At 36.9% G+C, this 288358-nt stretch overlaps 13 protein-coding genes, 5 long non-coding RNA genes and 1 pseudogene across 26 annotated transcripts; 9 read left to right on the top strand and 10 right to left on the bottom strand.

The window, feature by feature from the left end:
• Positions 1-2949: 2949 nt before the first annotated feature.
• Positions 2950-30150, bottom strand: LOC128209121 (uncharacterized). The gene is made up of 3 exons (XM_052912993.1): positions 29206-30150; positions 6029-6211; positions 2950-5420 (listed from the first exon to the last, which is right to left on the bottom strand). Exons 1-3 carry the CDS (start codon positions 29453-29455, stop codon positions 4942-4944), a joined length of 912 nt encoding a protein of 303 aa, XP_052768953.1. The 5' UTR covers positions 29456-30150; the 3' UTR covers positions 2950-4941.
• A 7874-nt stretch (positions 30151-38024) lies between these two features.
• Positions 38025-48830, bottom strand: LOC128207649 (leucine-rich repeat-containing protein 74A-like). The gene is made up of 14 exons (XM_052910705.1): positions 48727-48830; positions 48292-48389; positions 47561-47733; positions 46964-47071; positions 42974-43067; positions 42747-42796; positions 42550-42631; positions 42268-42353; positions 41779-41973; positions 41549-41641; positions 41052-41175; positions 38938-39104; positions 38621-38712; positions 38025-38127 (listed from the first exon to the last, which is right to left on the bottom strand). The coding sequence occupies exons 1-14, from the start codon at positions 48828-48830 to the stop codon at positions 38115-38117; spliced, it is 1479 nt and encodes a 492-aa protein (XP_052766665.1). The 3' UTR covers positions 38025-38114.
• A 923-nt stretch (positions 48831-49753) lies between these two features.
• Positions 49754-59205, bottom strand: LOC128207650 (egl nine homolog 1-like). Its single transcript, XM_052910706.1, has 7 exons — positions 58498-59205; positions 58214-58333; positions 54440-54576; positions 54141-54211; positions 53931-53992; positions 52608-52679; positions 49754-51052 (listed from the first exon to the last, which is right to left on the bottom strand). The coding sequence occupies exons 1-7, from the start codon at positions 59179-59181 to the stop codon at positions 50918-50920; spliced, it is 1281 nt and encodes a 426-aa protein (XP_052766666.1). The 5' UTR covers positions 59182-59205; the 3' UTR covers positions 49754-50917.
• Positions 59206-59258: 53 nt separating this feature from the next.
• On the top strand, positions 59259-70245 carry LOC128209020 (stress-induced-phosphoprotein 1-like). The gene is made up of 13 exons (XM_052912817.1): positions 59259-59331; positions 60670-60876; positions 61027-61168; positions 61399-61546; positions 61750-61954; positions 62392-62518; positions 62811-62913; positions 63946-64066; positions 64274-64370; positions 65572-65733; positions 65944-66047; positions 66835-66998; positions 69479-70245. Exons 1-13 carry the CDS (start codon positions 59311-59313, stop codon positions 69549-69551), a joined length of 1674 nt encoding a protein of 557 aa, XP_052768777.1. The 5' UTR covers positions 59259-59310; the 3' UTR covers positions 69552-70245.
• Positions 70246-74114: 3869 nt separating this feature from the next.
• Positions 74115-77176, bottom strand: LOC128209694 (uncharacterized). Its single transcript, XM_052913856.1, has 2 exons — positions 77060-77176; positions 74115-74810 (listed from the first exon to the last, which is right to left on the bottom strand). Exons 1-2 carry the CDS (start codon positions 77148-77150, stop codon positions 74206-74208), a joined length of 696 nt encoding a protein of 231 aa, XP_052769816.1. The 5' UTR covers positions 77151-77176; the 3' UTR covers positions 74115-74205.
• A 1549-nt stretch (positions 77177-78725) lies between these two features.
• Positions 78726-81281, bottom strand: LOC128209419 (uncharacterized). Its single transcript, XM_052913444.1, has 2 exons — positions 81083-81281; positions 78726-79732 (listed from the first exon to the last, which is right to left on the bottom strand). Exon 2 carries the CDS (start codon positions 79725-79727, stop codon positions 78768-78770), a length of 960 nt encoding a protein of 319 aa, XP_052769404.1. The 5' UTR covers positions 79728-79732; positions 81083-81281; the 3' UTR covers positions 78726-78767.
• Positions 81282-84384: 3103 nt separating this feature from the next.
• LOC128209384 (uncharacterized) lies at positions 84385-86660 on the bottom strand. The gene is made up of 3 exons (XR_008256988.1): positions 86530-86660; positions 85007-85088; positions 84385-84776 (listed from the first exon to the last, which is right to left on the bottom strand). It is a non-coding gene; the product is annotated as an uncharacterized LOC128209384 (long non-coding RNA).
• A 3-nt stretch (positions 86661-86663) lies between these two features.
• On the top strand, positions 86664-101197 carry LOC128209383 (uncharacterized). Of its 2 annotated transcripts, none has more exons than XR_008256987.1 (8): positions 86664-86777; positions 91753-91825; positions 92254-92347; positions 94158-94251; positions 94464-94560; positions 95679-95778; positions 96747-96797; positions 97038-101197. It is a non-coding gene; the product is annotated as an uncharacterized LOC128209383 (long non-coding RNA). The 2 variants fall into 2 exon arrangements; XR_008256986.1 differs by having other exon boundaries at positions 86749-86845.
• Positions 101198-107220: 6023 nt separating this feature from the next.
• LOC128208860 (uncharacterized) lies at positions 107221-118637 on the bottom strand. 3 transcript variants are annotated; one of them, XM_052912518.1, is made up of 15 exons: positions 118605-118637; positions 118079-118289; positions 117035-117222; positions 116577-116658; positions 115885-115956; positions 115411-115517; positions 115220-115310; positions 114944-115024; positions 114434-114568; positions 113298-113394; positions 113047-113129; positions 112558-112734; positions 112237-112338; positions 107765-112127; positions 107221-107618 (listed from the first exon to the last, which is right to left on the bottom strand). In XM_052912518.1, the coding sequence occupies exons 2-14, from the start codon at positions 118136-118138 to the stop codon at positions 108063-108065; spliced, it is 5340 nt and encodes a 1779-aa protein (XP_052768478.1). In that variant the 5' UTR covers positions 118139-118289; positions 118605-118637; the 3' UTR covers positions 107221-107618; positions 107765-108062. The 3 variants fall into 3 exon arrangements, with proteins under 3 accessions (XP_052768478.1, XP_052768479.1, XP_052768480.1); XM_052912519.1 differs by having other exon boundaries at positions 114434-114565; XM_052912520.1 differs by lacking the exons at positions 113047-113129; positions 113298-113394.
• A 14749-nt stretch (positions 118638-133386) lies between these two features.
• On the top strand, positions 133387-145750 carry LOC128208388 (mediator of RNA polymerase II transcription subunit 17-like; annotated as a pseudogene).
• A 3590-nt stretch (positions 145751-149340) lies between these two features.
• On the bottom strand, positions 149341-158482 carry LOC128209899 (uncharacterized protein C1orf198-like). The gene is made up of 4 exons (XM_052914156.1): positions 158163-158482; positions 154870-154920; positions 153259-153467; positions 149341-152495 (listed from the first exon to the last, which is right to left on the bottom strand). Exons 1-4 carry the CDS (start codon positions 158430-158432, stop codon positions 151877-151879), a joined length of 1149 nt encoding a protein of 382 aa, XP_052770116.1. The 5' UTR covers positions 158433-158482; the 3' UTR covers positions 149341-151876.
• A 214-nt stretch (positions 158483-158696) lies between these two features.
• Positions 158697-159889, top strand: LOC128207859 (uncharacterized). The gene is made up of 3 exons (XR_008256768.1): positions 158697-158801; positions 159397-159462; positions 159815-159889. It is a non-coding gene; the product is annotated as an uncharacterized LOC128207859 (long non-coding RNA).
• A 5764-nt stretch (positions 159890-165653) lies between these two features.
• On the top strand, positions 165654-174162 carry LOC128209429 (uncharacterized). 2 transcript variants are annotated; one of them, XR_008256995.1, is made up of 7 exons: positions 165654-165742; positions 166622-166644; positions 167022-167093; positions 167944-168024; positions 168779-168841; positions 169283-169325; positions 172491-174162. It is a non-coding gene; the product is annotated as an uncharacterized LOC128209429 (long non-coding RNA). The 2 variants fall into 2 exon arrangements; XR_008256996.1 differs by lacking the exons at positions 165654-165742; positions 167022-167093 and having other exon boundaries at positions 166621-166644.
• A 7093-nt stretch (positions 174163-181255) lies between these two features.
• On the top strand, positions 181256-184604 carry LOC128209499 (uncharacterized). The gene is made up of 4 exons (XR_008257007.1): positions 181256-181558; positions 182005-182051; positions 182941-183433; positions 183750-184604. It is a non-coding gene; the product is annotated as an uncharacterized LOC128209499 (long non-coding RNA).
• Positions 184605-185861: 1257 nt separating this feature from the next.
• Positions 185862-187709, top strand: LOC128207365 (serpin B4-like). The gene is made up of 2 exons (XM_052910242.1): positions 185862-185986; positions 186262-187709. The coding sequence occupies exon 2, from the start codon at positions 186278-186280 to the stop codon at positions 187403-187405; it is 1128 nt and encodes a 375-aa protein (XP_052766202.1). The 5' UTR covers positions 185862-185986; positions 186262-186277; the 3' UTR covers positions 187406-187709.
• A 1359-nt stretch (positions 187710-189068) lies between these two features.
• On the bottom strand, positions 189069-191000 carry LOC128208387 (uncharacterized protein K02A2.6-like). The gene has a single exon (XM_052911946.1). The coding sequence runs from the start codon at positions 190998-191000 to the stop codon at positions 189069-189071; it is 1932 nt and encodes a 643-aa protein (XP_052767906.1).
• An 819-nt stretch (positions 191001-191819) lies between these two features.
• LOC128208203 (polypeptide N-acetylgalactosaminyltransferase 2-like) lies at positions 191820-222409 on the top strand. 2 transcript variants are annotated; one of them, XM_052911652.1, is made up of 15 exons: positions 191820-191937; positions 195787-196223; positions 196607-196705; positions 196930-196997; positions 197280-197467; positions 197943-198030; positions 198165-198252; positions 207804-207907; positions 208399-208525; positions 209402-209494; positions 210043-210126; positions 212361-212423; positions 214044-214170; positions 214674-214793; positions 215064-222409. In XM_052911652.1, exons 1-15 carry the CDS (start codon positions 191845-191847, stop codon positions 215214-215216), a joined length of 1932 nt encoding a protein of 643 aa, XP_052767612.1. In that variant the 5' UTR covers positions 191820-191844; the 3' UTR covers positions 215217-222409. The 2 variants fall into 2 exon arrangements, with proteins under 2 accessions (XP_052767612.1, XP_052767613.1); XM_052911653.1 differs by lacking the exon at positions 212361-212423 and having other exon boundaries at positions 191826-191937.
• Positions 222410-226458: 4049 nt separating this feature from the next.
• LOC128209161 (pecanex-like protein 4) lies at positions 226459-262085 on the bottom strand. Its single transcript, XM_052913063.1, has 14 exons — positions 262017-262085; positions 250667-250780; positions 241472-241782; positions 235897-236128; positions 235450-235627; positions 234447-234620; positions 233600-233892; positions 233165-233401; positions 232592-232734; positions 231906-232386; positions 230521-231687; positions 229158-229275; positions 228623-228809; positions 226459-228385 (listed from the first exon to the last, which is right to left on the bottom strand). Exons 3-14 carry the CDS (start codon positions 241754-241756, stop codon positions 228134-228136), a joined length of 3747 nt encoding a protein of 1248 aa, XP_052769023.1. The 5' UTR covers positions 241757-241782; positions 250667-250780; positions 262017-262085; the 3' UTR covers positions 226459-228133.
• A 171-nt stretch (positions 262086-262256) lies between these two features.
• LOC128209530 (mediator of RNA polymerase II transcription subunit 17-like) lies at positions 262257-287356 on the top strand. 4 transcript variants are annotated; one of them, XM_052913585.1, is made up of 15 exons: positions 262257-262365; positions 274828-274998; positions 275315-275450; positions 275762-275788; positions 278493-278673; positions 278884-279048; positions 279226-279356; positions 279553-279624; positions 279828-279890; positions 280097-280296; positions 280595-280651; positions 280854-280988; positions 283580-283703; positions 285172-285320; positions 286762-287356. In XM_052913585.1, exons 1-15 carry the CDS (start codon positions 262274-262276, stop codon positions 286976-286978), a joined length of 1920 nt encoding a protein of 639 aa, XP_052769545.1. In that variant the 5' UTR covers positions 262257-262273; the 3' UTR covers positions 286979-287356. The 4 variants fall into 4 exon arrangements, with proteins under 4 accessions (XP_052769545.1, XP_052769544.1, XP_052769547.1 ...); XM_052913584.1 differs by having other exon boundaries at positions 280097-280302; XM_052913587.1 differs by lacking the exon at positions 275762-275788 and having other exon boundaries at positions 286762-287355.
• Positions 287357-288358: the final 1002 nt, after the last annotated feature.

The following is a 288358-nucleotide window of genomic DNA, read 5'->3' as shown; positions in this document are numbered from 1 at the left end:
GTCCGCTCCTTTTCTATTTAACTGCTTGAAGTATTTTGAAATAATTCGCTATAAATGTTCATATTTAGATGACGTCACACTTAGAGGTCAAAGGTCAACTTACTATGTTAAACATATTGCGACGGTGTACCTAGGAGAGACATCAGTTTTTGATTACAAAAATCAAACATCTAGTTGTGACCATTCTTTACTGAACACAGAGCAGCGTTCTTTACTGAACACAGAGCAGCGTTCTTTACTGAACACAGAGCAGCGTTCAAGCATTAAGGTGATCTTTCGATGATTCACTTGTAGTATAATTATCATGGCCGAGATTCTGCCAAGAATATGTATCGTAAAAAAGACTGACATCTATTTATGGGCTGTACTTCTAATAACGCTTCATACTTTTTTAAGACAATCAGACTAATCACCAATGTGAAGATTCGTGAGGCAATCCTCGTATGTATTTAAAGATTTACTGCCGCATTGTTCGACTGTAAATGGAAATTCAAATGGATGCCATGGCAAATTAATACTTTGAAATCTTGTTTTGAAGGCGTAATGAAGCCATTTAAAAACTAAATGTCTCTTATTTGGAATCAACTTGAGTTTCAAGTGTACTTTGGTATTGACAGAAATCTCATTAATTCGGTTTTGCAGTTCTCAGAAACAATTTGTCATGTATTTAATCTTGTAGGTATTCTAACCATGAACGAGCTACTGTTGTTTCATTAAAGAAACTCGCTTACATAATTTGTGTGGACATTACCCCTTTTCCAACTTTGTTCAAATTGAGTTATTGTATTTCTTTTTGTAAACAAACTCCAAACAACAACTTACTGTTACCCTTTTTTTTAACAGAATTTTATAAATCCAGGCCTAATGTAGCCATATTTTTATTGATAACCAAACTAACGCTTTTAGGAAAATATAGCATTCAAGAAGCAAATAAATCAGTATCCGACAATATTCAAAACCAGAATTTCGGTTTTGTTTATACATTGGTTATGTTATTTAAGCCAGGCATAAATCCTCTAACAATCTTATAACTGGATCAAGCTAGGCTTTTTGTTTTGGGGTTATTAGTTGTCTAATGTATGGTGATCAATCTTGCATGCGCGGCGCACCCTTCATGATGCTGTACAATTACGCGCAGCTTAAAGAGATCATATCAACAGTAACAAAGTTGTTGATGAGACAATAATGCACCGGACGAATACTCAACCGGACAAATGATGGACAGTGCTATTACTATATGTTACTCTTCGGAGGATTAAAAGGTTCTTGCATTTTCGTGCATTTGTAGATCCTTTCCAAGCAAAAGATACATTTTATATCCAGGGAGATAAATTGAAAAAGGTACTCATACAGTCAGTCATATTGTCATCAACTTATTTCCTTGAATAGTTCTGAGCCTACCTTCAGGACACATGCGTTACCGTTTGACAGATGTACCGCCCCAGTCGAACTCCCAGTCTGACAAGGTCTTCAGAGCGGGACTCGGGCGGCGGCCGCCCGCTAAGCACTAGAACCTTGGCGCTTGCGCGCCTGTCCCCGCCTATCTGAATAAGTAAAAAAATGATCAAAGTAGTGGTATTTCACTGGCCCTCGCGCTCCCACTTATGTTACACCTGTTTTATACAGCAAACTTGTTTGGCACGGGAGGTTAGTTCGCGAATAAAATGACAGTTATGATTGTTTCAACTGCACACGTTCCTATTGCAATTAATCAGTTTTTTAATATGTTTTTACTTTTTTTTACATTTTTCCCCCACAAAGTTATGGTTCTTTTCATGTGAACGAGTCGAAATTGTTCTCTATTTACTATTTTTCATTGTCCATGTATTTTTTTATTTTATATATATTTTTTTTCAAATCAAGGAAGACTATTTGGAAACAATAGTCACAGAGTTATGCCTCCTTCGCCGAAGAACTTCAGTAATATACTTGGATTTGGACAAACAAGCTAAATGCCGAATGACCATGCATTTTCCCTGCATATTGCTCACCTTGTCACGGGCTATATGCACGGAGAAGTCATGCTCATTCAATATTAATCTCATGTGACGCATATAGCTCACATTTGAGCTTAATGTGGAAGGAGCTTAACAGGGGGGTACACGTATTCCGAATCTGCAAGGGTTTAAGTGAGGTTTTGGAGCTTGATATGCAAGATGGCGGCGAAACCATGACGAAATAGGATTTTCGGAACCTTTTTTCGCCTGGTAAGTAGTTTAAAGGTATATATTTCCAAAATATTATGACGCGCATTCGGCTCTATAATTACCATGCCTCACTCGGCTTTTTGTTTTATGCTTCTACGTTACGGAATACAAAAGTTATTGAAGGAAAACCTTCGGCCAATCTGTTGTTTCGGCCAGTCTGTTGTTTACAAATGCGGGAAGCCAGAATTTGATACTTTTTAGGACGTTTAAGCTCCAAAAACACATTTTTTTGCAATGGTTTCTGCTTTAACATTATTTAAATGTGGTATTTTAATTTCCTGACAATTCCTTTGCTGTACAAGAGCCTTCATGGTCATTGTTTTTTTGGTTTAACCACCTAAATGTGTGCTGTTAGTAGTTTAACCACCTTTTGGCATCTGAACTGAAAGCCAATTGACGAGCTTTTATAAATGAAAACAAACTGTGTGACCAATTTAACTTGTGACAAACGTTCCATAATATTATGAAAAACTTTCCATGATATCAACCTATCACGTGCTGAATACCCCCCCCCCCCCCCCCCCCCCCCCCCCCCCCTGTTAAGTCTTACAAGGCATGTTACGTTTAAGTTTTTAAGAGAAACTACATTCTTTGGCCTTACCACGAAATGCTTTCAATTTTACCAAATTGACACTTATCACTATCACTCATCAAAATTGTACCGGCTTATTTCATTTGAGTTCCCTTAAACTTCATAGAAGAGTTTTATGAAGTGAACTCGCCAGTTTTTAAGGTTGAACTTTATTTAGGCGTATTGCACAATTACATGTAACAAAAGCAAACTACATATATTAATACAATGTAAAATTTATACTGCTTTATTACATGCAACACAAAAAAAAACAAGTTTATATACAGCTTAGTCTAAGATTTTGATGGCAGAAAATATGAAAAAATACAGAATTTTATGTATTGGGTAAAGAGCTATTTATTTGCATTTTAAACACAACAAATAAAACGAAGAAAATATTTTTAAATGAACTAATTTGGTATTATAGAAACCATGACAGTGTAAATGTCACCGATTGTAGATCTAAAATCATATCAACAGCAAAATATATTATACAATTATATATTTAAATAACGAAATAAACACTTTTTTTCAAAAATAGTTACCATTGCTATGTTGTGCAACCAAATCATAACACATGACACAGCCAATTGTGTTAAACTTCTTTATTCTCTGGGTTGGTCAAATTGAGCAAAAGTGTTTTTTGATTGGCCAATATTTATATAAAAATACTATTAACCAATCAAATTATTTAAATTTGCAAACTTATCAAACATTTTTGATATGTACATACATTATGTAAGTTGTTTTGTTAAAAGATGGTTTTGAAGAAAGAACAAAATGTCAATGCACATACCTTTGGTAGCAAATATCATAACCTAATAAGAGCTATGAGCAGCCCCACTGAGTGCGTATATATTTTGTAAAGAACAGAATTGAAGCAAGTTAGACTTGTTAACATCTTACTTACTTTGATATTCATAAAAAAATATGGTAAGCCATGCAAAATAATCTATTTCACACTTTGTCAAAGTTTTAGAAAGAATGCTTTCCAGACTAGTAACTGTTTCCACAGAAATTACAATAGAGAGATCATTAGTGGTGAGCAAATTCAGAGGCGATTTTCAGGTCGGAGGCTGTATGTCAATGTTACTTTTGCCACACAGTAACCTTTGGTCTAAAAGAAACGCTGTTATGTGAGTGTGGTCTTCAGCGAAATCCATTTTAATCAAATTATTGTAAACATGTCAATTAGCTAAAGATGGATTGATCTAGCACACGACAAGCATGATGAACTCAAACATACAGACTGTAAAGGGAGATGAAGAACCTAGCCATACAGACAGTGAAGTGAGAATGAATATCATAAACATATAGACTGTGATGGGAGAATAAAGAACCCAACCATATAGACTGTGAAGGGAGAATGAAGAACACAGCCATATAGACTGTGAAGGGAGAATGAAGAACCCAACCATATAGACTGTGATGGGAGAATAAAGAACCCAACCATATAGACTGTGAAGGGAGAATGAAGAACACAGCCATTTAGACTGTGAAGGGAGAATGAAGAACCCAACCATATAGACGGTGAAGGGAGAATGAAGAACTCAGCCATATAGACTGTGAAGGAAGAATGAAGAACACAGCCATATGGACTGTGAAGGGAGAATGAAGAACCCAACCATATAGACTGTGAAGGGAGAATGGAGAATCCAACCGTATAGACTGTGAAGGGGGAGAATCCAACCATATGAACTAAGAAGGGAGAATGGAGAATCCAACCATATAGACTGTGAAGGGAGAATGGAGAACCCAACCATATAGACTGTGAAGGGAGAATAAAGAACACAGTCATATAGACTCTGAGGGGAGAAAAAAGAACCCAGGCATATAGACTCTGAAGGGAGGAAAAAGAATTCAGTCATAAAGACTGTAAATGGAAATTGAAGAACCCAAACCATATATAATGTGAAGGGAGAATAAAGAACCCAACCATGTATATCGCCGGCAAAATATATGCAAACATTATATTTGGTAAAAATAAGACTAAACAGTGAGTTTAATGTAAAGAAAGTACCACAACAAAAACCTAAGTATATTCAGGTCATAACATCGTTGACTTGTACCAGTCATAATTTGACACAAATGATCCCTCGTATTAGAATGTGTTGCGAGTGTTTTGGCACTAGATCAGCTAGATGGACCTCATGGTGCGAATGTCTACGAGAAAGAGTGAGCAGGATCCTCGCTGATGGACACGGAGCTTGTAGTGCTGGTGATAGTATCTTCCCGCCGCAGAACGCCGCGCTTCGCCTTGGTCGGGGCTTTCGGCAAACTGTGAATCATGATCTGCTCCATGTTGAGGGGCGCCGAGGCAGCAGCGTCCTCTTCAGACTTTTGGCTTTTAAAGTACTTGTTATGTTTTGTCTTTTTGTCGTGTGTGGCACGTTTTGAAACTAACGATGTCTCTGAATGGCTATTACCGGAAGCTGTTTGATGAACTATGCACGGCTGCGGAGCCTGGTCCGCCGACGAGGAGCGCGCTATATGCGTTTTTTGCAGGTGCGTTGAAAGCCCATGTGAACTTCCAGCCCTGTTCATATCCGATCTGGTACCGTTCAGTGGTTCCAGGTTAAATGAGTCCTTTATGTTGGGTTTCTTTGGCATTGATGGTCGTTTGAAGTTTTTATAGTAGTCATCTGAAAGACAAGAAATGCGGCTGGACTTTGTACGAGATGAACTATTGTGTTCTTATATCAACTATGCTTTAATACGATATATCGTGTTGTCACAATGGGTTCTCTTTTAAAAAAAAAAATGGTTTAAGCCCTTGTCATTTTTTTCACTTTCCAGCATACTTTCATAGATATAAAATTCCTCCTGAAATAAAGATATCTTTGATAATTGCTTAGCCAAAACAGCCCGGGACTTCTATTTCATAAAGGCATGGATAAAACAAAACAAATATCTGAAGAACACAATCAGTTCATATTAAAGGGATTCGGTCGCGTTTTATTGGCACAGACAGCAGGGGAAAACACCAATACGGGTTCAGAAGTGTTATAAATGATATTGAACGCTGAACTCTTATAAAATTGCTTTACTGTACACAGTTATGTTTAAATGAGCATCTGTCAGCTGCTGTTGGATGTTTGTAATATAAATAGGTAAAATAAATCAATTTAAAAAAAGTTTGAATAAATGTCGCCAATCAAAAATCTGTAAACGAGTCCGATGAAATGTATGTTAAACCACACTTTTATTTTTTTATTTTTACTCCTTTCATCAAACTGTCTTGTAACGTTACCTGATATTGTGATGAAGGCAACTCCCCAGACGATGCTCCATATCCAACCAAGTAGGAAAATGAACGCCGTCACGAACTGCAGGAATGCCACCCACGTGTTCGAGCAGACAACCTTTTGTGACGTCATCGTTTTCTTCCGGATCGCGCTCCCGCACAGCGTCGTCAGGCCCGCCACAAACGTGCCTGAAATAATTGGCCAATGATACAGATTAAATGTTTGTTTAAGTCCAGTTCAGCAAAACGATGATTGACGGGAATACAGTTGGCTCCTGGTCACTAGGTCAAATGTTTGGAAAACATTTCATCTCCCTAGATGACACATTTTCTACCAAATAATCATGAAACTTCGTAAGAAAGTGCTTAAGATTATAGGTCAAGTTCGATTGTAGGTTTATGTTGTGTCAAAAGCAGTTCAAATATTTGCGAAAACTGGTAAGTTTTCTAACCACTCATCATGATCTTGGTCAGAATGTTTGCCTCTATGGAATAGATCATGACCTTTGTGAGGTGAACATTGTAGGTCGTTATGCTAAATCTTGAAACAGCTCGTTCTTGATTCCTTATCGTTTTACCCATATTTTATCTATCTATTTGGTCAAAATGTTTTTATAAAGTTAAGACTCAAATGGTTATGTTAATTGGTTCTAAAAGTGGGACATTTGGTCACTACTGAGACCACATATTCTACCTAATCGTCATGACTTGGTCGTCTAAATGATCTCTTTAATTTCAAGTAGAGGTCACATGGGTCAAAACGTAAGTCACATTATGTCAACTGTTAGAAACATAAACTTGTCGAACCTCTTGAAGTCACATTTTCTTCCCACTGGCCTTTGTGAAACTAGGTCACGTTTGGTTATTGAATAAACATACCATAATACTATTTGGCATTCTATTGAGCCTATTGTTGGACAGATTTGACCTCAGTTATATGAAGGAAGATGTTCTATATAAAGAGCAAACGGGCCTCCCTGACCAAACAGTTCTAAGACATGAAGCCACGAGTTATATTCGTCTATGTTTATTAATTCCACGCAGACAAAAGCAACATTATGGGGTTTTATTGCGGATTTCTTGTCAGACTATGGGAAAGGGTTGGAAATTGTAAAACTTCATTTAAAGAAACACAATTGTTTCATTATCTCAGAGATGTTGATGTGAGATTGTTTTATCAAAGCCCATTTTATCTATTTTCCAATTTTAGTGTTGTTTTTCTTCTCTTTCTATTGTCTAATGTGATGAACAACGGGATTGACGACGTTACTCCAATTGTTATTACAAAATAAGGAAACATTAATTTCACGAGTGGCAAGACTAAACAGGAATAATCATTCACTGTTGTTGTTTTTCTAAATGATTTACGATCTTTAATGTCATTATGGCAATATAGCTAATGCACACGATGGCAGTAAGGACAGAACCCAAACATAATTAAAGGCGCTACTGCACACGATGGCAATACTGGCAGCACCTTTTTATACTCAAAAGCGCTACTGCACACGATGGCAATACAAACAGCACCTCCCTATACTCAAAAGCGCTACTGCAAAAGATGGCAATACAAACAGCACCTCCCAATACTCAAAAGCGCTACTGCAAAAGATGGCAATACTGGCAGCACCTCCCTATACTCAAAAGCGCTACTGCAAAAGATGGCAATACAAACAGCACCTCCCTATACTCAAAAGCGCTACTGCAAAAGATGGCAATACAAACAGCACATCCCTATACTCAAACAGCACCTCCCTATGCTCAAAAGCGCTACTGCACACGATGACAATAAGGACCACACCTCAACATAATCAAAAGCGTTACTGCACACGATGGCAATAAGGACCACACCTCAACATAATCAAAAGCGCTACTGCACACGATGACAATAAGGACCACACCTCAACATAATCAAAAGCGCTACTGCACACGATGGCAATACTGTCAGCACCTCCCTATACTCAAAAGCGCTACTGCACACGATGGCAATACAAACAGCACCTCCCTATGCTCAAAAGCGCTACTGCACACGATGACAATAAGGACCACACCTCAACATAATCAAAAGCGCTACTGCACACGATGGCAATAAGGACCACACCTCAACATAATCAAAAGCGCTACTGCACACGATGGCAATACTGTCAGCACCTCCCAATACTCAAAAGCGATACTGCACACGATGGCAATAAGGACCACACCTCAACATAATCAAAAGCGCTACTGCACACAATGGCAATACTGTCAGCACCTCCCTATACTCAAAAGCGCTACTGCACACGATGGCAAAAAGGACCACACCTCAACATAATCAAAAGCGCTACTGCACACGATGACAATAAGGACCACACCTCAACATAATCAAAAGCGCTACTGCACACGATGGCAATACGGACAGCATCTCCCAATACTCAAAAGCGCTACTGCACACGATGGCAATACTGGCAGCAACTCCCTATACTCAAAAGCGCTACTGCACACGATGGCAATACTGGCAGCACCTCCCTATACTCAAAAGCGCTACTGCACACGATGACAATAAGGACCACACCTCAACATAATCAAAAGCGCTACTGCACACGATGGCAATACTGGCAGCACCTCCCTATACTCAAAAGCGCTACTGCACACGATGACAATAAGGACAACACCTCAACATAATCAAAAGCGCTACTGCACACGATGGCAATACTGGCAGCAGCTCCCAATACTCAAAAGCACTACTGCACACGATGACAATAAGGCCAACACCCCAACATAATCAAAAGCGCAACTGCACACGATGGCAATACTGGCAGCAGCTCCCAATACTCAAAAGCGCTACTGCACACGATTACAATAAGGCCAACATCCCAACATAATCAAAAGCGCTACTGCACACGATGGCGATACTGGCAGCAGCTCCCAATACTCAAAAGCGCTACTGCACACGATGAAAATAAGGACAGCACCCCAACATAATCAAAAGCGCTACTGCACATGATGGCAATACTGGCAGCAGCTCCCAATACTCAAAAGCGCTACTGCACACGATGACAATAAGGACCACACCTCAACATAGTCAAAAGCCCTACTGCACACGATGGCAATACTGTCAGCACCTCCCAATACTCAAAAGCGCTACGGCACACGATGACAATGAGGACAGCACCCCAACATAATCAAAAGCGCTACTGCACACGATGACAATACTAGCAGCACCTTCTTATACTCAAAAGCGCTACTGCACACGATGACAATACTAGCAGCACCTTCTTATACTCAAAAGCGCTACTGCATACGATGGCAATACTAGCAGCACCTTCTTATACTCAAAAGCGCTACTGCACACGATGACAATACTAGCAGCACCTTCTTATACTCAAAAGCGCTACTACACACGATGACAATACTAGCAGCACCTTCTTATACTCAAAAGCGCTACTGCACACGATGACAATACTAGCAGCACCTTCTTATACTCAAAAGCGCTACTGCACACGATGACAATAAGGACCACACCTCAACATAATCAAAAGCGCTACTGCACACGATGGCAATACGGACAGCACCTCTCAATACTCAAAAGCGTTACTGCACACGATGGCAATAAGGACCACACCTCAACATAATCAAAAGCGCTACTGCACACGATGACAATAAGGACAACACCTCAACATAATCAAAAGCGCTACTGCACACGATGGCAATAATGGCAGCAGCTCCCAATACTCAAAAGCGCTACTGCACACGATGACAATAAGGCCAACACCCCAACATAATCAAAAGCGCAACTGCACACGATGACAATAAGGCCAACACCCCAACATAATCAAAAGCGCAACTGCACACGATGGCAATACTGGCAGCAGCTCCCAATACTCAAAAGCGCTACTGCACACGATGACAATAAGGCCAACACCCCAACATAATCAAAAGCGCTACTGCACACGATGGCAATACGGACAGCACCTCTCAATACTCAAAAGCGTTACTGCACACGATGGCAATAAGGACCACACCTCAACATAATCAAAAGCGCTACTGCACACGATGGCAATACGGACAGCACCTCTCAATACTCAAAAGCGTTACTGCACACGATGGCAATAAGGACCACACCTCAACATAATCAAAAGCGCTACTGCACACGATGACAATAAGGACAACACCTCAACATAATCAAAAGCGCTACTGCACACGATGGCAATACTGGCAGCAGCTCCCAATACTCAAAAGCGCTACTGCACACGATGACAATAAGGCCAACACCCCAACATAATCAAAAGCGCTACTGCACACGATGACAATAAGGCCAACACCCCAACATAATCAAAAGCGCAACTGCACACGATGGCAATACTGGCAGCACCTTCTTATACTCAAAAGCGCTACTGCACACGATGACAATACTAGCAGCACCTTCTTATACTCAAAAGCGCTACTGCACACGATGACAATAAGGACCACACCTCAACATAATCAAAAGCGCTACTGCACACGATGGCAATACGGACAGCACCTCTCAATACTCAAAAGCGTTACTGCACACGATGGCAATAAGGACCACACCTCAACATAATCAAAAGCGCTACTGCACACGATGAAAATAAGGACAACACCTCAACATAATCAAAAGCGCTACTGCACACGATGGCAATAATGGCAGCAGCTCCCAATACTCAAAAGCGCTACTGCACACGATGACAATAAGGCCAACACCCCAACATAATCAAAAGCGCAACTGCACACGATGGCAATACTGGCAGCAGCTCCCAATACTCAAAAGCGCTACTGCACACGATTACAATAAGGCCAACACCCCAACATAATCAAAAGCGCTACTGCACACGATGGCGATACTGGCAGCAGCTCCCAATACTCAAAAGCGCTACTGCACACGATGAAAATAAGGACAACACCCCAACATAATCAAAAGCGCTACTGCACATGATGGCAATACTGGCAGCAGCTCCCAATACTTAAAAGCGCTACTGCACACGATGACAATAAGGACCACACCTCAACTTAATCAAAAGCCCTACTGCACACGATGGCAATACTGTCAGCACCTCCCAATACTCAAAAGCGCTACGGCACACGATGACAATAAGGACAGCACCCCAACATAATCAAAAGCGCTACTGCACACGATGGCAATACTAGCAGCACCTTCTTATACTCAAAAGCGCTACTACACACGATGACAATACTAGCAGCACCTTCTTATACTCAAAAGCGCTACTGCACACGATGGCAATACTAGCAGCACCTTATTACACTCAAAAGCGCTACTACACACGATGACAATACTAGCAGCACCTTATTACACTCAAAAGCGCTACTGCATACGATGACAATACTAGCAGCACCTTATTATACTCAAAAGCGCTACTACACACGATGACAATACTAGCAGCACCTTATTATACTCAAAAGCGCTACTGCACACGATGACAATACTAGCAGCACCTTATTACACTCAAAAGCGCTACTACACACGATGACAATACTAGCAGCACCTTATTACACTCAAAAGCGCTACTGCATACGATGGCAATACTAGCAGCACCTTCTTACACTCAAAAGCGCTACTACATACGATGGCAATACTAGCAGCACCTTCTTATACTCAAAAGCGCTACTGCACACGATGACAATACTAGCAGCACCTTATTATACTCAAAAGCGCTACTACACACGATGACAATACTAGCAGCACCTTCTTATACTCAAAAGCGCTACTACACACGATGACAATACTAGCAGCACCTTCTTATACTCAAAAGCGCTACTGCACACGATGACAATACTAGCAGCACCTTATTACACTCAAAAGCGCTACTACACACGATGGCAATACTAGCAGCACCTTATTATACTCAAAGGCGCTACTACACACGATGGCAATACTAGCAGCACCTTATTATACTCAAAAGCGCTACTACACACGATGACAATACTAGCAGCACCTTCTTATACTCAAAAGCGCTACTGCATACGATGACAATACTAGCAGCACCTTCTTATACTCAAAAGCGCTACTGCACACGATGACAATACTAGCAGCACCTTCTTATACTCAAAAGCGCTACTGCATACGATGGCAATACTGCGCTACTGCACACGATGACAATACTAGCAGCACCTTCTTATACTCAAAAGCGCTACTACACACGATGGCAATACTAGCAGCACCTTCTTATACTCAAAAGCGCTACTACACACGATGGCAATACTAGCAGCACCTTATTATACTCAAAAGCGCTACTACACACGATGACAATACTAGCAGCACCTTATTATACTCAAAAGCGCTACTGCATACGATGGCAATACCAGCAGCACCTTATTACACTCAAAAGCGCTACTACACACGATGGCAATACTAGCAGCACCTTATTATACTCAAAAGCGCTACTGCATACGATGGCAATACTAGCAGCACCTTATTATACTCAAAAGCGCTACTGCATACGATGGCAATACTAGCAGCACCTTATTATACTCAAAAGCGCTACTACATACGATGGCAATACTAGCAGCACCTTATTATACTCAAAATCGCTACTACATACGATGGCAATACTAGCAGCACCTTATTATACTCAAAAGCGCTACTACATACGATGGCAATACTAGCAGCACCTTATTATACTCAAAAGCGCTACTACATACGATGGCAATACTAGCAGCACCTTATTATACTCAAAAGCGCTACTGCATACGATGGCAATACTAGCAGCACCTTATTATACTCAAAAGCGCTACTGCATACGATGGCAATACTAGCAGCACCTTCTTATACTCAAAAGCGCTACTGCACACGATGGCAATACTAGCAGCACCTTCTTATACTCAAAAGCGCTACTGCACACGATGACAATACTAGCAGCACCTTCTTATACTCAAAAGCGCTACTGCATACGATGGCAATACTAGCAGCACCTTATTATACTCAAAAGCGCTACTACATACGATGGCAATACTAGCAGCACCTTATTATACTCAAAAGCGCTACTACATACGATGGCAATACTAGCAGCACCTTATTATACTCAAAAGCGCTACTGCATACGATGGCAATACTAGCAGCACCTTATTATACTCAAAAGCGCTACTGCATACGATGGCAATACTAGCAGCACCTTCTTATACTCAAAAGCGCTACTGCACACGATGGCAATACTAGCAGCACCTTCTTATACTCAAAAGCGCTACTGCACACGATGACAATACTAGCAGCACCTTCTTATACTCAAAAGCGCTACTGCACACGATGGCAATACTAGCAGCACCTTATTATACTCAAAAGCGCTACTGCATACGATGGCAATACTAGCAGCACCTTATTATACTCAAAAGCGCTACTGCACACGATGACAATAAGAACAGCATCCCAACATCTAGGTCAAGTTCGTTTGTAGGTTATGTCGTGTCAGAAGTAGGTCAAATTTTTGAGAAAAAAAGTGTTAAGTTTCTACCCAATTACCATGAACTTGGTCAGAATTTTTGCCTCTATAGACTAGATTATGACCTTTGTGAGGTAAACATTGTAGGTCGTTATGCTAAATCTTGAAACAGCTCGATCTTGATTCCTTATCGTTTTACCCATATTTCGTCTATCTATTTGGTCAAAATGTTTTTATAAAGTTAAGACTCAAATGGTTATGTTAATTGGTTCTAAAAGTGGGACATTTGGTCACTACTGAGACCACATATTCTACCTAATCGTCATTACTTGGTCGTCTAAATAATCTCTTTAATTTCAAGTAGAGGTCACATGGGTCAAAACGTAAGTCACATTATGTCAACTGTTAGAAACATAAACTTGTCGAACCTCTTGAAGCCACATTTTCTTCCTACTGGCCTTCGTGAAACCACAGGTGTCTGAATCATTGTTTGTCACTAAAATGTTGATTAAAACCATTTTGGGTACATGAAATGAGATAAACAACTCTTCTGAAGATATTTAGTGTCTTTGATATACAAAAAAGAGACAAGTTGAGCCTATTGTTGGAAAGATTTGACCTCAGTTATATAAAGGAAGATGTTCTATATAAAGAGCAAACGGGCCTCCCTGACCAAACAGTTCTAAGACATGTAGCCACGAGTTATATTCGTCTATGGTTATTAATTCTACGCAGACAAAAGCAACATTATGGGGTTTTATTGCGGATTTCTTGTCAGACTATGGGAAAGGGTTGGAAATCGTAAAACCTCATTTAAAGAAACAAAATTGTAGCATTATCGCAGAGATGTTGATATGAGATTGTTTTATCAATGCCCATTTTATCTATTTTCCAATTTTAGTTTTGTTTTTCTTCTCTTTCTATTGTCTAATGTGATGAACAACGGGATTGACGACGTTACTCCAATTGTTATTACAAAATAAGGAAACATTAATTTCACGAGTGGCAAGACTAAACAGGAATAATCATTCACTGTTGTTTTTTTCTAAATGATTTACGATATTTAATGTCATTATGGCAATATAGCTACTGCACATGATGACTATAAGAACAGCACCCTGACATTATCAAAAGCACTACTGCAAATGATGGCAGTACAGACAGCACCTCCCAATACTCAAAAGCGCTACTACACACGATGGTAATAAGGACAGCAACTCCCAATACTCAAAAGCGCTACTACACACGATGGCAATAAGGACAGCAACTCCCAATACTCAAAAGCGCTACTACACACGATGGTAATAAGGAAAGCATCTCACAATACTCAAAAGCGCTACTACACACGATGGTAATAAGGACAGCAACTCCCAATACTCAAAAGCGCTACTACACACGATGGTAATACGGGCTGCACCTCCCAATACTCAAAAGCGCTACTACACACGATGGTAATAAGGACAGCAACTCCCAATACTCAAAAGCGCTACTACACACGATGGTAATAAGGACAGCATCTCACAATACTCAAAAGCGCTACTACACACGATGGTAATAAGGACAGCAACTCCCAATACTCAAAAGCGCTACTACACACGATGGTAATACGGGCTGCACCTCCCAATACTCAAAAGAGCTACTACACACGATGGTAATAAGGACAGCACCTCACAATACTCAAAAGCGCTACTACACACGATGGTAATAAGGACAGCACCTCACAATACTCAAAAGCGCTACTACACACGATAATTATACGGACAGCACCTCCCAATACACAAAAGCGCTACTACACATGATGACAATAAGGACAGCACCTCCCAATACTCAAAAGCGCTACTTCACACGATGGTTATACGGACAGCACCTCCCAATACACAAAAGCGCTACTACACATGATGACAATACGGACAGCACCTCCTAATACTCCAAAGCGCTACTACACACGACGGTAATACGGGCTGCACCTCCCAATACTCAAAACCGCTACTTCACACGATGGTAATAAGGACAGCACCTCCCAATACTCAAAAGCGCTAATGCACACGATGGTTATACGGACAGCACCTCCCAATACACAAAAGCGCTACTACACATGATGACAATACGGACAACACCTCCTAATACTCCAAAGCGCTACTACACACGACGGTAATACGGACAGCATCTCACAATACTCAAAAGCGCTACTATACACGATGGCAATACGGACAGCACCTCCCAATACTACAAAGCGCTACTATACACGATGGCAATAAGGACAGCACCTCACAATATTCAAAAGCGCTACTACACACGATGGCAATAAGGACAGCACCTCCCAATACTCAAAAGCGCTACTACACACGATGGTTATACGGACAGCACCTCCCAATACACAAAAGCGCTACTACACATGATGACAATAAGGACAGCACCTCACAATACTCAAAAACGCTACTACACACGACGGTAATACGGACAGCACCTCACAATACTCCAAAGCGCTACTACAAACGACGGTAATAGGGACAGCACCTCACAATACTCCAAAGCGCTACTACACACGACGGTAATACGGACAGCATCTCACAATACTCAAAAGCGCTACTACACACGACGGTAATACGGACAGCACCTCACAATACTCCAAAGCGCTACTACACACGACGGTAATAAGAACAGCACCTCACAATACTCAAAAGCGCTACTACACACGATGGCAATACGGACAGCACCTCCCAATACTCAAAAGCGCTACTACACACGATGGCAATACGGACAGCACCTCACAATACTCAAAAGCGCTACTACACACGACGGTAATACGGACAGCACCTCCCATTACTCAAAAGCGCTACTACACACGATCCCAATACGGACAGCACCTCACAATACTCCAAAGCGCTACTACACACGACGGTAATACGGACAACACCTCCCATTACTCAAAAGCGCTACTACACACGATGGCAATACGGACAACACCTCCCAATACTCAAAAGCGCTACTACACACGATGGCAATACGGACAGCACCTCACAATACTCAAACGCGCTACTTTACACGATGGCAATGCGGACAGCACCTCCCAATACTCAAAAGCGCTACTACACACGATGGCAATACGGACAGCACCTCCCAATACTCAAAAGCGCTACTACACACGATGGCAATACGGACAGCACAACACAATACTCAAAAGCGCTACTACACACGATGGCAATACGGACAGCACCTCCCAATACTCCAAAGCGCTACTACACACGATGGCAATACGGACAGCACCTCACAATACTCAAAAGCGCGACTACACACGATGGCAATAAGGACAGCACCTCCCAATACTCAAAAGCGCTACTACACACGATGGCAATACGGACTGCACCTACCAATTCTCAAAAGCGCTACTACACACCATGGTAATACGGACTGCACCTCCCAATACACAAACGCGCTACTAGACACTATGGTAATACGGACAGCATCTCCCAATACTCAAAAGCGCTACTGCACACGATGGTAATACGGACAGCACCTCCCAAATACTCCAAAGCGCTACTGCACACGATGGTAATACGGACTGCACCCCCCCCCCCTCCAATATTCAAAAGCTCTACTGCACACGTTGGTAATACGGACAGCACCTCCCAATGCCCAAAAGCGCTACTGCACACGATGGTTATACGGACAGCACCTCCCAAATACTCCAAAACGCTACTGCACACGATGGTTATACGGACTGCACCCCCCAATATTCAAAAGCGCTACTGCACACGATGGTAATACGGACAGCACCTCCCAATGCCCAAAAGCGCTACTGCACACGATGGTAATACGGACAGCACCTCACATTACCCAAAGCGCTACTGCACACGATGGTTATACGGACAGCACCTCCCAATACTCAATAGCGCTACTGCACACGATGGTAATACGGACTGCAACCTCCCCCCCCCCATTCTCCAAAGCGCTACTGCACACGATGGTAATACGGACTGCACCCCCCAATATTCAAAAGCGCTACTGCACACGATGGTAATACGGACTGCACCTCCCAATATTCAAAAGCGCCACTGCACACGATGGTAATAAGGACAGCACCTCCCAATACTAAAAAAAGCCACTGCACACGATGGCAATACGGACAGCACCTCCTTGCTAACACGGACAGCACTTCCCAATACTCAAAAGCGCTACTGCACACGATGGTAATAAGGACAGCACCTCACAATACTCAAAAGCGCTACTACACATGATGGTAATACGGGCTGCACCTCCCAATACTCAAAACCGCTACTTCACACGATGGTAATACGGACAGCACCTCACAATACTCAAAAGCGCTACTACACACGATGGCAATACAGACAGCACCTCCAAATACTCAAACGCGCTAATGCACATGATGGCAATAAGGACAGCACCTCACAATACTCAAAAGCGCTACTACACACGATGGCAATACGGACAGCACCTCCCGATATTCAAAAGCGCTACTACACACGATGGCAATAAGGACAGCACCTCCCAATACTCAAAAGCGCTACTACACACGATGGCAATACGGACAGCACCTCTCAATACTCAAAAGCGCTAATGCACACGATAACAATAAGGACAGCACCTCCCAGTACTCAAAAGCGCTAATGCACACGACGGCAATACGGACAGCACCTTCCAGTACTCAAAAGCGCTACTACACACGACGGTAAAACGAACAGCACCTCCCAATACTCAAAAGCGCAACTACACACGACGGCAATACGGACAGTACCTCACAGTACTCAAAAGCGCTAATGCACATGATGGTTGTACAGACAGCACCTCCCAATACTCCAAAGCGCTACTACACACGATGGTAATAAGGACAGCACCTCCCAATACTCCAAAGCGCTACTACACACGATGGTAATAAGGACAGCACCTCACAATACTCAAAAGCGCTACTACACACGATGATAATAAGGACAGCACCTCACAGTACTCAAAAGCGCTACTACACACGATGGTAATAAGGACAGCACCTCACAATACTCAAAAGCGCTACTACACACGATGGTAATAAGGACAGCACCTCACAATACTCCAAAGCGCTACTACACACGATGGTAATAAGGACAGCACCTCACAATACTCAAAAGCGCTACTACACACGACGATAATAAGGACAGCACCTCACAGTACTCAAAAGCGCTACTACACACGATGGTAATAAGGACAGCACCTCACAATACTCAAAAGCGCTACTACACACGATGGTAATAAGGACAGCACCTCACAATACTCAAAAGCGCTACTACACACGATGGTAATAAGGACAGCACCTCACAATACTCAAAAGCGCTACTACACACGATGGTAATAAGGACAGCACCTCACAATACTCAAAAGCGCTACTACACATGATGGCAATAAGGACAGCACCTCACAATATTCAAAAGCGCTAATACACACGATGGCAATACGGACAGCACCTCCCAATACTCAAAAGCGCTAATGCACATTATGGCAATAAGGACAGCACCTCCCAATACTCAAAAGCGCTAATGCACATTATGGCAATAAGGACAGCACCTCCCAATACTCAAAAGAGCTAATGCACATTATGGCAATAAGGATAGCACCTCCCAATACTCAAAAGCGCTAATGCACATGATGGCAATACGGACAGCACCTCCCAATACTCAAAAGCGCTAATGCACATGGTGGCAATAAGGACAGCACCTCCCAATACTCAAAAGCGCTACTACACACGACGGTAAAACGAACAGCACCTCACAATACTCAAAAGCGCTACTACACACGATGATAATAAGGACAGCACCTCACAGTACTCAAAAGCGCTACTACACACGATGGTAATAAGGACAGCACCTCACAATACTCAAAAGCGCTACTACACACGATGGTAATAAGGACAGCACCTCACAATACTCAAAAGCGCTACTACACACGATGGTAATAAGGACAGCACCTCCCTATACTCAAAAGCGCTACTACACACGATGGTAATAAGGACAGCACCTCACAATACTCAAAAGCGCTACTACACACGATGGTAATAAGGACAGCACCTCACAATACTCAAAAGCGCTACTACACACGATGGCAATAAGGACAGCACCTCACAATATTCAAAAGCGCTAATACACACGATGGCAATACGGACAGCACCTCCCAATACTCAAAAGCGCTAATGCACATTATGGCAATAAGGACAGCACCTCCCAATACTCAAAAGCGCTAATGCACATGATGGCAATACGGACAGCACCTCCCAATACTCAAAAGCGCTAATGCACATTATGGCAATAAGGACAGCACCTCCCAATACTCAAAAGCGCAACTACACACGATGGCAATACGGACAGCACCTCCCAATACTCAAAAGAGCTACTGCACATGGTGGCTATAAGGACAGCACCTCCCAATACTCAAAAGAGCTACTGCACATGGTGGCTATACGGACAACACCTCCCAATACTCAAAAGAGCTACTGCACACGATGGCAATAAGGACAGCACCTCCCAATACTCAAAAGCGCTAATGCACATTATGGCAATACGGACAGCATCTCCCAATACTCAAAAGCGCTAATGCACATTATGGCAATAAGGACAGCACCTCACAATACTCAAAAGAGCTACTGCACATGGTGGCTATAAGGACAGCACCTCCCAATACTCAAAAGCGCTAATGCACATTATGGCAATAAGGACAGCACCTCCCAATACTCAAAAGCGCTAATGCACATTATGGCAATAAGGACAGCACCTCCCAATACTCAAAAGCGCTAATGCACATTATGGCAATAAGGACAGCACCTCCCAATACTCAAAAGCGCTAATGCACATGATGGCAATACGGACAGCACCTCCCAATACTCAAAAGCGCTAATGCACATGGTGGCAATACGGACAGCACCTCACAATACTCAAAAGCGCTAATGCACATGATGGCAATAAGGACAGCACCTCCCAATACTCAAAAGCGCTAATGCACATGATGGCAATACGGACAGCATCTTCCAATACTCAAAAGCGCTAATGCACATGGTGGCAATACGGACAGCACCTCACAATACTCAAAAGCGCTAATGCACATTATGGCAATAAGGACAGCACCTCCCAATACTCAAAAGCGCTAATGCACATTATGGCAATAAGGACAGCACCTCCCAATACTCAAAAGCGCTAATGCACATGATGGCAATACGGACAGCATCTCCCAATACTCAAAAGCGCTAATGCACATGGTGGCAATACGGACAGCACCTCACAATACTCAAAAGAGCTACTGCACATGGTGGCTATAAGGACAGCACCTCCCAATACTCAAAAGCGCTAATGCACATTATGGCAATACGGACAGCATCTCCCAATACTCAAAAGCGCTAATACACACGATGGCAATACGGACAGCATCTCCCAATACTCAAAAGCGCTAATGCACATTATGGCAATAAGGACAGCACCTCACAATACTCAAAAGCGCTAATGCACATTATGGCAATAAGGACAGCACCTCACAATACTCAAAAGCGCTAATGCACATGATGGCAATAAGGACAGCACCTCACAATACTCAAAAGCGCTAATGCACATTATGGCAATAAGGACAGCACCTCACAATACTCAAAAGCGCTAATGCACATTATGGCAATAAGGACAGCACCTCACAATACTCAAAAGCGCTAATGCATATGATGGCAATAAGGACAGCACCTCACAATACTCAAAAGCGCTAATGCACATTATGGCAATACGGACAGCATCTCCCAATACTCAAAAGCGCTAATGCACATTATGGCAATAAGGACAGCACCTCACAATACTCAAAAGCGCTAATGCACATGATGGCAATAAGGACAGCACCTCACAATACTCAAAAGCGCTAATGCACATTATGGCAATAAGGACAGCACCTCACAATACTCAAAAGCGCTAATGCACATTATGGCAATAAGGACAGCATCTCCCAATACTCAAAAGCGCTAATGCACATTATGGCAATAAGGACAGCACCTCCCAATACTCAAAAGCGCTAATGCACATGATGGCAATAAGGACAGCACCTCCCAATACTCAAAAGCGCTAATGCACATGATGGCAATAAGGACAGCACCTCCCAATACTCAAAAGAGCTACTGCACATGGTGGCAATACGGACAGCACCTTCCAATACTCAAAAGCGCTACTGCACATGGTGGCAATACGGACAGCACCTCACAATACTCAAAAGAGCTACTGCACATGATGGCAATACGGACAGCACCTCACAATACTCAAAAGCGCTAATGCACATGATGGCAATAAGGACAGCACCTCCCAATACTCAAAAGCGCTAATGCACATGATGGCAATAAGGACAGCACCTCCCAATACTCAAAAGCGCTAATGCACATGATGGCAATAAGGACAGCACCTCCCAATACTCAAAAGAGCTACTGCACATGGTGGCAATACGGACAGCACCTTCCAATACTCAAAAGCGCTACTGCACATGGTGGCAATAAGGACAGCACCTCACAATACTCAAAAGAGCTACTGCACATGGTGGCTATACGGACAGCACCTCACAATACTCAAAAGAGCTACTGCACATGGTGGCAATACAGACAGCACCTCCCAATACTCAAAAGCGCCACTGCACATGGTGGCAATACAGACAGCACCTCCCAATACTCAAAAGAGCTGCTGCACATGATATCTTAACAATATTTTTTAACATCGCGTGATAATGTAAATCAACCAATCACGCAACAACAAAGATATAATTAAGTCATTATTAGCGTTGTTAACGCTTATAAAAAGTGCTCTTCAACAACGATAACTGAGCAAATATCAAGGGTTCAAGCTTTTGGTATTTTAGTATTGTTTATTTTGTCATACAAAATAGTATATTTCACAAAAAATATCCGCGAGTACCGTTTAAACTCAGAGAAAATCAAAGAGCTTAAAGCGTTGAAAGGCTTTCGGCCTGCTAGGTCATTGCAAATCATCTAAAGATAGTATATACATGCTCATTTACTCATTCACAAGTTCTTTTAGATTTTTGTGCTGATACTCAATTACATCAAAACTATGGAGTATCAGTCACTTGAAATACTTATTTAATATGTGAAATACCCAAATTTTCTTGGACTTTGGTTTCATAAACAATGCACTGCAACTTTTTTAGTAAAATCTACTCTACATTTCAAGCATGACTGAGTCGTATTTAATTTACCACTAGGTTATGTCCGATACACCAAATGCATTGGACATTAATCAAGTCATGATTAAGATTTCTTTTTACAATGCGAGGATTCGCGCATAAAATTCCTCTGGATCAAATCAACACTATTTATTTCCTGTATGTATTGAAGTATCTTATTATTGCCTGCAACATATTTACAAAATCAAATTAACTACTGCTGCTGTAGGTATGTTACTGCTGCTGCTGCTGCTAGTGCTACTACACCTACCATTTGAAAATAGGTCTCATTCCGTACCTTATATGGGCTTGTTAAGTTAATGGAGACAATGCCGTAACTTCGTTGGTGTTGGCAGAAGGGAATTTCTGAGACAGTTGAAAGTGATATATATATATACCCTTTCTACGCGCCACATACAGGGCAGTGTTATTGCTCCAAGTGTAATAGAAACACGGGATAAGTTACCGAGAACTAAATGCGCATTAACTATTCTCTTATTGCTTAATTCAATATTTATGACCGAATTTACACTCTAACTCTTCTAGGAAATTTCTCAGCATGGCTTCATAATTGATGACAAAACAAAGTAGTGATGGGCTGTTTCATTGTCACCACAAAGCAAATTATTCAGTATACTATTTCACATTACAGTTCTTTGTTGGAGTATACACTATAATACATTTGCTCATAAACAGTTATGCTTAGAGCAGGTACTATATGTATAGTGCGATATTTGTATCATTTGTAGCAGATACATTTTTGCTACGTTTTTTATTCCAAACCTGTACATATTCCCTCTCTTATACAGGGGCGGCCTCATAATTTTACGTAAGAGGGGGGACGCAACTTAGAGCATGTGCTCCTCCTCAGTAATCTAAAGAATTAGGCTCAAAATGGTGTAAGAGGTCCTCCCCAATAATATTTTGGCAAAATTTAGTCTGAAATGAAGCATGCTAGTTTAACACTGTGTGTCATGTAAGGAATACTTTTTGATACCATATTGGCGTGAAAAGTAAACTTAAACAAGCCCCTCCCCTCCCCCCCCGTCCACACACACTAACACCATCACACACACACACACACACACACACACACACACACACACACACACACACACACACACACACACACACACACACACACACACACACACACGGATCTCCAAGTTTTACACAATATGATAATATCCTAAGGATGCATCCATCATACCGACTTCGACATTTACACTGCATTTTGATGGTAAAAATGTCTTTTGGTAATGCACTGAAAGAAAATGAGTGGTATGTAACGGAACTAGCGAGTGTGGAGTTGACACACCGGTCACCGGGCGTTACACGCTAGAAGAAACGCTGGAACATGGACACAGATTTGGCATTAGATGCTTAAAGGCACAGTTACTTTAGGGTTAAATAATTAGAGATAAAAGTGCTTATATAACTATGATAGAGTCTTCGATAATGATTGATAAAACCACGAGGTTGGAAATAACAACGGACTTGCTAACTCGACCAGTCACTATATGCTAATGAGGTAGATAAATGGGAAGGGCATACCGCTTTGTAGAGTTGCCTAGCGCTTGATAAAGTTGCGTTTTGAGGTTTTAGACTGGCAAAAACAATTGGAGACATACTGAACATTTTTAATATACATTTTCACATGAATAAACATTAAGCTTTTGTTTCTAAAAAAGTGATGCAAGCTTTTTTAATGTAAAATATCAATGTTCTTTAGTGAAAAATCGCCGATTTAATCAGTCAATACCAATTGTCTTATTACCTCCCTTTGCTTCAAAAATAAAAATAAAGCTATCAATTGAAATATTTTATGAAAATAATGGGTTTAACTGTGATTATTTCGTTTAAAAACGTATTTTAACTAATCATTTGTATATTGAGAAAATCACGTGATATGAAAAAAATCGTTGTGCGTTAAATGCATTTGTTTATCATACTGGGGGATAAACCATGTCTAAAAAGTTAAGAGAAGTAATTTGGATATGCATACACCTCGATAAGTTTACATTTCGTAAACATATTGGGACTTTAACAGCGCCCATAATAATCTATCTGTTTGGGGCTAGCACTGATGATTTTGAGACCGTTTGAATTTGGCATCATATTTTTTGCCCGTGGAACGGCTATGGATCCAGTATCCGCTTTGTTTTCGAAAACTATAAGACAGTGAATGTTTATTGCAATTTATAATTGAATGTTTCAAATGGCACGTCAAATCGTGACAACATTTAATCATAAAAAGTGCGAAAAATTTCATTTCAATTAATAAAAAACCTTTCTATAGATACATCCGTGAGCACCAATTTAGTAGTATATCTAAATAAATATCGTTCGTGCACTGCATGTGCAAAGTGGGGAGTATTTCAAGTATTATTCAACATAATTTCCGTTATTCCAGTGAATCTGTGTGCCATGAGCGGTCTGATTGGCACGTAAAACAAAGGTTGTTCCAGGAATTGTCTTTAGCGGATTACACCTCCACCAGACGGAAAAAAAGGTTCTAGGTTCGGCAGTCGTGTTTTTTTTTTCAATTGTAAATGGTTTGAAATGGCACGTTCTAGTATTTGCTTGCAATTCGAATTGACAGGTTAATTGGGAATTTTGCTATCTTTGATCTATGGTGACAAAGAATATTAATTAATCAAGTGTCAGACTGTTACCACCCCCGCAACAGTCATAACAACAAAAACAAATATTAAAATATACAACATATGTAATATAAATGATAAATAACCTTCGATAATGGCAACAGCAGTAACATATCATATGCGGGGATATTTTCCGCTAATGCAAAAATGGTAGAGGGATTTATTTGTTCATCTCCTGTGATTGTCTGTGAAATTGAATAGATCTCCTAAAGTAAGGTAAAGTGAGTATTGTAATCGATCCCTGATCTGGGAAGATATTTATTCACGACATATTTTGTATGAATAAATGATGATTATTACCTTTATGTAATGGGATTTATTACTCATAGACATGTTTCAACATTCGAAAGAACGGAATACACAATAATAAAAGTGTTCACAAAAATAGATAGATCTACCCTTTTTTTAAGAACTCGAGGAAAAAAAACATTGCAATGCATAGTTATTTCTAAAGGCGGTAATCTATGTTCACGCTGTCCGCGTCCTTCATATTAGTCTTTAATTGCTTGAGACTGTCAGGGAATCTTCTCTGATTGGTTGAGACAGATCGGTGACTAGTCAGGGAATCTTCTCTGATTGGTTGAGACAGATCGGTGACTAGTCAGGGAATTTTCTCTGATTGGTTGAGACAGATCGGTGACTAGTCAGGGAATCTTCTCTTATTGGTTGAGGGAATCTTCTCTTATTGTTTGAGACTGATCGGTGACTAGTCAGGGAATCTTCTCTAATAGGTTGAGACCGATCGGTGACTAGTCAGGGAATCTTCTCTGATTGGTTGAGACAGATCGGTGACTCCGATCGGTGACTAGTCAGGGCATCTTCTCTTAATGTTTGAGACCGATTGGTGACTAGTCAGGGAATGTTCTCTGATTGGTGACTAGTCAGGGAATCTTCTCTGATTGGTTGAGACTGATCGGTGACTAGTCAGGGAATCCTCTCTTATTGGTTGAGACCGATCGGTGACTAGTCAGGGAATCTTCTCTAATAGGTTGAGACCGATCGGTGACTAGTCAGGGAATCTTCTCTTATAGGTTGAGACCGATCGGTGACTAGTCAGGGAATCTTCTCTTATTGGTTGATACTGATCGGTGACTCCGATCGGTGACTAGTCAGGGAATTTTCTCTGATTTGTTGAGACCGATCGGTGGTCAGGGAATCCTCTCTTATTGGTTGAGACTGATCGGTGACTAGTCAGGGAATCTTCTCTAATAGGTTGAGACCGATCGGTGACTAGTTAGGGAATCTTCTCTGATTGGTTGAGACAGATCGGTGACTCCGATCGGTGACTAGTCAGGGCATCTTCTCTTAATGTTTGAGACCGATTGGTGACTAGTCAGGGAATGTTCTCTGATTGGTGACTAGTCAGGGAATCTTCTCTGATTGGTTGAGACTGATCGGTGACTAGTCAGGGAATCCTCTCTTATTGGTTGAGACCGATCGGTGACTAGTCAGGGAATCTTCTCTGATTGGTTAAGACAGCTCGGTGACTAGTCAGGGAATTTTCTCTGATTTGTTGAGACCGATCGGTGTTCAAGGAATCTTCTCTAATTGTTTGAGACCGATCGGTGACTAGTCAGGGAATCTTCTCTGATTGGTTGAGACCGATCGGTGTTCAGGGAATCTTCTCTTATTGTTTGAGACCGATCGGTGACTAGTCAGGGAATCTTCTCTGATTTGTTGAGACCGATCGGTGTTCAGGGAATCTTCTCTAATTGTTTGAGACCGATCGGTGACTAGTCAGGGAATCTTCTCTGATTGTTTGAGACCGATCGGTGTTCAGGGAATCTTCTCTAATTGTTTGAGACCGATCGGTGACTAGTCAGGGAATCTTCTCTGATTGTTTGAGACCGAACGGTGACTAGTCAGGGAATCTTCTCTGATTTGTTGAGACCGATCGGTGTTCAGGGAATCTTCTCTAATTGTTTGAGACCGATCGGTGACTAGTCAGGGGATGTTCTCTGATTGTTTGAGACCGATCGGTGACTAGTCAGGGGATGTTCTCCTATTGTTTGAGACCGATCGGTGACTAATCAGGGGATGTTCTCCTATTGTTTGAGACCGATCGGTGACTAGTCAGGGGATGTTCTCCTATTGTTTGAGACCGATCGGTGACTTGTCAGGGGATGTTCTCCTATTGTTTGAGACCGATCGGTGACTAGTCAGGGGATGTTCTCCTATTGTTTGAGACCGATCGGTGACTAGTCAGAGAATCTTCGCAACTGAGCGGGGTCTGGTCGGTGACCAGTTGCTGTCGTCCGATTACCGATCAAGACATAATGCATGTAAAATAGTGTTTTTCAGACTCATAATTTCTTTTGGAATCGTAAAGATGTTAACAGCAGAACAGTTTCATTTCCTGCGCGTGTAAACACTAAATGGAAATGCTGCAGTTGGTGTACAGATTTTCCTTTGTGTTCTTGCCTTTACGCGCTATAATGATAAATTGAAATACTTGATATAATGAAAATATCGTTGACGTTCTCTTTTTAAATGACCAAAATGATGCTTTACTGCGCAGACAGGTCATTTATAGACGGTGACGTATTGCGAACCGAACGGCGAAATGGAAACCACTTTTGTGTAAGTGATCGGCAATAAGCCGTCGATGAAGCACCGGTCCGGCGCCTTATTACTGATCAATCACAGATAGGTCGCCACAATGTTGCAAAAGATACAACACTCTTGTCTTGGCGAAACCGATTGCCACACATTGGAAACCCATCTGCGATTAAAATAAAACCACTCGGAGATCTGAATGCGACCAATGAAACTTCCGAGCGATCAAATCGGTCGTGGACTGGTTGCGAAACCTTGAAGATACTTTAGCGAAACCTTTCAAAAACCTCTCATTTTTGTGTAACCCATTCGGAACTTCTCTGCCTTTTTCCATCGAAATCAACCTCGGATGTATGCCGGTTCATCAGTTTTGGTAGTTCGTTAAATTTTAAATAATAGGATTGATTTGTTGTACTGTTTTATCATGTATTTTGTATTTAAATACTGAGTTTAAGTTCATTGACGATGAAGTGTATCATTGCATAGGTAAGTAAGATCTACTCGCAGCGTAGTTAATGTAAAGATGTCTGACAATGTAAACCGTAAGTATACATTCGAGGTTGTTTTCGATGGGAATTGGTAGAGAAGTTCCGGAGTTCCGATTGGGTGTGACCGGATCACAGTGCGATCGGACGCAGATTGGACAAGGATACATGGAATAGACCAAACAATTTTACTGGTTCTGTTTATCAAATGACGTATTGGACGAATTTTGACACACCAAAACATTAGCAATTATTGTTAAAACTAACGATGTGTTTGGTTTTATTCTTCATTCGATGTCAAAATTGTTACCAGCAGAAAATTCAATCGTTTCGCTACATGGCAGAACCCTGACCTGATGTCTGGAAAATGTTGATTAAATACAATCGCCAAGATTAATTTTGGCAAAATTAATCTGAAAGCAAATTAGACGCATATTAAACCAAATTGATCTGAAAGTCTAATAATCCGTCGGTATTTCCAATACGGCGCGTGTCTGTCATCGGCGTTGCTAACAATTCACAGTTAACACGCCAGAAACAGAGCTGCTCTTGGGAACGGTGTGTTTTCCACGCGTTTAGTTTTCCAGGTGGAACTAACTATATATTGTACAAATATGTTTTGACAGAATGCAGGGAATCAATTAGGATAATATGTCTGTAGGTGATACAAATGTAAACATACTGTTTTCTTGGCAAAAACGATATACTTAAGTTAGTATATTGTGAAATATGCATTCCTTGATTTCTATCACATTACCATCTTGATTATCACACCAAACACTTAAACATTCAATTGCAACTCAATTAACATCTAAATGCTTTAGCGTCCTCGGAAAAAAACATGATCTGAGGATAGTACTTAGCAATGCGGCTGGCATCAGCCTATAGACAGGCTTATGTTTTGGCAGACTTACCGAGGCCTGGGAGTAGAATGTTGAGTATGAGACAGGTGACGGCCACTGCTTTCCGCATCGCGGGAATGGAGTCGCGCAGGGAGCTCTCTGGTTCCGGGGCCACCTCCCCGCGGTCCTTAGATGTGCTCTGGCTAGTCACCAGCCTGCTCGTCTTGCCTGTGAATATTGGCCGGCTGTACCCTTGGTTCAACTTCCTTTGCACCCGTGGGGACGGCGTGGGCGTCGACCCACCACTGTACACCACCTGCATGTCTGATCAGTTGAACAGAATAACTTCCGGTTAAGGGTTCTAGGTAGCTAACACTATTTACTTATATAGAACTCCAAAGTTATCCATTTTCCCCACAATAAAAACAGCACGGTTCAAGAGTGCACTCCGCCGAGCTACTAACGCGATGTGCACGTGCGTGGTGGAATACGAATCAAATGAAGACACTTTAACCTTTTCACATTATACAAACACTTGCTTAACCTTTTTGTAATGAAATAAAGTTGATAACATATTCAGTAACAAAATATTGCCAAGAAGTGACTTGTTTACACTGAATGCATCAAAAGGACGCATTTGTTTATTTTTGCAGAGCCAGGTTTCCGTATGATCTAAGGATTCCGCTGTAAGCTATAAACATATGGCGCACATACACTTTTCAAGCTAATGTATAAAATGATTTCACCATCAGCGGCCTCATTTCTTACTCACTAGCACCACCGAGATGTCCTCCTTCTGTCCTCAACACACATTTATTGATGTCTAATATTCTCATAAATGACAGACACATTTTCCATATATCATTAGCCCCTTACACGTCTCGCTGTGATTATCCATTGTCACTTTCTAGCGGCAATACCAGGCACAATCATGGCAGAGCTACCGACAATGGACTGCTTTTATACGGCAAAATGATTTGTCAATAGTCTTTGGCTCTTCACAACACATAGTTACGAACAGCTTTAAGCATTTCTTACTATCGGGAGCGACACGTGCGGATAAAGCGGTGAGTTGTGGTTACTTCGGAGCAGCGAGTCAAACCTTTCTCTCTGATCAATTCCTTGTCTAGGAGTGGAGAAGCACGACTTTAATATTTCTCGTTGCACAATTTATTGTCAGCCCAGGGATGAGAGTTTGAGATAATAACGGTTTGTTAGGAGAAAGCGCCGTGTACTCTATGTCAAGCCGCGGTAACGATGTTCCGGGGAATTGATTATCGGGCGGTCAAGCAAATAACAGCACCATTTCTGATAATGCGAATTAAAAATTATTTAGATGTTACAATCTTAAAGGTAACACAAATTCCAGTCAACGATTAATTCCAAGTTGTCCCTATATCATCATAAATTCAAAATACAGGAGACGGAAATAGAAAAGAAGTTTCCTTAGTAAAATAAAACGCGGTGATAGAATACGGTTAAGGACGTCGTAAAAGTGATATGTCTATCTTAAAACTACACATGCATCGAAAATGCAGTTAAGAAAAAGAAGTCAGCGTGACAAATAACGTACAGTGCTTTGTGGTACAGTTGTTCATCATACTTGACCGCACGTTAGTACAGTACACAGTGGTACAGTTGTTCATCATACTAGACCGCACGTTAGTTCAGTACAGAGTGGTACAAGTGTACATCATACTAGACCGCACGTTAGTACAGTGCACAGTGGTACAATTGTTCATCATACTAGACCGCACGTTAGTCCAGTACACAGTGGTACAATTGTACATCATACTAGACCGCACGTTAGTACAGTACACAGTGGTACAATTGTTCATCATACTAGACTGCATGTTAGTTCAGTACAGAGTGGTACAAGTGTACATCATACAAGACCGCACGTTAGTACAGTACACAGTGGTAGAATTGTACATCATACTAGACCGCACGTTAGTACAGTACAGAGTGGTACAAGTGTACATCATACTAGACCGCACGTTAGTTCAGTACAGAGTGGTACAAGTGTACATCATACTAGACCGCACGTTAGTACAGTGCACAGTGGTACAATTGTTCATCATACTAGACCGCACGTTAGTCCAGTTCACAGTGGTACAATTGTACATCATACTAGACCGCACGTTAGTACAGTATACAGTGGTACAATTGTTTATCATACTTGACCGCACGTTAGTACAGTACACAGTGGTAAAAATGTTTATCATACTTGACCGCACGTTAGTACAGTACAGAGTGGTACAATTGTTCATCATACTAGACCGCACGTTAGTACAGTACAGAGTGGTACAATAGTTCATCATACTAGACCGCACGTTAGTACAGTACACAGTGGTACACGTGTACATCATACTAGACCGCACGTTAGTACAGTACAGAGTGGTTCAATAGTACTTCATACTAGACCGCACGTTAGTACAATACACAGTGGTACACGTGTACATCATACTAGACCGCACGTTAGTACAGTACACAGTGGTTCAATAGTACTTCATACTAGACCGCACGTTAGTACAGTGCACAGTGGTACAATTGTACATCATACTAGACCGCACGTTAGTACAGTACACAGTGGTACAATTGTTCATCATACTTGACCGCACGTTAGTACAGTACACAGTGGTACAATTGTTCATCATACTAGACCGCACGTGAGTCCAGTACACAGCGGTACAATTGTTCATCATACTAGACCGCACGTTAGTACAGTACAGAGCGGTACAATTGTACATCATACTAGACCGCACGTTAGTACAGTGCACAGTGGTACAAGTGATCATCATACTAGACCGCACGTTAGTACAGTACACAGTGGTACAATTGTTCATCATACTTGACCGCACGTTAGTCCAGTACACAGCGGTACAATTGTTCATCATACTAGACCGCACGTTAGTACAGTACAGAGTGGTACAATTGTTCATCATACTTGACCGCACGTTAGTCCAGTACACAGCGGTACAATTGTTCATCCAACGTGCACAGTGGTACAATTGTTCATCATACTAGACCGCACGTTAGTCCAGTACTCAGCGGTACAATTGTTCATCATACTAGACCGCACGTTAGTCCAGTACACAGCGGTACAATTGTTCATCATACTAGACCGCACGTTAGTACAGTACACAGCGGTACAATTGTTCATCATACTAGACCGCACGTTAGTACAGTACACAGTGGTACAATTGTTCATCATACTAGACCGCACGTTAGTCCAGTACACAGCGGTAAAATTGTTCATCATACTAGACCGCACGTTAGTACAGTACACAATGGTACAATTGTTCATCATACTAGACCGCACGTTAGTACAGTACACAGCGGTACAATTGTACATCATACTTGTCCAGTACACAGCGGTACAATTGTTCATCATACTAGACCGCACGTTAGTACAGTACACAGCGGTACAATTGTTCATCATAATAGACCGCACGTTAGTACAGTACACAATGGTACAATTGTTCATCATACTTGACCGCACGTTAGTACAGTACACAGTGGTACAATTGTACATCATACAAGACGGCACGTTAGTCCAGTACACAGTGGTACAATTGTACATCATACTAGACCGCACGTTAGTACAGTACACAGTGGTGCCACTGTACATCATACTAGACCGCACGTTTGAACAGTACACAGCGGTACAATTGTACATCATACTAGACCGCACGTTAGTCCAGTACCCAGTGGTACAATTGTACATCATACTAGACCGCACGTTAGTACAGTACACAGTGGTACAATTGTTCATCATACTTGACCGCACGTTAGTACAGTGCACAGTGGTACAATTGTGCATCATGCTTGACCGCACGCTAGTACAGTACACAGTGGTGCCATTGTTCATCATACTGGACCGCTCGTTAGTACAGTGCACAGTGGTACAATTGTACATCATACTAGACCGCACGTTAGTTCAGTGCACAGTGGTACAATTGTACATCATACTAGACCGCTCGTTAGTACAGTGCACAGTGGTACAATTGTACATCATACTAGACCGCTCGTTAGTACAGTGCACAGTGGTACAATTGTACATCATACTAGACCGCACGTTAGTACAGTGCACAGTGATACAATTGTTCATCATACTAGACCGCACGTTAGTACAGTGCACACTGGTACAATTGTACATACTTGTCCAGTACACAGCGGTACAATTCTTCATCATACTAGACCGCACGTTAGTACAGTACACAGCGGTACAATTGTTCATCATACTAGACCGCACGTTAGTACAGTACACAGCGGTACAATTGTTCATCATACTTGACCGCACGTTAGTACAGTACACAGTGGTACAATTGTTCATCATACTTGACCGCACGTTAGTACAGTACACAGTGGTACAATTGTACATCATACTAGACCGCACGTTAGTCCAGTACACAGTGGTGCCATTGTACATCATACTAGACCGCACGTTAGTACAGTACACAGCGGTACAATTGTTCATCATACTTGACCGCACGTTAGTACAGTACACAGTGGTACAATTGTTCAGCATACTTGACCGCACGTTAGTCCAGTACACAGTGGTACAATTGTACATCATACTAGACCGCACGTTAGTCCAGTGCACAGTGGTGCATTGTACATCATACTAGACCGCTCGTTAGTTCAGTGCACAGTGGTACAATTGTACATCATACTAGACCGCTCGTTAGTACAGTGCACAGTGGTACAATTGTACATCATACTAGACCGCTCGTTAGTAAAGTGCACAGTGGTACAATTGTACATCATACTAGACCGCACGTTAGTACAGTGCACAGTGGTTCAATTGTTCATCATACTAGGCCGCACGTTAGTACAGTGCACAGTGGTACAATTGTACATCATACTAGACCGCACGTTAGTTCAGTGCACAGTGGTACAATTGTTCATCATACTTGACCGCACGTTAGTACAGTACACCGTGGTACAATTGTTCATCATACTAGACCGCACGTTAGTACAGTACACAGTGGTACAATTGTACATCATACTAGACCGCACGTTAGTCCAGTACACAGTGGTACAATTGTACATCATACTAGACCGCACGTTAGTACAGTACACAGTGGTACAATTGTTCATCATACTAGACCGCACGTTAGTCCAGTACACAGTGGTACAATTGTACATCATACTAGACCGCACGTTAGTCCAGTACACAGCGGTACAATTGTACATCATACTTGACCGCACGTTAGTACAGTACACAGCGGTACAATTGTACATCATACTTGACCGCACGTTAGTCCAGTACACAATGGTACAATTGTACATCATACTAGACCGCACGTAAGTCCAGTGCACAGTGGTACAATTGTACATCATACTAGACCGCACTTTAGTTCAGTACAGAGTGGTATACATAGTGGTTCAATTGTTCATCATACTAGACCGCACGTTAGTACAGTACAGAGTGGTATACACAGTGGTACAAGTATACATCATACTAGACCGCACGTTAGTTCAGTACAGAGTGGTACAAGTGTACATCATACTAGACCGCACGTTAGTCCAGTACACAGTGGTGCCATTGTACATCATACTAGACCGCTCGTTAGTTCAGTGCACAGTGGTACAATTGTACATCATACTAGACCGCTCGTTAGTACAGTGCACAGTGGTACAATTGTACATCATACTAGACCGCTCGTTAGTACAGTGCACAGTGGTACAATTGTACATCATACTAGACCGCACGTTAGTACAGTGCACAGTAGTACAATTGTCCATCATACTAGACCGCACGTTAGTACAGTGCACAGTGGTACAATTGTTCATCATACTAGGTCGCACGTTAGTACAGTACACAGTGGTACAATTGTACATCATACTAGACCGCACGTTAGTTCAGTGCACAGTGGTACAATTGTTCATCATACTTGACCGCACGTTAGTACAGTACACCGTGGTACAATTGTTCATCATACTAGACCGCACGTTAGTACAGTACACAGTGGTACAATTGTACATCATACTAGACCGCACGTTAGTCCAGTACACAGTGGTACAATTGTACATCATACTAGACCGCACGTTAGTACAGTACACAGTGGTACAATTGTTCATCATACTAGACCGCACGTTAGTCCAGTACACAGTGGTACAATTGTACATCATACTAGACCGCACGTTAGTCCAGTACACAGCGGTACAATTGTACATCATACTTGACCGCACGTTAGTACAGTACACAGCGGTACAATTGTACATCATACTTGACCGCACGTTAGTCCAGTACACAATGGTACAATTGTACATCATACTAGACCGCACGTAAGTCCAGTGCACAGTGGTACAATTGTACATCATACTAGACCGCACTTTAGTTCAGTACAGAGTGGTATACATAGTGGTTCAATTGTTCATCATACTAGACCGCACGTTAGTACAGTACAGAGTGGTATACACAGTGGTACAAGTATACATCATACTAGACCGCACGTTAGTTCAGTACAGAGTGGTACAAGTGTACATCATACTAGACCGCACGTTAGTTCAGTACAGAGTGGTACAAGTGTACATCATACTAGACCGCACGTTAGTACAGTACACAGTGGTACAATTGTTCATCATACTATTAATATAATTTAAAGGTTCAATTATTATTGTTAAAGAATCATTTCAATGACTATATGGGTCGAGACTAAGGACAATCTGCACGCTGGTGACGACACGCTTTATGAAATTTAGATCCATTGCACATATTGTAGCTCCACTGCTGCGCTAAAATGAGTCGAGACCACAGCAAAAGTTGTTATATCAACTCATGACAACTCTAAACATTTTTGCAACATGTTAAAAGTATCAAACCGTTTTGTTAAGAACTGAATACAAACGTGATGCATCGATGGTGTCGAGTAGGAAAGCACAGATGTGTCAATATTATAGCAACTACTGAAATAATGACATCTTCATCTCCGGTGTTGACCGGCGCCTGACATATTTAAATCTAGTCAATCTCCTCAGATAAGACAAGATAATGTGTCAATTATTGATAATGGACACACTCACCACTAATGTCGTATTTCAGACCACAAAGATAAATAAAGCACATTAGAACCAAAACGTTTCTCTCCATCACTATGTATATATGTATATATATATATATATATATATATATATATATATATATATATATATATATATATATATATATATATATATATACAGAGGGGTTCATTCGCACTTATATAGGTGTTGGTCACAGATTATAATATATTCATTTGAACTGTTATCATATAATGGATAAATAAACTAAATAATGCATACAAATTTCATTTTCAAACCCGTATTTTGCGTTACCTTGAAAAAGTAGTCCTACATGTATATATACAGACATATGACATAACTTAATTCCTGGACATCAAATAGAAATAAAACCAACATAAATTCCCAATGGAAATTACTGGTCATTAAGCTTGCAGACATATCATCTTCTTCCGAAAGGCCCATCTTCATCGAATTTCCTATATGTGCTCTTGTTGTTTTCGATATTCGTTTGTAAGGTGTCCGTCATAATCCTTCCTTATTTTCCCCGTATACGCATGATAAAGGATATATAGAGAGATCAAAACATAACCATAACCCGTTGGTTTAACAAATAATTAATACACTAAAACATGCACAACACACATATTTGAAACTTGTATGGAAACATACATGAAACAATTATAGTGAGCATTATGTTAAACATCGGTCAGTGATATCCATATTTATCGAGAAGTCATTAACTTCTCTTCCCATTTATTTCGCCCGGGATAGGTTGCTGGTCCTGGAGCAGCATTCCCCACACAAGAAGCAAGAAACGCCCGTCAAAATGTCCGTGACCCCCGACATCCGGCCTGTCAACATCCGGCTGTCAATGTCCTGCAAGGGATACGAGCAAGTTGGGGGAAATTCGAAGACTTGCATATTATTTGTATAGTAAGAATGTCTTTTTATGTAGAAAATACAGAGAGTAAATAACTGCCAACACTATCACAGAATCCTGAATATTTAGACACATTTGAGAAACATGCGAGTCACCGATTTTTCAATTACCGGACTGTAAGCCAAATAAGAATATATAAAATCATATTTTAAACCAAGCAGTGTTGAATATGATTTTTGAAAAAGGAAAATTTACTTTTCATCTTGTCTTGTGAGTGTTCCTGGCTTTCAAAAGGGTGGTACTGTTAGTGTGTGACATAGGGCAAAATGGAAGCCTCGCTCCTCCTGGTTGTTTGTCAGAGGAGGTCAAAGTAATTCATTTAATTATACGTAGTGTTATTTATTAACGGAATATACTCCAATAAACGGTCGTTTAAAAGGTTGAATGGCAACCAGAGTCGCGTTTATCACATAGACGTTTCATTTGTAGAGCATTTTAAACAAACATACCAGTTGATGTCCAACGTAAGATATCAACATCTACCAGCCTTAGCACGGCCACTGTTTTCATCAACATCTCACTGTCCATTGTCCAAGATATGTGCAATAATTATTTCCTCTGACCACTCATACATGGTATGGTTCTATCCAAATATGTTAAGCATAACAGATCTCTGACCGTACGTGCGTCATCCGGTATACGTCAAATACGAAATTGGTGAATTATTATATATTGCAGATGTCTTGGAAACCCAAAAGAAGTCTGATAATGATAACTCTGTGGTACGCTTAGCATCACCACGCTGGTGAAGGAGAATGCCTGTCGCAGACTAATCTCCGGTCACGCAATAATGCTGCAGACGAGAGAAAAGTGCATGTCTAGTCCAAGAGTTCTGGATGTCAGCTTTTAAGCCACTGTTGGTCAGGATACTTATGGTGTATTGTTTATGTAAGTAAAAAACAACAATATCCTCAATAAGTCGTACATTTTATTTGTGTATATAAACATAAGACGCCACAGGAACAACAAAATACAAACATCCGTCCCAATGCCTTTCCGCATATTGTTGAGCATGAACACATGAAATGGTCTACTTCAGAAAGCTGAAAAAATAATAGGCACCGCTGTTTTAAACAGAAACACATTGTTCGTTCTAATGTATGAGTGAAGAATATAGGGAAATGGTGCGGGGTGTGTACGTGTAGGTTTGCCAGTATGTTTCAACTACTTTACAATATGGCTAGAGTTAATGCAGTGGCCCAGCTGAATCCTACCAAAATGAATTTAATACTAGTGACAGAATGCAGACAATACTGTGTACTGAGTTTATTGATGTATTGCTCTTGAACAAGGAAGGACAAGCCATGGCACGTTCGAATTAGAATGGGATACGTGAATAATAAAGACAGCACATTGTGTGAAAATGTCATTATTTCAATGCCAGAGCTATATATACTGAACAAGAGTTTGACATCCACGTATTAATTCATTCACGGTTAGCATATTGGGCGTCCAACAACCGCAATAAGTGTAACAACACCACATCCAAAGCCTCTGTGAACTCTACACACTGTACGGACGTAACTGGCGGCTCACCTGAAGTCCACGAAGCCGGCGTCGTTGGCGTGCGGCCCCAGAAGCTCCTCTAGCAACCCGCATTGGCCGTTAGACAGCTGTTGACCTGCTGCCTAAAATCAGCAGCGATAAAAATGCGTTATACATTTAGCTTAGTATTCCGACACAAACTTCATAGTGGAATCTCTTGTACAGGGCATGGGAACGTGAAGGGAAACGTCTCTACCAAATTATCCACACCGTGCAGGCGTAACCACTCCCGCCTTCGTTATCAGTGCAAAATATCACTGAACGGAATTTAAGTTGTTTCAACAAATGCAAACACAAATAATACTAACGGCAAAAGCGGCGGCAAATTCTTGTACGTGCGCTGTTTTGTCGCCGTTAACGTCCTGTTTAAGGAGCTTCTCGTACAAGGTCACATTGTTGGCCGAGCAGAAAGCAACCATGGCGGCCATCACGCTGTCAGGGCTCAGCTCGGCTACGGGCACCCCAAACAGCTGGGCTGCAAGCGGTAGAATAGTCTGTGACATATTTTCAAAAAGGTAAATACTGAGCAAGTTCGTGATCTGGGAAACTCCAATTACTTGTAACCATCTTAAAGCCAGATTAAAATAAAACAAATATATGTGTACAAACACACTAAATGCCAACCTTTAGGGCCAGGTAAACACGAATTATTTTTGATTATTTTGCATTTTGTATGGTTATCAATAGAACTTCGAAGATTCTAAAATATAGTATTAAATCAGAGATTTTCAGCATTTCTAACTCATAGATATATACGAGCATTAACAATATTCACTCTGGTTACTGTCGAACGCACAGATGTAACATTCCAAAGAACAAAAACAAATTAATATTCTGACTTGACGGTGAACGGAGGATATTACAAGCGCCAATACCCCCGGAAGCGGCAAATCTCTGCGAATATTGAGCTCTGCCTGCAGATGTAGCCGTTATTAAAGACAGTGCCTTCAGGAGTACCGTGGGAGTAGTTTAGGAGACGGAAACCGCAATCATGAAAGGTTTAATGAGAATGGGGTTCCCTGCTATAACAATAACATCCCGTATTTCATCAATACTGCATTTATAAGTTAGTACCCCGATTCTAGATGTTTAAGAAGAAAAAAATGTCGAGGCATTGTGCTTCTCTGCGTACCGTCGTGGGTAAACTTGGTCTTAGATGTTGACCATAACCAAGAAAGCATTTTAAAACATTTGCACGGCACGTACTGCATGCTAATGATAAAATTGTGCAGGAAGTCAACTCTCCAGGTGAAATATATTTCAAGTTTAGCCCTTTGGCAACACATGGGAGTGTTGTACAGTTGGCATCTTGTAACGTTTTGCAACACAGACTTCTCTAGACACGGCCATGTTACTTCAGTTACAAAAGTATACTGTGTGAAATATAAAAAAAAAAACGGCCATTGCCTTTTACATGATAATTATGTAACACACTAGGCGGTTTGCGCGAAAATTAGTCTATGTCTTATACATAATATGTAATACACTTAGCGGTTTGCACGAAAAAATAGCCTTATGTCTTATACATAAATATGTTACCCACTTTGTGGTTTTTCGCGAAAATTGGCCTATGTCTTATACATAAATATGTTACCCACTTTGTGGTTTTTCGCGAAAATTGGCCTATGTCTTATACATAAATATGCTACCCACTTTGTGGTTTGCACAATGTCTTATACATAAATATGTTATACACTTTGTAGTTTGCGCGAAAATTAGTCTACGTCTTATACATACAAATGTTAACCACTTTCTGATTTGCACGAAAATTGGCCTATGTCTTATACATAAATATCTTATACACTTTGTAGTTTTCGCGAAAATTAGCTTATGTCTTATACATAAATATGTTACCCACTTTGTAGTTTTCGCGAAAATTAGCCTATGTCTTATACATACAAATGTTAACCACTTTGTGATTTGCACGAAAATTGGCCTATGTCTTATACATAAATATGTTACCCACTTTGTGGTTTTTCGCGAAAATTAGCTTATGTCTTATACATAAATATGTTACCCACTTTGTGGTTTTTCGCGAAAATTGGCCTATATGTCTTATACATAAATATGTTACACACTTGGTGGTTTGCCCGAAAATTGGCCTGTGTATCATAATACATAAATATGTTAAACACTTGGCGGTTTGCCCGAAAATAGGCCTTTGTATTATAATACATAAATATGTTACACACTTGGAGAATTGCGCGAAAATTGGCCTGTGTATTATAATACATAAATATGGTACACACTTGGCGGTTTGCCCGAAAATAGGCCTTTGTATTACAATACATATATATGTTACACACTTGGTGGTTTGGGCGAAATTGGCCTATGTATTATAATACATAGATATGTTACACACTTGGTGGTTTGCGCGAAAATTTGCCATTGTATTATATAAATACATAAATGAGTTACACACTTGGTGGTTTGCGCTTGGGTTTGATGATGTAGTCGCTGAGGACGGGCCCGTGCAGCACGATAATGGGGCGGGCTTTCTGCAGCTGCTCCTTTAGGTCCCGGAACTCTCTGTCCACCTCTATACCCTGTGTGAAATATATGAAATATATGATTCAGTTCATACAGTATATTATCCGTATTGTCATTGCAAGCTGGTAAGTAGTCTTGAAAATGTGATTGCAGTAACAAATTGACCAGTGCAGCTAGTGCTTTCTTTATTCTAAGAAAAGTTAATAGTTCGAAAATCGCTTGTTACTATTATACTCACAACCCTTGTCACACAGTTTATTAAATCATAAAACTACTTTATTGGAAAATTTCAAGTTAAAAGCGGACAATAAATTGTGACGACGACGCCGAAAATCATACTCCCTATCTGTTAGCCATCATGGCTTCGGTGGCAAGCAAACAATATCATATACAATATGATTGATAGAATGGATACACCAAAGAACGCACGGAGAAATCTAGCTCTACGACACAGCTGGCCTCGGGACAGACACCATGGAACACAAGCTTCACCCCCTCCACGCACAGGGGGTTGTATCCGATCTGAAATGTAGCGACTCGAAACTAGACTTTCTACAGATGAAAACAAATATGCAGAGCAGTATAGTAGTTTTCAAGTTGTATTGCTGTATCTTTTCAACGACTTAATGTCATATTTATAATTTCAACGACTTGGGAACCTTGAGCGACTTGAGCAGGTCGTTCCCTTCTAGTGCCTTCCCTATAATGGCCGCGCCGGTGACGCCGATGCGGTTGTTAGAGACGTCGACGTGCGTGACGGAACCGGACTGACGCAAGATGTCCGCGATACCGAATGTCGCCTCGTTATCGAGTCCGTTCATCGCGAGATTCACCGACCGCAACCGGCTGTTTGTCTGAATGGGAAGGATAATAGGCTTCAAGTTTGCACCATTTTCGATATAAATATTCATAATGCTCTTTTAAACACCACATATTTGTGTCTACGGCAGCCAGTGTCTACGGCAGTGTACAAAGGTAATCACAAAGAAGTTATACATTTATCAAAATAATACTATTTTTCACCTATTGAAATAATATCAAGTATCATTTATTTCTAATATGTATTTATTTCTTTATTTTGGCTACACAGGGTTAAATTATTTAAACAATTCTATTCATTGTATTTACTGAAATATACGACATCCTACCGCTATTCCATCCAGTAAACTTTTAGCGCTTTTTCTCCGGAAATGGTTCCAGCTGAGGTCCAAGTGTTCTATAGTTTCGTTCTCCGCTGCAAACAGAACAGTCATATTTAGTCTGCAACTTCATTACTTGCGTTTTCTTTTATATTGTCCGAGGTTATAAGAATGCGTCAGAATAAAACGAAATTAGTATTTAAACGTAGGGGTATACATGTATTTTATTACAAATGTACATGTACATACATATCGTATCTGCTAGCATTACAAGAGCCATAACATACATACATATAGCATCAGCTAGCACCGTGGTGTCCGTCTGTCCAAAGTCGTTGTGACTCAGGTTCACGGACTTAAGGGTGCTGTTCTCCTAGAAATGACAGGCAAAAGTCTTCAATAGCAAGTTCATATGGCATCAAGGTCAATTTAGTTGCGGCAACTAAAAGCAGTAGTGAAAATGCCAGCTAATAATTACGTTTACTTACTAGAAATGTCTCCGCAATAATTCGAGCATCATTGTCATTGAAGTCGTTTCCTGAAACTCACAGATACTAAAATGCTGTTATTTTTATTAAATTCGAATTATATAGAACGGCGAATTCAAATGTGAAACGGTACTATAAAATGGATGTCTCATTCCATGTGTCATACAGAATCGAAACTGTTTCAAGACCTGGCGAGCCTTGAAAGATACGCGGCTGACAGAGTTTACCTGCGAGGTTGAGGCTCTTCAGGGAGACGTTAGACTGGAGGACTTGAAAGATGGCCGCGCAACCCCGAGACCCCAGCTTGTTGTTAGACAGGTTCTGCAGGCATTATATACCGTATAAGTAATATACGCTGTTTATGCATAGTATAATATTGTTAACCTAATAGTGTACGCATGGGCATATTGCCTTATGTATTCGAAATAAAACTCTATATATATATATATATATATATATATATATATATATATATATATATATATATATATATATATATATATATATATATATATATATATATATATATATATGTATATAATAACACAAAACTGTTCATACGAGTTGAATAACATGTGCTTTTGATATGGCACCCTCCCTTCAGCAAACTGAGCCCCGCCTCCGATGCTCGCCCTGTGTTAGCTTAAACAGTGATATAGCAGTTCTCTATGAGTATACAGGAGGTCTCCGCCCTCGTCCTATACTCGACATTCCAGGTCAGTGATATAGCAGTTTACATTCATTAGACTGCCTTCCGCCCTTGCCCTGTGTAAGACTTACTAGGTCATTAATGTAGCCGTTCTCCTTGAGCATACAGGAGAACGCCTCCCGCGCTTACCCAGTGATAGATTTACTAGGTCAGTGATGTAGAGCAGCTTTCCTTTATCATACGAGACGCTGCCTCCCGTACTCGTCCTGTCCTATCTTAGACTTACTAGGTCAGTGATGTAGCAGTTCTCCTTGAGCATACGGGACACCGCTTCCCGCCCTCATTCTATCTAAGACTTACTAGGTCAGTGATGTAGCAGTTCTCCTTCAGCATACGGTACACCGCCTCCCGTACTCGTCCTGTCATATCTTAGACTTAATAGGTCAGTAATATAGCAGTTATCCTTGAGCATACGGGACACCGCCTCCCGAACTAATCATATCTTAGACTTACTAGGTCAGTGATGTAGCAGTTCTCCTTGAGCATACGGTACACCGCCTCCCGTACTTTTCCTGTCCAATCTTAGACTTACTAGGTCAGTGATGTAGCAGTTCTCTTTGAGCATACGGGACACCGCCTCCCGAACTAATCATATCTTAGACTTACTAGGTCAGTGATGTAGCAGTTCTCTTTGAGCATACGGGACACCACCTCCCGCACTCGTCCTATCTTAGACTTACTGAGTCTGTGATGTAGCAGTTCTCCTTGAGCATACGGGACACCGCCTCCCGCACTCGTCCTATCTTAGACTTACTAGGTCAGTGATGTAGCAGTTCTCCTTGATCATACGGGACACCACCTCCCGCACTCGCCCTATCTTAGACTTACTGGGTCAGTGATGTAGCAGTTCCCCTTGAGCATACGGGACACCGCCTCCCGCACTCGTCCTATCTTAGACTAACTAGGTCATTGATGTAGCAGTTCTCTTTGAGCATACGGGACACCACCTACCGCACTCTTCCTATCTTAGACTTACTAGGTCAGTGATGTAGCAGTTCTCATTGAGCATACGGGACACCACCTCCCTCCCTCATCCTATCTTAGACTTGCTAGGTCAGTAATGTAGCAGTTCTCATTGAGCATACGGGACACCGCCTCCCGCACTCATCCTATCTTAGACTTAATAGGTCGGTGATGTGACCGTTCTCACTGAGAATACAGGAGAACGCCTCCCGCTCTCACCCTATTTTAGATTTACTTGGTCAGTGATGTAGAGCAGCTTTCCTTTATCATATGGGCGACCGCTTCCCACCCTTGCCCTATCTTATACTTACTGGGTCAGTAATATAGCAGTTCTCCTTGAGCATACGGGACACCACCTCCCTCCCTTGTCCTATCTTAGACTGACTAGGTCAGTGATGTAGCAGTTCTCCTTGAGCATACGGTACACCGCCTCCCGAACTCATCCAATCTTAGACTTACTAGGTCAGTGATGTGGCAGTTCTCCTTGAGCATACGGGACACCGCCTCCCGAACTCATCCAATCTTAGACTTACTAGGTCAGTTATACAGCAGTTCTCCTTGACCACACGGGACACCGCCTCCCGCAGTCGTCCTATCTTAGACTTAATAGGTCAGTAATGTGGCAGTTCTCCTTGAGCATACGGTACACCGCCTCCCGAACTCATCCAATCTTAGACTTACTAGGTCAGTGATGTAGCAGTTCTCCTTGAGCATACGGGACACCGCCTCCCGAACTCATCCAATCTTAGACTTACTAGGTCAGTGATGTAGCAGTTCTCCTTGAGCATACGGGACACCGCCTCCCGAACTCATCCAATCTTAGACTTACTAGGTCAGTTATACAGCAGTTCTCCTTGACCACACGGGACACCGCCTCCCGTACTCGTCCTGTCCTATCTTAGACTTAATAGGTCAGTAATGTGGCAGTTCTCCTTGAGCATACGGGACACCGCCTCCCGAACTCATCCAATCTTAGACTTACTAGGTCAGTTATACAGCAGTTCTCCTTGACCACACGGGACACCGCCTCCCGCAGTCGTCCTATCTTAGACTAACTAGGTCAGTGATGTAGCAGTTCTCCTTGAGCATACGGGACACCGCCTCCGCACTCGTCCTATCTTAGACTTACTAGGTCAGTGATGAAGCAGTTCTCCTTAAGCATACGGTACACCGCCTCCCGTACTCGTCCTGTCTTATCTTATACTTAATATGTCAGTAATGTAGTAGTTCTCCTTGAGCATACGGGACACCGCCTCCCTTACTCATCCTATCTAAGACTTACTAGGTCAGTTATACAGCAGTTCTCCTTGACCACACGGGACACCACCTCCCGCACTCGTTTTATCTTAGACTTACTAGGTCAGTGATGTAGCAGTTCTCCTTGAGCATACGGGACACCGCCTCCCGCACTCGTCCTATCTTAGACTTACTAGGTCAGTGATGTAGCAGTTCTCCTTGAGCATACGGGACACCGCCCCCGCACTAGTCCTATCTTAGACTTACTAGGTAAGTGATGTAGCAGTTTTCCTTGAGCATACGGGACACCGCCTCCCGCACTCGTCCTATCTTAGGCTTACTAGGTCATTGATGTAGCAGTTCTCCTTGAGTATACGGGACACCGCCTACCGCTATAGTCCTATCTTAGACTTACTAGGTCAGTGATGTAGCAGTTTTCATTGGCCATACGGGACATCGCCTCCCTCCCTCATCCTATCTTAGACTTACTTGGTCAGTGATGTAGCCGTTCTCACTGAAAATACAGGAGAACGCCTCCCGCTCTCACCCTGTGATAGATTTACTTGGTCAGTGATGTAGAGCAGCTTTCCTTTATCATATGGGCGACTGCTTCCCACCCTTGCCCTGTCTTAGACTTACTGGGTCAGTAATATAGCAGTTTTCCTTGAGCATACAGGACACCACGTCCGCCCCCCTCTCGTCCTATCTTAGACTTACTAGGTCAGTGATGTAGCTGTTCTCCTTGAGCATACGGGATCCCGTCTCCCGCACTTGTCCTATCTAAGACTTACTAGGTCAGTGATGTAGCAGTCCTCCTTGAGCATACGGGATTCCGCCTCCCTCCCTCATCCTATCTTAGACTTAATAGGTCAGTAATGTAGCAGTTCTCCTTGAGCATACGGGACACCACGTCCCGACCTCGTCCTATCTTAGACTAACTAAGTCAGTGATTTAGCTGTTTCCCTTGAGCATACGGGACACCGCCTCCCGCCCTCGTCCTATCTTAGACTTACTAGGTCAGTAATGTAGCAGTTCTCCTTGAGCATACGGGACACCACGTCCCGCCATCATCCTATCTTAGACTTACTAGGTCAGTGATGTAGCTGTTCCTCTTGAGCATACGGGACACCGCCTCCCGAACTCGTCCTATCTTAGACTTACTAGGTCAGTAATGAATCAGTCCTCCTTGAACATACGGGACACCGCCTCCCTCCCTCATCCTATCTTAGACTTAAAAGGTTAGTAATGTAGCAGTTCTCCTTGAGCATACGGGACACCGCCTCCCTCCCTCATTCTATCTAAGACTTACTATGTCAGTTATGTAGCAGTTCTCTTTGAGCATACAAGAGGCCGCCTCTCCACCTTCAGGACCAAGCCAGTTGTCTTCCAGGTCCAGCGTAATGATATACGTGTTATTCTGTCGGGAAGAATGAATATATTTGGCTACGAAGGCGAAGGAGGCTCAAAAGGTGTTTCACAATACGACAACAAAGGCCAATCAAATGAAACTCTAGCTGTAATTTGTAGGCATTGTTGTGTTCAAAAGCATAGCTTCAGCTATATAATGCAGCTGTAGGAAATAGATATTCTTTAAGCGCCAAAATGCTAAGCTGTTATCTACAACAATAGCAATTAATATACATATGAAGCTATATTCGGTGTCTTACTGTTATTTATACTGATATACTTTTGAGATACTTGGTAGGCAATAGTATGTATATTGATAACATGGGGTACGGCATACATGTCTATGCTTAGGTTGTGGGTTTGTCAAGATGACAAACGGAGTATATACGGATGGGCTACGTGGAAACTACTTGTCCGACGTCATTTGAGTGTTTCACTTCGTCTACCAATAAAACTTCACGAAAGTTAGGATATGTTCGAACACGTCATTGAGATTTACCATGAGAGGGTAGGAGAGTGCCTTCATGCCGAGGGCGCCCAATCCATGGTGCGCGAGAGAGAGGTGTTGCTCAGTCATGCGATTAAGGAAGTAGGAGACCGGAAGTACCCCGAGCACACGACATACGTGCAGGTATGTCGTCTTGCCCGTCGGGTCAAAGTCGGATTTCTCCTCTGTAAAACAATTGCATGCTTTTCGTTAGATCTAAACCGGATTTGTTAAAATTAAATACTAAGTACACAGACACATATTTTTTTATGTTCTTGAAAAGCTTTCTCACAGTGGCACTTTTAAAGTTTTGGTTATGTTTTAAAGCTGCACTCTCACAGATTGAACGTTTTGACAACTTTTTATATTTTTTTGCTTTGGAACGAGCCATTTTTTTGCGAAAATGCATGGATACCAGTTATATAAGACTGCTGACAAAAAAATAGATCGCAGATCTTTATATTTAAGTTCCAAAAATGATATTTTATGCATTTTTCTTAAACCGTTAGTAACGGTCTAAGCCATAAAACATTAATTTCGAACGGAAAATATGAAAATCTGCGATCTGATCTTTTGTCAGCAATATTTTATCGTTGTTTTCCCGATATTTACGCAAAAATTAGCTCTTTCCAAGACAAAAAATAAAAAAGTTGTAAAAACGGTATATCTCATTATCTGTGAAAGTGCAGCTTTAAAAGTTTATTTGAAGAATTCTGGTATTCCCTACAGTAGCGTTGCCTTACCTTCGAGTTCCAGGTCGGTGTCGGCCTCCTCCTCATCCTTCTCCTGGCGCGCCCGTCGTCGCAGCCTCTCCTCCGCCGCCGCCCCTATACGCAGATCCCTGAAATATGCATTTGACAAGTTCACATCCTGCACTCTGCAGCCTTAAAATTATGTCGGTCGGTGTCTTAAAAGGTACAACAACAACAATTTTAGATGTAAATTTAAATATGTGTGTTCGATTTGAAGATAACTTCGGTTGTATACTAGTTCTGGCTTCCATAACTTTAATGTTGATATTTATTTTTTTGATGTTTACAACACATTAAACACATCCAAAAAGGTAATATATAACGTGTTCGCTGAAGTTCTTTAGCTAGTTGTATACAAGCCCCGCCCCCCCCCCCCCCCAAAAGGAAATGTTTCCTGTCAAATGTCTACAGTCATGGAGATTTTACCCACTGTCTTGCGGTTTCAGGTCCTCCTGCAGTTCATTCTGCGCCTCCTGTTCCGCCTCCTCCTCGTCTTCCTCCTGTATCGTATCCTCCTCCAGAATCGCCATCGGACGAACTGGATCACCCATTTTGTTTTGATTTTTGTCAATCGAAGTTAGTGTGTTGTGATGTCATATGTATCAGATGACGTCATAATTTCATGTGTTCTGCTACCAGAAGTGTTGATTGCTCCACAAAAGAGGCCCGTCCGTGGACTTTGTCAGTTTTCGACATTCCTTCCCAGCTACTGATATGGTGTTGACATTACTTGTCAGTTGATATGCAATATTCTCGACGTTGTTATAAATGTGACAAACTGCACACATAGCTATGTACATATGTCGAAGGATCGAAGCCACGATCCTTCGCTCTGCTAGCGGACACTCTAGTAGGGTACCGAGACAGGATAAGTGGCAAATTATACAGTGCCGATATATAGTCAATACCCGGTTTTACGCACCTCCTCTACTTATTGCAGTTCGTACCGGGGGTTAAGGTCAATTTGCTTAAACCTTGAGGCTTATCTTACTATAAGAGTGTAATTTACGTCGGGCGCCAAATGTGATAAACTACAAAAATCTCCCACATCTCGCTCTGAATCTCTGCTATAATTATATTCCATACCCAGTTACATTACCTTTACTGATTGTGGTGTACACGTTTCTACTATTTCAATCTGTACATATGGTATCATGGTATGTCACCCGTGCACGAAGGTCTCAGCCATCGGTAATGACTTTAAATATTAACCTTGGAAGAATAAGATTTATAGATGATACGTGTTGATCGATATATGGTGATGGTGTATATAACGTGTGTACCCCGTTCGTTGACTTCGTTTATAGTAACGATTTGTGCTATCATACTAGTATTTGTTTTAGTTATGGCGTTCGAAAAGAATGAAAACAAATTGCCTTGTCGAGGAAAAAGTAGGAAAGTCAAGTCAACTAATGCAAGTTTTTTTATTCATTGTTTGGAACAAAAACAGCACTATATACATGTATACTGGGAACAATAAACAACTAAGCAAATATGTCAACTAGTTTAGATACAGCATAACAGGGGAGTATCATTGAATCCACAATGTTGATATCCGTTGAAATGCTCTGGACAGCACTTCTTCCGCTGTAGTGCAAATGAGTGGAATTGTACGAGTATGTTGTTTTTTTTTCATTTAAAGAGGTTAATAATGTGAAATAAAACCAAATAATAATCGGGGAATGTAGTTCCAGATTTATTTCATTTTTTCACTGTTCGTTTCCTACAGAATAACAATTCATGAGCACCACAACCTAAATTCATAGGTACCACAATGTTCACAAACTTGAGCCTAGTGCTCCAAGTATAACAAATACAGTTCCAAAGTTTGTAAAGAGGCATCTTTGAGTAAGAAAAGCTACAAATATGTGATGGAATTGCTAAAATCTAAGATACTAATTATACTTTTGCATGAACATTCAGATTTGTATGTTGTCAACATTATGCTTGATTTCGTGAACGATGTTCATTGGCACCACATCCTATTGATTGGCACCACAACCTATTCATTGGCATCACAACGGTCACTAGAGCCTAGTGCACTCATGAACAGCCAGATAAATACGAGACCACTCCCCGCTTACGTCCATTTTCAACCCAATGGCACCACACCGGAAGCTGCGTTTGAGCATTTCCTCCGCATTACAAAATTCTGATGCTCCAATGATTGCTCGTCGTGCATAACAGAATCATAACTCGAATCGGAAGACAACTGGGAAACTGCTCAAAATGAAAAAAGTCGAAAACAACTTTGCATTTCTATTTGTGTGAACACTTAAAGTGAATATTTTTCAAATTATTTAATTGCCATGTAGTTAACAAGTACTTTACAAACAATTCAGCCATCCGTCACAATCGTAAAGACAAACCACAATGTTGCTACAAGAAACTGTCATTAATAACAAAAATGCTTTCTTAAATCTTCAGCTTCATGTCCACATCTGTACGATAGACACAGAGAAAGATTAAAAAAAAAACATTTATAGAAATGGATCTACGTCAAAAATGGTCGTAATTGTGACGTCGCCTCAACGTCGGCTTTCGACGTCGAACCACTTTGTGCAAAATCCCACGTCAAATCCACGTCGGGATATTTATAGGAAGTTACCGGGTCTCGCTAGCACTGTTTGGGTAGTTTCTGGGCGTCCCGATTGAGTGTTTTGATGAGCTCACCCCGTATGCTCGGAGCGATGCCCAGCTCTGCCAGGATCCCATCCGGATCCGGTTGACCGGCTATCATCGTCGACATCGCCTGGCAATGGAAAACATATAGAAAACATGAACCTAACGTTATGCTGCAATAGTCATTTATCAGTGTTTGCCACACTTAGGTATATTGTGAGGGGGTGGGGAAGGGTCTTAATTGTTGTCTAAATCCCACCTTTGAAGTAGAAAGGTTGGTCAACAACTATGAGGGGGAGATGTTGCGGGCATCACAATAGGTATTTGAACCTAAAACCCAGTCAAGGGTTTCCGGGTGGCAGGTCCTATTAATCCGCCGCTCGAGTAGCTCTAGTTACGACGCCATAACTAAATCATAAATAATATATAGGTCACAAGATGATCAAAATGAATAATGAATAACATTCAACAATAAACAATAAAGTACAGGTAAATCTGAAAGAAAAATGCGTTAAAAGAATATGCGCTTTAAAGAGTATACATATTTAAACAAGAGGGCCATGATGGCCTTGAAACGCTCACCTGATATATGTAAGGTTATTTAAGTCCGTGCACCTGCAGGGCGCAGACAATATTTGATATTGTCAAAGATGTAGCTTAACTTAGGGACCAGTAAATAAATTGCTGAAGAATGATGTTGATATATTCCACGTTGCACGATCAAATGTTATAGACAGTGTATTTTAAATATATTTTAATTGATAACGAAGTCTAAAATTAGAACGGTCCAGTATTTTTTTTATTTTAAAAAGCAAATTTTCTCTGAATAGCTGAAAGATACTCATCACCGTTTCGCAAGACATTGACAAGTTCAATGAGAAAATCTGATTATTAAATTCAGTGTTGGGTAAAAACAATAAATTCTACAAACTTAAAAAATATATTGAATTACTTTAACCTTTAAGTCTATAAAAAGAAAAATAATTACCTTAGAAGTGAATTATTTGAAGAATTAAATTCATCAAGTATAAAATATATTTTCAATCCGGATAAAACTTTTTCCCCTTTACAATTACACCATATATAAACATCCATTGGTAAAGCTGCTCAGAATTAATTGGAAGTTTAAACAGGAGCTGATGTTTTTTGCTGTATCTATATATTATATAGCTATAAAAAAGGGATATTTGTTTAGTGTATAAGACGTAAAACAGAAAGTCGACCATTTTTTATGTTGTTGTAGGTAAATCGAGACCCTTGTTGTATTTGGGTAGATGGTCACACAGGGAAGCTTGTTTTGAAGTTTCAATAAATTTGACTTACTAATTTCATAGATGTTCAAAGTAAAACAGGAAGTCGGCCATTTTGATGTTGTTGATGTAGGTCAATCGATACGTCTTGGTGTATTTTGGTGGCGGGCGCCCTAGAAAGCTTCCTGTGGAGTTTGATTGAATTTGGCTTGGTAGTTTCAGACGAAATGTATTTCAAACAACTGTTGATAGACGGACATACGGACTGACGAACGCCGGACGAAGACCGATCCGAATTGCTCATCTTGAGTTGAGCTACAAACATGTGCATTTAAACTTAATTAAAGGAAATGATAAATTTGTCAGTACCAACTGCTTCAGGCGAAAGAACTTATGTTACTGGAAAGTGCATGACTTGTTTGTATATATATATACCTTGAGCTCCTGGACTGAGAGAGACGATATGGCGGCGGTTGCTGCCTCTTCCAGCCGCCTCGTTACGGCGTCCTGCACACAAAATATCACGTTTTTATTATTTCTTACGCAAAAGCAATCAACACCATCCCGATGTACTTCTTCATGAAGTTAAAACGAAAACTTGTTCGTGCCTCGTGCAGATTCACATAGTATAAGACTGTGTATGCTAATTGAGCACAGAAAACGAAATAACATAATTTGATCGGTCGGTCGGATACTAAGTGACCAACAGTGAGTTTCTAAGCTTTGTTTAATAAATAAGATATATCTTTCACTGTCGAGGATGTCAGTAGAAATATCAAATATTTAAATCTTGGTCGTAGTACAGGTCAAAATAGTCTTAAATGAGGTCTAAAGCCTTTGACTGGTAAGGCCAAATATATGGTTCAACTAATATAAATTAAGCCGAGACGTCTTGATGTATTTTTATAGAAGGTCGCCCTTGATGGAAGATACTTATAGTCAGGACAGGCAAACAAAGTAACCAAAGAAATATTTTCAGAGCTTTCCTTACATATTCACTGAACATGTTTTAGTTTTATTCGCTAAATTAGTTTGGCTAATTTTATTTTATGGATGTGAAGTTATGGTGTTGTTTCCGTGTTAACAATGTAGAAAGAATAAATACTGTGTTTTGTAAGAATTTATTTGGGGTAAAACCTTCTACACAATACGATTTTTTTATAGAGAGAGCTTGGCCGAATTGATTTTTATTCGATGCAATTAACAAATATTCTAAAATACTTGTTCAATATATTACACTGTAGTGAACAAAAACATATAAATATAATATATAAAACAATGTTATTCGGAACTGAATATAACCCTGGTAAAACAACTGGGCGGTTATGATAAAAAGCGTTTTATACAATTTCGGTACCCAAGTATTTTGGATAGCCTAGGGTGTTGGTAACAAAAATGTATTAATGAGCGTATTTAAGAGCCAGGTTAAGGATACCTTCACTCGAAATTGTTACAGCAGATTAAACAACAAATCAACAAGAGAAACATTTTATAAAGTATTTGCAAGATTTTAATGCAGTCATATCTTGACCATGATTATATTCAGAGATTTAGAATAGCAATGACAAAAATTACGTTCGTCTTCACACTTGCTCGGTATTGAGACCGAACGATGGAGAAACATACCAAGAAAATAACGGTTATGTACAACATGTAGTTAGAGGACGAATATCATTGGTTATTTGAGTGTATACTGTATAATGATATAACGAACCATGAAAATAAAATGATTGTTAACTTATTCAACAACTATCTCACCCTTTCCTGTTGACACTGCTCCCTGGCCCGTAAAACGATCTCGCCCTGCATTTTGGCAATCTCTGAAACAATAAAATGAATAAACAATGAAAGCATGATACAAGGATAGGCTACAAATAAGTTACAGTTAATATATCCCGAAATACTGATAAACGAGTAAAAAATCGAAATATTCAAATTCTTAAGTATTCTATAACTCCTGTTACATACTCTCTAACTTGCAGTATCGTTTTGCCATCTCCCTCTCTGTTCTATCCATGTACCATATTGTTATTGCATACCTAAAGAAGAAATATTTACAAAGATTTTATTACACACATCTTCATTTAAATAATACAAAATACTACCCCGAACCCGAACCCTAACCCTATCAGAACAAAAGGCATGCCAACCCTAAGCCCTCGTGTAATTAAAAGTAGACCCTTTAAAATTCCAAGGCGTTACTTATCTTAACTGGAAAATGACGGAAAATGAATCATGCGCAGCACACATTTTTTAAATGCCTGGACCTTGTTCTGTACGCCGGATGGACTTCGTGTGGATTCCGCCCGTCCGACCAGAAGAACAACATTCGGTTGGCGAGCGGCGCCACGTCCACGTAGTCGTCCGAGCCTGCTGGTAAAATGCGCAGGACACCACCGTCTTTCTGAAAGGTGTGATGCTTTAGATATTGAATTGTTTACAATTATATCAATGACATTCCAAAAACAGTCTATGCTTCGGTAATCTATTCTGCTAGTATCGGCGTCTGATTTTGCACACGAACGCTGTAAATTGTGTTAGGTGTAACTCGCTTAGATTATTTTAGAAAACAACTTGGTATTCCAATGGCTCATACTAGTACTAATATACATACTGCGTCCTATCCAGCAAGATGTGTGTTTACGCAGCTTCTTATACCCAGCATCCAAGACTCTCCGATGCTATATGTGCATGTATGAATGCATGCATCTCTTGGGGATTTATAGCCATATATCTATATAATGGCGGGTTATCATTGGAGCCCAAACATTTTGTTATGTGCTGAAAATGCTCCAACGTGTCTTCCGTTGTTGTGCTAATGAGTGGAAAGTGACGTAAAAAGAGAGTATGGTTTCTTAATTTTCATTTTATGCGGTTTATATATAAGAAGAAAAAAATTAGGAAAACGATAAATGAAGTTCCACATAGGATTTACAAAATGTTGCAAACAAGAGCTGTCACAGTATGTGACGAATGCCCCCGAATGAGACATTGACCTGCGAACAACGTCAGTACATGAAATGTTGATCTTGCCTTTACGTGTCAAATACATATGGCAAGTTAATTTAAATTGCCTCTGAACATAAAAAATACCACCCATACTTGACAACCTACACTGTTATGTCCTTATATTCAGAATTCCCTTGTGAATAAACACTTAGTGTATCTTTCACCTTAGAGGTAGGGACATGGGTCTTGCACACGACACGTCGTCTTGGTATGTGGAACACATGTAGTAAGTGATTTTAAAATCTGTCCATACAAGGGAAAGTAACAGCCCTGACACGACAACCTATACTCTATGTCCTTATATGCAGCACTCCATTGTGAATAAACACTATGTGTGACCTTGACCTTTGAGGCAGGGACACGGGTCTTGCACACGACACGTCGTCTTGGTATGTGGAACACATGTGGCAAGTTATTTTAAAATCTGTCCATACAAGAGAAAGTTACAGCCCGGACACGACAACCTATACTCTATGTCCTTATATGCAGCACTCCATTGTGAATAAACACTAAGTGTGACCTTGACCTTTGAGGTAGGGACACGGGTCTTGCACGCGACACGTCGTCTTGGTATGTGGAACACATGTGGCAAGTTATTTTAAAATTTGTCCATACAAGAGAAAGTTACAGCCCGGACACGACAACCTATACTCTATGTCCTTATATGCAGCACTCCATTGTGAATAAACACTAAGTGTGAACTTGACCTTTGAGGTAGGGACACGGGTCTTGCACGCGACACGTCGTCTTGGTATGTGGAACACATGTGGCAAGTTATTTTAAAACCTGTCCATACAAGGGAAAGTTACAGCCCGGACACGACAACCTATACTCTATGTCCTTAGATGCAGCACTCCATTGTGAATAAACACTAAGTGTGACCTTGACCTTTGAGGTAGGGACACGGGTTTTGCACGCGACACGTCGTCTTGGTATGTGGAACACATTTGGCAAGTTATTTTAAAATCTGTCCATTCAAGGGAAAGTTACAGCCCGGACACGACAACCTATACTCTATGTCCTTATATGCAGCACTCCATTGTGAATAAACACTAAGTGTGACCTTGACTTTAGAGGTAGGGACACGGGTCTTGCAGGCGACACGTCGTCTTGGTATGTGGAACACATGTGGCAAGTTATTTTAAAATCTGTCCATACAAGAGAAAGTTACAGCCCGGACACGACAACCTATACTCTATGTCCTTACATGCAGCACTCCATTGTGAATAAACACTAAGTGTGACCTTGACCTTTGAGGTAGGGACACGGGTCTTGCATGCGACACGTCGTCTTGGTATGTGGAACACATGTGGCAAGTTATTTCAAAATCTGTCCATACAAGAGAAAGTTACAGACCGGACACGACAACCTGTACTCTATGTCCTTATATGCAGCACTCCATTGTGAATAAACACTAAGTGTGACCTTGACTTTAGAGGTAGGGACACGGGTCTTGCAGGCGACACGTCGTCTTGGTATGTGGAACATATGTGGCAAGTTATTTTAAAATTTGTCCATACAAGAGAAAGTTACAGCCCGGACACGACAACCTATACTCTATGTCCTTATATGCAGCACTCCATTGTGAATACACACTAAGTGTGACCTTGACCTTTGAGGTAGGGACACGGGTCTTGCACGCGACACGTCGTCTTGGTATGTGGAACACATGTGGCAAGTTATTTTAAAATCTGTCCATGCAAGGGAAAGTTACAGCCCGGACACGACAACCTGTACTCTATGTCCTTATATGCAGCACTCCATTGTGAATAAACACTAAGTGTGACCTTGACCTTTGAGGTAGGGGCACGGGTCTTGCACGCGACACGTCGTCTTGGTATGTGGTACACATTTGGCAAGTTATTTTAAAATCTGTCCATACAAGAGAAAGTTACAGCCCGGACACGACAACCTATACTCTATGTCCTTATATGCAGCACTCCATTGTGAATAAACACTAAGTGTGACCTTGACCTTTGAGGTAGGGACACGAGTCTTGCACGCCACACGTCGTCTTGGTATGTGGAACACATGTGGCAAGTTATTTTAAAATCTGTCCATACAAGGGAAAGTTACAGCCCGGACACGACAACCTATACTCTATGTCCTTATATGCAGCACTCCATTGTGAATAAACACTAAGTGTGACCTTAACCTTTGAGGTAGGGACACGGGTCTTGCACGCGACACGTCGTCTTGGTATGTGGTACACATGTGGCAAGTTATTTTAAAATCTGTCCATACAAGAGAAAGTTACAGCCCGGACACGACAACCTATACTCTATGTCCTTATATGCAGCACTCCATTGTGAATAAACACTAAGTGTGACCTTGACCTTTGAGGTAGGGACACGAGTCTTGCACGCCACACGTCGTCTTGGTATGTGGAACACATGTGGCAAGTTATTTTAAAATCTGTCCATACAAGGGAAAGTTATAGCCGGACGGACGGACAGACGGACGGACGGTGCGATTTTAATATGCCCACCTTCGGGGGCATAATAAAATTGTTTATGTTGTCAACCTCAAGCTCTAGTAAGTTATGCAAGATCTAGATGATCAGGTTTCATAGTGTATTTTCTCAGAACGTTTACCTTAAACACAACACATCCTATGTGGAACTACATTACCCGTGTTTTTTTCCCCATTTTACTTGTTTAAACCTCCAAAAATTAAAATAAAGAAACCATCCTCACTGTGTATGTCCTTTTCCACTCATTGGCACTTCAACGGAAGACACGTTGGCGTTAAATAATTTTTCAACGCATACAAAAATGTTATGGCTCCAATTCTTGCCAGTCGTGTATACGTCTATCTATCTATATATCCTAGCAGCTTTGAAGCTGCTCACTGTTCAGATTAGAATAGAATCAGTAGGTTAATAACTTATGTACATTATAAATTAAATACATCATTCGTATTTGATTAAAACAACAACATTGCCACAGTCTTTACCAAAAATTTATTAAATAATAATAATAATAATGTTACTATCTTAGTTGTGAAGTAAAAGTGCGAAATGCCGTGCTCACCTCGACATCCCAGTTCTCATTTAAATAGGTGATGCAGGTGATGACGCGTCCGTCTTGCGTCGCGTTGTCAACGTGCCGTCGGTAGTAGGATCCGTTTCCAGGGTAACACGCGACCATCGCCTGGATTCAGAGCCAGGAAAGTATTGGTATTAGCAAGCAAGGAAGAAACATGAACATAAAATAATAAACTTTGAATGCCCTAGCTGGATTGACAGCAATTCCAAAGTTGATGCGTATCTATACTGTTTTACATACAAATCTAGCAAATGAATCATAGATTTTACCTTTGTCCTCCCACTTATGTCGTATTTGTTCACGAGGAAGTGATTCATTTCAGTAATTATGTCGTCCATTTTAGAGACAATTCTGCAGATACCCGGCATATCCTCTTCATTTCCCTCAAGCCACATGATCTTGTCGTTCCTTATCTCCGCGTTCACGACAAGCTTGTCTTCTTCCCCGCTTGTCCTGCCTCCATTCAATTGCCCTGCTCTGAATCTATTGCTGTCCATACATTTATTGATATCTGTTTGCGCATTGCTCAAATGTTTCTTGGCGAACAAGCCATCAATGACACAATATCCTTTGTGGTTTAAAGTGTTCATAGCAATGTTTGCAATTTCGTTTACAATTGTGTTTGGTTTAAGATGTATAAAGTCATTGTTTTTTACTGGTCTTGAGTCAAAGGGTGTTTCATAAGCTGATGGCTTATTATCCTGCGTTGCCTCTGAATCTGATGTGTTGCAGTTGTGTATGTTTTCTTTTGGCACTTTTGACTTGCTTGCGGTTCCATTCGTTTCCTTATCTATTTCGAGCATTATTTTGTTGCATATGGGCTTGTGGCCCAGCCAGTCTTGAAGTTGATGTTCTCTTGAGCAATAAAATACACTTTTACAATACCCACAACGCTTTAAACCTGCTGTTTTATGACATATTATGCATTCCATTTTTGCAGCCCCGTCCGCCATATTGTTTATATTCGCAACAGCGAAGGCAACCTATGAGGCTATGTAATATTGTTTTCTTTCGGGTAATTCTTCATTTGGTTAAATCGCAAAGAGAGATAACTCTAATAGCTTCGAGAAATTTCTAAAAACATGGCACAGGCAAAGGAAAAGGTATCTTTAGATTTGTTTCGTTTTGGTGTTAAATTACTGTTTGTGTGTGTGCGTGTTTAAAGTGAATTCTCAGTTATTTCTGTGTCATCAGTTTTAAACTCTTTGTTTATCTTAATTTTATTTCGCATGGTGTTTATTATGAAAAATGCTACTGCAAGTACTTGAACTAGCCGGTTTCTCCACCAGTTGTTTAATGTTCCTTGTCCATTTGCTGTGATTGATCTTATTTCTTATGCGCACTTTGGGTAGTTAACAATTTCACGGTCATCATTAACTCCATTTATTTTTAGGAAGGTTTGGGTTTAAATCTTTTTATTTGATCCTGAGGTTCTTGTCCTTGAAAGTATTGAGCTGAGGTTTGTTGGAGGAAGTGTAGCTGCAAAAATGAGCATTCAGGAATACTTTTACTATTTAGACATTTCTTATGTATCAGTGTAACTTTGTCTCGAGTCTTTCATAGTGAAAAAAACATCAAAAGACTTGTTGACAGCCAGTTTAGCCGACTAGGGTGGCAGGGCTTAGTCATTTCCTACCCACTAAGTAACCCAGTTGCATTTTTGCTATGTACAAATAGTATGAATTTATTTATTTTTTATAAAAGTCTTGAAAAGTTATTGCCAAACCAACACTAGTGGAAGAAAAACAGCTGTTCTAGTTGTGTTTTTTTCACACAATTGCTAAAATGTACATAATTTGAAACAAAAATATTTCAGATTTATGTCAAATACTGAAATAGTAAATGATTTGATAATAACTTATTGACAAAATAGAAAATAAATACTCCAACGTATGACAAAACTGTCTTGAAAAGTTAACTGATGTATGACAAAAATATCTGAAATAGCATGCACTGATTTATTTGAGAATAATTTATTTAAAGTGCTCACTGCTTTGAAACATATTTGAAAGAAAAAAGTTTGCAAAACACTTCGTACCCTAGCATTGGTCACTTTGTACCCAACCAACTGATGCAAAAATTGTTATAAATTTTTTATCCTGTGCAGGCTCAATTAAATGTTGTACATTCTATGTGCAAAATGAACCTGTAGAAAGTTCGAAATAACTTTTGATTGACCCCTAGGGTTCAAAATAAGAAATGACTCAAGTATGTTACAAAGTGACTAGATCTAGACGGCATCCTCAATTATAACAAGAGTGTTGACGTCACAATTTTATAAGTTTCTGTTGATTGGCAATATCAGCAAATGCTGCCTAAGATTTTAAACTTCAGGGATAACATTGATACATATTTGGTTACATTTTTTTGAAAGTGTTAGACTATTTGATTTTGTACCAAATAATTATGTAAACAGTGGTTCTGAAAAAAATAATTTGAAGGCTGAGGAATTGAAGAAAGAGGGCAACAAGGCGTTGGCAGAGAGTAATTATGAAGAGGCACTCAGACTCTACACAGAAGCTCTGACGTTGGATAACAATGCTGTTCTTTACAGCAATCGTTCAGCAGCCTACTCCAAGGCAGGAAACCATTTGAAAGCTTTGGAAGATGCTGAAAAAGTGATAGAGTTAAAACCAGATTGGATGAAGGTATATACACTTTTTAACTTTTTAATCATAATATATATCCAAGGTTTTGTAAGTTTTGAATAATTTTAATTGTGATAGCATTACATAGCTGAGGTTTCTACAAAGAGAATTTTCTCATGTGCATCACAGTAACATTTCATTTCACTTCAGGGATGGTCCAGGAAAGGAACTGCCCTCTGTTATTTGAACAGATATGAAGAAGCGAAGATAGCCTTTGAAGAGGGTTTAAAGATAGAGCCTGATAATGAACAGATGAAGTTGGGACTTAAGGATGCAGAGTCAAATCTAACAGGTTCCTATATTTTACATTGTGTGAACAAGGGATAATTGGTATTTCACATTCTATAAAATTGTTAATGTCCATCACTTAGAATCTAGTTTTGTTACCATTGAATAAATACAAGCTTAAATCAAATGTTGGTTTAATCAGAAAAGCAGGATACTACAAGTTTAACCTGGGCAGTTATGCATTGGATTTCTTGACTACAGTTATTTCAGATTGTGGTTATTCATATATTGCAGGCCCAGGTGGAAGCCAGCCCATTTCAAACCCGTTCAAAGATCCACAGGCCATTCAGAAACTGGAGTCTCATCCCAAAACTGCAGCTTACATGAAAGATCCAAGGTTCCGAGCCCAGATCTTGATGATGACTCAGAGTAATTCATTACAGTAAGTGGTGAAAGGAGGAAATTGTCTTGAATTTTTACCATTACATCTCTAGGGATATGTTCTTTCCAGTGTTGTTAAGTGGACATGTATCTTGAGTGACATTGTTATCTGTAAAAGATGCATTGTTTTTGAAAATGTAACTAAATGAAGTTCAATGGACTATGCTTATGAGAATGAGAACATGGTTATTTATATTTATTCAGAAGCATCAATGATCCCCGTATGATAAGCTGTCTGGGAGTTCTCATGGGTATGGACTTCAACATGATGGGCCCTGAAGACTTTCCCGAGGAAGACTCTGCCAACCCTCCAGCCTCAAAACCTCAGCCTTCAAATAATTCCTCAGATTCTAATCAGTCTAAGAATTCTGATAAAAAAAACAATGAACAATCTGCAGAACAGAAAAAGGTGAACAATGAAAGTACCCATATACCTGGTATCTCAAAACAAACTGCCATTAGCAATTTGCATACAAGTATGTAAACAGTTGATAAACTGCATGGTGTTGGTTATGCATATATTTCCTGTCATTTTTATTTCATTCCTGCTGTTTTCACTTTTTTTAACTTCTGTTCTCAGTTTTGATGATTTTATTCCATATACTTCATCGGGGTAAATGTTACTCTACTTGCAATTGCTTAATGTTATTTGACATTCCGTAGAGCCAATGTTCTTTAGTGTATAGTGGTAGAGGGTTATAGATTCTGCTGTTGGGAGTGACCAATTACTGGTATGTACTAAGTGATATGGTCCTACTATAAACATGTCCAATTTTAGCTGTTTTGATATGATTATTACCCTGAAGAGGCCCACACTAATTATTCCCCTTGTTACCTCTTGGCTAGGCGCTGGCAGCAAAGGAGAAGGGCAATGCATCATACAAGGCCAAAAACTTTGAGGAGGCACTACAGCACTATGAGGAGGCTGTGACGCTAGACCCCACAGACATGACCTTCCTCAATAACAAAGCTGGTAGGTGGGACTTGTGGTATGTCTGTGAATAGGTGTGAAATAAAGACAGATGGAAGTGATAATGCAATGTATTTACAGAGGCAGGCCATGAAGATAAAAATATTCTGTGATATTGTTTTTCTGTATACAAATGGTCTCAAAAACATTGACGTGTACATTTAATAATTGAGGTATACTTGATGTCTGAATGTTTAAATATATTCATGGCAGTTTCATACCCTGTATTTATGAAAAAATAAGCAATACTGCAATACAAGTTGGTATAAATGTCCCTTATGTTGTATTTTTCCAGCTGTGTACTTTGAGCAGCAGGACTTTGACCAGTGTATCGCCACATGCGAGAAGGCCGTGGATGTGGGCAGGGAAAATCGGGCAGACTTCAAAGTCATTGCCAAGTAAGCGTTAAGCTTTTAGCATATTTCACAGAAAGAAACAGCCAAACCATTTGTTAAAATGCGATTTTCAGTACCATGGTATACCGTATTATATCATGTATAGGACGCTAGCATAGATAGGACGCAGGCAAAAAAATAGTTGAGAAAAACGGGTAAAACCCCTTAATATATATAAGATAGGATGCAGCGGAAAAATTAATGCGTGTCGGTAATTAGCCTTGCCAGCGGAAGGCACGTCGGGGAAAGTGCTCTATTGATGTTTTTCTAATGACAGACAGCGGGTGTTTTTCACACCTCTGCACATTTGAAAAGATTTGATATTGACAATAATGCTACTTTGCGTGATGCACATTCCTTTATTAATTTTTTAAAACAGTAACATACAACAAAATGTTTTGTAAAATATCGAAACATTAAAATCATGAACAACGATTAATTAATATTTTATACCTCCTTTCCCGATTTTCCGTTGCCGTTATAACTCAATCCAGTTAAAGTGCTGACTCACATCGAGTTTTTGTGAGTAGCGTCCCTTTTGTAAAAAGTAAACACTCGTGTTTGTTTTCAATTTATTTCTCAATAAATCATTTTGAAGTAAACATTCAATTTATTTTTGCGTGTGTTAACGTGCGTGATTTTACCTATGTCAGTTGTTCTCTTCGGTGACGCAGTACAGATACTTACTATTACCGCGTTTGTCCCCAGTCCGATATTTTCGACCTGAAATGGACTTAGAAAAAACAAAAACAGATGAAATTCTAATAGCATAGAAAGGACGCAGGCAAATTTTAAGACGAGAATTTGGGGTAAAAACGTGCATCCTATGCATGATATAATACAGTATTTAAGATTTAGTTGATATGTACCTTGCTTTACAGTAGAAAGATTGGAGAGCTTGTATAACAAGAGTTGGATTCTCTTTGAAAGAATTATTTCTGAATCGAACACCAACTGAAAGAATTATTTCTGAATCGAACACCAACTGAAAGAATTATTTCTGAATCGAACACCAACGTCTTTTTTATTGTACAGGGCCCTAGGTCGATGTGGGAAGGCTTACCTGAAGAAGGGAGATGAGGCAAACGCTTTAAAATATCTCAACAAATCTCTGTCAGAACATAGAGCTCCTGAAATCGCAAAACAGGTCATTGAGGTAAGAATTAAGGATGATTGTTGCATTATTAAACAAGAAGTTTAAAGTTTAGAATTATGCTTGTTCTGAATTAAGAATAGTGGATTTGTTATGAATATAGTAAATTTCTGAGGTTTTGGATATTTATTTTTGGTGTAAGGTGAAGTATATCTATTAAAGTGGTCTACTTTGAATTGTTTTAAATGATGCATTTCCTTTTTCCCGCAGATAGAGAAACAAATGAAAGAAAAAGAGAGATTAGCGTACCTGAATCCAGAAAGGGCAATGGAGGAAAAAGTTCTAGGCAATGAATTTTTCGGGAAAGGTAAAGACAACTGCCTGTAATGATTTAGTTGAAACTATAGGGATGAGTCCTGCATCCAAAAATATTTACTGTGAACTTTTTTATGGGCTGTAAGATTATCAGCAAGCTACATTCAACGTCACAATACAACAAACTCTGATAACAAACATGCACAAAAATACTGATTTTCAATACAATATATTGAAATTCACACTTGATTTTTTGTATGATAAAATCTGCGTTCATTTTGCATGAACCAGTCATTCTTTAATGACCTCTTTATTTGGTGTTTCACTCAAAGGAATGATCTGATTGGAAGCAGGTGAATCAGCATGCATAGAGAACTAACTACAATGTACTAAAAAAATATTTCTAAATGCCGGCTTGTTTCCTTTGATGCTCACTTCCCTGGCTTATGTAAATGTTGAACACGAATTAAAAAATCTTGAAAATGTAAATATAATGATTGAATCTGAGCTAGGGCTTTTCAGGGATTTGCAAAATCTCCCCTGAATGTTCATATTGTATGAGTGCAAGAAAAATAAGGATCAATTCTTAATTTAAGTTACTGTCTTGGAACAGTCAGTGAAGAAAGGAGTTTACTGGGGGTTTCACCCTTTCATGAGATCTTAACGTCATACCAGTCTCAAGTCTACTCATGTGCCGGATCATCGCTGGAAGTCCAATTTACTAAATCATACAAATATGATTTAATGTAATACTAAGAATTGAAAAAACAAACATGTGTACAAGTGGTTCGTTTGTAACCAGCATTTCTCTATACATACACAGTTATTGAAAATCTACCTTAAAGGTTTAAGTAAACCTTTTTTTACATTGTAAAGTTTTAAATTACTGCTGATATTAAGTCTGAATGCACGAAAGGATTACAATTGCAAAAGTGCTTACAAGTTGGCTTGACAGATGTTCCATTGTGTTTGGTGGACAAAATAAAATTGGATCTAGTTTAAATTGAAGTATGCTTTTGTTATACACATGCACTAGCTAATGGAAAACAAGAATCAATGACCATACCAAGTGCTCTGGGGTCACACATGTAAAACATAAACAGGAAAATGAAAGTAAAAAAGTAGTACCTATAACACAGTCTCCTGAACAATGTACCTTTAGTCTCAAGATATTGCCTTGAAATATTTTACTTGTCAAACAATCTTCTGTATACATGTATATATCTTTGAACAATGTTATGCGTTGTTTGCAGGAAATTACCCAGAAGCATTGAAGCACTATACGGAGGCAATAAAAAGGAACCCAGATGACGCTCGACTCTACAGCAACCGAGCAGCATGCTATACCAAACTTATGGAGTTTAACTTGGCATTGCGAGATTGTGATCAATGTATAAAGCTTGATTCCACGTTTAGTAAGTATTTATCTATTTGTCTATGTTACCTTTAACAAAATGTTAAAAAATAGTAGGAAAAAGATTTTATTGTTAAAAAAGTTAATTATAGTGCACATGACTTGTACCTCTGCATCAGCTAAACAATTACATCACAGACAATAGAAATATGATAATAAAGGCGCATCAAACAGGTCTTTCCAAGTAACAGTATGCATTTTTGTGTTACAGTAAAAGGTTACCTACGGAAGGGAGCTATCTACTCGGCAATGAAGGATACATCTAAAGCAGCAATGGCTTATCAGAAAGCCCTGGAAGTGGATCCAAACTGTGCTGTAAGTCTTACACTAAAAGCTGATACTATTAATCATTTAAAGTCATCAGTATTTACATGATAGTTGATAATGTTGGCTTTGAGAACCATCGTGAATGCACTTAATTAATCCAGCAGTATTATATGATCTGTTACATTGTTAGAAGACTAAAACTGGTGAATAAGAGCTGCCACAGCAATGATATGTACATGTACAGGATGTTATGTACATGTAAGCAGATGTTGTATTCATGTAAGCTCTGTTATGTACATGTAAGCAGATGTTGTGTACATTTTAGCAGATGTTATGTGCATGGAAGCAGATGTTATGTACATGTAAGCAGATGTTATGTATGTGAAAGCAGATGTTGTGTACATGTAGGCAGATGTAATGTACATGTAAGCAGATGTTATGTACATGTAAGCAGATATAATGTACATGTAAGCAGATGTAAGCAGATGTTGTGTACATGTAAAGCAGATGTTGTGTACTACATTTACATGTATAAAGCAGATCTTTATGTCATCACCTATAGTAATGTACTATATGACTTCGTTATCTTAATGACTATGTCTGGAGGCCCATTTACTAGTAGTAGATGTTGAATATTGTGTGAAATCTATTAACTACTCCACTGTCTGTAGACCCAGCAGGGTCACCATATATTAGTATTTTAATGTTGTGTGTAATCTACTGACTACCCCACAGTCAATAGGCACAGCAAGATCACTACTAAGTCAAGTATGAACATCGAGGTAACTTATTTACCAGGTAACTATTAAACCTTTTTTCTACCTTCTCTTTCTAGGAGGCCCAGCAGGGTTACCGGAGCTCTGTAGTACAGGAGAACAGTGACCCAGAGGCAGTAAGGAAACGTGCCATGGAGAACCCAGAGATACAGGAGATACTGGGTGACCCCGCCATGAGGCTCATACTGGAACAGATGCAGCGAGATCCCAGCGCACTTAAAGAGTAAGTACTCTGTAAAATCTGTGTCGGGCCTGTAGATTCAGACTAACGGCCATGGATCAGTGTCATGCCTGTAAATTCAGACTAACAGCCATGGATCAGTGTCGGGCCTGTAAATTCAGACTAACGGCCATCGATCAGTGTCGGGCCTGTAAATTCAGACTAACGACCATGGATCAGTGTCGGGCCTGTAAATTCAGACTAACGGCCATGGATCAGTGTCGGGCCTGTAAATTCAGACTAACGGCCATCGATCAGTGTCGGGCCTGTAAATTCAGACTAACGACCATGGATCAGTGTCATGCCTGTAAATTCAGACTAACGGCCATGGATCAGTGTCATGCCTGTAAATTCAGACTAACGGCCATGGATCAGTATCGGCCTGTAAATTCAGACTAACGGCCATCGATCAGTGTCGGGCCTGTAAATTCAGACTAACAGCCATGGATCAGTGTCATGCCTGTAAATTCAGACTAACGGCCATGGATCAGTGTTGGGCCTGTAAATTCAGTCATAAGGCCATGGATCAGTGTTGGGCCTGTAAAATCATTGTCATGGCCCTTGTTCAGCGTCGTGCCGTTGAAATCATTGGCATGGCCCTGGATAAGTGTCATGCCTGTAAAATCAGTGTTATGGCCCTGGGGCCCGTTTCAATAAAGGATTTTAGTCGTAACTTCAATTATCTTAAATATGTATAAAGATTAACAATACATGTACATCAATTATTTTTATTTACTCAATTTGGTCTTCATTTTCAATGCTGACTCAAGTTCAATTCACTCAAATATGTCATAAAATAATGAAACTATGACACTAAGATAATTTCAATTTACGATAAAAATCTTTATTGAAACGCACCCCTGGGTCACTGTCATGCCTGTAAATTCACTCTGAAGGCCATGGATCAGTGTTGGGCCTGAAAAATTATTGTCATGGCCCTTGATTAGTTGCATGCCTGTAAAATAGGTGTCATGGCCCTGGATAAGCGTCATGCCTGTGAAATCCTTGTCATGGCCCTGGATCAGTGTCGTGCCTGTAAATTCATTGTCATGGCCCTTGATCAGTGGCATGCCTGTAAAATCGGTGTCATGGCCCTGGATAAGCGTCATGCCTGTAAAATCATTGTCATGGCCCTGGATCAGGGTCATGCCTGTAAATTCATTGTCATGGCCCTTGATCAGTGGCATGTCTGTTAATTCATTGTCATGGCCCTGGGTAAGCGTCATGCCTGTAAAATCGGTGTCATGGCCCTGGATCAGTGGCATGCCTGTAAAATCGGTGTCATGGCCCTGGATCAGTTTCGTGCCTGTAAATTCATTGTCATGGCCCTGGATCAGTGGCATGCCTGTAAAATCGGTGTCATGGCCCTTGATCAGTGTCGTGCCTGTAAATTCAGTGTCATGGCCCTCGATCATTGTCGTGCCTGTAAAATCATTGGCATGGCCCTGGATCAGTGTCATGTCTGTAAAATCATTGGCATGGCCTTTGGTCAGTGTCATGCCTGTAAAACCATTGGCATGGCCCTGGATCAGTGTCATGCCTGTAAAATCATTGTCATGGCCCTTGATCAGGGTAATGCCTGTAAAATCAGTGCATTTGCTCAGAAATTAATAATTTTTCATAATTGAAGGTTATTGGAACCAATTTGGGATGTAAAAAATGTTCAAGAAATATTTTAAGTTGTTGAAAAACAACAACATTGTTTTCAGGGCCAGCAGCTATGCAAAAGTTCATTGAAGGACCAAAATTTAAAAAGTTTAAAAAAGTCAATTTCTGTTTAGTTTTGAAGTTGAATATTTTACAAGCAGTATTCATATATCAGTTGCAACATAAAAAGCTGTAATAAGAAGCTGAGCAATTTTTATAAAAGAATATTTTATTAGATTTCCAATCAAAAAGCATTTATGTTTTCCTGGAAATGTCTTAATATTAAAAGTTTATGAGTAAATTTCATTGGAACTGCCCAATCAACAATGTCTTAGGGTTTTGTGTTGATTGCAGCTATTTTAAAAAGATATATGCATTTTTGTAACCCGAAAATAAATTTCATCATCAATTTTTCATTTTTTTTCTGAATAACTTCCTTATTTGACAAGATATCATTAAGAACTCTCAAGATTTGTTGAATAGGTAGTCTGGGACATTTTAACATAAAAACAAAGTAAATATAGGACTTCAATTCTGAAATAATGTGAATGCTTTTTTATCCAAAATCTGATATAATCTGATATAATCTTCTTTTGTAAAATATGTTTAACTCCTAACTACCCAAAAACATGTCACTGAGAATATGTGTCTCATTACCAAATAAGATCGTTCCTCAAAAATAAATAAAATATGAACTTTTAGTTCTTTACCTTCTCCACCCACTTTTTAATTGTTGCCGTCCCTTAAGTACTTTAGTATGCTGATGGCTTTACTAAATGTTATGTTTCATTGCGTAGTTAAGCCCACTCTTACTAATTCTTTATTTCTCTTTTCAGCCATTTGAAGAACCCCAACATTGCGGCCAAGATTGAGAAGTTGCTTGAAGCAGGGATAATTGCCATACGCTGATGTTCGCTGTTGCTTTAATTCTACTTTATACATCCAATTCTTCATTCTATTGCAATTGTATCATGATCAATTATCATTTTGTAAGTGGAACAATCACACTACTGATCAAAACTTTCATTTTACATAGAAAATTCATTGCCAGTTAAAAACTGGCTGAGTGACCATGAATCAGTGTTGTATGTTTGCTTGTTCTATTTTATGTAACCATTTTCCTTTGTGAGATGGGTTTTATTGTAAACATAAGTTTGTACTATACAAAAATATTGAAAGGGTTAATTCAAAAGAATAATTAAGGTTAATTTAAGAGTTTTTTAATCTGCAAATGTGCTATCTTTTTGTTAATATCAAAGTTATTTGTGATTGGTCATATTCTACTTGTTATATTATGTTTTTTTGATGAATGGTTTGTATTTATGTTTGTGATACACGATCCTGTGTGTCAGAGTAAAAGAGTGACATTTCTTAAAAAAAAATCATCAAACCTAAAATACTAAGATATAAGGGAAATTTGGATGAGAGAATTAGCTCTTGACTGTCCGAATTGATTTTGAGCATTTAATAATGTATCAACAGAAATTAACTAGTGCTACTTTTTCATTTGTTCGATATGTTATAATTTCTTTTGTATTCCAAGTGTTCAAATCAGGAATAAATCACACTGGGAACAAACACTCTCTGTTTGGTCCAAACCACACTTGATTCCTTTGGTCCATGACACAGTTGATATCTTGGGTCCATTCCACATTTGATATCGTTTGTCCATGCCACATTTGATTCCTTTGGTCCATGTCACATTTGATACCTTTGGTCTATGCCACATTTGATTCCTTTGGTTCATGCCACATTTGATAACTTGGGCCCATGCAACATTTAATACCTTTGGTCTATGACAACTTTGGCCCATGCCACATTTAATTCCTTTGGTCTATGACAACTTTGGCCCATGCCACATTTGATTCCTTTGGTCTATGATAACTGGCCCTTGCCACATTTGATACCTTTGGTCTATGACAACTTTGCCCATTCAACATTTGATTCCTTTGGCCCATGCCACATTTGATTCATATGGTCCATGCCACAATTAATAACTTTGGTCCATTCCACATTTGATTCCTTTGGCCCATTCCACATTTGATTCCTTTGGTCCATGCCACAATTAATACCTTTGGTCCAAGCCACATTTGATTTTTGGTCCATGCCACATTTGATTTCTTTGGCCCATGCCACATTAGATTCCTTTGGTCCATGCCACATTTGATAACTTTGGCCCTCGCCTCATTTGATACCTTTGGTCTATGCCATATTTGATAACTTTGGCCCATGCCACATTTGATTCCTTTGGTCCATGCCACATTTGATAACTTGGGCCCATGCAACATTTGATACCTTTGGTCTATGCCATATTTGATTCCTTTGGTCCATGTCACAATTAATACCTTTGGTCCATGCCACACTTGATTCTTTGGTCCATGCCATATTTGATTCCTTTGGTCAATGCTACATTTGATACCTTTGGTGTATAACAACTTTGGCCCATGCCACATTTGATTCCTTTGGTCAATGCCTCATTTGATACCTTTGGTGTATAACAACTTTGGCCCATTCCACATTTGATACCTTTGGTCCATGCCACATTTGATTCCTTTGGCCCATGTCACAGTTGATGCCTTTGGTCCATGCCACATTTGATACAATTGGTCCATGCCGCATTTGATTCCTTTGGTCCATGCCACAGTTGATTCCTTTGGTCCATGCCCCAATTAATACCTTTGGTCCATGCCACATTTTATATAATTGGTCCATGCCATACTTGATTCCTTTGGCCCATGCAACATTTGATTCCTTTGGTCCATGCCACAAAGAATACCTATGGTCCAAGCCACATTTGATCCCTTCTGTCCATGCCACATTTGATTCCTTTGGTCCATGCCACATTTGATATCTTTGCCCCAAGCCATATTTGATTCCTTTGCCCCATGCCACATTTGATTCCTTTGGCCCATGCCACATTTGATTCCTTTGGTCCATGCCACAATTAATACCTTTGGCCTATGCCACATTTGATTCCTTTGGTCCATGCCACATTTGACAACTTTGCCCCATGTCACATTTGATTACTTTGGTCCATGCCACACTTGATTCCTTTTGTCCATGCCACATTTGATTTCTTTGGTCCATGCCACATTTGATGCCTTTGGCCCATGCCACATTTGACAAATTTGTCCCATTTGATTCCTTTGGCCCATGCCACATTTGATTCCTTTGGCCCATGCCACATTTGATTCATTTGGCCCATGCCACAATTAATACCTTTGGTCCATGCCATAATTAATACCTTTGGTCCATGCAACATCTGATACAATTGGTCCATGCCACATTTGATGCAAATGGTCCATGCCACATTTGATGCCTTTTGCCCATGCCACATTTGATTCCTTTTGTCCATGCCACAATTAATACCTTTGGTCCATGCCACATTTGATGCCTTTGGCCCATGCCACATTTGATGCCTTTGGCTCATGCCACATTTAACAACTTTGCCCTATGCCACATTTGACTCCTTTGGTCCATGCCACAATTAATACCTTTGGGCCATGCCACATTTGATACAATTGGTCCATGCCACATTTGATTCCTTTGGTCCATGCCACAATTAATACCTTTGGGCCATGCCACATTTGAAACCTTTGATCCATGCCACATTTGATATCTTGGTTCAATAGCAAGTTTTCTATATTTTTTATATGTTACTTATGGCAATGATGAAATTGATACCTGTAAATATATTTACAAACCATGTTCATGACTTAGAAAAGACTGCTGCTTTACATGTTTCGGGTTAATCAGTTCAAAGTTATTGGCGAAAGTGCCATTAAAATGCCGAGATGATTACATACACAGTTTGCAAGTTGATGCCAATTATACACGGAATTATTCCGATTACTGTACGATACCGTGGTGGAAAAGGGATAGCAAACTTTTGTATTTGCATACAAAATCATATTTTAGCCATCGGCTATTTCCGTATAATCTGTGGTGTACCTCAGACGTCCAATCATACGTCCGGGTTTCAACTCGTGAGTAGGAGGTTTCCGCAGTAAATTTGCCCAGAGTGTTCAAATAAATTAGTTACCAAGTTTGGTGGAAAGCCTATCAGTAAACAATGGACGTCGAGGTCGAATCATTTTGAATAGTCTGTTTTGCAGTCACTGAGAAATAGATCACAATTTATGTCCATATTGAGAAATGTTTGTCCACGGAAAAGGTCAAGGTCATATTTTGGTGAACGTTTAATTTTAGCTATTTTGAGAACTTTGAGCTCCGTTTGTCATAAGCTTGACATCGAAGTTTTCTTAAGTATAGTAAATTAATCGATACCTAATTCGACAATAAATATACATGACTACAGTGTACAGTACTTAGCGTAGAAAACTCCATTTTGCCCAATGCTCCTCTCTCGGGGAGGCAGCCAGGTATCGCAATGTCCGTTAGTCTTGTCCGTCTGTTCATATTGTGTGTTAATATAAATGGACCTTCAATCAAACTGTATATGGTTGCAGAACATCATTGGCAGGTATGTTGCACATAACATATTGTGCTCTCAGACTTGAGGTCAAGGTCACGGCTGTCAATGCATTCGAACTTAGCTTTGTAACTACATATTGTTTCAATAAAAATTCACATAATTCTACAACCCCTTGATGAAAATGTGTTTCGTATAGGATTCATGCGCTCAACCTGAGGGTGAAACGTCACACGTGGTGGAATTGGTGGTCAGATGCTCAATGAAGGTCAAGCTCTCGCGGGATTTCGTTGTCTCAGTCATAACTTTGTTCCATAAAGGATCTCGGAAAAAATACAAGGTGTGTCGAGAGTAACACAAAAGGTCTGCATGTAGCTCAAAGTACATGTAGGTGGTTAATGCACCCCAAAAGATACTCCATAGTTACGATCTCTATTTGTGTCAATGTTTTCATTTAAAAAGATATTTGTAACTCTGGTTCCAGCAGGGAATGCGCTATTTGTGCGACCTTTATTGTTAATGCAGCCGGATAGATTGAAGGTAAAAGTCTCGGCGTGTTCAACAGATTCTGCCATTAAAGTTTAAAGGGACTTGCTTATGTTTTTGCGCAATCATTCTTTCCTAATAGTGCATCTGAAAACACTTGTAACTATTTTATTCTTTGAAACCGAAATTGCAGAAAAATACGTTTAAAGTATAAAAAAAAAATATGCTGGTGTAATAGGGAAGCGAACCCACGTCGGTACAGACATGGACAATTTAGAAAAATGACAACAAAACCACACGCACACAAGGACTCGTTTATAAACCTAATACATGTAATACTTTTTAAAACCTTTTTGTTGAAAAGCGGAATTCAAAGACAATTTTTGAACATATATGAGGGTTCCAGCCCTCTGTATTTTAGTTTTAAGACTCATATTGATTTGCAACACTATTTCGTCGTTAAAAAGAAAGTGCATTTTTAAAAACAACAACATGAGCTAGTCCCTTTAAAATGAGAAATGTGCTATAACTTATTTATACGTAAAACCCTCATATCATTGTCAGTTTTCCATTGGATTTACAATTAAGCGAGCGAATGTTAAAACACAGAAACCGAATGTATACGATGACGTTTATCATGATTTATCAAAGATACCAATGAAAATTCCAATTGTTTGACCCGTTCTCCACAACGATGTGTATTTCAGGATACTGATCAAAACTGACGTCAATCCTACGTCTGTGTAAGGCGGTAACGTTTATTTTTCCACAACGCGTGTCCATCTGCATAGAGACAGTTATATCTACAAGCTTCGGTTTTCCATAGATCAGACCGTCCAATCTAATGAAAGGATCGAACACGTCCTCTTTCAAGAACGTAAAATCTCTTTTATCTTGCTGTTTAATATACGGTGTGTATGAGCAACAATGAAAATAGGCTCCTCTAATGAAGTGGGCGCTGCACGTTCCAATGTCTATAGTTTTAAACATGTCTGCATTGATTGCTTGGTTGTTTGACAAGAACACGGTGGTTTCATTTTGCAAATGTCCAACAAAGATGTGGGGTTTGTGACGCCACGCGTCTGTTGCGGAGAAGCCAGAGGCGTGGCACAGTAGCGTCCTAGGTGTGTCGGTGATTGAACGGCTGTCGGGTTTTGCCGGTGCGAGGGTGACCGGTTGGCTGGTCGGCGAAAAATCAAGGAAAGCATAGAACAGACAGGCGGCCGCCAGCGACGAACACAGGAAGAAATCTGCATTTAATTAATATAGCATGTTATGGCAAATGTATATACATTGACATAACTACAAGGACAGGGACGTGGTTGAAATAGCAAAGATGATCAACTTTCAAGACAAGTATACATATATAAATCTTCTGATCGCAATGATCCAAATAATTATAGACCAATTTCTATCCTTCCAACACTGTCAAAGGTGTTTGAACGGCACTTGGCAGATCAAATCAAAACATTTTTTAAAAATACGAATGTCATACATGAATTTCAATCTGGGTTTCGAGAAAAACATTCCTGTCATACAGCGTTGATAAGAATAATTGATGATTGGATTGATGGAATTGACAATGGAAACTATGTAGGTGCTCTCTTTCTTGATTTACGAAAGGCGTTCGATCTAGTAGATCACCAAATACTTATACATAAATTGAAATTATACAACTTCAGTGATAATTCCGTCCAACTGATAACTTCATATTTGAAAGATAGACACCAAATTGTAAAGTTCGGGGATTCCCAATCTTCACGAAGGTGTATAAGGTCTGGAGTTCCTCAAGGATCCATTCTTGGTCCTATTCTTTTTCTTATATATATTAATGACATAACCTTTGAAATTGAAAATTCCATGATTGACTTATATGCTGATGATACTACACTATATGCAAAAAGTTCAAATACGCAGGAAATTGAACGTACGTTGCAAATAAATTTAGATATGGTTTCGGATTGGTGCAAAGTAAACAACATGGCAATACATCCACAAAAAACTAATTGCATGTTGTTGGGTTCAAATGCAAAATTAAGAAATGCATGTGCACTCAATTTATTCGTAGACAAAGTACTAATTGAAAATGTAACTTCGAAGAAATTGCTTGGAATTATTATTGATTCATCATTGTCGTGGAATCTGCAAGTTGAATTTGTCTGCAAGAAAGTAATTGCAAAGATAGCCCTTTTAAAAAGACTCAATTATTTTTAACGGATCAAATGAGACAATTGTTCTATAAATCGTATATACTTCCTATGTTTGACTATTGTTGTAGCGTTTGGGGGAAAAGTAAGCAATCGCATATGAGAAGAATCACCTTGCTTCAAAAAAGAGCTGCAAAAATTATTCTCTTTAAGCCTATTAGAACGCCATCGCATGAATTATTTAAAAAATTAGAATGGCTTCAATTTGAATACCGTTGCAGATATCAAACGGCTGTTATGGTATTTAAATCTATTAATAATCTTACACCGAGTTACATAAGAGACATTATTAAGATATCTAGCAACACAAGATATGGATTACGATCTTCCACGCGACAAGACATTGCTCACTTTCGACATAAAACACAATACAAGAAACACTCGTTTGCATGCTACAGTGGGAAAGTTTGGAATTTTTTACCAGAAGAAATACGTAAGTCTAACACGGAAAAGACATTTAAAACCCGCTGTAAGAAGTTCTATTTACATCATCAATCGCAAAATCCGTTGTAAAAATTAAATGCATAATTCCATGCATACCACAGGTATAGTTTATATGTATGTATTTGTTGAGTAAGGTGTTAAATAAATGTGTGACTGTCCTACTTACTCAATTAAACAAGTTTGATGAGTTTTCTTGTTAACATTAAGGTACAAATTGATGTATTATTAAGCATTGATGTGTTAAATGAATGTATTATATTCATGTTTCTTTATGTTTTCATATTACATTTTAATACGTACCTTTCTGAAATCCCATTCTAAGCATTTTACATGTTAAAACGATCATTAATTCTAATTATAGGCCATGACGAAAAAATGTAATAATGCTTTTTTAACAATATGTATGTTTGCGGTATTGTTCAAAATGTGTTTTTCACATTTGTGTTTTGAGTATTAATTATTTGCATCACATCTTATTTAGTGTGTGTGTGTGTGTGTGTGTGTGTCTTTGTATGTTCTTTCAGAAGGCCGCATTGTAAATAAGACGTGTGTTATGTTTTTCATAATATGATGCCTATGTCTTAATGTGTTACCTTCTATAAATAAAGTTATTATTATTATAATTATTATTATACATGTCCATCAATCCCGTTTACAATAATAAAGAGTGGCACGCACGTGTGAACCGTTTCTTCTCCTAAAAATATGAACTCTTCTGATTTGAAAAGCGATATTACGGCAGCCATAAGTACATGTATACATGTCTCCCCAAATGGAAAATACATTACATTGTGTCACTTCATGTAATAATAATTCCAGCGACTTGTAAGCTTCTTTGCAACACTGACCTTTCTTGGACGCCTCGGGCATGGCGCGGGAGAGCGCTGACACAATCACACGTGCTAGGAAGTTGAGCTCGTGCGCATGCCTGGTTCCCATGGCAGCGCCGCTGACATGTCCGCCAACAGGCTATACTTGTAAGGGAATGGTGCTCGAAACTTGACCCTTCGTTCTTATCGCAAGTACAGGAATATCACACTTCTAATTTGGTTTTGATTTAGGCATTTCACAAATTATCTTCTGTTTCTCGTCGCGATTAATCATTATTTTACCGGGTTTGTTAACTGTTTTAAATATTTGGCGAAACTTAATATACTTCCGAATATTTGTATGCGTTGGGTGATTTTCAGGAGCAATGTTCCGTGAAAATCACCCAACGCATTCAATAATTTTATTAAACTTCATTTCATTTCCATCAAACCAACATGAAGTTTATCTGGCCAATGTTTCATGGTCGTCCTTCCTATGTGCATTTGAACTTGAATATCGTACTTTCGTGATATTAATATACAATAAAGTCACAAGTAGTGTGTATGTTCGTGTTAAAGGACAACACCATCACCAAAAGTAAATGAAAAAAAAAGAAATAAAACAAAATAAATATTTAGCCTTCGGTAAACATATAATAATTGATAACTATAGTAACTAGCGCTCGACTTTCGACATAGTCCCAAAATTGTGCCATACGTAAGTCACACTCTGACTGACCTGCGATCCATTTATATATTATCAATTTTTCATAACATAGGATATTGCAAGGGTTGATATTTAATACATGTACAACATATGAAACTGAATTCAGAAAATCTTTAATGCGAGCCTTAGTGTAATAAAACTTGACATTGGCGTCATTTCGCCCAACAGAATCCCTAAAAAACTTTTAAACAAAAAATGAATATAATCTTAATTTTAAACGACGACTGTCTCATGTGATATTATATCTCACATTTCGGTTTAGTTTATGAAACTACATGTAATTCAGGTTAGGTTATAAAACTCTCAAAATGTTCGCTTTATATTTTTTCCTAATCTCATTTCATAAATGGTTGTATTAAATGGCCGCACATGTAAGATCCTATGTTTTATAAAACCTTACAACCGCAACATCATATACCCATAACCCTAACACATTAACCTACATCTCCTAACTGGATTGTTTCCAAAAGTCAGTATAGGTCGAGAACTTTTCGTATTCCAAGAAGTACACGTGGTGATTTGACTTGATTAAAAGCTGACGGACAATTTGACTGAAAAACTCTAGGAACGAAAAATGTTTAATTGTTACAAAAAAGAACTCACCACAACACTCATCCGTTTTCATTAATTGGTCAAGGTCAGAGTGGAAACTACAGGGACAAGTCCAGATTCTGTGTGAAAACCCTCTTGGTTCAAAGAGTCAAATGTTTGTATTACGTCGACGCCGGTTTTTAAAAGTACCAGTAAAACCTTTCAAACTCTTATTAGAAAGTTGTGGTGCCAATGCATGCAGCACTGTAAAATGTAGAATGCTATTAAAAAATACCAATATAACCTCTTGGAGAAAAAGGATTTGAAATTACCTGTACCAGGGTAAGGAACCCGAAGACGTCTTGGAAGATGGTCGAAAACGTCAAAAGATTGATCCGATGCCATAAATTGCTATTAACATTCTCAACGAAAACAAGTTAATTTTAAATCTAAGAATTTATTCAACAACAAATGTTTTCATGACTAATATCATGTAATTCTATGACATGCAAACGCCTTTTCTATCGACCAGTTACACAATTTTGAGAAAACAGGTACATAAAATACTGCACTGACTAATAATGATAATACTGCTTTTCTGCATTTATCCTTAAATGACAGCTTGAAAGGTGCTTTCCTATTGATCATGTCATAACCTCGACCTAATACACTGGGTGTCGAATACAATGGAACCATTGCAAACAAGTTTAACCCGTCAGTGAAGGCTTGTGCCATCTCATTAAAGTGTCGAGGAGGATTATCTAACGCAGGAATAATAATTTCTTGTTCTATTTCCTTACAAATATCATAAGCGTTTTGATATCCCCCGATACAAATATTATATTTGTCTCTTAATCCCAGTAGATAACCAATCCATCTCCAGAAGTAAACATAATCGTCCAGTTCCGCGACGCTGCAATTTATGCCCATTTCTCTTGGGTGCATGATCACTGCACCGAAGAAACCGCTCTGTACCACTGCCATGTCGTATTGGGATACGTACATGTTTCCATGACAACAGAACACGTCTGCGCACAATTTCGATGGTGCTTTGTCCAGAGAATGCATGAGTTTTCGAGCAGAACAGTGCATTTCCCTAACTTTCTGGATAGACACGCCAGCTGACGAAGCCGTGTCAAACACATTTCCGTAATGCCATTTCAATAAATGGTGAAAAGTGTGCAAATACCGAAAAAATGAAGTTCTTGCAGTTGACGACTTTTCCGTCGCTACTAAAACGTCTAACAAATTTTTCACACTTAGGCCTGCAACTAATGAAGTAAGCATCGCAATGATGCACTGAAAAAGATTTCTCTGAAAGAACATCTGGCCTCTCCGAAACTTCCCCATGTCTATATGCTGAAGTACTTCTGTTGGAACAAAGTACTGGTTTTCGTCCGAGGCTGGCTCGTTTGTACCGGTTTCCAGCAGCTGCAGCCACCGACCCATCTTGCCTGCAAAAAATAAGACTGATTAAACTTATTGAACAGGTGTATGGACGTGCACATTAAGAACATATAAAGTAATATAAAATTATTTGCAGAAATCGTGTCGGTTAAATCGTTCTTAACAGAGCTTTTTACGTATACACTATCACGTGACATCGTTTTCTCTTTCGAAACGTTCTCCTGGTGATACAGACTTATGATATATTAAGAGTATTACAAGTCGATTGAGGATTATCGGATGGTCGCGGTCGAATATTCGTATAGTATACACAAACTTGATTTCTGACACTTACTTAATGTTGCCCCAGTAGTACAGTAATAATAGTACATTTTGTATACACATTGCATAGATACATATATGTATATTTAATTCATGATACATATCCGAGATGATCCTGGGCAATTTCCCGGCAGTTTGAGGACTCGTGGCCATGCCTATAGCCTTGAAAGTGATGTTGAGGAGAAATGTGTACACATGTTGTTGTTTTTATATAATTTGGAAAAATCCTGATTTCAGGAATTATCTCACTCTGCTTTAAAATAGCAATCATATCGAGTAATTTTCTTGGTTCCATTTATAACATTAAAACTGCAATATGTGGAAACAAATATTCATTTATTCTTGTCACAGATATATGGAGGAGAACGTTTTCTTTGGTTGCAATAGTTCTTAAATAATGCGCCCAGATGTATGGCTTCAATACTGTAACGTTAACAAACAAATTTGCTGTGGCGAGCCATTTACAAGGTTACTGTATGCTTGAGTAACAATGCATTTTTAATGAAGTCTGCTTCCTGAAGATCCTTATGTTTACCTACACTATCGGTATTTAAAAACTGCTTGGGTTATACAACACAACCAGTATCTACAGTTTTGATATTATTTATATAATATTGGTTATGATTCAACTTAAATAAATTTCAAATTGACATGTAGTGACTACTAGTGAGATGAAGAACATATATAGCTGTACCTAATTATCGCGGGTAAAATATTACCATGGCCACGGTAAACTTGGTTATATAATTGGGTGCCGACATTTAATGCCTTTAATATATCGATATACTGGTTTGGTTATATACTGATACAGTAAGGTTAAGTTTATATCACAGTGGCTTGATGACAAAGGCTCATTAAAGTCAACTAGTCATAATTATATTTAATACATACTTGAACATGTATATCATCAACATAATACATTGCCATAAACATTAAATGAGATTTGACAAAATTAAAAAATACCCTATACTGTAAGTTTCATATTGGTATAGAATTAATTGTTAGATGATTTTACTGTTTAGACCAATATTCCCTGTGCTGATAATGAACTTGCAACAACTTGAAATGGGGATTACCTGATTAATTCACAATAACATGGATCTGTGCTCCTTTCCGGACTCTTTGGCGATGGAACCACCTCTTTCATTGATCAGAGCTTATTTATTACATACTGTACTCAGTGATGAACACTGTAAACGAAACTCGTACTGGCCTGTCACGCATCTCTTGCCAAATGTATTGCCGAACACAGCCTTCACTGTTTGACAGCTGACATGTTTACATAAATATTGCAATTGTTACAACGCGAAATATTTTTAGTGTGCCTTCGGACTTTACCAGCAAGAAAAATACACGGAAAGATAAGTATAATTTAGTATAACGTATTGACTATAAGATTATTGATGGGTGAGATTCAGACTTCTTCTACTAGAGAACATACAATAATTATTATGTCCCCTAAAAAAGAAGTTAAAAAATAGCTATTTTTACTTATATCATAACACATAAAATCGCAACCACACATTTCTGAATAGAAACAGTAAGAATCGACAGTAACACACCCATTGTCCTATTCCGCTCTCAAACAATACTAGACCCGATGAGTATATGACCAAGACATGTAGTACATGTATAATAATGCAGCAAATGTGCGTGGGCAGACATTATAAACTCTAAAACAATCAGTCATGATGACCGTTTGATTTGTTTTCCAAGACAAGCAATAATCTGCACAACTTTTTGACTGCTTTGTCTAGCTATTATAAAGCCTTCTTAGCCTAAAAGTGTATTAGTTTGTTCAAATTCATTATAAAGGGTCATTACCGGTATTTTGCCCCATTTTTTCTCCACATTTGATCCCCGTTGATGATATGAGATAGAAGAGTGTTTGTAGGGACGCATAGCGGCTCATATTTTGACCCCATTTTCCACCGGTAATGCATCTCAAAACACTTATATCATAAGTGTTTTACTCTTTGATACCGAAATTCATTTAAATTATTAAAATATCTATATTCTGCTTTTATTTGGTTGTGAACCAACGCATGTGCAGTCAAGGAAAAAAAGAAAACTTACAACACAACTTAACGCCCACAAGGACTCATGCACGATCGTATGGATATCACTACTTTTAGGCCTTTTGTTGAATCGCGTTACTAACGCTATTTAAATTTGTGGGCTTCATATACAGGGTGAGGAATCACGTGACTTCAACGGGGTTCTCACATTGGTCACAACAGTTCAAAACCGATGTAAACAAGCAAGAGAGTGACAGTTATTTCTAAATAACCTTTTTGAGAGAAAAGATGGGAAAATATTTCTTAGCCTATAAAAGACTATACTATTTTCTGCTTCTACAAGTGTGAAATATTTTGGATTTACTTGTATTTTTACGATGGAATCCATGGCCAAAATTTCAAATCGACAGGATTTTGTAGAACGATGAAACGCTGTGTGCGCCGTGAGTCTGTTTTGTATGCATTTCTTAGTAATTAGTAATATTTAAGAACTCAAACATGTGTTAAAATGTTGATTTTACTCATTTCATTCATTAAACGAATTGTTTATTAAATTTATTTTAGTTCTTTTAATGAATATCGATATTTCAAGAGAGGCTGTTGTTTACGTGGATTTTATATTTGCTGTTGTTAACGTGAATTCTTCTCATAACATGCTTAATTGATTTAATTAGTAGTTTGAACTACTCTCTCAACTTTGACGATTATGCATTCAACACTGAACTTTTATTCCAAATAATATTTCTTTTATGAAATGAATATATAGCCATCCATTTGTTCGATTTAAATTGTTAAAATTGTAATCCAGGTTGGCCGTCATGGTGATACGTCCAAATTATCCATTGTCCTTCTGTAAGAGATGGAGTCAACCCTTATATGTTTCACCAAATGTTGACAAAAGATGGATAAATTTAATTGATGCAGTGATGAGTACATTCAAATGGAAGACAAGATATACCAGCCCACTCCGTTCCATGTACATCCCCTGGTAAAAGAAAGTCAACAGTTAAGAAATGATTGAACTACGTTTTGATGTATAATAAATCATTAAACTATTGAATAAAGGAAATAGTGATTACAAGTTTTGCTGGTTGGATCCATTGTATTTTTATATGACGTCATTATAAACTACTCATTTCTTTTTCCATGATATAAGAAAAACCCTTTGCGTGAAATGATTCAAAACGTCGCACTCGTAATGTAAAAATTAAACCCTTTTTAGTTATGAATGTAATGGATGCAATAACAATTTCTTTGATATATGTTTGCGTATTACATAAGTTAAGCCATGTCGTTGTTTATATAAATATAATCATATGCCATTGTTGTTTGACATAACTAATTATAAGAATTGTAAATGTGATTTATTATTTGTAAAAGATTTCACAATGTGATGATATTAAAGCAACTGTGCACCAGATGATCAAATTGCAAAAAAAAAAAAAGTTGTCGAAAACTTGAATCAATGTGTACAATGCATTAGCTAGTCGATGTTACCACGTGATATTACCAAGTTAGGTTTATAGCTTAAATATACCACTCGATTGTGTAAGTAAGCCTTCGTAGCACAGTGGATACAACACTAGTTTGCAGTTTTGGCAACACGGGTTCGAACCCGGTCTCCCGCACATTTTTTTTTACATTTTGGTACTTCTTTTACTATTATGATATCAAAGCGTAACACATTCCATTATATAATTGTCCTGAGATTCGTTACAGAATAAAACTTTTTTGGTGCCAATCTGGTGTACAGTCCCTTTAAATATGTTAAAGCTTTTAAAATCCTTAAAATCGTATATATATATTAAGAAAGATTGCCAAATTGTTAGTGATAAGCAAAAGTTATAATAGATATATTACAATCACTAGGATCTTATGATGCATGGTCATTTCAAAGTGTTGGTGATTTTAATATATATTTAAAGTTAACAAAAACAGAGACTAAAATGTTATATACAAAAATGGTTTGCTGAATTTATTAATTCAGCTACAGCCAAAACGTTTGTTTTGTTCACTGAGTGTAAGTTACAACCACTTTTATGGGCTGTTAATAAAGTTAATTTAGGAAAGCATTGACGAGACATAGACTTTCGTCACACACGTCGGTAGATGGCACAAACCTAAACCTATATCTGAATTTGAAAGGAAAAGTCAAGTTTGCCATAAAATAGTAGATGAGTTTCATTTCTTGTTTGAATGTACTTTATTCAGTTATTGAAGAAGACAATACAATACATAAAAACTATTTAAATATACCAAATATAACCCAATTTATTGAACTTTTACAAATACCAATACAACTATTCAAAGGAAACTAGCAATGTTTATCCACAAAACTGTTTAATTTAGAGTCCCTGGTGTACTTATAATGATGTTAGATAACTCATTTAAATGATATTTGTAACCATTGTCACCTCACTATGGTAACATCATACTGTATGTGTACTGTGTTTAATTTGTGTTTCGAAAGTACCTTGTTAGTAAAGATAAGTATACGTGTAATAATGTATATCGTGACCTACGATCGATTGATAGAAATATAATGGTTCGACCTTTACCCCTGACCTTTGTGAAGGTCTATAATAGTCAATATATTATGAGGCAAGACCAAGCCGTGGTTCGTAGCAATTGTCCGATTGGTGTGCGGTGTTGACTAACAAAGACTAGTGCTTTCGAGTTTTTACTGTTTATACGATTCACATATATTACAATGGCTCCAGTTCATTACAGTTGAATCTGATGATTCTACACACTGAAATATAACATAAACAGTATTAAGTAATATGCAACATCACATTTAGTTATAATAAATAAAATGTTAAAGAATAGATTTATCTCATACAATATCGTAAAGTGCATAGTGGCCCGTTTTAACAAACAACTATTGAGATAAATGACATTCAATAGAAAGGTAAAACACATGACACATGACAACAACAACAAAACATACATGACATCTGCAGCTACATACAGTACACTTACAAGTTTATGGAACTGAGTGTTCTCACTGGCAACCTCTGTATCTCTCAGCTCACATCCGTGATAACTATGAAACTGGTTACTTCTGTAAACAAGTGTGCAAACAGTGAAACACATGCAAAGGGTTACTTAAAAAGAGCTGCTATCTTGAAATACTGATAAATAAACAGAATTTACCAAACCTTCCAAAAATACAAAATACACAACCAATACAACATATTGCAATTAAAAGAATAACTCCCTACAATTCATTTAACACATACCAAACATAGAAATGCTCTATGGAAATGACTCCAGATCTCAGTTAAAACCAAAGAAATAAAATGCGCCAAAACCCTGCAGATTGCTATTCTCACAACATCAAATATCAATCAAGGGAAGCAGACAACACAAAATATGAGAAATGCAGCAGACAACACTTTTTAAAGAATGTTGAAATGTTCACAGGGCTACATACACCCCGGCCCTAAGAAATGACGTCTCGTCATTCTTCTACACAACATGTATACAACTCGGAACTACTACTTCAAACAACACTCCACTCATTACTAGTATGTAAATACTGTACTGTAAATAAAGTATTACTACTCCTAAAACTCATAGTAACTACCAGTAACTGTATGACCACGTAATCATACAAGTATATTTTGTAGTATGCATTTGAATAAACTATGAAACTTGATTATCACAACTCGAGCCTTGTGATTCCACTTAAGGTCTCTGGTTGGTGATATTTTCTTCTATGGCGTTAATGCCACTAGGCTGTGGTAAGTTTTTCGGTTTTTACCATATATGGAATATTAAAATAGTCACGTGGTGTGGGCATGCGCGGTGCTACACTACCGTGCATTCGGAACTCCTCGGCCATTTTTTCAAAAACAACCTCGGATGTATATGGACGGTTTACATACTTAAAAAGTGGTACGTTTAAGTCCGCTGCAAAAAGATCGCGTAGTAATCTTATTTAGTAGTTAAAATTTATGACTTAACTCTTGGGAATCGTAATTATGTTTGCAATAATACACTTCACTGGCAATCAATTTAAACTGAGGGCAATGAATACAACTCGTAAACACTACATTTAATTAATGCTTTTATTCAAAAAATACGGACTACTTCAACAGATATACCGGCATACATCCGAGGTTGTTTTTGAAAAAATGGCCGAGGAGTTCCGAATGCACTACCGTGATGCTGACTGTAACAAAAATGGCTGCCTAGAAGAAGGAAATCAAACTCCGCGCAGTGTTACTTCCCTTGCAGTACAGTAATCACTGCCACCACAAGATTTTCATCCAAAATTGGATGAAAACTTTTAATGGCATTTTTTTTAATCATATATATTTATTCTTATATCCTTTCTTAAATAATTACTTTACGCCAGTTGATAGGCATAATATGTTTTATAAAAAAATAACAATTAAAAAAAACATTCGGAAATGTTCGGTCTTTTTTCAAATTGAAAGCCCTACAAAGTCCATATCGTGTTGAAGGATGTACGGAAAAGAAATCTCGGAAATTTTTACCTGATATTGAACTTAGTTTTTGGATGATTTCGTCTTCCGTTGCATTTTTTCCTTTTATGGAATAAAATCGTTTATTTTCTAAACAAATGAAACATGTTGCTGGAATTTCTTTTAAAGGTGTTCCGTCCATTTTGTAAATTGCAATCACGTGCCGTTTTATCTATCATCACGTGATATTTGTGAAGGCAGTGATACTGTACTGCAAGGGAAGTAACACTGCGCGGAGTTTGGAAGGAAATGTGTTGCCGGTAACGAGACTTACGCATACTTGGTTGCATGTTTGTATGAAATCATGAGAAGATAAGTGGTGTTAAATGTGTGTAATTTAAATACTTTGTTCAATTGAGTTTAGCGTCGTAGCCAACGGTGAAAATGGCATCGATCCAATTCCAAAATAATAATTGATGTTTTTTATTTCAATATTTGTTAGTTCTTTTTATGTTTTTACTTTGACTACATATAGGCTAAGGATACAAATCCGTACACTTTTTAAGTGTTTTTTCACACTTATCTTTTTTGTTGTAAGTTAAAATTTCGTATGAAACATCTTTGGTTAATGTGACAACAGATTCCCGTCCTAATATTTTTTTATGTAAAAAAATCGTTCATATTATGGAAAGAAAAACACCATTAAAATTATGCTATGGAGGGCACATATACTGTTTCCTTGCATGGTAATACAATTATAAATCATACCGATGCTATTTTGAATAAACACTACTGTAATGCACCAGTCAATTGTAACCACGGCCCCCCTAGGTCCGGGGGTGTGGGTGGGGTATATACCAGGGATAGCTGGGGAAGTGGGCCGTGTTTTTACCTTTCAGGTGGCCCCACAGTGCCGGGTGAATGAGGTGGTTTTGTCTTCGCTTTAAATATACCTAGGGTCCCTGGCGGACAGGGGCATTTGGCGGGGATCTTACCATCTGTTTGTGCCCGCAGGGCGGGGATTTTAGCTGGGGTTGGCTGGGCTGAAAGTCAAAATCCCCGCTATCCCCCAGAAAGGGAGGGGGGGGGCATGGTTACAATTGACTGGTGCATAAGCCTCACTCAAGTTATTTATTGTTTCAAATGTTTTTTGGAACAATTGCAATTCAAATGTTAAGATTATTTATATTTATAAATATCTTGAAGTTAACATAACCACAAAACCTCAAAAATGCACATGAATCTTCTGAGGTCATTCCCGCGTGTGCTACATTATGATTTTTAAGCGTATTTACATTAAATGGCATTTTATTTTTTTAAAAAGTACTCAACAAACAAGATGAAATTAATGAACTGTATTCATCAAATAATGCACCAGTCAATTGTAACCACGGTTCCCCCAGGTCTTTGGGTATACCGGGGAAAAGGGCCGTGTTTTTACTTTCCAGGTGACCCCGCAGGGCCAGGTGACCGTGGTGGTTTTGTCATAGGGCCATATTAAGCCGAGATTGGGCGTTATTTAGAGTCTCTGGGGTGCGGGGGCATTTGGCCGGGGTTTAAACATCAGTTTGTCCCCGGGCGGGGATTTTACCCGGGGTTGGCTGGACCGAAAGTCAGACCTGGGGGGGGGTGGCTGGTTACAATTAGTAGGTGATCAGTATTTGTGCCCTGTTTGGAAATATACCACGTATGGTCAACCAGTAATGTCATAATTATTCTTTAAGCTGCCCTGCTATAACTCCTGTTTGAATTCTTTTCATCTCAGTAAGTTATTGTGGGGCTATTAGAACAGGTTATATGAAAGTTGACGTCACGGTATGTGAATTTCATCACCAACATCAGAATCTTCTATTTAGAAGTAAGAGCCACATTGTTGGTTGCTTGTCATGTAATGGGACAAAATAAAATTTATCATGAGGAAATAGTTGTCAAACATTTAAAATGCTCCAAAAAACTGATGTTTACAACCATGTACACAGGAGTTAAGAAATGAAAAAGACATGTTTGTGAATTGTCACAGTAAATAAATACTGCCGGTAGATATCTATAACTGTCTCCGATGCCCAGTTGTAAAGTTGTCCGCCTAAGGAGTTGGAGGTCAGGGTTCAAACTCCCAAGCCACTTCTTACTGAAATACTTTAAAAGTTGGTACAAGTACATGTAGCTCCCTTGTCTGGTGCCTGGCAGTGTAGTGCTTGAAAAAGTAGTGTATTCAGTACTGGTTTAGTCTAGGTAAGTTGCACCCTGTGTATCAGTGCTTCACACCTAGCCCGTGAAGGAACTAAGGGGTCTCTTTGTAAAAGAGCTAGGGTATTGCACCTGGACTCTTGTTTACCACATCTGCCTTTTGCTACATCTTTTTCTATTTTTTTCTATTTTATAAGGCGGTGTCTCAAGGTGTTCATGTTAAATAAAGCATTCAGGGTTGTTTATCTTCCAAGTCTAATTTCAACATGTAAACATGACGGTATTTTTCATGGTCTCTGCACAATTGCCTTCGAATATGACAATTCTGTCTCATGGAAGTGGCATGCAATGCACCAGTTATTGGTTTCCCCCCCAGACCTGGGAATTTGTTGTTACAATTGACTGGTGCAATTTAACTTGTGTGATCATCTTTTTCAAAAATTTAATATTGTCACTCTTCAGACAGTTTGAGGGACGAATTTCTCATAGTATACTATACATGACAAACAGAATACTTGAAAAAAATGTCTGTTTTTCAGCCTGTCTGTGAATTTGTTAAAATTCACAGCCGAAAAATGACAGGCGTGAGCCTTGCATACGAGAAAGGCTAAATACCCTCTAGGGTTATAACATTGAAAAGTCAAAAGATAGTAATAGTAATCTTTTCTTTTTTAAAAAAAATGTCCACACACACTTCAAACATGAATAATATTGATATCAAGTCATAGGGTACCTATATATTGCTTTTAGTGAAACAATGTTTATACTCCTTTTCACTAGCTAACGACCAAACTAGTTTGTTCAAACAGTTGGAGAAATCCATCAAAACAGACACATATTTAGTAAACAAAAACACTATTTTATACACCTAAATCACACATTTTGGTGTCAGTGGTATTCATTATATGACAGTACTGTTTTATTAACAGCGTTGATACAAATCCAATACCTTAAAGAATTAAGTACTCTTACTGGAGCATGATTTAGATATGAAACTATTAATCTTTTAAAGGGACACCGCATAATACAATTGCACACAATTAAAAATATTGTCTAGAATTTACATAACTTTTATATATTGTTGTGAAAAAAAAAATGAATTACAGATCAATACATACCCTGCTGTAAAAGTCAATAAAGTGGTCCAGTGAACTCATGGTTCCAATACCCAATTATGGGAACTATTATTGCTTTGTCTTTGGGTACAATTAGGTTTGGTGTTTCTATACAGTGTCAGCAGGTGCTCTAAAATGGCAGCCAAAGGAATGCTTTTCATCTATATAATTTGCATATATTATATATATAAATATCACAGATTTGGTTAGTATACTGAAAGGCTAGTCACGACATAGACACAGTGAAGGTCAACTCTGCTGAAAGTCACAGCAAATAGTTGTAGCCCGGAATTATAGCTATTCTGGTTTACCCAACCTAATCCTCCGGTACAAACAAAATTAAACCGTTGTAATATATACACGTTACTTTGGAAACAATAGAGTCATTGGACTGTTACATGCATTTCAATAGCTTGAAATTCACCTTTTATTTGTACCGGCATGGGAAAACTCAGTTATGTTAATTCCGGGCTATATGTATTGCTACAATGCTTTAAAGTTGAGTTTAAGATATGAAATGATCACATGACTTGCAAGGTCATATCATTCCATGCTTTTTTAACTGGGAACCCATTATGTGCTATTTCTAAACAGGTAAACTGTGCTTATGTCAGTGATGTGACATAATTGTTGGGTTTATCTTCATTATAAATGATCTGCCTCATGGTAGCTCACAAGGAAATTTCTATGCTGTTTTTGAGAAGTTACTGGGTTTTTTGACCATCTGATGTCTGGACAATTATCGAATAGAATGTGTAACGCTTTGATATAAAAAAAAATGTGTCGGAGACTGGGTTCAAACCCGCGTGGCCAAATTTGAAACCCAGCATCTTACTTTTCTTACGTGAGAAAGCCCCTTGAAAGCCAAAGTTTAAGCCACTTTCACTGATACTCAGTACCTTGATAGTTTGTAAATTGACTTAAAGCTGCACTCTCACAGATTGAACGTTTTGACAACTTTTCTATTTTTGTCTTGGAACGAGCAGTTTTTGGCGTAAATATCAGAAAACCAGTAATAAAAGACTGATGACAAAAGATCAGATGGCAGATTTTCATATTTCCTCTCCAAAATTGATGTTTATGCATTTTTTTAAATCGTCTAAGCCATAAAACATTAAATTTGGAATGGAAATATGAAAATCTGCGATGTGACATTTTGCCAACGGTCTTTCATCACTGGTTTGCAGATATTGACACAAAAGTTTGCTAATTCCAAGACAAATAATAAAAAAGTTGTAAAAACGGTAAATTTGTGAGAGTGCAGCTTTAAGTTGTAATATTTTTGAATTTGTAACTCCAGTCCACGGACATTGAATGATGATTGTTAAAAAGTTTCTGATTTTATTCCCCCGCAACAGAGTGGGGAGAGGATTATAGGAATGCATTTCGTCTGTCTGTCCATAACATTTCGTGTCCGGGCTTTAACTTACTTATGCATTAATGGATTACCATTTTCCTTGGTACAAATGTTGTCCTTATTGAGACGATGTGCAGTGAACTTGATCCGGGTCCATATTTCAAATGCATTGATGGGTACCATATAACTTTTTACAAATGTTGTCATTGAGATGATGTGGAGTGACCTTGACCCAGGTCCAAACCTCAATGTTCAAGGTCACATCTGACATTTAAAGGCCATAGTACACATGCTCGTGTCTGGAGTATAACTTGCAGGAATGGATTACCATATTACCTGGTAGAAATGTGTCCTCATTGGGATGATTTGCAGTGACCTTGACCTGTGTCCATAACTCAATGGTCAAGGTCACATCTAACATTTAAAGGTCCTACACTTAGTACACACAATATGAATAACAAATATCGTTATGTTCAGATATCCGAGAATGTTATTTGCAGGGGATATAGCTGTCCTTTGGATTGCCTTGTTGTACATTCAGGCACTGATTTAATTGTGTCTTTGAACAGATCTTGAAATGATGCCCCACCCCAATTTAATATTATAGTTGTAAAATTTTGTTTTGAATTGTTACAGGCCCATTGTCCGCATTTCCAGAATGGTGAAAGCCAAAGTATGTTCAGGATGGAACATCACAGGAAAGATCCAGGTATATGCTCACAAAGGCAAGGTTGATTTTTACAGAAGATTACATTTGGAGCCAATTATCAATATGAGTTCTTTTCAATTGATTATTTACTTGTTTAGGTACTTACTTTTGTGTTAAGGCAATGACTTATTTGCATCTATGATAACAATAAATATTTGACATGGAAAGCCAAAATATTGAAAGCAATTCAATGGTATAGTTTCAAAACTATTTTATCCCATCAAGCCTTAAGTGAAAATGAATGGACACTGCAATTTTGTGAAGAATATGAGTTTCAAAATGACTTTCAAAATACAAACAATTTTTCTATGGTCATATAAATATTATTTATTTTCTCTTAATTGTGCTGAAATTGGCCCGTTTCAAGCCATGTTTCATGTAGTTAGTGATAACAATGATTAATAGACATGTATCATTCCTGTATACAGTGCATCAGAAGGGACAGTACACACCATCTTTCATTCCCACCATTCTTTGTGAAGAGGAATCCAAATGTTCTTTGGCCTGATCGAGTTCTTATGGGTAAGTTAAAGTAAAACCAATTTATCTCACTGATTTCTGAGGTGTATTTTTTATGCCCCCGAGAGTGAAAAAAATTAAAATCGCACTGTCCTTTCCTGTGTCTAGCTCAACTTCTCGTTTACAGTTATGTTCAAAGCTATCTGAAAGTGAGATTTCTATATTTGATTTGACAAAATCAAAGATGGTTGCTAACTTTATTGAATCACTCCTATGCATTTATATTCCTTGATGAGCATTGTCTCTTGTGAGGATAGTAACTGGCTTACTGCTATCCTAAGAATGCTTATCATTTATGTAAAGTACTTGTATGTTTTTCTCTTAAGTTTGCTTGTAAACTTTTGAAAAAAAATCTGCATGATAAACTAGGCACACTCTTTCTCCCGAATAAGATTTATCACAATTGGTACAATTGTTTTTATATACCAAATGTATGAAAAAATGTTTAAATCTATGGTTTTCATGTATAAAGTACCAAGTTTAATTAACAGAAAGGTGCAGAAATCACAGTATTTCAATGAGACCATAGTAGATCACAGTTAATCTTTAGCACTCACCATAAATGCATTATTTAGAAAGAAGATAAAGATTTATCACTTAGACTTTATTTTTGTTTATACATGCGTTTGTATTGATTTTGAATAAGAGTGTTACTTTAAACATTAAAATATATAGTAGTAACAGAATTAATCTCCATAGAATTTGAACTTAAATGGCTTGCATTAATTCAATCTTTCTTTTTTCATTTTTTGATGAATTGATCAGATTGTTGGATCAAAGAAGACAAAAATAAAAACCTAAAATTCTGATACAAACAATAATTGCACTCAGATATAGTGCAAATCAACTGTTATTGACTGACCAACATATTTGCAAAATAGTACTGGTATATTGCCCTCAGTATACGATCAATGTATACAAGAGGATGTTTTCCGATGGGATTTAGATGCATTTGTAAAAACGTGGGAAATACAAGGGATTATGAATGAGATTCATACCACACAAAATTGAAAATGGTTTTACAGTAGGTGAAAATTATAACCTGTCAAAGCTGATAATATATTTGATTATTACTGGTAGCAAAAATGTTACAAGTAAACCACATGTATCTATTTAACAGCTAGAGTAGATGTGTCAAGCTAATTCAAATATTTTGTAATGATGTGTAATGTGCACTTAATTTTATTTTAAACTTTGTTGCATAAAGAAGAAAAGGAAAAAAAAGTTAATGACTGTTCTCAGCTTAAAGTCAAGAAGAGGTACTAGTATATAACACTGGCTGATCTTTAGGGGATGGGGTATAACTGGAGTTGCTTGAAATATAGCATATATTTTATCATTCTCGTACACTAGTGATAATGCAATGTTTAACATTGTCTTAGATTTATAATTATCAATCCTCTGATGAAAAAGAAGGTATTTCATTAAACAACAGTTAAGTACTTTGTATTTTTTCACAAGCAACAAGAAAAATCCCACCTGTTGTCTGATTGACAGAGTATTTTTATTCCATACATTTGTTTATTTCATTAATTGACAATGAGACTCTAACCAATGTGTCCAAATATTGCCAAATTAACTTTGTCTGCTTACAAACTTGAGGATTTCTTATCAAATCCTTAAGTTTCAGGTTGCCTTGTTTATGTGCTTTATATGGATAAATATATGTTGGAAGATCTTTAAAGATAAACCTAATGTTTATCATAAAACTATGGTATTATATCTGGTCCAAATAGTGAGATAAAAAAAGAGTGTATAAACCAATGTTTTATATGAATGCATATTCTATCTGACAAGTATTGTTTCTCTGCAGGTGCCTTGAGCCATCCTAGGAGGCATCCCAAGTAACAACATTAAGAACGTATAAATGTTTGAACTGTGCAGACTTCTTGTTGTGAGAAAAAAAGGTACACATACATGTAATGACTTACAAATATTTTTCAATTAGAATTGTGATTATCATTTTTGTCCTTTGAAGAGAACCTTTCATCAAAAGTAATAGAAGAACATTGGATAGTATACTGTCATAACTGCATATAATAATAACTGAAGTTAATATTAATTCATTCCACCTTCTGCCAAGTGGCTATGATGTGCTAAGCAGACTAAAAAATTTCAGCCTGCAGCCAATGAGATAGAAATGGAGAGAAGGGCAATAGCAGCTTGCACACGTCAAGGATCTGCAGCGCATGAAACCCCTTAAACTGAAGATGATGGTGGGTCCCTGATGCAATGTAAATTATATGGAATGTTTTGTATATAACCAGTTATTCAATCATCATCAGTGCTGTACACAGAGTATTAAGTATATAACATTTCGATTTCTGTATCTTTCTTTTTCTGATTTATATGAACCCGAGCCGATTTCATTGAAGTAGAAGTTACTTATAATTGCAACCTCCTTAAATGTATCGTATATTAGTTTAAAAACAAAAGTACAGGTCACAGCCTTTTCCCACATGCCTGAAAAATGTGTTGTTTACCAAATGATATGCATTGCGTGATTCTGGGCCTTGCAAAAGAATTACCGGTACTACAAATGAAATAATCATGTTTTTTCTATGTATATAAATTTCTTCCAAACTTCTTTCTTTTAAAGGATTGTCATAGGCACACAATTTTTTGAATGATTTATGTCCCATTACTTTTCTCATGTTTTCAATGCAACTACATACTTCAACCCTACATAATTTGACTACATTCATTGTAAGAAAGAACACTGGATTAAAAATTCAAAATGTATGAACACTACTTTCTTAATTTCTTTTTCATAAAGAACATGAAGAATCTGTGGTAGGAAAACAAGTAGTATTATAAACTTGTTGTAATGTTGATATGATAATTCTGTATGTCATTTCATTGATGTGTTCAATCATTTACTTACAAAAGGAAATTTATTTTTATTCAAAATGCCTTATACATGGCGCCGCTTGTAAACATGTATCTTGAACAAAAATGTGCGATGCACCTTTTGCATTGATATTGGGTGTGCTCCAAACAAGAACTGAAACAGGAATGTAGGGCATAGTTTTATTTTATTACATGGCATATGTGTTCAGTACATAATCTAGTCAAAATCTGATTACAATTTTTGTAATACAGTTAACTTCAGAAAGAACAAATATTATGTGCCCATTTTTCATGATGAATTCTACAAATGTGCAGATTAATGAAATTTGGACAGTCTCTAATATATATGCTTATTTATAGTATTTGTTTTTGCTGTCATGCTTATACTTTAAAAGCAATGAAATTATGTTTTTTTTTAAAATCATTAATGGGAAAAAACATAAATATACAAGAAGAATTAATTTCAATTAATTTTCTGAATCAGTTCCTGAAGCCTAGAGATGTCAGCACTCGCAGTCAGCCGCTTTATCATCCATTGCTCCATTAACCTCATCCACCTGGTCAACACAATTCAAACATACCAGGTAATGGTAAATTTAGAAATGGGCTGAATTGACCATTTGAACATGTTGCGTCATTTAATTTGAATAACAAACGTTACAGCAATTAAACCCAAAGAATAATATGTTTATTAACTGGATATTTAATTCCTAACAAGTTTAACATGTTAAACAACCATGAGCTTGTGCAATACATTAAATGTTGACTGAACATTACAAATCATATAATTTAATTATTCAACTAATGGACTGGTTTATTGTTTAGTCATTTAGTCTTATGCGATGGTAGTGTGTACGTAGTATGTGCCTCCGTGCGTCTGTAAACAATTCCTCTTTAACATGATACAGCCTTCAGTTTTGATTGTATCTTGATGAAACTTGTACAGTATTTACATATCCATAAGAGCTCAGTTCCTTTTGAAAACCAGCCAGATCCGCCCATGCATGCCTAGATTATGGGCCTTGATAGTATAAAAAATCAGTGTGTCAGTAAGCAGTTGCTCGTTAACATGATACAGCCTTCAGTTTTGATTGTATCTCGATGGAACTTGAACAGTATCTACATATCCATAAGAGCTTGGTTCCTTTTGAAAACCAGCCAGATCCGCCCATGCATGCCTAGATTATGGGCCTTGATAGTAAAAAAATCAGTGTGTCAGTAAGCAGTTGCTGGTTAACAAGATACAGTCTTCAGTTTTGATTGTATCTTGATGAAACTTGTACAGTATTTTGATATCCATTAGAGCTTGGTTCCTTTCAAAAAACCTTGAAATGATAAGATTATGGGCCTTTATGAAAAAATGAGTATTCAGAATCCATAAGGGGTTGGTTCTTTTCGAAAACAGTGATGTTGACCACACAAACCCAGCCAGTAGAACATAGGCCTCTAGTTTATTATAAGTGCATGTTTGTCTTCATAGCATCATTATATATTTCTTTATTACATGAAGCTAATTTGTATGTGAAGCTTTGATTTTATGCACTCTTTTCAGATACAGACTCAGTTAAAACAGATATGGGTGCAAGTCATGACACTTTTACAGGTAATGTTTATTAGACATTCAGTATTTATATATATATATATATATATTTAAAAAAGATGTCAATTGTAAAAGGATAGTATAATGTAAATGGATTAGATGCAATGAAGATGACAGAAGTCAAAATCATCTTTATAATAATTTGATATTATTTGTACTATTATTTAATTGCCATAATGATGAAATACATAAAACTGAAAATGGAAATAATTTCTATGAAGGTCTTCTTTCTATTTCCAATAGATTAAAGATGTCCGAGATTCACGATGAATGCTGTTTGAAGAAGAATGAACAGAATCACATTTTAATTTAATCTCACTGCCAATGTGGACTTAAAGAGGACGGGCTCTGTTATGACAACTGTATTTTTAAGTAACAGAGATAAGGGTGTTATTGGAATCATTTCAATAAAATATGGGAGTACCGGTACATACCAGTTTGATATCTTGATTAGACTGGGACTTAAACTTAAACAAAAACGATAGATATTGGACCTCTCTAATACACATTATAAACATCTCATGTCTTAAGTCAATAACAAAGCTGTAATAAGGCGATATTTAGTGTAATTAACACTTAGGGCTATTCTCCTAAAACATATAACCACCGGGTTTGGCAGATTTTTAATAATATATGGTTGGGCTTTTTTGCTAATTTGCACCCCAAAAGGCACATTTGCTTTTGTATGGGGTTGGCATAAAAACTTAATAAATGCCTCCCCTCCAGTGGTTATATTTTTAAATGGACAAAATATCAAACTGGTATGTACCTTATCAACATTTTTAGCTGGACTATTTGAATAATAAGGAGGGTTATACCACTCGCCTCAGCATCTGCTTTGGCTTTAGCGTCCGGTTAAAGTTTAAGACCAAGTTGGGATTTTCACTCATAGGGATTTTCACTCATAACTGCAAAACCCTTCATTAAAGTCACTTAATACTCCATACAGTTGTTCAGGGTCATTACATAATGAGGTTAATACTTCAATAGCCTTCATTCAATGGACTTAATACCTTGCACAATTAATGATGAACATCTTACAATAAGGTGACATAACTCCATTTTAACTAAATACAAATTATTGCCCTTTTTTCATTTTTATTTCTTATGTCAGGCACATTTATATATTCTTAACAGGGTTTTTGAAAGCTAATTGTTTGGGCGGGCTGGTGGAAGGGTCTTCAAAGTCACCTTATGTGTAAAATAATTTTAGCTAGGTTTGACATATAGTGACCAAACTTCGTATGTAGGAAGCCTTTATGAAGACCTTTCATGAGATTGCGTTTTAGGCTTCTGGGATCAATATAAAGGTCAAAGTTATTATTAAAAGCAAAAGAACTGGTATTGATTAACTTAAAGGTCGACATATTGTGACCAAACTTGGTTTATATGAAAGTTCATACAGACTTTTTATGCCCCCGAAGGTGGGCATATTAAAATTGCACCGTCCGTCCGTCCGGCTCTGTAACTTTCCCTTGTATGGACAGATTTTAAAATAACTTGCCAAATGTGTTCCACATACCAAGACGACGTGTGGCGTGCAAGACCCGTGTCCCTACCTCAAAGGTCAAGGTCACACTTAGTGTTTATTCACAATGGAGTGCTGCATATAAGGACATAGAGTATAGGTTGTCGTGTCCGGGCTGTAACTTTCTCTTGTATGGACAGATTTTAAAATAACTTGCCACATGTGTACCACATACCAAGACGACGTGTCGCGTGCAAAACCCGTGTCCCTACCTCAAAGGACAAGGTCACACTTAGTGTTTATTCACCATAGAGTGCTGCATATAAGCATAGAGTATAGGTTGTCGTGTCCGGGCTGTAACTTTCCCTTGTATGGACAGATTTTAAAATAACTTGCCACATGTGTACCACATACCAAGACGACGTGTCGCGTGCAAAACCCGTGTCCCTACCTCAAAGGACAAGGTCACACTTAGTGTTTATTCACCATAGAGTGCTGCATATAAGCATAGAGTATAGGTTGTCGTGTCCGGGCTGTAACTTTCCCTTGTATGGACAGATTTTAAAATAACTTGCCACATGTGTACCACATACCAAGACGACGTGTCGCGTGCAAGACCCGTGTCCCTACCTCAAAGGTCAAGGTCACACTTAGTGTTTATTCACAATGGAGTGCTGCATATAAGGACATAGAGTATAGGTTGTCGTGTCCGGGCTGTTACTTTCTCTTGTATGGACAGATTTTAAAATAACTTGCCACACGTGTTCTACATACCAAGACGATGTGTCGCGTGCAAGACCCGTGTCCCTACCTCAAAGGTCAAGGTCACACTTAGTGTTTATTTACAATGGAGTGCTGCATACAAGGACATAGGGTATAGGTTGTCGTGTCCGGACTGTAACTTTCCCTTGTAAAGACAGATTTTAAAATAACTTGCTACATGTGTTCCACATACGAAGACGACGTGTCCTGTGCAAGACCCATGTCCCTACCTCTAAGGTGAAAGATACACTAAGTGTTTATTCACAAGGGAATTCTGAATATAAGGACATAACAGTGTAGGTTGTCAAGTATGGGTGGTATTTTTTTATGTTCAGAGGAAATTTAAAATAACTTGCCATATGTATTTGACACATAAAGGCAAGATCAACTTTTCATGTACTGGCCTTGTTCGTAGGTCAATGTCACATTTGGGGGCATTCGTCACATACTGTGACAGCTCTTGTTTATTGTGTTTTGGGTTATGATCTAGGTCAAAGTCAGTATTGCTGAAAAGTACAATTATAGTTGGTACTGAATAAGTAAGGGGTGACAATGTGTGACCAAACTTGGTATATATGACAAGTTAATGGAGAGCTTTCATTCGAATGCCTTGGGCCCCTTAGGGTCAATGTCACTGTTACTAAAAAAATATTACTTTTTGGTACTGAATACCATAAGTTATGGTTGATATACTGTGACCAAACTTGATATATAGGAAGAGTTTATTGAGAACTTTCATGAGATTGTGTTTTGGGCGCATAGGATCTAGGTCACTGTTATAAAAATAGAAGACAGCAGTTGAAACTGAACTTCTTCTGCCAATCCTTAACAAAACAATTATTGTCACATCACGATTCTTGTTTACTTTTTAAATTGATTTTTCTATTGCTTTTGACAAGCACATATTACATCATAATGTAAGAAGATACATTGTTAAAAAAAAAACAGAAAATGTTAATTTGAATAAGAGTGTCACTTCTTTTAAATTTGTAGCTGTTTACTTACCATGAATTTATCTTTAAATACAACTTGTACTTTTTATGTGTAGGGTACGAGTTGGACCATATTGAGAGATTGTTTTAATTAGCATATGCTAAAACATACTGTGACTGTTGTTGCTGCCTTTTAATTTTATGAAAAGTATTGCTTTATTATTTTTTTAAATTCCATATTCTTAAGCTCCTAATTCTTGTCAGGTAATTTTTAAATCAAATTAATTGTTAAAGTGACACTCTTATTCAAAATCAATGCATACATATGTATAACAAACATATGTTTTGAGTGATAAACCTTTAACTACTTACTAAATAATGCATTGATGGAACATATTTATTACTGGTAGCAAGTTTGTAACCCTGTATTTAATAACAGAAAACGCAAAAATATTTAATGATTGATGAATGCTAAAAGATTTACTGTGATCTACTTTAATAGTCTCATAAGGTAGATACACCATGTTTTATGCACATTTCTTTCAAATCAAAATCGGTATCCTTCATGAGAACCATTGCTTTCAACATTCATTTATTCTTTTCACAATATTAAAACAATAGTATTAGTAGTGGTAAACCTTTTTGGGAGTAAGAGTGCATCTTTAAAAAATGTGTTTAATGTGGATATATTATGATCTATGTGTCTTTGCACGTATGCACTTGCTAGTATTGCCTAAGAATTTGACCTCTGATATTTTATGTAGTAGTTAGATGATATGAAGTAAATTCTGTCAGAGTTAGTGGAACTAATGATCCATTCTTAATCATTGAAATGTACTAACAAGGCATCTCACAGTCTTATGTCTTTGTATGCCTTTGAGGTTATGTCTCCACAAATCTTTATCATGGCCTGACAGTCTGCTTTCTTTAATTTGTGTCTTTGTATTAAAAATATGTATTATTTTTAATACATATTTTATTTATAGTACTGCATTTATCTCCTATCGATTTTCATGTTTTATGTAACTTGAAACTTTCATTAAGTTGTAAAAACATTAAATCTGTGAGAGTGTAGCTTTAAGAGAAACATTAGTGATTTTAGCATCAAACTTGTTTTATATGTTCTTTTTAAGTTCTAGGTTATTCTGTAATCATTAACCATCATTGTGCCATAGATAGACCTGTGAAAAATTATTATAATGTACTATGTTATATTATTGAATAAAATACTGAACATGTTACGGTATGTTTGAATTTGGCTGATCATTGAGTAGTTGAGGGATTTTTATAGTCATATTTAGATTCCCACTGAACCTGAAAAGGTATACCATGAGGTTTTTTCATATCTACATTGTATATAACAGCGAGTGCTTTCCAATGCTTTAAAAAGATATTTCCATGAAATAAAACAGATATCTGATCATCTCAAACAGTGCACATATAAAAGATAATTTTTCGAAAATTTTCCTGTTCTCGCATTATATTGAACTTTAGTATGTACAGGGCTGGGACACAATATCATCGGTGCAATATCCTTAATAAAATCACTTTCATATAGAATGTACATTAAGTCATTTTATAGCCATCTTTTTGTGGATATAGTAAAAGAAAAATGTTTATTTCAATATCATGTTGCATGATGTTTCACCTTGTGAAAGAAGTGAATTTTGAGAATATCATTTGAATATGATATTTCATTGTTTGAGAAAGTGACAATATCAAAAAAATATTTCCATTTTTATGAAATTCAATCCCCTCAGTGACAATTAAACAGTGCAGTGATACCTATTAATTGGTGACACACTTTATTGAAAGAAGAAGAGAGGTAAGCACAGAGCTTAAACACAATGTCGATGACATAATTTCTGAAATGACACTACAGTTTCTGCATACGAATTGCTGCCTTTATATATAAAAGTGATTAAATGGCATTCAACTTAAACCCCCGTTTCAATGTAAGAAAACAATATTGTACCTATGGCTACATGAATTTGGCAGTCGAACGTTTTTACTTATAGGTACAAATTTGACTGACAAATAACAATTTGCAAATCATAGACTAATAGAATATTTTATTTAAAAAATAAGGTAATGTAATGTAACTTTGTGAAAAGTTGTGTATACAGAACCTCATTTTATAATTCTGTCGGCCAATTCATCATGCGAGTACGCTGAGGGTCGATCTAACGTGGAATTATACTTTGTATAATCTTTGCTTGACCGACCACAGCCTTTTTCATTGAAATATCCAGCAGAACAGAATAAAACAGATTTTCATGATCTTTTTTGACACCGAAAAATACAGAGAATTTCCGGTAAATGTGTATAACCCGGTTCCCGGTAGCAGTTGTTACTCCAAGAGAAAGTGGCATTCATGGTAAAACTCATTGCACTTTTTTTCTGCAAAATCCATAACGGCGGATTTTCTAGCGTCCAAATGACCTTTCTGTCGGCATTGGATTATCATATCTATTAAGACCTGGCAGTTTGTCCAAATCAAGGTGTAAAATAGTGAACAATATTACAAAAAAGGGTTTTCACCAGCCGCAGTCAGCGTTGAAAGCCTATTTTACTCGTACAGACGGACGACCGCACTTCAATTAAGCAGACATGAACGTTTTTGTAACATGATGTTGTTTTTTCTCAGAGAAAATGCCAAATATTATAGCATTTAAGGCTATTTGGGCTTTCATCTTTTGTCCAATGTGTTCTTAACCGCTCTTGAATACGCACCGAGATGGTACATCGGTTTAAACCGTTTCTACTCTTTAGCTGGTGCCTAGGAAAAGCGGATAGCCCTCACTCAGTTGTTATTGCTGTAACCATTCCGATAGCATATGACTGATTAGCCTTAAACTTCTTTATGAGTTAAACGATACATTTCCAAAATGCCCATTCCCCCGTTTATTGGCCAGGTTTTAGAACCCGCTCTTGAACCTTTTCTGCACGATCCGGGTGTTCACGACTTTTAGCAATCTACCATTCGAAGCATCTTGTAAGACCATACTTTAGCCCATTTAATTCGTGTGCTTATCCCTCAAATTGGCCATAAAAGTTAAAAACCGTTATCGTGACTTTGCCGTGTATGTCAATTATACCGACACAAGACGTAAAAAACACCTTTTTCTCAATATTTTAAAGCGGCGGCACCTGAGATGACACGGATCAAGAGTGTGCGTCCGTCCACAAGTCTTGAGATCAAAATGGCCATATTTGAACAGTGCAAACCTTATAGGTGAACACATTTCCAACCAGCAGAATTTAGTTAGTACAAAATATACACTTGGATCGAAGTCTGATTTTTTTTTAACGTGGGATATTTAACATAAATATGGAAGTTGGTCAAGGTCACGAATGTTGTCATGGTCAAGTTATATTGACCTTCAAGCATGACCACAGCCATTACTTTATCTGATCGAGGGTCTAGTTTAATAAAAAAGGAGTTAGTCAAATATGACAAATCTACCACAAAGCGGGAAGTTTACTCGGATCGAAGTGATTTGCGTGACTTTAAGGGTCGAGAAACCCTAGATCTACCTCCCTATGGTAAGTTTCAAAACAATCTCTCGAGGGACCAGACTGATCAAAACGGACATTGGGATATCAATTTTCAGAATTTGTACCTTGCTAAAATCATATGTAGCTTGTGTCAATAACTTGTTGAATTAAGTTGATCCAGAATTAGGTATATTGTAAAATCACACTTTGCTTTCCTAGTTATTTCGTTTTTCGTACTAGCTTTGCATTCATGTGTGTAATTATACCTAGGATTAGAGGGCTGCTCTAAATCTAAATATTTCTTACCAATGCTTAATTTTGTTATCTTTCGAGAGTACTTGATATTTTATTCTGTTTGTCTACTTGTGTACATAATATGCATGTTTGGTTTACTCGTATTGTTTGAATATTATTGTGTTAAATGTAATTCATAATATGTGTCATTATTAGTATATATATCAATGTTTTGCTCTTCATTTCATGGAGGAATAAAAAGTATCTATCAGGCTTACCTTTTACCTTTTTGTGTATTAGCTTTTGACTTTGGCCAATGAGGCATTTATTACATTTTGTTCCATAAACGACTGAAAGTTTGTAATAATTAGCATTTCATTTACTTGCTCCAGTTTCTTTGCAGACTCCATATTCTACTATTGTGCTTTGCTGGCAATGTTAACAGACATTGCGATAATAAACAATGGTACATTCTAATTCTAAGGAAAGAATTCCGTCTGAAAGTCTCCAAACAGCAAATCTCATACATCACAAACATTACAGAAGGTTCCATACACATGGTCGTGTGAAATTCATTAATTATGAGGCAAAATCAGAGACGTTCACTCAACAATGCTACAACGAACAACTAGACCCGTAATAAAATTTTATTATAAGATCATAAAACATGACTTCAAGCATTTGATTTATAACAAATAATAACAAAACAGGAATTAAATGGGTTTTTTTTTATAAAATGAGTCCAAATAAAACAGTGTAATATATGTACTGTAATCATGTGTTCTCAGTAGTTACATGAGATGTTGTGTAACAGCACGTGAAGGTGTACTTATAAGTGTGTGTACAGCTTCCATTCAGTTTACTGCCGTCTTTTACTGCAATTATTTTAAAATCGTATATTATTCATACCTAGCTTTCATTATGTGCAAGGGGTACCCAGCATGTACACATACAAGTGGTATTTAACAATATCTTCAATTACTTATGCAATATAGATTGTTATATCATACTTAAGAAACAATTTAAGTTAACATTCCACATTGATAAAATGTGTATAAGCGAATGTATGACCTTAATTATTTGTACAGAATTGGGCAATTTCAGTTTCTTCTTCTAACATTTTTAGCTAAATCTTTCAAGTGACTCTTATTCAAAATCAAAATATACACATGTATGAAACATACATTTCGACTGATAAACCTTTAACTACTTACTAAATAATGCATTTATGGAAAATATTGATTCCTGATAACAATATTGTAACTGTGTATTTAATTCCTAAAATTAAAAATATTAAATGATTGGTGAGTGCTAAAAGATTGATTATGATCTTTATGTTTCCTGCAACCTTCTTTCAAATTCAACTCTGTATCCTTCATAAGAATCTTATTTTTTTATATAAAAAACAATCATATAAACTGTGGAATATCTAATTTGGGAGTAAAAGTGCATCTTTAAGCATAACAGAGATTGGATTCCTATTGTAATACTTTAATCAGAAATCATTCCTTACATTATCAAAATCTAGATATTGCAACAAATAATGGAATTCACCAGTTCAGGGATGATAAAATTCCGGATTAATCCGGAATTCCGGATTTAAGGCCTCACGGATCGATTTTGAGATTAATGTAAATCCGTTGAGTTTTTTCTAGGGGGGAGGGAAACAGGGAGCGATTCGAGCTCAGTTCGAACAATATGGGTACGAAAGGTGAGTTTTCCGGAAGTGTAAATCCGGAAATTAACGAACCTAATTACGTCTTGGCAATCGAGCTATATGATTGGTTAAGATAGCATCCGTTGATTACGGAAATTACCGATGGGACTAGAAGACAGTATCCGGATGGTTGTATCCGGATATGACAGACGACGAAGACGAATAAACGGGTATTGGAAAATTGAAAAAAACGACCACCACCAACTTCTAAAAACATCGATTCGTCGATATTAAGGGTATATTTGCCATTTATTTTTAAGAAAAAAAACCGAAACGTTTCTTTTTGAGTTAATAGAAATTGATCAAACTGAGAATGAATTTTGCGCATGTAGCATTATTTCGGACATCCCGATTCGGATTGTGTCATAATAATTGATTTTTTATTTTACAAATTTTATTTGGCCGATTGAAGTTTACGCTGTAAACCGTTTTTTTATTATTCTCATAATGTTTGAAGCATTGTTGACCGTAATGGGAGGTTCAAATGAAAATTGGTTTGGTTTAAATTAAAAAAAAAATGAATAAATTTTTTGTAGTAGTAATATATATTACGTAGAGGCAGTCATTTTAATATCTATTTGAGACAGTTCAACAAAACTTCTTGAGGACCCAGTTTAAGTGAGATTTAAATCCTTTTGTTGTAATTTGTATTTCCAGGTATGTTTACAAAAGTCAGGGATGAACAGACACCTCAGCCAGTGCATCCAGTTGTTCCTGTCAATGACTGACAATTTATTCCAGAGGCCATGATACTTGGATTTATGGCTGAGCATGCTCCCTGGCACCACAGTAGTGTGTCTTACTTAAGACACTTGCCAAATATACAAAAGCTCTCAGCGAATTAAAATTCAAAGGTGTACAGCATCATACAAGATGACTTACGGAGTGGCTAGCCATTTCAATGATGAACATGTGGAGGAGTAAAATTGTAAATGGATCTCGGTTTTGTTTCAACTAAGGCAAGTCAACAAACACAAACACTGAGAAAACTGCAGCTATTTTTCTGGCATAGAATAAGAAATAGTGTTGAGACATTTGGCCTCCTTAAAAATCACAACTTGAACTGCTGTGGGACAATCTAGTTTGTGTGCTATTGGACTCATGTAACACCATGAGGGGAAAAAATCTGGCTTGGGGACCAGAATACGTCAAAGTCCACCATGTCCACAACGGCTAAGCTGCCAAAGCATTTAAGTCCCGTTTGGATATTACTTGTAATAATATATATCATAATTCATAACATTATATTCTCATCAAATGTGCAGAAAATGGAATAAATACTCTTATGATACATAAAAATTGAATAAATAACACTTACAATAAACATTTGCAAGCATGATAATTGATATGTTGTTCATTATTATAAATCAAACATCCCACAGTGTAGACTGTTCATACACAGGCATTTGATCATAGCCAGTTGAGTTTTATGGGAAGTGGACAACTGAACCAAAATGTCAGGTACATGTCTAATGCCTGTGACTTCAGGTAAAAAAAGAGTAAATTTAACTTTGTTTAAAGACAACTGTGTTAAACTTCACTGCTAAGATTCCTGATAATTGTTCTGATTGTAGATGTCTCCTGTTGAACATAATTTTATCTACCAAACCGAAAGATGCACTCCTTGAACACTATTCTAAGGCAAAAAAGGGTATTAGAATCCCTGAAATACGGAAAGCTTCGGGGGGCTTCGCCCCCCATGTCCCCCCAATAGGGCTTTGCCCTGGACCCATCTGGGGCCTTGAGCTGCCCCTTGAACCCCACGCAGACATTTTCAGGATAGGCAACTTGGCTCTGTTATCATCCCTGCCAGTTGAACATTTACAGTGTAAACATAGTCTCTGCCTTATCTTTTAAAATCCACAAATGTTTCTTTTGCTGTTCTACAATTAAATAACAAAACTTGATATAAAGGGTTATACGATAATTGTAAGACATTTATCAACACTTAATTGATTATTATACTACATATAATACAATACATACTGTTCACTACAGGCACTAAGAAGACTGATCAATCAAAATTATATTGTTTGACACCAACAGATTTATGAAAAGAATGTCTTTAGATCGATCCTTCTGGTTCCCTTTTGTTTATCCACATAAAGGATGAAGCACTGAGCTACAATTCCCTCCAAGCCTTCAGATTAAGTAGTTGCACATGCCGACACAAGTAGATTGGATGAAGACGCTGTGGAAAATCTGCCTCAAACCTGAAAGAGGGATATGAATTTCTATAACAAACATATTAATTCATAGCTTTATAAACAATCAACATTTTTCTTTATGTAATTATATATATAAGATATTTATGCTTTGAACTTTTAGTTTACAACCATGTAAATAATTATTAACATACATTAAAATCAAAGACGTGATGTATTTCTGGTGGAACTTCTGGTGGAACTTGTTGACCTTTCTCAACAGCAAAGCTGGAAGCCAAAGTTGGAGTCTGTTCGCTCAAACTGAAACATACTAACAAACACAGCAGAAACCGAAAACAATTGCAGATGCAGTGATAATTACTAGTCAAAAGTATACGCAAATGAGAAAGTCAAACAAATATATATAAGAAGTGAATGAAATATAAATTAAACATAGTTCATTTGATCATTTTATGATGCACAGCTCTCTGAAAATCAAAGTTGTTATACATTTCATAAAAGCCCAGCTAGTGCAGTGCTGATTTTCCTCTTGTAAGCAACTCTTTTTCTCCTGTTCCACTCATGAATAAATAACTGAAGATAGAAACAGAAATGAGATTGTGTCATTTGTCTTGCTGATTTCTTCAGAATCTGGATGAAGCTGTTGAACTGTTCGCAGATTTCTGAGTTCACACTTTCAAATCCTTGAAGTCGAGAGCTTCTAAAAGAAGTAGAGCATTTGTGTGAATAACCATGAAAAATATCGTGAAAAAATCTAACATTCTTGTAGTACCCACTCTCTCTGTTGAGGCAATATTCCTGTAAGTTACAGGCAAAGTCATAAAACACTGCTTGTGGAGGTTTGGCTAGATGAGAGTATAATGAAGCTGATGGATCTTTTCTGCCTTCAGCCACTGTCATGTGGAATCCATAGCAATGACCGTGATCTGGACAAAACCAAAGAAACAAGTTAGATGTGCCGGGTGCTGATTGTTGTATTTTTGAGTAAATCTTTCTGCATCGCTCAAAGTCCATAGCTTCATCATCATGGTCATTGTTTCTGCCTGCTCGGTCCTCATCTATCTGAAATTTGCGTACATTCCTCAGTTTAACACCATGTTCATTGAAGTAATAAGCCCGGCCCAGCTTCTCAGGGTTGTATGTTCCGAATTGAAAAGTAGCATCCTCTGGGGCATAAACTGGTAAGTTTAGAGACTCATTAGTAAGATGAACTAGAAAAAGTTTAATGTCATCAGGTAGAATGTTGTTATTGTTCAACATCGATTCTGCAATCAAGTCCCGTATTTCTGGAGCAAATGATCTCATCTCATACATCTGTCTGTTAAACTCAAAATCTGAAAGATTTTCATTAGTTAGAAATTCCTGCAAGAAAAGTGCATATTCTGGTGACAAAATGCTTGTCACAGATGCTGTTGTAGCCAACATCTTAAGGACAGATGCATAAGCTACTCTTTCAAATTCTGACATCCCTCGAGTAAATCGCTGGAATGATTGATGAGCCTCCTCAGGTAGAGCCTGCATAAGTAAATTAATTCTATCATTATTTTCTGGAATATCTAACGGTTCAAATTCTGCAACTGTAGTTCGGGCTATATTATCCAATGCTTCACGATAAGCGATCATCTGTCTCTTTTCAACTCCAGGCTTATTCTTCAGGTAACATCTGTCCATCCGTCGATGCAATGTTTGCTGTGTCTGTAAAGAACTATCAGGTTTACTTATTTCTGTGAAATTTGAATGACGGAAACCTACGCCTACTCTGGTTCCATCACAGCACAGTCTATTAGGCTCATACCTACAAATGTCACATGGTTGTCTGAAATCAATGTTCATATTAGCTGCCCAACTAAACCACCATTTTAAAAAAACTGTTGCATCCATAAACTTGGCCTTTGGGTCACGAGTTCTGTAAAGTTCATCCTTCATCTGACAGTATGCTGAAAAAGTGCAACCAGTTTTCATTACTGATGATGTAAACTCCCATCCTATTTCGTCACCTGCAGCTGTTTTACTACTAAAAACATGAATTGATTCAATCTGGCCTTCATTCCATGCATGTTCACAGCGACTGTCGTCTATCGGGTTGTAACAGACTCTTTTGTAAACATCACACTGCACAGGCGCAAACTGTGTGTAAACTGTAAGAACTCGACCTAAAGGAATCAATTTCCCGTTTTCAGAGTAATCTGGATCATCATCTCGCTTCAACCATCCAGATCCACAGCAGCATGTATTGTCTAGCATATCTGGATAGAAATTGGGACCCTTCAATGAACCATCAGCCTGCCTACTCAAGGTCAAATCATTCCATCCGTCACGTTTGATGATGTTACGCCTCAACATATCACTCTCTCTAGCTGCTGCTGGATGGCTGCTCTCACACTTATACTTCCATAGACCTGTTTCAGGATCAAAATTGTCATTAGTATCAACAGGATCACCATCACCAGCATCATCATTTGTTTCATCATCTAGTAGTTGGTCATCTAAAAAAGTTTCATTAGTGGTATTTCTTTCATGCAAATCAATCCAGGATTCTGGATTATGTTTCAGCACAAATAAATGTCTGCAAAGATTGGAAGAATTCAAGTTATTTAAATATCGTTTGTGTCCCTTCTTTGATTGACACTCGCCATTGTGACAGGTCACAGTATAATTTGCTTTGGCCTTGTTGTGACTCAGTGATAAAAAAACAGGTTTAGTCTCTCCTTCTGCCAAAACTGAAAATTTCCGTGTACCATTAAAGTCACTTAATTCAATCAAATCCTTGCCAGCACACTGCTTTCCCTCCTGAACAAATTTACGGGTTTTGGTTTCTGTAGCCCTTTCATCTATCTGTAGATTTGGAAGAACAATACACTTAAGGAATGTACAGTGCATGCAGCTATTCCTGTTTGAATAATTTAGAGTTTGGCTATGAGCTATATCAAATAAAGTTCTATATATACTGCAGGTGCAATGGAAGTAGTCTCCAGATTCTTGCTTTAGCCAAGTGGTATAAACATACACTTCTTTTCTTAAAGAACCAGAATCATTATAATCATTCATACAACATATCATGGTGTCTTCCTCAGCTACCTGAATATATATCTTTCCATCCTCTATTAAATCAATAGAAAATTGTTCATACATAGATTTTTTTGATTCCTGCATAACACTCAATGGCTCCACATCTTTTGTCACCTTCACAGAGGCTGTGCTTTTCCTCTTCTTAGATGGCCTCTCTAGTGCAGGAATTTCTAAAACCTCACATTGAACCGCATTTAAATCTGGGTAATATGTTCTATACTTAGTGAAAATTGTATTAATTTCATTCTGCAGAAAGAGACTGAAAGTAAGATATCTAAGTGATGTTCTGAGTTGAGGTTTTTTCTTGTTTATGAAGTTGGATGCAAATTTTGGATCACCTTTGAATAGTTCGGTTTTTCTTTTGACATCACCTGGTAAACAATTTAATGCCTTTGACTGACTTAAAAGGGTTTCTTCTCCTTCATATTGCTGCTGAAATATTTCCCTCGAGTTTCGAGGAACCTGTTCCAATTTTGAGTGCCTAAAATCTAAAAGCAAAGCTTGAAGACGGTCTTCCTTTCCTGCAGTACAAGCATCCATAAACTTGGCAGTTGAGGTTGAAGAAAAGGGCAAAATTGATACTGCAAAGGATAAACAATTAATATTATCAGTGTCCTTCATTTGTCTTGTATCAGCAATACCTGGAATGAATTTTTGCTTAAAGAAATCATTAAGTCTGCTGCTGGGCTTATATGTATTCGGCTTTTCCTTTTTATCTTTTATATGATCAGATTCCATGTTCTGTATATCTTCCACTGTTAATGTATTATGCAAAAACATATTATTGTCAGTGTAATGAAATGTATCTTTGATTTCTTGCAAATATTTCTGTTCCATTAGGCCAGCATACACTCCAGACTCAACATAGCGGATGTACAGATATTCAGCATTGTCTACAATGATTTTAAATACATGACAAACAAAAACACCTTTGGTGCAGGTTTTGGCTGATGCTAATAGAGCAGTGTCATATTCTAACTTAAGAAAACTTAGTTTTTTGCAATCAACAATTCCTTCGTCTAAAATCAAATTCAGAAATAAGTTCTGCATAGTTATGGCATGAGAACAGAATCGTAAATTTGTCAGCAAGATACTTGACCATTCATTTGGAAATGTACAGGAAGCTTTTCTTTTTACAGGCTTTAACTTAGTTCCAGAATGAGAATTTGAACTTAATTCAGGACGTGAAGTTTGGACAAAGTGGAATTGATATTTTCCACCATGGAACTGCCTGTGCTTGCGGACTTTTGGATCTGGACTTAAAAGTGAATCAGTGTCATTTTCCTCAAATTTACCATTATAATCTGACCAGTCTTCACCTAACAAAAGTCTTTTTTCAATAAATTTTTTCTCAATATTTAAGAAATTTTTAGTATAATGATTACTTTCAAAATCCAGTGTACACAGGTGGTCGCTCATTGTGTATGATTTGTTTGTCGGCATGTCCAGGTAGTCCTCATCAAACAGTAACAACTTCAGCTTGCTTCTCTGTAAAAGACATTGAATATTTCTCATATTTGTGAGTGAAATATTGCTGAAAAAGACTCCTTTATTTCCACATTGAGTTCAAATATGGAAACTATTGAAAAGGTCTTACCAGGTGTTTTGGACAGAAGCGTAAATCAGTGGTTTCTGGGTCGATTCTTTTTTCTGGGAGATATTCCAGCCAATCATCTAGGGAAGGAAAGGTGATTCTGTCCTAAATAAAAAATCATTTGGGAAATAAAATTGACAGAAAGATGTCTAACAGTGTCATACATGAACACAAGGGAATGAAACAGCTAATTATTTATTGCTCAGTAGGTTAAGGAGATCATCATGGCTATTGATAAACCCTGTCATTACATTTTTAATTTTCTATTTAGTGTTATAAACATGCAAAAAAGTTAAACATTACAAAAAAAAATTTGCACCATACATCAAAGAAGTGGTCGTGTATAATGTGTAACTCCAGGTCTTCGTAGCTCGTTCGCTGAAATCCATTGCATTGCGCCCATTTGCATTCCTCTTCTCGTCCATGTTGTCGCAGGTGTTGTCCCATTCTGGTTGTTGTTAGCCCGATGAATCCACAATTATTCCATTCACAGTGATAGGTCTTGGGGACAAAAACAGAAGAAATTTGTTTATATGGTAAATAAATCATTTAATATTTTTCTGAATTATTACCTTCATTCAGACCATAGAAAATGCAAATTTTTTATTACAAATCTGTTATATTGCATGTTTCTTAATATTAGTCATTAAAGCAAGACCAGTTTAAACTGTTTTATTTTTTTAAATGTCATAAACAAACTTTAGGATAACATGCAGAAGATGAAGGTTGGCACTTAACTTAATAATAGTAACTTTATATTTCATAAATTTTGATCTCTTCGTTATTTTCATGTTAACATATTTTATAACTCACAGGTCCAGGATTTTGCTCAACATCATTTGATAAAAGTAATTTTAATTTGGAGAAATCGGCGTGATCTGCGATATCCAATTCATCTGTAAGAAAATCACAAATTTCTGAATTCATGTACACTTGAGCCTTAATAACTTTTATTTTTACACAGATATTAAGTTGATAAGTAAGTGTTGACAAAAAGAAGCATGAATAACATGAAAAAATTATATAAACAATGTTTGATTTAGTACCCAAGAAAGAAATTAAACCTTGATGGGGAGGTGAAGTTTTTTCTACAGGGTTCAGGCTGGATGTTGAAATGGTGCTCTTCGAGTTTGGCTGACTTCTGCTGCTCTTCGTTGATTTCTTGTTCGTAAATTGTAATAAAATAATTTCATTAAACATTAATATCCATTTTTATTATTTTAACATTAAAATTACCCTAATGGAAAGTTCATTATATATAGATGATGCTTGTTTTGTTTTTCAATGTAATATTGTAATTTATTTCACTGAACGAGCAAGATAAATGTCATTTCAGAAAGGATATCATAAATTTATAATTTGAGTTCCTGGACCCTGTTTGCACTAAAGTATGGTTTTGACATTAAAACTGACTAAAATTCAGAACAGTGTAAATAACCATTTTGTTTTACTGATAAATTTCTTTTATTAGACAGAAAGCACATAATGAATATTACATATTAATCTGTCATTTTTGGCATTAATTCAATTAAATTTGATTAACATTACAATGAATTGACAATTATTGACAAGCAAGAATCATTGATTATCTAATGAGCATTAAGATTCAGTAAATAACTAATGCATATATACAATTATAAACATATCTTTCACTGGGGATGGGGGGAATGTCACATAGAGAAAGTAGACAATCCAATGTATCTTACGCCAATATAAATTTATTGCCACATTTTCATCAAATTCTTGTTTTAAATAGTGGTTTGGATTGTGTGTTTTTTATAAATGACTGTATCACATTTGGATATGTGTTCATGCTCTGTCTTATTGCATAACACAATGTAACAATCCTCCCTTTTTACATGTAAATGTTTACATCAACACCAGCTGGTATCAATTTAAGCTGTTTCCAATGCCTGACAAATATGCAAGACGGTTAGACCCGTGTTGAGCATTTTTATATCAGTCAATAAATTTAAGGGGCCAGGGGGAAATTTCCGAAAAGGGGGTGGGGGATCAAAATATACCAATTTAATCATAGCCGACTTATTAAAACTTACAAAGTAGTCATGTAAGAAATGAAGATGCCAAGGACTATGAAAAATTTATTATAAAATGTATAATTATAAACTAAGAGGTAAAACTCATTCACTGATATAAAAAAAACTTGTTTACCGTACTACTCAGTAAATATCTAACATACCCGATGACAGAAAGAATTGTCAGTGTTCTTCTTGTATTTGGTCCCTCCAGGTACATGGCGTCGACAGAAATGGTCCAGTAGGAAATCTTCTCTAGAACACTTCACTGGGCAAAGGGGGCAGTCAAACCATGTCTGCTACAGTTAACGGACACAATGCATTCAATATTTCTTGCTTCAAGTTATAAAATGAGGTTTTTACAATTCACTTCGACACTTTTCGAAATATTGCACGTTAAAACATTTCAACAGAAAGCATCAAAGCAATACACCAAAACATTCTTAGAAATAAATAGAAAAAAAAATATGATAATAATAATAATGCAAACTCAAGGGCTATAACTCTGGTTTTACTAAATGAAGCTGGGAATGAAATCCTCATAGATTAACAAAGGCATTGGTTTTGCATTTGCCTACCCTTTTTTTATTAAATTATTGGAAAACTGAATTGTATTTAATTTAAATGATGCTGCAATTTGTTACAAATTGCAATTTCATGTAGCATGTTCTTACCTTGTTTATCTTCTTAACTCCAGTCATTGTAGAGCAGACAGGTAGGCGCTTCTTTGTGGTAATGGCGTCTTCTTTCGGGCACTAAATATGCAAGATATCAAAGCATTTATTATCCATAACCACCATCAAAAGTGTTTCTTCTCTCTATTTCAAGAACACATCAGAACACTAGGACATTGTAATGGCTCAGAAAATGATTAGGATTAACTTTGATAGTTATGTTGATTTTAATCTTCTTTGAAGAAACTACATCACTACAGGAATATTGTAACTTACCATCCAGATGCTATGTACATTGTCTGCCTTCACCTTTACCGTTACATCAGATGTCAACAGAATTTCAACGTGATCTTTATACTGCTCAGATCTACAAATATACATGTGGAAACATAATTGTAACATCAATTAATTGATTTGACAAGTAAATTAAACAGAAGCTTTAACATCAGCAAATATATTTCATTTACCTTTGAACTTTCAGCTGTCTGTGTTGCGTAAATTTTCTTCGCCTTGCCCTTCGATGTTTGTTTGATCTGTGGTTACATGGTCTGGCTGATCTAGCACATTCATCAACCTAAATATTAATGACAAAAAACGTTGGCTACCTTCTGGGTATAAGTCAATCAGGATATATAAAAATATAGCAAAATATGGAAATGTTTCAGGTTGTTTAACCCTTGTCCCTACCAAAGGTAGACAAGAAACAGACATGCTTTAAATGTTTTCATCAATGAATGTATTTAAGTTTAGTTATGTAAATGCTCATTAAATTTTATTAAAATTGTTGCATTGCCCATCTGAAACAGCTTAACAGGCTTTCAAAAAGAACACCAGCACAGGAATCTCAGATTGACATAAGTTTTTTTTGCACTATTACCTATATTTATTAAATAATTATGTTATAATATATATTTTAAGTACAAAACAAACATAACAGAGACCTTCAATACATTGCGCCTTGGTAACTTCACATTATGCTGCACTGAGGTAACATCTGGAACTTCAGCTGCTGGCTGTAAGAATAAAACAAATGTTCCTTTTGCGGTCATAATATGAAGTTCAGTTCATCTGTTTTATGAAGTCACTATAATTAAGAATAACCTTTGTTATCTCCTCTGAATAGAGGCATTTTCAAAATAAAAAGAACAGTGGTACAAAATAGGAATTAAGGCAAAAAACACACAACATATTTGATTCTTCCATGCTAAGGTTAAAACACTTGACATTGACCACTTTTGCCTTAGTAAATAAGTGTTAATTTACTTTCGACACAAAATAGATAAAATATATATTAGCACAAGCCCCATCCCTGCACTGGTAAAATGTGTTTTGGCTTCCTCAATTTCTGGGTTTTATACTGCAGGGCTTGTTAAAAAAATCAAATGCCAAGCATTTATACATGAATTCGGGCTTGTTCATCCGAAAGACTAACTTGATGACTGACCAAATGTTACGAATATCAAATTAGAAAAGGTTCATAATTGTTTGAATTACCTGTTAATGGTAACTTATGAATGAACATCCTATATCTACCAACCAACACAAGCATCTTATCAGAGAATTCAATGCTTTTGATAAATTATAACTATTCATCTAGCAAATGACATCCATTTAGAGCAAGTGTTGTATTTACCAAACGGACTATTTCCGAGTACAGAGGCTGCTTGCTGGCCTGGACATTCTGGTCACTGACTGGTTCAACAGCAGCTGCCAGGCTTTGAAAATAGTCAGAGCTAAAAATAAGGCACCAGGAAAATATTGTTTTTAATATCTCAGACGTAGGGAGTTAGGAACACCATATGAACTATAATTAAATGGACATCCTTCTTTTAACTGACTAACATATTACAAACCGAACAAGAGTCATACTTAACCTTGCATCATACAACAAGCAATTAAGTGAGACAGTATCGAACAATGCCAACATTTAATATAATTCTTATCATTGTAAAATATTTCATGTTAATTCATCAACACGACATGTTCATCTTATACCCTTAAACAACACTGAGGTAATGACAATATTCGGATATTTTACACAGGAAAAAACTAATTAACTCAGCTGAATTGTAATATATTTGAAACAAATACCACTGGTCAAAGCTTGATGCATCAATCTCTGCTGAATGTGGTTGGCGTATGTCTTCATTCCAATGTACATCCTGCTGATAGGCTATTTCACTCCAGGAATACACATCCTCCTCAATCACCTGACTACAATGTCTACCACCAACACGACTCAGATGAAGTCCATCACGACCCAACACATCAGCACATTCCTTAATTGTATATAAAAACAGAATGCATGGTTTAACAAACTTTTCAATCATTGGAATATTAAGTCTTCATCTTTGCTATCTTCAATATACTATCTTGTTAACGGAGATACAGAAACAAAAATAATGATATTGCTCATATACTGTTTTTGAAAAAGTTGGTGAATATTATATAAATATTGCATGCCTTCCAGTGTGACAGTACATATTGTTAACATGAGGGAAATACTGTTACCGAGGAGAAGCCGAGGGTAACAGTATTTACCCGAATGTTGACAATATGTACTGTCACACTGGAAGCCATGCAATATTTATTTTATTATACCGAACACAGTTACATTTATATACATGATATATAAGATTTTTACAATAACACAACTTTCAAGTTTAATCAATTTATTCTGTAATTATTGTTTGTTTACTTTAGCTGTCATTTTGTTGCAAATGTTGTTTAGAAATAAGGCAAACACCGGTTGTAACCAGATTCACAATACATTTTAATAAGCGCTTACCACCTCAGACTTGGGAAACCAAAAAATGCCTATTTTAAGACGTGCGTGCTATGTGACAGTATCATGTCAACCGGTCAAAACGATACTGTCAGTGTGTGACAGTACGAAATTGCCCATGATGGGAATATGAGAAATTAACATGGGCAGGTCACGTGACTTATAATAATGATATATGTATACCAATGAAATAAACAATATCATTATGACAACCCATATCCACAAAGGCATAAAAATGCATTACAGTTACATATTTCTACCTGTCTATATAAATAAGGATCATCTTAAATTTGCCAAATATCTACAACTTTTATTTCTGTATTGCATAAACTTATTTTGTTGATTTATACCTGAGCTCCATATCCAAGGAATCTGATGTATGGGATGGCCTCTGAAATGTCCATTAGCATAGTGTTAGCATTCTGGATCCATCTGTTGAAGACTCTCGCTAATGTTGAAGATACTCGTCTGTCATTCTTTTTTCGTGGCAGAATAGAACATAAAACAATCTCAGTTTCCGGACTCGTCTCGTGGATACTATCACATACCTCAGTGACTCTCCTTTGAAATAAACATACATTATTAGACTATTAATAAAGCCAAGGCAAACAAGTAGTGACTTCTTCAAATAAAGCATTATAAAGTCGTAATAACACTTTGTCATAACTTTCTTGAATCAGGCATATTTCATAACATTAAAACTTGAGGAAAAGGAGATTAAATAAAATTTCATAAATTGTTTTGTTACTTAGTAGACAAAATGTGTGTCATTGAAATAGAGTACGCCAAAGGGAGTTTTTAAAAACTGGTACCTTGACGAAGCTTATTGAAAAAACTGCTTCGTACGTAATAGAATCAAACATATTTAATGTGTACCTATAAAACACATCCTCTCTGGCTTGAACATCATTGGAGCGAAGATGAATATAGACACATGGGTAAAACTCCTTCTTCAATGAAAGCTGCAGAACTGCCACAAATCCCTTCTTGTCATTCACAAACTTGGCTCCTACAATTGAGGTAAACTGAACAATGGTAGCTTTTGTTTTTATGTTTTCTTTAACCACGACCCCCCCCCCCCCCCCGGGTCCAGAATACCGGTGACTTTGACTCTCGGTCCAGCAAATCCCGGGTTTAACCCCAGCCCTGTGGGGACAAACTGCTAACCCTAACCCCGGTAAGGACCATTTCTTGGGGGGGGGGGGGGCGTGGTTACAATTGACTGATGTATTAATAATATTATTTTGGTATTGGATGGTTCAAATCAATCAAGAAACATTTGATTCAATAATTAATATGGAATGGAATATGCAGTACCATATCTTGTGATATGATTGGCGCATGGAATTTAATTGGTATTAAATAAAAAAACATTTTTCCTTTTCTTTTCACATAATACACTGTTTAAAAAGTGGTCGTGTGGAGTTCTTGTTTGTCCATATACGTAAAAAAATTATTCAGTTTAGCTTGACTGATATGTGGGATGTTTAAACAGGAAAAGTGAAAAGAAAGAAGGTCTTTAACTAGAAACTTAAGAAAAACATTTTGTATACACCAATCACTTTAACAAGTACTTTGAGCTAACAGGGACCTTTAGATGAAATGGCTGAGAAACAAGGCAATATATGACATTTTTACTTCTAGCAATATATTGGCCTACATGTATCTGTACCTTGTGTGGGTAAAAACCACCAGCCCAGCTCAATAGGTTAGAGAACTGTGCTAATGTTCCTGCCGCCATAGGTTTGAGTCCAAAAGAAGGCTATTATTCAAACAAACAATATTTCCTCCAAATTGTTTTCCTTACTTGTGTCAATAAAAGGTAAAAATGCCAGAATCAGCTTATAGGTTAATTGGGGCCAAGGAGTGTAAAATGTGTGAGCAAGAACAAGCTACAAAATAAATGGCGGAGTGGAGTAAACAGTGTGTGGGTAATGGTAAATAGACATGTTATCACTTCTTTATGCAAACATTATGCTGTGAACAAGTTTGTCATGTCAAGATTTTTTTTATAAAATTCACTGCAATTTGTATAAATCAACATAATTTGCAAATATGAAATTGGACAAAAATTTTTGGGAAAAATAAAATTTATGGTCCAGTGAAACAGCCTTGAGAAGCCTTTGCACAAAATTAATCACTGGAATGCCATGCTAGTGCAATCATGGGTTCAAGCCACACACAGGATGCACTCTTTCTCGCAGGACTACTTATATACTGATATATCAAAAGTAAAATGCAAGAATCTCTGGATCAGCCTAAAAGGTTATTGGTGGAAGGCATGAAGCGTGTGTATATGCGTGTGTGTGTGCATGTGTAAAAACCAGCTGCCCAGCTAGCCAATTGGTTAGAGGGCTGTGCTATTGTTCTGGTATTCATGTGTCCAGCCACCACACTGGGTACTTTCACTACCTCCACGGATGTCTTTATTGGTGTCAGAAAAGAAAGAACCGAGTGCCAGAATCACCCTTAAATGTAAATATGGGGAAAATTAGAGAGTGTTTGGATACGAAATCCTTCATGTCCGGAAAGCTCAGTTGGTTCGAGCAGTTCTGGGTTGAAAGCCAACACTGCATGGACACACTTTTCCTCACAGAATACCCTTGAGATAATAGTGCTACGCTAATTCACCAGTCAATATTGTAACCATGGCCCCCAGGGTCAGGGGAATAGCCGGGACATTGACTTTCGGTCCAGCCAACCCCGGGTAAAATCCCTGCCCTGCGGGAACGAACTGATGGTTAAACCCCGGCCAAATGCCCTCGCACCTCAGAGACTCTACATGAAGCCCAATCTTGGCTTAATTTGGCGCTATGACAAAAACACCGCAGTCACCCGGCCCTGCGGGGCCACCTGGAAAGTAGAAACATGGCCCTTTTCACCGGCTATCCCTGGTATTCCCCCGGACCTGGGGGGGGGGGGTTACAATTTACTGGTGCATAACATAGTGTTTACAGTAATAACCATCAAATATATCAGGGCAAATTGGATACTATAAGGCTAAGGTCTTCGGGTTGATGAAATATGTCGTCTGCAAAACTGAAGGAGACTATAAGTTGAATATTGTGGCAGATTATTTGGGTCATAATACATTCACTAACATCTTTATGCAATATTGAAGCAAAATAGTTCGCCATAATCATTTAAATAACATCCATTTGCCTTTTAAAAATGTGTGTACCTGATACTGGGAGGCATCGAATAGTGGACCAATTTGGAATCGCTGCTTGGATACGATGTACGTTGGAATCACCTGCCACAAGCGCACTACCAAGACATCCACTTGAATCTGCAATGGAAGAAAACACACGCTCCTCGACCTGGATGTGCATCTCGACAGAAAAGAAAATATAGACAAATACTGCTGGTTTTTTTTTAAAAATAAAGTCGCGAAATCAAATGACGATTCACAATACAAGCGAAAACGCGATAAATAATTCTAGGAACTTAATTCAGTCACAATTATATTCAAAAAAAAGGCGCGAGTAGTATTTTGATTTAAAGTTTGGTCAGCGATGATATCTAAGCAAGCTTAAATCTCAGTTTCAATCTCAAGAAATTCGAATCGAATCTCTCTCGTGAGCTTTCCGTGACAGAAAGCATCAGTTTCCGGGTCATTTCTCCAGAAGTGTGCGTAGATCGTAACCTTTGCAATACGTCATGTGCTATTTTAAGCATTTTCCATATAAGGTAATCCTCTACTTCCGATACCGAAAAACTTACAACAGGCCTCTCATGCTATCAATTTCTCTCAAACCGACGTACGCGCGAGCCCTCGGGTCGGATTTTTCTATCCGTACCGGAAACACATGATATATACTTATACTCTTCTACTGTCATCACATACCTGCCTCCCTTGTTGAAGACCGTCGTCTGCAGCACAATGGAAACATTGTCATATGGTATTATTTGAAAAGTTAAAACTTTTTAACCTTGTTTCAGCATAACACGCTATGCCGGATACAAATGATCATCTTACGAGGGAAGGTCATATTCATGTTAGTCAATTTCGTTGTCAGTGCTTCTTATTATTTCCTGATTTCTAATGGATAAAGATATTTTGACCATTTTCGAAGCATGGAATTTAACTGGAGCGTGGGCAGTTTTATGATTAACCTTTAGGAATGGCGATTTTGTTATTAATTGTTATTGCTATTTGTCGTTTATTGGGTGTTGGATTTCTTTAATTTTGGAACGTACATGAGACGGGTTTGGCCTTCCATTTTAGTGTATCTATTACTTCATCCATTTAATTTATCCATATTTGTAAACATTTGGTGAAACTGCAGAGGGAAACTGAATATTTGGAAGTTTCAAATCGGACAAATTGGTGTAAATTCATACCATGGATAAGAGCTTTAGGTTGTATAAATTCTCGTCACAAATTAGAGAACAATACAGACCATAAAATAGAATAAACTGAGCATGTTATGCTAAGTTTGTTAAGGATACTGACTTAACATAGTCAGCTTTATTGAGATGAGAAGAAGTTTACGTTAACGACAGCACATATCACTATCACGTTTACAACAGCACTTCATGAAAATTCGATATTTATTGAAAGAACTAAAATAACATTTAACGAACAATTCGTTTCATGAGAGTAATAAGCAAAACTAACTTTTAAACGCATGTCTGATATCTTAACTTTTACAAATGACTGAGAAATATGTACAAAACAAAGAATCACGGCGCGCACAGCGTAGCATCGTTCTACAAAATCCCGTCGATTCGAAATTTTGGCCAAGGATTCCATCATGAAAATACAAGTAAATCCAAAATATTTCACACTTGTAGAAGCAGAAAATAGCAAAGTCTTTTATAGGCTAAGAAATATTTTCCCATCTTTTCTGTCAAAAAAGTTTTTTAGAAATAACTGTCACTTTCTTGCTTGTTTACATCGGTTTTGAACCATGGTGACACATGTGAGAACCCCGTTGAAGTCACGTGATTCCTCACCCTGGTATATATTAACATTTGTGGAAGTGTTTCAGCCGACACTTTATTTCGTCACTGTACATGTGTAACGTGCGACGTCGAAGACCGCGGCAACTTCAGAGAAATGCATGCTCGACCCTGAAGGGGTACACTGGTCTCTATATACAACAAGTTCTCAATCCACACGGAGCCCGAGCTTTGCCAATTTGCATATTACCAACCAAGTAAACATACGTACGATGAACGTACCTCCGTCAATAGCGGACCGTTACATTACTTTCCCCTCCGAGAAGACTTGAGTCTTTGTCTGGGAATATCATGGGTAACGCAACTCCGGTCCGGCAGGGCGTGTTCTAAAACCTGGCATGGCCTGGCCCGGCCTGACCTGGCCTGCTGACTCAGCATTTTGTGTCGGGCCAGGCCATATTTTATACATATTGAGAGGACAAGCACTGAATATATTGGAACACGATGCTAGACCTTTATTTAGACACAAAACTGCATGTTTAATGTAATGAGTATTATTAAGATAAAAAGGTAGTTTAATTGAATGCATGGGAATATTGTTAACACTAATCGGATACTTTTTTATTTAAGTGCACAGAAGTGGGTTTACAAATCGAACCTTAAAATCAAAGTGTTCAGACTCAAGTTTTACATTCATATACGCGCGCCCCCCCCCCCCCCACACACACACACACATCTGCTTTAACATCAAGTTGTTCAAAACTACATGCATAGTATTCAATTAAACTAAATTTGTATCTAAATAAAACTCAGGAAAAAGAGGTTATATTAAAACTGCAGTTTAATTTTTAAATAAAGGTCTATCGTTGTGTTTGAGTATTTTCAGAACGTTTATGAACTCTTTTTATGTATAAAAATATGGCCTGGCCTGGCCCGGCCTACCCTGACACAAAATGCTGAGTCAGCAGGCCAAGCCAGGCCAGGCCAGGTTTTAGAACATCCGTCCGGCAGTTGTCAATATTCCAACGCTGCCACCATTTGTGAAGTGCCGACGTCAAAGACACAACAGATCCCTTCAGAGAAAAGCATGCTCGACCCTGAAAGGGTCCACTGGTTTTTATATACAGTAATTTCTCAATACACACGGACCCCGGGCTTTGCTACTTTCCATATTACCAACCAAGTAAGCATACGTACTATGAACGTACTTCCGTCTATAGCGGACCGTTACACATGTTACCCAGGTTTCATAGACTCATATTTCAAAAAGTTAATGGAACATAGCAGGTTTATTTAATAACATTTGAACTCAAGTGTGACTGAGTGGTCAGTTGTGTTGTGCATATATTTTGCTGCCCATTGTCCTCATTGGTGATTAGTATGTGTGTACAAGAACTGGGTTTTCAACTAATTCATTTTATTATTAGATACATTTTTGCATATTTCCCGCTCTTATTTTTACAAATCACTTTCGAGGCAGGTTTCGCGATGAACACATCTCAAAGATATTTTTTTCATATTTTATTCCACTGCCCGGTAAGTTTTTGTTTTACAGTACTTTGTATCGTTGGAAATGTATTGTAATTGCATTATGAATTTATCTTGTGCTTGCTGTAGTACGTAATTATGTATACTTAATTATTTGAATTGTGTATTTTGTTACCTTTACTTGTACTAAGGACTTATTGGTTTATTTTGTACATTTTAGGATTTATTCAAACCTTTAGAGTCTTAATAAAAAATCTTTTCTTTAGTGATGCAGTCATTCGGTTGTTGTTTTCTGCAAGTTTGGCTATACTTCTTCTGCTATAGAAGTCCCCTATTCATATTTCTTTCTGAAAAAAGCGTTCATTTTAATAAATCTGTTCAATATAACAGGGTTTGCCTCACAGAAGAATGTTATTTGTTCTACAATTTGTTCTACAAATGTCTTTGGAAACATGTGTACACCAAGATTCACTTTAATATCTTTATTTTTTCAAAATCATGCAGCCAACAACATGAATTACACCAAGGCTTTGTCAATACCAATAACGATTTTTCTTAAAAACACACACACCCTTTAGATCATATACATCTTCTACATCTTTTCTTGACTGGCATTTAATATTGTTTATCTCACCCTTCATAGCACTTAGCACTTTTAAATAAGTATAAGCTAATAAAATATGATAAAACTATGAGGTCAGTCTTCATTTAAGTTATTGTAATATTCAAATATTTACCAAAAAGGTCTTAGAATCTTGTCCAAGTACATTGTCATCCTTATGGGGGGGGGGGGGGGTTGTCTGGAAAAAATGTGTATAACATTTCTTTATACATCTTTAACTTCATTGTACAAATTGAATGATAATTTTTAAACTTAGTACATTGCTTGACTGAGTATTTGTCAATTATTTTGGAATAAAGTGAAACATACTTGACAGTACATGCATAAAGCTTATCTCTTAGTCAAACTTTAAACAAAGACAAAGAGCCTAATATGTGTAAAAATAAAATAAAATGATAAGTCATGATCTTTTTTGGATGTTAATATGATAAAAAAACAAAAAACAGTTACCTTATGATCAATCCATTTTATTAAACAAAACTGCACAATTTTTTTTCTCACTATTCAAAGTTCCACAAAATTAATGCTAGTAACTGTCAGAAGATTAAAATATTTTGAGGAGATTTTCCAGCAGAGAGGTCATTCCGAGTTTAAATCAAACATTAATGCATCCCTGTACCTTTGGGGAAATAGCAACAGAGCACATGTACACAGAAAACTTAGTTTAACTCATCATTATCATGATCATGATAATCACCATCACATTGTTGTTGTTGTCATCATCATCATCATCATCATCATCATCATCATCATCATCATCATCATCACCACCACCACCACCACCACCACCACCACCACCACCACCATCATCATCATCATCATCATCATCATCATCATCATCATCATCAATAACAACATGTTGTTGTTGTTGTCACCACCACCACAATCATCATGATCACTATCACCACCACCACAATCATCATAATCACCAATACCACCACAATCATATTCACCAACACCACAATGAACTACCAACAACAACACAATTGTCAAAATCAACCACCACCACCACCACCACAATCATCATAATCACCACCACCACAATCATCATAATTACCACCACCACCACCACCACCACCATCATAATCATTATCAATAGAACCACCAACATCATAATCATCATCAATAGAACCACCAACATCATAATCATCATCAATAGAATCACCAACATCGTAATCATCATCAGTATAACCTGAGCAACATTACCAGTTAGTTTTAAATAGTAGCATATGTAATGATGCTAAAACAGCAGCATGAACAGCAACTGTCGTAAATTCTATTATTATTCCATCATGATAAGTAATGGTTCCATTTTACAGAACTCTTGAGATTTTCTAAGTCTTTTTTCACCAAATGCCACCCAAAAAATTAACTAAGTTCATTTTTTCACCAACTGCCATATGAAAAATTAACTAAGTCCAACTTTTTCACCAAGTGCCACATGAAAAAAAAACTGAGTTCAATTTTACACCAACTGCCACCTCCAGTTGGGTGGAAATTTCATGGCAGTTGGTGGAATTCTTGATATTCCACCAAGTGCCACCCATTTTCCACCAAGTGCCACCCATTTGCCATGGATTTGGGTGGCATTTGGTGGAAGTTGGTGGCAAATTTAGGGAAGGGATGTCGTCGTAATTAATTGAGTCGCGTTCCCGTCTTTAGTTTAAAAGTGTAAAGTTATATTTTGTGTTACTTATTATTAAACTTTGATTATTTTATCGTTCTTTTAATTCATTTTGAAAAAGATAAATAAATCTGAAAATACACATTACATTCCCTTTAAGTTATTATTTAGCCAACCCGGCTTTAAAAATATTAGCTGTTGCAGCTTTAAATACGAATACATGAGCAGTCGCTTTGCTCCAGACTCTTTTGTGTTCCAGCATGCAGCGTGCTTTTACACGTTTTGATGTGACGTCAACGGTGTCAATATAAATAATACCCGCACTAAACGAAACATGAGTCGATCAATATCGTCGATATTGTATTGTCGGAAAACTTGAGAAATATCAATAATTAAGGAAGAGAAACCATTAAACCTTTTCACAAATAATTTTAATGTTAATCGGACTTTAGTTGGTAATTCTAAATCATAGGAACATAACTGTAGACTTGTTTAAAATGCAGGAAATTGCACCATTTTAGATACGAAAATAAAAAAAATCGACGTCGGGAGGGGACACCACTCCCAAACCCTCCCCTTCCGACATGCCTTATGAAATTCCTGGCGGAAACCCTGTAAAGGTGTCCAAACTCTAAGGTGAAATACGGTAGATGACTTTTTTTCGGCCACAAACATCCACTCGTAAGTATGAATAATTAAATACCATTGAGTATTCATCCATTTATTATAGACCTGTTGCATAAGTTAGCGTGATATTTCTCTTTTTAGTTTATATATTCGATCGATTCTTATTTTGATTTGTTTGCAGGAAACTTCAGGAAAAGAAAATGTTTTTTAAAATCGGTCTGAAATGTGTTCTTTTTTCTATTTTCAATCCAAAACGGCTTAGTCAGTGATGATACAGACACTGACAGTGACTTGTCAAGGTCTTTTTCTGAATGTATGCTATGTATGACATTTCTGTATATTGTATGTAACTTATGTACAAAACAGTATTTTTATCGAAATTTTGCATTGTTGTTCACTTCAAAACTCCTAGAAAAACAGTACCCTAAATGGCTCAGAATGCAGGAAATTACATTCTTGTTTTAAAAAAGTCTGTAGGGGGGGGGGGGGGGGGCATGACCCCAGACCCCCCTAGAAAGCCTGTTACAAATTCAATTTGGCCTGTTCAACTCAAACATTTTGAGAACCCTGGACTGTACACCAGATTGGCAGCAAATTAATTTTTTTCTGTAATGAATCTCAGGACAATTATCTAATAGAATGTGTTACGCTTTGATAATTGTAAAAAAAAGTACCAAAATGTAAAAAAAAAAATGTGTCGGAGACCGGGTTCAAACCCATGTCGCCAAAATTGCAGTCCAGCGTCGTATCCACTGAGCCACGATGGCTTACTCTAATTTGGTGACATAATTAAGCTATACTTATAATTTGTAATTGTTTATGTTTTTATGGTGAAGAGGTCATTATATAATACAGAAGCAGCGAAATATTTCATGAATTAAAGTGTGTGCTTTACACATACAATCGGCATAATGTCTTTTTGTATGACAGTTTACTTTTTTAACTGTTAATAGAATACTCTTAATTGCAAAAAGGTGTATATAAAATAGTACGCATGTGTACGAAAACCATTGTATATATGTTTTATTGGCCTTAATAATAACATTAGATGTTACGTTGTGCGTGGAATTTAATCACATAAATACTATACTGTCATTCAATAAATTATTGTCCAATAACTGTACCGATTATTTAATTCGGTATGGCCAATCAGAATATATTGATTGTTAAAAAGCATATTTGTTTAATTATGTTCGCAATTACATATATTAGCCATATTGCCATTATTATTAAACTTTCTTTACGTTTATGTACACGATTTCTTTTGATAGCTTTCTTAGATATAAAATTTCTATAGATATTTAATTTACTTCATGAAATAGAATGAATAAGTACAAAACCATAGTATATTGGTCTTATTGGCCTTATTATTACATGAGATGTCCAAAAACTGTATCGATTGTTACGTCGTGCGTGGAATATAATCATATAAATACTAGACTGCATTGTATACAATTGCTTTCGAAAATAGTTGTCCTGTCAGAACATATTGATATTTATATATCATATTTGTTTAATTATATAACAGTTACATACATTAGCCTTACTATCGGATTTTATTTATGTTTGTACACGATATTTTCAATGGATATCTAGATATACCATTTCTATGCATATTTATTTTACTTCATTTGAAGTTTTTTAACCTTTGTGTATTTGAATTTGATACATGTATGGTTCCTTTAGCATTTTTCATATTTCGCTTTCTTTATGTTAAGGATGCTTTCCATAGGACTTGACCTCACACTCGTTAATCAAGATATCTACTTCGTATACGTCAGTGTCATATATTATTATTATTTACCAACACATCACATTATGTCCAGCTTAATAATATGGTTTTATATGTAAAGATATATATTCTTTAATAGGTTAATTTATACAATACAATAACACAAAGCAGTATTCATATAATATCTCTTTACGTTCAAGGTTTAAGAGATAGTAGTAAACGTGCTCGAGTTATTCAATGGCTGAAAAACCAAAAAGCAGATATTGCCTTTCTTCAAGAAACACATTTCACAAACACGATCGAACAAATAATTAAAGATGAATTTATTGAATGGAAATTGATAAATAGTTACGGTGAGTCGAATAGTAAAGGTTGTTCGATATTGATCAGAAATGAACTACAAGTTAACATTTTAGACAAAGTATGCGATATACAGGGCAGATACATTTGATTAAATTTGGACGTTTTTGATAATTCATACACTTTTGTGAACTTATATGCCCCTAACAGTAAAAAAGACAGAAATGACTTTTTTAGCAAAATATCAAATATTTTGTATGAAAAAAGCTCACGAGTTAAGATAATAGGCGGTGCCTATAATGACATATTAAACTTAAGCGATCGTATAAGCAGGACGCAAAAGTCTGAAATCAAAACTGTAAAAAACTTATTAAATCTAATTAAATCACATAGATTATGCGATATTTGGAAATTATTTAATAAAGATAAAAAACAATTTACGTGGAGGCGTAAAAACGACATCGAAAAAAGCAGAATAGATTATTGGCTTATTGAAACTAATTTTGTACCACAAATATATGCAACAGATATTAGACCTGCAATTATACAAACGACCGACCATATGGCTACTTCGCTAAAGATTAAAATACCAAATAAACGTGGTCGCGGATACTGGAATTTTAATAATTCCCTCCTTAAAGATAGCGAGTACAAAATTATTATAAACAATCTTTTTAATGCAGTGTCTCAACAAGATGTTCAACCTGATATAAAATGGGAACTCTGCAAAATAGAAATCAAAAATAAAACTATTGAATATTTAAAACAAATTTCAAGAAATCAACATAACCACCTACGTAAACTAGAAGTAGAATTAAAAAGTTTATACAAATTAAAAGATCAAAACCCCGACATTGATGTTTCCTCACGTATCACCTTTCTTGAGAGAGAAATAAATAGTATATATATAAATAAAGCCACAGGCGCCAAAATCCGTTCAAAAGTCGATTTCATTGAAAAAGGGGAAACTAATTCGAAATATTTCCTAAACCTTGAAAAATCGCGCCAAAGCAAGAAAGTAATCAATTTATTGATGATAGACGGAGCCAGACTACATCAAACTGAAGACATACTCAAAGCTGAAGTTAATTTTTATAAAGATCTGTATACATCAGGGCTTAAAGACGAAGAGCATTATGAACAGTATGTAAATGAAGTCGACTTAGAATTTACTTTAGACTCAAAATTAGCTGAAAATTGTGAGGGAGAAATTTCTTATGAAGAAGCTAGAAAAGCACTCAATGATATGAAACCAAACAAAAGTCCTGGACTTGATGGCCTTACAATAGAGTTTTATCAGTCATTTTGGCAAATCATTGGAACGCTTGTTGTCTCGGCGTTAAATCACTGCTATACAAAAGGTGAATTATCCTTTACGCAATAACAAAGCGTTGTTTCTTTAATATATAAAAAAGGAGATCCTGAAAATCTGGAAAATTGGCGACCTATATCTTTGTTAAATATTGATTATAAGATTGCAGCAAAAATCTTAGCAAAACGTCTTCAATCTGTTTTACCTAGTATAATTAGTCAAGATCAACAAGGATACTTAAAAAATAGAAATATATGTTTCAACATCAGGCAAATAGACGATATAATTGATTACACGTATTTATACGATATAGACGGCGCAATTCTATTTTTAGATTTTAAAAAAGCATATGACACAGTTGAGTGGCATTTTCTGTTCGATATTTTGAATAAATTTGGATTTAAACCGTCATTTCTTAAATGGGTGAAAACACTATAGTAAAATTACGTCAAAAATTTCAAATAATGGATGGATCTCAGATTCTTTTCAATTACAACGTGGTATACGGCAAGGTTGTCCTCTCTCTGCATTACTCTTTATTATAGTAGTTGAAGTATTGTCAACTAAATTGAGAAAAAATAAAAACTAAGAAGGTTTAAAAATACAAGGAAAACATCTAAAGGTTACTCAACTTGCGGACGACACAACTGTTTTTTAAAGAACCATAATGAAATACCAATAGTTGTTGATATCATTGATGAATTTGGAAAATATTCAGGACTAAAATTAAATAAGGCCAAAACACAAGGTCTTTGGATTGGCAAATGCAAACGAAACGAAGAAAATAGTAGTTATAATATAAAGTTCACATCGTGTAATGTTAAATCACTTGGTGTATATTTGGAAATGATAAAAATGAATGTATGAACTTAAGCTGGAATGAAAAAATAGAAAAATGTAAAAAATTGATAAATAATTGGAATAAACGAAAACTCACCTTCTTTGGCAAAATAACGGTCATAAAATCTTTACTTTTGCCAAAACTTGTGTATCTAGCTCAAAACATTGTAACACCTGATTCAATTATAAAGATTGTTAATTCCTTGATCTTTGAATTTCTTTGGAGTGGTGAAAGGGAAAAATTAAACGCACACAATTATTGGAAACAAACTTGAAGGAGGTTTAGACATGCCCGATTTTGGATACTATTCTAAAACAATGAGATTAAAATGGATAAACTATCTAACTAATACAGTAAATGCAAACTGGAAAGTCATACCATCATTAATATTTGATCAATTTGGGAAAAAGTTTCTTATATTCCATATGAATGTAGACACTATTAAATCTCTGCCGAATATAAACAAAATAACTTTGTTTTATAAACAGTTGCTTATATTATGGATACAGTTTAAACAACTGCCAATTAATCAAACTAAAAAGCCCGACACTTACTACAATATTAGAAAAGAAATAATATGGGGTAATAAATTCATAAAATTCAAAAATAAAAGTCTTTTGTTTAAAAACTGGATCGATTCAAACATACTTTACATCAACGACATTATATCAAATTCGGGCAACATCGACACAAATACTATTCTTGATAAGCTAAAGTATAAACACAATTGGATAGCAGAAGTGAATATGCTAAAACAAGCAATACCTAACACTTGGAAAGAAACCTTAAGAACAAATGTATCTACAAGGACTGTGGTAAGAACAAAACTTTTAATTAGTTGTCAAGACAAATCTCTAGAAAACATGACGAATAAACAGATATATCAGATATATATCAAACAATTCTATGAAAAGCCATACATTCATGGTTATTGGGAAAGACGATTACAAGAACATATTTGCTGGAACTCTTGGTATTACATAGTTCATAAATCCATTGTTGACAATAAAGTCAAACAGTTTAAAATAAACTTATTACATAATATTATAGCAACAAATTTAAATTTATATACCTGGAAAGTGAAAGATTGTCCCTTATGCATATTCTGCAATGAAGTAGAAGATTATGAGCACTTTTTTGTTACATGTAAGGCATTGTCGACCTTTTGGAGCGATATTCAGACAGTCTTTAATAAATGTGGAATACAGAAACATATTAAGAATATTAAGCACATTGTGCTGGGGTATAAAATTACCCAAAAAGATTATAATATTGTTAACATTGTACTAAGTCAAGTTTCTTATTGTATTTACAAGACTTACTATATGTGTGAAAGAAGAACGAAACCGATTAATATTATGCACCATTTATATAATGATTTAATAACGCTTCAAACTCATTTTACAAATAAAGGCATTTCCCTGCGCTTTCTAAATGAATTTATCAAATATATTGCTATATATTGAATATTCGCCTCAAATACTATACCATTTACTTACCACATTGCTTGTTATTTGTAACCTTTGTTTGTTTTATGATAAAATAAACGGATTGTTATAGATTGACAATTCCAAAAAGAAAACAAAACAAAAAACCATCCGCATGTTAACCAGTCAAAGAAGTCATTTTGTGTACTTCGTCTTATATATTATGTTAGCATTTTAAAAAGCTAGACAAACTGGAATACAAAAAACAACTTGCTAATTCAGGCAGACAAATTGGAATTTCTTTTTGTACAACAGCATTTTTATTTGTCCCTGGCTTCAGCCAAGTGGGTTATTTTTAGGACTGTTGTTGTGTACTATCATTAAACAACTTAAGAAAAAGTTCGGTTTCAGAAAATAAAATTGGTTGAACTAAACCATTATGTATTATGTATTATGTATGGTGTAGGAGTACAAACAATGCGCTGAAAATGTAAAAATAGAAGATCCAGCATGTTCAGCCTGTTTTTTTTATAGACCACAAACCGTTCAGCTTCAAAACCTATAAAGATGGACAGTAGCCAACAGTCTCGAGATGTTATAACCATGCTTTGATTCACTGTTGTCATGTGTTAATTATTGTTTTTAAATCATATAATTCTTATGTAGTCACTTCTGAATTGGTGTGATTGCCTGACAGCCACTCTTTAGCAATCAATGCAAGATTTGTTTCTCATAGAAAATATAACATCATTCAATTAAGTCCAGACTAGACTTGAGCCTATGATACAGAACCCATCCATGGCGCTCTACCAACTGAGCAAACAAGGCAGCTGGTTCTTAGTAACATTTTTCCAAGAAATATCAAACATTTGAAGACACTTTCTGTGTTGTCTTAGTTATTGAAAGCAATCAAACCAGGGATTTTCCTGTATACAGGGACACCCATTTTAATTTAACTAATTTTATCCAAAGTAATATTGAATCAAGTATTAGCCGTATGGGACTCTGTACAACTACATTGACCCATGAGTGTCACAGGACAATCCGTAGGGAAGATGCTTGTTTTTAATTTATTGCATACTGTAGTATGAAGGAGTAATTAGTACATAAGAGTTCAAACAGTTGGTTTGCAATCTGACTTTGACAAAGGTGCATAGGGATAGTGGTTACTTTTTAAGCAAACTTTAAAAAAATGAAAAAAAGTTAAATCAATCAGCCTGATTGATCACTTTTTCAGCCCATTGTCAATGTCAGAATGTTTGGCAAAGAGTGCCCAGAAGATCGATTTTGGTGAGGAGGATGAGGGTATCGAAGGTAAGCAGACATCTGAGGAGGGGACAACAGAGAAGGAGGAGTCCGCCTTCCAGCCCTCACTCTGGCCCTGGGACAATGTGCGCAACAAACTCAAGTGAGATATTTGTAATCAATGAAATTTGAGACAATTGGTCATATGTAGCACAATCCCATGTTTAAAAGTTGAAAAATATTTGGTGAAGTATTTTTTCATTTAAGAAAACAACAATAAACATAATCAATAATAGCCAAATGCAATATTCAAAATCACAGAAAAACATCTCAGGTTGATGATCCTACCTGTAATTTGTCTAGATTTGCCTTTCCAGGCTCGTACACATGAATCAATTGGTATATAAAGAAGGATTTTTAGTGCAGCTGTTATTTTGCGAAATAATTAAAAACCTGTAAATACTTTCCAACAGGACATCACTTACAGAGATTGGAGTATTGTTGGATGTATTAAACATTGCAAAAGAGAAGAAGTACATGGCTATAGTACAGGTCCAGCAGGATACCTCAGAACCAAAATCTGCTCTGCAACTCTTGGCCAAGAAAAAGGTATGGTTGGGTGGCATATTTCATTATGCCTTAGATGTTGTCAGATCATACTCCCTCTCTCTATTGTAATAACTTGTGTACTCTTACAAAGTAGATTCTGTAGTTCAGTGTTACAAAAGCTTTGATGCAATACATGGGTGAAGATTTCATTTCTGTTCTATGATTTATCAAACAGACACTATTCAGTTTGAGCTTTAGAGTGTGATTTTAATTTATTACTCATTGTCATGATGTTTTTATACTAGATGATGTTCATGTGTATGCAAGTATGATCGTATGTAATTTCTTGATTATATGCTATTTTATTAAAGGCTATAAGTCTTCAGTCAATATGTGGCGTAAGTAATAAACCTTTATTCTGGTTTTCTGACTGGTTTTGTAATCCAGTTCATGCCCATGCAAGTTACTAGCATTTTGAATTATGGCATTGACATGTAGACATCTGTATCAGTTCATGTTAGAATAGCGTATGTAATTGCTTATAATTGGACAGGGATTTTCATGTGGAAATTGGCTTTACTATATATGAAACAAAATCAGGTTGTGTATCTTGTTTAAAGCTAGTTGCATGATACAGTTGGGTTAATGTTTTGATTTTAAAATCCATATAAAATGTGTCATTTTCCTTCCATGCATTTTGTTTTTATCCCTGTATATGGGTTTAATATTGTAATCATATTCTCCATTTATTTTTCAAAATCCATACCTTGACCTTTTACCATATAATGGAAATTCTTGTTAAAGACACCATCCAGACATTATGATATTAAACCTTTTTTTTCTTAAACATTAAAATAAATTTCATAACCATGTACTCTTTAAGTTGACCTTCCTGTTAAAACTAGATGTTCAGAAGCTATTGATTTAGTCAATAGATAACACCATTTATGATCTAAAACTTGTGCAGTTTTAGATACGACATATATATTCATTCCATAGTAAAACTCTGTATAACCAGTTTTGATAGGACATACAATTCAATCATGGCAGTAACATTTTCAAGCACTCAAGAATTCCATTATCTAAATACATGACAGTGCTACAGCTAGCCTGTTTTTTGAGGGCGGTCCTCCCGTGCCTATTTTCTTACCGCCCTGCCCCCTTTTTGGGTAGTGCCTTTTTCACTAATGCTCTATTAGCACCATCTATCCCGTTAGTGCCCTTTTTACTATTGAAATAATCATGAAAGATCGGCAGCCCTTAATCCGCTGTCATAATTGAGACAAATTATGTAATACTTATGATGATAATAGTGTTCCCGTGTCACCATGCTGCCCCATTGACTATGCTATACTGCCCTTTCATCATCCCATGTGTGTTGTCCGTGTTATATGACAGCTTATTGTGTATTTGTATAATGAGCAGATGACCTGTGTTTTCATAATTGGTCATCTTTTAATCCAATAATTAGGGAGAGTCAAATAGTGAAACATCACCAGGAGGCGGAGCTATTGAATGGGGGTACACTCAAAAGCCCCCCCTATCAAAAGCCCCCCGTTCAAAAGCCCCCCCTATCAAAAGCCCCCCGTTCAAAAGCCCCCCCTCAAAATGGGCAAGTGGTTCAAAATTGAATGTCAGCCATAAAACATTAATCGACAGAAATATGAAAATCTACAAAAAAGGCATACTGTAAATCACTGTGTATCGGACACACTTTTTTCCTCCAGAATCCCCCCCCCCAAAAAAAAAACAACAAAAAAAACACCTCCAAACAAAACACGCCTACGTCGGTAGCTATTTGGAAAAAATGCATGATATGAAATAGTTGTCTGCTGCCTGCTGTTATATTTTAATACATGTTTATTAACTCACTTTAAGAATTTGCATGCAGATTGACTGGTTTTTGTATTTCGTTAAATGAAATATTATACAATTTGTTAAATGAAATATTATACGAAGAATGCTTCAAATGTTGATTAATTGTGGCATCCAGTGTGAAAGTGGTTGGTATTAGGGCTCTGTAGGCAGGCATGGCAATCCAAGTTACACTATAAACTTAGATATCCATAAAAAAAATAAGATGCTGTATGTTATTAAATTTCTTAATTTATACTTTGATTGAAAAAAAAATTATGCATAGTTTCACATTGTAAGAACTGAGTTCATAGCAAATGTTAAGTGTTACTATAATGCACCAGTCAATTGTAACCACGCCCCCCCCCCCCCCAAAGGTCCGGGGAATAGCCGGGACTTTGACTTTCGGTCCAGCAAACCCCGGGTAAAATCTCTGCCCCCCGGGGTCGGACTGATGGTCAAATTCCCCCACACCCCAGGGAGGCTAGGTAAGGCAAATTCCCCGCTATATTTTGCCCGAAGTTAAAACCACCGCATTCACCCGGCACTGCAGGGCCACTTGAAAGGTAAAAACCCGGCCCATTTCCCCGGCTATCCTAGGCATACCCCTGGACCTGGGGGGCAGTGGTTACAATTGACTGGTTCATAATAATGTATAACAACCACAGTAAACATTGAATGAAGCATTTTGCATCAGTTTAACAGTGGCAATTTTGAAGATTTAAATGGAAGAATTACCAGCCTTGATAAAGTCGTTAAACTTTTATTTTTATTTTTATTTCAATACTTTGCTGAATCGGTCAATACCATCCTGTGTCAAGGTGGCATGCTGGAGTTGTCACAGTTTGTTTTTTTCTACTTTCAAGGGAATGGTGGCGGCGCCCTGTGATAGGGGAAAAATAGCGCTGTTTTGGCATTAAGGGGGAAAATACTAACATGATTCATATAATGTTCAACTTGTTTCAAAACCTTTTATCAATACAAACCTATCAACATGTTTATGAATGGCACTATATTGATACATTTGCTAATTGTTGAGTGATCAATGCTCCTCAAAAAAAATCAAAGGGGATTTTTTTACCTGGATAGGGAAAAAATATATTCTTTTTTAGGAGGGGAATGGGGCAACTTTGGGGCCAAAAAAACCCATTGAGTCATCACTTCTTTGATAGCTCTAAATGTCAATAGTACACACAATGGAACATTCTTAGAAAGCTTGAGTGATATTGATAATCTGTCAGGCCTTGAATTCATTGAACAGGCATTTTAGATCGTACATACTTCAAGTATATAAAAGTACTTATTATCCACATGTCATTAAACTGATTCATCAATTTGCAGGGTTTAAACACAGCAGCCAGTGTGCTTATAAGTGGTGCTGAGCGCCTGAAGCAGTCACAGGAGGAAAAGGGCGGGGTTAGTTCCCATGACAAGTTCCACATCGAGCTGCTCAAGCTACGCCAGAACTGGAGACTGAAGAAGGTTGGCAACTCCATCATCGGTGACCTAAGCTACAGATCAGGCTAGTAACTAAGTTATGAGTTTCTGGTATTAAAGTTCTTTATGTGTGTATCAATTAAGAGTGTGATAGTACAAAGAGGGCTTTAAAAACTAAAGTTGTAAATTTAACAGCTTCATTTTATTGTAGGTAAGCTGATTATTTAATAACTGCATTTGGTAAACCACACAGATGCTGTTGCTATGTAAATGACTTTATTGTTATTTTGTACAGCTGGGTCGAGGTTCTGGCAAGGGGGAACATTTGAAGTGACCAAAACCACTAGTCTACCATCAGACCAGGAGGGAAGCACTGCCCAACAGTACCCCCTGCAGGTGGTTATTCCAAGTGAACTGGAGGGTTCTTCCTACCTACAACTAGAGATCAAGTCTGTCCCAGGTTTGTTGACATAGTTTAGATTGTACTTTACTTTCTTTTACTTTTAATAATTATGTTAAGTTAATAGACTGTATTTTCTGTGTTGATTGGCCATCAGTTTTCTACCTTCTTTAGGCTGTCTAGTAAGGTATAACAGGACTGTTATGTAGATATAAGACGCCATTTATTTTGTTTAAGACTCGATGGACCTGATGAGTGTGACACTGCAGGTTCCAGACGGGTTTGGACGCACCCCTCTCAATGCCCACTGGCAGAGTCGACTGGATAGAGCTCAGAACGTCCTCTTCTGCAAGGAGCTTTTTGCACAGGTAGAAAAGTAGTGCAGATTTGTTAGGCTTATTTTTTTAAACAAAACTTTTAAGGTTTGAAATTTGGTCCAATTGGCATTTAGACTGCACATGGTAATTAATCAAAACAACTTTTACTGAAAGGATTAATGATTAATTAATTTTCTTTCTGACAGTTATATTGCTGAGTAAATGAAATTAACAATTCTGTTTGCAGCTTGCTCGGGAGGCGGTGCAACTAAAGAGCAATGTGCCACATGTTGTTGTCAGTAACCAGATCATCACAAATGTATGTGTAGCCTGTAATGGAATAGTGAAAGCAAGATCATCGTTTGCCTCTACTTTATTTACCCTAACATCTAAAGAAATTTTTGTGTTTAACTGAAATTAATGTTATTTTCTGTCAGATATAGATGTTGTACACACTCATTTCCATTATTTATCCTGTACAGGTAAGTGCTGAAATGACTAGTCCATTTATCCTGTTTTCAGATATTTCCTGGTGTTCAGCTGTCCATAGTTTTGTGCCATTCAACAGGAAAGGGAGATAAAAAGGTGCAAACAACAGATATTATTAACCTCTTATACCCTAGTCATATAATTTCATATTTTAAAGCTTTAAATGTGAAATTACACACCAGTTCAGATATTACAGCAATTTAATAGTGTCACTGTGTTTTGAAGGAGAGTACTTTTTGCCACCCAAACCCCATATTTTGGTAAAATATTCAAACATAATTTTCTCCACCACAATTTCTGCAGACAGGTCCACATTCTGGCAAGATGGACCACAAGCATGTATTGGAGCACTCACTTCACCAGCTACTCCGGGAGGTCCACCATCGGACCTTACACCTCGCAGCCCCCCACCCTGTCACAGCACCCTTTGGCATGAGCAAGCGATGACGCCTTGCTGGACCCACAGCCATGTCCCGGTCAGATCTCAAGGAGATGAGCGACAGGTCAGGGTGAGACTGGTGATAGGAATATACATGAAGTTAATCATCAACATAGTGTGAGGACTCAATAGTCATGGCATAAAGAAATCAGTTCTTACATTGAAGTTATATATGTCACAATAAGAAGAACCACTTGCATGGATTAAACTGATGTGTTAAATGGCAATGCCAAATGCAATGGAAATATTTTATAGAAGTAAATTTAATCATTAATGAAACGATACAAACAATTTTATGTTTTGTTTTGGTACATGTATGCTTTCGTTCATTTTAGATACTGACTGTCATGTGTTTATTTCAGTGAGACTTTGCTTGAACAGATAATCAAGCAAGCCAGGCATGAGGTGTTGAGACAAAGGTTGGAATAGTTTTATATTTGATACAACCATAATGGATCATCTATCAGACTTTTCAACTGAAGCTCTTAAAAAATATAAATGAACCTCCCAGTGGCAAATTGCATCTAGCTTGTTCCATAGAATATTAAGTGAAAATCGTGCTGTGTGAATTGAATGTTCTTATATGGTTTGTAAGTATTTGACCTTGAACTGTTTATTTCAGAACGATGTCAGTGATTGACCGTCTGGCAGGGGAGATTCCCGACCCCCAAATCATGGCACACTGGTCGTGTCTCAACAGTCCTCTTCAATCCAACGTCAAGATCATTATCACATCCAACGGATACGAGGGCATGAGGTAAAACTTTGTTGTATCTTACATTTTATTAAATTGGTCTTTTGGAAGAAACTCTAGTCAACCCAGAGATCACAGATTTGATCTCCCACCTTACCACTAATAGTGTTCAGGGAGGAATGTTTAACAGAGATTGCATGTGATAGGGCTAAACACTTATGTTTGTTACAGCCAAGGTATATGCTTGTTATAGCCATGATATATGTTTGTTATAGCCAGGGTATGTTTGTTATAGCCAGAGTAACTGTTTGTTATAGCCAGGGTATATGTTTCTTTAACCAGGGTATATGTTTGTTATAACCCAGGTATATGTTATAATAGCCAGGATGTCTGATTGTTATAGCAAGGGTATGTTTGTTATAGCCAGGGTATATCTTTGTAATAGCCAGGATATCTGATTGTTATAGCCTGGGTATGTTTGGTATAGCCAGGATATCTGATTGTTTCAGCCAGGGTATGTTTGTTAAAGCCAGAGTAACTGTTTGTTATAGTCAGGGTATATGTTTGTAATAGCCAGGATATCTGATTGTTATAGCCTGGGTATGTTTGTTATAGCCAGGATATCTGATTGTTTCAGCCAGGGTATGTTTGTTAAAGCCAGAGTAACTGTTTGTTATAGTCAGGGTATATGTTTGTAATAGCCAGGATATCTGATTGTTATAGCAAGGGTATGTTTGTTATAGACAGGGTATATCTTTGTAATAGCCAGGATATCTGATTGTTATAGCCAGGGTATGTTTGTTATAGCCAGAGTAACTGTTTGTTATAGCTAGGGGATATGTTTGCTTTAGCCAGGGTATATGTTTGTTATAGCCATGGTTTATGTTTGTTATAGCCATGGTATATGTTTGTTATAGGCAGGGTATGTCTAACCAGGATGGAATTCTGTCTATGCCCCACAACCTAAAAAGACTTAACACCCCCATTCCCCCACCCCTTAATATTGTTGTGCATGTATATTGCTTACTTACACTTGTTCACATATTCTTCCATAGTAAAGCAATTATAGTACTTGCTTTAATTGGTATTTAGCTAATTGAAATAGTATTGTTCATTATATAAAAGTTAAGGAAGGAAGCTAAATTTGTAATTATGTGTTATCATTCTCCATTCAGGATTCAATTGGATGATTCAGCATGGAGGTAGACATTTATGTACATGTACCACCATATATATATCTTCCTGAAGGATCAAGCATTTATGGGTTATGATGAATCAAATACATCTGTCACAGCATGCATAGTTTACCCCGAAGGTGTAGTGCTATAATCTGGGATTGGGTTTTGGATACATGCTGAAAAACTGTTCAAACTGTGAAATTCAGTTTGATATGCATGTACTATGGGAAAAATCAAGAAGAAGATATACATTTGACACCTATTTACACTTAGTTAATGTTAGATTCTGTTATTGTTTCTAGAGACAGAAATTATTGCTCATAATTAGTTCAGTTGTACAGTAAAACTGCGTTCGTTCGAACAAGCAGTCGTTCGAGAACCAGCGGTCCTTCAAGGTGGAAGCTTGGTCCTGAACATTTTTCCTTCTCTTTTTATATAAAATATACCTACGCTGCATCAAAACCTAAATATGTTGAGGAGTTGAGCAAAATAGTCGGTCCCAAGTACACAAATCATGCACAAAACCTAATGGCTCCCTCGAGATAATAATTTCACACTTTTTTCCAAACGCGTGTTCCAAAATAAACAAACAATTGCTGTTAAAACTTTCGAAAGTTGTGAAAATCGCAATGACAGTTGAAAGGCAATTTGATAAGGTGTGAAAAACTGTTTATCACTGTTTACGCATGACCGAAAGTAGTTGATAAGAGCATTTGAGACGTTAATGACGAGAAGTTAATTGTGAGAAATGTAAATGGGTATTAAAAATATGAATAAACACTACCATATCGATCCAACATCGGAATCTCTGAAAAGAATTCCTTCTTGTCACTTTGCTTTGCTATATGGCAATTTTGTAAAAATAAACATTTCTATTTATTCATTTATTGATATCTTTTACATTTTACATTTAGTATACGACAGCCTTTGAACATATGAGCGATTTCCACAACACAACACATCATCGGTGTCTTAGTAAACAGTCGGTTTGACGTCTTCAAACTTAAAATACACTGAAAGATATTTCATAACTGACTGGAAAGTTGTAATTCAGGTTGTTCGAAACATTGGTTCCCTCGAGGTTTTGGCTCGGTCCCATGCCCTGACCGATCACAGTTTTACTGTATGTGTATAAATCTTTATATCCAGAATATTTCATGTATTCAACATACAGGTTTTACATCCAATACATGAAATGCAGTTCTGTGTGCTGTAGAACTTTTTCACTTCAATGGAATTTTTTCATAAATTATTTCAGCAGATTACATTGAAGAAGATGACATCAAATTCATAGTATTGATAAATGTGTCACAAAAATGCCTTGTAGAAGGTATATAAAGTTTGCTAGCAAAATTTCAATATGTTTCAATGAGGTATGGTATAGATGAAGAGATTATATAGACTTTTATCCTTCTGAGCTATTTTCCAATAACATTTTAAAGAACATGTATATCTAAAACACTGTAGAAAGAGCTGGAGAGTAAAGCTTCAATATAGGCCCTACTACCTGGGGTCTCAAGAACGTGTCATGATGTGACATTTCAGGGTGACGTGGCAGTCACTGGACCTGGAGATTGGTGTGGATGGTATCCTGGTGACGACAAAGGACAGACGTACGCTTAAACTCTCCTTCCAGGAGAAAGAGGTGGAGGATATTATCCGCTGGCAGGTACGAACATGTGCAATGGCTTCATAACACTCATTGTCACTTCACTGCATGCCCCATATTTATTTAATAGCAAGGATGGCCCTATTCAAGAGTTTAAATAAGTTTGTCTTCAGATATATGTTGGGGGGTTTTATATATCACTACCACAACAATGCTCAAGTTGCAGCAGAATCGTAAGTTTCTTTTTAAACATGAATGCAAAAACTAACCAAGTCAAAACTATTTGTAGAATGTAACCTGTTTTAAGTGTTCATTCGAGTGCACTGAAAATACCTGTCTTCTTTGTTTATCACTGTGTGAATATTATCAGGTGTCGCAGCATCACATAGCGCTATCCCAGAACCTAGCACGGTTGATTGGCTGGCAGGTACTCAGTTACAATGGGTGTAGCGGTGTTGGAGAGATGGAGGGGTTTGCCTGTGCCTCCTCTATACAGCTGGTTGCTCCTAACAATGACAGGTAAGTTTTGATGGTAGACTACAGCTGGTTGCTCCTAACAATGACAGGTAAGTTTGGATGGTAGACTACAGCTGGTTGCTCCTAACAATGAGAGGTAAGTTTTGATGATAGACTTCAGCTGGTTGCTCCTTACAATGACAGGTAAGTTGGGATGGTAGACTACAGCTGGTTGCTCCTAACAATGAGAGGTAAGTTGGGATGGTAAACTACAGCTGATTGCTCCTTACAATGACAGGTAAGTTGGGATGGTAGACTACAGCTGGTTGCTCCTTACAATGACAGGTAAGTTGGGATGGTAGACTACAGCTGGTTGCACCTTACAATGACAGGTAAGTTGGAATGGTAGACTACAGCTGGTTGCACCTTACAATGACAGGTAAGTTGGAATGGTAGACTTCAGCTGGTTGCACCTTACAATGACAGTTAAGTTGGGATGGTAGACTTCAGCTGGTTGCACCTTACAATGACAGGTAAGTTGGAATGGTAGACTACAGCTGGTTGCACCTTACAATGACAGGTAAGTTGGGATGGTAGACTTCAGCTGGTTGCTCCTTACAATGACAGGTAAGTTGGGATGGTAGACTTCAGCTGGTTGCTCCTTACAATGACAGGTAAGTTGGAATGGTAGACTTCAGCTGGTTGCACCTTACAATGACAGGTAAGTTGGGATGGTAGACTTCAGCTGGTTGCTCCTAACAATGAGAGGTAAGTTGGGATGGTAGACTTCAGCTGGTTGCTCCTAACAATGAGAGGTAAGTTGGGATGGTAGACTTCAGCTGGTTGCTCCTAACAATGAGAGGTAAGTTGGGATGGTAGACTTCAGCTGGTTGCACCTTACAATGAGAGGTAAGTTGGGATGGTAGACTTCAGCTGGTTGCTCCTAACAATGAGAGGTAAGTTGGAATGGTAGACTTCAGCTGGTTGCACCTTACAATGACAGGTAAGTTGGGATGGTAGACTTCAGCTGGTTGCTCCTTAAAATGACAGGTAAGTTGGGATGGTAGACTTCAGCTGGTTGCTCCTAACAATGAGAGGTAAGTTGGGATGGTAGACTTCAGCTGGTTGCTCCTAACAATGAGAGGTAAGTTGGGATGGTAGACTTCAGCTGGTTGCTCCTAACAATGAGAGGTAAGTTGGGATGGTAGACTTCAGCTGGTTGCTCCTTACAATGACAGGTAAGTTGGGATGGTAGACTTCAGCTGGTTGCTCCTAACAATGAGAGGTAAGTTGGGATGGTAGACTTCAGCTGGTTGCACCTTACAATGAGAGGTAAGTTGGGATGGTAAACTACAGCTGGTTGCTCCTTACAATGACAGGTAAGTTGGGATGGTAGACTACAGCTGGTTGCTCCTTACAATGACAGGTAAGTTGGGATGGTAGACTTCAGCTGGTTGCACCTTACAATGACAGGTAAGTTGGGATGGTAGACTACAGCTGGTTGCACCTTACAATGACAGGTAAGTTAGGATGGTAGACTTCAGCTGGTTGCTCCTTACAATGACAGGTAAGTTGGAATGGTAGTCTTAGCATCATGTAAGAATAGATTCATTTCTTAGGATTTCATCACATGACATAATAAATAGATAAATGAAAAGTATGTTCATATAATTCTAGCACAGACTGCGTTTGTGGTGTTTATTGATGGCATTAATGCTGAACTTATATACACACTAGAAAACTGGTCACGAACTAGAGAGCTTGTCTTTTACTGATAAAATCTGCAATGATGTGTAAAAAAATCATGATAAAAACATGTACAGAAATTAAAATAATTTGTTATAAAGAATTGCTAGCATCATTTCCATGAAAACTTACTCATGATCTTGTACTATTACTCTCTTTCCATCTCGTTATTTAATTTCAGGATGTTATCTGTACGAAGTGGACCAACATCAGGCCTACATGTGTTTTTAAAAATAGACAGTTCGGGTAACCTTGACCCCAGTCTCTCATCTCTTGTTGATCCTAAATGGCTTAACCTCGGTGGGACATTCCGTGAACTTGACCTTGAACAGATTGAAGGTCGTAACCTGGCAACGAAGTTGGAACTGATCATGGCAATGGTTAACAAGAAGAGATGAAATGATTTGGTTAAACCATTACAGATCTTCAGTGAGGATAAATGGTCTTACAACATACCAATACCATGCATTACTGGGTTTTAAGAGGTCCATGATCTGAATACAGAGGATTTGTTGAAGTGCTTCTTCAAGCTGACCAATGTGCAATGTGTTAAATGATTTACATAGTATACTTGCTAGAAAGTTCATGATCAACAAATGCAAGCAAGAGAATCAAATGTTTGAATCTCAAAGGGCCTATGTAAACAGCTAGTGTCATTAATGAACACAGTTGCAAGGACACCAATTCGTGTTACTCATAATTGAATAACAAGCATGTGTTTTAATGTTATACATTGAAAACCAATAAAATATGTAAAGTTAATCTGGAAAGTTGTTTAATGTTACAGAAAAAAAACTTTTAGGTGCCAATCTGGTGTACAGTCCCTTTAATGGTTTATTTCTTTTGAAAACAATAATTTAAGTCTTAACATGCTTATGATAAACATAATGTAAAGGTCAAATTGGTTGTAAGATGAATCGCTCCAGTAACACCAGATTAACATTAATGTTAAGTTGGTTTTCTTCTGCAGACAATAAGAAAGGTATTTACCATCCAACCTTGATTAAACTGAAGTTGTTATGGCCCCTATATCAAGGTAAGTTTTGATTCTCAATTGATCGAAATATCTCTAGTTACACAAGAGTTATACCCCCTTAACAGCTTATTTATTTATTGTCAGTTAGTATAACAGTCAAAATTCTCCAATTGTTGACAGTACATAGTTTAGCCCCTTACATTAAAAGTGGTGCATACATGCCATATCCCCCAGAGGGGGAAAAAATCCCCCGGAATTTCGACCCATCCCCCGGTATCCCGGTCTGCCTGTTTACTGCCCTTCCTGTCCTGAAGCTTAATTGGATTATCAACTGATGGTGTGTTTTAACAACAACTATTGGGTGACACTTAATAAATCAGCAAGGCACATTTCATGCATTGTTTTGATTGAAACTGACAGAATTTGCGAAAGAAATGTCAATATTAGACTGGTGAGATAAAAGGTCGATTTATCATTGGTTTAACTATAATTTTTATCCAATCAGAGAGGATGTAACAAATTAAAGAAAAGAATTCTTCAAAACATGTGCCATTGTCATCAAAAGAATTAATAATTTAAAGGTGACAGTGAATTATTCGGTAAAGAAAAGGATTAAAATAATCAATAGACAATGCTGTTCTTTGTTTTGCATCACTTACATGTTTACATACATGACATTGACCTTCATCGCAAATATCGGAAAAAAAAACAGAACTTCAGAAGAGAAACTGAAAGTAGACAATTCGGATGAAATGACTTGTTTATTTATTATGGTGGTGATGTTTTTATTTTTTGATGAATGCCAAAAGAAGATATGTTTATGAACTTAAACAATAAATTATGCATTTGCTTTTTATCAAAAGAAAACAAATCTGACTATTTGGGAATTGAAATGAAAATATTGATAATTCATTCCATTCTCTCTATTAGTCTGAAAGTCATCATTTATGATAATAGGCAGTAGATTTTGTATCCAATTTTAGAGGAAGGTAAGCCTATTAAATTGTCTCTGAAACATATTTTTCTATGAAGTATTCTATTTTTCAAGTGAGTGCTTTTATTATGCAATATGGCTGTGTCTCATAAAAATACAGAGGAAGTGCTGGAAAAAGGGGTAAACAAGGTGAATTGGCACGTGCGCCATGCCCGTAGTGCTACATGGCGATGATGAAAATCCCCTGGTATGTGACCCAAACCCCTTTAAATTCTGGACATAATCCCCTCGGGAGCCTTTCAAAATTATGGCAATTTGTATTTTTCGTACTTGGGTCTTAAAATACTTTGAAATTTTGCCGAATTAGATCTGCTAAAAAAAAACCTGAATACTACCAAAATCCCCCTGAATTTTCAGCTTTTCGAACAAATCCCCCTGAATGGTCTCCAGAAAATATGGCATGTATGGTGGTGATATATTTTGTTCAACCATGATGGACTTTCCCTAAGGCCACAACATTGATTGACTGTCCCAAAATGCCACAACAATGATAGACTGTCCCAAAAGGCCACAACAATGATTGACTCTCCCTAACGCCACCATGATGATGGACTCTCCCTAAGGCCACAACAATGATTGACTCCCAAATCGGCACAAAAATTATTGACTCTAATGAAAGGCCACAACATTGACTCTCCAAAAGGCCACAATGATTGACTCTCCCTAAAGGCCACAACGATGTTGCCTCTCCCAAAAGGCCACAACAACGATTGACTCTCCCAAAAGGCCACAACAATGATGGACTCTCCAAAAAGGCCACAACAATGATGGACTCTCCCAAAAAGACACAACAATGATTGACTCTCCCAAAAGGCCACAATAACGATGGACTCTCCCAAAAGGCAACAACGATAATGGATTCTCCCTTAGGCCACAATAATGATTGACTCTCCCAAAAGGTCATAACATGGGTTGACTCTCCCAAAGGCCACAACAATGATGGACTCTTCCAAAAGGCCACAACAATGATGGACTCTCCCAAAAGGCCACAACGATGATGGACTCACTCTTAAGTCACAACAATGATTGACTCTCCCAAAAGGCCACAACATGGATTGACTCTCCCAAAGGCCACAACATGAATTGACTCTCCCAAAAGCCACAACAATGATTGACTCTCCCAAAAGGCAACAATGATGATGGACTCTCCTAAATGACCTCATCCAACTTGCAACCAAAGCTGATAGATGTGATTAATGTGATTCTTCAGACTGTTCGACATTGTAACATTCATTAAAGACCCGTGGAGAAAACATATTTATATATTTCATTTAAGATTTACTTCTGCGTTTTTCGTTGGCAGCACACATGCCCATTTTAACTTCAGCCATTTCAAAAATGTTGATAGCACTGTACAATAAAACAAAAAAAGAGCTGTCGCAGGAATAGGACAAATGCCCCAGGTGTGAAGTCCATATCGTGGAACATTGACCTGTGACATTTACAGATTATAAAGTACAAATTTGGTGTGAAATACAGCTTTAAATCCCATTTAAGAAAACAAATATTTTGGCTTAGACAAGAAGTATGGAAGTGAAGTTAATACTGTACATGACCTCTGAGTCTGATCTTGGCCTTTGAGACCAGAGAACAAATTTTCCATAGAACTCCACATTTCTGTTTGAATTCCCATTGATAACAAGAGCTGTCACATGAACGTGACAAATGCCTTTTGCAAAATAAGCCATTAGTCCTTGTACCTGTATGGACAGATAGCCTTGTAACATATTCTCATGATGACCTTCCCTACCTTTCAATTAAGTTTGGAAATATTGATCTGAAACATTTATAAGCAAAGTATGTACATGGAAATCACTGCAGGATGAGGTGGGTGTTAACTCGTCTCTGGGCCTAAGCGTTCTTCAGTAATTGATTGAAAACCGACTTTTGGTGAAAGGTCACCACAACATTGACCATTGACTCACTGACCTCAAAATCAATAGGGTTCCTCTGCTGGTCATTAGCATTCTGCCCATCAAGTTTGAGGTTTCGGGGCCATAGCATTCTTCAGTTATTCATTGGAAACAGAAGGAACGGAAATCGTAGGGACGGACGCACAGGCAGACAGACTAAGTACTATATGCTGCCCTTTAGGGGCATTATTTAAAAGTGACCTTGACCTTTGCAATAAGAACACAAATTCTATAATTGACCCCATGGAAATCTACAATTCTATAAAATCCAATCAATAGTAACCAAATATTTGCTGAGACAAGATTGCAACATAGAGACACACGCAAATGCCACCCTTTGCAGGCATAAATATTGTGTCACACCCATGAAAAAGAACATCATTTAGAACTGAGCTTTTCTTACTGCCACTAATATACCAATAAAACATTGCTGAAGAATATAATCTTTATTTTGATAAAAAAATACCTCAATGAATGAACACAACACTGCTATTATGTTATTTAACATATTAATTAATATACATTTATATAAGAAGATTAACTGTATATTTATATGTATATATATATAAAATCAAATAAAAAAGTAACATCACATTTTCTTAAATAAGCCGACTGTTTGCTTGTAGCTCATCAAGGATAATAATAAAGTCTTGAACTAGCATTTTACTATTATATATACATGTACACAGTTTTATCATGAATAAAATGCATCAAAAAATGAGAATACTGATAAGTACACACTAAATATTGTAAGTATCAAAAAGCTGTAATTGAGTATTGAACTAGTCTACAGTTGACCCTCCAATCTTACTGGTGAAATAAACATGTTTGTAAAATGTTCATGCACATTTTGTTTTCAGTTAATTTAACTGATAACTGTGAAAAAGTAGAAAATAACAGAAACGAATTTCAAAATTTGAAACAGTCTTCACAATTACAAAGCAAATTTAGCAGAAGCAATGGTTGGGCCATATTGAATAATTGGATATCAGCAAATTTAGCAGCAGCAATGGTTGAGCTGACCATATTGAATAATTGGATATCTTTTTTCATCATAAAAAAACAAAAAAACAAAACCAAGCATATACAAAACAGATCTAGTTAAAATGCTTATAGAAAAATCATCATCGAAACAATGTCTTCAGGCAAGACTGATAAAAAAACAAGCATTTTCAGTGAAAAGATATCCCCCGCTAATGATGGCTTGTTTGTGCTTGATGGCTTGTTTGTGCTTGAAGGCTAAAAAAATCTCAGAAAGAATAAGATAAGCACATTGGTTTATCCCTTTCCGAGCCAAATTATAAAATATCGACCGGGACTACTTTATGATAAAAATTTTTAACGAAATAAATCGGAGGGATGATTAAATAAAACTGTCTTTTCCGAAACTACTTACTCGGAAACATCAATCATTGCAAAATAGTACTCAATAGTTGAGATAAAAATGTAGCCGTAGAAATTCACCGAAGAAGTTCATTGCAGGTTGTTGGTTCATATAACATTCAAGTTTCATTAAATTCTAGCAGCTAGTTACTGAGAAACAGCTGCAAACAATGATTTTTTAATAAATCAAGGGCAATAACTCTAAGGAAAATTGACCAATCCAAAAGAAAAATAGACAGGCATCATCACAGTATGTTGGTTCTTATTTATTCCAAGTGTCATGAAATTCTACCAGCTAGTTGCATAGAAAAGGCTGCAAACATGGATCTTTTAATAAATCAAGGGCAAATAACTCATATAGAAATTACACAATCCAAAATATAAATAAACAGGCATCATCGCAGTATGTTGGTTCATATTTATTTCAAGTTTCAAGAATTTCTACCAACTAGTTACTGAGAAATGGCTGTAAATGAGAGTTTTTCAAAAATTCAAGGGCAATAACTCCAAGTACAATTGACCAATCCAAAAAAAAAAATGAACAGGCATCATCCCAGTATAGTAATTCATATTTATTTTAAGTTTCATGAAATTCTGCCAGCTAGTGACTGAGAAATGGCTGTGAATGTGCATTTTTCAAAAAATCAAGGGCAATAACTCCAAGGACAATTGACCAATCAAATTTTTTTTGGACGGGCATCATTCCAGTATAGTGGTTCATATTTATTTTAAATTTCATGAAATTTTACCAGCTAGTTACTGAGAAAACGCAGGTGACGGACGGACGGAAGGACGGACGGACAACGCCATTTCAATATCCCCCTCCCTATTTCATAGGCGGGGGATAACAAACATGAATACAATTGAAATTCAATCAACTAAGGGTACCTGCATGGTTATTGGCCGAGCAAATCAAGTATGTACAACTAAATATCCCAGAATCAATGTAACATGCCTAAATATTACCGGTAGGTGTTTATTGTAAATCAAGATAAATGTTTCTCATGCCAAGTACTGGTAAATAAAACTATGTACTTTAAATTATTTCCTTATTATTATCTAATTGGTTTATGGTAAGGGCTTTATAAATCATCCAAGGAACAATTATCATAAAGCAGTAATCTTACTATAAACTGTATTAAGATATATTTTACAAAGCAGGTCCCAATTTCTCAAAACTGAAGTCCCTTTTAACAGCTATAAGCTAAACCCACTATTTTTGTCTTTCAATATTTTGCGTATTATGTACCGGTACTCTTTGAAAAGTTTTAAACATTTTGTGTTTTATGTACTCTTAAAAGTTTTAATACTTTAGATAGGAATTATCATTACGATTATCACAATAAACCATTTTTCATTTATAAAATATCATTATAAGTTTGTATTTTGGCTTACTGAAATAAGCAACTTAAGCCTGTTAAGCTTAAGAAGTTCCGAGAAATCGCGGCCAGAGGACAGGTGAAGCGTGAGATTCAGTAATATTGCACTGTAGATACTGGCAAGATTCTAAACAATGACTTCGTACATTATTTCACAAACACTGTAAGACAAATTGTCAATCCAATGGCCTTATTGTACTATGTCCTCAGTTTTACCAGTTGTCAAGAAAATCAAAGCCTGTCTTGGAGGCATTCTGGCTGTCTGTCTCGTCAGCAGCCGGCTTGGTTACCTGGAGATAATCCTCCTCCTCATCCTCCATTGAGCCTCGAAGTAACTCGGACCCCACCCCCCTGTCCATTCCCATCCCCTGGGGCTCTACCAGTAGTGTCCGGTATGGTGATGGAGTCCCACTGCTTGTATCATCTTCCCTACCCTGATTTACAAATGAGGACCAGTTCTCACCCATGGCCTGGTTATCAAAGGCATGGTGATTATCTCCTGTCCTGGTCACTAAAGTCTCATCATCTTCAGACTTTCTCGAAATGAGTGATTTAACTGGAGACCTGCTGAACGACCTCTGGCGTCGCGCTGGCCTTGTTGGTGCCGGGTCATTGGCTAGAGAGTAGCTGAGAATCTCTCTGCTGGAGACAGAAGGACTGCGGTTCATGTCTAATGAACCACGATTGATGATGAACGAACCCTGCGAGCTGGACAGGTCATCCACACTGCCGGTAAAGCCGTAATTGATGGCATCTGGGGTCTTGGATCTGCTGGTGGATGGGGAAGACTTGGAGGTGCTTACTGACTTACATGGACTTGAACTTCGACACCTGCAATTGAGAGGTCAAATGTTATTAAGAAAAATATTTCTGTGTACCTAACACAATATTTACTGAAATTAATTAAACAGCCCTATTTAACCCAGGATGCCCACTGTACACAATTAGAACTGCACGGTTGATTTTTAATCAAAACAGCTCCCCTATGGTTGTCTCATTCAGTTCCACATTAGACATATGGAAATAGGAAAACATATGTGCATGTATGGAAAAGCATAGCAGGCTTGATACAGAAACAGTGGGACAAACACAATTAGTTCCTTATGACATTGACTTTGAACTTAACTAATTGTGGCATGTGGTCTGCACATCGTCTGAATATATGGTGAACATTTGTGGGTATTTGTTTCAAAATCTTTCAAGTGGTTCAAAAGATATGGAGCAGACACAACATATAGTCATATTACAGTCTTTTGACCTGTAATTGTGACCTTGACCTTGAACAGAGCTGGTTGTTACATGCTCACTGCATATTGCCTCAATATGGTCAACATTTGCCGGTAGTTAATTCAAAGTTCACCAGAATGATATGGAGCAGACACGAAATGTATTCATATGATCTTTGACCTGTAAGTGTGACCTTGACCGTAAGCTGAGTTGGTTGTAACATGGCTCTGCACATCATTTCAATTTGGTAAATATTTGTGGGTAGTTATATCAAAATCCTTCAAGCAGTTCACGAAATATGAAGTGGAAACGATTGTCTCAAGCAAAAACACTTTGTCTCCCCATTTATGAGGAGAGCCATAATTACCTGTCAATAAGCTCTGGTCTGTCTACCCCTCTCAACAGTGGGTTGGTCATCCATACAGTTCCAGATGAGTTAACAGAGAACTCCCTCTCCCTGGATTCTCGGTCTTGAGATGGCTCCCTGCTCACCTCACTCTCCCGTCGCTTCCCCTTGCTTGGAACCTTACACAACACATCAGGTTCTAGGTCGTCAAGTGTTAGGTCCTGTTGACTCTTCAATAGACCAATCAAGTTTTTAATTAAAGCTGAACTCCCACAAATTAACTGTTTTGACAACTTTTTTTGTTTTGTTATGAACCATTTTTTTGCGTATATGTCTGACCAGTGATTAAACACTGCTGACTTTTAATCAGATTGCAGATTTTGTGTCGCCTGACAAGGCGACATATAGCGGTTACTTTTGTTGGCGGTGGCGGGGGCAGCGGTCGCGTCCTGTTTTCACTTGTCCGGGGCATATCTCGTAAACTATTAGTGGTATCAACTTGAAATTTCATATGTAGATAGATCTTATTTAGGGCAAGTGCAGAGCGCAAGAACTGTAACTCTTGCTTCCATATTTTTAGAGTTACCCCCTTTGTTAATTTTCATGCTTTAAGTTTTGTCCGGGGCATATCTTGTAGAATATAAGAGTTATCAACTTGAAACTTCATATGTAGATAGATCTTATTGAGGGCAAGTGCAGTGCACAATAACAATAACTCTTGCTTTCTTAGTTTTAGAGTTATTGCAATTTGTTAATTTTCATGCTTAAAGTTTTGTCCGCGGCATAAGAGGTATCAACTTGAAACTTCATAGCTAGATAGATATCATTGAGGGCAAGAGCAGTAAACAAGAAATGCAACTCTTGCATCTTTATGTTTAGAGTTATTGCCCATTGTTAATTTTCAAGCTTCAATTTTGTCAGGGGCATACATCGTAACTATAAGGGGTATCAACCTGAAACTTAATATATAGATAGATCTCATTGAGGGCAAGTGCAGTGCACAAGAACCGTAATTCTTGCTTCCATATTTTTAGAGTTATTGCCCTTTGTTAATTTTCGTTGTTAATTTTTGTCCGGCTTTACGTTGTTACCTTCAGTTCAAATGCCACCTACACTTGAAAGTTAAATGGCAACATCTTTGTCTATAAATGAATAAAATGCCAATCTAACAGCTATAATGTTGACAGTAAATTATTCGTCAGGCGACACATCTGACTCGCGGAGTTCTAGTTCCTATTTATATGCATGTTCAAACATTTATGTTTTATGGCTGAACGCCTTAACGTTTTAAAAAGCAAAAAAGAGTTTTCCAAACAATTGAAATGTGTTCGATTGTGAGTTCTCTTACATGACTGAATTAAAGGCATTGATGCACAAATAAGCTGGTTCTCAATCATTTTTATTGAAAAAATGTCAAACTGTCAATTTGGGGAGCTTTAAGTAAAGCTTTAAAAGATTTAAAAAAATATATATAATTAATTAGTTCCAGTAGAATGAAAGTCAAGACCTCACTTGCCTTCTACATGTATACATTAAACAATATTTTTTTATTAAGTCTAAGCCATTATTAATTAAAGAGATTAAGTTTGTTATCAAAAAGGAAGTATAGATGATATTTGTATGAAACTTTACCTTGGTTCTCCAGTTAAATGGGGATGAGTGTTCATCTTGCCAGGTCCAACACTGAAAATAGTATTGTAATACTTCATGAAAATTATGTAAGACTATGTGTAGCTTAAGTTAACATTGTAAGAGTAAGAATGATAACAGCCTCAATTAAAGTGACACTCTTATTCATAATCAATACATACACATGTATATAGCAAACATTATTTTTTGCTGATAAACCTTTAACTACTCACTAAATAATGCATTTATATAAAATATTAATTATTGATAACAAGAGTGTAACCATGTATTTAATAGCAGAAAGCGCAAAAATATTAAATGATTGGTGAATGCTAAATGATTTACTGTAGTCTACTATAGTCTCCTAAGGTAGAAATACCGTGTTATATGCTCATTGCTTTCAAAATAAACTCGGTATCCTTCATAAGAACCATTGTTTTCAACCTTTATTCATCCTTTTTCGAATATTAAAACAATATTATTAATTGTGGTAAACCTATTTTGGGAGTAAGAGTGCAACTTGAATCAATTTAATGTCTTCAATTTTAATTTCCATTTGACACCGACTTGATCATACAGGGAATGCCTATATCATAATCAAACATATTGATTTTTTTCTCTACAAACCCTGGAGAATCATTGCAGTGATAGCCTACAACACTGTAACACATATGCATTTTTTCAAACTGGGGCAATCTTAGTAAAATTCTATAACCTAATATCAATACAACCCCTTTTTGTTTCCTTAAATCTGAAAGTGAAAATTTGTGTAAATGTTGAGTTTTAAATGTTAAACAAAACTGTTTTGATTCAGATAACATTTGTTTAGGTTTTACGTTTATATGATTAATATATACATCTACAAGTACATGTAAGTTATACAACTCTAAAGCTCTGTTAATGATTGGTCAGGGTTTGAGAAATGGAACAATGTGTATGGTTTCAACACTGTAGATATTCACTTCAATAGTCATGCCTTGATTGCATATGTTTAATAATAAGGGGCAATGTGGAATGCCACATTTTAGACAGATTTTTCATTTGGTCAATGTTTTTTTTCTCAGTAGAATATAAGGATAGTGCGCAGTAACTAAAAAATGCTTTTCCTACCATTTATTGTATTCTTTTGAGCAGAACTACAGGTATAAACAAGAAACAATGCAATACTATGAATCCATGTTTTCAATAGTTGACAGTAAAACACAATGACTCAGTATAAAACATGTTTCTATTTAACAAACAGTTACAAGGATTAGTTGTCTGTTTATCTGAATGTTCAGTTTGAACTGGTTTTTTTTCTATTTTAGGTAACAGTAACATTGACTATGACTCAAAATGCAATCCTATGTCTATAACCCTATAAACCAAGTATGGTCACAGTATGTCAACCCAAAACGGGTATTCAGTTCAGTTTCAACTGTTTATTCATTTTCAACCGTTTTCTATTTTTTGTTACAATGACCTAGACCCGAAGAGCCCATACATAATAATCCCATAAAAGGTTTCCTTACACTCTTCTTACATACCAAGAAGCTAAAATATGTGAATCCTAACTGAAGTTGTTCAGTTTCATCCATTTTTCTATTTTAAGACCTTGACCTTGACCAAAATTGCACCAAACGCAATTGCTAGATAGGTCTGCATAAACTCTTCCTTCAGTACCATTGAACCATTTTTATATTTTAGTAACAGTGACCTTAACCCCTGACTCCAAGCACAATCCCATGAAAGGCCCCCATACACTTTTCCTAGATACCAAGTTTGGTCACAATACGAGGGTATTCAGGAATTTTGTGGACTTCTTACATATTCTCTAAATTTTTTGTCTGAATCATTTAAAAATTCATGAATATTAAATTTTATATTTTTATCTAAGTGTTTTGCATAGTCAATAAAAAATTTAAGTTTGTAAATTCAATGGGTATTGAAAAGTTACAGCTTTCAAAATAAAAGGAAAGCATGGTTGGCGCGTTATCTAAAATGTATGTTTACAAACCTATTATGTATCTTTCACAACATGCTTTTCTTCCACATTTATCTATGATATTCAACCAAATTACGTGGTTTATAGTTATTTTGTACCCTGACCATTTCGTACCTTCCAATTTTTGGTCATTTCGTACCCTTTGGATAGTCATTTTGTATCCTACCTAACTAGGCTATGAAATGACCAGAATCGGATGGTACGAAATGGTCAGGTTACGAAATGACTAGTTCCCAATTACGTCACATATTACGCTGACGTCATACTAATAAACCGTTTAAATTTCTGATGTCATTTCTGTTTAAAGGTCGTTTTTATCTGACTTGATTACAAGCACAGTCTGGTATACAATATTGCGTCATCAGACTTTGTGGAAGCGCAAGGGGTGATCAAGTTTTGTGTTGGATTGGGGAAAACACCAAAAGAGACTATGATTTTGATGGCTGAGGCAAAAATGAAGCAACCTGTGTGCTGTTCATTAGTATTCAACTGACATTGATCAACATTTTATAAAAAGGAAATTCCATAGAAGGCAGGGCTTTTTCTATAGTACCCACGGGTCCAACTATCGGACCCATTCCCAAAGCAAAATATAAGATATTTTTCCCAATTTTCATAAAAAAAATCCCAATCCATTTTTTTTTTTTTTTTTTTTTTTAGAAAGTCTTTTTACATGTACTGGATCATTTTCAACATCATATCAATTATGTGATGTTAAGTTTTTTTGATAATTGAATTCGGAAATCATTGATTTTCATCACATTTAGATATCTGTATGAAATATTATCTGTCATGATCGATTTATTGCAATAGATATTTACACCCAAGGATTGATATTTCAGCAAATTTGGGTCTTTTAAAGGGAGATAAACTAATATAAAACCATTTCCTAATTCGCTGGAGACTAGACAGCTTTTTCTTTTAACTGTAAAATTTCCCAATTTCGGCATTTTCACGACGCAAAATTTCCCAAAATGTCTAGGGTCTTTTTCCCAAATTGGGCAGAAAAAGCCCTGGAAGGAAAGAGGACGGAGGAAGACAAGGGGCACTACATTAGTGACGTCCGTGAACATCGTTGAAGGGGTTAAAGAGTGTTTGACGATTTTTGTTTTAGGGACTCTACAGAAACATAAAGGCGAACATAATGAATGTCCAAATGTTAAAAAAGTTTCTTTAACATTCATTATGGTGGCTATGACAAGTATGTATATAATATAACATTAGATAATAATTAAATACCAGCTTTTAAAAAGCCTTATAAATAAATCATTATGTTCACAATTGCTAGACTCCTTCACTTCCGAATACTTACATCATTATCAAAATCAACTACTATTTTCTCTCCAGTTTCGACTTTCATTTTAGGGAAACAATTGCCATAAGCATTTAGTTTTTCGATGTTAGCATATTTCTCTCTCACAGTCATGTCAACCAAATAGTCATCGAGTAACATTTCTTGCTCTTTTAAACCAAGTTCCTTCCATTGTGTTTTCAGTGAACGTTTGAGTATTGCTTCATCCTTAATGATTTTACTGGCGATAGGATTAACCTTACTCATGTACGACTTGTATTTCTCTTCCATTTTGGTATTTAATTAAAAGAACAATTGTTGACAATTAACCGGAAGTAGGAAGTGACTGCTCCAAAATAATGTACGGAGAATTCCGTAAGTTTCCGTAAATTGCCGATGCTAATGTCAAGGTAATCAAGGTCACTCAGCCGGTAGGGTCGACGTTATATTCTATACACGCTCACGGTCTGACCATTGGAATCTATACAGCCTTAAATTTTTCCCTAAAGTAAACCATGAAACTGTTGACTGCGACCATTTCAACTAGTTCTATTTCCGGATAGCACTTTAAGCTCCCGTTTTAGTATAATAACTATTTTAAGGGATTATAACTTGGACTTCAAATATGTCGACATGGATAAACAGCCTCAAGTCAACTTTGTAAGTGCTCCGTCTCCATGATTTGTCGCTGTGGTACGAAAGGATTGGGATCAAGTATGCTAACAGTAAAAGATGTATGATTTTACTTTGACGTTTGAAATATCAAAGACGAATATTTGAATGTTATTTTATGTATGTTTGGTTCATAATGGTACTTTGTCAAGTGTAGGACCCACAAATCTTCTTCAAAGTTGAAGTCACTATTGCAGTTAATTGTAACCACAACCCAGGTCTGGGGAATAGTGGATACTTTGACTTTCGGTCCAGCCTATCCAAGACACTGCCAGGCCATCTGGAAGGTAAAAACATGGCCCATTTCCCTGACTACATGTATCCCTGGACTGGGTCGGGGCGTGGTTACAAATGACTGGTGCATAACATTCTAAATGCAATGTCAGATTCACATTGAGAGAATTGCTCCCATTTGTCCAAATTTTATTTTCATCAATTGTGGCAATGAAAGCAGATCAGATATCATGCACAGTAAAGATTTTCCTTTTCTTTTTGTAATATATCTTGAAGAATATCAAAGACTGTGGTCATAGTCGATAATGACAAAGTTATCAAGTATTGCATTATTCAAATATAATTTCAGGTTATGCAGGTTGTTGAGAGCAATATGATGAGGGAAGGCAGGAAAGAGTACCAGTCTTATAGTCTGGTAATGTTAACAAGAAATGTTTAAAACACCTTCTTTTTTAATTATGATTTTCCAATATGATATTATGTGTATTGTGATCCTAAAATTGGACTTTTTTCTTAATTGGATTTTTAGGAATATTTAACTGCTTCAGACTTTGAAATAATATCATGACAGTAAAGCAAACCACAAAGTATGTTTTAATATATTTTGCCTAATACTATCGTACAGGCCATCCATACAGTATAGCATACTTTTGTTGTAAAAAAAAACATCTTAATATTTGCACAATAGGTTTTAAGACTTTGATTTTTTGAAGGTGATCAACAAAAGAAAGATTTTTCATAGAATTTTCTTTTATATTATGATTTAGTTGCAGTATGTACTCGTTGCAAAATGGTGTTCGAGCGTTGGCGAATAAGGATTTGCTTGCAGCGTTGAAGAACGATACTATGTATGTTGCATTTGTTTTCTTCTATATATGTGAATACTGTGTTAAACTTTAAATCTTGCCATGAAATAAGTATCATGCATTCCAATTTCAATTTGCCAGTATTACTATATCACAATCCTAAAAGATCCTCTACAACTAAACTTTGTGCAAAAATGTTTTTTATACATGTGAAATTCTTGTAATTTCCTGCTAACAGCATTTATTCCTGTATTGCATATACACTGATAAATGCCCAAGATTGCCAAAAAATTGCTAACTGCTGATCTTTGATAAATGGGGATGCTTTTAACTTATATCTTTATTATTTATTTTTTCAGGCAAAGAACAGAAAGGAAGGTTCTCTTAACATAGAAAGTAAAGAAATAATGAACTTCACACTACAGTTGACAATCTGGATGTGTTTCCTTTGTTATTTGAACATGATTTATGTTAACTAACATAACAAGTATGCACTACAATAATGAATATCTATATTAATAGTTATGATATTCCATTAAACATGGATATGGAAAAATATTCTTTGACAGTGCAAGATAAGATAAATCCAGACATAGTCAGAGTCTTCAGTTAACTTGGATGTGTTCCATTTGTTTCATCCACATACTTGAAATTTGTCTTGTAACTACATCTATTTTTATGAGGTTAAGTGGTGAGTAATCAACCTTTATCATGACATTTTCTTATTAGGGGATAGTATGTATTTATGTTGGCACTATGTGTACCTTCATTCTCTTCATTTTTTCTGTACGAAACAAGACCAAATGTGTCATTTTAGTTTATCCATTTTAAACTGTATTTATTATACTCTTCATTGAATAGCCATTCGTATATTATCAAACATTTTAACAAATTTAAATGTGTTGTTATTTTGATTATATTGTATCGGTGTCATAGGGTACATGTCCATTCCTAGCCTTCAAGATAAAACAGATATATTCTTTGTTGTAAAATGTGTCCTTTATGCATATACATATAGAGTGGCTATAGAGACTCAACATTTTTCTGACAAAATATTAAAGGGTTTCCCTGCATGTGATTGCTACATTCAGTGTACCTCATGTTATATAATACATTATATATGATCAATAAAACAGATTAAGAACCAAAGCTGTTGCTAAATACTTTTTAAAAGCTGTATATGTACAAGACAATACTGAGACTGTATAGACACCAATGTTTGTCCTAACTTGAAGATGTATAGATTCCAATGATTGCCTTGAGTTGAGACTGTATAGATTCCAATGTTTGTCTTAAGCTGAGGCTGTATAGATTCTAATGTTTATCTTAAGGTGAGACTGTATAGATTCTAATGTTTGTCTTCAGTTGAGGCTGTATAGATTCCAATGTTTATCTTAAGGTGAGGCTGTGTAGATTCTAATGTTTGTCTTCAGTTGAGGCTGTATAGATTCCAATGTATGTCTTCAGTTGAGGCTGTATAGATTCTAATTTTTGTTTTTAGTTGATGCTGTATATATTTTTATGTTTGTTCTCAGTTGAGGCTGTATATATCAGGTGCGTAGGAAGGACATTGACATTGTGGCCGCGGAAAGGGGTGGGATGGGGAGGGGTGTCCCCTCCCGTCGAGAATTTTTTTTTTAATTTTAAGCATTGATAGGCTCGATTTCCAGTGAGTTCAGGTTTTATTTACATGTTTTATCTAAACATTTTTTCGGTTAAAATAACAGACCAGAACAGAACAGAAAATTTATTTTTGACTTAAGCATATACAGCTCATCGTCACATTACACAAATATAAATATAAATATATGACACACACACACACACACACACACACACACTCAAAATATATATAGTTTCATGTATAACACTTTAAATGATTTTTGCATCATTGACAGATTTTTCAGAAATTACTCAAAAATGTAAAGAACAAAAGAAAAAAGGAAAACATCAACCAAGTTACACACAAATCAGCGTGCATGATGGTTGATATGAAAGTGAGAATGTTAAATATATTCTTTAACACATAAACCTTGAAAATTGCGGAAAGAAATAGAATTAGACATGAAAATAGAAGCAGTATTGCCGTTTCTAAAGGAACTAATACCAATAGATTGGAAATACATCATGTGTGATACAACAACAACATGAAACAAAACAAACAAACATGTAAAAAGGAAATACAAAGACATATACAGCTCGTCTTGTTTTTGGTGACAATTTATGAATAAAACCATTAGGCATTGTTCTTTCTTATTTCAAAGGCTTTTAGACAAAAAAAATGCTAATTTAACAAGAAGTGATTTATTATCAGTTTGCAGTAGAGATATAAACTTAGCCATACTAGGATGTTCTGAATAGTATCTGGGTATAAAGTTTCTACGAACATCAGCATTCATTTGACATTTTAAGACAAAATGGTACTCGTCTTCCAGATCGTTTAAATTACAAAATGTACACTTTCTTTCATTTCTTACAATGTTATTATGTCTCCCAACTTCAATATTTAATCTATGCGACGATAGTCTTAATTTTGCAAGTACTTGTCTGTACTTAATGTTGTCTAATTTATGAATATAGCTTAAGACTTCGAATGTGTCTTTTAGTTCTTTATATATAAATAGTGAGGTACAACTTTCCATACCCACTCTCCAGTCTGAAATATAAATATATCGTAGCCTATTTCTAATCAAAGGTACAAAGACAGTCATATTTACTAATTCTGGATAAAGCCACACGTCATGAAATCCCGAATGTTGTATAACATCTCGAACATTTGAGGCCCAATTTCTAACAGCACGGTTTGCATCTATCTCTCTTAATTCTTTACCGATAGTTGTCCTTAGAATACAATTATCACTTTTGCTAGTGAATAGTTTGATAAAATATTTAATAATACGAATATATCGTTCGATATATAGCGGAAACCGACCTAACATTATGAGGAACAGCGACATGTTAATTATTGCGCAATCTTAAATTATTATAAACGCCAGTATTTATTTACTTTTATATATTCATATTTGCGCAGTCTCACAATGTATGTTAAATAAAAAATTAGCGCAGTTTACTTCTTCATAGTGAAGCCACGAGTGACTTTGAAACCATTGCGAGTTGAATGCCCCGTGTTCAGTTTTTTTAGTGCCAAAAGATCTCTTTGGAAATTTAAAACTGTTAGGCAGATTTGGAACGTCCATTTTAAAGTCAAACTTTAATGTGACGAGTTTGAACAAATACATATTGCTGGCTATTTAATGACAATTCTATTTTAACGAGTAAATGCAATTATTATAATCAACCACAGTTTTTGAATCATCAAATAATTACTGCCTTATTGCCTCTTCTACCACTTACCCGTCTTAAATAATCTGCCGCCTGTTTTCACGTCATTCACACGCCAATATGCTAGATGGTCACAGGTTTAATCATGACATGGTGACCTGTTTATTCAATATCGTGTCAGACTGGTATTGATCTATATGCGCGTAGCATTATTTAAAATACGAGTATCAAGAAAATCGGTAACAAATATTCGCGGCCCCATTGCCGTTACTAGCCAGAATATTGGGGCCGCGGGCGCGGCCGCTGTGGCCCCAGCTCCTACGCGCCTGTATAGATTCTAATGTTTGTCTTTAATTGAGGCTGTATAACGTCCAATGTTTGTCCCTACTTGAAGCTGTATAGACTCCAATGTTAGTTTTTGAATAAAATATATATACATATTTATTTTTTTTTGGGGGGGGGGGAATAAGTTTTGGTAAAACTCTGAAAATAGGGTATGTTTTGGCGAAAATAACATTTCGGAAAAAAATGTAGTTAGTTTTTGGATAAAATAAAGTTATTTTCGCGGAAATAAGTTTTGGTAAAAATCTGAAAATAGAGGTAGTTTTGGCGAAAATAACATCTTTGACAAACATGTAGTTAGTTTATGGCTAAAATAAGGTATGTTCGCCAAAATAAGATTTTGGTAAAAATCTGAAAAGTTTTGGCGAAAATAACATTTTTTTGAAAATTATGTATTTAGTTTGGGCGAAAATAAAGTTATTTTCGCGAAAATAAGATTTTGATAAAAATCTGGTAAGTTTTGGCGAAAATACCATTTTTGACAAAAATGTAGTTAGTTTTTGGATAAAATATTTGTGTTTTTTTTGTTGTTTTTTTTTTGGGGGGGGGGGGGGGGTGAAATAAGTTTGGTTAAAAATCTGAAAATAGAAGGTATTTTTCCTTTTTTTAAAAAAAAAAATCTTATTTTTGCGAAAAGAACTTTATTTTTGCCCAAAACTAACCACATAATTGTCAAAATGTTATTTTCACCAAAACTAACCCTACCTTCAGATTTTTATCAAAATTTGATTTTCGCAAAAATAACTTGATTTAAGTAAAAACTTAATACTTTATTGTCAAAAAAATGTTATTTTCGCCAAAACTAACCCTATTTTCATATTTATATCATAATCTGATTTTTCGCAAAAATAACTTGATTTGAGTAAAAACTAAATACATTATTGTCAAAAAATGTTATTTTCGCCAAAACTAACTCTAATTTCATATTTCTTTCAAAATCTTATTTCCGTGAAAATTACTTTATTTTTGACCAAAACTTACTATATTTTTGTCAAAAATGTTATTTTCGCCAAAACTAACTCTATTTGCATATTTCTTTCAAAATCTTAATTTCGCGAAAATAACTTTATTTTTGCCAAAAACTTACTATATATTGGTCAAAAATGTTATTTTCGCCAAAACTAACCCTAATTTTATATCTTTCAAAATCTTATTTTCGCGAAAATAAAATTATTTTCATCAAAAATAACCTTATTTTCGTATTTTAGTCAAAAAAGCTATTTTCGCGAAAATAGGTTATTTTCGTATTTTAGTCATACCCGTTCGGTAGGCTTTGGTCGTTTCACACCACGCGCGAATCTCACGCATGCGCATCAAGATCTCATCATTTTTGTGACATATTCCGAAGCAACCGGCCGCAATTTCTTTTGAAACGCCCAACCTCCCTATCCCATTAAGAATTTTCTCCTCTTTACTTTTCTTTAATATGGGCTCCTCGCTGTTTGAATTAATATTTAGGCTACGATAATTTGTAATGCATATATAATGCATATAAAATATAGAAACGCTGTGACCAGTATTAACGCGTCACTGAATATTGACTTGGAATGAGGGTCCAAGTCCGTTCAATTTATTTGTCACGTAAGATAAACTAACTTGTCATTTAATATTATATATCAATGAAATCAACAAAAACACATTTAGGCTGCCGGTCAGATTTATATATTTTTGCAGAAGCTGGCATAGAGTCCATGCAATGGCTGTTGAATTTTAAACAGTCTAGAGTCAATCTTCTGTATAAAAACTGAATAGAATCCGATATTTGTCCAAATTTGAAGCCTTTTAGACTCAAATGTTTGTCCAAATTTGAAGCTGCATTGGGTCCGTTGTCTTTCGAATTTGAAACAGAATACTGAGTCCATTGTTTGTTCAATTTTGTAGTTGTGTAGAGTCCAATGTTTGGCGAACGCTGAAGCTGAGTCCCGTGTCTGTCAAATTTGGAACAGCTCTAAAAGAGTCCAATGTCTGTTTATTTTTGAATCTGTATGGATATGTTTTTCAAATTTTGTACCTGAGAAGAGTCAAATGTTTTTTCAACTTTGTAGCTGTATAGTGTCCAATGTTTGTCCAACTTCTAAGAAATCGTGTAGAGTTAGGTTATGTATTTTACGACATTTCCTTCTGGTTGTATAGATTCCAATGGTAAGGGCGTGTGGTTGTATAGAATTGAACGTCGAAAGGCTAGCTATATCGCGCAAATAAAATAAATTCATTTGCCTTTTAAGAAGGATTTTTGTACGAAATAATCAGTTTGCAACATAGTATGTGAGTATTATTAAACTTTTAGAACTGGGGAAATGATGAATATATGTTAAAATGAAATTATGTCATTCATTTTGAGAAAAGTAACCGGTCTTATATTTTTATTTCGGTTGCCGGTGGCATATTTCAGTGACTACTGTATACTACAGTAGGCATAATTAACAGGGTAAGGTTTTCACCGTAAACGCAAAATGATTAAAATAACCATCAACCATGCAGTTTTAGAATTTACATATCCGATGATCATCTGTAAGGATTTTGAATATTCGATACCGCATATGTATTATCTCAATCTCAAATTGAATTATGCAGGAACCTGGATAACCCCAACAATGCGCGTTTTTAACTTTTGAGCATTTGTACATTCATTTAGTTCCCCTCAGGGTCGCCAAAACAAAACTCGTTAAAGGCTCTGAAGCGGCTGTTTTTATGGACTAGGTACCTTGAGTGCAAAACAACATGCACATGGACAATGTGTTATGACATAAATTGCTTCCTATTAATAACCTTGCTCCTCCTACCTATAAATCGATATGTAAATAACAAACTAATTGGTAGTATGTACGCGAGCAGTCACTCAATTTTGAACGATGATATGCAAATAAATCACCGTTATACCAAATAAAAGAAATGGCTGTTGTTTGTCGTGTTTATTGATGTTGTTTACTTGTTGCTGCTGCTGTTGCTATTTACATACATAAAACACATTATAATTTTGAAGGTTAATAACAATTAATAATCTTCGTTAAGTATTGTGTCCATACTATTATAAAACGACCGCGTACGTAAATGTAACAAAGCCCTTTTCTTTTATCAATTTCAGATTTTGTGCTTTTGAATAACAAACAAACTCAAGTTAATTTTCAATTTGCTATATTACAGAATGGAAGACACTGAGACAAATGGTAAGACAGAATTACAATACTATAAAAATTAGGACTTATTTTGCTTTCAATAACACAGCAAAGAATGATTTGAAAAAAAAATCATGCATAGGAATGCCCTATCAAAATAGTTTTGGCACAGCAATTCAATGTGAGCAATTATTTTCAGTATCAGGTGATAATTTAAAAACTGCTGCCAAATTATCCAACTTCCTTAAAATGTAATATTTCAAATAATGGTAAGACATTTCTAAAAACTTGCTTAGAACAACAGTGTGTATATATAACGTGCGTGGTTAAAAATACTAATGGGTTGGTGTCGAGACCGGCTTGTGACTAAAATGATATTATTGATAATAAATGTCGTAACCATGTCTACTGAAAAATATATATTGCAGACAATGGAATCACCAGAAATGATAATAACCAACGGCTTTCTCAAAACGGCAGAGCCGTTAAACATGATAAAGGTGAGAAGTATAACTAGTATCACATGTTTACTTGAACTGAATATTTGTCTCGATAACAATGTAAGACTACTCAGAATTCAACCTATATTTTCAGCAAATGAAAGGAGACAATCATTAAGTGCTAGAAGAACTTTAAACTTTCGCGGGTGTTTATAGGTCCGCCTACTAACAATCATCCGATGCACACTCCGTTCGTCAGATTTTGCCTTGACAATGTGTCAGCCTATGAGGTTTTAATCTAAGGTAGTTAGATGACCTGAAAAAATATCTTAACGACTATGACGGGGTTGTTCGCTACGCCATTTCCGCCCCTTCTTCGTCATAAAGATTATACTTCATGCCATTTAATCAGTACATATATGTATATAATACTTGTGATAGTGTTTGAAATGTCATAGCATATACATGTAATTTAACCTACTTTATTTAGATTTTACCTCAGACTATTTATTAAAACATGCAAAACAAGGAAAACACTCAATATTTGATGGTCCACAAGTAAGTACATTCGCTAATAGATATAAACAGGCGAACACTTAAATACTACTCAGTTTTCAAATTAATCAAAGAATTTTACATTTTAGGTAGATTAATTATTAATTATTAAATTACTGTCATTTTCGCCCGTTTCAAACGTAAACGCACATATATATCTTGACAGAAAAGTCAGTGACGTTATATGCGGTATGACATCATTCGCTCAGTTTGTCACGATTTTCAAATCAAATATAAATGAACTATTTTTCTATGAATTATAAACACGAAATTAGACCAAAAAATCCTCTTTATAACTTAAGTCTAAGATGATAATATATTTCCAAGAAGTTAACTTGTTTAATATACGTTACAGGACGTTTTGGACCGAGTCAACTTGTAATTGGCCATGCTAGCGGCGGCTTCATCAGACAGCAATATGGAATCTGGACTGTAGGTAAAGACAATTTTATATTGTAGTGGCTAAATTGGCTTAAAATTATAGCACGTGTGCACGAATGGTATGTATCTTGAACGCTTGTCAACTGATATATAACTACAGTGACGGACGGACTAAATGCGTTGTGTATTTTCAAACAACATTTAGGAAGTAAAATCATAAAGTCACAGTCTGGCAAGCCTTTTTTAATAATACAACAAATATATTTATGCTAAATTATACTCGAATTCAGCTCACAGTTTTATTACTTCTGACCAACTTGATGTAAAGAAGTTAATCAGAACCAAATAAAGATAATAACGTATATTTCTAGACAATGAAATTGGCTATCGGCTTCAATAAGTTAAGTTTTGAAGTTCTAAAACACATCATAATTTGGTTCTCCACCTGCTGATTACATGTTACAATTTAAGACATTTAGAACATATCAGAAAACATTTTAATAAGTAAGGACTCGTTCACTGCAACATTTTTAATAATTAAGATAATATACCTAATATGGTCTACTAGTATTACTTAAACTTCTAATGATCAGAACTAGCTCGGCGTCTATGATGTAAATTAAATTTAAATACACCAACATTGCCAATATTTAACTCGAAGGTCTTACTTAACTGTTCTATTATTTAAATGCATTTATGTATGGATTTGTCAATTCATTAATTCACGAGTAACAGTAAATGGTTTAGCGTAGAGAATGCTGCTTTAATCAATAATTTTATTTTGACAAAATATTTTTTTATGATTTTAGTGCAAGGACAACGTGGCTTTTATTGGTTCACCGATAAAGGCAATATCATAACACATCCCTCTGGTATGAATAATAAAAGTATTTTCTTCAATTAATTACATCTGGATAACTTTATAACTGACTTATAATCTAGATTGTAGAGAAATAACATATTCCATAACCCTTTAAATAGTTTCGTGTTTGGCCGTTCCAAATGGCCTTTACACTGGATTATACAGCAACACTCATGTCGAGTTACTCTAATGAATATAAAGAACTAAATCAAATTGAATACAACTTATAACGCTTCTTTAAAATTATCTTAGAATGAAATGGGTCTTTTTAATATTGCATAATAATAAAAACGCCGCTAGCAGTTCACGTGTTTTGACCATCATTTTTAAGATAAGCAAAATAAATATTAAATTCAAAGCTTTACATGCAGATATGAGTACATGTGCCAGTGCAGAAAAAAAACACAATTTAATTCGTATTTTTCGTTATTATCGTTATTTTCTTCTTCAGATGAATGGGAATAAAATCGAGAGCAGGGATATAAATCATATAGGTCAGCGATTGATTTTTCTTTGAATTGTAATACTCTTTATAATGATACAAACTTGAATTCTACTTATGATAAGATTATTTGGGATACCTGCGATGCCAATGTATTACAACATGCGTTAGATGGTAAAAAACAATTATTTGATGAAATTACCAATAATTTATTACATGACAATGTGGACTTTGATGTATGTATAAATAAACTGTGTGATCTTATTTATGATATATCTTTTCAGCTGAATGGAAAGTCTTTTAATGTAAACCCTCTACCTAAATGCAACACTAGAAAATCATTGTGGTTTGATGTAACTTGCAAAGATCATAAAAATATATTTTATCGTTGCAAAAGGGTACTTAAAGATTCACCTACGAATGAAAATCGTTTAGCTTTTTTAAATGCTAGAGCTAGCTTTTGTGATGTTAAACGCAAAGCAAAGCGTGTTTTTTATACTAAGGAACGTAAAACATTATGTACTCTTAGTAAGTCTAGCCCCAGAAAGTTCTGGAAATATATAAACAAATATAAGGCTAAACCTATTTCTAGTAGTCACGATGTCAATATTGATGATTTTATCAAACATTTTAAGGATATATCAAATACTCCACACTTCAGCTCATTCAACAACGACGATTTTTTAACCAGAGAGGAACCAATAAATGTTGATGATTTAGACTGCCCTTTTACGATCACAGAAATTTTAAAAACTATTTCAAATTTAAAAAGACATAAAAGTCCTGATATGCAAAATAATGTTGCTGATTTTTTCGTTGATTCTAAGGATTTTATTTCTCCCTATCTTGTTAAAATTTTTAATTTTATCTTTGACAAAGGAATTTATCCTGAGGCTTGGTGTAAAGGCGTCATAGTTCCTATCTTTAAGAAAGGTGATCGATCTTGTGCTGCTAACTATAGAGGTATAACTTTAATAAATATTATTGCTAAAATATTTTCAATTACCTTACGGAATAGAATAAACAAGTGGTGTGAACGTGAACATATATTAAACTCATCTCAATTTGGGTTTAGAGATAGCCGTAGCACAACTGATTGTATTTTTATATTACATACTATTATTCAGAATGTTATTTATAATAAATCCAAGTTGTATTGTGCCTTTATAGACTACGAAAAAGCGTTTGATACTGTCATACATGAAGCGCTTTGGATTAAACTTTTGAAATCTGGTATGAGTTGCAAAATGCTTAAAATGATTCAAGCCATTTATCTCAATGTTAAGTCTTGTATTAAAGATTCTGCTTGTATGTCATATTCTGAAATGTTTAATGTTACTCTTGGTGTTAAGCAGGGCGAACCCTTGTCTCCATTATTGTTTATATTATTTATAAATGACATTAATGATTGTATAGATTTTACCAACCTTACGGAAAAAGACTTACGCTTGCTATCCATATTTATGCTACTATTTGCTGATGATATTGCGTTATTCACTACCAGTGCAGATAGTTTACAATTACAACTGGACACTATATATCAATATTCATGCAAATGGGGCTTAAAGATAAATGTAAATAAAACTAAAGTTTGTGTTTTTGAGAAAAGAAAAAGCAATTGTACATTCAATTGGTCTATCAATGGTGATATTATTGAAATTGTCAGTGAATTCTGTTACCTAGGTATTAAGTTTCATTACACTGGTAATTTATCACGGGTAATAAATACTTTAAATGAGCAAGCTTTGAAAGCATATAACCATTTATTATCGATATTTAGTCGTGTCAATATAGATGTTAAAACAAAACTCTCATTGTTTGATGCGCTTGTTGTGCCAATTATTCTATATGGCTCTGAGGTATGGGGGATTTACAACACTAATGACGTCGACAAGTTGCACTCAAAATTTTGTAAATTGCTGTTAGGAGTACGCCCCCAGACTTCAAATGCAGCTGTGTTTGGTGAGTTGGGTAGATTCCCATTGTCTATCATATGCAAACAAAGAGCTTTAAGCTACTGGGCTAAGGTTATGAATAACCCAGATTCACTTATGTTTAACGTTTTTACTGAACAATGTAATTTATATAATGGTTTAAATAGAAATATCGCTAATAACTCAAATATAAACCTATGGTGTTTATCAGTCAAACGGGTGTTAGATAATCTCGGTCATGGTAATATTTTCTTTGAATTTAATGCTGATATCAATTATATACCAAATTTGGTGCAAAGACTGAGAAATCAATACGTACAACAATGGAGTGATATATTGTCTAATCAACCCAAAATGGAATACTATAAAACATTTAAATGCGAATTTAAATACGAAAAATACTTAGATTGTGTTTATAATACTAAATCTAGACAAAAGTTGTCACAATTTCGATTATCTTCACATAATTTGGAAATTGAAAGGGGTAGATTTAATAATGTTATTAGGGCAGAACGTAAATGTAAATTATGTGCACAGAATACTGTTGAGTCAGAATTTCACTTTCTACTATGTTGTTCCGCTTATAGTGATATACGAAGAAAACATGGAATAAAATCACACTGGCCTAGCTTACTTAAATTTAAGAATTTATTATCCTGTCAAAATGTTAAGGTTATTAACAATGTTGCTAGATTTATTTCCGATGCAATGAAATTTCGAGAGGAAAAACTCCAACTTTTGGCTGCTTCTTAATTTTACTTAAATAATAATAATAGTAATGTCAAAAATATTGATTATAATTATAGTAATTATGAAAATGACAGAAATGACAATAATTAATCATGATATAGTTTGTATAACTCGTTAATTACTTAGTATATTGATTATTTCAACTGTCAGTATATATACATTTTCATATGCATTTTATATTATATTTGTAATATTTATGCATGTACGTTTGTGTCTTGGCCATATCGATATTTATGCAATGTGTAAATGGCCAAAGGCAAGATGCCGATTTGCCAATAAAAACTTGTAAAACTTGTAAACTTGTTAATATGTTTTTCTGTGTTGCATAATGACTTAAGTATGTATTGAGCTTATTACATTTAACACTGTATTTTACTGCACTTTGATCATTTTTGTGTGCATATAAATGAAACATTATGATATTTAATTTCATTTCATTATTTTCATATTGTTTGTATTTTTGTTTATAAAATGCATATTGTTATATGTCATGTATTAAGCTCGAAATTATTGTACGCGTACATATTCTTCAGGAGTAGGGAGGATGAACATACATGTATTTATGGGCGGACCAAGTCATTACAATGAAAATGGAACATATACGTTTGTTTTCTTTTCTTTTTGGAATTATCAGTTCATGACAATCCGTTTATTTGATCATATAACAAACATTGCACATATATATAATAATACAGTTTCGCAATAGTGTTAAATAGCAGATTTTGAAAGGTTGTTTACACAATAAAAGTTTAATACATGTGCTTTTGTAGATTTTGAAAGGCTGCTTGCTTAAACAATAATAACTTGACTTACACACTGTTGTTATTTGATAAATATCAAAATAATTTAGACATGAAACGTATTGATGTTTTTATTTTTCGAATGAAATCTTCTGAATTTGAAGAACTATCTAATCATTATATAAATTACGTATATATATATATAATATTTATATGTTTTGATCTTCTTTCACTTATACTTTATAAACAATCAACAATGTGCCTTAAATCAAAGTTTGCTAGTACACTGATATTCTTTTTGATAAATTAATACTGATCATTGCATAGAATCATTTGTTACTAAATGTCTAACCATCATTTTTACTTTACACCTGACCTTTAGTGCCTTCATCAAAAATCTATGATTTTTTCAGTAACACTTGTAACCTAATGAATATGCAGTATGTCTACAATTTGCCTTGCGTTGATTGGACGTTTGGATTTTAAAGCGACTGTCATTATTTTGAAGCTCATGCGACTTCACAATCATGTATTACATCCTAAACTTAATTATAAGATATTTTTAAAAGTGTTTGAACGAAGTAATGATTAATCATGGTCCATTCGACTTTAGTGAGCCTATTTGAAACTAATGTTAATTCAAAATTATTTAATGGATAAAGGTATACATATAGATCTCGAGTTATACAAGTGCTAATTAATGTATAATTATATATATAGCTTCACATTAAATGTGTATACAATACTAATAATGCGAATATGCGAATAACTGCTTGTCTGTAATTTTTAGTAACAGTATTGTTCTTTTTTGTTTTGTTTTTAACTTACGTGCTTGTTCATTGTTAATCATCTCTCTGAATACCACTTTGTCATAATATGCCCTGTGTATAACAATATCAGAAAGGAGTTGATCAAACCATTCTATATTAGAAACCCAAGTATTTACATAGTGTTTGTACTAATGCAATCGCAAAAAAAAAACACAAGAAATCTAAGTAAATTTATAAACCAAGCATTTCTTCTAAGAAATTCAATGATAAATAATATGATTAAGACCATTAAGTAATATATGATGTTAACCTCCAAAATCCATATTATTCTGTTATTTCATATATGTACCATTTACATTTTGATTTAAATATTTAACATTTGTATTTTGAAACCTTTTTCTTCTCTGTTATGTATGTATTTGTCTTTATATATTTTCCTTGTAATATGCCATGTTTCATTGTGACCATATAAATTATTTTCTATCGCATATCATGTTTGCTCAAGAAACTGTTATTAACCTGTTTACGACAATAACTAATTCTGTCTGTCTCTCTCTGCATCTTGAAGGAAATAAAAAATCTCTTTCTACATTGTATTTGTAATTGTTCTCAACCTGGAGGTATTTGTAAAAGAGAAGAAACAACGGATACCAATTTTTTTGATAACACTAAAATAGCACTTGCGTAAACAAACATAACCATCATGAATATACTATAACTGTACTAGTGTAACGTTGCAGTATTTAATATATATCGATTTGTTTTGTATTTATATCAGGCCATATCTCCGCATTGGGTTGATACTTAATACACGGTTTTCACTTAATGAAATAAACGGGTAAGACAATTCATGGCTGAGAGTATTGTTAATTATTGCCGATTTTTGTCTAGGAAATTATTATTTAAGTATTGCGTTCAAATATTATTAAGTACATATATCAGTGAGTACCCAAATGATGAACTTGATTGATACTTTATTAAGGGCTTCCGCGTCATCACATCTACCAAAGTATTTAGGTAAGATAAATGAGATGTATATATGAAATGAAAGTTATAGCCCTTATTTGACTTAAAAATTATGGTTTAAGTTTTGATCGCATAGCTATTAAATGTAAATCTCAGTAACTATACCAACAATAACTTTTGTTGCATTTTGTAATTGCGATAAATACATTTTTATTATTAAAATATATTCATATCATTCTTTAGACAAGGCTTCCATGTCATCATATATACTAAAAAAAACACTCTAGGTTGAATAGAATGCAAAATGTTGGCTTTGTTAGACTTAAAATATATTGTTTAAGTCTGGTGTGCTATTACTATTAAATACATATCTTACCAACTACTCAATGCGTTTGTTCAAAATTTAAACCAAAGCTTTATAGCATACAGACGTACGAAATTAAGCAATATAATTTCGCCCTTACTTAAATAGATATTCTGCGTATGGGTTTGTGTGCATGTATGATTTAGTCAATATCTCGACGACACTCAATGTGTTTAATTGAAACTTTAAACATCGCTTTTAAATCACCAGACACACAGAAGTATCAGTATTATGCTTACATTTAGGAAGAGTAATGATAGACTTAAGCCTATGCCTCCCCCATGATGGTTGGCGTTAAGTGTGGAGGCTTGACGCAGAAGGAGTCAGGGACATTGTTCTTTTTGTTTCGTGCATATATGCCAAGTAGTTTTTAAAATCCCTCTGCCGGACAAAGTTAAAGCCCGGACACGACCAACTATAATGCAGCATATATCGTTTTAGATACCAAGTTTTGTCACAATATGTCACCTCTAAAATTATTCAGTACCACAAGATTTTTATTTTAAGAAACAGTGACTCCGACTCAAGGCGACTCCTGTGCAAGGTCTCCATAAATACTTCCTTTATACCAAGTTTGGTCACAATATATTGACCGTCACCAAGTATTATAATACCAACAAGTTTTCTATAGTTAGTAAACCACAGTGACCTTGACCCCAGGGCTTCAAACGCAATCCCATAAAAGGTCTCCATACACTCTTCCTTTATTCCAGTTTGGGTGAGAATAAGTAATTCCTAAATAAAGTTATTGTTTCAACCGTTAATCTACAAGTTATAGACAGTAAATCTTAAATCTAGGGACATGAAATATTATGAATTCACCTTACCTCATCCTATATACGGTACCTTGTTTGGTCAAGATATTTCAACCGTAACATAAGTTATTCAGTACCTTCAAACTAACGATCCTCAACGCAATCCCATGAAAGGTATCCGTTAATGTTTCATATATACCAAACGTGGTTAAGATATGTCAACCATAAATAAAGTTATTAGAATGTCACACGTCATTCTATGGGCGGACGGACAGAGTAAGTTTCACAATGTGGGAACCTGGTTAAAACAATCCAAGGACAACAACTAAATATATACTCAACGTGATGCCTTTTTTGCGCACAGCACTTCTCCTTAACACAGACAATTTGAATGAAGTTTAATGCTAATACCTCATAAACATACGGAGATATGGAGAAAAGTAGACTTGTCCATATATCCAACGATGGACAGACAGAAACAGGCGATAACTAAATAACCCCTACCTCTATGTGGTTGGGTTATAGCAAACCAGTATTACTGGGTTAATATTAATATCTTTAATTTGACCTAGTGACCTGGTTTTTGATCACATATGACCAATATTTACTAATCAAAAGCTGTCGTAAGACTCAACTTAGTGCCTTTTTGTCTTAGAAATAAATACAATTATGATGAAATATGTCCCTTTCAAAAGCATCAATTAAAACACAAATAACGCCGCAATGCAATGAAACCAGTTTTTCAATAATTGACAGAAAAACTTCAGTCTTCGTTTCGAGATTCAGTTTAAACTATTTTTTCATTTTTATTACCAGTGACCTTGACCTATACCCTAGAGGCCCCAAATGCAACCATATGTTAAGCATCTAAACACTTCCTACATACTAAGTCTAGACACAATGTGTCAACCCTAATCAGTTAATCATTATCAAACGGTTATCTTTTTTAAGTAAAAGTGACCTATATCCTACGGGCCCCAAAGGTAATCCAATGCAAGGTCTCCATAAACTCTTTTCACATACCAAGTGTTGTTGCAACAAACGTTTGTCTATTTTTAGTAACAGTGACCTTGACCAGGACCATGACACTCGAGCCCGAAATACGATCCAATGAAAGATCTCTATAAATTCTTAACTACAGAGTTTGGTTGCAATACGTCAACTTTAACTTAAGTAATTCAGTACAAACCACTCTTTCTTTGCGCAACAGTGACATTGACCATGACCTTGAGCAGGCCCCAAACGTAATCCTATCCATGAGAGGTCTCCATAAACTCTTCCTATATACCAAGTTTGGTCACCATTTGTCAAAACGAACTAGAATTATTCTATACCATAGGCGAGTTTGACGCCTCCCTCATGCCGCCCTGCTTCAACAACAGCGTACATCATTCTTATGAACAGGCTTAACTTTGGTTTTAAATATAAACAAGAGGGCCATGATGGCCCTAAAACGCTCACCTAAGCAAAGGGCCACAACTCTGTGATAAAGCATTAATAAAAATGTTGCAATTTAAACATATCTTTTCTAGTGATGATGCCTTTTTTATATTTGTAAAGGGTCATGCAATGAAGCTACCTGTAAAGTTTCATTGAATTTGGCCTGGTAGTTTCAGAGGATTTTTTTTAAAGCAAATCAGTAAGTTGGCCATTTTGTTGTTGTTGTTGTTGTTAATTAATCGTGACCACTTGTTTTTTTGTAGAGGGTCACCCAAGGAAGCTTCCTGTAAAGTTTAATTGAATTTGAACTTGTAGTTTAAGAGATGTTTTTTTAAAGCAAAACAGGAAGTTGGCCATTTTGTTGATGTTGTTAATCAATCGTGACCCCTTGTTGTATTTTTGTAGAGAGTCACCTAAGGAAGCTTCGTTCAAAGTTTCATTGAATTTGGAGTGGTAGTATCAGAGGAGATTTTTTTAAGCAAAACAGGAAGTTAACCATTTTGTTGTTGTTGTTGTTGTTGTTGTTGTTGTAAATCAATCGTGACAACTTGTTGTACTTTTGTAGAGGGTCACCAAAGGAAGCTTCCTGTCAAGTTTCATTGTATTTGGACAAGTATTTTCAGAGATGTATTTTAAAGCAAAACAGGAAGTCGGCCATTTTATTGTTCTTGTTGTTGATCAATCGTGACCCCTTGTTGTATTTTTGTAGAAGGTCACCCAAGAAAGCTTCCTGTAAAGTTTCATTGAATTTGGACTGGTAGTTTAGAGGAGATGTTTTTTAAAGCAGAACACGAAGTTGGTCATTTTGTTGTTGTTGTTGTTATTGATCAATCGTGACCCTTTGTTGTATTTTTGTAGAGGGTCACCCAAGGAAGCTTCCTGTAAAGTTTCATTGTATTTGGACTGGTAGTGTCAAAGGAGATGTTTTTTAAAGCAAAACAGGAAGTCGGCCATTATGTTGTTGTTGCTGTTGATCAATTGTGACCCCTTGTTATATTTTGTAAAGGGTCACCCAAGAAAGCTTCCTGTAAAGTTTCATTGAATTTGGACTGGTAGTTTAGGTGTGTTTTTTTAAAGCAAAACAGGAAGTTGGCCATTTTGTTGATGCTGTTGATCAATCGTGACCCCTTGTTGTATTTTTGTAGAGGGTCGGCCAAGGAAGCTTCCTGTAAAGTTTCATAGAATTTTGAGAGGTAATTTAAGAGATGTTTTTTTAGAGCAAAACAGAAAGTTAGCCATTTTATTGCTGTTGTTCTTGTTGTTGTTGTTCATCAATCGTGACCCATTTGTTGTATTTTTGTAGAGGGTCAACCAAGAAAGCTTCCTGTAAAGTTTCATTAAATTTGGACTGGTAGTTTCAGAGGAGATGGTTTTTTTAAAGCAAAACAGGAGGTCGGCCATTTTGTTGTTGTTGTTGATCAATCGTGACCCCTTGTTGTATTTTTGTAGAGGGTCACCCAAGGAAGCTTCCTGTAAAGTTTTATTGAATATAGACTGTTAGTTTCAGAGGAGATGGGTTGTTTAAAGCAAAACAGGAAGTCAGCCATTTTGTTGTTGTTGTTGATCAATCGTGACCCCTTGTTGTATTTTTGTAGAGGGTCACCCAAGGAAGCTTCCTGAAAAGTTTCATTAATTTGGCCAGGTAGTTTCAGAGGAGATGTTTTTCAAGCTATTAATGACGGACGGACTGAGGCCGAACAAAGACCGATCACAAAAGCTCATCTTGAACACTTTGTTCTCTGGTGAGCTAAAAATGTGCCTGTCAAAAGCAGTGAAAAAAATTAATGAACTCCTCCGCCATTATCCAACACAATTGACTACTTCTCAATCGGAACTCCTCGGCCATTTTTATCGAAAACAACCTCGGATGTATTTGGACGGTTTACATACTCAAAAAATAGCACGTTTAAGTCCGTTGCAAGTAGATCGCGTAGTAATTTTATTTAGCAGTTAAACTTTATGACTTTACTCGTGGGAATCTTAATGATGTTTGCAATAAATCACTTCACTGGCAATCAATTTAAACTTAGATCAATAAATAAAACTTTAAAACAAAAATTATACATTTAATTAATGATATAATTCAAACATTTACGAACTACTTCAACTGATGTACCGGCATACATCCGAGAAAAAAATGACCGAGGAGCTCCGAATGACTATTTCTAAGCTTGCCGGACAGAGCCGAGTTCAATTGTAACAACTCGGCCATCTCCGGCAAGCTTTGAGATAGACAATTCCTGTTGGATACTGGCCGAGGTGTTCGTTTGTGCTTTTAGGTGTTTAGCCATACCGGCAAATAAGTACATCACACGTGAAATAACCAATACCAGTGACACTTGACACTTTCAATTTCCAACCCCATATGCCTGGGCAACAATGATGTTATGGGGTCCCTGTCGCAAAATGGAAGGCAGCAAAATACCTTCAGGAGATGGGGAAGAGGGTTGGTCCTCATCGATGCCGAACCGACGGTGGGCTCCTCAATTTCAACTTACAATAATATGGATTTTTGATAGAATCTGTATCGCTCTCTAATGCTCACAATATCAAGCACTTTTAACTGTTTGTCTCACACCCGCAGCCTAGAAGGAGCCGAAATCGACGGTACTGGTTCTATCGGTAAAGTTGTCTTTCTGCATGGCAGTTGTGAGCTAACAGTGTACACTCAAACTCAGGTACAAAAAGACTTGAGACTGTTCGAAATCACGGCCCCTGGTTTTGTACCAGCAGTTAGTCGGTGTTTAGCATGACAGCCTGTGAACTTTACAAATGCAGGACCCTGATTGTATTAAGGAAATAATGTATTAGCGTATGTTTCAGGATTTCCAGCGTGCAGGAGTGATCTACACAGATGACTGTATACTTTCGGGACATGTGTGGTTTGAGAACAATAGTATACCCGTTGCCTCCATCGCAGTATTACTAATAGGCTTGAGTTTCAATCCAAAGCTAAAAACAAAATTCATTGTTGGAAAATATTTTCTAATTTAAATCATGATTTTAAACCCGTTACCGGAACCAGTATCTTAAAAGAATGTAAGTCTTGCAGACATGGGGAATGTGAACAAAACTTGCCGCTCACTGTCACTACAAACGTAATTATATATAATGTATGTGATGTTTGGCCGATTGGTCAGAACTGTGTTAAAGTAAAACAAAAAATTTTAACGTCACCATACGTTGTTAACTTTCACCTTAATTTTGTTCTGCAAAAGAAATTTTATGGAACATACACTGTAATTTTCACAAGATTTAAGACAGCAGATTGGGCTGTGCTTGTTTATATGTTAAATGTATGAACACATTTTGATATAAGGAACTATTAAAAGTAAACAACGATGCTGTCAACAATTAACATCAAGTAGTAAGTATTTCAGGATACATTTGCAAAACATTGCTAAATTTGGTTTGGCCAAAAAAAGCCTCGCTATAGTTCCCGTGAATTTTTTTCGCGAAGATTTGAAACCCTGTGGAAATATCCAATTGATATTTTTCACTGTTTTGTTATTTTGGCTCGTTTTTTTTTTTTTAAAGGTGTAAAAAAATGACATTTTGCTCCAATTTTAGGCATATAATAAAAAAAAATGTTTGTTTCTGTGTAAAGAAAGCATTATAAATTAAAAATGAACACCAAAAGTGAATACACCACTTGTGGCGACGCCACTCGTTAGATATATATTTTGGTGCTCACTCGATGAATTATATTACGATAATACACTGAAACAAACACTTATCCTCTATGTATTACTGTATTAACTTGTTTTAAAATCGTTGTAAAATAAATTTATAATTTTAAAACTAAACTTACATTAACAATCTAAGAAATCCTGTGACTTGTCAAACTATATAATTTTAAAAACCTAGACCTATGTACTTCTTGTACGATATAAAATAACACCCTTAAACTAAAAAAAAAACTTAATATTTTTCGTTTGTTATTTAGTTTTCAGGTGTTATTTATATATCGTAAATAGAACAAATACAGTAGACCTATTAAAGAACACACACACACACACTTCAACACCTCGGACTCGGAAGGTCCGTTGAAGCTGGAGAGCAGAGGTCTTCTATTATTAGTTGTCTTCTCTTAGTATCTGTTTGTCTTGTTCCCTGCATACCCTACATACTGATATTTAAGTACGTGGTGAAAGGGGATATAACTCCAGACTATCTAGCTCTGTGCACGGGACTTATATTGATACGGGATTTGCACGGTTATTACAAGTTTAAGATTACTTCCGGGTCTTGTGGAAACGGCTATTTTCGCTTTTTTGGTATATTTTAAGGTCGACGTTATATTCTATACACGCTCACAGTCTGACCATTGGAATCTATACAGCCTTAAATTTTTCCGTAAAGTAAACCATGAAACTGTTGCCTGCGACCATTTCAACTAGTTTTATTTCCGGATAGCACTTTAAGCTCCCGTTTTAGTATAATAACTCTTTTAAGGATTATAACTTGTACTTCCAATATGTCGACATGGATGAACAGCCTCAAGTCAACTTTGTAAGTGCTCCGTCACCATGATGTGTCGCTGTGGTACGAAAGGATTGGGATCAAGTATGCTAACAGTAAAAGATACAGTACATGATTTTACTTTGACGTTTGAAATATCAAAGGCGATTATTTGAATGTTATTTTATGTATGTTTGGTTCATAATGTTACTTTGTCAAGTGTTTGTGGTTATAAATGACTGGTGCATAACATTCTAAATGCAATGTTAGATTATAATTGAGAGAATTGATCTCATTTGTCCAAATTTTATTTTCATCAATTGTGGCAATGAAAGCAGATCGGATATCATGCACAGTAAAAAAAATCCTTTTCTTTTTGTAATATATCTTGAAGAATATCAAAGACTGTGGGAACGGAAAGGTTTTATACAAAGTATTGCATTATTCAAATATAAACAATGGCAATTAGAAACTTTCAGAATACTAAATAACTTAGCACCTCCTGTCTTATCAGAATTAGTACATAAAAGAAAATCTAAATATAATTTCAGATACACAAATATTTTGGAAATTCCTAGAGTGAAAACAACTAAATTTGGTAAGAATTCCTTCAGATATGCTGCCCCTGTGCTGTGGAACTCACTACCAGAAAACTACAGAACATGTTCAAACTTTAATCAATTTAAATCTCTTATGGCTTCCTGGAATGGTCAAAACTGTAGATGCATTGCCTGTAATTCCTCATCAAATTAAATTATTGTTTTCTCTTTTTCTAACTTAATCACAGCACAGGTGCGTATACCCAAATACTATTTTGTTTGCTTTCTGCCTTATTCAGTTTATGCGTTATGCTTGCCTTTGTATGTTTGCATGTCAACTTGTGCTTATTATTTTTGAGTTGTGCTTGCTTGTGACAAAGTTGTTGCATCTTTGCAGTCAATATTTCTGCTTTTGTTCCATGCATGTAAAATTGTTGAGGACATCATAACATCCATTCTGTTTTACATGTGTCGTATAATCTTATTTCTGATTTCATTAAATATTTTAATATGTTACTGAGAATGTTTAGCTAATGTAGTTACCCTCTGTGAGAAAGTTGCTGACCAGTTCTTCTCAAATCTGATTTGGGGGGATAATTGATTTCTTAAAACCATTTTTCTTTGCAGTGCACTTTTGTGCTGGTATTGATAATTCAGTGTTGTATTTACATAAGTTCTTATAGCAGTTTTTAGGCCACTGGTCAGGATCAGCAGCGTTTTCCACAGCTTTAGATATGCTTAATATGTGTGCTTTTAGATGATATATAATATAGAAATATCTAATACTTTTTCCTTTTATAGCTATTTTTACTCTTGTTGATCTCATATACATTTGTTAACGGTCGGTTAAAAAGCTCATCAGAGCTTATGTTGCATATTTTTTTTTTATTATGTTTGTGTCTTGCCGACTTGAAATAAAACTTATTGTATTGTATTGTATAATTTCAGGTTATGCAGATTGTTGAGAGCAAAATGATGAGGGAAGGCAGGAAAGAGCACCTGAGTCTTATAGTCTGGTCATGTTAACATGTTAAATGTTTAAAACACCTTCTTTTTTAATCATGATTTTCCAATATGATATCATGTGTATTGTGATCCTAAAATTGGCCTTTTTCTTTATTGGATTTTTAGGAATATTTAATTGCTTCAGACTTTGAAATGATATCATGACCGTATAGCAAACCACAAAGTATGTTTTAATATATATTTTGCCTAAAACTATCGTACAGGCCATCTATATAGCTTTTGTTGTAAAAAAAACTTCTTAATATTTGCACAATAGGTTTTAAGACTTTGATTTTTGAAGGTGATCAACAAAAGAAAGATTTTTCATAGAATTTTCTTTTATATTATGATTTAATTGCAGTATGTACTCATGGCAAAATGGTGTTCGAGAGGTGGCGAATAAGGATTTGCTTGCAAAATTGAAGAACGATAATATGTATGTTGTATTTGTTTTCTTCTATATATGTGAATACTGTGTTTAACTTTAAATCTTGCCATGAAATAAGTATCATGTGTTCCAATTTCAATTTGCCAGTATTACTATATCATAATCCTAAAAGATCCTCTACATCTAAACTTTATGCAAAAATGTTTTTATACATTTGAAATTCTTGTAATTTCCTGCTAACAGCATTTATTCCTGTATTGCATATAAACTGATAAATGCCCAAGATTACCAAAAAAATGCTAACTGCTGATCTTTGATAAATGGGGATGCTTTTAATCTGGATCTTTATTATTTATTTTTTCAGGCAAAGAACAGAAAGAAAGGTTCTCTTAACATAGAAAGTAAAGAAATAATGAAGTTCACACTACAGTTGACAATCTGGATGTGTTTCCTTTGTTATTTGAACATGATTTATTTTAACTTAGGTAACAAGTATGCACTACAATAATGAATATCTATATTAATAGTAATGATATGCCATTAAACATGGATATGGAAAAAATATTCTTTGACAGTGCAAGATAAGATAAATCCAGACATAGTCAGAGTCTTCAGTTAACTTGGATGTGTTCCATTTGTTTCATCCACATACTTGAATTTTGTCTTGTAACTACATGTATTTTTATGAGGTTAAGTGGTGAGTAATCAACCATTTTCTTATTTGGGGATAGTATGTATTTATGTTGACACTATGTGTACCTTCATTTTTCTGTACGAAACAAGACCAAATGTGTCATTTTAGTTAAACCATTTTAAACTGTATTTATTATACTCTTTGAATACCCATTCATATATTATCTAACATTTTAACAAATTTAACTGTGTTGTTATATTGATTATATTGTATTGGTGTCATAGGGTACATGTACATGTCCATTCCTAGCCTTCAAGATAAAACAGATATATTTTTTGTTGTAAAATGTGTTCTTTATGCATTTACATATAGAGTGGCTACAGAGAATTCAACATTTTTTCTTACAAAATATCTAAGGGTTTCCCTGCATGTGATTGCTACATTCAGTGTACCTCATGTTATATAATACATTATATATGATCAATAAAACAGATTAAGAACCAAAGCTGTTGCTAAATACTTTTTAAAAGCTGTATATGTACAAGACAATACTGAGACTGTATAGACACCAATGTTTGTCCTACCTTGAAGATGTATAGATTCCAATGCTTGCCTTCAGTTGAGGCTGTATAGATGCCAATGTTTGTCTTCAGTTGAGGCTGTATAGATGCCAATGTTTGTCTTCAGTTGAGGCTGTATAGATTCCAATGTTTGTCTTCAGTTGAGGCTGTATAGATTCCAATGTTTGTCTTCAGTTGAGGCTGTATAGATGCCAATGTTTGTCTTCAGTTGAGGCTGTATAGATTCCAATGTTTGTCTTCAGTTGAGGCTGTATAGATTCCAATGTTTGTCTTCAGTTGAGGCTGTATAGATTCCAATGTTTGTCTTCAGTTGAGGCTGTATAGATTCCAATGTTTGTCTTCAGTTAAGGCTGTATAGATTCCAATGTCTATCTTAAGGTGAGGCTGTATAGATTCCAATGTTTGTCTTCAGTTAAGGCTGTATAGATTCTAATGTCTATCTTAAGTTGAGGCTGTATAGATTCTAATGTTTATCTTAAGCTGAGGCTGTATAGATTCCAATGTATGTCTTAAGCTGAGACTGTATAGATTCTAATGTTTGTCTTCAGTTGAGACTGTATAGATTCTAATGTGTGTCTTAAGCTGAGGCTGTATAGATTCTAATGTTTGCTTTCAGTTAAGGCTGTATAGAATCCAATGTTTGTCTTCAGTTGAGGCTGTATAGATTCCAATGTTTGTCTTGAGGCTGTATAGATTCCAATGTTTGTCTTCAGTTGAGGCTGTATAGATTCTAATGTTTGTCTTCAGTTGAGGCTGTATAGATTCCAATGTTTGTCTTAAGGTGAGGCTGTATAGATTCCAATGTTTGTCTTCAGTTGAGGCTGTATAGATTCTAATGTTTGTCTTCAGTTGAGGCTGTATAGATTCTAATGTTTGCTTTCAGTTAAGGCTGTATAGATTCCGATGTTTGTCTTCAGTTGAGGCTGAATAACTTTCAATGTTTGTCCAAATTTTGGGCTGTATTGAATCCAAAATCTCTCAAATTTGAAACTGTTTAGATTCCAATATCTGTCTTAATATGAAGCTGTATACAGTCCAATGTTAGTGCTACGTTGGAGTTGAAGAGTCCATTGTCTGTCCTACGGTGTAGCTGTATAGATTCCAATGTCGATCGAACAGTGAGATATAATTGTTTATTTCATTGCAAAGTATTTATTTTATTTAAAATTATCATCTTCTGTCTTAATTATTATCTGAAATCTCAAAAAATGGGGATAATTTTGTTTCATATATTTTACGACATTTCAATGGGGGTGTATAGATTCCAGTGGTCAGACCGTGAGCGTGTATAGAATATAACGTCGACCGTTGTTTTCAAAGCTCAAAAGATCTATACACCTGAGTGGCTTGGCTATTGTTCACAGGAAAGTGACCTAACATCAACAGGTAGTGTATTTGAGTTTTGTTTTGTTCTAATGAGGATGCATATATCGAAATAAAAGCTCTTATTTTTCAGGTAAACAACTGGAAAAATTAGTCATGCATTATAATGCGTTTGTATATTTCAGGCGTTTTAATACTATTTAATACTGTCGTAACAGGTCACAAGGATGAGATATTGGTTTGATAAATTATATTCGTTTGGCCAATGAGCAGTTGCATGTTTGTAAACGTTCAGCCTTTGAGCCGGGAAAGTAATGAAACACCTTTATACGTTGTAGGCTAACGGGAGCAAATATGGCCTCCATTATTTCCAACGCGGTTGTGGATTTCTCGCTGGGCGTGTACAAACTGTCGGCGGTGGGCGGAGAGAACTTGTTCATGTCTCCGAGCAGCGTGTACGCCGTGATGGCCATGATCCAGGCAGGGGCAGGGGCGGCAACTCTCGAACAGATGACCGCTGCCCTCAAACTTACCGGTCATAACAGGAAAACACAGCTACAGCTGCTGAAAGAGTTCAACACAGCTATGATGGCGGGTAGCAGGGACGTTATTCTGACTACCGCCAACAAGCTATACCCAAATGCGGACCGCAAGGTCGTCGAAGAGTATATCAAAGTTTTGTCTGAATCGTTTAAATCTGAGATTACACCCATGGCTTTTAGCACAAAACCAGAAGAGTGTCGTAAAGAGATAAATGACTGGGTCGAGAAACAAACAAATAAGAAGATCAAAGACGTTTTACCGGATGGGTCCATAACTTCCCAAACAGGGATGGTCGTTGTTAATGCGATCTACTTTAAAGGAGAATGGGCCGATAAATTTGAACCACGGTCTACAACTAAGACTGACTTCCATCCGAGCGCCAGCAGCAAGGTGCAGGTCGATATGATGAAAGAGAGGATGGACTACGCTAAGTACGGTGAGAGCAAGGAGATGAAGTGTAAGGTGCTCCAGCTGCCCTACCAAGGCAAGGAGATCGGCATGGTCCTGTTTCTGCCTCATGAAGTTGAGGGATTAAGCAAACTCGAGCAAGCTCTGACTCGTGAACATCTGGAAAAGATCTTAGCTGAATCAAAATCTGAGACTGTTGACGTTTATCTTCCAAAGTTCAAAATGGAGACTCAACTAACTTTGAAGGAGACTCTTCAAAAGTTAGGGATGGTGGATTTGTTCAACATGGCGAAGGCGGACCTTTCTGGAATCGGAGAGCAGCTTTTTGTGTCCGAAGTATACCACAAGGCGTTCGTGGCCGTGGACGAGAACGGGACGGAGGCGGCGGCGGCCACCGCGGCCATTATGTTGCTAGGTTGCATGATTCCAAACCGCGTCATGGAATTCAAGGCCGATCACCCATTCATGTTTATGATCTGGGATTACCGTATTCGTGTGCCATTGTTCATTGGAAGAGTGATACAACCGTAGCTGCCCAACACGGATGTGGTTCACTGGGTGTTCGTCTCTTAAACACTATAATGCTTATGTACATGTACTATTAGTGTTTTGCGATACATTTCCCATCATACTCAAATATCAAAATAAGGTCCATGGCATGATCGATGTTTATATTGTATTATGATGTATTATTCGTTAAGAAGTTGTTGAAATGTTATCATGTTTTTACTTTGAGTTCAGCCTTGTCGAAATGTCTATTGTACAGATACTCAATTTGCTTCTATCTATTCACTGTATATCATTTTTAAATTATAATAAAATTGTATTACTAGTATCCATTGCGAATTTCTATGAACAACTTCTACAAATGCACCGGCATACATCCGAGATTATATTTGATGGAAAATGGCCTAGCTGTTCCGATTGCGGCTGACCTGACCGTATACCCGACTGTTTTAACAAGTAACGTACGTCGTTTAAACGAAATACATAATACTAACATAAGAGAGTATTTTACCATAACCTGCCCCTTTCAGGCCCAAAATCCTTAGGATTGCATCCCAAGATTATACTTTACTTCTACTACTTTTTGTATGAATTGCTTTAGTAAACCTTCGTTACAAATATACTTATAAAATACGCGGCCAAAATCTCAAGTGTCAATAATTTATTTCCGCATTTATGTGTTAATCACAAATGCTTGACGCAAATACCAAAATTAAAAACTCACATCAAGATATTTAATCATGTTTGTAGACATTTTGGCAACCGGTTTCGATATCAGCAATTGATTTCTTAACGGTTTCAAATTGACTAACACAACGGTTACGATTTGACCAAAACTGAGCGGTAACGAAAAGGAAATGTTACGAAATGACCATAATTAAGTCGTCGGAAGCCTGGTTTGTCATGTTATGCACCAATCGATTGTAATCACGGTTCTCCAAAGGTCCGGTGAATAACGGGGACATTGACATTCGGTGCAGCCAACCCCGGGTAAAATCTCCGCCCTGCGAGGACGAACTGCCGGTAAAATCCCTGCCAAATGCCCCCGCACCACAAGGACCGTAGGTAATGCTAATTCCCCGCTATTTTTGGCGCAAAGACAAATCCACCGCATTCAACCGGGACTGCGGGGCCACCTGGAGGGTAAAAACACGACCTATTTCCCGGCTATCCCCGGTATACCCCCGGACCTGGAAGGGGGGGGGGGAGGTTGCAATGGACTGGTGCATTAATTGGGGGTATTTAACCTTTCTTATTCTTTCTGTACGTTATTGATGATTACATCGGTAAAGCTATTACCGTTGTGATATCTTGGTACCAAAGAGAATCAACAAACCACAGAGTTTTACTATACATTTAATATAGGTCTTAATACATTGCATCGCAAACATAAACTGCTATCATAGAGGCTTCTCTGGCTGGGAAACACCAGGTAGTATCATATTACCACAGCGAATATACTATACTATCTCTCTTTTTTTTAGAAAAATTATAAAATAATTTTGCAACAGTTAATATAGTATGTAAATCGCATCAGCTTAATCATTCTTCATGGATTATATCCAATGTTTATTTTTTTTTAACTGAAACAGTACTACAGACTTGAGGATATCATTAACTAATGTCAAACACCATTCCATTCATACATCTGTTAACATTTAATCTCCATCCTAAAATGTCTAATCAGCTAAAATAACATTTCACAGAACATTATGTCAACCTGTCCCATGTACACCACCTCGTCCTGCATAAAAGAACACTTCTTTTTGTTCAGCTTTATGTTGTGTTCACTCAATCTTTTTAGAACTTCTCTCAAACTAGTCAAATGCGATTGATCATTCGGCCCCGTAATCAATATGTCATCAACTCTACACACCACATTTGGAATTTCAGCCAATATTTTGTTCATTACAGATTGAAAAATCGATGGACTGCTACTTATTCCGTAAACCAGTCTGCAGTAGCGATAAAGTCCCTTTGATGTGTTCACAGTTAACAATTGCTCTGAATCTTTGTCCACCTCAAGCTGTGAATATGCCTGAGACAGATCCAATTTAGTGAACTTTTGCCCTCCTGCTAATGTCGCAAATAAATCCTCTGTATTAGGTATTGGATACTGTTCCTCACTTATTTCGCGATTTACTGTAACTTTGTAGTCTCCACAAATTCGCACGCCTTTATCTGGCTTTGGAACCACCACCAGTGGCGTAGCCCATTCGCTGTGTTTCACCTTGTAAACAATCCCTTCTTTTTCCATGCGCTCAAATTCTCGTTCTACCGTTTCCTTAATTGCATAAGGCACTGGTCTAGCCTTACAGAAGATAGGTTTTGCTCCGTCTTTCGTTCTGATATGCGCCTTGAAACCTTTAATTGGTAGATTCCGTGAACTTTCATTATTCCAGAGGTGTTCAAACTCCCTTTTCACACACTCCAATGAAATTTCTTTTGTGCTCTCCTGAACATGGAAAATGCCTCTCCAATTGAGTGGGATTTTCTCCAGCCAATTTCTACCGAAAAGCGCTGGTCGCTTTCCTTTGGCCACTAACAGCGAAAGCTTATATTTCTGGCTTTCATATTCTACAGGAACTTCGCATTTACCAAGCAACTCGATCTTATTTCCAGAATATGACTTCAATTTTACATTTGTATTCCTCAATGGATACTTGCGAAGAACTTGTTCGTATATATCCTCAGGAACTATTGACACAGAACTTCCTGTATCGAGCTCCATATCGACTTTGGTACCGCCTAGAATCAGTGTCACTATGATTTTCCTTGCAAATGGACCCGAAGACGACGACTGATATATACTATTTAAGTCGCTCTCATCTGATGAAGTTTCCTCCCCGAGGTAACGTGTTTGCCGTTCTTTGATCGACGGACACCTTTTTGCTATATGTCCCTTGCGTTTACACTTATAGCACTTCGATCCCTTGAATCGGCATTTTTCAGGATCATGTTCATCTCCACAACGGAAGCAACGCTTCGATGAACCCTTTTTCCACTGTTGAGCCTGTTTGCTGCCTTTCTGTTGTTTTGCCGATTTCCCTCTGTGCAAAATGTTCACTTCAGATGCAACGACACCCGACGCTCCTTGTGGCTGGAAGTAAGCCGTGTCCCTCTCAGCCATCTCCATTGCAGTTGCAATTTGGCAAGCCTTGTCAAATGTCAAATTGTCCTCTGACAACAGTTTTCTTTGAATCAGCTCTGAGTGTAATCCACAGACAAGCCGATCACGCAATGCATCATTTAAGAAGTTCTTGAACTCACAATGGGTTGCCAGTTTCTTTAGCGCCACTACATTGTCCAAAACTTTTTCCCCGTCCCTTTGATTACGTTTATTGAACTTAAAACGTTCCGAAATAACCAACGGCTTGGGCATGTAGTGATCCGTGAGCGTCTTTACTAACTGTTCAAACGTCTTGTCTTTTGGTAACGCCGGTTGAACCAAGTTCCGTAAGACACCATATGGTTCCGCACCAATAACTGACAGTAACATTGACACCTTCTTGTCATGATGTGTCCAATTTGCACAGAAAAATTGTTCCAATCGTTCAACATAATTTGTAACACTTTCTTTGTCTGGCCTATATTCTCCCAATTTTCCAAAACTAGCCATGATAGTAATTTAAAGGTTATTCATCTCAAAATTAAAATCCAATTTATTAATTTTGAAAGTTTTATCCTCGTCGCCAGATGTGATATCTTGGTACCAAAGAGAATCAGCAAACCACAGAGTTTTACTATACATTTAATATAGGTCTTAATACATTGCATCACAAACATAAACTGCTATCATAGAGGCTTCTCTGGCTGGGAAACACCAGGTAGTATCATATTACCACAGCGAATATACTACAACCGTACCATGTTTTAGTTTTCCTGCTTTGAAATTTGCTCAGGAGGTGAGCTTAAATTTATGGCGGGTGAAACAAATAAAGCCCCTTGAGCATGGTGAAGATTTCTGTGGAGTACTTTTCCAGTCGTATATAAATTAATAGTGTGTGCTACCAGGGCGCGTGCTTGTGCTTATTGGCACGAGCAAAGAAATGGGCTTTACACAGGTTCTCTTTTTTTCTGTTTGTCAGAAACACACCCTTTTCTTGAAAATCCCCATCTGCAATGTAGATAAGGCGTTATGTGTATTTTGGTTGATATTATACTAGGCAACAGTTCATGTTTTAAATTACAGACATTTTACTTTAATCAGAGCCCAAAATAATCACGCCGCCATATACTGAATATTTATCAGTAAAAAGGTTTATGACATGAATTTCAACTGCTTTTAATGGTTTATACAATTTACTTTACTTTACATCATTAACCTGATCGTACGGGCTATAAATATAACAGCACTCAACATGTGAAGGTTTATCCCATTATTTTCTTTTGAATATTTCTTTTTCCTGGGGTTACTTTAATTTGACAGGTCCAAAATGGCTGACATGTGAACGTAGGAAAGAATGTTGCGGAAAAAACATCGTGTTCTCTTTTTGATTGGCAGTATATGGATCTGTGGGATCATATATTTTATTGCTAAAGATGGAAGTGAGAAGGTAGTGTTACGCTTTTGGCGAAACTTTAATCAACTTGATACGTAAAGCATTTGAAGACTTTCGCATATGTTATTTCCCACGATGGGTGGGGTTTTGTTGACGTATTAAGAAAAATCTATACAAGCCTTTTTGACATTTTTTTTTATACGAACCCTTTTTTTAGTAAAAAATAAAATCTATGAGACCATTTAATAGATATTTAGTCGCTGTTAATTGGACTTTTAATATATGATAATGTGATTTTTTTTTGGTGCAATATAATGACTTCTAAAGGATGTTTCCCCTTGCGAAAAAAATGTCCATTTTTCCCAATTTGATAAATGCACATTATGGTAGTGAGGCCACTTCTTTTTTATTTTTTGGTTTACAAGAATTTTTGGAAAAAATTTCCACGGGGTGGTGGAAAAAAAAAGAAAAAAAAAGGAAAAAAGTCACAAAACATATTCTTAAAGAGTGAAAATTAGAGAACATTATAAAAACATTGAAAATTTATATCATTTACTTAACATTTTAAATTTTTAAACTGCTATTAATGCATGTTTTAATACACTCAAAGTTTCAAAGTTCTAATTAAATACACAGTTTAAATCTTACATACTACATGCATATAAAACATCAATGAAATTGACTATAAAACATGTTTACATGTATAAACTACACTTTTTATCAAAGATACATTACATTTTCTAAACATTGTTTCAGTTATTTCAATATTAGAAAATGTCAATAAAGTGAAATAATTACCCATTTTGTAAATAAGGAAGTAACATTTTATGAAGACATTTGAGCTTCAATATTGTGAAAACAATTCCTGAAAAACTAAAAACCAAACTAGACCTAGATTTGAGTTTTAATAACCCTTACCATGAGGGGTCCTAGTTGTGTGTAACCCAATCCATGCTAAGTCTGGATATTTTCGGACCGGGATATTTACCATGGGATGTTCACCAAATCCATTTCAAATTCAAATCTTGCAGCAATTACCACATCAGTACATTAAAATCACAAAGCAAAATAATAAGTCTAGCATGTGACTTAACTTTATGTAACAATGATAGTAAACTGAGAAATCCATAAGTAGGTATCAGATATTTTCATCTTCTCCCTACTCCACCATTTTGTGTATACATGCGTTCACAGGGCATCTATACTTCATGCTTGTTTATTTTTCATTTTAAAGAGTATTCCTTGGATACAACAACAAATCTCATCTATAGTGAAATATCAAGTTCATTACAAATTGAAATGGACTTATTCAAAATAGTTTTCCATGTTGTTTTATCTAAATGTTTTGCACACAACTCCTGGTATTAGTAAATGTCATTGACACATGTGTTCAACTCTTTCATTGTTTTTACTCTACTATTAACCCAAACATGAATAAACATGTAATCTAGAATAAACACAAGCTTTACATTGACTCAATAACAAGTATTTCCAAACCATTCTGTGATTTAAAATCCATAAACACCACCGACTGAACTTGTGAAACTATGTCACCGGTGTCAACTAAGAAATTCTACTTTCGATTTCAAGACTCGCACTTAGTGCACTGTTATTTGATATTTAACCATAAAATGTTTTTCTCACACATAATTTACAGATATTTGTGTCTACTAATTCGATGGCACCCGCTGACACTTTTTTTTTAATCTATAAACAGCAATATTTTCATGACCTTAATTGGCGGGGAAAACAACAATCACGCGACAGTTATTGTTTGTGTCGGCTGTTAAATTTGCCAATGTTTGTTGCTATTGTTATTTTAACAACTCCTGCATATTTTAATTAATTATTTCATACAAAGAATTACTGCAGCGCTATCGGCAATTCCGCCATTGCCAACGGCGCTGCCATAACAGTTGACTGGCTCACATGCTATCACTATAAATTGGCGAAAACGGCTACGGAACAACAAACCAGTCCATATCTACTGCATTCGTACTCTTATCTGTTCGTTTTTCTTTCGTTTCGCACCAAAATCAATACGGTCGGGAAAATAATTTTGAAAAAAAAAATGATTTTTTTTTGTTTTGTACTTTTCGGAAAATTAGACCCGCCGGTTTTGTAAACCAATTTATATAAAAGCAGTGGCCTGAATAAAAAAGCAATGAATTTTGTGAAAAATTAACAAAATCTTGACAAGCTAACTCTTTCACAGCATAAAGTATGTATGAAAAGGTGAAAACATGTTTATTTTATAGTGTTGGGAATCGGTTCCAATTTTACAATTGATAATCGGTTCCACTCAAGTAACCGATTATCGATAGTACAATCGGTTTTTAAAATACTAGATAAAACATAAAGTGAAGTTTTATTCATGCACATTATTAAACTCTTACCCGGTAATCATTATATGCATATACGTTATGTCTATGATTGAAGTAATTAAGTGTTATATAAAAAATAGTTCATTTTTACTTGCTCATTGTGGCTTTCATCTGCCATTTGGTTAAAGATAACGCCTGAACGTTTACTTATATAAATATTTTTTTCATTTTTTTTTTCGATGATCGATTATAACCAAATACAATCGACTGTCACCGATTTCAGGCACAACCTATCGATTTTCGATTATAATCGATCATCGGAACATCACTATTATTTTATATTTGCTATTTTGATCTTATTTTGTGTTTTTCCCAATCTGGACTTTTTCCCAATTTGCAAGGCACAGGGGGCAAAAATATTTCCAAAAAAAACACTGTCATAGATGTGAAATGAGAAGTATACCATAAGCTTGAATAGTGGATTGAAACCTGTACCAGTTAATCCAAACACAGACTTCACCACCATGCTGAGAGCTAATTTAGTGCCATATATGGCAGCCACTACACTTCTACTTCTTTTAACTTTTTGAGATCAAACTGTGGAACTTCTAAACCTGTATGTACTGACCTGACACCTGTACAAGTTGTCACACTTAGCCGCTACGGAATGACCTCTGACACCATTAAAATAAAAGAATGAGCATCTGCCTGAATCCTTGATCAAATCCAATGCCTCAATCAGCAGGCAGACACCACAATGATGTTGTTAAAGTGCTAGCTCAATAGCAAGGCTGTTGGAAATGCCTTAAACGGCTGATACATCAAATGCAATCATCGAAATGACTACTGGCATAACATTTTTGAACAAGCCCTGCTATATAAAACCCAGAATTTGAGCAAGCCTGGAAAGAATTTTACCAGTGAAGGGCTTGTGGACTTGTGCTGATTTCGACCACAGCAGATGTAATAAATATATTTTAGCACATTACAAAAATCATCAAAATCTTTTCTCTTTATAAACAAAATTTCATTCACATATGGTTATTTTGCTTGATGTTCTCGGCAGTTGTCATATTTCTACATTCAGTGTTTTTTTTCACTTTTAGGGGAATGGGGCCAGGGCCCGTCAGGAGGGGAAATCGCGTCGTAAAAGGGCAAAAAGGGGAAAATGTATAAATGCAAAAATCATTAAAGCTTTGCCTTCCTCTTTAATAAATTGATCATATGCATATACATAACAAGATCAAAGTGAAAGTGAAATAATATAATTAATTTTCCGAGCGCTTGAACGATACCGATCAATCAAGGGAGACTAGCACGTATGATCACTACGTGTAAAATGCGGCGCCAAACTGCGTTTACCGTATTGAAAAGTGCCGTAATTACGATCGGCAAAGTTATTTTAGAGGACGATTTTGATATCGTCGGGAGGGGAATTTTTTTACTGAAATAGGGGAAAAATATATACTTTTTGGAGAGGGGAATGGGGCCGAATTTCGGCCCCAAATCAGGCCTAAAAAAAACACTGACATTTATAATAAATGCACATAACTACATTTGATATTTTGTACATAAACAGGAAGATGAAGAAGAAATACGATACCACCGACTAGTAATGCCGGCAGAGATAGAGGATGATGAAATTATCCCACCAAAGAAAGAAATAGCTACACCAACAATGAAACATCCACCAAATGATGTGAACTTACACATTGAACCCATTGATCCAAACAGAAAACTGCCTGAACTTAATAAGGAGTTTGGCAAAGGTAACCATGGTGTTAACATGGATATCAAAAAGCCGGAACCAAAGAAGCCAGAGGGTGAGAAAGGCAACCCTGCTTGGCTGTATGATGACCCTGATGACATTCCGTGGCAAGAGTTCGAGGAGAGTGTGTACATCAGCAAGAACCCCCTCCAGCCTGGAGAAGATAACTACAGCAGGAACAAGTTCAATCAGGAGGCAAGCGACCGAACCAAGGCCAACAGAGATGTGCCTGACACCAGAAATGGATTGTGAGTTATGTTTGAAACAATTCCTTCTTTGCTTTCTGACTTTTGATAGAATCAAATCTACAACAGAATTATGTCTAGTATAGTATGGTTGATTGATTTATATTATGAAATTATTTTTCTAACAACTATTTGATAATAAAGATTTTAAATTTAATGCAATGTTTTAATAATGTAAACTGTATGTTGATTGAATAAAGGATTGTTTTTTTTTCTTAAGTAAAGTTTATGATGTGATTCCTAATATTTATATACGGTATTACTACTATATACTCATTTTGCAGTTAATCACGTCTTATCTTAAGTTAGCATGTTTGTGTACATGAGTATAAGTATTCATGAATGTTTACAAGTCTTGCATTCATTTTATTTAATCCTTAATGCAGATGTAAGCGTCAGGGATATTCAGGAGATCTTCCAACCACGTCAGTTATCATTACATTCCACAATGAAGCCCGGTCAGCCCTCTTGAGAACTGTGGTCAGGTGAGTACTATATATCTTGTTTTATCAACATATATGTATATATGCCATTACCATTCACATTAAAATAGCTTTATTATGTAAATGTGGTGACATTGTAATGTACTGCTAAATAGATGGCTGATGATGAAATGGTTGACCAGTTTGAGTTGGATGACTTTTCCACTATGTTTCCTATTTAAGTTTGTCCAAAAGTGGAGATTAAGACATGGTTTAACATTTTTCAGTGTTTTTCGAAAGAGTCCCTCACATCTCATCACCGAGATTATCCTTGTTGACGACTTCAGCAGTGATCGTAAGTTTGATGGCTGCTTAAATGTCTGCTTGTTTCTGTATCATACTTAAGTACTTCATTAAGGGTACAAAATCAAGTGCTGTATAGTTCTATTAAATTAATATACCTGTCCGATGATGGCTACATGCATGAAAGTAATAACTTAACTGATAATTCTAAATAATAAATATCTAGAAACAATATATTGCTGTTAACATTTTGAACAACCACCATTAAAGATGATTGTTAATGTTCACTTTTGCTCTTAAGTGAATTCCTTATTTATGTGTCACTCTACAACAGCCTCTGACGGTGTTGACCTGGCTCGTATGAAGAAGGTGAAGCTGATTCGTAACCACCAACGTGAGGGGCTAATGAGGTCACGTGTGAAGGGTGCGGATGCCGCTCAGGCCCCTGTGCTCACCTTTTTGGACAGTCACTGCGAGTGTAACTCACACTGGCTAGAACCCCTCCTATACGAGATCAAACAGGTCTGTATGCGCACTGTGGCATGTAACGGGTTGCTGGTTTATTCTGATTTATTTAACCTTGATTGTGAAGACGGCTGAACGCTGATATGAATCACTGTCAATCCTGTTTTCTGGAATGAAACCAGTACTGGTGTCCCTTTTGAGAGGCCAAGAGAACATTTCCCCTGTGTGGCTTCAAGTCACAACCTCTGGGGTCACGAGCCGTACACCTCCCTCAACCTGGTTGGGAAGGAACCACGACCTCTGGGGTCAGTTGCTGCACTGCTATAGTGTAACATCCCATGTTCATTAATATATATATATACTAATACAGAGAAGACAAAGTTTTAATTTTAATGTAACCTTATTCTCTATAATCAACAGCATATATTGTGAGTAGTTTTGTCAATCAATTATCATAATTCTTAAATCATTGAATATATAAATAATAAGTACAGTATAATTTTTAATGAGTCTTCTTTAATGTTTTTCACAGGACAAGAGACGAGTGGTGAGCCCAATCATAGATGTTATCAACATGGACACATTCGAGTATATAGGAGCCTCGGCTGACCTTAAAGGAGGTATGATTTTAATAAGTCTAGTCACTTCACTGCTATACATGTCAATAGTTGTTTTACTTTTAAATATATGCAAAATTATAAAATAATATATCCAGGTTAAATCTAATTTGACTTATAATTTAATTTGTATGTAGGTTTTGACTGGAACCTGGTGTTTAAGTGGGACTACATGACAGCTGAGGAGAGAAACAAGAGGATAAACAACCCAATAGAACCCATCAGGTATTCCCATTCATTCATGACCCAGAGCCCAATATATCCGGAGAGCCCAATTTATCTGGTAAGGTATTCCCCGTTTGTCATGACCTAGAGCCCCATAGATTCAATAAGGTATTCCCAGTTAGTCATGACCCAGAGCCCCTTAGATCCAATGAGGTATTCCCCGTTTGTCATGACCTAGAGCCCCATAGAGTCAGTAAGGTATTCCCAGTTAGTCATGACCCGGAGCCCCATAGATCCAATGAGGTATTCCCAGTTAGTCATAACCTAGAGCCCCATAGATTCAGTAAGGTATTCCCAGTTAGTCATTACCTGGAGCCCCATAGATTCAGTAAGGTATTCCCAGTTAGTCATGACCCAGAGCCCCTTAGATCCAATGAGGTATTCCCAGTTAGTCATGACCCGGAGCCCCATAGATCCAGTGAGGTATTCCCAGTTAGTCATGACCCGAAGCCCCATAGATCCAGTGAGGTATTCCCAGTTAGTCATGACCCGGAGCCTCATAGATTCAGTAAGGTATTCCCAGTTAGTCATGACCCGGAGCCCCATAGATTCAGTAAGGTATTCCCAGTTAGTCATGACACGGAGCCCCTTAGATCCAATGAGGTATTCCCAGTTAGTCATGACCCGGAGCCCCTTAGATCCAGTGAGGTATTCCCAGTTACTAATGACCCGGAGCCCCATAGATCCAGTGAGGTATTCCCAGTTAGTCATGACCCGGAGCCCCTTAGATCCAGTGAGGTATTCCCAGTTAGTCATGACCCAAAGCCCCATAGATCCAATGAGGTATTCCCAGTTAGTCATGACCCGGAGCCCCATAGATTCAGTAAGGTATTCCCAGTTAGTCATGACCCGGAGCCCCTTAGATCCAGTGAGGTATTCCCAGTTAGTCATGACCCGGAGCCCCATAGATTCAGTAAGGTATTCCCAGTTAGTCATGACCCGAGCCCCTTAGATTCAGTAAGGTATTCCCAGTTAGTCAAGACCCAGAGCCCCTTAGATCCAGTGAGGTATTCCCAGTAAGTCATAACCTAGAGCCCCATAGATCCAGTAAGGTATTCCCAGTTAGTCATGACCCGGAGCCCCATAGATCCAGTGAGGTATTCCCAGTTAGTCATGACCCGGAGCCCCATAGATTCAGTAAGGTATTCCCAGTTAATCAAGACCCGGAGCCCCTTAGATCCAGTGAGATATTCCCAGTTAGTCATGACCTGGAGCCCCTTAGATCCAGTGAGGTATTCCCAGTTAGTCATGACCCGGAGCCCCATAGATCCAATGAGGTATTCCCAGTTACTCATAACCTAGAGCCCCATAGATCCAGTAAGGTATTCCCAGTTAGTCAAGACCTGGAGCCCCAGAGATCCAATGAGGTATTCCCAGTTTGTCATGACCCAGAGCCCCATAGATCCAGAAAGGTATTCCCAGTTAGTCAAGACCCGGAGCCCCATAGATCCAATGAGGTATTCCCAGTTAGTCATAACCTAGAGCCTTAAAGATCCAGTAAGGTATTCCCAGTTAGTCAAGACCCGGAGCCCCATAGATCCAATGAGGTATTCCCAGTTAGTCATAACCTAGAGCCTTATAGATCCAGTAAGGTATTCCCAGTTAGTCATGACCCAAAACCCCATAGATCCAGTACGGTATTCCCAGTTAGTCATGAACCAAAACCCCATAGATCCAGTAAGGTATTCCCAGTTAGTCATCACCCAAAACCCCATAGATCCAGTGAGGTATTCCCAGTGAGGCTTGACCCAAAACCCCATAGATCCAGTAAGGTATTCCCAGTTAGTCATGACCCAAAACCCCATAGATCCAGTGAGGTATTCCCAGTTAGTCATGAACCAAAACCCCATAGATCCAGTAAGGTATTCCCAGTTAGTCAAGACCTGTAGCCCGATAGATCCAATGAGGTATTCCCAGTTAGTCAAGACCCAGAGCCCCATAGATCCAATGAGGTATTCCCAGTTAGTCATGACCCGGAGCCCCAAAGATCCAATGAGGTATTCCCAGTTAGTCATAACCTAGAGCCCCATAGATTCAGTAAGGTATTCCCAGTTAGTCAAGACCCAAAACCCCATAGATCCAGTGAGGTATTCCCAGTGAGGCTTGACCCAAAACCCCATAGATCCAGTAAGGTATTCCCAGTTAGTCATGACCCAAAACCCCATAGATCCAGTGAGGTATTCCCAGTTAGTCATGAACCAAAACCCCATAGATCCAGTAAGGTATTCCCAGTTAGTCAAGACCTGTAGCCCCATAGATCCAATGAGGTATTCCCAGTTAGTCAAGACCCAGAGCCCCATAGATCCAATGAGGTATTCCCAGTTAGTCATGACCCGGAGCCCCAAAGATCCAATGAGGTATTCCCAGTTAGTCATAACCTAGAGCCCCATAGATTCAGTAAGGTATTCCCAGTTAGTCAAGACCCAAAACCCCATAGATCCAGTAAGGTATTCCCAGTTAGTCAAGACCTAGAGCCCCATAGAGTCAGTAAGGTATTCCCAGTTAGTCATGACCCAAAACCCCATAGATCCAATGAGGTATTCCCAGTTAGTCATAACCTAGAGCCCCATAGATCCAGTAAGGTATTCCCAGTTAGTCAAGACCCAAAACCCCATAGATCCAGTAAGGTATTCCCAGTTAGTCATGACCTAGAGCCCCATAGAGTCAGTAAGGTATTCCCAGTTAGTCATGACCCAAAACCCCATAGATCCAATGAGGTATTCCCAGTTAGTCATAACCTAGAGCCCCATAGATCCAGTAAGGTATTCCCAGTTAGTCAAGACCCAAAACCCCATAGATCCAGTAAGGTATTCCAAGTTAGTCAAGACCCAGAGCCTCATAGATCCAATGAGGTATTCCAAGTAAGTCATGACCTAGAGCCCCATAGATCCAGTAAGGTATTCCCTGTTAGTCATGACCCGGAGCCCCTTAGATCCAGTGAGGTATTCCCAGTTACTAATTACCCGGAGCCCCATAGATCCAGTGAGGTATTCCCAGTTAGTCATGACTCGGAGCCCCTTAGATCCAGTGAGGTATTCCCAGTTAGTCATGACCCAAAGCCCCATAGATCCAGTGAGGTATTCCCAGTTAGTCATGACCCGGAGCCCAATAGATTCAGTAAGGTATTCCGAGTTAGTCATGACCCGGAGCCCCTTAGATCCAGTGAGGTATTCCCAGTTAGTCATGACCCGGAGCCCCATAGATTCAGTAAGGTATTCCCAGTTAGTCATGACCCGAGCCCCTTAGATTCAGTAAGGGATTCCCAGTTAGTCAAGACCCAGAGCCCCTTAGATCCAGTGAGGTATTCCCAGTTAGTCATGACCCGGAGCCTCATAGATTCAGTAAGGTATTCCCAGTTAGTCATGACCCGGAGCCCCATAGATTCAGTAAGGTATTCCCAGTTAGTCATGACACGGAGCCCCTTAGATCCAATGAGGTATTCCCAGTTAGTCATGACCCGGAGCCCCTTAGATCCAGTGAGGTATTCCCAGTTACTAATGACCCGGAGCCCCATAGATCCAGTGAGGTATTCCCAGTTAGTCATGACCCGGAGCCCCTTAGATCCAGTGAGGTATTCCCAGTTAGTCATGACCCAAAGCCCCATAGATCCAATGAGGTATTCCCAGTTAGTCATGACCCGGAGCCCCATAGATTCAGTAAGGTATTCCCAGTTAGTCATGACCCGGAGCCCCTTAGATCCAGTGAGGTATTCCCAGTTAGTCATGACCCGGAGCCCCATAGATTCAGTAAGGTATTCCCAGTTAGTCATGACCCGAGCCCCTTAGATTCAGTAAGGTATTCCCAGTTAGTCAAGACCCAGAGCCCCTTAGATCCAGTGAGGTATTCCCAGTAAGTCATAACCTAGAGCCCCATAGATCCAGTGAGGTATTCCCAGTTAGTCATGACCCGGAGCCCCATAGATCCAGTGAGGTATTCCCAGTTAGTCATGACCCGGAGCCCCATAGATTCAGTAAGGTATTCCCAGTTAATCAAGACCCGGAGCCCCTTAGATCCAGTGAGATATTCCCAGTTAGTCATGACCTGGAGCCCCTTAGATCCAGTGAGGTATTCCCAGTTAGTCATGACCCGGAGCCCCATAGATCCAATGAGGTATTCCCAGTTACTCATAACCTAGAGCCCCATAGATCCAGTAAGGTATTCCCAGTTAGTCAAGACCTGGAGCCCCATAGATCCAATGAGGTATTCCCAGTTAGTCATGACCCAGAGCCCCATAGATCCAGAAAGGTATTCCCAGTTAGTCAAGACCCGGAGCCCCATAGATCCAATGAGGTATTCCCAGTTAGTCATAACCTAGAGCCTTAAAGATCCAGTAAGGTATTCCCAGTTAGTCAAGACCCGGAGCCCCATAGATCCAATGAGGTATTCCCAGTTAGTCATAACCTAGAGCCTTATAGATCCAGTAAGGTATTCCCAGTTAGTCATGACCCAAAACCCCATAGATCCAGTACGGTATTTCCAGTTAGTCATGAACCAAAACCCCATAGATCCAGTAAGGTATTCCCAGTTAGTCATGACCCAAAACCCCATAGATCCAGTGAGGTATTCCCAGTGAGGCTTGACCCAAAACCCCATAGATCCAGTAAGGTATTCCCAGTTAGTCATGACCCAAAACCCCATAGATCCAGTGAGGTATTCCCAGTTAGTCATGAACCAAAACCCCATAGATCCAGTAAGGTATTCCCAGTTAGTCAAGACCTGTAGCCCGATAGATCCAATGAGGTATTCCCAGTTAGTCAAGACCCAGAGCCCCATAGATCCAATGAGGTATTCCCAGTTAGTCATGACCCGGAGCCCCAAAGATCCAATGAGGTATTCCCAGTTAGTCATAACCTAGAGCCCCATAGATTCAGTAAGGTATTCCCAGTTAGTCAAGACCCAAAACCCCATAGATCCAGTGAGGTATTCCCAGTGAGGCTTGACCCAAAACCCCATAGATCCAGTAAGGTATTCCCAGTTAGTCATGACCCAAAACCCCATAGATCCAGTGAGGTATTCCCAGTTAGTCATGAACCAAAACCCCATAGATCCAGTAAGGTATTCCCAGTTAGTCAAGACCTGTAGCCCCATAGATCCAATGAGGTATTCCCAGTTAGTCAAGACCCGGGGCCCGTAGATCCAATGAGGTATTCCCAGTTAGTCATGACCCGGAGCCCCAAAGATCCAATGAGGTATTCCCAGTTAGTCATAACCTAGAGCCCCATAGATTCAGTAAGGTATTCCCAGTTAGTCAAGACCCAAAACCCCATAGATCCAGTAAGGTATTCCAAGTTAGTCAAGACCTAGAGCCCCATAGAGTCAGTAAGGTATTCCCAGTTAGTCATGACCCAAAACCCCATAGATCCAATGAGGTATTCCCAGTTAGTCATAACCTAGAGCCCCATAGATCCAGTAAGGTATTCCCAGTTAGTCAAGACCCAAAACCCCATAGATCCAGTAAGGTATTCCCAGTTAGTCATGACCTAGAGCCCCATAGAGTCAGTAAGGTATTCCCAGTTAGTCATGACCCAAAACCCCATAGATCCAATGAGGTATTCCCAGTTAGTCATAACCTAGAGCCCCATAGATCCAGTAAGGTATTCCCAGTTAGTCAAGACCCAAAACCCCATAGATCCAGTAAGGTATTCCAAGTTAGTCAAGACCCAGAGCCTCATAGATCCAATGAGGTATTCCAAGTAAGTCATGACCTAGAGCCCCATAGATCCAGTAAGGTATTCCCTGTTAGTCATGACCCGGAGCCCCTTAGATCCAGTGAGGTATTCCCAGTTACTAATTACCCGGAGCCCCATAGATCCAGTGAGGTATTCCCAGTTAGTCATGACTCGGAGCCCCTTAGATCCAGTGAGGTATTCCCAGTTAGTCATGACCCAAAGCCCCATAGATCCAGTGAGGTATTCCCAGTTAGTCATGACCCGGAGCCCAATAGATTCAGTAAGGTATTCCGAGTTAGTCATGACCCGGAGCCCCTTAGATCCAGTGAGGTATTCCCAGTTAGTCATGACCCGGAGCCCCATAGATTCAGTAAGGTATTCCCAGTTAGTCATGACCCGAGCCCCTTAGATTCAGTAAGGGATTCCCAGTTAGTCAAGACCCAGAGCCCCTTAGATCCAGTGAGGTATTCCCAGTAAGTCATAACCTAGAGCCCCATAGATCCAGTAAGGTATTCCCAGTTAGTCATGACCCGGAGCCCCATAGATCCAGTGAGGTATTCCCAGTTAGTCATGACCCGGAGCCCCATAGATTCAGTAAGGTATTCCCAGTTAATCAAGACCCTGAGCCCCTTAGATCCAGTGAGATATTCCCAGTTAGTCATGACCCGGAGCCCCTTAGATCCAGTGAGGTATTCCCAGTTAGTCATGACCCGGAGCCCCATAGATCCAATGAGGTATTCCCAGATACTCATAACCTAGAGCCCCATAGATCCAGTAAGGTATTCCCAGTTAGTCAAGACCCGGAGCCCCAGAGATCCAATGAGGTATTCCCAGTTTGTCATGACCCAGAGCCCCATAGATCCAGGAAGGTATTCCCAGTTAGTCAAGACCCGGAGCCCCATAGATCCAATGAGGTATTCCCAGTTAGTCATAACCTAGAGCCTTATAGATCCAGTAAGGTATTCCCAGTTAGTCAAGACCCGAAGCCCCATAGATCCAATGAGGTATTCCCAGTTAGTCATAACCTAGAGCCTTATAGATCTAGTAAGGTATTCCCAGTTAGTCATGACCCAAAACCCCATAGATCCAGTACGGTATTTCCAGTTAATCATGAACCAAAACCCCATAGATCCAGTAAGGTATTCCCAGTTAGTCATGACCCAAAACCCCATAGATCCAGTGAGGTATTCCCAGTGAGGCTTGACCCAAAACCCCATAGATCCAGAGAGGTATTCCCAGTTAGTCATGACCCAAAACCCCATAGATCCAGTACGGTATTTCCAGTTAGTCATGAACCAAAACCCCATAGATCCAGTAAGGTATTCCCAGTTAGTCATGACCCAAAACCCCATAGATCCAGTGAGGTATTCCCAGTGAGGCTTGACCCAAAACCCCATAGATCCAGAGAGGTATTCCCAGTTAGTCATGACCCAAAACCCCATAGATCCAGTGAGGTATTCCCAGTTAGTCATGAACCAAAACCCCATAGATCCAGTAAGGTATTCCCAGTTAGTCAAGACCTGTAGCCCCATAGATCCAATGAGGTATTCCAAGTTAGTCATAACCCGGAGCCCCATAGATCCAATGAGGTATTCCCAGTTAGTCAAGACCCAGAGCCCCATAGATCCAATGAGGTATTCCCAGTTAGTCATGACCCGGAGCCCCATAGATCCAATGAGGTATTCCCAGTTAGTCATAACCTAGAGCCCCATAGATCCAGTAAGGTATTCCCAGTTAGTCATGACCCAAAACCCCATAGATCCAATGAGGTATTCCCAGTTAGTCATAACCTAGAGCCCCATAGATCCAGTAAGGTATTCCCTGTTAGTCAAGACCCAAAATCCCATAGATCCAGTAAGGTATTCCCAGTTAGTCAAGACCCAGAGCCTCATAGATCCAATGAGGTATTCCCAGTTAGTCATGACCCGGAGCCCTAACGATCCAGTGAGGTATTCCCCGTTTGTCATGACCTAGAGCCCCATAGATCCAATGAGGTATTCCCAGTTAGTCATAACCTAGAGCCTTATAGATCCAGTGACGGTATTCCCAGTTAGTCAAGACCCGGAGCCCCATAGATCCAATGAGGTATTTCCAGTTAGTCATAACCTAGAGCCTTATAGATCCAGTAAGGTATTCCCAGTTAGTCATGACCCAAAACCCCATAGATCCAGTGAGATATTCCCAGTTAGTCATGAACCAAAACCCCATAGATTCAGTAAGGTATTCCCAGTTAGTCTAGACCCGGAGCCCCATAGATCCAATGAGGTATTCAAGTTAGTCATAACCCGGAGCCCCATAGATCCAATGAGGTATTCCCAGTTAGTCAAGACCCGGAGCCCCATAGATCCAATGAGGTATTCCCAGTTAGTCATGACCCGGAGCCCCATAGATCCAATGAGGTATTCACAGTTAGTCATTACCTAGAGCCCCATAGATCCAGTAAGGTATTCCCAGTTAGTCAAGACCCAAAACCCCATAGATCCAGTAAGGTATTCCCAGTTAGTCAAGACCCAGAGCCCCATAGATCCAGTAAGGTATTCCCAGTTAGTCATGACCCGGAGCCCTAAAGATCCAGTGAGGTATTCCCCGTTTGTCATGACCTAGAGCCCCATAGATCCAATGAGGTATTCCCCGTTTGTCATGACCTAGAGCCCCATAGATCCAGTAAGGTATTCCCAGTTAGTCATGACCCGACCCCCATAGATCCAATGAGGTATTCCCAGTTAGTCATAACCTAGAGCCCCATAGATCCAGTAAGGTATTCCCAGTTAGTCAAGACCCAAAATCCCATAGATCCAGTAAGGTATTCCCAGTTAGTCAAGACCCGGAGCCTCATAGATCCAATGAGGTATTCCAAGTTAGTCATGACCTAGAGCCCCATAGATCCAGTAAGGTATTCCCAGTTAGTCATGACCCGGAGCCCTAAAGATCCAGTGAGGTATTCCCCGTTTGTCATGACCTAGAGCCCCATAGATCCAATGAGGTATTCCCAGTTAGTCATAACCTAGAGCCTTATAGATCCAGTGACGGTATTCCCAGTTAGTCAAGACCCGGAGCCCCATAGATCCAATGAGGTATTCCCAGTTAGTCATAACCTAGAGCCTTATAGATCCAGTAAGGTATTCCCAGTTAGTCATGACCCAAAACCCCATAGATCCAGTGAGATATTCCCAGTTAGTCATGAACCAAAACCCCATAGATTCAGTAAGGTATTCCCAGTTAGTCATGACCTAGAGCCCCATAGATCCAATGAGGTATTCCCAGTTAGTCATGACCCGGAGCCCCATAGATCCCATGAGGTATTCCCAGTTAGTCATGACCTAGAGCCCTATAGATCCAATGAGGTATTCCCAGTTAGTCATGACCCGGAGCCCCATAGATCCAATGAGGTATTCCCAGTTAGTCATGACCTAGAGCCCTATAGATCCAGTAAGGTATTCCCAGTTAGTCAAGACCCAGAGCCCCATAGATCCAATGAGGTATTCCCAGTTAGTTATGACCCAGAGCCCCATAGATCCAGTAAGGTATTCCCAGTTAGTCATGACCCGTAGCCCTAAAGATCCAGAGAGGTATTCCCAGTAAGTCATGACCCAGAGCCCATGGACCATTGAGGTATTCCTATATTATGACCTTCAGCCTCATAGATCCTATAAGCTATTCCAATATTATGACCCGGAGCCCCATGGATGATAAGATGGACATCCAGCTATACTTGAGACCTCTTTAGATCAATAGGCAACAATTTATTGAAAATTGTAATACTCATGCATTTAGGATTACTAAGAACAGCCTTTGAAGACATTAAAATTGTTGAAAATACATAAATGTTATTGGTCATGTTTTATGATAATGTGTTTTAAACTATTTTATGATTAATTTCAGGACCCCCATGATAGCAGGTGGCCTGTTTGCAATAGAGAAGAGCTGGTTTGACGAGCTAGGGAAATATGATATGGCCATGGATGTGTGGGGAGGGGAAAACCTAGGTATGTGTGACTGCGGCGGTAGCATGTGGGAGCATTAGGGGGATGGTGGTCAAGAGTGATTATTATAAACAAGAGCTAGTTTGGAAAGCAAAGAATATGTAACAGGTTGATGAATGTTTGAGGTAAACCCTGGTATGAGTTGTGTGAGAGGGGTGGGCATTGGAGATATTGGGGTGGAGATATGCTTGGCACTTACAGGAGTTTGTGGTTGGGAAGTTCATGATTAAGGCGGACAGGGAACTTTGTTATGTTCGAACGAACCTAAGCCAAAAAATGTCTGGGTTAAGGCAATGTTTGTAGTATAATGATTCCAGTTTAATTTAATGTAATGAGTGTTAAGGCTGTAAATTTGATTTCCTTATTATTTTAAGATTTTTTGTTTAGACAGAAGTTTAAATCTGTTTTACTGAAAATTAGCTGGTCAGAAAATATAAATGTCTATACTTTTGGCAAAGTAAATGAAACAAATAAATGATTTTTCTTTACTTCAGAGATCTCTTTTCGTGTGTGGCAGTGTCATGGGACCCTGGAGATCATCCCATGTAGCCGGGTTGGGCATGTGTTCCGTAAACAACATCCCTACAGCTTCCCAGGGGGCAGTGGCAATGTGTTTGCAAAGTATGTATCGGGTAGAGAGGTAATTTCTTTAGTGTTAGATCTTTTTATGCCCCCCTTCAAAGACCCTAGGGTCAAATGTCAAGGTCACAGTGACCGTAAACACAAACTTGATAATTCCTGGACCTATGGTCATCAAACTTGACATGAAAGTTGGGCCTGATCAGTCGAAGACCCCTGTTGATTTGGGGGGTCAAGGTCACAGTGACCTTGAATGCTAAAAGGTTCCAGAGTGATATTAATTTGACAGTGCCTGCACCCATGGCCCTCAAACTTGACTTGGAGATTGGGCCGGACCAGAAGATGACCCCAATTTATTTAAGGGGTCAAGGTCACAGTGACCTTGGATGTAAAAATGTGCTCAACAATGCCTGCACCCATGGCCGTCAATCTTGACTTTTAGGTTTTGGGGGGACCAGTAGATGACCCCTTTGGATTTTGAGGGCATAGTCAAAGGTCTAGGTCACAACTCATATTGGTCATTAAAATTACATCATATTTATTCCCTGCTGCTTAGAGAGAACATGTTTATTTGCAAATATCAGTGATCATCTGAACATAATTAAAAATTGTACCTGTATCTGTCCCCTTAATTTGAATGGTCATAATCTTAAAACTGCCTCAATGACAAATCAGCTGTCATTTCGGTCCATGCATATTTCATTGAATTGTCCAAATATTCTTGACACCATTCTTATTCATCTGGTATTTTTTGCTTGTATCAAACTCCTGAAACCTTTTAAAGGATTTTTTTAATCATGAAACATGTGCAGATGACCTTAAAGGAAGAATTTTTGATGCATATTTAATTGTTATATGTGTTACTATTATTTAAAGTCCAATTGGTGGTTGTAATGTAGTGCATGTGTAATGTTCCAGGAACACCCGGCGAGCGGCCGAGGTCTGGATGGACGACTACAAGGAGTTCTATTATGCTGCTGTGCCATCTGCAAAGGTCGTCAACTTTGGAGAGTGAGTATCATTTAGTTTACATGTATTATTTTTTGCTTAATTGTTAACTGATATGTATCTTGTGAGAGTCTGTTTCCTGGATAAGAGGCCAGGCGAAAATTTCTCTGGTGGAGCTAGATCCCATGATCTCGCAAGTTCGAGGTCGACGCCCTAACCACTGGACCACACACTCCCTCTTTCATTGGACATATAAAGTTTTTTGCAATAATGTTAGCTATATAATTCCTTTTTTTGCCAAATTAGAGATTTAATGTGCATGTACACTGATTAAATTTTGAATATTGTAGCAGTCATTGAAATAAGACTTTTGGATGAACAAGCCCGAATTCTTATACTATTGCTTGGCATCAAATTTTTTAACAAGCCCTGCTATATAAAATTGAGAACTTGAGCAAGCCCAGAAGACATTTTACCAGTGCAGGGCTTGCGGGCTTGTGTTAATTTCGATCATTGTTGTAGTCATTCAAATATAATCATATAAAAAGATTTTATTTCAAGTAAAAATTTATTGAATTAAAACAGGACTTAATGTCATCAATGTATTTTAGCATAACAGAACGACTTGCGTTGAAAAAGAGGCTCCAGTGTAAGCCCTTCAGTTGGTACCTGCAGAATGTCTACCCGGAACTCAAGTAGGTTTACATTATCTGGATAGACATTTATTTTGTACTCCAGTAGCTCTCTGAGCATCATGCATCATCATCATCAGGTCTACAATGTATCGACATGGATAACTGTGTATGGTGTATATTGTGTGCTGAATGAGCTGATATGAACAATAGAAGATATATTCCTGTACATGTAGGTGTGAACTCTGCTGGAGCTTACTTGATCCTTCATCCCCATGCTTTACAGCCCGTCGGAATGAGAATGGTGTACCTTGGCTTTGGGAAAGGTTTATAAATTGCTTCTCTGTAATTGGTACATTTGAGACTGGATACAAAAGCATAACTCATATAGTTCAGAAATCTGATGCAAAAGTCACTTTAAAGGATTCACATTTTTAAAAATAATAATAAAAACAGGTATTTCTTAAATTTTTATGATAAAGTATTGTCCATGATACTTGCATGCATTCAAAGAAATAATTGGGATAATAAACAGATTTTGAAAATGTTGACTTTCAGAAGAAAACCGTTTAATTAAGTTGATAAGAGGCCAGGTGAGACATTTAGCCACATACTAGAGAGAGTGTTATGCAGCTAACATGTCTGCTTTTAACTGTGTTCTTTACAATCTTGTGTAACACAGCAGTTCATTTTTTTGGTTGTTTTGAATGGCAGAATGCTGCCAGATAAAGGACCTTGGTTTACACTTTCTGATGGGTGAGGTTTCATGGACTTTTTAGTTATTATCGACTTCTTTTACTTGAATATTTTTTTTTTCAATTTATTTATGATTTGTTTCCTTTGCAAATGTAGGTCACTATTCTCCTAACCCTGTGTCCAGGACGGTAAAGTTTCACCAAACATTTAAATCTAGCATAGAATCTTAGAGATGAACTTTTATATTCTTATTATACCCCGCCGAATTGAAAGTTTCGGGAGAGGGATATTGTTTTGGCGTTGTCCCTCCGTCCGTCATTCTGTCCGTCCGTCTGTCCGGAACCATATCTTGGTAGGCATTGGTCAGAAAATGTTCAAACTTGGTCAGAATGTTCCCCTTGATCAAATCACAACCACATGTTAAATAGGGTCACATGGGATCAAAAACTAGGTCACTAGGTCAAATCTTAGAAAAATCTTTGGAACAAACTTGAGGCATTATACTTGGTCAAATATTCATGAATCTTAATCAAAATGTTTTCCTTGATAAACTCTTGGATGTATATCAAACTGGGTCACATATGATCAAAAATAAGGTCACTAGGTCAAATCTTATAAAAAAAACTTGTCATGAACCATATCATGGTAATGATTGGTCAGATTATGTTTAAACTTGGTCAGGATGTACCCCTTGATGAAATATGGACTGCTTGTAAAATTGGGTCACATGGGGTCAAAAACTAGGTCACTAGCTCAAATCTTAGAAAAATCTTTGGAACACATTAGAGGCATTATGTATGGTCTAATATTCATGAAGCGTGATCAGAATGTTTTTATTGATGACATGTTTAAAATTGGGTCACATGTGATAAAAATTTACAAAACTGGGTTACATGTGATAAAAAACTAGGTCAAATCTTACAAAAATCTTGTCCAAAACCATTTCATGGTAGTGATTGATCGGATTATGTTCATACTTGTATGACTGAACACATGATAAAAAATATATGCTTATATATAATTACTTCCATCAACTTCCATTATAATCGATTATGATAGCCCGATTCAAAATCTCCACACAGTCAACAAACCCCGTCCATACACTGATCACCACTTGGTAGCAGTGAAACTTGATGAGCTTGAAAATAACACACAATGAACATGATCAAAAGGTACCTTAAAATGTCATTTGTCCACTATTACCTGTTATCACTTCAGACATATATGAACTTTCACTTTGAAATCATTCAAATTCATAGAAACTATTACAAATGTTACTCTATATACAAAACTTTTATTCCAAATAATTCCAAACAAACTCAAACTTATATCCAACGTTCATAAAGGTCCATTTCTCTGCAGCCATATTACATGTTCATGTAGGAATATTACACCTACTTTTCATTTCCAATCCATGAACTTTGCCTTATCAGGCGGGGGATATCAATTCAACAAATTTGCTCAAAATAGTTTTTGTAGCATTTTTTATTTCTGAAGAAAGTATTTTGTTGGAAAATTTTCTCTAAATGACAAGGAACATGCTGATTTGTGTATATCAAAACATGTCATGATACCTATGTGTGTGTGTGTTTTGTGTGCAGACAGACCCTAGACCAACTTGGTGGTGAGGTGAATGATAATGACATAGAAATCAGACAAACCAGGTATCTCCACCTCCGCCTTGCCCCACCTCTGCTATGCCCCACCCCATGCTTCTTTGTCACCACTGTGTTATGACCTTTTTCATGGATAAGGCTAGGAATCATGGTTTCATTATCAAAATAGAACATCATAATCGCATCATAGTCACATCATTATCACATCATAATAATAAAACCATAATCACAATATATCATAATCACTACTTTTCTACTGTATTTTCCATGCATCAGTATAATATACTTGCATATATATTGACATTACATTGTGAGCATCAAATTTCCTATGTCGATGCTAACCTGGTACAATATGATGTACATGACTGTATTAAAAGGCCTGTTCTATGAAAGGGGTCATTAACATTAGCTGCAGAACCCGCCATGCTAGCAGTCAGTATCTGGCTTTCATCGTAATCTTAGATATATTATATATAGAGTGCAGTTTCAGCCTCACTGAATGATGTAAGCTTGTAGTTTTCTAATTCTGTCATTTCATTATTTGTGCACATGCTTCCAATTAGGCCAAACCAATAATGTTGTCGTTCCCATTATTTTTGTTCATTTTTTTTCTTTTTAAATATAAACCATCTGGCACTTATTTGTGTTCATGTTATTGGCAAAATGAATGATGGAATGGGTTTGCATGTAAACAATACAACCATATACATACTTGGTACACAATAAATTATTTTCCAAAATAATATGTTTTTTCTCTACCTACTTAGCCTGTTGTCACATGTCACAGGAACCACATTATTATTTCTGTTTGGCCTAATTTTGAATTTGCTGTATTTTGTTAATTTAATCAGCTATGCAGATGTGCTATTTAGTAATGTTAACTGTCAAGGATGGTATGTATTTACAAAGATTAATGTCTGTGTCATGTGCTTACTTAATTTATCCATAGGCTTTGCAGCAAGATTTTATATTTATTTCTGTGTGTTGTATTGTGCGATCTTGTATTCGTAATCTTTCCTAACAATAGCACAGTGAACTTGTCTTGTCTTCTTATCTTAACAATATTGTGTTTGCTGGTCATGTTAAGAATTGTGTATATGATAAATACTTGCCGATAAAAGGAAATCAAATTATTTTGTTTGCGAATTGAATTCATGTTGAATTGAATATTCATGAAGAATATATTGAACTCAAAGTTTTATGTTATCTTTAAGAAATTTGGTTTTTCTTTCTTGTTGTTTTTTGGCTGATTTAGATAATGTTTTAAAGACTAAGCAATAGCTAGTTGTAAACAATCACATACATGTATTTTTAAGTATGTGCTTAAACAGGTACATGTATGAATAATCTCCACCTAATATCATGAGCCAGCATTTAAGTTCAGGATCTATATGGGTCAATTAAATATTTAAAGAAAAACATAGAAAATCCAACAGTGATCACATGCAGCTATATAACAATCAAGCTTACATGTAATTGCTATAGTCATCTTAACTCAACATGAATGGGTCTGTAATTTTTATTGTATAAATTGTAAACAGAAATGATACTTTAATCTGTATGTCTATTAGTCGTGAAAATATACATTTTTATACACCAATATGAATCCTAGTATGTAGATGTGATCAAATAGCTGAAGACATAACTCACCATGCATGCATATTGCAGGGTGCCGAAGAAGGATGACCAGGCATTTGGTAGCATCCTGCAGGGTGTTATGTGTATTGACACAATGGGCAACTTTGCTGATGGCATCCTCGGCCTCTTCCAATGCCACAACTCCGGCGGAAACCAGGTAACATAACATTTAAGGCTTAAATTGTGACGTCTTCACCCCAAAAGAGTCCAGTTGAGGAAATCACACAATTAAGAAAAATAACAGATTTATCTTAGTGATCATGCTGAACCAAAACTGATCAAACTATGTAGGACCGACTGTTTATGGGACGCAGTACTTTCACATCAGTTTTTACCTGCTTCTTGTATGAAAAAAGTCTTTAAATCTAGCCCGCATTGTTGGAAACTTACATATTTGTCTGTTTTGTGCAATGTTTTGATTGACAGGTGCAGAACTAGACCAACTGAGATATGCAGACTTGTCATGTGGCATCCCCTTTGTTTTGTTATTTTTTGAATGCCCGAACAAGCGTTTTCTGGCATACCTAAGACAAAAATTGCACATTTCCTGAGCATGTTATATAGGCTCTGACCTACAGTGCCTCCACAGAGCTGTGCGAGTGGTTGATTGGTTTCAATAATATATTTGATAATCAGTAAAGTATTGATTCATTTATTTAGGAGTTTACAATGACATCTAATGGGAACATCCGTCACCTTGACCTTTGTCTCACCTTGAGCAACGAAGATCCTGGAGCGGTCATTAAACTGTACCAGTGTACTCCAGATAATGCACTCCAGGTAAATAAAATCATGCTTAAAATACCGGTATGTCAAGATATGAAGATGAATATCATTGTTAAGACAAGCTCCAAAACTCACATGTATCTGAATATTTAAAATACCTGACACATATGGCACTATTTAATTTAGTACATAATCTCAGTATAAATATATGCGTGCCTTACATATTTGTATACACCTTTTCCTATGATATGAGAAGTGTCAGATTGGCATTAGCTTTGGTAAATCTTATTTCAATTCGTAACTGCAGTTAATCCCTTGTTTCAGCTATGGGACCGAGTGGAGGACAGTTCGATGCTGCGCAGCAAATACTACAGCGTGTGTATCGACAGTGGAGACGTCCAAAGGAAGGGCCTTGTGGCCAACTCATGTGACCATCTCTCCCCGAGCCAGAAATGGAGGTTCTCCGTATCATCCTGATCCCACCACACAGCACACTATAGTCTTCATAATGAAACCTCGCTGAGCAATATGCTCGATGCTAGTAGATTGCTCATAGGATGTTCATTTAGGGGTATATATACCTTTAAGAAAGCTTATGAGGTGGCGGAGTTCTATAATTTGATAAAAAATGTAGGCATATTTGGTGTATCAAAGAAATTTATTTATTTTCAATTATGGAGACGTATTTGAATTATTTTGTAATATGATTTTCAAAAAAACTCTTAAAAGAGTAATATGAGGAAGCTTTAATGTTGAATTTTACAGTATTTCCAGCTTTTTGGAGATTTCCATTTTTATGATTTCTTTTTGTTACAAGATACATTAGAGAATATTCTGAATTATTCACAGTTGCCAACTCCCCTTAGGTTCAGGCCTTGGATCTCAAACTGTCCTCTCAATTTAAACTTATATCAGGTATTAAGCTTACAAACTGTTTGCCAAAGTCTCTTACACCCATTGCAGTAACTTAGATGCTGATGCTTTATAGTGTTTATAGTTTTGCTAAACAGGAATTGTATTTGTTACGTTTGTTAATATGTATTTTACATTGTAGTTTGTTATAGAAGTCTGGTGCTCACCTGCAGTGAACTAACATTCCATATTTTCTGCTTTATATATAGTTATCGTTTGTTTCTGGTTATAGAGATGGACCTTGTCTCAACTGATTGTTTTGCATCTGTTTTTGAGAATACTTTCAATGTTGTTTCATGAATTTTATTTATACAATCAAAGTACTGATATCCAATATAAATAAAACTGTCTTAAAAATATTTTTAAATCAAACATTTTATTTTAATTACTTATCTTTTTCTCTCAGGAAATAGCAGAATGTTTCAAATATTTTAAGATAGTTATCTTGTTCATACTTGAATCGGTAAATATTAACACGGAACGTAAAGTTCTGTGTAAGTCTTGCCGTCTTGTCCACATTTTAATGTGTTCTACAGCACGTTATCAGCTTTGTTGTTATTCTAGTCATGTTCCATTTGTATATATATTTTCATTCTCATGATTTCAGTGATGTAAGTTTTTTTTTTAATTTTTAAAAATCAATATTTTATTTGATATAATAATGACGTACCCACCATGCATTATATGCCCATATATAACTCATATTTTTAAAGCATATCCTTGAAAACAGTCCCAATTTGGTTTGAAGATCTCATACTTTTCAACTGTCTCTCCTGCTGAATTGTTCTGTGAAGGGTAAATTATATTGAAACTTTGTTACATGTACACAGTCCACCTAGTTATACTCCCACAAACGAAGTTTGAGGGGGTATTTAGGAGTGAGCTTGTCGGTCTGTCGGTAGGTTGGTCGGTCGGTCGGTCTGTGGGTTTTCATGGTTTCCGGACGATAACTCATGAAAGGCTAGACAGATTTGAAAAAATTTTGGTACACAGGTGTAACATTAGAAGATACAGTTCGATATTGGGGCTGGTGGGGCCAAGGTCAAGGTCACTGTTACTAAAAATAGAAAAATGGTTTCCGGATGATAACTCATGAAAGGCTTGACAGATTTGAACAATTTTTGGTACACAGGTGTAACATCAGAAGATACAGGTCAAGTTCGATATTGGGGCTGGTGGGGCCAAGGTCAAGGTCATTGTTACTAAAAATAGAAAAACGGTTTCCGGACGATAACTCATGAAAGGCTAGACAGATTTGAACATTTTTTGGTACACAGGTGTAACATCAGAAGATACAGGTCAAGTTCGTTATTGGGGCTGGTGGGGCCAAGGTCAAGGTCACTGTTACTATAAATAGAAAAACGGTTTGCGGACGATAACTCATGAAAGGCTTGACAGATTTGAACAATTTTTGGTACACAGGTGTAACATCAGAAGATACAGGTCAAGTTCGATATTGGGGCTGGTGGGGCCAAGGTCAAGGTTACTGTTACTAAAAATAGAAAAACGGTTACCTGATGATAACTCATGAAAGGCTAGACAGATTTGAACATTTTTTTGGTACACAGGGGTAACATCAGAAGATACAGGTCAAGTTCGATATTGGGGCTGGTGGGGCCAAGGTCAAGGTCATTGTTACTAAAAATAGAAAAACGGTTTCCGGATGATAACTCATGAAAGGCTAGACAGATTTGAACATTTTTTGGTACACAGGTGTAACATCAGAAGATACAGGTCAAGTTCGTTATTGGGGCTGGTGGGGCCAAGGTCAAGGTCACTGTTACTATAAATAGAAAAACGGTTTCCGGACGATAACTCATGAAAGGCTTGACAGATTTGAACAATTTTTGGTACACAGGTGTAACATCAGAAGATACAGGTCAAGATCGATATTGGGGCTGGTGGGGCCAAGGTCAAGGTCATTGTTACTAAAAATAGAAAAACGGTTTCCGGACGATAACTCATGAAAGGCTTGACAGATTTGAACAATTTTTGGTACACAGGTGTAACATCAGAAGATACAGGTCAAGTTCGATATAAGGGCTGGTGGGGCCAAGGTCAAGGTCACTGTTACTAAAAAAATAAAAACGGTTTCCGGACGATAACTCATGAAAAGCTAGTTTTTCTTGTCAGCAGTGTAACTTCTAATTACTCAACAGATTTAAATAAAACAATACATGCATGATAAAAGAAGATGCAGTGTGCAGTAACCTTGGAGTTATGGCCTCTTTTCAAAGGAATGGTTTGCCATTCCTGTGTCCAGGCGGCATTTGGGGGTATCATCACTCCTGTGACAGCTCTAGTTTTCACTGTGTTACATGTACGCGGTCCACATAGTTTTCCCTGTGTTACATGTACACAGTCCACCTAGTTTTCACTGTGTTGCATGTACGCAGTCCACCTAGTTTTCACTGTGTTACATGTACACAGTCCACCTAGTTTTCACTGTGTTACATGTACACAGTCCACCTAGTTTTCACTGTGTTACATGTACACAGTCCACCTAGTTTTCACTGTGTTACATGTACACAGTCCACCTAGTTTTCACTGTGTTACATGTACACAGTCCACCTAGTTTTCACTGTGTTACATGTACACAGTCCACCTAGTTTTCACTGTGTTACATGTACACAGTCCACCTAGTTTTCACTGTGTTACATGTACACAGTCCACCTAGTTTTCACTGTGTTACATGTACACAGTCCACCTAGTTTTTCCTGTGTTACATGTACACAGTCCACCTAGTTTTCACTGTCTTACATGTACACCTAGTTTTCACTGTGTTGCATGTACACAGTCCGATTAGTTTTCACTGTGTTACTTGTACAGAGTCCACCTAGTTTTCACTGTGTTACATGTACACAGTCCACCTAGTTTTCACTGTGTTGCATGTACGCGGTCCACCTAGTTTTCACTGTGTTGGATGTACGCGGTCCACATAGCTTTCCCTGTGTTGCATGTACACAGTCCACCTAGTTTTCACTGTGTTGGATGTACGCGGTCCACATAGCTTTCCCTGTGTTACATGTACACAATCCACCTAGTTTTCACTGTGTTACATGTACACAGTCCACCTAGTTTTCACTGTGTTACATGTACACAGTCCACCTAGTTTTTCCTGTGTTACATGTACACAATCCACCTAGTTTTCACTGTCTTACATGTACACAATCCACCTATTTTTCACTGTGTTGCATGTACGCGGTCCACCTAGTTTTCACTGTGTTACATGTACACAGTCGGATTAGTTTTCACTGTGTTACTTGTACGGAGTCCACCTAGTTTTGTACGCAGTCCACCTACATATTATTTGTCAGATTATTGTTCAGTTGTAGATGTGTTTATGTATATTTTGTATTAATATATTTTCTTGCCAGTTACCATGTAATTTTTAGCATTTTTTTTTTTTTCAAAGTTGATGCATTGTCATAGCCTCGGGGCTGTTGTTGTCTGATGCAAAACCACAACTCATAAAACGTTGAAGATATTCAAATGAAATATGCTCATGTGTAGCAAAGACAACAACTCTTGACTTGAAGAAAAACAACAGAAGAGCATCGCAGCACTCTTGTTAAAACTATTGAAATTGATTGCTTTAAATATATAACTAATAACACCATTTAAGTTGACAACTGAAGAATTACAAATCATGACCTACTCTGACTAGGTTGTATTGCAAGCCCAGGGCTTAATTCAGTATTTATCTTCATGGTTTAATTGGCTTTATTTGATTATTTTTTTTAAAAAGATAAAATTCTAATATTTAAGGTACATGTTCTTTAAGATTTGTTGCTGAAATAGAAAACACTACATAACTTATTAATTAGATAGTTTTCAGCTGTTTCATTTAATTTCATATGTTATAAGACTTTAGATAAAAAAGATTCCCAAATAAATATTGAATTCAACCACATAAGTCAATATACTTATGCATTTTTTTACAAATTTTATCAGATTTTTTTTTAATTATTATCAAAACATTGATAAAAACTACACATATCAGTTACAGTATGACATTAAATTCTCGAACTGATCTGGGGTTTTGGCAAAAGAAAAATTCAATTATAAAATTTGTGTTGTGAATATTTTTGTTTATAAATTTGCTCAATAATTGTTGTATACCAATTTTTAAATCCATGTTATTCAGTATTGAGAATTTCTCAGTGTCTTAACATTTTAAATGATCCGTAAAATCCTGTTATAGGCCAAAATACATAAGAAACATGCTCATGATAGTCTGTTATTGTTTAATAAAATATGCATGTAGATTGTTAATGTTAATATGACCATGTTTGTCAAATCAGATCATTTGTGGTCTTCTTGGCTTCAGTGCTTATTTTCAATCAAAGTTTTACCCTTGCAATGATGTAACATTAAGTTATTTAATGTCAACGTCAGCACACTTGCCCTATTGTGAAAAGAAAAATGTGTCCAAAAATTGTTTATCAAGTAAATTTTCTTACCACCTCTCACACTCCACTTGAATGAGAGACCATGACGATAATTTTCCACTTACATTTCCCCCATCCAGTGTAACATAAAGATAATATTCCATGCACATCTCCCCATTTCTGTTTTAAAAAATATTGGTGCTGTTGAATTTGAATGCTGAAGTGATTTGTATCACATCACTATTTATTTATGTGTTTTAGGAAAATGTTATTACATACTAAATTGAATATTAAGTGTAAACAAAATGTTTGACCTTTACATTTATATGTTATATGTACAATTTCAAAATGATACACTTATAACAAGACATTTTTAAGCCGATTTATTCCCGTTTTATATTGTTGAATTGATAATCATACAGCGCATATTTTACACATGTTTTACTTTGTATTTGACCATTTCATTTGTTTTGTTCATGATGACAACTTGTTTTATTGTACATATATGAAAGCATCTTTCTTTTGTTTCTATCACTTGATGTTTTAACTGTGTATGGTATTTTGAATGATGGCATGTTTATAACAAGTAGCATTGGTATAAGCACAAATAGAGCAAAATCTGTTGTAGTTTATAAATCTTGCAAATCATGTTTAGTCGAACATTCAAGATGACATAAACGAAATAAAGGCAGTAAAATTCATCAGACAATCAAACAGAATATATGAATTACGCTTAAAATTCTCCAAATACCGTGCTCTTGTTAAAAAAAATATACATGTTTGTGAATGTATGTGTGTTTCATGTTTCATGGGCTTAGTGCATAATGATTGTAACTTAATATAGCAATAGATTGTGTTACAACAGTATTGCGATAAGCCCTGGATTTGTTACCCTACATGTTGTTTCTGTTCAAAAAATATTTTCTTAATCTTTCATTTTGTTCCATGATTACATGCGGAGAATTGTAATTGATCAGCCGCAATCAATGTGTTGACCAATCAACAGATCCTATTTTGTAAGTATAAAAACTCCTGGTCCAATTTAGTAGTCTCCTATTATTTTCCTTTTCCATATCCAACAGTGAAAAAACGGCACCCCTTATCGAAAAATCCACATCGCCCTTCATTTATTTTTTTATCCTCTATCATGCCAGTGTTGAGTGCTGCCTTATACATACAGCATTTTATTAGAATTTATTTGAATTTTTACTAAATTAATTTAATTTATATTTGTCGGGAGCATACTGTATCATAAATAAGACTGATTTCAAAAGAAATGCTTAGTGCAATTTCTTCAGTTAAAATCCAGTGTCCATTAAAATATGAAATTAACCAAAGGAGGCATATAATAAAAGGAATATTGAAATAGAGAGCATTTTGGACGAGCTGTTTCTGGTATGATGTATTAACATGCATGGATAAGTGTTTACAAACTCCAAGTGTTGCAGAGAACTATCCTATCATGTAAAAGCTTGCCATTTTTATCTCAACATTTTTTTTTTGTCTGAGCATTCATTATGCTGATACTGGTCAATTCATTGCTCAGATTGTAGGCGACTGGTACGGGTATAGTGCCATAAGAAACATTTCTTTACATTGGTACTTATTTTGAAGGTCATTTTACGCTCCAAGTGTTTTGTCTTGAACAGGTCTCATTTAAACATTGATTGTGATGCAAAAGGGACGGTGTGTTTGTAGTTGTGTAGTCATATTTTACAGGGTATGGGGAATTTATTGTGGACGTATACTGTTAGCATATTGATTTGTGTTGAGGTATCAGATGAACACATAAGCTGGAAATTTCATGTCCATTAGCAAGTATGTTGAATTTTGATGTCTTGTGACTCCATGTTATTTTGGTTTCAACTGGAAGTTATCACTTACTAGAACTAGTACAAAGAATAAATGACTTAAATAACATTACAGTTATGGCAGACAACATTTTTGTTCAACTGAAAAATGGGAAGTGTAATGGCGGATTTTGCAGTCTTTCAAGATCAAAAAAGTATGTGTAATATTGTTTTGGTCATGATCTTTCTGCTATTCATTCTCAACACATTAAACCCTTTAAAATGATACCCAAGATGCATTGATTCACCAGGCATATAAAAATTCAAATACTTGTACTGCAGATATCTTAACATGACTGTTTGTACTTCTGAACTAGAACAGTAGTTAATTTATGTAGAAGTTTGAAATGTGATAAAATAGCCTCTATGGTGGTGGAAAAACTGATTTGGCTAGAAATATCTATTTGTTGTTCTTGATAAGAAACCTTTGACTTATATAATATTAATTTACATGTATATGTGTTATATGGATACGGCACTTGACACCAGTTTTAGCTGGAAATAAACAAAAGTATTATATAGTGTTGCTGTCTTCTAATTTGCCACATTTTTAATAGAAACTTAGTTTCATGTTTCCAAGCAATTTTAAATGTCACAATATAAACTTATTTAGCCACTAGAAATTGCTTTTTAGCTCACCAGAGCACGAATGGCTCAAGGTGAGCTATTGTGATCCGTCTTTGTCCATCGTCGTCAGTCCGTCAACAATTGCTTAAAAAAATCTCCTCTAAAACTACCACGCCAAATTCAACTAGAGCTGTCACAGGAGTGACAGAATACCCCCAAATGCCGCCTGGACACAGGAATGGCAAACCATTCCTTTGAAAAGAGGCCATAACTCCAAGGTTAGTGCATACTGCCTCTTCTTTTATCATGCATGTATTGTTTGTCCGGAAACCGTTTTTCTATTTTTGTAACAGTGCACAAAAACCTTTACTCCACTGGCCCCATTTTCAATCACAAGCATTGTCATCACAGAGGCTGCCCATACAGCAAGCTTCATCACAATATCTCATGCCCAATTAAAGTTATGAAGCAGAAACCATTTTTCTATTTTTAGTAACAGTGACCTTGACCTTGGCCCCACCAGCCCCCATATCAAACTTGACCTGTATCTTCTGATGTTACACCTGTGTACCAAAAAATGTTCAAAGCTGTCAAGCCTTTCATGAGTTATCATCCTGAAACCATTTTTCTATTTTTAGTAACAGTGACCTTGACCCCACCAGCCCCAATATCGAACTTGATCTGTATCTTCTGATGTTACACCTGTGTACCAAAAATTGTTCAAATCCGTTTAGCCTTTCATGAGTTATCGTCCAGAAAACCGTTTTTCTATTTTTAGTAACAGTGACCTTGACCTTGGCCCCATCAGCCCCAATATCGATCTTGACCTGTATCTTCTGATGTTACACCTGTGTACCAAAATATTTTCAAATCTGTCAAGCCTTTCATGAGTTATCGTCCGGAAACCGTTTTTCTATTTTTAGTAACAGTGACCTTGGCCCCACCAGCCCCAATATCGAACTTGACCTGTATCTTCTGATGTTACACCTGTGTACCAAAATATTTTCAAATCTGTCAAGCCTTTCATGAGTTATCGTCCGGAAACCGTTTTTCTAAATTTAGTAACAGTGACCATGACCTTGGCCCCACCAGCCCCAATATCGAACTTGACCTGTATCTTCTGATGTTAGACCTGTGTACCAAAAATTTTTCAAATCTGTCAAGCCTTTCATGAGTTATCGTCTGGAAAACGTTTTTCTATTTTTAGTAGCAGTGACCTTGACCTTGGCCCCACCAGCCCAAATATCGAACTTGACCTGTATCTTCTGATGTTACACCTGTGTACCAAAAATTTTTCAAATCTGTCAAGCCTTTCATGAGTTATCGTCCGGAAACCGTTTTTCTATTTTTAGTAACAGTGACCTTGGCCCCACCAGCCCCAATATCGAACTTGACCTGTATCTTCTGATGTTACACCTGTGTACCAAAAAATTTTCAAATCTGTCTAGCCTTTCATGAGTTATCGTCCGGAAACCATGAAAACCGACAGACCGACCGACAGACAGACAGACCGACCGACAGACCGACCGACCGACAAGCTCACTCCTATATACCCCCTCAAACTTCGTTTGTGGGGGTATAATTAAACTTCAGAGGAAGCTTCCTTGAGTGTCCCTCTACAAAAATACAAGGTGTTACAATTGATTAACAACAACAACAAAATGGCCGACTTCCTGTTTTGCTTTAAAAAGCATCTCCTCTGAAACTACTAGTCCAAATTCAATGAAACTTTACAGTAAGCTTCCTTGGGTGACCCTCTACAACAAAACAAGGGGTCAAGATTGATCAACAACAACAACAGCCACAACAAAATGGCTGACTTCCTTTTTTGATTTAAAAAGCATCTCCTCTGAAACTACCACTCTAAATTCAAAATAACTTTACAGGAAGCTTTCTTGGGTGACCCTGTACAAAAATACAACTAGGGGACACGATTGATCAACAACAACAACAACATTCACAAAATGGCCAACTTCCTGTTTTGCTTTTAAAAAAACATCTCTAAAACCACCCGTTCAAATTTAATGAAACTTTACAGGAAGCTTCCTTGGGTGACCCTCTGCAATAATACAACAAGGGGTCACGATTGATCAACAACAACAAAATGGCCGACTTACTGTTTTGCTTTAAAAAAAAGTCTCTGAAACTACGAGGCCAAATTCAATGAAACTTTACAGGTAGGTTCATTGCTTGACCATTTACAAATATAAAACAAAGCATTGTCATCAGTAAAGATATGTTTAAATTGCAACATTTTTATTAATGCTTTATCACAGAGTTGTGGCCCTTTGCTTAGGTGAGCGTTTAAGGGACATCATGTCCCTCTTGTTTGAAAAAGGGCTTGTTTCCCCAATAGTGTTGTTGTAGCTGAGAGATAGTCAAACAAATAGTTTTTCACCTGAAGATCACTGTGACCTTGACCTAATGACCTCATAATCAATAGTGGTCATCTTCTCATCATGACCAACTAGCAAACCAAGTATAAAGTTTCTTGGCTGAAGTGTATTTGGTTTATTAAGGGAAACCATTTTATCACCTGAAGGTCACTGCAACCTTATCAATTGACCTCAAAAATCAATAGGGTCATCAACTAGGCATGACAAACTAGCAAACCAAGTATAATGTTCCTGAGTGTTCTTAAATTAATAAGTGGAAACTATTTCATCACCTGATGGTCACCGCAACCTTATCCATTGACCTCAAAATCAAAAGGGTCATCAACTAGGCATGACCAATTGCCATACCAAGTATGAAAATCGTGGGTGCTTTTAGTATTTTTGAGCGGAAACCAGTTTTCAGCTCAATGACTCACTGCCAACAAGTTTTTCATCTGAAGGTCAGTGCAACCTTGACCTACTGATCTTAAAATCAGTAGAGGTCATCTCTAGTCATGACCAATTGGATACAAAGTATGAAATTCCTTGGTCCAATAATTCCATAGAAATTGAGCAGGATCTTCAGTTATTGAGTGGAAACCATGTTTTTCACCTCTAGGTCACTGCGACCTTGACCTACTGATCTTATAATCAATGTGGATCATCAGCTGGTCATGACCAACCGTCATACCAAATATGAAGTTCCTAAGTCCAAGCATTCTATAGTAATTGAGCAGATATGAAGTGTGACTTACAAACTGACTGACCGAGAGTCAGGGCAAGAACAATAGAATTGGGGGAAACATATTTAGTGTATACACGTCATGTGACATTCTGACAGAGGCATCTCCAAAATGGCAAAATTTTAAACTACTGGAATTTGGAAAAATGATATATGATCAAAGCATTTCAGATGTAGCAATAGTACGATGACAGCCACTGTCTTAAGAAACCATTGTAGTGTTCAGTCTGATTGCTCATAGCAGTAAGGGATGCTATAGATTGGCCTCTGTTATAGAGCAAAAGTGCTCCGATAGTGTGTGAAGTTCAACAATCACCATCATATTCACTTCCTTGTAGTTATTCAAGAGACAAGGGATTATGAACCACACACTGTACTTTAACAATGTGGTACTTGACAGATTTCTTTGCATTTTGAACTTCTTCAAACCTAACCCTAACTTCTTCAAAGTAAAAAATACTGTGGTTTTACAGGTAGTTTTACCTTTCAGCAACTCCACCGGTGGTCCGAAGTACAATACAACCATACGAGGTCTGCAAGAGTATCAGGTATGGCTATTTGTACAAGACTTTTTTAATAGGAAAAGAACATTATCAACTGAGCACTCATTATTCTGAGCAATTTCAAATGCATTCCCTAAACTCAATGAGCATATTCAAGATTGCACAATTATAAGAAAGTGTTGTTAAGATTTGATAAGCACCTCTTGATTCCCCTATTCCATATTCAGATGTTGCAATGTAGGATAGCCCAAGAGGGAACACTATTTTTGGCCAGGTTGGAGCCTGAAGAGACAGCAGAGTGGAGGAAACAATACCATGGCAGCGTTTTAAACTGGTAGAAAAAATAATCCTTGGGTTTCACAAGATTGAACCAACAAAGTTCATGGAAAGTTTTATTTCAACAAAATAGAGATATCACAGAAGTATGAGACTCAATATCAATGTCTTTATGGTCACATGTACATTGTGAACACCAACAACAATCATATAACACTGAACTAAAACAATCACACGGTTTCTTCAAAATTATAAAAGCTTGATGACTTACAAAAAATAAAATTTATTAAAAAATGGCCTAAAACATGATCTAATTAGTACTGTAAATGTAATGCACCCTTCAACTGTCAGATCTTCCAGACATTCTCTAGTTACACATTAAACAGGTCTTCACTGTACGGAAAACACAGGCAACTGCTAAAAACACAGGCAACTGGCACAATTGTGAAGTCTCCAGACAATCAAATCAATAGCTGGCACATTATGACATAATTATAAGCATCTGAACCATTTACAGTAAATTTCATAACATGGTATTGCTTTATACATTCCTTATGTCACTAAATGATTTTTTATACTCTAAAACAGCTGATCATTTAAAAAGCAAGGAGATACCCAACAATGATACATCAATAAAATAAATAAATAAATACATGAAAGCCATAAAATAAACACACATTGTATTCCCGAACCAAGAAGAAAAGCCAGTGTACAAAAGATCAGTAACAACAAAAAAACTTAATGCCAATGAAGCAGAATACATGTACATACAATAATATTCAAAGTAAAACCTTGTTTAACAAAAATGTGAAAATGGACGGATCACTCTATAAAAGACGATTCATTGTTTTATAGGTAACAGTGAGAAAAGGGAACAGTAAATGTCAATAGCAATATCAAAATATTATCAGAACAAGTTTTGAACACAGTAGAAAAGTAAAGATACAATGATAAAAACAATTAAAACAATAACACTTATGGCAAATGACTTTGATTTTCAAAACATTTTTCTAACATGGTATGAATTTCAAAACATTTCAATGTCATTATTATTAGGCAATACAGTAATTAGAATAAATCTCCAAAAAACATATCTGAGTATAAGAAAAAGAAATTGTGAGGCCTCTTAATAGAGGGTACCGTAAAGTCCATGTATTCATTTGATTTGAAATTAATATAAATACCATTAAAGATTATACCTATGGCACACATATCGATTGTCATATAACCGATAGTCCATAAGACAGGGCCTGACATAAGATTGGAATTTTGAATTGTACCTAGACAAACAGATCAAGTTGACAAATGACTTGACAATGACCCAATGCATCAAAAACAAGGGAGGGTATACAATTACTCAAGCACTTATACCGTTTTCATCTGGTTTTTTTATTAAGATAATGGAAGCCGATCCACATGGCAAAACACCATGGTTATTTCCAATTATTTTTAAAATTTGCCCCTTGGAATTGGCAATTCGAGTATAATTTTAAAGAGGAAGTGTGATTTCTTTTATGAAATTTTTTGAATGTTGAATAAACTCAAATACTCATTTTAACCATTGGTTTGTGGGCTTTGGTGACTTCAGCAACAATAAACTACCGTTTTTCAAGCAGTCCTTCATCAATTAATTAAAAAACATTGTTTACTGATACGGGATGCTTTGGGGGAAAAAGTTAATTTTTTGGCTGTGAGAACATAGCCAACTATGAGCTATAAAAGTTGCTGAAAAACAACCTGCATATGAAACTTAAACAGTGTCTTCTCAGTCGTCAAAGCTAGAGAAGTGGAACAGTCATTGGTCGTGATGAGTAGATGGGGTACCCGAGGGGTGGGTCGGCGGCCTGCACGGTGAGATTACGCAGAATGACAGGGTGAGCCTGAATGCTGTACCGTTCTTCATCATCGTTGGTCATGTAGAGCAGCTCCAGTCCGAGGTTTGCCCACTGGCCACGCACAACCTCCGGGTTCAACCGACCAATAGAAACCTGCATTGACTGGAGGGTCAGTGTACGGCTGCTGTACGTGTTCTAGAAATAACAACATGGGAATATTGTGATAAGTTTCAATCCTAAAGAATGAATATGAACAGTTAATAAGGCAAAGTAATTTATGCATGAACATGTTTGAGAATGTTGACATTGTTTAACTGCTCCAGGTGTTTAATTATGTTAACAGGCTTTACATTAATCCAATTGGAAAGCATGCTTTAGTTGAATCAATGGCATATTTTTACATGTAGTTTAAAAAAGAATCCTAAGCCGTACCTGTCCTGTGTTTTGTCCCATGGAGAACATGTTGGGCCTCTGTTCAAGGATTGCGGAAGTCCACTCGGGCTCGCGCTCTGCTCCAATGTACCAGCGGTCATCATACTCCTCCAGGGCTTCCTGCCACTCTTCGTCGGATGTCAGCTCGCCCAGCAACATCTGGTCTATCATTAGCTTGAAACCATACCTGGGAAAACAAATACAAGGAAAATCTGTTTTGCAAGTTGAATAATCTAGATTACATACTGTTGTGGAACTTTTCTCTTTTACTTTAAGGTTTAGACAAATTAACATATATGTTTTTTAGCTGTAACTAAAACAGTGAGATTGCATTAATGTTGTTTTTAGCATCCATTGATAGCTTTTGTGGAACCAAGGTATAACGCTTATACTGATCGTTAGAATCACTTATAACTGCAGAATGAAGACTTAACATTCCAGATTGTTAATACTTGTAGCCTCTTAAGATTGACAGGAAGCGATAATCAGTCCAGTATATCAAAAGTAATGATATCTCAGGAAACTATACCCATACCGGAAGGCCTTTTTGACAAGCGACTGCAGGTCGGTGTGTTCCCCGAGCCAGTCCCACATTGCGTTGATGGATATGTCACCCATATAACTCTTGTAGAGAAAACTAGGACCACTGTAGCCTACAATGACAACATGGATACTTATACATTATGTTAAGATAGTGTTGAAATGTTTTGTTACCCATATAAATCATGTACAGGAAACTGTGACCACTGGAACATACAGGGGAGTCATTGAAACATTGGGTACTAGCATACTGTAAATGTCCTATTAGATGCCTACACTCATATAGAAGCGCAGGTGGTCTTATTTGCATGATAAGCATCACATCTGCACCATTTGTTTATGGTCCACCTGCTCTGGCTGCTGAAGCCATGTATGTAAACCAATACCTTATCATTTAAGTAACACACCTCTTACGTTGATAAAAGAACGAAACATTTCATTTTTTACCGAAAGTTGTGTATTGATTTCAGAGTTAAAGTCATGTGTTCAGTGGATCATTTTAGTCGTTTACACACCAGGGGGTGTATACAGCTATGCTGTAGCGGATACTGATTGCTGATTGGTCAGTTGCAGGCTTTAGATTGTAGGTGGTGTCTAAAGCCTGCAACTGTACAATCAGCAATTAGTATCCACCTATGATCTAGGTGATGGGTAATTGTGACAATGGTTGTTGGTATTTTATATTGATTACATATATGACTGATTCTTGAAATGAGCTGAATGGGGAAACATGATTCTGATGATTTTGTGCAGAGTTCTTAAAAAGACATGCACCTGGTGCTTCTAACAGAACATAAATATTTACGGTACTTGAAATTGAAAACTACAAACGTGCTACTCTTAATGTATCTGATGTACAATAAACATTATGATTGCATGCCGCCATTGGAGATAATGTCAAACTTTAATGCCTGGTTACCACATATAATATCTTTATTTCAGGCCAAATAAGTTTGTTTGTAATATTTCCATTGATAAATTTTAAACACTTTTTCTTCATATAAAGCCCTTTCATACGAGACAAAAATAATATGGGGACACCAAGCATTGGATCTCACATCAGTATTTGTAGTGGAGGTACATTTGTGTGTATTCTGTTGACCGAAAAGGTATCGCTATCAAATGTGCATATTATTATCCAATACCTTAAAAAATATACCTTTACTACAAAAACTGATGAATGCACAGTATTTAAATGAAGAACAGCAATTTTGTAATGCCCAATGTGATTATTAATTTACCAATAAAATTATTAAATTACCAATGTGTTTATTACAAACAAAGATATGATATACATTGCTAATTTTATACTTTTTCAATATTTCTATCAAGAATGAAAATTGTGAATTGTAAATTACCTTGACTTTCAAAAATTGAATAGCAGGCCATGGTTAGTTGAGCGTAGCAGTTATGTAGGGCATCATCAGCCATTACATCTTTGAGCACTTTTTCTCTGGATTCCTTCTCACTGCCAAGATCTAGACAGGAGAGTACGTGTTTGAACCAGTCTGTGGGAAACTTGGCGACCAGTCTGGATACTTGTGAATTATCCAACGGCAGTTCACGCCACTCTTTTGGTAAACTTAACTGAGATGAATATGGACTTTTGAAATCAGGCGAACCTGCTAGATTAGTCTGTGGCTTGTATATAGTGTTTCCAAATGATTTTGTACTAAACTTGTTCTGCATTTGAGGTTTAGGCTTAGTGACATCATAAGCTGGTAAGCCCATGTCTAATTCATCAAGCATATCTTCTATATCTGGGCTTTTAGTTCTACTCTGGGTAGATTGATGTAAAGGCCGAGGGGGCTTGCTAGGCTTTTTCTGAATGGTGGTACCATCATCTGAGAATATACTGTCTGTGAAACTGTCTAAAGAGCCCCAGGATGAGGCCATTTTCTTCTGCTTATTTGTCACCTTGGTAACTACAGGCGGGGAGGGAGATCGCCTCTCTTGCATAAAATCTGGAATCAAAGGTGGCAAGGCTGTTCTATTTGATTGTTTTTGTACACTAGTGTTTCTCATGTTATTATTTGAGTTCAACTCTTTCAACTCGTGTTTTTCAGTACGTGTTACAAACGAAAGCTCTTTTATCATAGATTCACCTTTTGCATTTTTCATGACTTTGTTTTTATTATTTTTCACATACTTTAACAAGACCCACAGTAAACTTCTTAAAAATGCCTTCATTGTTTCTTCACTAGCACTTGGATTATCTATAATTCCTGTCAATACATTCCTTGCATCAGAATATGCATCAAGATAACAAGCATCCACTGGTGTCAACGTATGCAGTGGATATTCATTTAATTTGCCAAAACTTGTGTGACAGCCCTCCCTAGGTTCGAGGGCTGTCTCAAAGATATCATCAATCCTGGCAGCTTCAACAGTGTGACAGGAAGTCTCCTGGAGCTCGAGGCCCTTCACGTTGATGGTGCAGTAGCCAGTTCCCCTCTCTAGGATCACAACCCAGACAAGCCGGTCCTGGAACCGGACCAGATAGTGGTTCCCAGCACTTGCTTCACCTACAACAGGGGAAACAGGTTGACTGGTTTATCTGCACAAAACAGAACAGGTATACCAAAAAAACACACCTTAAACCTGTCTAAAACATTTCTATTTTAAATGAGGGTAGACAAACTATTGCAAATGTAACTGACTCTTCTTTTCTTTTGGGAATGGGAATATTTCCATAAATAATTCACATTGATGCATATGCATGCGCATATTCTATATGATTTACCTATGCTTCCATTGGCACACCCAGAGGAGAATGCCTTGGCCAGTTCTGGAGCCAGCTGTCTGTAGAAGTTTGTATCAGGACAACTGTTACTAGAGGCTCCAACCTCCTCTGGCCAGGATCGCAGGGGGCGCGGGAATGAGAAGAAAACTATCGGCAATGTGAATAGAGGAAGCAGCGGCACTGCAAGGGCCGAGGCTATTCCTATAATCCCAAACACTAGGGGGAAAAATATGATTGAGAGAACTATGATCGGAACAGTTGATCCTCGTCGTTGTTTTTTATCAGTCCATGAACTGATGAGCAATGAGATGAAGAAGTAGAGTTTATTACACAGCTGGTAGAACCTGTCACGGCACAGGCAGGTAAGCATGGCCAGAATGGGCACACCCCATTCTGTCACTGTGGTGTTGGTATCCATGGTCACTAGTACCAGGTGGACAATGGATAGTTCTAGCAGGGAGTGAACTGTACTCTGCCATATCTAAAACACAATTTCACAAAACTGAAATGTTAATGATTTAACATGGAATTTCATTCAATATTTCAATGACAACTGAGTCATATTGAAAGTTAAATTTTCTTACAAAACAACATAATTTATTTTTTCTTTCAATTACACACATGATTCACATTTTTTTTGGCCTGTGTATAAATAATCAATCCCATATTCAAACAGTTTCACTTACAGCTCTGAAAGCTCTCACAATGCCAAATGTGTACATGACCCCTGTTGACAGGTCAAGGTTGCTCCGACACGATATGGAGCTGGTTTCACTGCCCTTCCCATTGATAACCATGGACAGATAGGCCAACATCACGCAGGGGGCAACTGGAATAGAGATGAAAATCCAGAAATATTTCAATATTATAAGGTAGAATGGTTTCAGACTTCTATTTCTTCAAAAACACTTTTGTTTACATCATTTTCTGTAATGTATGTTGTAATGGACAAATCTCTTAAAAGAATAAGTGATAACTTTTGCAAGATCAACATGTGTTTTAATACTCACTCCAGGGTACACATTTTTTAAAAGAGGAATTTTATGAAAACTGGTCATAAAACTGCATAAAAACAAGTGGTTAAAAATTGTTTAACTCTTAACTTCTGGCCAACAACGCATACTGGTGTGTTAGATTTGAAACCTTATTATTTTTAACTTGACTCCCCCCTTCAGCAATATGGTGACGTTAGCAAACGTAATGAGTAGCGCAGTGGCAAACAAAATGCAATATACAACATATTGAGTAATACAACTCACCCCAGTTGACAATTCCCCTCCTCAGTATCCCCAGCACCAGCAGTTTCCTTTTCCTGGAGTTGAACGGTCGGTTTGTGACGGATGGTGGATAGAGAGCGTTCCTCCACAGCCCGCAAATTATGTAAACACCTTGAATGTCACGCAGCACCTTCTCCACCACACATATGCCTACTATACAGTAGCCCACTGTCTTCCATGTGGATGAGGAAAATTTGTGACTGTTGGCACTCACCAGACCTGAAAAACAAATGATAAATGAACATTCATATTTATGTGAGAAGTAGAAACTATGAGTATCATATCTGAAGCCTCTTTGGTAGCCATTTGATCAAAATTATGAAAAGAAAAGTGATAGCATAATTCAAACACATAACATAGTGAAGTTCTTGACCTATCAATTGCATACTCTACATTAATTACTCTCAAAGCACCTACCTGCTATGACACCTACTACAGCCAGCATCACACAGTGATAGACAACCTCCAGGATGCCCCATCTCCATAGAAATCTGAGACCCTTCTCCTTATGTCCCTCCACCGGTTCCTTCCTACGCTCAGCTGAGACCCGATTCCTGTTGATAAAGGACAACAGCTGGGTACCAAGCCCTCCCAAGTCTGTACTGAGCAGGTAACCAGTCATGCCCGACAGAACAACGGTTCCCAGACAAGAGGAGATGTAGTAGGAACCAAGGAACACACACGCTGATAATACTGACATCACCACCAATCTGGAATCAAACAACGTACAACACACATGTTTTATAAACGTTTCAACACTATGATTGCAGATAGTTAAAACTGTCTTGTTCCCTTGAGAGACATATACATCTAAAACCCAGGGGCCAATTCAACAAAAGATTTTAGTTGTACCTTCAATAACCTTTAATTGGTTGAACCTCACAAATGGTAACACATTGATTTTTTTTTATTTCCTCAAGTTTGTGCACATTTTTCAATTTACTCAATTATGTAGCAAAATATTGAAAATAAGATGTTGACTAAATTCATGACAACTAAGGTTTTTATTTAACCAGGCGCTTGCAGCTCATTTCATTAAAGGATCTTAGTCATAACATCAACAATCTTATAAAATTGTAGGAACATCATAGATGGCAATTAATTGATTTTTATTTTTATTCAGTTCCTTAACGTCCTGTTCAACATAAATACTGGTTCAAGCTAAATTCAGCAAAATAACAGAAATTTCACACTTTACCTAAGACCATTAATGAAACATGTCTTTCAGAATCACCTCATCTTGAAACAGCTGTACCTGACTTACCTGAGATCTGAGGCCATGAACGATCCCCCGAACAGGAACACATGGCCCTGCTCCAGGGCGTACAGGAGGAACGTATCCACGGGGGCCAGCAGCCCCGCCATCCACAACAATGGCAACAGCACAAAAAACACGTGCAACACCTGGTTCACCAAGAGGAAACTCCCGGAGTGGTATCTGAAATTATCACAATACCAAATTTTTAATAACTTATTAAGTAATAATTTTATATAATGAGCTGATTGTACAAAACTTTGGTAATGGCATTGATAACAACATCATTGTTAATTGTTAAATCATTATTGCTCCAGAACTTCCATTAGTGATCTGTAGTATTTAAAGATTTGAGACAACTAGGTTGTCCAGTTAGCGCAGTGGTAAGCGCACTCGCTTCTCACCAAGGCAACCTGGGTTCAATTCCCTGTGGTCACCAAGCCGGACAGTTGGGTTTTCTCCTTACTGCAGTTTTCCCTCACAACACAAGACCACACGCGTAACATTGTGCCAATGAGAGTGATATATATAATGTTGTAATAACTTGTTTCACATTCATTGTAAAATAAATAAGTTTAAACTAAATTTGAGACAACTTTACAATAAATAAAATAAATAAGTTTAAACTAAATTTGAGACAACTTTACAATAATGTATAATGTCAGTTTTAATTGGTTGATGGCAGAACATGCTATTGTTTACTTATAAGTCTTACTTTTTGTTAATTTCTGAAGGTTATTTTCTGACACTGTATGTGCATAAATGCAGCATGCCACTATGACTCACCTGTATTACCTTGACACTCGAGGTAGGGATGTGAAACATGTGTGATACACAGAACCTTTGTGTGTCTAACAGCTGTGCCAAGTTTTAAAAAATATTGTACTGTGCATGACCAAGTTACAGCACTGATACGGAAAAAAACGAATGGAGGGCAGACGGAAAACAGCACAGTAGCAAACAAATCTACAAAACCATTATCAATCCAGCACAGAGTAACTGTCTCTCCTACCTGTGTATGAGATCAAACATAATGAGCAGGTAGACATAGAATGCTCGCATCACGGCCGACAGTTCCATGGCGTCGGTGGTGCGGTACGTAGCCGTCTCCGGGGGCGCAGCTGTCACCAGGGGATACAGGGCCACAAGCACTGCCAACCAGCCCAGCATAAACAACATCACTGTACCTCCTGTCAAATATATATATATAAGGTAAATTTGACATAAATCTTATTTTATTTACATTTTCTTTCAATTTCATTCAAATTTTGTTTATATAATGAGAAATTATCACTTCCAAAAATGTAAAAACACCTGTAGTATATAACTGTGAGGAAGGTCGGACTTCCTTACTTGTGACTATTTCCCAAGCTGGCTAAACAACTTTTTTTTATTTTTCATGTAAGACTATGCTGACAATTTCTACACCTGTGTATTATGCTAATCAAGGCTGTGTTACCTGTATTATTGTAGAGGTCATTAAGCGTGGTTGGGAGCAGATATAGCAGTGCGAGTCCGGCCATAGGGCCCCCAACAAGGGCATGGACCAGCACGTTCAGCTTGTACTTCTTGGGTGGAATGACAAACTTGACAGTGTCCGGGTCACAACATGAGATAAAGTCAACCTCGTCTTCCTCTGATAGCAGGTTCTTCTTTTTCCTCATCAGGGGCAGGTCACTCCCTTGGCTTGCCTGGAAAGTTAGGTAACCATTAGCAAATATATTTCTGTTTGATAGTTGAGATGGTAATAATTTGATATGAACCTGCTGGTGTCCTTTTATCAGAGGTCATGAGATAGTGCCCTCGCGTGGGACTCAAACCCACAGCCCCTTGGGTAAGGAACAGATGCATGTACAACAAGACAATCATGAACAATTTTGTTTTTATTTAATGATGGAAGTGAAGACATATTCATTTATGTGGATCACACTGGGATAGAAACCAATACCAATCTGTATTATAAAATGACCAGAGAATCAAGCCCAGTTGTGTGAGATTATTGGTGGACACCTATTCCACTGCATCCTGCTCTAATAGTATCAACCTTAAGAGTTTCTGAATGATATATAATTATTGTGCTATATAAGCACCATCACCTTGTCAAGTTCTGATTTGTTGTCTTAATCTAATTGCTTGAAATTCTACTTAATTCTAGAAAATGTGTTTGTTTCTTAGCATGAGCAGAAAACACAATTCTAGTTATAAATATCTGGTTAAATGTGATAAGAGTTTTTTTTTAATTTATAGTATTTTTCTATCATAATTTTTTGTGTTTTGTTCTTATTTTTCACTGGTTTAAAACAAATAGAGTAAAAAGACAGGTATTGAATCATGAATATTAAAGGTGAAACTCCTGCAGTTTGCTGTCTACTGTGCCACTCTGACAAAGCAATATATAACTGAAGCCGGTTGAGTACACTTAATCCAATTTCAGCTCATTTAATTTGTAAAATTTCTGGTTTCTCCTTCCCAGTTCTGTCAAAGAGAAGATGTAAATGACCTTTTCCAGAGAGTAGTTCATTTGAGTTTCAAGGGAGGAATAATAAATGAATAATTTCCTGGTCTTTTATGTCTGCTTTTTATGGATTTGTTCTAATATGATTTATTAAAGGAGTTTTCCCTTGCCGAAAGACAAATCCCATCATAGTCAAGCTTGATTCCATGTGTGGGTTTGGAAGTAATTGAACTGAATTTCCAATAAGTAATTCTATGGTAACTGAATGATTCTTTCAGATGAATCGCCTTCAATATGCAGGTGGAGCACGCTAGTAGTCCAGTACAGGCCTTCGCTGCACTACATCTACAATGGCAGTAAATACGCACCAGGAGCTAACAGTGGGAAGATTTTAACCAGATTTAACAATGACGTCCTTGTTGTCCTTTAGAATAAAGAAGCTGTCAATTACACTTGCCTCCAATATAAGCCCCTTAATGCCTGTCGGTAAATTGTCGTCATTGAAGGTTAAAAAAACTTTCATTTCCAACTATGACATTTTTATGTAGGACAAAGTAATTTCAGGCAGAAAAGCATGCATTATTATAGTAGCATGCCATATTTTTGGAAAACCTCCATAAGGGATTTTGTTAAAACAAAGGGATTTTTATCTCAAGAATGCCTCAATACGGTAAATGTCCTATTAAATGTGCCCATGTCCTAATAGACCCACTGGCGTCCTTTCGAAGGTCTACCTATTTTTTTGTTTCTGCCACATGAACAAGGCTAACCTTTAATTAAACTCCTAAAAAATACAATTTGTTCCGATGAAAAGCATCCTATTGGCGCCATTATAGAAAATATGCTCATGCAGCTAAAGTTTTGCATATACAGTGAAGCCCATACCTGATTTTATACGTAGATAGGTCAATAAAGTAACTGGCAACAATAGGTCAAGTGATGCATTCCATCGGCAACATTATTTTCATCATGCATATAAGGTTATACATAAACTATAGTATACAATGGCTAGTGCACCAGATTAAAGTCACATGATAATGAATAGGCCATGTCACTATTAAAACTTCTATTGGTTTTATGTGCCACTAACCAATGAAGATAAGGAATACATTTCAGTCAGTTTTTAGACTATCTGCGCATGCGCGCAGGGAGTTTAAGACCCCAAACTCCAAAGAACTACTTCTATTAATGTCGTTTTAACTCATTTTTTTGTCTCAATGCGCTCTATGTTTAGCAGAATGACGACGATGACATAAAAATAGATTAGTTGTATTGCGGTCCGAGTATGAGTTCTTGCTTGTTCGGCTATTTCCGCGCTATTTTTCTGTATCCCGGCGTTTTATTTTTAGCAGGATATAACTATTTTTAGATCGTTATATTTATCATATTAATGGGTCAAATAATGGAGGCTCTGGTAGGAAGGTAACATACTGATATTCACTCTGAGTTTAGCCCAAGATGTAATAGAAATTATTACCGACCGCAAGTGTCCCATCACCTGCAGGGTTTGTTATTATAACCTGGTGTGACCCTGAAGCACGCTTATTTGTAATGGTGTATTTTTGATATTACTTCTGAGATAAGAAACAAAAATGATTGTCTGAAAGTCAAAATAGTTGTATCTCAGGTTTCGCGTTGCTAATGCTCCAAATACTATGATATGCCTGCAATACAATTACAAAATTCTATTCATTCTATGATTTTAGGTGTATACTTTTCTAATACTAGTAAGATGTTTTCATTTTTTTGCGTAATAGCTTCGTTCCGGTGTATTCTTGCCATTGTTTTGGACATAAGGCTTTCAATTTATTCTAATACACATGCCCTGATACGACTGTGAGTTATGCATACGTTTGATGAAGCAAAGTAGTTCGGATTTAACCTGTAAAACATCTAAAGTGCGCGAAGCCTTCATAACATCACTAGTATTATTTCTACACAGATATTTACGTAACACATAAATAACATTTTTTTATCAATAAAACTTGAAAAAGCACAATCATATTCCCATTCTTAGAACAGACAATTTCTGATAATCTAAAAATAGTTTCAACTACATAAACTGACAGATTTTCTAAAAATAGTTTCTACATACATTAACTGACCACATGTTTGTCCTCACCGCGGGAAAACGACCCATCTAATAAGCTCTGCATTTTGAAAGGAATTATTTCTTAAGTTGCTCATAAAAATAAAATCATTTTCCTTTAACATTTAAAATGTGTATGTTCACAAAACTTGCCTTACGTATGATATCTAATCAAAGCACCGAAAAACCTTTAGAAGCGATTGAAAGGGGCATGCATTGTAACTTTAAATACATGGGGATAGGTCGACTGAAGTGATACGCTGTGCATTGTGAATGGAATTATTGTTGAAGTTGTTTGTTAAAAAAAAATGATTTTCCTTAAACAAAACGTGTATGTTCATAAAAGGAAATGATATATATGATGTATTGTATTTTCCTATCGTATGATATCTAATCAAAGCAACGAAAAACCTTTAGAAAGGGGGTGCATTGTAACATTAAATACATGCGGAAGGGGTATTACGACGATTGAAGTGACATTTACATAAACAAAATGACACAAGACGCCATAAAATAGATATAGATATGTTTGTTTCCTCGCCCAGTGTGGGCACAAGCGCTCTTGGCCCTCGGCACATTTCACTTTTATCTATGTGCCGTGCCCTTCACCCATTCCCAAAGTTCAAATAAAATTTGCAACTCTCACATATTTGCCCGCAGATAGTCTTTCAGCGCTTCGCGCTTTGATATAATTACAAGTTCACACTCAAATGCTCTGAAGAATCGTCTCCAGGATTATTATATTAAATTCATGCTTTTTGTCTTGAACTTAACCAATTTTCTACCCATAACATGAAACAAATGTTTCTTAATTCTTGCAAAAATTGAGTATTTATATATTTAAGCCACATATTTAGTGGACCATTTAATTGTTTTACACTCCATTGTGTGTGTATACAGCTTCAAAGCAGCTGATACTGATCTCTGATTGGTCAAACACAAACTTTCATCTGAAATTGTGACAAGCCTAGTCGGTTTTTTCATTTTTTGACTCTATACATGACTGATCATTAAATATAGCAGTTTTTAAAAAAGAATGTGAAAAATGGTTCTTATTAAGCACACAGAGATCTAAAAAAGACACAAAGCCGGTGATTTATTAGGACATTTATGGTATCTCATACATGCCATATTTCTGAAAAAACTTTTGGTTAAAAACCCCAATGCATGTTGCCCCCACACCATTTTGGATTACATATATATAAATTTATCATATGCTCTCTGGTGATTTATAGATTTATAAGTGAAATTATAAACATATTTCACTGTTTTAAAGTGAAATAACATCATAATATTTTTCTCTGTTTGGAAATTTAAGCCTGCTTTTAAATCTTATTCAAACATGAGGGCACACAGGTTTGGGACACAATTTGAACGTAACATTGTTCCTGAAATGATGTTCTGTTTGCATACAATTTGTTGCTTCTTTTTCAACAAGAGCCATAACAAGAGGCCTTCGAGGGCATATGCTCTATTGGCGTGTATTTTTTTGGTTATATACTGAACTCACTTTCAAGTTGAGCAATCAGTGAAACCTTTTATTTCACAAAGGGCTAATACTACAATGATACACAACTCTCCGTACAAAGTTGTCTCCCTTAAAATATACTGCAGCATTTCAAGGGCCATAATCCAGTCATGCATGGGCTGACCTTGCTGGAATCAAGCTCTCACGGATAACTAACTACTGTATTAGTTTGATTGAGATACAATAAAAAAGGAGGACTGTATCATGTTCCATGCAATTGGTTACTGACGCACAGAAACTTGAACGCAAGGACGAAGGACAATGCACCATGGCATAAGTTCATCTTGGCTTTGGCCATTAGAGCTAAAACATAACACTGAATGTCAGTTTATATCCTTTTCAGGCATACAATAAAAAGAAAAATTGTTTGTTTCAGTGTAAGATTACAACATATTCCAGCTTGTGAAAACCTTAAAGAAATATTTCATTCAAAGCGACGCCACTTGTGAAATATAGCTTTTAGTGCTCACTCTGTGAAATATACTGAAAATGAAACAAACAATTTTCCTCTCTCTATATTACTTGTCACTAATTGCTCCGATGTGGGCATACTTTTAAAACACCAGGGTATGGATTTAAATTTCTGAGGAATTTTCCGCCTGCCAGGGAAAATGGCACGTAAGCACATGATTCATATAGTTTTCACGAATCTTTAAAGCAGAGTACCTACATCAATGGTTTTATAACAAAGTACTTTTCTGTCTTAGCACTACTAATGTATCCATATTAAACATAAATTTTGAGAAGAATGTTTAATCATGAATGGTTTTACATTACTGACAACATTACTCCAACTTTAAAGTTGCTTAAATTGCCAAACCAACAACCCCTAACAAGTCAAGCAACAATAACGAAACTGTTTATGAGAATATTTTGACTTTTTTGACAAACAGAAAAGCTAAATCTGACCTGAGACCAGTGTTGCATTCAACTCAAGAACCAAATGAATTAAGCAAACATACCTGTATAATATGTGAGATCAGCTGGACCAGGAGAATGTATGCGGTGATGAGGGCCCCGTAGGTGTATACAGCAATGTAGTCCTGTATCACCTCGAGCTCCACCAGCAAAGTGAATCCACCCCCGAGCATGAACGGCAGGAAGAACAGCACAAGCTGGGCCAGGTACACATACGCTGGGGCCTCATACCCAAGCCGGAGTTTCAGTCCGCCAAGAACCGTCTGTGGAAAACGCTTCCAGAAGAACTCTAGCTTGTACTCATTCAACAGAGGCACGCCTGTACCCATGATGTATGTAATCCACTGCTTGTGTCCTAAAATTGTACATAGAACATACAAGGCATTATACATGCTGGTATAATTTTGATGTTTCCTGTATAAGATACAAAATAACACACATGGAAGCTACAAGGACAAACCCAGCAGCCAAAATATCAATGATAATCCTGTCAAACAGCACCATATTAACTGACACTATCAAAAGACACAATGTCACTAAACAACCACGACAGATTACATACACATACATCAGAATATCCGTCTGATATACAAAACACCATTAACCTTGATCAAATACAAGTAGATTTTGCTGTCAATTGTTCTGTGATACCCATACAATAACTGACCTTGTAAAAACCCCAGATCAATTTCAATTCATAAAAGATTAGTTCAAAGATTTTTTCGAACTCATGGGAATGTTGGTTTGGAAAATATTTGCAATGTTTAGATGCTGTCTTAGACTTTAATTGCCAGAACATGTGTTTGAACTTTTTCTCTATTTCCAGTACTCATTAAAAAGCATTCTATATTCAGCATGGAAATGTAGACAGAAAAACACGCTTTTTATCCTATCTACATGGAAATTTAAATGTATGATCGATAAATAAGATGACCTTACTGTCCTTTCTTGTCAAAAATGGGAAGACAGCAGTTAAATGACATGGGAAGACAGCAGTTAAATGACAAAGTAGAAAAAAACAACAACATCCCCTTGTGGTCTGTCTTCTAAACACATGTTTCTATGGTAACAATTCAGTCACCAACTTTTTATTGGAAGATCTTAAACAAGATAATGGGAAGCAGTTTTTGTCATTTTAGCAGCGCATTGTGATTACATTTCTCAGTGAGTAAGTGAAAATAATTCTCGTTATAAATAAACAACTACAATCAACATGAATTAGCTGAAATAATTGTTATTATTCACATAAAAAATAAATAAAATCACAGGCTCTGTAGTTTGAAGGTAATTATTTTTTATGGAAGAAAAAAAAGGATGAAAACACTTGTATGGTGTGATTTTAGTGGGTTACAACTCAACATTTATTACAGTCAGAGTTTAGAGAACGAGCCCTAATCCACATATTGTCTCTGGATACATGTGTACCAAGTTTCATTTGAATATCTTAAACCCTTTTTCCAAAAATGGCCATGGTTAAAGTTCTAGCAAGCTGCCGCCAATGACACGAAGGCCATCACAATACCACGACTTACGTCTTCAAAAACCAGACAAGATAATAGTAATAGTTTTTTTGCATATTGTATAAACAACTTCATCTCTTTGCACAAGACATTTCGAGGGCTCAACGCAACACTATTGTAACAGCAATTTTTACAGAATTTAGCTTTTTGGCATTTTTGAGTGTATTTTGTTAAGATGCATTAACTCATAAAATATTTTTGATGTATTCCTAAAATAAGTGTACATTTAAAAATATTTGCTACCTTATTGTATCTCTGATGTGTTAAATTCCAAATTGCAACACTATTGTAACTCTAGTTACAATAGTGTTGCATTTAACACTTTGGAAAAATGTCACAGTGCAACACTATTGTAACTGTTTTACTATACAGTATGATGTCATTACTATACCAGTATGATGTCATAATATTTGATTACATCATCAGTTTCCTTGGAAAAGTAGCTAAATATAGTAAGTAGGTTACAACTTTACAACTTCACATGTATGGAAGAAAACAATAACAGTATGAAGTTTAACCAAGGTGAAATGGTAAGAATCATATAACATTATTATTTTTTTTCTAAAGTTTGTGTCAATATTGCATAGAAATGTTTGAGAAGCTTACCTTTTATACAGTTGAGTAGTTGAAAATTTTACTTTCATATAAACAAATATAAACAAATTCTTATTGTTCAGATGTCATTTTAATGTAATATCTTATGAAATTATAAATTAAATATAAACAAGAAGAATTTTATGTTAATATGTTCATTTCAAGGTAAAAATAAACTGATTATTTTATTTTTTAATAGTTGGATGTATTATGAAGATTAATATGGCTACCATTCTAAACATTTTCTTTAATTATTATATTTTTTTATGTTATATAAAAGTTCAATTTATTCCAGATATAACTTTAATTATGTGGCCCTGACACCATAGAGCCATAATATATCCAAGTGAATACCATGGCACTCTTGGACATGTAGTTCAGGTAATAATAACATCCCATTGCAATACTAGTACAGTAAAAAATAAAAAATAAACATATACTTTTTTAATACTACTAGTCCAAATAATGTTATACAAAAATATCATTTAGTAGTGTCCTAAAGCAATGTTAACAAATCTGTTGTAATACCCGAGAAACAAGTCATTCAGCTCGGTCAATAATTTTTTTTTTCATAATTAAAAGTTCTTAGAAAAATGCCATTTTTGCAATCCATCTGATTTTGTTCGGTTTTGTGGGATAATATCCGTATTTGCTGAAAAAAATGCAACTTTTTCTGAAAAAAGTGTTTTATCCATAATAAAAACATCCTTTAAAAAATAATACATTTTTTTGTAGAGGAAACAGTTAATATGCTGCAAGCTTCTAAGCACCAGGGACACGCTTCCTATAATGGATGTGGCCGGCAGTGTGTTGCTAATTCAGTAGCTGCCATATGGCAAGGCTACCAGCAGCCTCCTGCAAAGTGGGAGCAGCAAACAATGGACAATGTCCTCAGTATTGGAGACCAGCTTTATGTTGACATAACCTCTAAAAGTGGCTATCAGTACATATCACTTGAGGATATACCAGACCGATTTTGCTCCCTGGAAATTACTAAAGGTGTTCCTCTGTTTGGAACAGTGCTAAGGACTGTGTCTGAAGAGCCATTCTTTTCAATAAGAGATGCTCTGCAGAACATTTTCGGGTCATCTGCCAGTCACGAATGTCTTTTTACAATGGGAAACAGCGAGCCAGCATACACCAGTGCTATATTAAAGAAAGACAGTGATTTCTTCTTCTTTGACCCTCATTCACGTTCTGCAGCTGGGATGAGTGTGGCTGATGGTCATGCTACTTTGACCAAACATTTGTCCATTGACAATCTTTGTTTGTTTATCAAACATCTGTCCTCAAGTGTAGTGTCAGATTTTAATGCTGATCTCAAATTCGAAGTTGCTTCAATTTCCATGTCAAAAAGCATATACGATGACAGTGATGATGATTCTTTTTCAGGGTTTTCTTCAATCAGTGAAGGTGAAGTCACCTGTAAGTTATACCTTGCAAAACAACATTGGGAAAATCTCTCCGATAATGATTCTGAGGTGTCCCTTTCAGATACTGATATTAGTGGCATATCTATTGCGTCATGTAGCTCACTTATAGAAAATACATTAGACCAATTAAATGAATCATCCAGTCTGATAAAGGCGATAGACGTAAACACATTTGATAAGTATGATGATGAGAGTGATGATGATGATGATGATGATGATGATGATGATGATGATGATAATTTACCCTTGTCATTTTTTGCTGAAAAGCTCAAACAAAATGGTAAGAATTCAGGTAGCATAGATAGAATGGTAGGGAATAAGAAAGGAATGCAATGGAACAAAAATAACAATCAGGGTAGACCAGGACTTGGACTAGACAGGCAAGTACTAGATGGACCAGGAGCAGATGATGGATTTAGATTCAATAGATCAGGACTGGACAGGTTGGGATTGAATGGAGAGTGGCTAGACAGACCCCAATTATATGGATCAGGAGTGAGTGAAACAGGATTGGATGGATTGGATGAATCAGGATTGGATGAATCAGGTTTGAAGAGATCAGGATTGGATGGATTGGATGAATCAGGATTGGATGAATTAGGATTGGATGGATTTGATAAATCAGGATTGGATGGATCAGGTTTGAAGAGATCAGGATTGGATGGATTGGATGAATCAGGATTGGATGGATTGGATGAATCAGGATTGGATGGATTGGATGAATCAGGATTGGATATGTCAGGACCAGATGGATCAGGATTGGTAATACCAGGATTGGATGGATTGGATGAATCAGGATTGGATATGTCAGGACCAGATGGATCAGGATTGGTAGTACCAGGATTGAATGAATCAGCACAGGATAGATCAGGATTGGGAGGACTGGGATTGGATAGGAACAGTACAGCAGAAAATGTACAGGAAACAGTAGCAAAGCGAGCGAGTAGAAAGAGAAAGTATGATCCTAGCACTTGGAAAAGAAATATAGCGAAGAGAAAGAAAAATTCTGGACAGGAATATGTTTCAAACAAAAATGGAAAACAGTACCAACGAAGAACCATGAAAAGTGGATGTGGAATGAATTGCAAATTTAAGTGTCACTCCAAATTTACAGAACAAGACAGAGAACAAGCATTTCATAGCTTTTGGCAACTTGGAAATATTAACAAACAACGCCAGTTCATTGAAAAGCATGTTATTCAGGTGAAAAAAAGAAGTACAAAAACAAGCAACAATGACTTTGGATATGAAAGAAGAAAATTTTCCATACTGTGGCAACTACCTACAATGTCTGGTGGAGTAGAGCGTGTATGCAAAACATGGATAGCCATTATTGTAGAAAGGATAGCAGCAAAAGGTACCTTGCATCTGATTTGAATATTTCCAAAATGTATAGATTATACTGTGAAGATTGCTCAAAGGATGCAACTTACAATGAACACCCAGTTAAACATTGTATGTACTCCAAAATTTTCAATTCTGAATTCAACTTGTCATTTCATGTTCCATCCAAAGATAGATGTGACCTTTGTTCTGCATTTAATGACATGAACGATGACGAAAAAGAAAACAATCATGAAACTTATAGGCTACATATTGCAAATAAAGAACATGCTCGTTGTCAAAAAGAATCAACAAAGAAAAGGGTAGAAGATGGCAATGAAGATGACTTAGTAGGAGCATGTTTTGATCTTGAACAAGTATTGATAACACCAAAAGGCTTTGAGTCTGAACTGTTTTATAAGCGCAGACTTGGTACATACAATTTCACAATATATCAGTATGGAAACCGACAAGGTTATTGTTACCTCTGGAACGAAACCGTATCTGGGCGTGGAGCCAATGAAGTAGCATCTTGCCTGTATAACTTTATACAAAAAAAGGCAGGTGAAGGGAAAAAGAAATTCGTTTTTTTCTCTGATAACTGTAGTGCACAAAACAAGAACAAGTTTTACTTTAGTATGCTATGGTACTGTTTAAACAAATTTGGGCTAAAGTCTATAACACACAATTATTTGCAAAAAGGTCATACACAAAATGAAGGAGATTCAATACATGCTGCAGTTGAGAGGGCTTCAAAACATGCTAGTGTTTATACAAGTGGGCAGTGGGCAGCAATTGTCCGAACTGCTTCACATAAAAAGCCTTACATTGTGAAAGAAATGAGCGTGACCGACTTTTTTAACGTAAAACAAGTGGCAAGCAGTATAAAAAACTTTTCAATAAATGAAGATAATGAAAAAGTCAGATACAATGAAATTAAGACTGTATCATATACCTCAGAGAGGCCAAATAGCTTCTCTTATCAAACAAGCTATCATGGCCCTCAGAAGGAAGTGAACTTGTTCAAAAGACAGAGACACAGAGTTCCAGTCCAGTCAATAATTTTGAAACAGCTACACCAAGATGGCATTCCAATTTCAAAGGCAAAATACTTGGACTTGATAAATTTGTGTAAGAAGGGAACTATCCCTAGGGTGCATCACCCATTCTATGTTTTGCTCCCCTATGATTCTCAGTAAGTCTGCAAGTCATTTTGGAATCTTTTCATACTATGAGAGCTAAAACTCATTTTTTTTGTATGATGGTATCTTGAAGTGACACTCTTATTTAAAATCAATACATAGTTTACACATGTATTACAAACTTTTTTGACTGATATACCTTAAAAAACTTACTAAATAATGCATTCATGGAAAATATTAATTACTGATAACGAGATTGCAACCGTGTATTTAATAGCAGAAAGCCCAAAATATTAAATGATTGGTGAATGCTAAAAGATTTACTATAGTCTCTTAAGCTAGTAATACCGTGTTTAATGCTCATTTCTTTCAAATTAAACTTGGTATCCTTCATAAGAACCATTGTTTTCGACATTTATTCATCCTTTTTGGAATATTAAAAATTATTATTAATTGTGGTAAATCTTATCTGGGAGTAAGAGTGCATCTTCAAAACGTCTTGTCAATAATGTTTTTTTTAAGTGAGGCTGATAGGCTAAGGGATTTAAAATCATGCTTAACTATTAAACAAAAACACTTTTATATGCCACTAATACAGTGTTCTTCAAAAATTAGAACATAAAAAATTATGAGATCAATAGAAGTATAGATATCTATAAATGAATTTATTGATATCTAATTATTCATCATAGAACCAACATTGCTATGTTTCATTTTGTATTTAGTGAAAATGAAGTACCTGTGCTATAGTTGCAAATGATGCTTATTATGATGTACTAATTTAATGCCAGATTATTAATTTGAATGCTTATTGTTATTGCAGTGTATTCCCCATTTGCCAAACATAGGGGATAACATGAGTGTTCATTCAATAAGGGATTTTTTAATTTATTCAATTTTCTAAAATTGATTAAAATGAGCTGTGGAAACTTTTTATCAATTTTAGACAATTTTGTAAATGTAACTAAATAAATTTTGTTTAAATGACCACGAATGTGAGATGCTATTTAAATAATAAATTCTATTTCAATGATTTACAGGGCAAAATACATAAACTGCTGCTTTAATGTCAACACTGTTATGTATATAGCTATTTTGCATCGTTATTACACTAGTTAAGAGGAACTGTTGTATGATGGTAACATCATTTATGTTATAAAAGATTTTTAAAAAGTCAGATTGTTGAGATGTACTGCTTGCACTATTGATATACAATAATGTTATGAAGTTTCTAAAATTTGTTATTATTAATCAAATGTAGGAACACTTAAACCATTGGACAGAATTCATATTTTGCAAGTTATTGTTAACAATTAGTGTCTGTTGTATTTCAAATTTTCAAGGAACAGTAGAGTATTAAATCATAAACTAAATGAATTGTAAAGAGAATCTGACTTCACAAATGAATTGATGAAATTGCTGCTATATAAAATAATTTACATAAAAATATATACATAATTACTTTTAAATATGTACTTAAAGTTCCTTTACTGAAAGTTATGTTTTATGATTATAATAAACAGATAAATGCAACCTTTTTTTATTACAGGGCTTTTTCTGCCCATTTTGGGAAAAAGACCCTAGACATTTTGGGAAATTTTGCGTCGTGAAAATGCGGAAATTGGGAAATTTTACAGTGAAAAGAAAAAGCTGTCTAGTCTCCTGTGAATAAGGAAATGATTTAATATTAGTTTATTTTCCCTTTAAAAGACCCACAATGGCTGAAATATCAATCCTTGGGGTGTAAATATCTATTGCAATAAATCATGACATATAATAGTTCATATGTCTGAATGTAATGAAAATCAATGATTTCTGAGTTCAATTACCAAAAAAACTTACAATCACATAATTTATTAGGATGTTGAAAATGAACCAGTACAGGTAAAAAGAATTTCCAAAAAAAAAAATTTTTTTTTTTTTTTTTTTTTTTTGGATTGGGATTTTTTTCTGAAGATTGGGAAAAATATCTTATATTTTGCTTTGGGAATGGGTCCGATAGTCGGACCCGTGGGTACTATAGAAAAAGCCCTGTATTATTACGAGTCAATTAATGATATATCACTGGGTAATTGAATAAATCCACAGTGCAGTACACAGCACACTAAGATTCAAATTAACAATTTGTGCCTTTTTTTAATTGAATAAAAACGGCAATTTTGACTTATAATAAAATTTACAAAGAACTATGAGGAATTAAATGTGTTCTAAGGTACGTTTTTAATTGAATAAAAACGGCAATTTTGACTTATAATAAAATTTACAAAGAACTATGAGGAATTAAATGTGTTCTAAGCTACGTTTTTAATTATTATGTAGGCACAACTTGAAAACAAAACAACAATGTCAATGTGTTGCTCTGCACTATGTAAATTACTGGTAAAAAAGATACTGCAACACTATTGCAACTTCAGTTACAATAGTGTTGCAGTATTAAAAATTCAATCAGAGAAAAAAATGCACTGCAACACTATTGCAAGTTCAGTTACAATTGTGTTGCGTTGAAAAATGAAACGTTATTTTCTCATTTTCAGAAGCAACACTATTGTAACTAATATTTATTCAAATATAATAAAAACACAACATTATATTTCAAATTTCTATTTGGAATAATAAATTGATTCTACTTTCAAAGATAAATATACTAAGACTCCTATAAAATATGTATGACACAAAAAAATGTGAAGTTTTTTCAACCTCCTGTAAAATTTTAAAAAACTGAGTTACAATAGTGTTGCGTTGAGCCCTCGATTTACTCACATCTGCTAATGAAAAGGAGCTAAAAAACTGTAAATATTGTTTCAGTAAACTATGTTTCTGTAACGCAGCATATTTTGTGTAATTACACAATACAAATCAAAGAAACCGCAATAAGGGTAACATTATGTGTATAAAAACACATACAAAACAATAATTCACGCAATTGATGATAGGGTAACTTGTAACTATGTATTTATGACTTTTTTAATAATTTTGTCACCAGTCAATAAGGCCCTTTGAAAGAAAGAGTGCAGTATGAATTAAAAACAAAATCAAGTGCCTGCTAATTTAAATCATCTAAGCATTTGCTAGGTATTATATAATATTAATCAAAATCTTTGAATCGAAACGGCAAAAAGACAAAAACGATAACCACATGATTCATACTAGAAATATTCGGCTTTCGGCTGTTACTTAAGAGTGAAATTCTGGACCTAACAAGTTTTAAACCACATAGATGAGGTCACCTGGGTTTATCCTGTAGTTCAGTCCATGCTTGCGGCGGGCACGGTGGATAGATCCATAAAAGTTGTACTCCTCACAAGCGTCGTCTGCCCGACCCTTCAAGCAGTGCCAGCGCTCTGCAAATATACAAGGGTAGAATAATACTAGAAGAAGACTTGTAAACAAATATAAACAAGAGCATCACAAGTGGGTGCCATTTCAGTCAATCATGGGGAATAACTCAACAAGTACTTCAGTGACTGCCGGTACGCTCGACTACCAGTACACTCGACTACCAGTACGCTCAACTACCAGTACACTTGACTACCAGTACGCTTGACTACCAGTGCACTCAACTACCAGTACGCTCAACTACCAGTATGCTCAACTACCAGTACGCTCAACTACCAGTACGCTCAACTACCAGTACGCTTAACTACCGGTACGCTTAACTACCGGTATGCTCAACTACCGGTACCCTCAACTGCAGGTACACTCAACTACTAGTAAGCTCAACTACCAGTGCACTCAACTATTAGTAAGCTCACTTACCAGTGCACTCAACTACAGTGCACTCAACTACAGTACGCTAAACTACAACTACACTCAACTACCACTACACTCAACTACCACTACACTCAACTACCGGTACGCTCAACTACCGGTACGCTCAACTACCGGTACGCTCAACTACCAGTACGCTCAACTACAGGTACGCTCAACTACCGGTACGCTCAACTACCGGTACGCTCAACTACAGGTACACTCAACTACTAGTAAGCTCAACTACCAGTGCACTCAACTATTAGTAAGCTCACTTACCAGTGCACTCAACTACAGTGCACTCAACTACAGTACGCTAAACTACAACTACACTCAACTACCACTACACTCAACTACCACTACGCTCAACTACCGGTACGCTCAACTACCAGTACGCTCAACTACCAGTACGCTCAACTACCAGTACGCTCAACTACCAGTACGCTCAACTACCAGTACACTCAACTACCAGTACGCTCAACTACCAGTACGCTCAACTACCAGTACACTCAACTACCAGTACACTCAACTACCAGTACACTCAACTACCAGTACACTCAACTACCAGTATGCAGTACACTCAACTACCAGTACACTCAACTACCAGTACACTCAACTACCAGTAAACTCAACTACCAGTACACTCAACTACCAGTACACTCAACCACCAGTACACTCAACTACCAGTAAACTCAACTACCAGTAAACTCAACTACCAGTACGCTCAACTACCAGTACGCTCAACTACCAGTACGCTCAACTACCAGTACGCTCAACTACCAGTACACTCAACTACCAGTACGCTCAACTACCAGTAAACTCAACTACCAGTACACTCAACTACCAGTACGCTCAACTACCAGTACACTCAACTACCAGTATGTTCAACTACCAGTACGCTCAACTACTGGTATGCTCAACTACCAGTACACTCAACTACCAGTATGCAGTACACTCAACTACCAGTACACTCAACTACCAGTACACTCAACTACCAGTACACTCAACTACCAGTAAACTCAACTACCACTACACTCAACTACCAGTACACTCAACTACCAGTACACTCAACTACCAGTACACTCAACCACCAGTACACTCAACTACCAGTAAACTCAACTACCAGTAAACTCAACTACCAGTACGCTCAACTACCAGTACGCTCAACTACCAGTACGCTCAACTACCAGTACGCTCAACTACCAGTACACTCAACTACCAGTACGCTCAACTACCAGTAAACTCAACTACCAGTACGCTCAACTACCAGTACACTCAACTACCAGTATGTTCAACTACCAGTACGCTCAACTACTGGTACGCTCAACTACCAGTACACTTAACTGCCAGTATGTTCATGCCTCCGCCAATGAGATCACTGGCAGTCAGTTATAAAGCCTCTGATGAATACAACTGCTAAGTGTCCATTTAGTCATTAATTGGGTTATTTAGAAGCTCATGCATGCAGGCTGGCTAATCTAGAAGCATTTTACACTCACCACTTAGCCTGCAGACTTAATGGTTTAGAAGAACAAAAATGAACACTATTATAAAATATATAACTTAACCTGTTACATGTAATTGTCTTTGTAAACCAGTTCATATCAGGTCCTCAATGGTTTCAATTCAACATAATATGTTTGCATGAAACAGCTGCCAATGACACCATGGCTATGACATACATTTTTTTGCTATTAAAAGCTAAAAACCATCACACCAATTTTTCATCATTTCAATCAAGCGTCAAGTTGAATATCAGTCAGTGAAAACACCAATGTCAACAAAAAACAAAATGTTCATATCAAGTTATTGCACATTTAGCTCCAAGGAGCCTCCTAGTTTAACTGGAATGAAATTTAAATTCCATCAATCCTAATTTCAATTTCGACTTTCAAGAAAATTTCATGATCAACATATTCCAACATGAGAATCCCGTTTTTTCACTCAGCATCCTTTCGTTGTCATAAATTTTTTGATCACCAATCATTTTTACTTTATCCAATTACAGAAGTCGGAGTAAATTTATATTCCCACCAGTTAAATTTTGTTATAAAATTATCTCAGTATTTTAGCCATATTGAGTGTACTTGGGAAAAAAATACTTACAGAAGAAGTTCTACGCTGTCATGTCAATGTTTTCAGTTACAGTGTGTTTCACAAGCGTAATTACAGAAAAATTGATTAAAATAAATTGTTTTTCCAGAACTTTTAAGATTTCTTAAGCTAAGAGTCTTTGTAATGTAAAGTATCATTACAATAACAAGAAGAAAAATATTTCCCAAGAAAAGATAATTACACATTTTTACAAAACCTCTTGTCAATTGTCATTTATAAATCCTTACAAAAACATTCCTAATGTATTTTAATTGTACGTGTTGGAAGCTCATTAAGCTTCGTGCACGTCAACTTTTCTGGAAAAGCTCCTGATTAAAAGATGACCTTGCGGAATAACAGAGAATCTAATGGGACAAGTATTGTTTATGATGAATGGCTTGCACAAACCCTGATCCAGTTAGAACACGTAATTCAGTACCAATATTAGGAGGGTGTAACCCCCTCCGCCCTTGAGTACCAAATGCTCTCTTGTTTTCTATCCAAATCCTGCATTACAAAGAGTACGAAAGGCTCAGCATAACAAACAAGAGCCGTCGTAAGACAGCGCGCTCGACTACGCCGCTTTGACTTAGAAGTGAATACAATAACGATGTAATATTAGTTTGGTCTCTTTATGTCAAACCTAACTAAAATTATTCCATACATAAGGTGACTTTGATGCTGCCCTCCCACCAGCCCACCCAAACAATGACGCAAGTACAAATATGCTTTTCAAATTAAATAAAAAAAATGAATAAATAAATAAAAAAATTCAAGGGCCATAAATTGTATTTAGGGTTAAAATGGAGTTATGTTTTTATTGTTGTAAGATGGTCGTAAATAATTTTGAATTTTATTAAGTGCACTGAATGAACGGTATAGATTTTTTTTTTATTAAAATCCCAACTTGCCCTTAACTTTTACATGCCTAAAACTTTAACCTAAGTCAGTCAGGGGCCATAACTTGTATTAAAGATATGGAGTTATGTAACCTCATTGGGTAATGGTCCTGAACAATTGTGTGAAGTATTAAGTCAATTGAATGAAGGGTATAGAAGTAATTGATAAATATCCCAACCTGCCCTAAAACTTTAACCTAAGTTCCGTAGTCAATCAGGGGCCACAATTTGTATAAAAGATAATATGGATTTATCTAACCTCATTATGTGATGGCTCTGAACAACTGTGTGAAGTATTAAGTCAATTGAATGAATGGTATTAGAGTTTTAAGTGAAAATCCCAACCTGCCCTAAAACTTTAACCTGCCCTAAAACTTTAACCTAAGTCAATCAGGGGCCATAACTTGTATTAAGGATAATATGGGGTTATGTAACCTCATTGTGTGATGGTCCTACACAACTGTGTGAAGTATTAAGTCAATTGAACAAAGAGTATAGAAGTTACTAATACATATCCCAACCTGCCCTAAAACTTTAACCTAAGTTCCATAGTCAATCAGGGGCCATAATCTGTGTAAAGAATAATAAGGAGTTATCTAACCTCATCATGTGATGGCCCTGAACAACTGCGTGAAGTATTAAGTCAATTGAATGTAGGGTATTGAACTTATAAGTGAAAATCCCAACTTGCCCTAAAACTTTAACCAGACGCCGACGCCGACGCTGGGGCGAGTAGTATAGCCCACCTATTCTTCGAATAGTCGAGCTAAAAATGACTTGAAAACAAATGACATTACAAGAATATATACACACATTTTTACATACCTTTTCTATGTCTGTGTGGTTCCATTTGATTTAATTTCCGAACTTTCTCAAAATCCCTTTGGTCTTAACATATCATTTCACAAACTGAATGTGTGTTCATGATACATTCTAAAACTAATATTATGTCTTTTTAAAATAATTTTTATGAATTTTAAGAACAACTATACATTTGTATGAACTATTATATTTTGCTGTTATCTCAGATTCCCTCTGCAAATAATTTTAACAATACAATAGCACTGACAGTATTTAATGGTTCTAAACCGCAGTCAGCTCTTCACTGTGTCACAATGTCCATACTGTGATCCCTAGAAATGATATTTTCCAATATTCTGATGGCACATTAAGGGAAACTGATGCATCTCCTCCGATGCCATTCCTCTCTTTCAAAGATAGCACATCGAGAAAACAACATATCCATCATCAGGAAAATCAATTTTAATCAAGACTGTAAATTTGACTTGCAGATTCACTCTCTAATAATTTCCTTGCAAGCTGCAGTGGCATGCAGATGACCTAAGATCATCTTTCTTCGATAAAAGAAATATCTCAACATGTGTGACTGTCTTGGAGCATTCTGAATGCATCTTGAAAAGTCTACTGCTACATCACTGGTTTTAATAGGAGCTGCTTCAAATAACCCGAGAAAGTATCAATAAATCAATATCGTTCACAGACTTGCAATTGTTACAGAGTGTAGGTTTGTGTGATACAATATTCTGTCTCCAAGGGAAATACCACTAGCCGGTGCTACCGTGTTAATTTGGCGACCACCACCCATGCAATTACAATGTTGAATCTCCCTTGCTGCTAGCTATTTAAATAAAAATATTGATCTGGATTCATCCTTTTATTCAGATTCTTAAGAAGGCACTCTTTTCCAGCATTGTAATTATCTTATCTTAAAAATTTGAATCTCCATCAATTCTGAAAACAATTCTTATCATAATGTTCAAAGATGACTAAGGAGAAAATGTGCATGCTTGTGTTTTGTGTCAAATCCTGAAAGCCCCATATTTATGAAATAAGAAATAAATAGCAGGTTGAATTAGGCCTCTTGAAAGCTTCCCATTACCCTACATAACCTCATATCTCAAACTGACATAACCTCATAGCCAAAACTGACCTGACCTCATAGACAAAACTGACATAACCTCATAGCCAAGACTGACATAACCTCATATCCAAAACTGACAAACGTCATAGACAAAACCTGACATAAACTCATAGCCAAACCTGACCTGACCTTATAGCCAAAACTGACATTACCATATCCCAAACTGACATAACCTCATAGACAAAACTGACATAAACTCATAGCCAAAACTGACCTGACCTCATAGCCCAAACTGACATAACCTCATATCCCAAACTGACATAACCTCATGGCCAAACTGACATAACCTAGTATGCCAAACTGACATAACCATATCCCAAACTGACATAACCTCATAGCCAAAACTGACATAACCTGATATCCCAAACTGACATAACCTCTTAGACAAAACTGACATAAACGCATAGCCAAAATTGACCTGACCTCATAGCCAAAACTGACATAACCTCATAGACAAAACTGACATTAACTCACAGCCAAAACTGACCTGACCTCAAAGCCAAAACTGACATAACTTCATAGCCAAAAACTGAATTAACTTCATCGCCAAGACTGACATAACCTCAAAGCCAAGACTGACATAACCTCATAGCCAAAACTGACATGACCTCATAGCCAAAACTGACATAACCTTAAAGCCAAGACTGACATAACCTCATAGCCAAAACTGACATAAAGTATATAAAACTGTTGTAATGATTTAAGCAAAACTGTCAAAAAAAGATAGTTTTGTTCTAAAGTTCTGAAGTTCAACCAGAATAATAACAACCAACATTAAAATGTTGACAACTTTCATGTCAAAGTGGATGTTTCAGAGAGTACATACAAATTTCAAATGTTATAAGTCTGTTCAAGTGTAAACAATGTACTAACTAGCAAACCAGTAGCTGACTAGAGAAAAAGAAAAGTAATTTCATATTTGGACATCACATTATGTATTAATCACTGTTTGTATTGTTGTTGTCCTTCGTTTAAATCTTGGCCGCATGTAAGAATAACCTCATGCCTCATGCCTATTGATGGTACCATAAAACACAGATGTTCTTTAAACAAAGCAGTTTAGGATTGTACAATCATCTTGAAATGTACTGGTATCGAGTATATCAGGCTGGAAGCTCAGGCAAAAAATCTCACTTTTGTTTCGATAGCATTTTTTGGTTTGTTACATTGTCAAAAACAATATTAAAGGATTAGAGGTAACTGGACAAGATTACTATGAACAACATTTATCTTATGTATAACAATATGACAAACATACTTATTTTGTTGCTTTTCAAGAGTAGAAAACATCAGATCTAGTTACACTACCAAGTGCCTCGTCGGTACTAAACCGGAGAACACAATGAACAACAGCGAGATAATAGGCCGACCTCAATCGAGAAAACACTTCAAAAATAACCATTCGCTGTAGCAATATCAATGTAGTACCATAAACATGTCTCAGTGATTCCATTCAGCCTATTGGTCAGCTTAATATACAGTCCAATCAAAACACATGGTTCCCAATCTTAAATTTAAGTTCAATCTAATTTGCTTATTAAATACGGCCCTAGACCCAGTCTTAACATAGATTCTGACCAAGTTTTAAGCTACAGGATGAGCAAGTTGGAGGATGTCAACACTTGTCTAGATGCATTCAAACAAGGATATTACTCAACAAGATTATTGCTGAAAGCGATGGAAGTTTGCAACTTCCCAAACGCAGGGGTGTAGAAATGAGCTGGGAGCCGGTAAAAATAACCTGGTAACTTTAGCATCTTCACACAGCTAATTTCCCTGCATCAACAAAATTATCTGGTATTTTTGTCATGTTTTTATGTTTACATCTGTATAATAGCCCAATTGTTGGTGATGTTAATCTTAGTTTCCCCGCATTTCGAAAACAATACAGTATTAGCTTAATATGTGACGTCATTAATCGCATTTTGAAGTACATGTACTAGGTTTCATTTCTTAGGGTTCCGAATACAATGTGACATAAGCTTGATACTTGACCTCATTAGTCACATCCCCCTCTTGGCCAAGTTGGGATGTTTTGAAGTTCATGAGTTGTGAAGCAATGGAGGGTGAAAAAAAAGAAACAGAAACATCTTGGTAGTTTTTGTTCCAGTCACAGTAGTAAGAATGCAGCATGGGTGTGTCTGGCCATCTATTAGTCCTTTTACCATTTACGCTACAGTCCTATCTTTTTTTGTATACGCCTATTACCCGGGTTTCACAAAATGAAACAAAAGAATGTTGTTACCGTAAATCTTTTCAGAGGCAGAGGTAAAGAGTGATTCAGTTGCTGAAAGTATCATTGGTAGAGCAGAAATTACAGATAATATCAGGAAGAATTGCTAGCAAATGACAAGGCATGTGGTCTGGAAAATTATAATATAATACTGAATCTGAATATGACAGTGGCTGAGTGATTAGGTTCTTAAGTAAGCCCTCACTGATGCAGTATCATATATATGTAAGTACATTTATGTTAAGGTTCACTGTCACAAACTTTATCATTATTTTATACATGATTAATGTTGGGGGGTTTCTGAATTAAAAAAACTAGTAAACATAAAAACATGCATTGAAAAAGGCTTCTATTTCATCCCACAAGTCACATTGTCCCCTTGACCCTAAGAGGGGGAGGACTCACAGAGACCCCCCGCCTACTTTAGGGATATGCCCTGCTACTTAATTAAATTTCTACACCCCTGCAAACACCCATTTTCTATGAAAATGCAGAAATTGTGATACAATGTGCTGATAGAAGGTGAATAGCTGTAGCATTATTATACATAAGTAAGCATGAAAATGTATTTTCACACATTTTAAAATGTCATTGCCATCTATCTATATATTATTATTGGCTACTGCACTTCCTCTTTTTGCCATCTATCTATACATGTATTTCAAAGTTCATTTCATTTTCTTTAATACTTTCCAAGACATGACTCAGACAAGCACCCATTAAAAGAATAGGTTAATAGGAGCTCTATACATGTAACTTAAAAAATATGCAGGGCATGATTATGGTTCTTGTGGCTTGCACTGCCTCTCTTTGCCATCTATCTATATTCCAAGTTTCATTTCAATCCCTTTAAGACTTTCAAAAAAAATGGCCGTGACAAGAAACCATTTTCAAAAAATATCAGGTTAAGGGGAGTTTAAGGGGAGATAACTATAAAAATTTGCAGGGTTATGGTACTTGTGCACTGCACTTCCTATACTTGCCATCTGTCTGTATTTCAAGTTTCATTTCAATCCCTATAGTACTTTACAAGGGCCCAGACAAACTCCCAATTTTGAATATTATCAGGTTTAGGAAAGTTTCAAGGGAGATAACTAAACAGAAATGCCAGACAAGACCCTAAAAATATCAGGTTAAGGGGAGAAAACTTAAGAAATATGTTGGACAGGGTTCTTGTGCACTGCACTTGACTTCCTCTCATTGCCATCTATCAATAATTCAAGTTTCATTTTAAACCCTTTAGTACTTTTCAAGATATGGCCCAGACAAGCACTGATGATGAAAAATGGTTATAGGGAGATCACTTACAGGTAATAAATATGCCAGATAGAATTATGGTTTTGCGCACTGTGCTTCCTCTCATTGGTATCTATCTAGTTACCAAGTTTTATTTCAATCCCATCAGTAGTTTTGATGATATTCTCCGGATAAGGGTGTGACAGACGGACAGAAAGACTGACAAAGCAGACTATAATTTTTTTTTATGCTCCTCCCTTCTGGGAGCATAAAAATACTAATGATTGTAGGCATCACTGAGCCCAATGGTAACAGGTGGAAATGGTAACTGGGTTGAAATGACCCAGATTCATATTAAACATGTGAATTCAAGTAATCAGTGCACAAAACTATGCCTGTTGCTCAGCACCTATGATTTTGTAATATGTGCATTGAAGAAGACTTCAAAATGAATCACAAGTGGGCCATCATGGATCAAAAATAAGTCACAACTTGACAAGGTCATACGTTGTGAAATGAAAGCCTCAATTTCTTCCATAAGTAAACAAAACTTACACTAATGTCTGTCTCTATGTAATCTAATCTACATCTCAGGGCCGGTCACAATGGGTAAATAACAAAAAGTTGATGAAGTCAAATGTTTAAAACCTTGGTATCACTGTTTAGGCCACATTTAAAGCTTGTGTGGTTTTGTTTTTATTTTATTTTAATTCCATCACAAACCAGCAAAAACGGCAATACTGTATCACATTTGGGTATGAAAGTCAAAATCAACCACAAATACCTGATAAAAATGTAAAATGCAATTGATCTTGTTTTAAACTTCTATGATTTGGTAGGTAGAATGTTTACCTGAACTAATTTGTAAAATACCAACATCTACAGTACCTGGTTGAATTATTATGTTATCCTGGAAATTCCTGCTGCTTATAAGTTACAGCCTTTTTAAAAGCTGCACAACACAACTATGAGCGTGTAATTAAAGAAAATTGTTTTGCATAATTATACATCACTACTTGCATATTTGCAGTAGAAAAACCCACAAGTTTACAAAATCTCAGGGTTGGTAATTTTAAGTGTTTAAAAAATGGAGACTTAAATCATATTCCATTGACATTAAAACCAAAAGTCAGGGTATTGACTTTTAGAAATGAAGTTATAAAAACTATAACATGTGTTCAAATATGAATGCTGAGACTTTCCAGGTACATAAATTGCATTACAAATTTGTATAAATTAGTGCAACACGGGCCCAACATTGGGAGCCAAATGTAACAGACTGCACAAATAGCTATGTGCACCTGTCAGAGTTCAAACCCATGACCCCTCGCTCTGCAAGCGGACACTGTACCGCATCGCTATAAAAGCTAGCTCTATAGGGAGACAGCATAAGTGCCGCTATATACATATTACATAAAAAAATTTATATACATATTTAATACACGGCTACACAAGGTAAACATACTGTTAACTAGTGATGTACCAATGATTGATTATAATAAAAAAATTGACTGATTGGGCCTGATATCAGCAACAATTGATTGTATTTGGTTATAATCAGCAGGTTGTTTTTCCTCTTTCCTCCGCCAATTTTCTCCATTCGAGTTCATTTATACATTTGGAAGTGTGTAGTTGTTATCATTAACAGTATGGCCAAATGCAACAACAACACTAAATAACTTCTGTAATGTGCCACGTCAAACAAGGCCAACAGATCCCTTCAGAAAAAAGCATGGATCGACCATGAAGGGGTCCACTGGTCTTTATATACAGTTAATTCTCAATCCACACAGAGCCACATTGAGTATTAATTTCCATATTTCCAACCAAGTAAACATAGTGATACGTACTATGAATATACTACCGTCTATAACAGAATGTTATACTACATATGGTTGACGCACATCCGCCTGCAGCGGACACTTCAAACAGGCACATAACATTATAAGCATAGTAAAGGATTAGGATTTATTGTACAAGAATAAATCTACAATTAAGGTTTTGTAAAAAAAACGATAGAACTATTGATAATCTGTTCTTCAGTGGAAGAGATTATTAATAGTCAAACTGAAACTGTTTCCTAACACAAAGTGGCAGACTAGAATCTGATTGGTATCTCTGTATGGAGAAAGAATGACACATTTCAGTACTAAGTAAGATCTTAATGGGGTTTTCAATCTATCTGGACTACCGAATTTGCCAGATGGTAGAAATAATATTTAAATGAGAAAAAAAAACAGCAAGTGGCATAAGCCAATAGGGCAATACATGAATTGTACTGTAATTTGACCAGTGCAAGTTGTAAACGTACGAGACATTGCAGATGTCATGGGGTCAACAATTGAGTACTGTCATTCATTTGCCTCCTTTTAAAAGCAAAATTTATACATTAATTAAAAGAAAATTACACAAATAGATCGCTTTACCTTTTTGATATAAAATAACTATTCAGTATTCTGTTATGCCAATAGAAAGTATGTTTGGTCACGTGATCAATATGGAAACGATAACAACCATGTATGCGAATGAAGAAAAAAATGATAAAAACGTAAAAATAAGGACTGCAAATACTGAACTAAATCAAACCTTAAAAATATAAAACTCTAATACAATGATTGATTGCCGTTTGAACCCTAAAATTGTAGAATTAATTATTCGAACATAACAAAAAATCTAAATCAAAATGGCGCAGTCTGGAGTAACAGTTTCAATCGAAGCCGTTCATGAAAATCAAATACAAGAAGTCTCTCTTGACGGCCATGAAACAGTTATTCCGTAAGAAATATTATTCTTCTGTGTGTTTAAATCACTTGTTTATGAGGTTTTCTTATAGAAAAGTCGAAAAAAGGTTATGTTTTTACTCAAGTGATCTTGGTTATTAGACGCTTATAAGAATATTGAAGCCTTGGTCCTTACAGGTCGGAGACGACTAAAAAAAAATCCCATATATTCTAAAGCCAATTGACCAATTTGCACGCGAAATAACACTGCTTTCTAGTCTAACACCATAAATGGGAAGAAGGTTCACTTTGTTGCAGTCTTTGAACTAGTTTTTTGTTGAACTGTCCAATTCAGACTTCAGAAATTACTTGCTCAAAATCATATTTACTTGCCAAAATAAAATGAAGTTAACAATTTTTTTCTCATTTAAGTCACTGCCAGAATGACAACAAAAATGAGAAAACTCTGTATTTTGTACTTTGCACACTTATTTATTAAATGGACTGTCAGGGTTCTCAAAATGAACCGGCCGCCGGCCTATTTGACCGGTTAAAACCAGAAATCGGCCGGTTAGAATTGTTCTAAAAACCATAAGGTCAAATTATTTTCTGACATTTAAAACTGATTATCTATTTTATCTATGTAAGAGTCTTCAGGTTTGAAATCGTATTGGTAAGAATGCTCCGTAATTCGCGCATGCGAAAGCACGCTTTCCTGTTAGAAGAACACATTGCCGATGTCCAAAAAAAGAACATACCATAATTCACCTTAGAGTTCGGACACTCTTAAAATTCGGACATCCGTAATTATTTTCAAAAATAATCTATTTTGCGTACCTAATTTTTGGACACCCAAAGGACATCAATCATAACTTTCACAGTTACCAATTTTCACAGACGAAGATTATTGATTTTTATCTTAACAATGCCTGGCTAGATCACCTAACCATATACACCACTGTGACAAGTTAATTAGTTAATACCCATCCTAAACGATTTATTGCCTGTAGAAAGAGGAAGTGTGAAATATTTATTGGAGGATTATAGAAACAAGAAGGGCAAGCAAGGGATTAGGAAAACAAAGACGTGACATTTTGTAAAACGATCTGCCAATAAACTTTGAAACTTGTACCACACTTTATAATATAGACTGTAGTATAGTTATACTTATTGAAACATCAATAAAAGTCAACACATTCAATGGTATAGGTTACTAATTAATGTGATGAATTAAAGTTTGAAATGAAATACTCAAGTTACAATCAGAAACACCACTCAGACACATAAGTCCTGCATAGCAATATCCATGCTCTCCACGAGATCCTCGTGGATATAACTGTGAGTTATGTGACGTCACAACATGTGACTGTTTGATCTGAAGCCGATAGAATGTGCTTATTCATTTCAATGCATGTATAAAATGGTGATTAATGGGATTTTAATTAATTTGATGAAGGATTTACACTTATAGGCGTAATATTAATAAGTTTATGACCATTGATAACTACGGATAAATTAATAAGTGGTAAAATGCAAACATGAAGAAAAAAGGCAGGTTTAAAATACATGTAGATAAAATGTAAAAATGGTAATTATGCCCCCCTTCGAAGAAGAGGGGTATATTGCTTTGCACAGGCATGTCGGTATGTCGGTCGGTCCGTCGGTAGACCAAAGCTTGTCCGAGTGATAACTCAACAATCCCTGGACGTATGGTCATCAAACTTCACATGAAGGTTGGGGTTGACCAGTAGATGACCCCTATTGATTTTGGGGGTCATCGGGTCAAAGGTCAAGGTCACAGTGACCTTTAATGGTAAAATAATTTTAAAGCTTGTCCGAGTGATAACTCAACAATGCCTGCACCCATGGCCCTCAAACGTGACATGGAGGTTGGGCCTGACCAGTAGTTGACCCCTATTGTTTTGGGGGGTCATCAGGCCAAAGGTCAAGGTCACAGTGACCTTGAATGGTAAAAGGTTGTCCAAGTGATAACGTGACAATGCCTGCATCCATGGCCCTCAAACTTGACATGGAGGTTGGGCCTGACCAGTAGTTGACCCCTATTGTTTTGGGGGGTCATCAGGCCAAAGGTCAAGGTCACAGTGACCTTGAATGGTAAAAGGTTGTCCGAGTGATAACGTGACAATGCCTGCACCCATGGCCCTCAAACTTGACTTGGAGGTTGGGCCTGACCAGTAGTTGACCCCTATTGTTTTTGGGGGTCATCAGGCCAAAGGTCAAGGTCACAGTGACCTTGAATGGTAAAAGGTTGTCCGAGTGATAACGTGACAATGCCTGCACCCATGGCCCTCAAACTTGACTTGGAGGTTGGGCCTGACCAGTAGCTGACCCCTATTGTTTTTTGGGCTCAATGGGTCAAAGGTCAAGGTCACAGTGACCTTAAATGGTAAAAGGTTGTTCATGTGATAACTCAACAATGCCTGCACCCATGGCCCTCAAACTTGACTTGGAGGTTGGGCCTGACCAGTAGATGACCCCTATTGTTTTTGGGGGTCATTGGGCCAAAGGTCAAGGTCACAGTGACATTGAATGGTAAAAGGTTGTCCGATTGATAACTCAACAATGCCTTCACCCATGGCCCTCAAATTTGACTTGGAGAATTGGCCTGACCAGGAGATGACCCCTATGGTTTTTGGGGGTCATCTGGCCAAAGGTCAAGGTCACAGTGACCTGGAATGGTAAAAGGTTGTCCGATTGATAACTCAACAATGCCTGCACCTATGGCCCTCAAACTTGATTTGGAGATTGAGCCTGGCCAGAAGATTGTCCCTATTAATTTTAGGGGTCATTGGGCCAAAGGTCAAGGTCACAGTGACCTTGAATGATAAAAGGTTGTCCAAGTGATAACTCAACAATGCCTGCACCCATGGCCCTCAAACTTGACATGGAGGTTGGGCCTGACCAGTAGATGACCCCTATTGATTTAAGGGGGCAAAGGTCAAGGTCACAGTGACCTTGAAAGCAAACTCGACAATTTTTGGACCTATGGTCATCAAACTTGACATGAAGGTTGGGCCTGCCCAGTAGATGACCCCTATCGACTTTGGGGGTCATCAGGCCAAGGTCAATGTCACAGTAACCTTTAACGCAAAAAAGTTAACAAATCTTCCCCCACTGATATCTCAACAATGCCTGAACCTATGATCATTAAACTTGACATGGATGTTAAGCCTGACCAGTAGATCACCCTTATTGATTTTAGGATTCATAGAGCCAAAGGTCAAGGTCACAGTGATTTTGAATGGTAAAAGGTTGTCAGAGTGATAACTCAACAATGCCTGAACCCATGGCCTTCAAACTTGACTTGGAGTTGCATCTGACTTGTAGATGACCCCTTATGATTTAAGGGGTCATCAGGTCAAAGGTCAAGGTCACAGTGACCTTGAACGAAAAAAACTTGTCTTTTTGGGGGGTCATCAGGCCAAAGGTCAAGGTCACAGTGACCTTTAATGGTAAAGGGTTGTCCGAGTGATAACGTGACAATGCCTGCATCCATGGCCCTCATACTTGACATGGAGGTTGGGCCTGACCAGTAGTTGACCCCTATTGTTTTGGGGGGTCATCAGGCCAAAGGTCAAGGTCACAGTGACCTTGAATGGTGAAAGGTTGTCCGAGTGATAACGTGACAATGCCTGCACCCATGGCCCTCAAACTTGACTTGGAGGTTGGGCCTGACCAGTAGTTGACCCCTATTGTTTTTGGGGGTCATCAGGCCAAAGGTCAAGGTCACAGTGACCTTGAATGGTAAAAGGTTGTCCGAGTGATAACGTGACAATGCCTGCACCCATGGCCCTCAAACTTGACTTGGAGGTTGGGCCTGACCAGTAGCTGACCCCTATTGTTTTTTGGGCTCAATGGGTCAAAGGTCAAGGTCACAGTGACCTTAAATGGTAAAAGGTTGTTCATGTGATAACTCAACAATGCCTGCACCCATGGCCCTCAAACTTGACTTGGAGGTTGGGCCTGACCAGTAGATGACCCCTATTGTTTTTGGGGGTCATTGGGCCAAAGGTCAAGGTCACAGTGACCTTGAATGGTAAAAGGTTGTCCGATTGATAACTCAACAATGCCTTCACCCATGGCCCTCAAATTTGACTTGGAGAATTGGCCTGACCAGGAGATGACCCCTATGGTTTTTGGGGGTCATCTGGCCAAAGGTCAAGGTCACAGTGACCTGGAATGGTAAAAGGTTGTCCGATTGATAACTCAACAATGCCTGCACCTATGGCCCTCAAACTTGATTTGGAGATTGAGCCTGGCCAGAAGATTGTCCTTATTAATTTTAGGGGTCATTGGGCCAAAGGTCAAGGTCACAGTGACCTTGAATGATAAAAGGTTGTCCAAGTGATAACTCAACAATGCCTGCACCCATGGCCCTCAAACTTGACATGAAGGTTGGGCCTGACCAGTAGATGACCCCTATTGATTTTAGGGGTCAAAGGTCAAGGTCACAGTGACCTTGAAAGCAAACTCGACAATTTTTGGACCTATGGTCATCAAACTTGACATGAAGGTTGGGCCTGCCCATTAGATGACCCCTATCGACTTTGGGGGTCATCAGGCCAAGGTCAATGTCACAGTAACCTTTAACGCAAAAAAGTTAACAAATCTTCCCCCACTGATATCTCAACAATGCCTGAACCTATGATCATTAAACTTGACATGGATGTTAAGCCTGACCAGTAGACCACCCTTATTGATTTTAGGATTCATAGAGCCAAAGGTCAAGGTCACAGTGATTTTGAATGGTAAAAGGTTGTCAGAGTGATAACACAACAATGCCTGAACCCATGGCCTTCAAACTTGACTTGGAGTTGCATCTGACTTGTAGATGACCCCTTATGATTTAAGGGGTCATCAGGTCAAAGGTCAAGGTCACAGTGACCTTGAACGAAAAAAACTTGTCTTGTGATAACTTGACAATGCCTGCACCCATGGCTCTCAAACTTGACATTTAGGTTTCTGGTGACCAGCTGATGACTCTGGATTTTGAGTTCATAGAGTCAAAGGTCATGACGGTCATAACACACTTTATCCTCACACTTTAATGGTCATAATCTTAAAACAGCAACAAATCAGCTGTCATTTCGGTCCATGCATATTTCATTCAATTGTCCATTTAATCCTGACAACATGGCGCTCAGGGGGGGCATAATGTTTGACAAACATCTCTTGTTTTCTATGAAATCTGACAGCAAAAAAATAATTATTTAAAGGTGTCCGAACTCTAAGGTGAAATACGGTAGATGACTTTTTTTCGGCCACAAACATCCACTCGTAAGTATGAATAATTAAATACCATTGAGTATTCATCCATTTATTATAGACCTGTTGCATAAGTTAGCGTGATATTTCTCTTTTTAGTTTATATATTCGATCGATTCTTATTTTGATTTGTTTGCAGGAAACTTCAGGAAAAGAAAATGGTTTATAAAATCGGTCTGAAATGTGTTCTTTTTTCTATTTTCAATCCAAAACGGCTTAGTCAGTGATGATACAGACACTAACAGTGACTTGTCAAGGTCTTTTTCTGAATGTATGCTATGTATGACATTTCTGTATATTGTATGTAACTTATGTACAAAACAGTATTTTTATCGAAATTTTGCACTGTTGTTCACTTCAAAACTCCTAGAAAAACAGTACCCTAAATGGCTCAGAATGCAGGAAATTACATTCTTGTTTTAAAAAAGTCTGTAGGGGGGGCATGACCCCGGACCCCCCTAGAAAGCCTGTTACAAATTCAATTTGGCCTGTTCAACTCAAACATTTTGAGAACCCTGGACTGTACACCAGATTGGCAGCAAATTAAATTTTTTCTGTAATGAATCTCAGGACAATTATCTAATAGAATGTGTTACGCTTTGATAATTGTAAAAAAAAGTACCAAAATGTAAAAAAAAAAAATGTGTCGGAGACCGGGTACAAACCCATGTCCCCAAAATTGCAGTCCAGCGTCGTATCCACTGAGCCACGATGGCTTACTCTAATTTGGTGACATAATTAAGCTATACGCCTACCTCGGTAATATCACGTGATAACACCAACTAGCCAATTACGCATAAGGAATGAATTCTAACTGGTAGACATACCCAGTAATCTTTTTTAATGGTAAAAAACGAAATAACTGCTAAATTGTCAACTATGTGGTACTTCAATTAGTAAGTTTCAATGCATTGTACACATCGATGCCAAGTTTATGTCAGTTTTCGACAATTTTCTTCTTTTTTTCGCTATTTTATCATACAGAGTACAGCCCCTTTAACTCCTCTGTTTTACGGAGTAATTGTCATAGCCTTGGTATTGGTGCAACACTGACAATGTGAGATATATCTGTTAGTTCTGTATGAGAAGTTTGAAGTAAATACCTCAAAGACTTAAAGTTATGCTCCGCTCAAAAAATAAGTATGACAATAAACAAAGGGCATTAAACTAAAAATTTACAGTACTTTCGACCCTTCGACATAACAAAGACCAAACATTACTTCATTAAAATATAATTTGTAATTGTTTATGTTTCTATGGTGAAGAGGTCATTATATAATACAGAAGCAGCGAAATATTTCATGAATTGAAGTGTGTGCTTTACACATACAATCGGCATAATGTCTTTTTGTATGACAGTTTACTTTTTTAACTGTTAATAGAATACTCCTAAATGCAAAAAGGTGTATATAAAATAGTACGCATGTGTACGAAAACCATTGTATATATGTTTTATTGGCCTTAATAATAACATTAGATGTTACGTCGTGCGTGGAATTTAATCACATAAATACTAGACTGTCATTCAATAAATTATTGTCCAATAACTGTACCGATTATTTAATTCGGTATGGCCAATCAGAATATATTGATTGTTAAAAAGCATATTTGTTTAATTATGTTCGCAATTACATATATTAGCCATATTGCCATTATTATTAAACTTTCTTTACCTTTATGTACACGATTTCTTTTGATAGCTTTCTTAGATATAAGATTTCTATAGATATTTAATTTACTTCATGAAATGGAATGAATAAGTACAAAACCATAGTATATGTCTTATTGGCCTTATTTATTACATGAGATGTCCAAAAACTGTATCGATTGTTATGTCGTGCGTGGAATATAATCATATAAATACTAGACTGCATTGTATACAATTGCTTTCGAAAATAGTTGTCCTGTCAGAACATATTGATATTTATATATCATATTTGTTTAATTATGTTACATACATTAGCCTTACTATCAGATTTTATTTATGTTTGTACACGATATTTTCAATGGATATCTCTATATATATTTAATTTACTTCATTTGAAGTTTTTTAACCTTTGTGTATTTGAATTTGATACATGTATGGTTCCTTTAGCATTTTTCATATTTCGCTTTCTTTATGTTAAGGATGCTTACCATAGAACTTGACCTCACACTCGTTAATCAAGATATCTACTTCGTATACGTCAGTGTCATATATTATTATTATTTACCAACACATCACATTATGTCCAGCTTAATAATATGGTTTTATATGTAAAGATATATTCTAGGTTAATTTATACAATACAATAACACAACGCAGTATTCATATAATATCTCTTAACGTTCAAGGTTTAAGAGATAGTAGTAAACGTGCTTGAGTTATTCAATGGCTGAAAAACCAAAAAGCAGATATTGCCTTTCTTCAAGAAACACATTTCACAAACACGATCGAACAAATAATTAAAGATGAATTTATTGAATGGAAATTGATAAATAGTTACGGTGAGTAGAATAGTAAAGGTTGTTCGATATTGATCAGAAATGAACTACAAGTTAACATTTTAGACAAAGTATGCGATATACAGGGCAGATACATTTTATTAAATTTGGACATTTTTGATAATTCATACACTTTTGTGAACTTATATGCTCCTAACAGTAAAAAAGAAAGAAATGACTTTTTTAGCAAAATATCAAATATTTTGCATGAAAATAGCTCACGAGTTAAGCTAATAGGCGGTGACTATTATGACATATTAAACTTAAGCGACCGTATAAGCAGGACGCAAAAGTCTGAAATCAAAACTGTAAAAAACTTATTAAATCTAATTAAATCACATAGATTATGCGATATTTGGAAATTATTTAATAAAGATAAAAAACAATTTACGTGGAGGCGTAAAAACGACATCGAAAAAAGCAGAATAGATTATTGGCTTATTGAAACTAATTTTGTACCACAAATATATGCGACAGATATTAGACCTGCAATTATACAAACGACCGACCATATGGCTATTTCGCTAAAGCTTAAAAAAATACCAAATAAACGTGGTCGCGGATACTGGAAATTTAATAATTCCCTCCTTAAAGATAGCGAGTACAAAACTATTATAAATAATCTTTTTAATTCAGTGTCTCAACAAATTGTTCAACCTGATATAAAATGGGAACTCTGCAAAATAGAAATCAAAAATAAAACTATTGAATATTCAAAACAAATTTCAAGAAATCAACATAACCACCTACATGTACGTAAACTAGAAGTAGAGTTAAAAACCATATACGAATTAAAGGATCAAAACCCCAACATTGATGTTTCCTCACGTATCACCTTTCTTGAGAGAGAAATAAATAGTATATATATAAATAAAGCCACAGACGCCCAAATCCGTCCAAAAGTCGATTTCATTGAAAAAGGGGAAACTAATTCGAAATATTTCCTAAACCTTGAAAAATCGCGCCAAAGCAAGAAAGTAATCAATTCATTAATGATAGACGGAGCCAGACTACATCAAACTGAAGACATACTCAAAGCTGAAGTTAATTTTTATAAAGATCTGTATACATCAGGGCTTAAAGACTTTTCGAAGAGCATTATGAACAGTATGTAAATGAAGTCGACTTAGAATTTACTTTAGACTCAAAATTAGCTGAAAATTGTGAGGGAGAAATTTCTTATGAAGAAGCTACAAAAGCACTCAATGATATGAAACCAAACAAAAGTCCTGGACTTGATGGCCTTACAATAGAGTTTTATCAGTCATTTTGGCAAATCATTGGAACGCTTGTTGTCTCGGCGTTAAATCACTGCTATACAAAAGGTGAATTATCCTTTACGCAAAAACAAAGCGTTGTTTCTTTAATATATAAAAAAGGAGATCCTGAAAATCTGGAAAATTGGCGACCTATATCTTTGTTAAATATTGATTATAAGATTGCAGCAAAAATCTTAGCAAAACGTCTTCAATTTGTTTTACCTTAGTATAATTAGTCAAGATCAACCAGGATACTTAAAAAATAGAAATATATGTTTCAACATCAGGCAAGTAGACGATATAATTGATAACACGTATTTATACGATATAGACGGCGCAATTCTATTTTTAGATTTTAAAAAAGCATTTGACACAGTTGAGTGGCATTTCCTGTTCGATATTTTGAATAAATTTGGATTTAAACCGTCATTTCTTAAATGGGTGAAAACACTTTATAGTAAAATTACGTCAAAAATTTCCAATAATGGATGGATCTCAGATTCTTTTCAATTACAACGTGGTATACGGCAAGGTTGTCCTCTCTCTGCATTACTCTTTATTATAGTAGTTGAAGTATTGTCAACTAAATTGAGAAAAAATAAAAACTAAGAAGGTTTAAAAATACAAGGAAAACATCTAAAGGTTACTCAACTTGCGGACGACACAACTGTTTTTTTAAAGAACCATAATGAAATACCAATAGTTGTTGATATCATTGATGAATTTGGAAAATATTCAGGACTAAAATTAAATAAGGCCAAAACACAAGGTCTTTGGATTGGCAAATGCAAACGAAACACAGAAAATAGTAGTTATAATATAAAGTTCACATCGTGTAATGTTAAATCACTTGGTGTATATTTGGAAATGATAAAAATGAATGTACGAACTTAAGCTGGAATGAAAAAATAGAAAAATGTAAACAATTGATAAATAATTGGAATAAACGAAAACTCACCTTCTTTGGCAAAATAATGGTCATAAAATCTTTACTTTTGCCAAAACTTATGTATCTAGCTCAAAACATTGTAACACCTGATTCAATTATAAAGATTGTTAATTCCTTGATCTTTGAATTTCTTTGGAGTGGTGAAAGGGAAAAATTAAACGCACAACAATTATTGGAAACAAACTTGAAGGAGGTTTAGACATGCCCGATTTTGGATACTATTCTAAAACAAAGAGATTAAAATGGATAAACTAACTAATACAGTAAATGCAAACTGGAAAGTCATACCATCATTAATATTCGATCAATTTGGGAAAAATATATTATGAATATAGAATGTAGACACTATTAAATCTCTGCCGAATATAAACAAAATAACTTTGTTTTATAAACAGTTGCTTATATTATGGATTTAAACAACTGCCAATTAATCAAACTAAAAAGCCCGACACTTACTACAATATTAGAAAAGAAATAATATGGGGTAATAAATTCATAAAATTCAAAAATAAAAGTCTTTTGTTTAAAAACTGGATCGATTCATTATATCAAATTCGGGCAACATCGACACAAATACTATTCTTGATAAGCTAAAGTATAAACACAATTGGATAGCAGAAGTGAATATGCTAAAACAAGCAATACCTAACACTTGGAAAGAAACCTTAAGAACAAATGTATCTACAAGGACTGTGGTAAGAACAAAACTTTTAATTAGTTGTCAAGACAAATCTCTAGAAAACATGACGAATAAACAGATATATCAGATATATATCAAACAATTCTATGAAAAGCCATACATTCATGGTTATTGGAAAAGACGATTACAAGAACATATTTGCTGGAACTCTTGGTATTACATAGTTCATAAATCCATTGTTGACACCCATTGTTGACAATAAAGTTAAACAGTTTAAAATAAAGTTATTACATAATATTATAGCAACAAATTTAAATTTATATACCTGGAAAGTGAAAGATTGTCCTTTATGCATATTCTGCAATGAAGTAGAAGATTATGATCACTTTTTTGTTACATGTAAGGCATTGTCGACCTTTTGGAGCGATATTCAGACAGTCTTTAATAAATGTGGAATACAGAAACATATTAAGAATATTAAGCACATTGTGCTGGGGTATAAAATTACCCAAAAAGATTATAATATTGTTAACTTTGTACTAAGTCAAGTTTCTTATTGTATTTACAAGACTTACAATATGTGTGAAAGAAGAACGAAACCGATTAATATTATGCACCATTTATATAATGATTTAATAACGCTTCAAACTCATTTTACAAATAAAGGCATTTCCCTGCGCTTTCTAAATGAATTTATCAAATATATTGCTATATATTGAATATTCACCTCAAATACTATACCATTTACCACATTGCTTGTTATTTGTACCCTTTGTTTGTTTTTTGATAAAATAAACGGATTGTTATAGATTGACAATTCCAAAAAGAAAAAAAAGAAAAAACAATCAGCATAATAACCAGTCAAGGAAGTCATTTTGTGTACTTCGTCTTATATTTTATGTTAGCATTTTAAAAAGCTAGACAAACTGGAATACAAAAAACAACTTGCTAATTCAGGCAGACAAATTGGAATTTCTTTTTGTACAACAGCATTTTTATTTGTCCCTGGCTTCAGCCAAGTGGGTTATTTTTAGGACTGTTGTTGTGTACTATCATTAAACAACTTAAGAAAAAGTTAGGTTTCAGAAAATAAAATTGGTTTAACTAAACCATTATGTATTTGGTGTAGGAGTACAAACAATGCGCTGAAAATGTAAAAATAGAAGATCCAGCATGTTCAGCCTGTTTTTTTTATAGACCACAAACCGTTCAGCTTCAAAACCTATAAAGATGGACAGTAGCCAACAGTCTCGAGATGTTATAACCATGCTTTGATTCACTGTTGTCATGTGTTAATTATTGTTTTTACATCATATAATTCTTATGTAGTCACTTCTGAATTGGTGTGATTGCCTGACAGCCACTCTTTGGCAATCAATGCAAGATTTGTTTCTCATAGAAAATATAACATCATTCAATTAAGTCCAGACTAGACTTGAGCCTATGATACAGAACCCATCCATGGCGCTCTACCAACTGAGCAAACAAGGCAGCTGGTTCTTAGTAACATTTTTCCAAGAAATATCAAACATTTGAAGACACTTTCTGTGTTGTCTTAGTTATTGAAAGCAATCAAACCAGGGATTTTCCTGTATACAGGGACACCCATTTGAATTTAACTAATTTTATCCAAAGTAATATTGAATCAAGTATTAGCCGTATGGGACTCTGTACAACTACATTGACCCATGAGTGTCACAGGACAATCCGTAGGGAAGAGCTTGTTTTTAATTTATTGCATACTGTAGTATGAAGGAGTAATTAGTACATAAGAGTTCAAACAGTTGGTTTGCAATCTGACTTTGACAAAGGTGTATAGGGATAGTGGTTACTTTTTAAGCAAACTTTAAAAAAATGAGAAAAAAAAGTTAAATCAATCAGGATTGATCACTTTTTCAGCCCATTGTCAATGTCAGAATGTTTGGCAAAGAGTGCCCAGAAGATCGATTTTGGTGAGGAGGATGAGGGTATCGAAGGTAAGCAGACATCTGAGGAGGGGACAACAGAGAAGGAGGAGTCCGCCTTCCAGCCCTCACTCTGGCCCTGGGACAGTGTGCGCAACAAACTCAAGTGAGATATTTGTAATAAATGAAATTTGAGACAATTGGTCATATGTAGCACAATCCCATGTTTAAAAGTTGAAAAATATTTGGTGAAGTATTTTTTCATTTAAGAAAACAACAATAAACATAATCAATAATAGCCAAATGCAATATTCAAAATCAACTATCACAGAAAAACATCTCAGGTTGATGATCCTACCTGTAATTTGTCTAGATTTGCTTTCCAGGCTCGTACACATGAATCAATTGGTATATAAAGGAGGATTTTTAGTGCAGCTGTTATTTTGCGAAATAATTAAAAACCTGTAAATACTTTCCAACAGGACATCACTTACAGAGATTGGAGTATTGTTGGATGTATTAAACATTGCAAAAGAGAAGAAGTACATGGCTATAGTACAGGTCCAGCAGGATACCTCAGAACCAAAATCTGCTCTGCAACTCTTGGCCAAGAAAAAGGTATGGTTGGGTGGCATATTTCATTATGCCTTAGATGTTGTCAGATCATACTCCCTCTCTCTATTGTAATAACTTGTGTACTCTTACAAAGTAGATTCTGTAGTTCAGTGTTACAAAAGCTTTGATGCAATACATGGGTGAAGATTTCATTTCTGTTCTATGATTTATCAAACAGACACTATTCAGTTTGAGCTTTAGAGTGTGATTTTAATTTATTACTCATTGTCATGATGTTTTTATACTAGATGATGTTCATGTGTATGCAAGTATGATCGTATGTAATTTCTTGATTATATGCTATTTTATTAAAGGCTATAAGTCTTCAGTCAATATGTGGCGTAAGTAATAAACCTTTATTCTGGTTTTCTGACTGGTTTTGTAATTCAGTTCATGCCCATGCAAGTTACTAGCATTTTGAATTATGGCATTGACATGTAGACATCTGTATCAGTTCATGTTAGAATAGCGTATGTAATTGCTTATAATTGGACAGGGATTTTCATGTGGAAATTGGCTTTACTATATATGAAACAAAATCAGGTTGTGTATCTTGTTTAAAGCTAGTTGCATGATACAGTTGGGTTAATGTTTTGATTTTAAAATCCATACAAAATGTGTCATTTTCCTTCCATGCATTTTGTTTTTAACCCTGTATATGGGTTTAATATTGTAATCATATTCTCCATTTATTTTTCAAAATCCATACCTTGACCTTTTACCATAATGGAAATTCTTGTTAAAGACACCATCCAGACATTACGATATTAAACCCTTTTTTTCTTATACATTAAAATAAATTTCATAACCATGTACTCTTTAAGTTGACCTTCCTGTTAAAACTGGATGTTCAGAAGCTATTGTTTTAGATAACACCATTTATGATCTAAAACTTGTGCAGTTTTAGATACGACATAGATATTCATTCCGTAGTAAAACTCTGTATAACCAGTTTTGATAGGACATACAATTCAATTATGGCAGTAACATTTTCAAGCACTCAAGAATTCCATTATCTAAATACATGGCAGTGCTACAGCTAGCCCGTTTTTTGAGGGCGGTCCTCCCATGCCTATTTTCTTACCGCCCTGCCCCCTTTTTGGGTAGTGCCTTTTTCACTAATGCTTTATTAGCACCATCTATCCCGTTAGTGCCCTTTTTACTATTGAAATAATCATGAAAGATCGGCAGCCCTTAATCCGCTGTCATAATTGAGACAAATTATGTAATACTTATGATGATAATAGTGTTCCCGTGTCACCATGCTGCCCCATTGACTATGCTATACTGCCCTTTCATCTTCCCATGTGTGTTGTCCGTGTTATATGACAGCTTATTGTGTATTTGTATAATGAGCAGGTGACCTGTGTTTTCATAATTGGTCATCTTTTAATCCAATAATTAGGAAGAGTCAAATAGTGAAACATCACCAGGAGGCGGAGCTATTGAATGTCAGCCATAAAACATTAATCGACAGAAATATGAAAATCTACAAAAAAAGGCATACTGTAAATCACTGTGTATCGGACACACTTTTTTCCTCCAGAATCCCCCCCCCCCCCCCCCCCCCAAAAAAAAACAAAAAAAAAACCTCCAAACAAAACACGCCTACGTCAGTAGCTATTTGGAAAAAATGCATGATATGAAATAGTTGTCTGCTGCCTGCTGTTATATTTTAATACATGTTTATTAACTCACTTTAAGAATTTGCATGCAGTTTGACTGGTTTTTGTATTTCGTTAAATGAAATATTATACAATTTGTTAAATGAAATATTATACGAAGAATGCTTCAAATGTTGATTAATTGTGGCATCCAGTGTGAAATTGGTTGGTACTAGGGCTCTGTATGTAGGCAGGCATGGCAATCCAAGTTACACCATAAACTTTGATATCCATAAAAAAAATAAGATGCTGTATGTTATTAAATTTATTAATTTATACTTTGATTGAAAAAAAATTATGCATAGTTTCACATTGTAAGAACTGAGTTCATAGCCAATGTTAAGTGTTACTATAATGCACCAGTCAATTGTAACTACGGCCCCCCCACCCCCCCCCCCCACCCCCCCCCCCCCACCCCCCCGGTCCGGGGAATAGCCGGGACTTTGACTTTTGGTCCAGCAAACCCCGGGTAAAATCTCTGCCCCCCGGGGTCGGACTGATGGTCAAATTCCCCCACACCCCAGGGAGGCTAGGTAAGGCAAATTCCCCGCTATATTTTGCCCGAAGTTAAAACCACCGCATTCACCCGGCACTACAGGGCCACTTGAAAGGTAAAAACCCGGCCCATTTCCCCGGCTATCCTCGGCATACCCCCGGACCTGGGGGGGCCGTGGTTACAATTGACTGGTTCATAATAATGTATAACAACCACAGTAAACATTAAATTAATCATTTTGCATCAGTTTAACAGTGGCAATTTTGAAGATTTAAATGGAAGAATTAACGGCCTTGATAAAGTCGTTAAACTTTTATTTTTATTTCAATACTTTGCTGAATCGGTCAATAACATCCTGTGTAAAGGTGGCATGCTGGAGTTGTCACAGTTTTTTTTTTTCTACTTTCAAGGGAATGGTGGCGGCGCCCTGTGATAGGGGAAAAATAGCGCTGTTTTGGCATTAAGGGGGAAAATACTAACATGATTCATATAATGTTCAACCTGTTTCAAAACCTTTTATAAATACAAAGCTATCAACATGTTTATGAATGGCACTATATTGATACATTTGCTAATTGTTGAGTGATCAATGCTCCTCAAAAAAAATCAAAGGGGATTTTTTTACCTCGATAGGGAAAAAATATATTCTTTTTTAGGAGGGGAATGGGGCAACTTTGGGGCCAAAAAACCCCATTGAGTCATCACTTCTTTGATAGCTCTAAATGTCAATAGTACACACAATGGAACATTCTTAGAAAGCTTGAGTGATATTGATAATCTGTCAGGCCTTGAATTCATTGAACAGGCATTTTAGATAGTACATACTTCAAGTATATAAAAGTACTTATTATCCACATGTCATTAAACTGATTCATCAATTTGCAGGGTTTAAACACAGCAGCCAGTGTGCTTATAAGTGGTGCTGAGCGCCTGAAGCGGTCACAGGAGGAAAAGGGCGGGGTTAGTTCCCATGACAAGTTCCACATCGAGCTGCTCAAGCTACGCCAGAACTGGAGACTGAAGAAGGTTGGCAACTCCATCATCGGTGACCTTAGCTACAGATCAGGCTAGTAACTACGTTATGAGTTTCTGGTATTAAAGTTCTTTATGTGTGTATCAATTAAGAGTGTGATAGTACAAAGAGGGCTTTAAAAACTAAAGTTGTAAATTTAACAGCTTCATTTTATTGTAGGTAAGCTGATTATTTAATAACTGCATTTGGTAAACCACACAGATGCTGTTGCTATGTAAATGACTTTATTGTTATTTTGTACAGCTGGGTCGAGGTTCTGGCAAGGGGGAACATTTGAAGTGACCAAAACCACTAGTCTACCATCAGACCAGGAGGGAAGCACTGCCCAACAGTACCCCCTGCAGGTGGTTATTCCAAGTGAACTGGAGGGTTCTTCCTACCTACAACTAGAGATCAAGTCTGTCCCAGGTTTGTTGACATAGTTTAGATTGTACTTTACTTTCTTTTACTTTTAATAATTATGTTAAGTTAATAGACTGTATTTTCTGTGTTGATTGGCCATCAGTTTTCTACCTTCTTTAGGCTGTCTAGTAAGGTATAAAAGGACTGTTATGTAGATATAAGACACCATTTATCTTGTTTAAGACTCGATGGACCTGATGAGTGTGACACTGCAGGTTCCAGACGGGTTTGGACGCACCCCTCTCAATGCCCACTGGCAGAGTCGACTGGATACAGCTCAGAACGTCCTCTTCTGCAAGGAGCTTTTTGCACAGGTAGAAAAGTAGTGCAGATTTGTTAGGCTTATTTTTTTAAACAAAACTTTTAATGTTTGAAATTTGGTCCAATTGGCATTTAGACTGCACATGGTAATTAATCAAAACAACTTTTACTGAAAGGATTAATAAGTAATTAATTTTCTTTCTGACAGTTATATTGCTGAGTAAATGAAATGAACAATTCTGTTTGCAGCTTGCTCGGGAGGCGGTGCAACTAAAGAGCAATGTGCCACATGTTGTTGTCAGTAACCAGATCATCACAAATGTATGTGTAGCCTGTAATGGAATAGTGAAAGCAAGATCATCGTTTGCCTCTACTTTATTTACCCTAACATATAAAGAAATTTTTGTGTTTAACTGAAATTAATGTTATTTTCTGTCAGATATAGATGTTGTACACACTCATTTCCGTTATTTATCCTGTACAGTTAAGTGCTGAAATGACTAGTCCATTTATCCTGTTTTCAGATATTTCCTGGTGTTCAGCTGTCCATAGTTTTGTGCCATTCAACAGGAAAGGGAGATAAAAAGGTGCAAACAACAGACATTATTAACCTCTCAAACCCTAGTCATATAATTTCATATTTTAAAGCTTAAATGTGAAATTACACACCAGTTCAGATATTACAGCAATTTAATAGTGTCACTGTGTTTTGAAGGAGAGTACTTTTTGCCACCCAAACCCCATATTTTGGTAAAATATTCAAACATAATTTTCTCCACCACAATTTCTGCAGACAGGTCCACATTCTGGCAAGATGGACCACAAGCATGTATTGGAGCACTCACTTCACCAGCTACTCCGGGAGGTCCACCATCGGACCTTACACCTCGCCGCCCCCCACCCTGTCACAGCACCCTTTGGCATGAGCAAGCGACGACGCCTTGCTGGACCCACAGCCATGTCCCGGTCAGATCTCAAGGAGATGAGCGACAGGTCAGGGTGAGACTGGTGATAGGAATATACATGAAGTTAATCATCAACATAGTGTGAGGACTCAATAGTTATGGCTTAAAGAAATCAGTTCTTACATTGAAGTTATATATGTCACAATAAGAAGAACCACTTGCATGGATTAATCTGATGTGTTAAATGGCAATGCCAAATGCAATGGAAATATTTTATAGAAGTAAATTTAATCATTAATGAAACGATACAAACAATTTTATGTTTTGTTTTGGTACATGTATGCTTTCGTTCATTTTAGATACTGACTGTCATGTGTTTATTTCAGTGAGACTTTGCTTGAACAGATAATCAAGCAAGCCAGGCATGAGGTGTTGAGACAAAGGTTGGAATAGTTTTATATTTGATACAACCATAATGGACCATCTATCAGACTTTTCAACTGAAGCTTTTAAAAATATAAATGAACCTCCCAGTGGCAAAGTGCATCTAGCTTGTTCCATAGAATATTAAGTGAAAATTGTGCTGTGTGAAATGAATGTTCTTATATGGTTTGTAAGTATTTGACCTTGAACTGTTAATTTCAGAACGATGTCAGTGATTGACCGTCTGGCAGGGGAGATTCCCGACCCCCAAATCATGGCACACTGGTCGTGTCTCAACAGTCCTCTTCAATCCAACGTCAAGATCATTATCACATCCAACGGATACGAGGGCATGAGGTAAACTTTGTTGTATCTTACATTTTATTAAATTGGTCTTTTGGAAGAAACTCTAGTCAACCCAGAGACCGCAGATTTGATCTCCCACCTTACCACTAATAGTGTTCAGGGAGGAATGTTAAACAGAGATTGCATGTGATAGTGCTAAACACTTATGTTTGTTACAGCCAAGGTATATGCTTGTTATAGCCATGATATATGTTTGTTATAGCCAGGGTATGTTTGTTATAACCAGAGTAACTGTTTGTTATAGCCAGGGTGTATGTTTGCTTTAACCAGGGTATATGTTTGTTATAACCCAGGTATATGTTATAATAGCCAGGATATCTGATTGTTATAGCAAGGGTATGTTTGTTATAGCCAGGGTATATCTTTCAGACTTTGTAATAGCCAGGATATCTGATTGTTTCAGCCAGAGTAACTGTTTGTTATAGTCAGGGTATATGTTTGTAATAGCCAGGATATCTGATTGTTATAGCAAGGGTATGTTTGTTATAGACAGGGTATATCTTTGTAATAGCCAGGATATCTGATTGTTATAGCCAGGGTATGTTTGTTATAGCCAGAGTAACTGTTTGTTATAGCTAGGGGATATGTTTGCTTTAGCCAGGGTATATGTTTGTTATAGGCAGGGTATGTCCAACCAGGATGGCATTCTGTCTATGCCCCACAACCTAAAAAGACTTAACACCCCCATTCCCCCACCCCTTAATATTGTTGTGCATGTATATTGCTTACTTACGCTTGTCCACATATTTTTCCATAGTGAAGCAATTATAGTACTTGCTTTAATTGGTATTTAGCTAATTGAAATAGTATTGTTCATTGTATCAAAGTTAAGGAAGGAAGCTAAATTTGTAATTATGTGTTATCATTCTCCATTCAGGATTCAATTGGATGATTCAGCATGGAGGTAGACATTTATGTACATGTACCACCATATATATATCTTCCTGAAGGATCAAGCATATATGGGTTATGATGAATCAAATACATCTGTCACAGCATGCATAGTTTACCCCGAAGGTGTAGTGCTATAATCTGGGATTGGGTTTTGGATACATGCTGGAAAACTGTTCAAACTGTGAAATTCAGTTTGATATGCATGTACTATGGGAAAATCAAGAAGAAGATATACATTTGACACCTATTTTCACTTAGTTAATGTTAGATTCTGTTATTGTTTCTAGAGACAGAAATTATAGTTGTAAATGTAAATCAATCTATTGGATTTGTTGAAAAAATAACTTTTTGGTGGAATACAGACAATACATGTTTATTCAAGAGAACTCTAAGGGACGCTTTTCTAGAAGTGCATACATTGTAGTGGGTTAAGATATAAAGGTAAAACTTAAATGCATTGCTCATAATTAGTTCAGTTGTACAGTAAAACTGCGTTCGTTCGAACAAGCGGTCGTTCGAGAACCAGCGGTCCTTCAAGGTCGGAGCTTGGTCCTGAACATTTTTCCTTCTGTTTTTATATAAAATATACCTACGCTGCATCAAAACCTAAATATGTTGAGGAGTTGAGCAAAATAGTCGGTCCCAAGTACACAAATCATGCACAAAACCTAATGGCTCCCTCGAGATAATAATTTCACACTTTTTTCCGAACGCGTGTTCCAAAATAAACAAACAATTGCTGTTAAAACTTTCGAAAGTTGTGAAAATCGCAATGACAGTTGAAAGGCAATTTGATAAGGTGTGAAAAACTGTTTATCACTGTTTACGCATGACCGAAAGTAGTTGATAAGGGCATTTGAGAAGTTAATGACGAGAAGTTAATTGTGAGAAATGTAAATGGGTATTAAAAATATGAATAAACACTACCATATCGATCCAACATCGGAATCTCTGAAAAGAATTCCTTCTTGTCACTTTGCTTTGCTATATGGCAATTTTGTAAAAATAAACATTTCTATTTATTCATTTATTGATATCTTTTACATTTTACATTTAGTATACGACAGCCTTTGAACATATGAGCGATTTCCACAACACAACACATCATCGGTGTCTTAGTAAACAGTCGGTTTGACGACTTCAAACTTAAAATACACTGAAAGATATTTCATAACAGACTGGAAAATTGAAATTCAGGTCGTTCGAAACATTGGTTCCCTCGAGGTTTTGGCTCGGTCCCCGGCCCTGACCGATTACAGTTTTACTGTATGTGTATAAATCTTTATATCCAGAATATTTCATGTATTCAACATACAGGTTTTACATCCAATACATGAAATGCAGTTCTGTGTGCTGTAGAACTTTTTCACTTCAATGGATTTTTTTCATAAATTATTTCAGCAGATTACATTGAAGAAGATGACATCAAATTCATAGTATTGATAAATGTGTCACAAAAATGCCTTGTAGAAGGTATATAAAGTTTGCTAGCAAAATTTCAATATGTTTTAATGAGGTATGGTATAGATGAAGAGATTATATAGACTTTTATCCTTCTGAGCTATTTTCCAATAACATTTTAAAGAACATGTATATCTAAAACACTGTAGAAAGAGCTGGAGAGTAAAGCTTCAATATAGGCCCTACTACCTGGGGTCTCAAGAACGTGTCATGATGTGACATTTCAGGGTGACGTGGCAGTCACTGGACCTGGAGATTGGTGTGGATGGTATCCTGGTGACGACAAAGGACAGACGTACGCTTAAACTCTCCTTCCAGGAGAAAGAGGTGGAGGATATTATCCGCTGGCAGGTACGAACATGTGCAATGGCTTCATAACACTCATTGTCACTTCACTGCATGCCCTATATTTATTTAATAGCAAGGATGGCCCTATTCAAGAGTTTGAATAAGTTTGTCTTCAGATATATGTTGGGGTTTTTAGCTCTACTGGCCAAAGACCAGAAGAGCTTATGCGATGGTAATGTGTACGTAGTATGTGCATCCGTGCGTCCGTGCGGTCGTGCGTTCGTGCGTCTGTAAACAATTGCTTGTGAACACGATACAGTCTTCAGTTTTGATTGTATCTCGATGAAACTTATACAGTATTTAGATATCCATTAGAGCTGGGTTCCTTTCGAAAACCAGCCAGATCCGCCCATGCATGCCTAGATTATGGCCCTTGATAGTATAAAAAAAATGCTATTGTGTAAACAATTGGTTGTGAACACGATACAGTCTTCAGTTTTTATTGTATCTCAATGAAACTTGTACAGTATCTAGATATCCATTAGAGCTCGGTTCCTTTCGAAAACCAGCCAGATCCGCCCATGAATGCCTAGATTATGGGCCATGAAAGTTTTAAAGAAATGCTCTCTATTTTTAGCCAGGTCTGCATGAGCGAATTCTATTTTTAGCCAAGTTTACATGTACATGTAAATTCAAGTCTAGAGTTAAGGGAGACAATTTGCAAGTCTAGGATTTTGAGAGACAATTTGCTTTTTGCTTCTGCAGCTGATTTTGTGAATTACTCTGCCTTGTTCTTGTTGAATGCCCAAAGGCCATTTTTTAGCTTTAAGTTCTGTAGTTTGCGCATTCATCTTAACAAAATTGGTTGTGAATGTTTAAGTTATGCACCTGGTGTCATTACTGGCCACACCCAGGGTTCACAGGTTTGGTAAACATAAATCTGGAAAGGTTTGAAAATCTTTTTGTGTGTTCGTGCATCCATCTCAGCACAATTGATTGTGAATGTTTGTTCAAATTGATCAATGTTGTCCTAGGATGCCCATGACTTTGACCTTTTGACCAACTTTTTTTAACTTTTAAAACTACAGAAATTTTTACTATGAGTACAGTTTTGAAAGCATTTTTTTTTTTGTCAGATGACTTTTACTTGGCACATATTAAAATAGTTCATGGAACTAATCTGCTTACAATACTTTCTGGGCTAAGATGTTGAACGTGCTACGTTTTCAGGTAAGCCAAACACAAAACATAAACCATATGTCTGTTGCCTTTTACCCATACATACATGCTCTGGATTGATATGACCACAAAAGCCATGCCAGTAGAGCATAGGCCCTTTTGGGCCTCTTGTTTATATATCACTTCCACAACAATGCTCAAGTTGCAGCAGAATTGTAAGTTTCTTTTTAAACATGAATGCAAAAACTAACCAAGTCAAAATTATTTGTAGAATGTAACCTGTTTTAAGTGTTAATTCAAGTGCACTGAAAATACCTGTCCTCTTACTTTATCACTGTGTGAATATTATCAGGTGTCGCAGCATCACATAGCGCTATCCCAGAACCTAGCACGGTTGATTGGCTGGCAGGTACTCAGTTACAATGGGTGTAGCGGTGTTGGAGAGATGGAGGGGTTTGCCTGTGCCTCCTCTATACAGCTGGTTGCTCCTAACAATGACAGGTAAGTTTTGATGGTAGACTACAGCTGGTTGCTCCTAACAATGACAGGTAAGTTTGGAGGGTAGACTACAGCTGGTTGCTCCTAACAATGACAGGTAAGTTTTGATGATAGACTTCAGCTGGTCACTCCTAACAATGAGAGGTAAGTTTTGATGGTAGACTACAGCTGGTTGCTCCTTACAATGACAGGTAAGTTTTGATGGTAGACTTCAGCTGGTCACTCCTAACAATGAGAGGTAAGTTTTGATGGTAGACTACAGCTGGTTGCTCCTTACAATGACAGGTAAGTTGGGATGGTAGACTACAGCTGGTTGCTCCTTACAATGACAGGTAAGTTTTGATGGTAGACTTCAGCTGGTCACTCCTTACAATGACAGGTAAGTTGGGATGGTAGACTACAGCTGGTTGCTCCTAACAATGACAGGTAAGTTTTGATGGTAGACTACAGCTGGTTGCTCCTTACAATGACAGGTAAGTTTTGATGGTAGACTTCAGCTGGTCACTCCTAACAATGAGAGGTAAGTTTTGATGGTAGACTACAGCTGGTTGCTCCTAACAATGACAGGTAAGTTTTGATGGTAGACTTCAGCTGGTCACTCCTAACAATGAGAGGTAAGTTTTGATGGTAGACTTCAGCTGGTTGCTCCTTACAATGACAGGTAAGTTGGGATGTTAGACTACAGCTGGTTGCTCCTAACAATGACAGGTAAGTTTTGATGGTAGACTTCAGCTGGTCACTCCTAACAATGAGAGGTAAGTTTTGATGGTAGACTTCAGCTGGTTGCTCCTTACAATGACAGGTAAGTTGGGATGGTAGACTACAGCTGGTTGCTCCATAAATGACAGGTAAGTTTTGATGGTAGACTACAGCTGGTCACTCCTAACAATGAGAGGTAAGTTTTGATGGTAGACTTCAGCTGGTTGCTCCTTACAATGACAGGTAAGTTGGGATGGTAGTCTACAGCTGGTTGCTCCTAACAATGAGAGGTAAGTTGGGATGGTAAACTACAGCTGATTGCTCCTTACAATGACAGGTAAGTTGGGATGGTAGACTACAGCTGGTTGCTCCTTACAATGACAGGTAAGTTGGGATGGTAGACTTAGCATCATGTAAGAATAGATTCATTTCTTAGGATTTCATCACATGACATAATAAATAGTTAAATGAAAAGTATGTTCATATAATTCAAGCACAGACTGCTTTTGTGGTGTTTATTGATGGCATTAATGCTGAACTTGTATACACACTAGAAAACTGGTCACGAACTAGAGAGCTTGTCTTTTACTGATAAAATCTGCAATGATGTGTAAAAAAAATCATGATAAAAACATGTACAGAAATTAAAATAATTTGTTATAAAGAATTGCTAGCATCATTTCCATGAAAACTTACTCATGATCTTGTACTATTACTCTCTTTCCATCTTGTTATTAAATTTCAGGATGTTATCTGTACGAAGTGGACCAACATCAGGCCTACATGTGTTTTTAAAAATAGACAGTTCGGGTAACCTTGACCCCAGTCTCTCATCTCTTGTTGATCCTAAATGGCTTAACCTCGGTGGGACATTCCGTGAACTTGACCTTGAACAGATTGAAGGTCGTAACCTGGCAACTAAGTTGGAACTGATCATGGCAATGGTTAACAAGAAGAGATGAAATGATTTGGTTAAACCATTACAGATCTTCAGTGAGGATAAATGGTCTTACAACATACCAATACCATGCATTACTGGGTTTTAAGAGGTCCATGATCTGAATACAGAGGATTGGTTGAAGTGCTTCTTCAAGCTGACCAATGTGCAATGTGTTAAATGATTTACATAGTATACTTGCTAGAAAGTTCATGATCAACAAATGCAAGCAAGAGAATCAAATGTTTGAATCTCAAAGGGCCTATGTAAACAGCTAGTGTCATTAATGAACACAGTTGCAAGGACACCAATTCGTGTTACTCATAATTGAATAACAAGCATGTGTTTTAATGTTATACATTGAAGACCAATAAAATATGTAAAGTTAATCTGGAAAGTTGTTTTATGTTACAGAAAAAAAACTTTTTTAGGTGCCAATCTGGTGTACAGTCCCTTTAATGGTTTATTTCTTTTGAAAACAATAATTTAAGTCTTAACATGCTTATGATAAACATAATGTAAAGGTCAAATTGGTTGTAAGATGAATCGCTCCAGTAACACCAGATTAACATTAATGTTAAGTTGGTTTTTCTTCTGCAGACAATAAGAAAGGTATTTACCATCCAACCTTGATTAAACTGAAGTTGTTATGGCACCTATATCAAGGTAAGTTTTGATTCTCAATTGATCGAAATATCTCTAGTTACACAAGAGTTATACCCCCTTAACAGCTTATTTATTTATTGTCAGAGTTAGTATAACAGTCAAAATTCTCCAATTGTTGACAGTACATAGTTTAGCCTTTTACATTAAAAGTGGTGCATACATGCCATATCCCCCAGAGGGGGAAAAAGTCCCCTGGAATTTCGACCCATCCCCCGGTCTCCCAGAGGGGGATGAAAATCCCCCGGAAAAAAATTGTGTTTAAAATTACGCAAATTTATCACAGGGCTTAATTATATATGCCTGTTTACAGTTATAATGCCCTTCCTGTCCTGAAGCTTAATTGGATTATCAACTGATGGTGTGTTTTAACAACACCTATTGGGTGACACTTAATAAATCAGCAAGGCACATTTCATGCATTGTTTTGATTGAAACTGACAGAATTTGCGAAAGAAATGTCAATATTAGACTGGTGAGATAAAAGGTCGATTTATCATTGGTTCAACTATAATTTTTATCCAATCAGAGAGGATGTAACAAATTAAAGAGTTCTTCAAAACATGTGTCATTGTCATCAAAAGAATTAATAATTTAAAGGTGACAGTGAATTATTCGGTAAAGAAAAGGATTAAAATAATTAATAGACAATGCTGTTCTTTGTTATGCCTCACTTACATGCTTACACACATGACACTGACCTTCATCGCAAATATCGGAAAAAAAACAGAACTTCAGAAGA

The sequence above is a fragment of the Mya arenaria genome, chromosome 11 (genome assembly GCF_026914265.1).
Source record: "Mya arenaria isolate MELC-2E11 chromosome 11, ASM2691426v1".
NCBI lineage: Eukaryota > Metazoa > Mollusca > Bivalvia > Myida > Myidae > Mya > Mya arenaria.
The sequence above is the reverse complement of the archived record's forward strand: the minus strand, read 5'-3'. Positions and strand labels throughout refer to the sequence as shown.

What these genes read in the sequence shown, in the direction of transcription:
- LOC128209121 (XM_052912993.1), bottom strand. Translation starts at nt 29,455, where the DNA reads ATGCAGGTGGTGTACAGTGGTGGGTCGACGCCCACGCCGTCCCCACGG. An exon ending in CATTCTACTCCCAGGCCTCG is followed by an intron (nt 6,212 to 29,205) that starts GTAAGTCTGCCA and finishes CAATTATTTCAG; the next exon opens with GCACGTTTGTGGCGGGCCTG. An exon ending in TGCCTTCATCACAATATCAG is followed by an intron (nt 5,421 to 6,028) that starts GTAACGTTACAA and finishes CTTGTCTTTCAG; the next exon opens with ATGACTACTATAAAAACTTC.
- LOC128207649 (XM_052910705.1), bottom strand. Translation starts at nt 48,830, where the DNA reads ATGGCGATTCTGGAGGAGGATACGATACAGGAGGAAGACGAGGAGGAG. An exon ending in CTGAAACCGCAAGACAGTGG is followed by an intron (nt 48,390 to 48,726) that starts GTAAAATCTCCA and finishes TGCATATTTCAG; the next exon opens with GGATCTGCGTATAGGGGCGG. An exon ending in TTATTGCGGAGACATTTCTA is followed by an intron (nt 42,632 to 42,746) that starts GTAAGTAAACGT and finishes TGTCATTTCTAG; the next exon opens with GAGAACAGCACCCTTAAGTC.
- LOC128207650 (XM_052910706.1), bottom strand. Translation starts at nt 59,181, where the DNA reads ATGGCGGACGGGGCTGCAAAAATGGAATGCATAATATGTCATAAAACA. An exon ending in ACATAAGTGGGAGGACAAAG is followed by an intron (nt 58,334 to 58,497) that starts GTAAAATCTATG and finishes CTCTGAATCCAG; the next exon opens with GCGATGGTCGCGTGTTACCC. An exon ending in ATGAGAACTGGGATGTCGAG is followed by an intron (nt 54,577 to 58,213) that starts GTGAGCACGGCA and finishes CACACCTTTCAG; the next exon opens with AAAGACGGTGGTGTCCTGCG.
- LOC128209020 (XM_052912817.1), top strand. Translation starts at nt 59,311, where the DNA reads ATGGCACAGGCAAAGGAAAAG. An exon ending in TGCAGAGTCAAATCTAACAG is followed by an intron (nt 61,169 to 61,398) that starts GTTCCTATATTT and finishes CATATATTGCAG; the next exon opens with GCCCAGGTGGAAGCCAGCCC. An exon ending in GACTTCAAAGTCATTGCCAA is followed by an intron (nt 62,914 to 63,945) that starts GTAAGCGTTAAG and finishes TTTATTGTACAG; the next exon opens with GGCCCTAGGTCGATGTGGGA.
- LOC128209694 (XM_052913856.1), bottom strand. Translation starts at nt 77,150, where the DNA reads ATGGGAACCAGGCATGCGCACGAGCTCAACTTCCTAGCACGTGTGATT. An exon ending in GCCCGAGGCGTCCAAGAAAG is followed by an intron (nt 74,811 to 77,059) that starts GTCAGTGTTGCA and finishes AATTAAATGCAG; the next exon opens with ATTTCTTCCTGTGTTCGTCG.
- LOC128209419 (XM_052913444.1), bottom strand. Translation starts at nt 79,727, where the DNA reads ATGGGTCGGTGGCTGCAGCTGCTGGAAACCGGTACAAACGAGCCAGCC.
- LOC128208860 (XM_052912518.1), bottom strand. Translation starts at nt 118,138, where the DNA reads ATGCTAATGGACATTTCAGAGGCCATCCCATACATCAGATTCCTTGGA. An exon ending in CAAGGCGCAATGTATTGAAG is followed by an intron (nt 115,518 to 115,884) that starts GTCTCTGTTATG and finishes ATTAATATTTAG; the next exon opens with GTTGATGAATGTGCTAGATC. An exon ending in AGACAGCTGAAAGTTCAAAG is followed by an intron (nt 115,311 to 115,410) that starts GTAAATGAAATA and finishes GTATATTTGTAG; the next exon opens with ATCTGAGCAGTATAAAGATC.
- LOC128209899 (XM_052914156.1), bottom strand. Translation starts at nt 158,432, where the DNA reads ATGGAAGAGAAATACAAGTCGTACATGAGTAAGGTTAATCCTATCGCC. An exon ending in TAGTTGATTTTGATAATGAT is followed by an intron (nt 154,921 to 158,162) that starts GTAAGTATTCGG and finishes TACTATTTTCAG; the next exon opens with TGTTGGACCTGGCAAGATGA. An exon ending in AGACCAGAGCTTATTGACAG is followed by an intron (nt 152,496 to 153,258) that starts GTAATTATGGCT and finishes TCTCAATTGCAG; the next exon opens with GTGTCGAAGTTCAAGTCCAT.
- LOC128207365 (XM_052910242.1), top strand. Translation starts at nt 186,278, where the DNA reads ATGGCCTCCATTATTTCCAACGCGGTTGTGGATTTCTCGCTGGGCGTG.
- LOC128208387 (XM_052911946.1), bottom strand. Translation starts at nt 191,000, where the DNA reads ATGGCTAGTTTTGGAAAATTGGGAGAATATAGGCCAGACAAAGAAAGT.
- LOC128208203 (XM_052911652.1), top strand. Translation starts at nt 191,845, where the DNA reads ATGTTGCGGAAAAAACATCGTGTTCTCTTTTTGATTGGCAGTATATGG. An exon ending in CTCGGCTGACCTTAAAGGAG is followed by an intron (nt 198,031 to 198,164) that starts GTATGATTTTAA and finishes ATTTGTATGTAG; the next exon opens with GTTTTGACTGGAACCTGGTG. An exon ending in ATAGAAATCAGACAAACCAG is followed by an intron (nt 212,424 to 214,043) that starts GTATCTCCACCT and finishes TGCATATTGCAG; the next exon opens with GGTGCCGAAGAAGGATGACC.
- LOC128209161 (XM_052913063.1), bottom strand. Translation starts at nt 241,756, where the DNA reads ATGGGTACAGGCGTGCCTCTGTTGAATGAGTACAAGCTAGAGTTCTTC. An exon ending in TGATCTCACATATTATACAG is followed by an intron (nt 236,129 to 241,471) that starts GTATGTTTGCTT and finishes CTAACTTTCCAG; the next exon opens with GCAAGCCAAGGGAGTGACCT. An exon ending in TTCAATTTTTGAAAGTCAAG is followed by an intron (nt 229,276 to 230,520) that starts GTAATTTACAAT and finishes TTGTCATTGTAG; the next exon opens with GCTACAGTGGTCCTAGTTTT.
- LOC128209530 (XM_052913584.1), top strand. Translation starts at nt 262,274, where the DNA reads ATGGCGCAGTCTGGAGTAACAGTTTCAATCGAAGCCGTTCATGAAAAT. An exon ending in GCAAGGAGCTTTTTGCACAG is followed by an intron (nt 279,357 to 279,552) that starts GTAGAAAAGTAG and finishes TTCTGTTTGCAG; the next exon opens with CTTGCTCGGGAGGCGGTGCA. An exon ending in CATGAGGTGTTGAGACAAAG is followed by an intron (nt 280,652 to 280,853) that starts GTTGGAATAGTT and finishes TGTTAATTTCAG; the next exon opens with AACGATGTCAGTGATTGACC.